At 41.7% G+C, this 288,358-nt stretch overlaps 2 protein-coding genes across 6 annotated transcripts; both read right to left on the bottom strand.

The window, feature by feature from the left end:
* Window positions 1-47,426: 47,426 nt before the first annotated feature.
* Window positions 47,427-265,136, bottom strand: ZNF704 (zinc finger protein 704). 4 transcript variants are annotated; one of them, XR_014291541.1, is made up of 11 exons: window positions 264,535-265,136; window positions 219,011-219,252; window positions 202,348-202,413; window positions 93,432-93,535; window positions 88,407-88,639; window positions 74,548-74,648; window positions 66,765-67,032; window positions 64,421-64,525; window positions 56,150-56,247; window positions 52,785-55,233; window positions 47,427-52,746 (listed from the first exon to the last, which is right to left on the bottom strand). XR_014291541.1 is itself a non-coding variant. In XM_082600715.1 (10 exons), exons 1-10 carry the CDS (start codon window positions 265,039-265,041, stop codon window positions 55,122-55,124), a joined length of 1,836 nt encoding a protein of 611 aa, XP_082456841.1. In that variant the 5' UTR covers window positions 265,042-265,136; the 3' UTR covers window positions 47,427-55,121. The 4 variants fall into 4 exon arrangements, 3 of the variants coding, with proteins under 3 accessions (XP_082456841.1, XP_082456842.1, XP_082456843.1); XM_082600715.1 differs by having other exon boundaries at window positions 47,427-55,233; XM_082600716.1 differs by lacking the exon at window positions 202,348-202,413 and having other exon boundaries at window positions 47,427-55,233.
* A 14,797-nt stretch (window positions 265,137-279,933) lies between these two features.
* On the bottom strand, window positions 279,934-284,055 carry LOC309791859 (uncharacterized protein). Of its 2 annotated transcripts, none has more exons than XM_082601014.1 (3): window positions 283,866-284,055; window positions 283,328-283,473; window positions 279,934-280,499 (listed from the first exon to the last, which is right to left on the bottom strand). In XM_082601014.1, the coding sequence occupies exons 1-3, from the start codon at window positions 283,986-283,988 to the stop codon at window positions 280,457-280,459; spliced, it is 312 nt and encodes a 103-aa protein (XP_082457140.1). In that variant the 5' UTR covers window positions 283,989-284,055; the 3' UTR covers window positions 279,934-280,456. The 2 variants fall into 2 exon arrangements, with proteins under 2 accessions (XP_082457140.1, XP_082457141.1); XM_082601015.1 differs by having other exon boundaries at window positions 283,333-283,473.
* Window positions 284,056-288,358: the final 4,303 nt, after the last annotated feature.

Raw genomic sequence — 288,358 nt, 5'->3', positions numbered from 1 at the left:
TTATTTATTTATGGCTGTGTTGGGTCTTCGTTTCTGTGCGAGGGCTTTCTCTAGTTGTGGCAAGTGGGGGCCACTCTTCATCACGGTGCGCGGGCCTTTCACTATCGCGGCCTCTCTTGTTGCGGAGCACAGGCTCCAGATGCGCAGGCTCAGTAGTTGTGGCTCACGGACCCAGCTGATCTGTGGCATGTGGGATCTTCCCAGACCAGGGCTCGAACCCGTGTCCCCTGCATTAGCAGGCAGGTTCTCAACCACTGTGCCACCAGGGAAGCCCTGTAGATTTTTTAATGATGGCCATTCTGACCGGTGTGAGGTGACACCTCATTGTAGTTTTGATTTGCATTTCTCTAATGATCAGTGATGTTGAGCATCCTTTCATGTGTTTGTTGGCAGTCTGTATATCTTCTTTGGAGAAATGTCTGTTTAAGTCTTCTGCCCATTTTTGTATTGAGTGGTTTGTTTTTTTGATATTGAGCTGAGTGAGCTGCTTGTAAATTTTGGAGATTAATCCTGTGTCAGTTGCTTCATTTACAAATATCTCCTCCCATTCTGAGGGTTCTCTTTTTGTCTTGTTTATGGTTTCCTTTGCTGTGCATAAGCATTTAAGTTTCATTACGTCCCATTTGTTTATTTTTGTTTTTATTTCCATTTCTCTAGGAGGTGGGTCAAAAAGGATCTTGCTGTGGTTTATGTCATAGAGTGTTCTGCCTATATCTTCCTCTAAGAGTTTGATAGTGTCTGGCCTTACATTTAGGTCTTTAATCCATTTTGACTTTATTTTTGTGTATGGTGTTAGGGAGCGTTCTAATTTCATTCTTTTACATGTACCTGTCCAGTTTTCCCAGCACCATTTATTGCAGAGGCTGTCTTTTCTCCATTGTATATTCTTGCCTCCTTTATCAAAAATAGGGTGACCATATGTGCATGGGTTTATCTCTGGGCTTTCTATCCTGTTTCATTGATCTATACTTCTGTATTTGTGCCAGTACCATACTGTCTTTATTACTGTAGCTTTGTAGTATAGTGTGAAGTCAGGGAGCCTGATTCCTCCAGCTCCTTCTTTCTTTCTAAAGATTGCTTTGGTTATTCGGGGTCTTTTGTGTTTCCATACAAATTTTGAAATGTTTTGTTCTAGTTCTGTGAAAAATGCCATTGGTAGTTTGATAGGGATTGCATTGAAACTGTAGACTGCTTTGGGTAGTAAAGTCATTTTCACAATGTTGATTCTTCCAATCCAAGAACATGGTATATCTCTCCATCTGTTTGTATCATATTTAATTTCTGTCATCACTGTCTTATAGTTTTCTGCATACAGGTCTTTTGTCTCCATAGGTAGGTTTATTCCTAGGTATTTTATTCTTTATGTTGCAATGGTAAATGGGAGTGTTTCCTTAATTTCTCTTTCAGATTTTTCATCATTAGTGTATAGAAATGCAAGAGATTTCTTTTTTATTTTAATTTACTTACTTTTTGTTTTTGGCTACATTGGGTCTTTGTTGCTGCGTGGGCTTTCTCTAGTTGCAGCGAGTGGGGTCTACTCTTTGTTACGGTGCGTGGGCTTCTCATTGCAGTGGCTTCTCTTGTTGCAGAGCACGGACTCTAGGTGCGCGCTTCAGTAGTTGTAGCACGCAGGCTCAGTAGTTGTGGTTTGTGGGCTCTAGAGCGCAGACTCAGTAGTTATGGCGCACAGACATTGTTGCTCTGTGGCATGTGGGATCTTCCCAGACCAGGTCTCAAACCTGTGTCCCCTGCATTGGCAAGCGGATTATTAACCACTACGCCACCAGGGAAGCCCAATGCATGAGATTCCTGTGCGTTAATTTTGTATCCTGCTACTTTACCAACTTCATTGATTAGCTCTAGTAGTTTTCTGGTAGCATCTTTAGGATTTCTATGTATAGTATCATGTCATCTGCAAACAGTGACAGCTTTACTTCTTCTTTTCCAATCTGGATTCCTTTTATTTCTTTTTCTTCTCTGATTGCTGTGGCTAAAACTTCCAAAACTATGTTGAATAATAGTGGTGAGAGTGGGCAACCTTGTCTTGTTCCTGATCTTAGAGGAAATGGTTTCAGGTTTTCACCATTGAGAATGGTGTTGGCTGTGGGTTTGTAATATATGGTCTTTATTATGTTGAGGTAATTTCCCTCTATGCTTACTTTCTGGAGAGGTTTTCTCATAAATTGGTGTTAAATTTTGTCAGAAGCTTTTTCTGTATCTATTGAGATTATCATATGGTTTTTATCATTCAGTTTGTTAATATGGTGTATCACATTGATTGATTTGAGTATCCTTGCATTCCTGGGATAAACCCCACTTGATCATGGTGTATGATCCTTTTAATGTGCTGTTGGATTTTGTTTGCTAGCATTTTGTTGAGGATTTTTGCATCTATGTTCATCAGTGATATTGACCTGTAGTTTTTTTTCTTTGGGACATCTTTTCCTGGTTTTGGTATCAGGGTGATAGTGGCCTTGTAGAATGAGTTTGGGAATGTTCCTCCCTCTGCTATATTTTGGAAGAGTTTGAGAAACATAGGTGTTAGCTCTTCTCTAAATGTTTGATAGAATTCGCCTGTGAAGCCATCTGGTCCTGGGCTTTTGTTTGTTGGAAGATTTTTAATCACCATTTCAATTTCAGTGCTTGTAATTGGTCTGTTTATATTTTCTATTTCTTCCTGGTTCAGTCTCGGCAGGTTGTGCTTTTCTAAGAATTTGTCTATTTCCTCCTGGTTGTCCATTTGATTGTCATATAGTTGCTTGTAGTAGTCTCCCATGATCCTTTGTATTTCTGCAGTGTCAATTGTTGCTTCTCCTTTTTCATTTCTAATTCTGTTGACTTGAGTCTTCTCCCTTTTTTTCTTGATGAGTCTGGCTAATGGTTTATCAATTTTGTTTATCTTCTCAAAGAACCAGCTTTTAGTTTTATTGATCTTTGCTACTGTTTCCTTCATTTATTTCTGATCTGATCTTTATGATTTCTTTCCTTCTGCTAACGTTTAGGTTTTTTTGTTCTCCTTTCTCTAATTGCTTTAGGTGTAAGGTTACATTGTTTATTTGAGATTTTTCTTGTTTCTTGAGGCAGGATTGTATTGCTATAAACTTCCCTCTTAGAACTGTTTTTGCTGCCTCCCACAGGTTTTGGGTCATCATGCTTTCATTATCATTTGTTTCTAGGTATTTTTAAATTTCCTCTTTGATTTCTTCAGTAATCTCTTGGTTATTTAGTAGTGTATTGTTTAGCCTCCATGTGTTTGTATTTTTTTACAGTTTTTTTCCTGTAATTTGATATCTAATCTCATAGCATTGGGGTCAGAAAAGATACTTGATACGATTTCAATTTTCTTAAATTTACCAAGGCTTGATTTGTGACCCAAGATATGATCTATCCTGGAGAATGTTCCATGAGCACCTTAGAAGAAAGTGTATTCAGTTGTTTTTGGATGGAATGTCCTATAAATATCAGTAAGTCCATCTGTTTAACGTATCATTTAAAGCTTGTGTTTCCTTATTTATTTTCATTTTGGATGATCTGTCTATTGGTGAAAGTGGGGTTTTAAAGTCCCCTACTATTATTGTGTTACTGTTGATTTCCCCTTTTATGGCTGTTAACATTTGCCTTATGTTTTGAGGTGCTCCTATGTGGGGTGCATAAATATTTACAACTGTTATATCTTCTTCTTGGATTGATCCCTTGATCATTATGTAGTGTCCTTCTTTGTCTCTTGTAATGGTCTTTAAAGTCTATTTTGTCTGATATGAGAATTGCTACTCCAGCTTTCTTTTGATTTCCATTTGCATGGAATATCTTTTTCCATCCCCTCACTTTCAGTCTGTATTCATCCCTAAATCTGAAGTGGGTCTCTTGTAGACAGCATATATATGGGTCTTGTTTTTGTATCCATTCAGCCAGTCTATGTCTTTTGGTTGGAGCATTTAATCCATTTACATTTAATGTAATTATCAATATGTATGTTCCTATTACCATTTTCTTAATTGTTTTGGGTTTGTTTTTGTAGGTCTTTTCCTTCTCTTGTGTTTCCTGCTTAGAGAAGTTCTTTTAGTATTTGTTGTAAAGCTGGTTTGATGGTGCTGAATTCTCTTAACTGTTGCTTGTCTGTATTTTTTCCATCAAATCTGAATGAGATCCTTGATGGGTAGAGTAATCTTGGTTGTAGGTTTTTCCCTGTCATTACTTTAAATATGTCCTGCCACTCCCTTCTGGCTTGCAGAGTTTCTGCTGAAAGATCAGCTGTTAACCTTATGGGGATTCCCTTGTATGTTATTTGTTGCTTTTCCCTTTCTATTTTTAATATTTTTTCTTTGTATTTAATTTTTGATAGTTTGATTAATATGTGTTTTGGCGTGTTTCTCCTTGGATTTATCCTGTATGGGATTCTCTGTGCTTCCTGGACTTGACTGACTATTTCCTTTCCCATGTTAGGAAAGTTTTCAACTGTTATCTCTTCAAATATTTTCTCAGTCCCTTTCTTTTTCTCTTCTTTTTCTGGGACCCCTATAATTCGAATGTTGGTGTATTTCATTTTGTCCCAGAGGTCTTTGAGACTGTTCTCAATTCTTTTCATTCTTTTTTCTTTATTCTGCTCTGTGGTAGTTATTTCCACTATTTTATCTTCCAGGTCACTTATCCATTCTTCTGCCTCAGTTATTCTGCTATGGATTCCTTCTAGAGTATTTTTAATTTCATTTATTGTGTTGTTCATCATTGTTTGTTTGCTTTTTAGTTCTTCTAGGTCCTTGTTAAATGTTTCTTGTATTTTCTCCTTTCTATTTCCAAGATTTTGGATCATCTTTACTATCATTACTCTGAATTCCTTTTCAAGTAGACTGCCTATTTCCTCTTCATTTGTTTGGTCTGGTGGGTTTTTACCTTGCTCCTTCATCTGCTGCATATTTCTTTGTCTTCTCATTTTATTTAACTTACTGTGTTTGGGGTCTCCTTTTTGCGGTCTGCAGGTTCATAGTTCCCATTGTTTTTGGTGTCTGCCCCCAGTGGGTGAGGTTGGTTCAGTGGGTTGTGTAGGCTTACTGGTGGAGGGGACTGATGCCTGTGTTCTGGTGGGTGGGGCTGGATCTTGTCTTTCCAGTGGGCAGAGCCACATCTGGTAGTGTGTTTTGGGGTGTCTGTGACCTTATTATGATTTTAGGCAGCCTCTCTGCTAATGGGTGGGGTTGTGTTCCTGTCTTGCTAGTTGATTGGCATGGGGCATCCAGCACTGGAGCTTGCTGGCCGTTGGGTGGAGCTGTGTCTTAGCATTGAGACGGAGGTCTCTGGGAGAGCTCTTGCCGATTGATATTACATGGGGCTGTGAGGTCTCTGGTGGTCCAATGTCCTGAACTTGGCTCTCCCACCTCAGAGGCTCAGGCCTGATGCCTGGCCAGAGCATCAGAATCCTGTCAGCCACACAGCTCAGAAGAAAAGGGAGAAAAAAAACAAAGAAAAAAATAAAATAAAATAAAATAAAATAATAATAATAAAAAGAAGAAGACAACCAGACCAATAAACAAATCCACCAATGATAACAAGCGCTAAAAACTATACTACAATAAACATAAAAATCAGAACCAAATCAGTCACAGACAGCAGACCCTAAGTCTACAGTTGCTCTCAAAGTCCACTGCCTCAATTTTGGGATGATTTGTTGTCTATTCAGGTATTCCACAGATGCAGGGTACATCAAGTTGATTGTGAGGATTTAATCTGCTGCTCCTGAGGCTGCTGGGAGAAATTTCTCTTTCTCTTCTTTGTTCACACAGCTCCTGGCATTCAGCTTTGGTTTTGGCCCCACCTCTGCTTGTAGGTCGCTCTCAGGCATCTGTTCCTGACCAGACAGGACGGGGTTAAAGGAGTGGCTGATTAGGGGGCTCTGGCTCGTCGGGGAAGGGTACGGATGCGGGGCGAGCCTGCAGTGACAGAGACCAGCATGACGTTGCAACAGCCTGAGGTGCACCGTGTGTTCTCCCAGGGAAGTTGTCCCTGGATCACAGGACCCTGGCAATAGCAGGCTGCACAGACTCCCGGGAAGGGAGGTGTGGATAGTGACTTCTGCTTGCACACAGACTTCTTGGTGGCTGCAGCAGCAGCGTTAGCATTTCATTCCCGTCTCTGGTGTCCGAGCTGATAGCCATGGCTCACACCCATCTCTGGAGCTCGTTTAGGCAGTGCTCTGCCTTGTGTGGGCAGACAGGGAAGGAATCCCCTCTCTTTGTGCACCCCGAAACAATGGTCTCTTGCCTCTTTGGCAGGTCCAGACTTTTCCCTGGGCTCCCTCCTGGGTAACTGTGGTGCACTCGCCCCCTTCAGGCTGTGTTCACGCAGCCAACCCTAGTCCTCTCCCTGGGATCTGACCTCCAAAGCCCGAGCCTCAGCTCCCAGCCCCACCCATCCTGGCCGGTGGGTGAGCAGACAAGCGTCTCAGGCTGGTGAGGGCTGGTCTGCACAGATCCTCTGTGTGGGAATCTCTCTGCTTTGCCCTCTGCACCCCTGTTGCTGAGCTCTCCTCCATGGCTCCAAAGCTTCCCCCCTGCCACCCCCCTCCATCTCTGCCAGTGAAGGGGCTTCCTAGTGCGTGGAAACTTTCACTCCTTCACAGCTCCCTGCCAGAGGTGCAGGTCCTGTCCCTATTCTTTTGTCTCTGTTTTTTTCTTTTGCCCTACCCAGGTACGTGGGGAGTGTCTTGTCTTTTGGGAAGTTTGAGGTCTTCTGCCAGCATCCAGTAGGTGTTCTGTAGGAGTTGTTCCACGTGTAGACGTATTTTTGATGTATTTGTGGGGAGGAGGGTGATCTCCACATCCTACTCCTCTGCCATCTTGAAGGTCCCCCTCGTTACTCATTTTAAATGTAATTGAACTCTTTGGGTTTTTCTTCTGGTTCCCCACCCCCTCGCCTGAACTTTGCATTAAACTTGTGTTCAGACAATATAAACTCTTTTTAAATTTTTTTATTAATTAATTAATTAATTAATTAATTAATATTATTTTTGTCTTTGTTGGGTCTTCTCTGCTATGCGTAGGTTTTCTCTATTTTCAGTGAGCGGGGGCTACTCTTTGTTGTCTTGCGTGGCTTCTCATTGAGGTGGCTTGTCTTGTTGTGGAGCACTAATTCTAGGCAGGTAAGCTTCAGTAGTTGCAGCATGTGGGCTCAGTAGTTGGGGCTCACAGCCTCTAGAGTGCAGGCTCATTAGTTGTGACACATGGGCTTAGTTGGTTCAGGCCCTGTGGGGTCTTCCCAGACCAGAGATTGAACCCATGTCCCCTGCATTGGCAGGAGGATTCTTTTTTTTTTTTAAATAAATTGAGAACATTTTTTAAAATTAATTAATTTATTTATTTTTGGCTCCGTTGGGTCTTTGTTGCTGCATGCGGGCTTTCTCTAGTTGTGGTGAGCAGGGACTACTCATCTTTGCACTGCATGGGGTTCTCATTGTGGTGGCTTCTCTTTGTTGTGGAGCACAGGTCCTAGGAGTGCGGGCTTCAGTAGTTGTGGTGTGCGGGCTCAGTAGTTGTGGTGCATGGGTTTAGTTGCTCCATAGCATGTGAGATCTTCCCCGCCCAGGGCTCAAACCTGTGTCCCCTGCATTGGCCAGGTGGATTCCTAATCACTTTGCCACCAGGGAAGTCCCAGGCGATATAAAGTCTTAGTGCAACTTCTTAGCTGTTACAGTTGCTCATACCCTGCTCTGTTAATAACAAATCTGAATTCAATAAATAATTTATGACAATTGTAACTTTTTTGAAAAACAATTGAAGTATAGTTGATTTATGAAGTTGTGTTAGCTTCAGGTGCACAGCACAGTGATTTAGAACATATATATACATGTTCCTTTTCAGAGCCAGTTGTAGCTGAAAGCAGACTGGATCATCATTTATCGTCCATGTTACTCCCTTTAGGGGTTTAATTCAACTTGGCCATTGCCTCCACTTCTGTGTCCAGGTGTTTAGTTGTGGCCTCTGTTATGCAGAAAGACAAATTCAGACCATGGGAAGGCAATGGGACAGCTATCTTGGGGATTAACACCTATTGAATTTGAGGTCTTTTCCTTTAGTGCATTCTTTCTTTTTTAAAAATTTTTTTTAAATAGTGATCTTGGGGTCTTATTTATTTATTTTTATTTTATTTATTTTTGGCTGTGTTGGGTCTTCGTTTCTGCATGAGGGCTTTCTCTAGTTGTGGCAAGCGGGGGCCACTCTTCATTGTGGCACGCAGGCCTCTCACTATCACAGCCTCTCTTGTTGTGGAGCACAGGCTCAGTCGTTGTGGCTCATGGGCCTAGTTGCTCCGCGGCATGTGGGATCTTCCCAAACTGGGGCTCAAACCCGTGTCCCCTGCATTAGCAGGCAGATTCTCAACCACTGCTCTACCAGGGAAGCCCATAGTGCATTATTTCTTAAATAAGTGATTCCCGTATGATGGTATGGAGGTAATTTTGTGTAATCAAGACTCTGAAGCTATTGTGGTTCTACATGGCCCAAAGAGAGAGAAGAGGATGTCTGTATGTGGTCCCTGGTAGCTCCCTGGATTTGGGCTTTGGCTTGTCTGAACTGATATGTAGGTGAGTCACTCTAGGCGACCTCCGTGGTAGGGATTACTGGTACAAAAAGTCACGTAAAACACTGTGCAAATGACAACAAGTCCACAGATGCATTTGGTCACCATTTGTTAAGGTAAATGATGGTTCCAGGTGGGGCCCTGTGGCAGAAACCTCATCCAGTTTAAGGAAGAAGGAGGTTTTGTTGGAAAGTATCACCGAATTGAAGACTGACTACAAGGCTTAGGGCAGCTCCAGGCACTTAGGGCTGGGTTATCCCTTATCATCCTCTCAGGCTTTGCCAAGGTAAGTGGGGCCTGATGCTGACTGAGCTATTATGTGAGTGCTGCTCACGGTCAAAGAGGGAACAGGCTTTCCCACCTGCTTCAGTAGAAAATCTCCACCGAGGACTTCACTTTGTTCCAGTTGTGTTCCCATGTCCATCTCTGGACCCATCACTACAGTCAGGAAGAGGGTTCTGTGACACTCAAGCTGAGGTCATGTGTGTACCTTCTTATGGAAGGGGGGTAAGGTTTGTTTCTAGAAAAAGTGGAGACAAAGTGGGCTTGGCAGATAAAAACAAAATCTACAAGGGGTTATTCAAGAATTAATTTGCTTATTCATGGATTTTAATAGCTCTATTGGCAGTCCCCTTCTGTGGGAAAGATATTTTGTCCTTCTGTAAAGGGGTTTTGAGCTTTTTGTTGTGTGCTACCCCAGGTAGCCATTTTTGCTCATGGAAGGTTTTTCATGCTCTATCTCATATTTACTTATTTTCCTTGGGGGATTCTTTCTATGACAGCAAAGTGTTCTATTTTGCATACATTTGGGGTTCTATTTGGTTATGGTATAATAGTTATCTGATATATGGTATAATAATTACTTTTTAATGGTTTTGTTGAGTAAGTAGATACTCTTGTACTTTATCTAACCAACTCTGTTGGACACCAAAATTATTTCTATTTTTTTCTCTCTTATTAATCCATCTTTTCTTTCTCTTGTCATCTTTTGTGAGAGAAGATATTTGTAGACAGAGTGAAGAGAGGCTCATAATACTTCAAAATTTTGCTATGAGAGGTGGTCAATATTACAAAGAAAAAGGTTTGTTTTTCCAGTAGATGTTCTCCTCTAAAGAATATTAATGCCCAAAGCTTCTCCCAAGAAGCATGATGAGAACCTTCTCTGACTTCTCAGGTTGGAGAGACCAAGCATTTTATGGAAAATGCAAGAAGGAGCAAGTATGCTGAGGGAAAAAAAAAGGAAAATTTTTTAAAAAGATGAAGAAGTGGGGAGAATGTAAAAAAAAGAGGTTCCTGGAAACCTATCCATGGAAGAATTTGTATAGACAGTAAGGGTTATATAGATGTAAACAACAGAAACCAACTATGGATAACTTAAGCATTGGAGATGTATACATAGGTCACAGGATTTAAAAATAAATTCATGAACTAGACTCAGAGAGGGCACATAGAAGAGCTGCTCCACCATGTGCTATACAGTAGGTCCTTGTTGGTTCTCAATTTTGTATAGTGTGTGTATATGAAAAAGCTGTACCCTTAGAAAAAACCATGGAACCAACTAGAAATGCACAATAACTAGTTTATATTTTTAAAAATGTGAATGCAATCAAATACATTTATACAAAAGAGTAATAATATATTTGATAACTATAGCTAGAAAGATTCTACATTCTAAAGATAGTGCAAGATATTATAAATACATCAAATTTAAAAAGAAAAATAACCTTGGTATACGTAAGAAGAAGAATACATGATCTCTTTGAAATAAAAATATGTATTCAGTGGTTTTATTTTGTAGCTGAAGTTGTTTGAAACAATAAACATAAATTGAAGAAAAAAAAAAGAGCAGTTCCAGAGAGCTAGCGAGCAGGAACTCACTGATCCCAGGACAGTCTCTGGTGCTGGGCTCACAGGAGAAATTAGCTTCAATCATTGGCTTAGCTGGGCTTGGCCAGGGGAGAGAAGGATTCTCGGACAGTCATACCAAGGCTGGACACAGTGGTGGAAGGGTACTTCTCAAAGCAAACTCAGAGTGTTGGTACCAGAAGGAAAGGGCATGGATGTTGGCCAGGCAAAGACAACAGTTGAGGAAACCAAGGCCTGAGCAGGCTGTTCACTTGATTTTCATTTCTCCTTTGATTTTGTCTGTGAGAGTACAGACCTCTCTCCCAGAAAAATGCTCTGTTACTTCCTGCTCTGCCTATCTTATATTCCTAAATTTGTTTCAATTGGCAAGTTGGTCCATTCTTGCCCCTGAACCCTAATGGAAAATTGTTGATGGGACCCCCTCTATCAATGCCCACGTGCCTTGGGTAGACAAATTCAGATATATATATATATATATATATATATATATATATATATATATATATATATATTTATTTATTTATTTATTTATTTATTTAGATCAATATATTTTTTAACTGAAGTATAGTTGATTTACAATGTTGGTGTTAATTTCTACTATACAGCAAAGTGATTCAGTTATACATACATATATATTCTATTAAAAAATTTTTTTTCCATTATGGATTATCATAGGATATTGAGTATAGTTCTCTGTGCTATACAGTAGGACCCTGTTGCTTATGAGATGGTCATTTAGCTGAGCATGGGAAGGTGTTGAGGAAGCCTTGGACAAGCCTCCCCATAGCAGATCCCAGATGGCCTCTGAGGCTTTCCCATGCTCGCAGAGGTGGTAGGAGGCACAGGGGGGCCTAGCAGCCTGGTTTCTGATCTCCAAGGCCAGTGCTCTTACTTTAATATATCTGGTTGTGATAGTTAATTTTATGTGTCAATTTGACTTGGCCTTGGGATGCCCAGATCACTGGTTAAATATTATTCTGGGTGTCTGTGAGGGTGTTTCTGGAAAAAACATTTGAATTGGTGGACTGAGTAAAGCAGATGGTTCTCCTCAACGTGGGTGGGCATCATCTAATCTGCTGGGAGCCTCAATAGAACAAAAAGGCAGGGGGGAGACTTCCCTGGTGGTCCAGTGGTCAAGACTCCATGCTCCCAATGCAGGGGGGGCGTGTTCGATTCCTGGTTGGGGAACTAAGATGCAACATACTGCAATTAAGCCCACACACCACAACTACTGAGCCCATGTGCCACAACTAGAGAGCCCGCACACAGCAATGAAAACCCAGTGCAGCCAAAATAAATTAATTAATTTTTTTTTAAAAAGGGGGAGAAGGTTAAATTCTCTCTCTGCCTGACTGCTGAGCTGAGACATTGATCTTCTTCTGTCCCAGGGGCTTCTTGTTCTCAGACCTTCAGACTTGGACTGGAATCTACACCACTGGTTCTCGCTCTAAGACCTTCAAACTACACCATCAACACTCCTGGGTCTCCAGCTTTCAGACAGCAGGTCGTGGGACTTCTCAGCCTCCATAATCATGTGAGACAATATCTTATAATAAAAAAATAGATATGTATATAATCTTCCCATGGTTTTGTTTCTCTGGAATTCCCTGAGTAATATACCAGTCATTACAACTTCAGACAAGGTAGTGTTCCATGGATGAGTTTTTGCTGAATTTGAGAGTAAAAGAATAATTAAATCAAATAGTTGGGAGGAAAAATACAATTGATGTTAAGGGGGCAAAAGTGGGACAGAAACATTTCAGGGGCAGTCTTAGAGGTAGAATGTGGCTAATCATGAGACGTAAGGACAAACAAGGAATGGGGCATAAGGCAAAATGCTGCAGGCGAAAAGATAAAGCTCTTTAGTCCTAAGGAAGATTGATATATCATAAAAGCAAGACAGAAATCAGTGTCCAAAGAGAAAGCTCATTTTTTTGGATACATAAAGATGTCCAAGAAGAAAAAATCCATAAAACACTTTGTTGCAGTTCAGAAACAAAGAGTAGGGGGTAACTGTAAACACAGATCCTAATAGAAGTGAGATGAAGAATTGCAAAAGGCAGGCCTCGGCTAAGGTATCTGCACATTCCAGACTCAGGTCATTTCAGGGGAAACAGGACGGAAGAACAGATGAATGGGATGTGGTCTAGAAAAAAAACAGAAGAAAGAAATTTAAATTTAAGGACTATAGGGACTTCCCTGGCGGTCCAGTGCTTAAGACTCCATGCTTCCATTGCAGGGGGCGTGGGTTCAATCCTTGGTCAGGGAACTAAGATCCCGCATGCTGTGTAGCCAAAAAAATTAAAATTAAAATTAAAATTAAAGGACTATAGCTTGTTCATTTAGAACCTACATAAAAGACAATTAGACAGTATGGCTATCAGAAATAGCCAGAAACTAGAGATAAACCAGTTCTTTAGTTTTATGACCTTTGTTTAAAAATTAATATTTTTACTGAAAAAATACAATAGTAAAAATTTTAGCGATCTCTATTACAATCCCTTAAATTGAAGTTAAACTCTGAAAAATTGAATTCTCAAGTTCTGAAAACTAAAGTTAAATCCTTTTTTTTTTTTTTTTTTTTTTAGTTTTCTTAAGAAGGAAAATCCTAAAGTGTGGGCAAAGCACACAGGTGACTTGGAACAGCTGAAGGGATGTGCTAGCCTAATAGTGCAGACACAGAGACCACATAAGAGCCAGGACTACAAAGAACAAGAGAATTTTAGATGTGGATGGTACTGTAAAAAGTACTCACAAAACCTGCTCTGAACTGACATAAAGCTATTTTGGTTTTTATTTTTCCATTTAGTAAGATTATTTTTTCTGCTGAAGAATTTTTTTAATTTTATTTTTTTATTGAAATGTAGTTGATTTACAATGTTGTGTTAGTTTCAGGTGGATAGCAAAGTGATTCAGTTATACATATGTATACTCTTCTTCAGATTCTTTTCTCTTATAGGTTATTATAAAATATTGAGTATAGTTCTCCGTGCTATATAGGAGGTCCTTGTTGGTTATCCATTTTATGTACAGTGGTGTGTACATGTTAATCCCAAACTCCTAATTTATCCCTCCCCCACCTTTCGCTTTTGGAAACCATACGTTTGTTTTCTATGTCTGGTGCAGAAATATTAATGTGTTTGATTTCGGGCAGTTTTTTGGCTCTCCTTTCACATATATTCTATTGTCCAAGACTTAAGAAACAGTCAGTCAAGATACTTCTTAACGTTTTCACTTCCTGACACTCGATTTTGGCTTACAGCAGATGTTTCCATTATCCCAGAGTTGTGCTCCAAAATGAGATGGGAATGGAACAAGTGCTTAGTAGGATGAGCAAAAAAGAGCAAGGGTAACTTGCCACATCTTGATCTTTCCCCACTTGCCTTCTTTTATGATTCTACATCTTGAGTCTTTGTTTAGAGTTCAGTGGAGAACTCCCAAGTGAGAAGAAGAATTCTTTCCCATCCAGAACTTTTTCCCATCCAGGAATAGTAAATCATTTTCTATCTCTGTTATTAACACAACATCGGCATCCCCCGCCACACGAGCTCCCCACACATCCTCCAGGAATCTTCTTTGCACCTGGAAATTGTTACTTGCCTGAGCCTTGAAGTGTTCTTCTTCCTAACATGAACTTGCTTGTGAGTACTCTAGCACAGAATATGTCCAGATATTAAAATAGTAGAATATATGATACAACACAAATATAAATGAATTTGTACACAATATATTGAATGAGATCATGCAAATAACACATGTAACACATTTCCTGGCATTCTATTAAGACTCTATAACTGTGCATCATCATTACGATGATGATGATGGGGATGGTGATGATAACAGTAGGTAAGACTGTTCTAATACCCAGAATCTCCAAGCAGTCTTGTCATTGACCCATGTTCATTTCCCTCACTGACCCTGAGCTCATCTTATGTTTTCTGATGCTTTCCCATTTTCTTGGAATCTCTTGGAGCAGGCTGATTTCCAGCAACTCTAGATCTTGCCCTGGATTGCATCCTCATCCAGGTAAGTGGCACAGCACCTCCCAGTACTGGTGATTTTGTGCAGCATGCACTTAGAGGTAAAAAGCCTCTCTGCTTTATCCTAGAATAGTGGTCATATTCTCTCTTCATACATCATAGCACTACTTATCTCTTTTTTTCTCTCTTTGAAGTAAGCATTCTAACTCTGAGGATACTTCCACAAGTTTCAAATCTGGGTGTCTTCTTGACTCTCCCAAGAGGAAATTCAAAAACTATACCTTTGCTCTCTCAGGAAAATGTATATAACCTATGAATTATTTAGCCTCTTAACCCATATAGAGTTTTCATGCATTTTATTTTCATGATTATATTAATAATCAGTGCTTATTGCAGATGAATTAGAAAATATGTATGAATGTCCATATATGAAGAAAGGAAACAAAATTATGTATAATTTCAACATCCAGAATTTGTTCTGTTAGCATATTAATGTGTGGACTTCCATATTGCTTTTTATAGTCCAGTCCTTGGGATGGGATCATTGCATACATACCATTTTTAACCTGACCTTAAAAATTTTTAATTTAACATATTTTGAAAATCTTTGCATATTAATAAATAAAATCAGATGGAATCCCAACATTGAGGTCCAGTAATGGGAGCTAGGGGAGATATGGTAAATAGCAAATAGGCTTAATGTTGGTTCATCAGCATCCACATGGAACCCCAAAATACACAAACATCACATAGCAGAGGCCACTACATCTATTGCTTTATTGTTGTTCATAGCTCTTATTTCCACTTGACTATTTTTTTAAATTAATTAATTAATTAATTACTTTTTGGCTGTGTTGGGTCTTCATTGCTGTGTGTGGGCTTTCTCTAGTTGTGGCGAGTGGGGGCTCCTCTTCATTGTGGTGCGCGGACTTCTCATTGTGGTGGCTTCTATTGTTGCGGAGCATGGGCTCTAGGTGTGTGGGCTTCAGTAATTGTGGCATGCGGGCTCAGTAGTTGTGGCGCACGGGCTTAGTTGTTCCGTGGCATGTGGGATCTTCCCAGACCATCGATCAAACCTGTGTCCCCTTCATTGGCAGGCAGATTCTCAACCACTGTGCCACCAGAGAAGTCCCGTCCACTTGACTATTTTTATTTATTGCTTGTGAGTTGTCTATCCTCCCCAAAAGAATATAAGCTTTGTTTGGTTTATCGTTATATCCCTGGCACTAGAACTATATCTGGTACAAAATCAGCACTCAACCCGAATTTGTTGAATAAATTAATGAATAAATACTACATGAATGAATGAATGAAGATTCATGTCACAATGTGCAATTACCTTCTTATTCATTTATCTGGTATCTTGTTTATTATCTAGCATTCTCCACCAGGATGTAAGCACAGCACCCAACACAGAATAGGTCCTCACTAGATACTTTTTGATGAGTGAATGAATGAATTAGTAAATTTATATCTTCAGCTGATGTCACTGTAACCAAGTGGATTGTGTCAGAGACAGCGTTTACCAAATGTCCATGCTCCCCTTCACATTTCCCAGCATCCTTTGCAAAGAGGTTGTAGCCATGTGACAAGCTCTGGCCAATGGGCTATGAGTGGGAGTAACCTGTGTTACTCTGAGGATGAGGCAATTAAGAGCTGGTGTGCTTCCTGTATCTCTTTCTTTCTTTGACTCAGGAACTTGGATGCCAGGTATTTCAGCTGACACAGCTATAGGGTGGAAAAAAGACACATACACCTCATCAGACTTTAGGTAAGTGAGAAATAAAGCTTTTGGGGGGTGGGGTGGTTAGACCACTGAGTTTTAGAGTTTGCCATTTTAGGACTTACTGCAAAATTAGCCAAGACTATCCTGAATAATACGTATATAAAACCAGAATTAGAAATTTATTCTTTGGCCATTGAATTAAACAAATTTAATTGACATAAACTAGGAAGTTGCCTATGATTTTCATGGTTTTATTTGCTTTTTTGTTGTTATAACACTCACCCTGAAGTCCTGGGTTGAAAGCAAAGGTATAAAACTGAAAATGTTCTGAATATGAATTAGATTTCTTCAGATATTCCATGGGTTTGAAATAAAATATTTCAGTTTAGGATGCTACCTAAATTGTTTCTACTGTAAATTCTAATTTCACCTAATCCGTAGGTTGTTTATAATTTCTGAACAGGAACAATTAATTCCCTTAGATCTGGAGAAATAAACAAATATTTATACCCTTAGGGTGTCATATTTTTAGGCTGACAGCTGCAGCGATGGTAAATATGAGGAAGAGAGAGTGCTCTTGGTTTGCTGGAGTCAATCATTTACCTGTTTCGGACATCCCCAAACTTTCTGTGCTCGTGGTTATAGTCGACTCAGTAATTTATTCATGAGCCAAAAAATGTATAACATTGTAGATGATTAAGTAGTTAGGTCTAAATAACTTATTGACAGTAATTTGTATGGCTCCCGACAGATGTTCTTGTGTTTCCCTCAAAAATTTAAAGCCTCCTGCAGGGCCCATCTGATTCACAGCCTGTGACTCTGGGCACCTCAGCGCACATAGTTTGGAGCTCTAGATCTCTGATTTGATATTTGGGAGGATCTGAGGAACACTATTTTGGAGATCTTTTGGGAAGTTTCTAGCCTTTCATGAGCTTCTGTATTTTTTTTTTTTGAGAAGTCTCTATTTTATTTATTTATTTATTTAAATTTTTATTTTACATTGGAGTATAGTTGATTAACAGTGTTGTGTTAGTTTCAGGTGTACAGCAAAGTGATTCAGTTATACATATACATGTATCTATTCTTTTTCAAGTTCTGTTCCCTTTTAGGTTATTACAGAATATCGAGCAGAGTTCCCTGTGCTATATGAGCTTCTGGGGGTTTTTTTTGTAGAGAAATCGAATGTCTATTGACAACACAACCGAGGGGAGTAACTTGAGCTTCAAGTGAAATTTGGAGCATTGTGGCCATCGCTCTGAATATTTCACATTTCACTGAAAGAAGTCACCAGAGTAGACGATACCAGGTGAGGTCAGTAGACAAAAGAGTAAAGTAGGTAAGCTCGTTCCTGGTACTTTCAGCCTCTGTTCTTTTGGCTTCCAGAGTCCAATGCTCCTGTGGATTTCCTGTGACCACTCTAGATAATCTTTTCCAGCTTCTTTGATCAGCTAATCCTTGCTATGGAGCTTGATTGTTGACATTCTTCAGGTCTTGGTCTTAGATTTCAATTATAGTCTATGAGTAGATGGTTCCCCAAACCTTTAATTTTTTTTCCTTCCTACTGGGGTTTCCCTTTTAAAATCACCCCAGTCCTTTAGTAAAAGAAAGTCAACCTCGACAGCCATGTGTAGAGATCTTGGGGAGACAGAAAAGCAGGGCAGTCAGGGGGTCCCTTCCACAGGTCCCACAGGGAGACATGGGATCCTATGAAGGGAACACAGATGTGGAGGTTCAGGGGGTGCCCAGCGGTGCAGTAAGGGAGAGCCCACAGTGAAACAGAACCTGATGGAGGAGACACGTGACACCCACACACAGTGTCTGGAGACCTGACTCCAGAGACACTTGAGAGGCAAAGCTTCCACTCTCCCGCAGTGTGCTAGATCAGGGGTTCTTCATTCTAGATGTACAAGAGAATCACCTGGGGAAGTTTTTAAAATGCCATCATCCCACCCTGACCAATAAAATCAGATTTAGGAAGAGAGGCTTGGGTATCACGAGATTTTAAAAAGCTCCTGAGGGGATTCCAATGAGTAGTCAGGGTTGAGAACCACTTTGCTAGAGGAAGCTGACTTGAGAAACAGGTGGAGATGTGGGTGGGGCAGAGTGAACTTGAGTTTCTCCTGGCCCACCAGTAGGTTCAGGGGATAGGAGCCTGGACCTGTGGGTAAACACCTTGCCACCATGTGAAGCACAGGAATAAACCCACCATGGAGGAACGGGGAGCCGAGATAGGAAGAAGGGTCAAATCTTGATGACATCCTTTGAGACAATCCTGAAGCGAGCACTGTGTCTGGGAATTTCAGTTTTATACCCCACACCTTCTCTTTTTACTTAAGCCAGAATGGCTTGGGTTTTCTGCTTTCGTATAGAGAGACAGCAGAGGGCTGCTTCCATGGCTATTACTCCCTACTTCCACCTTCTCTGCCAACAATCTTCAAGGGACATTCACATTCTAGACCTTCTATAAAGGACTTTGTTTTTGCTTTGGTTGGCAGAGACTACTCATTGGGTCCCAATATTTCTTCTCCCTTTCTTCCATAGCATAACATTTCTAGCTGAGCTGCCCAGAAAAATAAAGACTACAGTTCTTAGCCTCCATTGCAGCTATGGCCATAAGACTAAGCTTTGGCCAGTAGGATGCAAGCAGGATAATGTGATGGCATCCAGAATCCTTAAAAGACAGCAAAAACGGGCCCTTTTCTCCATCCTTTCTCCATTTTGCTTTCTGAAACATGGATGTCGCCATCTTTGACTTGACGACGAAGCCATACCTTAGGAATGGGACAGATGGGGGAGCTTGAGTCCTGGGAATTCCAGGGAGCGGACCCACCCCATTGACTCTGGCCTGACACTTCCAGAGTTCATTAATTTGAATAAGAAATACATGTCTCTCTATTAAGCCAATGCTATTTTGGGTTTTCTGTCCCTCAAAGCTGAATCTAATCCTAATTCATATACCTTATTAAGTTTCATCTTGAGAGATTTGGACCAGCACTTTGTGTCTTTTGGTACCAATGACATCATTCAACATCTCTACCTCATCCAGCTCTCTGTCGTCAGTTAATGAGATCAGTGTGCCATCCGTGTTTCCATCCATCATTAATAAAAATAGGATCAGGAGAGGGCCAAGGACAGCAGTCTCCAGCTTACTCCAGAGAGCTCTTTCATTGGGGTCCTGGTGATCTGTCCACCTTGTCTTTGGACAGAGGTGTGAGTTGGTGTGGAGGGAAGCTGAGGAGTGTCAACTATAGATCAGTGGGTCTCAAGCTTTAGTGTGTAACAGGACCACCTGGAGGGCTTGTTAAAACACAGATTGCTGGGTCTCATCTCCAGAGTTTCTGATTCAGTGTGGCTGGGGTGAGGCCCAAATATTTGTGCTTCTGCTGAATCCCAGGTGATGCTGATACTGATGGTCCAGGGACCACACTTGGAGAACCGTTATCCTAGGCTATGTTATTTCAGTTGGAAGGTGATCTATACAAGAGAAAGAATATTTAAAAGTCATTTGGCTGTGGACAGCAAGTCTTTGTGGAGACAAAAGGGGCTGGACTGCAGAATATCAGTGAAGGTTGGACTCTGATAGGACCAGGGCACTGCCTTGTGTGTTTCAGGAAAGAGCCCAGCAAGACAGGGTGCAGATAAAGGTAGATTGGCCCGTTTGCTTTGAGGATGCTGTAGGAGCTTTTGTCCAGTGGCTTCTATTTTCTCAAGTGAAGAATATGCAATAGCATTAACTGACGTGAGGGATATTAGCTGAGTGAGGAGAAATTTTGAAATACTTTAGGCATGTCCAACATCCCAGGGGAGTGTAATATGTCCCAGGGTATGATAGGAAGACTCAAGCAGGGTTGATACCTATTTAAGGAGTTAATTGACTAATCTTTGTATTAGTACATTACTAAGAACATCTAAATATTAAACTTAAAGCAGTTCCAGGGGGTTACGGCACTAAATTCATCAAGGTGTCTCCAGGCCCAGAAAAGTGCTTAGTGAATGTTCAGTTCCCATTTAACAGTAAACAAGCATGTGAAGTTCAATTTGTAGTTTAGATGGTGCCCCTGGAACAAAATCACAGTTTGTTAGTTTTTATGTGGGTATATTTTTTGTTACCTTTTTTTTTTTTTCGGTACGCGGGCTTCTCACTGTTGTGGCCTCTCCCGTTGCGGAGCACAGGCTCTTGATGTGCAGGCTCAATGGCCATGGCTCATGGGCCCAGCCGCTCCGCAGCACGTGGGATCTTCCCGGACCGGGGCACGAACCCGTGTCCCCTGCATCGGCAGGCGGACTCTCAACCACTGCGCCACCAGGGAAGCCCTTTTGTTACTTTTAATGAATTAAAACAATACTCTGTTTCATGGACATGCATTATATAATGTGTGATTGTCTTAATAGAAATAATACTTCATACATTGTTGGAATCTCACACCTTAAAAAAAAAGGCAACAAGTGTACAACTACCAAATCTTGAAATGCAGTTTTCTTTCTAGAGTTACAAGAAATTCCGACAGGTTCTGCTACATGTAAGCACATTCCAGCTTACTTCTGACCCACAGGAGAAGTCAGAATCATGGTTCAGCAGGCTTCTCTCTGGGGACATGAGAAATTGGGGAATAAATCTGGGGACATTTGGAATAGCTTCACACACCACCACAGAGTCGGGGACTGGCTTCAGGTTGCCACTAGTTCTCAGAGCAAGAAATTAAAACCAGTAGAAACCCAGAGGACAGCTCTGCCACTAGATAGGTCCTCAGAGAAGAGGGCGGTGACCAACTGTCCCAATTTGCTTGGGACTAAGGAGGTGCCTGGGATGTGGGATTTTTTTTTTTTTTTTTTTTTGCGGTACGCGGGCCTGTCACTGTTGTGGCCTCTCCCATTGCAGAGCACAGGCTACGGACGCGCAGGCCCAGCGGCCATGGCTCACGGGCCCAGCCGCTCCGCGGCATGTGGGATCTTCCCGGACCGGGACACGAACCCGTGTCCCCTGCATCGGCAGGCGGACTCTCAACCACTGCGCCACCAGGGAAGCCCAAGATATTTCTTTCTCCATTAATTTTTTAAAAGGCCATGCTGTCCTATCACAAATGTTAGCGTATAAAAAATTAAACTTGGTTCAAACGCAGCCTTTCCACCCTGGATGTGTTTCTCCCAGTAAGGAAAAGAGAGCAAGAGAAGGAAGAAGGAAAGTATTTAGAAAAGCTTTAGTCAGTGTGGCAGAAATGTCAGCTGGGAGTCTCCACAGTGGGAGAAGCCACACACAACTCTGGATCAAAGGGAAAAACCTCAGGGAAGATGAAAGGGCTGATAATTTTAAGTGGAGAGAGAGTTTCATAATAGAGGTGATAATAACAAACACTTATCTGTGAAACTGAGGGAGAGTGAACATTGGGCAGGGTGGGTAGTGGCCTGAGGAGGGTCCCTTGACTTATCTCTTCTGTGGGAATTTTCATTCTTTCCAAGTTATTTCTATTTTTTCCTCTTGGATGTGAAAATCAAGCTTTTTCAAACAAAAAGGTGTTTTACTGTGGTATTTACTTATGCTTTTAAACATGGACCGTAAGGAGGACAGGGGATGGTCAGCTGAGAGAGGGTCAGCACCACTGAAGCTGGAGTGTGAAGCCGGGTGGCTGAGCCGGGTGTAAGGCTGTAAAGGTGACCTTCAGGAATGAGCTGAGCTCAGCTGTGTTCTCACCATGACCATGCCTCCTAACACGACCCAGAGGGTGGGCTCACGGCGGGGGGGTGGACGGGGGACGGTGAGCGCCTTCCTCACCCCCAGGATGACGTGTGGGGGGACCTCATCCTCCGCTGGCCTCACCTGAGCCAGGCCGCCAAGTGACAGTCACGTCGGCTGTCGTTGCTCCGAGCTGCTCCAGGCAGCGGGGAGCCAGGTACCGTGGTTTAGAAAGGTAGGTGGAGTAGGGCCTGCTGTGAAAAACACAGGTTCTCTGACATTTAAAATGTATTTTTCTTCCTGTCTGGATGGGTAGATATAAAAGCCGCGTGATAGATGAGGCCCGGGAAAGGGAGTTGGCATCAGATGCAGCGATTCCGCCCGAGGCGCTGAAAGGTTGCTCTGGTCCCTGTTGTCTCTCTTCCCCCATCCTTTGCTTGTACGTAATTGGATTAAGAATCACTCTGTGGAGGTCTGGACAAACCATCCTGGGCTTCTTAGGGAGGGGAAAAAATATTCTATAAATACAAAGTCTGACCTGGCTGGAAAAGAATAATTTTTTAAGCTTAGAAAACTTGGCAGCACGTATGTGTTTGGGTCCTGAGTTTTATTAAACTAAGTGATGAATGACTTCCAGGCAATGAGGCAGAAAGGCAAGAGAGAAGCTTCCAAGTGGCTGCCAATATGTTTAGAGCAAGGACACCAAATCCAGGTGCCCCTACTGCTTGTTTCTAAATTAGCTAAAATGTCCTTAAGTTGTAAAAGTTACTCCTCTTCTGTTCTGTTTTAACAATATTAAGACTCAGAACAGTGTTGCTGATATACGATTTTTAAAATATTGTGTATATCTAGACAGTTCTAGAAGTAACTTTTCATGAAATAGTATATACATTTGAACATTTTGCTGGAGTGTTTGTGAAGTCAACTCAGGTCAGCTTTGGAAAATAGACTATATTTGTGTATTAAGGTGAAAATTTCTCAGCAAGGCAAATATTTAAGGAAATGATGACAATGTCAACATTTTATAAAAGATAGAGGTAATTATTGTTGGATGGTGAATATTTAAGTTCAAAAATGTGGGTCTACTTCTGTTCTCTCCTTTAAAACACATCTAAGCCTTAATTAAACATCTATTGTTAGCAAAGGTTTAAATGAATATTCCGCTAGAGGGCAGCATTTGATAAGGGTTTGATAGAAATATATATACATTCACGGTGTATAGATATCATAGAAGTTTGTTTTTTAAGCAATAATAATAGAAGGTACTTATCTTGCTTTCATCAGCACAACTGAAGAAGCTATGCATGCTTGGTTTCAACATGGGGTAAATAGTTCTTAAAGCAGCATATCTTAAGTTGAAGAGGGTGTGTTTGTTTTTGTAGTTTTCAAGATGAAAAAGCAATCAAAGGAACTAAAAACAATTTAGGTAGTACTTTACAAGGGCTGGATTGATCCCATTGGCTTGCTAAAAAGGAGTTTGGTTGTTTTAACTCAAACTCCAACACACTATTTACCCTCCCTGGGAAATCATCCAAATTTGGCTACATTCCATATGCTAGAAAAAGCTTGGAGCCGAAGCCAACTGTGGGTTTGACTGAGGTGGCAGAATAGTGCAAGGAGAGGTTGCAGCCTGCTTCCCAGGGGCCAGAAACATCATAGCTACACCCCTGGAGCAGTAGTGACTGGGAGGTGGCTAGGAGGTATGCCTGGCTCATAGATATTAGTCAGTAAAAGTTGGTTTTTCTTTTATTCACTTGCTATGCAACTGTATCTGTCTTGTGGTGCTGCTTAACTTATTACAATTTTAAAAATTAAAGAAACTCACGCACATGGTAAACAAACAGTATAAGATGGTGCATGATTAAAACTGTATTTCTGGCTTCCCTGGTGGCGCAGTGGTTGAGAGTCCGCCTGCTGATGCAGGGGACACGGGTTCGTGCCCCGGTCTGGGAAGATCCCACATGCCGCGGAGCGGTTGGGCCCGTGAGCCATGGCCGCTGAGTTTGCGTGTCCAGAGCCTGTGCTCTGCAACGGGAGAGGCCACAGCAGTGAGAGGTCCGCGTACCGCAAAAAAAAAAAAAGTATTTCTGACCCCACAGACCAGATCCACCCTCCAGAGGTAACCACCAGCTATGATTTTTTGGTATATCATGCAGAAAATGTTTGTGCAGAAAGATGCTTATATAGGCATATGTATATGTCATACAAATAGGAGCAAATTATATAGACATTAGTCTATACCTTGTTTTTTATGTTCAATAATGCATCTTGGAAATCTTCCATATCTTATGGCTTAGCTTTTTGAATATTTCCCCAGTGAGACATACTTCTCAATGGCAGGAACTTCATTTTTTTTTTCCCCTTTTCCCTTTTGCCTCATAGTGTCAGAGGCAGTACGTCAACATTCTAGGTGTTTAACAACTATTCTGGGGATAAAGAAGATGTGAGATATATATATACAATGGAATATTACTCAGCCATAAAAAGGAAAGAAATACTGCCATTTGCAGCAACACTGATGGACTCAGAGATTATCATATTAGGCAGAGAAAGACAAATATCATATGATATCACTTATATGTGGAATCTAAAAAAACGGACTTATTTACAAAACAGAAATAGACTCAACAGACATATAAAACAAACTTATGGCTACCAAAAGGGAAAGGGGTAGGGAGGAATAAATTAGGAAGCTGGGATCAACAGATACACACTACTATATATAAAATAGATAAAAGACAAAAACCTACTGTATAGCACAAGGAACTGTATTCAATATCTTGTAATAACCTATAATGGGAAAGAATCTGAAAAAGAATATATGTGTGTGTGTGTGTGTGTGTGTGCGTATAAATGAATCACTTTGCTATGCACCTGAAACAAATATCAACTATACTTTAATTTAAAAAATTAAAAACAAAACAAAACAAAACAAAAAATAACCATTCTGGGATTGATTGGCTGGAATGTTAGTCTGCTCCTGGTGAGGAAGAAGAAGGAAGGATTATAATCACATTGAGGGATTTGTTTTATTCATTTACAAAAAAACAAGAACTGGAAAGAGTACATTGGGGCAACTTGTCTAGTACTTTTCTCAGCATCTAATACTTGAAACTGACCTCAAAAGCCTTGCATTATTTTGGCCTGTGAGTTGTCCCAGCTCCTTTCATTTGTCACTCAACGGTGAGCTGTGCCTTTGAATTGGCAGGTGTTCATAATCTCATTATTATGACTGGATGCCCTGTGATGACAGGGTATAAAGGGATCCTCAGAAGTCAAAGATGACATTCATGTGGGTCTAGCGTTTCTGTGCTATAGAGCACTGATGATGGTCCTTCATCTTAAAGATTGTGTTTTAGGATTTCAATACATTTGCATGTATTGAAATCACATGCAAAAATTATAGTATTTACTTTTTACACTTCATCCTTTGTTTAGCTTTTATAGCATTGATTTGAGGAATCTTTTTTTTTGTTCCCAAAAGATCTATGAATTTTATCATTTAGAAATAATCTTACCTAGAGACTTGATTGTGGTATAACCTCTCAATTTTTTTTAAGTCCTTGCATAGGTAACTAGAGGGTGTTATGCTAAGGGAAATAAGTCAGAGAAAGACAAATACTGTATTATGTCACTTATATGTGGAATCTAAAATACAAAACAAATGAACAAACATAACAAAACAGAAATAGAGTTAAAGACACAGAACAAACAGGTGGTTGCCAGAGCAGAGGGGGGTGAGGGGAGAAAAGAAACATGTGAGGGAAGATTTAGAGGTACAAACTTCCAGTTGCAGCATAAATGAGCCATGGGTATGAAATGTACAGTGTGGGCAATATAGTCAATAACTATGCAGTATCTCTGTATGGTGACAGGTCATAGACTTACCATGGTGATCATTTTGAGATATATAGAAATGCTAAATCACTATGTTGTGTAACAGGAACAAATATAGTGTTGTGCATCAATAATACTTCAAAAACAAATGAATAAACAAACAAACTCATAGAAAAAGAGATCAGATTTGTGGTTACCAGAGGCGGGGGAGGGGGAGGGGAGATTGGATGAAGGCAGTCAAAAGGTACAAACTTCCAGGTATAAGATAAATGTGTACTAGGGATGTCATGTACAACCTGATAAAGGTAATTAGCACTGTGGTATATTGTAAGTGAAAGTTGTTAAGAGAGTATATCCCAAGAGTTCTCATCACAAAGAAAAAGATTTTTTCTATTTCTTTAATTTTGTATCTATATGAGATGATGGAAGATCACTAAACTTATTGTGACAATCATTTCATGATGCGTGTAAGTCAAATCTCTATACTGTACACCTTAAACTTATACAATGCTGTATGCCAATTATATCCCAATAAAACAGAGGAAAAAATAAATTAAAGTATTCTGATACCACTTCAAAAATAAAAACAGTGAGCCACAAACATTTCCTACTGGATAAACACAAAGTGTCTTGGTTGGGGCAGGATCATGGTGAATTTGAAACATCTATTTTCTTCCAAGGACCCATGCGTCAGAAAACTGGACTATTTCCTAAATGCGCTCCCACTTTCTTGCTTCTGGGCCTTTTTCTGCTTGTTTGTCCTCAGAAGTTCTACTAGTTTCTTTTTTTTTTTTTTTTTTTTTTTTTTTTTGCGGTATGCGGGCCTCTCACTGTTGTGGCCTCCCCCGTTGCGGAGCACAGGCTCCGGATGCGCAGGCCCAGCGGCCATGGCTCACGGGCCCAGCCGCTCCGCGGCATATGGGATCCTCCCAGACCGGGGCACGAACCCGTATCCCCTGCATCGGCAGGCGGACTCTCAACCACTGCGCCACCAGGGAGGCCCTCTACTAGTTTCTTAAGGCACAGCTTCAGTGCTACCATTTGCATTCAAGCCAGCAGACTTTGAGGGTCCTCTGTGTGCAGAGAAGCACCCATGGAGGCCTGGCCCTGGGGTAGACAATATAGATAAGGCTCAGTTTCTTCCCTTAGCAGCTCTGTAGGTGATGGGGACCATGTGGCCACTGCTGCAAGGGAGGCTGCGAATGCGCTTCAGGAGGAGAGAGAGGAGACAATCAGTTCATACCGGGGATGACACTGTGGTTTCGCTGACATGATGCTTAAGTTGGTTTTTCAAGGGTTTGAAGGGCTTGGTTGACCAGCTGCAGACAGTGGAAGGATCTTCCAGGTCTGGACAAAGGCTGTAGGTATTTTCTACCCATGGCATGTGGGAGAATGACAAACAGTCTGTGTCTAGAGGGTCGGGTCTGTGGAAGAGGCTGGAGGCCAACCATGCCTAGATTTGGAAGAACTCTCATTGTTATGCTCAGGAATTGGGGATGGAAACCATGGAAGAATGCCATGCAGGGGGTGATTGGATGGATGACAACTGTTAATCAAAACCGGGAACAGGACTTCCCTGGTGGCGCAGTGGTTGAGAGTCCGCCTGCCGATGCATGGGACATGGGTTTGTGCCCCGGTCCGGGAAGATCCCACATGCCGCGGAGCGGCTGGGCCCGTGAGCCACGGCCGCTGAGCCTGCGCGTCCGGAGCCTGTGCTCCGCGATGGGAGAGGCCACAACAGTGAGAGGCCCGCGTACCGCAAAAAAAACCACCCAAAAACCGGGAACATAGGGAGTTCCCTGGCGGTCCAGTGGTTAAGACTCAGCGCTTTCCCTGCCATGGGCCCAGGTTCGATCCCTGGTCGAAGAGCTAAGATCCTGCAAGCTGCGCAGTGTGGTCGGAAAAAAAAAAAAGGTGTCCAGGGAGGGAGAGAGGAGAGAATTACATGGGTGGGTCTTGTACATATTGAGTTTAGGGTGAATCAGAGACTTCTCATTGGTGGTTTCTGATAAGATTTGGGGCGCTCAGAGGGGCCAAGAATGGGGGTGAGTAAAAGGTTAACAAAGCATGTTCTTCTTTATGAAAAAAATGACCTTGGGTTACCTTTCTAGCTGTTTGCCGGGAAATCTGACAGAAGTGAATGCTAGCTGTGTTACCAGGCAACACCGCTTCTGGTAAGAATGACCCATGGTTGGTGAGCTGCATATAGACTGGGAGGTCTGCAAACAAATATAACTGCCTGGTGAGAGGGCACAGCTTTGGGCTTCTCCTCACTGGGACCGGGAAGCTGTGGCTCTAAGACTGTTACAATGGAAATGGTTCCTTATGTATATGGGGCTTCTGCACCCACCTGCATGTTCTTAGGATTTCATCTCTGACCTGTGAAGTACACGCTTAAAACCAGCCCCTGGTCAGCTGGGAGCATCCCTACCAGTACGCTGCTTCCCGCACGGGGACCCCTACTGAAGCCAGCACCAGGTGAGGCTTCCTGGGTTCTGTTAAGTTCCCTTAGCTGAGCCTAAGACTACAAAGAATGGACATTGCAGGAAGGAAAGACTGGATTTATTTATACGTGACACGCAAAAAACGTAATCTCTTCTTTTTGCCCCTAAAAGAATATTCTGCCTTTGTGTGAGCAACATTTTCTTCTACTGAACCCCACCAGTGACCCAGGTATATGTCCTTAGCATCTAGCATAGTCAGTGCTGGTCTCATGGCAGTTGCTCGGTCAATAATTGTTGCATAACTGATATCAATCAATAAATATTACCTTCCGTATTTCAAGTCCTCTGTTAGTTGCTAGGATATAATACATGTCAATATAACCCTTCTCTTGAAAACTTCACACTCTATTAGACAGAAGGTTATATTTAAATTCTTAACTTTTCCTATCTCTCTCTCCACCAGCTACTCCCTAATCATCGTCATCTTCCTCCTCTACATAGTTAGCATTTACTGAGCACATATCTGCCAGGAACTGTGCTTGGGGCTTCATGCAGACTATCTAACTGAATCCTCATAGCAGCCCTATAAGGTAATTACTAAAAGTATCCCCATTTTACAGATGAGAAAACTAAGTTGGTCAACCAGGATTCAAAACCCAAAGTCTGACTCCAGAGCCCACCTTCTTTTTTTTTTTTTCCAGTAAAAAAAAAAATTCAAGGGGGCTTCCCTGGTGGCGCAGTGGTTGAGAGTCCGCCTGCCGATGCAGGGGACACGGGTTCGTGCCCCGGTCCTGGAGGATCCCACATGCTGCGGAGCAGCTGGGCCTGTGAGCCATGGCCGCTGAGCCTGCGCGTCCAGAGCCTGTGCTCCACAACGGGAGAGGCCACAAAGGTGACAGACCCGCGTACCACCAAAAAAAAAAAAAAAAAAAAAAAATTCAAGTATACTTGATTTACAATGTCATGTTAGTTTCTGGTGTACAGCAAGGTGATTTAGTTACATATGTGTAGATATATATGTATATATATTCTTTTTCAGATTCTTTTCCATTATAGGTTATTATAAGATATTGAATATAGTTCCCTGTGCTATACAATAGGTCCTTGTTTGTTATCTAATTTATATATACTAGTGTGTATCTCATAATCCCAAACTCCTAATTTGTCCTCTCTCTTCCCCCTTTACTAACCATAAGTTTGTTTTCTATGTCTGTGAGTCTGTTTCTGTTTTGTAAATAAGTTCATTTGCATCATTTTTTTTTTTAGATTCCACATATAAGTGATATCATATATTTGTCTTTCTCTGTCTGACTTACTTCACGTAGTATGATAATCTCTAGGTCCAACCACGTTTCTGCAAATGGTATTATTTCATTTTTTTTTATGGTAGATCCCACCTTCTTAATCACTCCACCATTCTGTTTCTTGCTGTCATCACCTCAGTGAAATATACTTTAGGCATTTATCTGGGTCATAAAAAGGACAAAACTGCATCTTGTGTATGTCTAGAAGTAAAGTAAAGCCAATTATTCTTCAAATGTTTCATATGTACAGTGGATTTAGGACTGATGTAGTGAAAATGTCTAGTTCTCATTTACAAAACTGCTAAGTGGGAAATCACTTAAAATCCTGTGTAAGGCTTTAAAAACACACACAAAGCAAAAAAACACAAATAATCCAATTTTAAAATGGGCAGAGGACCTGAATAGACATTTTTCAAAAGAAGATATACAAATGGCTAATAGACATTTTTCAAAAGAAGATATACAAATGACTAACAGGTATATGAAAAGGTGCTCAATATCACTAATCATCAGGGAAATGCAAGTCAAAACCATAATGAGGGGCTTCCTTGGTGGCGCAGTGGTTGAGAGTCCGCCTGCCGATGCAGGGGGCATGGGTTCGTGCCCCGGTCCGGGAAGATCCCACATGCCGCGGAGCGGCTGGGCCCGTGGGCCATGGCCGCTGGGCCTGTGCGTCCAGAGCCTGTGCTCTGCAACAGGAGAGGCCACAGCGGTGAAAGGCCTGCGTACCGCAAAAAAACCAAAAAACAAAAAACAAAACATAATGAGACATTACCTCACACCTCAAAAAATGAAAAATAGAACTACCATATGATTCAGCAACCCCACTTCTGAGTATGTATCAGAAGTAAATGAAATCTGTATCTTGGAGAGATATCTGCAATCCCAAGTTCATTGCAGTTTTATTCATGGCAGCCAAGATATGGAAAGAACTTAAAAGTGTCCATGGATGGATGAGTGGATAAAGGTGTGGTAAGTATATACAAGGGGATATTGTTTAGCCCCAAGAAAGAAGGAAATTCTGCCATTTGTGACAACATAGATGAAGCTGGAGGACAGTACGCTAAGTGAATAAGCCAGACAAAGGGAGAAGAAATTTTCTAAGAGAGTAGATCTTAATCCTTCTCACCACACACACACACACACACACACACACACACGACAAAAATACACATGAATAAACAAAATGTTGGATCCAAAGTTAGAAATTAATGCCTAATATATTTCAGATAAAAGCTCAGGTTTGGGCTTCCCTGGTGGCGTAGTGGTTGAGAGTCCGCCTGCTGATACAGGGGACGTGGGTTCGTGCCCCGGTCCGGGAAGATCCCATATACCGCGGAGCGGCCGGGCCCGTGAGCCATGGCCAAGCTCAGGCTTTAGGACTTTTCAGTTTCACCTTATCTTCCACGTGCTAGTTTGGTTTTATTATATACTGGTGGAAATCTCAGATGATTTTATTCTAAACTTTAATTATGCCTTGAAGAATTTTACAAGTGCTGTTATGGGCTTAACTGCAGTAGAGCATTCTGCATCCTAATACTGCATTTTATCAAGCACAGGAAACTGGAAAGATTTTAATCTGTCCAATTTATATTGGTAATGCTTGAAAATGCCAGAAAAACTCTATTTCTCTTTCCTTCTTTGTAACTGGCTCTCTCCCCCCTCTTCTGTCTCGCCTCTTTCGCCCCCCTCTAGTGTACTCGGGAAAGACAGTTTGATCTCGCTTCTGTCCTGGCCGGGCCCATGTGAAGGCTCTGCCATGTTCTCTGGCTGCTCCGCGCCACCCCCCACTCCCCCAGCTCTTGTACGAGGCTGCTGGGGAGAGGCGACAGGAAGTCCGAGCTTCTCTGTACATTCCTCTCCTTAAATCCCTATGATACTGTGACTACAAGGCTGTGTGCTTAGGTGGGGCATCCAAGTGGGACACTTTTGAGAGTGAAGCAGGGACTATTAGCAGTTACACCAGGGCATCACACAAAGTGGCAGTCCCAGGCAAGCTGAGATGAATGGTTACCTTAGTATAGGAGGCATTTCCTGAAGGTTTGTGGACAACAAGAGGGAAACGCAGGGCAAGCAACAACCTAAACTCAACTATCACTCACTCATGGGATTCCTGAAAGTCCTTCAGCATCCCTACCCTGGGAGCTTTCTGGTTTCCTCAGGTCATACACTGCTGCTCATGGCTCAAGTTTGGGGAGGGGGAGGGATTGATGTGAAGGGGCCTCTTTTCTGCCATGTCCAATAGGGTGACCATTAGCCACATGTGGAAATTTAAATTTAAACTAAATTTAAAAAATTCATTTCCCTGATAATATCACCACATTTTAAGTGCTCAGTGGCTACATGTGGCTAGTGGCCACCATGTTGGATGGCATAGATGTAGAACATTTTCTTTTTTTTTTAGATGTAGAACATTTTTTATCATCTCAGAAAGTTCTGTTGGACAGCACTGTTCTCTCCTCATATCTCCCTACTTCCATTCCTAGTCCCAGGTCTCCACTCACTTACACACACACACACACACACACACACACACACACACACACACGCACACACATCTCAACTGTGCAGATTCCATTTGTTTATTATGTAGAAAACTTGGCCATTCAGGCTTGCCCAAGGGGCCTCTTTTCTTTCTACTAAAAAGAACTATCAATGCACTCTGAGGTGTTTTTCTCAAAACCAAAGACCTACCTACTTACCCGGAGATGAATGACCCCTCTCTCCCAGAAGGCAGAAATATCTACAGTCGGTTCTGGTTTCTCTAAAGTTATGACACTGATTTTCGAATGTGGCATTTGGAAGCAATTTTATTACTTTATCATTGTATGGTAAATAGAGAAGTAGAAGAAGTTCTAAGTCAGATCCTTTGTTTATTTAGCTATAAAAAGCAAAGAAAAGAAAAAATGAAAAAAGAAATACAGCTCTGCCTTCGGCACAACATCAACTTTTAAATAGAAAATATTTGACTTGTACAGGGGAAGAGTCTGCACTGTGTTAAATAACCTTGCCAGACTGCCATCCAAACAAATGAAGTGAAGCAAAACAGGCCAGATTTACGGTTTCATTGCAGTCAAATATAACTTTCCTATTATTAAAATAAGTAATTTCGTGTTAAGGTATTGTGGTTTACATAAAAATTTGGGGTCATGAGATATGCTAGAAAATATATTGCAGAAGATGGCAAACATTTGTCTGAGAAAAGAGGCTATTCCTTTTCTCTAGGCAATGCCAAGGGTGTATGCTTATAATGCAGTTTTTCCAAATGATTTTCAGATTGTAAAAGTTCTAGGCTTTAAGCTTCTGTTCAGAAACATCTGTTGCTTGAGTTTTCTCAGAAAACCATCTTCCTTCCATTGCTATCCCCTCAAAAAAACTTAGAGGGGAGAAGCTGCTCTTCATGTTTTCTTTTTTTGTAACCCATTTTTTCGAGGGGAGATCAGACTCCATGTGACTGAAGTAGCCTTGCAGTTTTTTTCTACTTACTCATTTAATAAACTTTCAAGTGCATTTTGATGTCTCTTCCTCCCAAGTTTGTTTGGAATTTACACTTGCATTTCTGCTTTTGGTAGAGTAGGTAGACAGAAGCTATGACATTATGTCCACAAGGCAAGACACGTGCCCAATTTACTACTAGAAATTTTGATCAACCACCATCTGTGTCCTAAGTTAAGGTGCTGATTTGGGAAAATAACATATAAGAACGGATGATCGGATATTGAATAGAGACAAACACTTTAGGTATCTAAGACTTAATTCATGTTTCCCACCTGAATCTCCTGCATCCTTCTTTGTATTCATTCATTCATTCATGACCCCTTGTATGCTACCTACCAGAGAAGTATCAAGTAAGATCAGCATAGTCCCTGCCTTCACAGAGCTCTTAGGCAGTGACTAAGAGAGACCTAACCTCTGGCATGAGCGGAAGGCTTCCCTGAGGAGGTGGTGAGGAGTTAGCCAGATGAAAGGTTGTGGGTGGAGGTGAGGGCAGGGAAAAGGACAGTAAACCTAGGGGAAGCTCTCTAGGCAGAGAGAAGAAGAAGGGCAAAGGCGCTGGGATGGGAGACAGGATGTGTGTGTAAGGGGCTGGAGGGCCAGCAGGTAGGTGGGGTACCTTTGAACACGGCTGAAGTGGGCAGGGACTCACATATGCCAGCCTGGGCAAGATCTGGAGTTGTATCGTGAGGGCAAAGGAAGTTTGCCAAAGTGCACAAAGGAGGAGTTACACGATCAGATTTGTGTTTTTAAGATCTCAGTGGCTTATGAGAGGAGAATGCATTGAAAGGATGCAAAATTGGCCGAGGGAGATCTGAGCAAGTACAGGTGATAGAGGATGGGGGCTTCCACCTGGGTGAGAACAGTGGAAACAGAATTGAGTATATTTGTGAGATATTTAGGAGGTAAAATCCAATGGACTTGGTAACAGATTTGCCACAAGGAGTAAAGGAGAGGGTGGTGTCAAAGATGACACTGGGCTGGGAGGATCATATGACACTATAAGGTAGAGACTAACTGGGGGAGGGGAAGAGGAAGAGTTCCAAAGAGGCAGAAAGGAGAGTGAGGAACAAAGCTCTGGTGCAGTCTCACTAGAGGTCCTATAGGAGTGGGAGGTGAGAGCAACGCCAAATACATTTAGGGAGATTTCAAAGTAGAGTGGGCCTGTGCCCTGCTCTCTAGAGGATGCTGCAGACAGCAGCCATCATGGCACCAGAGAGGCTATGTAAGGGAGGTAGTGTGGCATGCCAAGGCCTGGGCTAGCTTAAGACAGCCCTCCATTCTCCCAGGACCCCAGGAGAGAGGGAGAGGGGTTGTAACAAGGCCAGGAGGCTGGAAGGGTCCTGGAGAGAGTAACATGGGGAACTGTCAGTAGATGAACCGTGGACTGTGTCAACTAGAGTCCACAGCAGAGTCATGATGGGATGATGAGTCAGGAGTGGATGATGGTCAAAAAGAATGAAATCATGCCATTTGCAGCTACACGGATGGACCTAGAGATCATCATACTAAGTGAAGTAAGTCAGTAAGAGAAAGACAAATGCCATATGATATCACTTCTGTATGGAATCCAAAATATGATACAAATCAACGTATCTACAAAAGAAAAACAGACTTACAGACATAGAGAACAGACTTGTGGTTGCCAGGGAGGAAGGGGGTGGGGGAGGGAAGGACTGGGAGTTTGGGGTTAGCAGAGGCAAACTATTGTATATAGGATGGGTAAACAACAAGGTCCTACTACATAGCACAGGGAACTATATTCAATATCCTGTGACAAACCATGATGGGAAAGAATATGAAAAAGAATATATGTATTAAAAAAGAGCGGATGATGGGATGGTAAAGACAGGAGTCCAAAGACCAGATGGAATTAGCAGAAAACAGCACATGACTTTCCAGGACCAGAAACTGTCCACCTCACCATCTTCATGCCTGATCATGTGCAAATGCCCCAAGAAAAAGGAGGCAGGGATAACTTGGGTTAACTGAGTTTAATCAGGAACAGAAGAGCCTTGAGAAGATCCATAATTTTATAACAATTCTGTAGCTAATGATAATCAAACCTGGAGAATGGATGGGTTAATTATAAATGAGATTGGGATAATTAGCCAGCTACTTGGGAAGAAAAAAATACATTTTAACCTTTACCTATACCAAAATAATTCTAGATAGCAAGGGAAAAAAAAGCACAAATAAAACCTGAAAGAAAATATAAGGGAGTATTTCCTGATACTTGAATGTGAGGGGCCCATCTAAGCTATAAGCAAGGGGTAAAATTTTAAAGAAAAACATTGACAGACTTAATGATATAAAGATTTAAAATTTGCATGCAAAAATGTCTGAATTTAAAATGCACATAAATTGGATATTACTCAGCCATAAAAAAGAATGAAATACTGCCATTTTCAGCAATGTGGGTGGACCTAGAGAACATTATGCTTAGTGAAATAAGTCAAAGAAAGACAAATACTATATATCACTTACATGTGGAATCTAAAAAATAATACTACTCCATGTAAATGCAAAACAGAAACAGATACACAGACATAGAAAACAAACATGGTTACTGAAGGGAAGAAAGAAGGGGGAGGGACAAATTAGGGGTATGGGATTAACAGATACAAAGTACTGTATATAAAATAGATAAGCAAAAAAGATATACTGTATGGCACAGAGAATTATACCCATTATCTTGTAATAACCTACAACAGAATATAATCTGCAAAAATACTGAATCCCTATGCAGTACATTTGAAATTAACACAGTATTGTAAAACAACTATAGCTCAATTAAAAAATGCACATAAATTTGAGAAAGCTATTATAGCAAATAAGACAGAAGTTTACAGCCTAACAATCTAAAGAATGCCTACTAATACATAAGGAAAGGGTAAAATTTCAAATGATAAATAAGCAAAGGACATGAACTAACATGTTGTAAATAGAAAATGTAAAGGGTTGACTTAGAAAAATGTTTAATATCATCAGCTAGTTTTCAAGAAATATAATTTATTTTTTTAGTTTAATTTTATTTTTTAAATTGAAAAAAATTGTTTTTGGCCTCGCCGTGCGGCATGCAGGATCTTAGTTCCCTGACCAGGGATCAAACCCATGCCTTTTCAGTAGAAGTGCGGAGTCTTAACCTCTGGACCCTCAGGGAAGTCCAAGAAATATAACTTAAAACAACAATGACATGCCTTTTAATATCTGTGAACTTAGGAAATATTTAAATAATGATAATACTCATTTCAGTTGAGCATACAGGAAAACATTCATTTTGCTGATGGGAGAGAAAATTGAGCCAGATCATTTGGAGAGTAATTTGGCAATCTGGATTAAGGGTTTCAAAGAGTTTAAAATTGGAAATAACTTATGTTTTCCAAAGAGGGACTATTTTAGGAAATCAGTATATATCTACATGCTGTACTATTACCCAGCCATTAAAATACAGGCATTTGAAAATATTTAATGACGTGGGAAAATGCATATGCTATAATGTTAAGCGGTTAAGAGCAACATGTTAAATTATATATACAGTGTGATCACAACTATGCAAATAAATATGCATGGAAATAGTTTGAAAAAAATGCAGAATCTACCCATGCTTATTTTTATTTATTTATTTTTTCTTGCGGTACGCAGGCCTCTCACTGTTGGGACCTCTCCCGTTGCAGAGCACAGGCTCCGGACGTGCAGGCTCAGCGGCCGTGGCTCACGGGCCCAGCCGCTCTGTGGCTTGTGGGATCTTCCCGGACCGGGGCACGAACCCGTGTCCCCTGCATTGGCAGGCGGACTCTCAACCACTGCGCCACCAGGGAAGCCCCCCATGTTTATTTTTCAGTGTTGTGGTTATCAGTGATTTTATTTTCTTCCTACTTTTCTGCACTTCTATCATGTGGAAGAATTCTAAGTTGGAAAAATTAGAAAATAATCTTTGTTAGAAGTAAATATATACTTTCAGCTTTACTGTTACTTAACTAGTGGCCCCCTGTTCTAATGGTTCCAGATGGTTTTGTTGGCTAATGCATCTGTCTCAAGCTATTTAAGTGATGGCACTGTTGATGACTCAGATAAACTTTTATGACGCTCAATCTGTGTCAGGCACCATTATAAACACTTCACACTTATTAACTCATTTAGAACTCACAGTACTCATATGAGATAGGTCATATTATTACCCACATTTGATGAAGCAGGAAATTGAGGCACAGAGAAATTAATGAATCTTCCAAGGTCACATTGCCAGTAAATGGTGGAGCTGGGATTTGAACTCAGGTAGTATTGCTTCAGTGGTCCTATCCTCTGTACTCCACCCTGTTATGTTTAAGAGAATAGACAACCTTGTCTTTCAGAAAACTAGCCAACAATAAAATCTTACAAAAACAAACTAGCATCAAACAACATTAATAAATGTAAAATGATATTCTTGGGTCATGAATCTTATCTATGAAATAAGAGAGACAAATTAGGTGACCTTTAATACCCCTCAGATGTAAATTCTATGATTATATTTATTAGTAAGAAAAAATGACTTTCATTTACTGTACTAGGAATGACAGTTATTTTCTACCCCCCATCACTGCCTTCTGAATCTCACACTTTTTTATTAGAGACCCTCCCACCTGACCCCTGACACCACTCTTCCCCCAAGCCTAGCTGATTGGAGCAGGGGAAGATATCTCACCCAAGCCTGGCCAATGATTCCTGAATTCGGGACTGGTGCTCCAAAAATCTAGCCCACTCTTGACCACATGTGCCGCAAGTTCAATGTGGGCCTCTCGTGGCCATTTTTCACCGTGTGCTAGAGAAGCAAAGAAGGCAGCTATGTAGAGAGAGAAGAAAAGAGACCTACAGAGAAGAGAGGAATCCTGATTCTGCCACCCCAAGGAGGCTGGGTGAGGGGACGGGCCTGGCAAGGTGGAGAGTGTGGCTTTCTTGTTTCCCAATGGCTTTCTTGATCTTGATTCTAGGACTCCACGAGGTCTGGCAACACTGTCTGACCTTGGATCCTATGAGAGACCTTGTCTCAATAAATCCTCCACTTGTGTTTGCTTAATATAGTTTGAATGAGATTATTACTTGCTTCCAGCCATGTGAGACACATGTGTGCAGCTGGTCCCTGGCATGTCTGGTGTAGCCAAACAGTGAACAGTGAGCAACATTTGCATTGAACCCTTTTGCAAAATCTGACTTGACATGTTTTCCTGTGATGATCTGGGCGTTATCATGAAATCAACTAGAATAAGGAACCTACTGAGAACCAGAAGCGGCAGTGAAGATGGTATTAAAAGAGATGGCAAGGAATCCACTAGCCAGCTTGTTGGCTGAAGGTTTGGTCTGGGGTCCAAGGCTAGTTTGCAGGTTTAACTTGGAGCCGAGGACTCTTGGTTGTTTTCAGGTTACCCAGGGCTCACTGTGCTTTGGGGGGGTTGATTCATAGCCATCTCGTGAGAGACCCCTGGATCATCCAGTAGGGCAGCGTCTTGGTGCCCAGGAAGAGAGAGATATGTGTTACTCAGAACTTTACATCTCGAGCCCTGTGCAGAGACCCCCTCGGAGCAGAGACACTGACCTGTGCTGGGCACTTTGCCAGTCCCTGTGCATCCTGCAGCATCACGCCGGGCTTGTCTCTCTTGCTTCTGATACTGTTGCTGCCTTGGACTGGGCTGGTCTTTCTGTTTGCCTGGCAGCACACTTGCATGTAATTTAGAAAAATGGAATCAAGTTAAATGAGTTAGAAGTGGCTGCTTTTGGGAGTGTGATGGGGTGGAAAGGGGCGGAGCAGCAGGGCTTGCTTTCAATACAAGCATTTGACTGCCCTGATATATATTTTTTTAATGTGTACATATATTACAAACAATCACTATCATACAAACAATCACCTTCATACCCAGATCCCAATCATAAAAATAGTGTTTATTTTTTAGTGCCAGCCTAGATTCTCTCTCCTGTGTTATTGACTCAAATCCTATTGGCCTTCTTCCATTTACTCTGCATGATTTTAATGGCACAGACCTATGCTGCAATTTATTTCATTTAGAAGCGTTCATTTTTTTTCACTTACCCGTTTATTGAATTCTTGCTATGTGCAAGGAACTTCTACATAAAAATAGTGTATGTTAACTGGACACTTTGTCCTATATGAGCTAATTACTAGGTAATCAATAGAGTCATTTGGAGTTGGTAATTTTGAGAATGTACATCCTCTAAAGAAACTTTAAAAATGCCACTTAGACCAAATAAATGTCTATGCCAGGCTTCAAAATGTTCACTTCCTTCTTGTCTCTTTGCTTTGTTCAGGCAGTGGTAGATGGAAAGCAGAGAGTGTATCTACAGCCTGAAGAAATGATCCATCTGAACAGTTTTTCATTCATTCACTTAAAAATTTACTGAGCAGGGCTTCCCTGGTGGTGCGGTGGCTAAGAATCCGCCTGCCAATGCAGGGGACACGGGTTCAAGCCCTGGTCCCAGAGGATCCCACATGCCGCGGAGCAACTAAGCCCGTGTGCCACAACTACTGAGCCTGTGCTCTAGAGCCCACGAGCCACAACTACTGAGCCCACGTGCCACAACTACTGAAGTCCACGTGCCTACAGCCTGTGCTCCACAACAAGAGAAGCCACCGCAATGAGAAGCCCATGCACTGCAACGAAGAGTAGCCCCCGCTCGCAGCAACTAGAGAAAGCCTGTGCACAGCAACGAAGACCCAACATAGCCAAAAAAATAAATCAATAAGTAAATAAATTTATTTTAAAAAGTTATTGAGCACATACTACATGCCGATGTAAGAAGTGTAAGATCTTGGAAGGTATTTTTTGCGGGGAAGGTAGCTTTCATTTTTTTACATTAAAAGAATCCATTACTGGAACTTCCCTGGAGGTCCAGTGGTTAAGACTCCGTGCCTCCACTGGAAGGGGGCATGGGTTTGATCCCCGGTCGGGGGACTGACATCCCGCATGCTGCGAGGTGTGGCCAAAAAAAAAAAAATCCATTACTTCATTAGATGTTTGCTGTAGCCTCTCTTCAGATAGCAGGCAATTGGTCAAAACTTGTTTTGCAAATATGAGTGACACACAACTTTGCAGGACAACATCACCAGCCCAGATTCCCAATATCTTCTTCTGCTCTTTACTCCTGAGGGCCATGCAGCTTCCTGGGTGACTCTCCGAGGAGCAGAACTTCCTGGGACCTTGGCAGGAAGGCCCGGAAGAAGCGGGAATGTGCAGTTTGAACACCATTCATAGAGGTTGTTACGTCCATCCTCCTTCTTGGCAAACATGTGGGCACTAAAAGTCAACTGTCTAGCAATCACCTTCAAGAACCCTCAGGCCTGAGGATGACAATGCTTTGTGGGGAAGGATGAGGCATCTGATGTGGTCGCAGGCTTGGCAGACATGCTGGGGGAAGAACAGGGAGAAAGAACTCTTACTGATGGATATGAATACAGGGCCATGCTTTCCCTGCAGTGCCTTTGGCTTGTGGGGAGAAACTGGCCAAAGAAGTGATAAGAATGGACAGCGGCAAAGAGGCAGGAGGACAGGATGGAGAGGGAAGGCATCCTGGGGTGAAGAGCAGCCCTCACCTGGTTCAAAGGTGGAGGAAACCAACAAGCAGGGGGAGCAGAGAGGAGAGCTGCCTTCGATCACACACAGCAGATCCACAGACGATAGCCCCTCAAAACGCAGAACGTCTAACTGGGCGGTGTCAGGGGGGACGTCCACTTCCATCCTAAGCTCTGTGGCCTTGGGACAGTTAACCCTTATGAAGGTCTTTCATTCTGCATAAAATGGGGATAGTGGTTTCCCCACACAGAGCTGCTGTGAGAGTTAATGAGATGATCACATGGAAGCATCCGGCACATTGCCTGGCACTGTGCTGTAGGAGCAAAGCAAGTCCTATCTCCCATCCCACTGCATCTCAGGAAAGGTCAAAGGGCTCAGGGGCCCTGTGCCGAATACAAGGGAATCACAGTTGTTCAATGACGGGGAGGTGGGCTGGGGCTGGGGTTGGCATGGAAGAAAGCAGCGGGTGTCCAACTGTACAATCTTCTAGTTCTTGAATAGGCTGAGCTGTAAAACTGTCTCCACTGCCCAGTTTATTAATTGATGAAATAATGGTGTAACCAAGAAATCATTCAGATGTGGTATGTAAGCTATTTACTAAGGCCGGACATTTTTATCTTAGAAAGAATCTTCTTAAGAAATTGAAAAAATTCTGAAGGCGCTCATGAGTTTGAAAGCACTCATCCTAGATATCTGAGAATTCCAGTATTTGAGTATTTTGGCTTCCATTTGGGGAATTCTTCTCTGTGAGTGATGACATGTTATTTCAAGTAATTCGCACAATAGCCGCATGAGGTAGGAACTTCTTGGAAGCACGCAGTAGACCATGAGTCATAGCTCTCCTCACCCCAGCTAAGGCAGATTGGACTAGGAGTAGATATTGTCCAAGCCAGACTAATTAGTTTTCATCTCTTTTATTATCATTCCTAATATAAAAACAAGACTTAAAAAAGGTTAAATCAAATGTCCAGTTTTCTATCTTGCAAGAGGCAAAACTTGGATTTGTGTCCAAGACTGTTGAACTCCAAAGCCTGCTGCCTTGCTGCACAAATACATATGCTTGGTCTTTGCAGGTGAATAGGTCAAGTTCTAGTGGACATGGCCTTGGCCTAGAGGAGGGTCTCCAGGCTGGCTTGGCATCAGAACAGACATTGCCTTTCCTCTGTTTGCCAGCTTGTGTTTACATGACCCAGGCAACAGGACCAGCGGCGTTGCATGAGCAGCTAATGCATCTGGGCAGTCATTGCCAGGGGAATGGGTTTGAGTTGTAATTATCAGAGCTGAACTCTAGACCAGGGGTCTCCAATCCCTGGGCCTCAGACCGGTACCGGTCTGCGGCCTGTTAGGAACCAGGCTGCACAGCAGGAGGTGAGTGGCGGGGTCCAGCAAAGCTTCATCTGCCGCTCCCCATTGCTTGCACTACCACGAACCATCCCCCCCATCACTCGCATTACCTCCTGAACCAACCCCCTCCCTCCCCAACCCTGTCTGTGAAAAAATTGTCTTCCACGAAACCAGTCCCTGGAACCAAAAAAGGTTGGGGACCACTGCTCTGGATGAGAGATGTACCTACAACATGTTTCTAAAAATAGCCTTGATGGTGAGCAGTTGATATGGGGAAGATATCCCTTTGGTTTTAAATTATTTTTACAACTGTAGGTAAAGCCTCAAACCCTCTAACCCCTGTGAACCTTTGTTGGATACAGGTTAGTTATCCTTTACTCAAATAAACAGCCCCCAAGTAGAAGCAGATACACAAAAACTTTTATTAAGTGGAAGTTAGACTTCATGGTAATTAACCAGTTACAAGTGCATTTAAATGCATGTGTGTGGACACCGTAGAAGTCAGAATGGTCTTCCTGAAAGTCCAGTGTTCTGGCTCGGCACGTGCCAGTGCAACCCAAGGTAGAACCATACACGCAGGAAATACAGGGCAACGATGACGTCAGACTAGATTGCAACACCATATTCATTGTTACAGCTAAGCATTACAGAACATGAAAGTCCAAAGACCAGAAGACTATTACTAAAGTGATTCTTACTACAGACCTTTACCTCTACTTAAATGCTTCCATAGGACCAACGTAGCAAATCCTCAACTCTGGGGGGACAGCACCATTTCTATATTTTATGCTTAAATGGGCCACAGAAACTGTAAACATTCAGTGGTCCTCGTGATACCCATTGCAGGTAGATGCCAGCTGTCCCCTTGGGAAAGTGCAGTTTAGTTTAACTGGTGTCAGCATTTTATATTGTAAATCTTCCATCTGAAATTTTTCTTCTCTTTCAATTAGCACCAGTTTATTTGAAATAGTTTTCCTGGTGTTAAATATTTAGGAAACATTTTTTGTTTAACCAACACACAAAGTCCCAAACAATGGAAAGCAAAAAACATTCAAAAAGTTGTTTTAGAGAACAGCATTTAGAAAAACAACATCATTTAAACATTCGACAAATCTATGTACAAGGTGCCCAAAGCTGGCAAGGAGCATGGCTGAGGAACAGTCACATAAAAGGTTTATTAACCTGAACCTCGTCAGGCTGTATTTACAGTCGGATAGGTATTCAGAAATGTAGTATCAGAACATCTGAATTTGGCTAAAAATCATATAAAAAGACACATCCCCACCCCCAATAACTTCTAAATAGGTAGCAAACATATTCAGTATAACCACAAGTACCAGGTTTAGAAGTGTGTTTTTCCATATTTTACATACAAACAGCTGAGAAACTATCTCAGTGGACACAGAAGAGATCCAGAATGGCAGAGAAATGGAGTTCTTTATTTCAACATTGCCAGATGAAGGAAAAAAAATTTTTTCACGCTGAGTAATGTAGGAAAGTACTGATTAAGGAGCAAAGATAAATTATTAGCAAAAAATGTTTCATGGAAATACAAAATCTAAAGGAGGGCTGAAGAAATGTGTGTATGTTTTATATGGACTTTCCAAAAAATACAAGTAATGATCTCCAAATAATTTTGAAAAAAAGACCAATGATTTTGCTTTGCTGGACAATATTTTTATGTTTTGTTCTTCAAAACTATATAATCCAAACCCTTTGGAGAATAGTTTTTTCCCTTAGATTGTGACTTAAAACACAATAGACACAACCTATGCTCTATTCATCCAAGGCAATACTCATTAACTTCATGTAGTTTTGTTTGCTTGTTAATCCAGTGTTACTAGAACAGTCACCTCTAAAAAGAACTGGGCCCATTTTCGTAACAGCCCACATTTCCCATTTCTGCTGAAGAAGTAAAATATAAACCATTTCTCCTTTATTCACCTTCATGGCTGAATTTGTATAGAGCCTGAAATTTCAATGCACTGTCTTTAAAACTATCAGCTAGAACTATATAGATGGAAGTCCTACAACCCCATCATGATATGCATTCAAGTGTGTTTTGAACAATTTTCAGTTGTGGTAAGTCTCTATGAAAAAAATTGACTTGGATTGGATACAAAATAACATTATTCTTTGAAAATGCATAGTTTGTAACTTTTTACATTCATTCACTAATATTAAAGACTTTTGTTAAGCCAGTACTTACCTCCAAATGGCGGTAAGATTGCATTTTGAAAGATCTCTAAAAATTGGAGAGCATTGCCTCATTGCTTTTGAATTAGTGCCCGATTCCGAGTTAATGCTGGTCACGTTAACACCCGCATCGTTCAGGAAGGGCTGCTTCTTCTGTCTTTCTCTTTTTTGTTTAGCAGGCACGAAAAAGCAATGCTTTCTACTCTCAGCAATTTCCAATAAATACCCCATTTTAGCTATTTTATAATTTCATTTTAATAGGTTAGATTTGGTGTAGAAAACAATTTGAAAGATGGCTTAATTCTTAAAAGTAGAATGTTTTTAAACCCTATCATGGATGAAGGACAACAGAGGTTTTGTACTGACTGTGGTTCTCTCTCTCCCCGGCTCCCTCATTTGAAAAAGATGACAGCAGGCCACTCGGCTGTTGTATTTGATGATAGTCACAAACCCTTTGGGACCTAGCGATTTTTTCTTATCCTGAGTTCTTCCTCTAAGTATATAGATTTTGATATATGAAACACTTTGGAAACTACACTAGTGTCTGGTTATTCCAGAGAGCTTATGTTTCAATGGCTGACTATCGCCCAACCATTAATTATAAAAATAGGAATTTAAGGTCATGTTGTAGGAAAATACTGATTAATGGCATTTTTAAAAAACGTGTATGATCCGCATGCCTGGGTTATTTTACACCCAGGACATTTTCAGTTATTGAAGTCACAGAATTAGTATATTTTGGGGGATATTGAGTTCTTCCCTAAAAATCTAAATCTTTTCTAAAGCTTTCTACCAGTGATCACAGAGGTTCCCCCAAACAGTCGGGATACTTTGGAAGAAGAAGCTTTGCTATCATCACAGGGCTTGGTCAAGTCACAGTCATTGCTTTCCAATTAGCAGAGTGTAGGGGAAAAGGCATAAGCAAAGCAAGCATTTGTAATCTGAAAAGTGATGCATCTTTTTTTTTTGTTTTTTGGCCGCACTGCACGGCACACAGGATCTTAGTTCTCCAACCAGGGACCAGGGATAGAGCACATGTCTCGTTGGAAGAGCAGAGTCTTAACCACTGGACCGCCAGAGAAGTACACCCCGTGATGCATCCGTTTGTTTTTTTTTTTAATTTCCCTTGGGTGGGAGTAGTTTATGGATTATGCTACACTGTAGATCCCTGAGGGGTAATCCCATCTCTGGAGCCACTGGCCCCCAAAGCTCTGCCTGTTTCCTTTCTGTCTTGGCCATCTGTGCCCAAAACATGGGAAGGGGGCTCCACCAGGGTGAGAGACACGTGCTTCACAACACGAGCAGATTGGATGAGTTTTCTCTTTGCATAAATATAAACTTAAAACAATTATACCCTGCAGGAGCCACTACCTTTTCACATAATAAAGGTCAATTCCATTTTCATGCTCTGTAATCCTGGGCAGAGGTCAGGGCCTAGAGCAACGAATGTGAAGTTCTCTTCCTCTGCCCTGATCACTGCATTGGCTTTGCTCTGGAGGGGACTGGTGGGGTAGGGGACTTGGGAGGGGGGCTTTGAGTCAAAGTGAAAGGATTAGGTATCTGCCTTGTCATTCTTTACCAGTTAGTCTGACCAAATCTTTTGTGATGAGTGTGACAGGTTGTCTGCTGACCGACCTGCTCTCTGAATGATCACTGAAAACTGTTCAAATGGAAGCATTTCCCAGAAGGAAGGGAGTAGCCTCATAGACTAAGCCTAACATACCAGTCCCGGTAATATTTATTCCCTTGGACCTTAATTAAGAGTGAGAAATCAGGAACACAGAAGCAAAAATGTTTCATCCAGCACTTCTGGAAGCAAACATACATGACAGCATGGCCTCTGGCTTGGGTGGATAAAGGCAAAGAGGAGAGGGTAACATTTTACTAGTGAATTCCAGGTGGATGCCAAGATGGGAAAACAAGACTAGTAACTAGAATGGGAACTGTCCTTTCTCTCCCTTAACGCTCAATTTCTTCTTCTGAATGCTGGTTTTTCCTCTTTAGTCAGAGACGTAAAGAGAATTCAGAAGAAAATAAATGAGCCACTTTTTTTTTTTTTTAAAGAAAATTAGGTTCTTTAATGATAGTGCTCTTGCCTTTTTCAGAAGTTGTTACGTGCTCCCCTGGCTAATTTTTCTGAATTAAAAATTTAGAGAATTGCCCCTAGTAAGTATGTAAATGTAATGGTTAATCAGACTTGAGAATTAATTTTTAACACTTTCATAATATAAGTAAAGGGGATCTTTCCTTTGGAAGCTGGCAGTTAATTATGTGGATGGTGCTCAATAGGAAAGAATATTTTTGAAAAACAAGGACTACAGTTTAAGTGTTGAATTCATAATCCCCACCTTCTTTCAAAAATCTATTTTTTGTTTTTTTTTTTGAGTGGTAGCTTCTTTCTTCTTCCCTAGACCTTGGGTCCTTGGAAGTCCTGCCGCTGTCATGGCATTGGTGCTTACCACTGCAAAACGGGCTTCTTTTCCAGCAGAGGAGGAAAGCTCACGGTTCCTTCCTCTAGCACTGTATTGCTCCCGAAACATAATAAAAGTATCTTTTATCGAAAAGCCTGTTAACGAAGCAGGCGATGGGACAAAAAGGTTTAGGCCCCATGACTACACTTGTGAGGGGCTTTACCCTAAACTCAGGATGTGAAACCTGGGAGCTGATGGGAGAAGGGGAAGGTGAAATCCGTTCATGGACTGGTCAACCTTTTAACCACTCACAACGACAGAAATCTCAGGCACTGCCAGCGTCGTTGTAACTGTATTCATATTTAAACTTGACCTCACCATACTACCGGGTTGAGCTGACAGTAGGTTTCAACTTGATCATTACAAACTGTAAATCTGAGCTGTTTTCAAATTTGGGGGCATCCATAAAGTTTACATGGATAACAAATGTTGAATGCTAGTGGCAAAATAACTGTTTTCCAAGGAGTCAAAAGTTTTACTCAGAACATTGCACCAGCTAATCAACTCCTATAATTAATCACTTAGTTGGAATTTAGGGAATAGGGATCTGGTAGGTACCCTAAAGGGATAAATTCGGGGGTGATTGAGTGTGCATTTGACAATGCGAATGAGTGGGCTTTATTTCTGTGCTGAAGTACCTGGGTTGTAAGGATGGGTGAAGAACATGGGTCCCTGGGTCTTCTCAGGTCTAGAGTCATTCTGGAAGACTGAGGTCTGAGCGAGCTCTTTCACACGCTCTTTCCCTCCTCCCTCCAGGCAGTAATGGGGCCGAGTCACAGGTTGAAGACCACTTGAACCAGGTTGGCCTTGGAGGTGGTGATGGTGATCTTAAATATTCTTATTTTACACTGGGTTCTAGGGAAGGTCAAATGAAGTCATGTATCTGAAAGAGACATACTGTCTTATATATGTGAAAGGGTTAGTGATTATCCCAACACCATCAGGACTCTGGTGTAAGACACAGTCTAAAGTCACTTAGTTCATCCAAATGAAGGAAGCAACGTCTAATTTTTTTCCATGACACATTTATTCCCATTTTGTCTTTGCCCTCGGGGAAAGGTGTTAATGTTTTCTACGTGGAAAAACTCCATTTTGAGGTTACTGAACACTCTAAAATACCTAAGTACCTACCAGTTCTGAAGCAAGGATTTTGCCATGTCAGAGGTGAAACAAAGGAACTTTTATCCTGGGATGCAAACTTACGAGGCAGGATGGAGTGGGAGAGGGTGTGGAAGGGTTGGCAAGGGGCTTTGGCACAAGAAGGCAATGTGTGCTATCTTAAACTGCAGGGGCTCCTGGCTGCCTTCTCCAAAGGCACAAGGCTGTTCTTTGCCAGCCCTCATCACAGTGGTCACGGCAGTGAAAACAGTAAAGAAGTTAGGATTACAGTCATTCCATGCTTTGGGGCCTGGCCTGGGCACGCCAGGAGGCAGAGTGACAGCTGAATAATGCTTCAGTATATTTTGATCAGAGACAAGGCTAGTTTAAGGATATTGTGTTTTTATCTTCAAGTCTTCCATGAGAATGATTTCTGGGGAGAACTGGCCTCTTTCCCTTCTTTGATTTTAGTTGCCCAGATGGTACCAATGTGTGAGTTTGTAGGGCTGATGGAAGAACTTGACCTGATGGCTCTGGAAGGTGAAATCTGCTTTTCCCAACAGTTGAAACTGGTGGCCAAAGGCTGCATCTGCCCACATACACGTTCTCTTTGGTCTGCACACGGTTGGCCAAGAATTTGAGTTTAGCTTAAGTGTCAGGTGACATTATATTTCCAGGTCAGAAGATCTAGCAGCCCCAGGCCTGATTTCTGCATGGTTCTGATTGTCTAGAGCTGGGATCCCCCTTTAAAGGGGGTGTGTGTCCTCTGGTTCACCATGATCTCCGTCATTCTTTAGGGTCCTTCTTCTGCCTGATCTGAATCGCTCATTTACAGAATCTGCCTGTTCTTTCCAAGGCATCTGTTTAGAAAGGATTAGGAGGCTTCTATTTAAATAGGAAGCAAGACTCATTTGGTTCAAAACCATGCAGCAATAAACACTTCTTGGGAACTTTTAATGCCAACATTAGAGATATTCCAAGAGAATGAAGATAGAGGTTTGGGCTGCTTCATCTCAGAGATGAGGCTGTATACATTTTCCCCTAACTCCATGCACTTCTAGTCCTCATGTGTGCAGATCCTAAAGCCTATTAGAAAGCAAAGTCAGAGTGACCCTCTGACCATCTTATAGGGGTTGCCCAACGGGTGTGCGACCATTCTATCCCAGCTTTTCTTTTGATGTTATCTGCATACTTGACTAATTAGTCTAGCTTTTGAATTACCAAAATCTTAGAAAGAAAAGATGCTTTCTTGCTTTAACAGTGAGTGGGCTAGAAAAAACTGTAGAGCATTATGAAATGGTTTTGGCAAAGCTCAAAATTATTTGTGCGGTTAATCAACTCTCCATGGCTGCCTTCCTTGTTTCCCGACTCTTGGGAATACAGTGACTTTCTGATCTCAGACTTGCCTGTCTGTGAATTCTTCATGTGAAAAATCAAGCACTTGTTCTGGTAAGGAATTTAAAGTTATTTAGTTAGTGCTGAGGACAAAATTATTTTAAACATCACTGATCACCTAAGAATTCTATCTTTGGGCTTACCCACCATGATTTTAGAAATTTCCATCAAATGATACTTGCTAGTTAAAAGCAGCTTTGTGGTTCTGGTTAGGTTGAGGAATAAGTTTGTCCTTGTGACAGGAATCTATCATTTTACACTAAAGAATTTACAAGTATATTTCTCCCATTGCCTATAAGCATATCTATTAACATTTTAAAGATTTAAGATACATAAGATGATTCTTGAAGTTTTTTTTCCCCCCAAGATACTTTGAAAACACACTGGTAAAGATAAAAGGGGTAGCTGTTGCCATCTTGATTCTCTTGTAATAATCTTCCAACTGATCTGCATTTCTACCCTTGCTGCAGAGGGTTAATTGAAAAGATATGCATCAGAACGCTTGCTTAAAAGAGGCATAGCCCTTTGTTTGGAGAGCAGGAATTGCTTATAATATTAACACTTCCTGTCTGGTAAATTATTGTATTTTAAAAAATAAGCTACAATGTATAAAACCAAGGTCATTTCCCACAAAATGTTCATGTTCTTTGTGATTACAAAACACTGCATCTTGTAAAATATTTCCAGTTCTGTTAACTTGAGAAGTACTAATGCTTATTATAAAAGTGTCACATCTCTCAGAATTGTAGAAGCCTATGCAGTATATTTCTTGTCTTATTTGGAAAATTAAGTTATAATTACTATTGTATTTAAGATTACATTTTGACATAACACATTACCATTGTGATTCTCAGACTCACAAGAAAAGTTATAAAACATGAGATTGTCTTAAAAAAAAAAAAAAAAAGAAAAGGAACTATTTACAAAACAGGACCAGAAGTAAAATTCCCGTTTTGATTTCTGGTCCTATGATAGATACACCTTTTAAAGCATGTATATCATTGATTGGATCTGGACTTTTTCAAAGTCAGTCACAATAAGCAAACCAGTCGGTTTTAAATGCATTTTACACTTTCTTGCTCTAGTGGTGGGCATTACTTAGTGATACAATTGGTACCTAAAAGTGCTAAGCTCGTTTTATTTACTGACTTCCGGTTTGACTAGTTACAATGCAAAAGACAGAAGGAAACAGTTCCGCTCTGGAGGAATTCCCACAGGTATGGGGAACAGGGAAAGCGTGTATGCTGCTGGTTGGGTTATTTTCTTAGAGAAATGAAATTTCCAGTTGACCCGTGTGCCCAGCGCTTTCTCCAAAATGATCCACATCCTCATCCATATTCATGAATCGTGCTCTGTTTCCACTCATTTGTATGCACAAATTCTTCCCTGCGTTCATACAGGTCAGAGCTACAGTTGATGTGGTTGACAGAAATTCTACAGGGTCATGAGAAAAAGCAGCACCTTGTCCACAAAAGTCCATGGAAGTTTGCTCCTTAACCTGCTGTTAAAGTAAATTGCACGTCTTTCACGTCCCTCACCTATAGAATTCTGTGTACAGCTAATAACCAGTCATCCAACCGGCTGATTATAAAAGGGAACACCAAGGTGTCATATTCATAATTACATTCACAAACAGCCTTACATGAGTCTGTGAAAACCCACCAGGGACTGTGCTGTGGTTCAGATGTCAGCCTTAGAATGCAGGTCTAAGAAACAAAGAAACTGTTCTGTTTCATAGAGCATTCCTCCACACCTCAAAATGTCGGTCCTGTCCAGTTCATGGCAATTTGTCTTGAAATGGTATCATGTTCATTAAAAAACAAACAAACAAACAAAAACTGTTCTGACCAGAAAAGATGCTGGAGATCATAAAAACCTTTCTAGTCTTAGGATCCTCCAGATCTATTTTTCACATACCCTTTAGTTTTCCCTGAGGAAAAGAATATTTTTTACAGTATTTTGCTACTATTCTCAAGGTATTCTCTCCCACATGTACACGTTCTGTCACTTTTCTCTAAACATTCACAAGTGAATGCTGCGCTTTCCTTTTCTACTGAAGTCGGATGAAGCCGGAAATGGGTTTTAGCAGTGCCGGCTAATTCAGAACCCAGGGCTGCTTTCAAGTGTGGCTTAGTGTGACACCAGCGACAGTGGACTTCAACTTAAGTGATCTTGAAATTTGATAGGGGGCATGTCAGTTTCAGAAATCTTTTGCAACATACATGTCACTATTTTTTTTAAAGTTTTGTTGGAAAGCCCAAGAACTGTAACACACATCGTATTGAAAGTTTTTATCTGCAACACAGTGATGCCTGGACAAAGAATCGTCTCATAAAGGGCACCCACCCTGTTGGTGCACGGAGCTGCTGACAGGCATGCACATTCTTGCTCAGAAACCCACTGCCCTCTTCCTGACACTGGCTTTTGCCAAACAAGGGAGAAGACTTCCCGGCAAGTGAGGAGGAGAGCAGTCTGTGCCCACCCGAGATGCGCACGGCAGTCCTGCATCCCTGGCCTGAGTGCTTCCCGCAAAGGAGCTCTCTCCTTGCTTCAATCAGCTGCTCCCAGAGCGGGAACCTGGCAGCTCCCTCGGAGGTGCCCAGGGACAGTCACCACCAGCTGATCAGCTCTAGGATGGTGAGCCCGAGCCAGGTGTCCACAGCCCTCCTGTATCTCCTCTCTGGCTCCCCACCCACTTGCTACCCGGGTGTTTCCTCCAGGTTGTCACACTGCCTCCCATAAATTGGTTGCACATTCTCTGAGAAGAACTAAGGCTTAAAATCACTGTTCTCTGCCGTGCAGCTACCTGGAGAAGCCTGTCCATCACCAGGAAATGCCTTCTTTGGAGAGAGATGAGAAATCTTTTCTGAAGGAAAGGGTAACGGGGAGAGAAAAGTCAAGGGCTACCACATGCCTTCTTCAGAAAGACTCTGGGACCAGAACCCACTGCACTGCCGTTCCTTTTCCACAGACATGTGCCCGTGATGGGCGAGGCTTCGGTTAAGCAGCCACATGCCCTGGGGCTTCCCTTCCCACCCATACTCCCCTCCTCCTGCCAAATGAACACAGAAAAGAACGTGGTATCACAGAGAAGGCATAAAACAGGGACTTCCCTGGTGGTCCAGTGGTTAAGATTTTGCCTTCCAATGCAGGGGGTGTGGCTTCAATCCCTGGTTGGGGAGCTAAGATCCCACATGCCTTGGGGCCAAAAAACCAAAACATAAAACAGAAGCAATACTGCAACAAATTAAATAAAGACTTTAAAAATGGTCCACATCAGAAAATCTTTAAAAAAAAAAAAAAAAAAGAGGAGGCATAAAACAAATCTTGGACTTAATTTGGCACTTCATTTAGTTCCAAAATGTAACAAAATAGCTCTATATATTTTTTTTTATTTTAGCATTTATAATCAGTGCTGTATATTGCAATTTGTAGCTTTCTGGGTGGCTTAAAAGAAGTTTCATTCCTTTTCTTCAAGGCCAGGCAGGTGAAGCCTGGTAGTTCCCTAGTCATTACATGCCTTGGTACAGGGTATCAGTGTCTCTGTGCAGGAAGTACTGAGGGTCTGTGCCCACCTCAGAGCTAGAGAAGAGGACACACAGAGCCCCGGGCTGGCCAGCAGAAAGGAGCCCCGCGTGAGTGTGAGATGCAGAGAGTGTGTGTGAAGAAGGCTTTAGAAAGGAGAAGAAATCCCAAGGAAGCTGCATCCAGTTCTACCCTTTGCTTGTATCGGTGCACTGGCTAATACCTAGGTAAGGACTGAGCTTGGCTCAGCCAGGTCAGAGCCTAGCACTAGTCATGGGCTGTACCTCTGGGGTCAGAGCCACAGAGCCTCACTCTAGGACTGCTCCACAGCTACCATCTCTCCCTCCTTGTGTCCCAAAGTTCTGGGAGTAGGGGATGGATTTAGCCCCTCATCACTTTAATCTCTTTTGATTAGTGACTTAATCCAAGGATCAAGGGCCATGGAACTTTGCTGAAGAGAAAACCCGCTGCTCCACTACTGCACCCCAACCATCACTGAAGTCCATGGTGAGCCTGCTGAAATGGCTGACCAGCCTTGGACTCACCGTGGCCACTGGGCAATCCAGCCACAGTGCAGGGCCTTCTGGACCAGGCCAGAGCATCACCTCCCAGCAGAGGTGCCTGTGGGTGAAGCGACAAGACACCAGGGAGGAGAAAAGACAGGCTGGGGTAGAGGATGCAAATACGTTTCTGCACTTAAAAAACCCTTTCCTGGCTGACTTTGTTAGTATTCAAACATACATTATAGCTGGTGCTGTATTGACTGGTAATCACGATGTGATATTAACTGAAGCTCTTTCTTTGCTCTTAAAATAAGTGTTTTTAAAGAAAAAAATAAATGAAGGAGGGAAACAGGATCTCTTTCAAGGAATAATGCTTCAAATGTCATGTGAAAGTTTAAAAAATAAAGTTGCCAAAATATATGAATGCACAGATTGCAGATGTTACACTGTAGAACCTCCTTCTTTTTTCCCTTGATTATTAGAAAAAAAGAGGATAGCTCTTACGACTAGATGACTTCTTTCTACTCTTTCAAAAAAAAAGCATATGTACAATCTCTAAATATATTAAACTTTGCTCTGTGCAACTTCATTTAACATTCCTATGGCTGATCCTAGGCCCCCGTCCCGACACAGTGCATCCTATAAGGTGCTCTTACTTCTTTGCATAGGTATAGGAGGAATAACTTTAGCAGGGCAATCAAGAGTAGGGTAGACAGAGAATGAGCTTATTTATAGGGCTTGACAACTACTCCCCTGTCCCCGCACCACTACCACCAAGACAGACAAACAGACAAATACCAGGCTAGAAAGTCTAATAAATGGAACACAGTGCAAGCCCTGGTCCTATTAAATTGAGAGATTCCTATACCAACACGCATTTTCCTTTTGGTGTTCTGTATGTTCCCTTCTGAGCAAATTCTTAATGAATAGCTCCAATATTTTGATAAGAAAAATAAAGGTTTGGACCTTCCTTTTCCCCATATAATCTTTACATTGTTCATTAACCCATCTCCCAGACATGCTAAAGCATAAAACCTATAAAAGTGCACTCAGAATGGATGTTGACCTCACATAACTTTCTGAACAGATGGGGACGTGGAGGCTGTGCTCTGCTGTGTAAATAAAGCACACCTGCCGGGATGGTCTGGCATTCTCTACCTTTTCTGAAAACAGTCAGCGGTGGCGTTTTGAGGGAAGGAAGGCCTGATGAGCCACTGACCTGGCAACAACTGTCAGATAAGCAGTGACGAAGAGATCCGAGCTATGGCTGGCGTCGCATCCCTGAAGGAAGCTTTGAAGCTTACCCAGATGGCAATGCGTGCCAGGTCTTGAGTGCATTGTGGCCGGGAGAGAGTGGGCCAGGCCACCCCTCAGGGAAGGCTTCCGAGGAAGACTCCCAGACGTTTCCCAACAGTGACAGCGGGATGTCCTGAACTCAGCTGGGGCTGAAGTCTGCTGGTGATGTCCATTGTCAATCTCTTTTCAAGCTTATGCCCTCCTGGGCCCTTCAAGCTAATAGCTCTACCGTGGTTCAGTTTGGGGCCATTCTTTAAAACAAAACAAACAAACAAACAAGACATAGAAAAGATACCCAGACTGCTGCCGTTTCCTGGCAACACATCATGATGTGTACTGCTCCCAGAAGTCCAATGGAGAACAGGCAAAAGACTATTCACAATGAAAACAGGTATCGCTCTTTGTACAAATGCTACTGAATAACGTGTAGCTTTTTTTTTAAGCGTCAAAAAAAAAAACCCCAAAAAACCTCAGAAACGACATTATCCAGAAAGGTTATCAAAATGGGCTTCCTTTCCAGGAAAAATGGGCTTGGTTGGTTCGATTGCTACAGAAGTCCACAGTTTTCAGAGCTAGACATACAGCAAAAAAAAAAAAAAAAAAAAAAAAAGTTGATTTTTTAAGGAAAAAAGTAGTTACAGATGCTCTCGGCTGGGTTCTCAGCAAGAACAGTGAGGGTGGTGACCTTTTTTGTTTTTTGCTGCGATTTCACCAAGGTTCCCGGAAGTGCCTTCCCTGGGTTTCAAGTGTGTTTTTTTCAGAAGGAAAAGCGCTTTCCAACACCCTCAGCACAAGTCAAGGGCAGGAGTGTCTGGGCAATGATCAGGGGCCTGTGCATTAGTCAATGAACCGCTGGCAGGCCTTCTTCCAGCGGCAGGCCGTGCACCACATGTCACGGTTCTCCATGCCGTACACCTTCCGGCACTTCTTCCCCTCTCCCCGGGGCTTCCTGTAAGACAGGCCAGGAAACAGTATTCAGTGTGAGGGATTCAATGGGCATTCTTTGGAGGGCTCAAAATCCCTGGAAAAATCTAGAAAAAGTTAGGAAACGTAGTAGGGGGTCTCTCTAGGTTCAGCCATTAACCTGTGTGGGATGTGTTCACAGCCACTACACTGAACTGTTAACATCTGCTACTTATAGTACTTCCAGAACTCTTCAGCTTCTATTTGTCCATTTGTAGACGTGTCCATTTGGGCATCTCCATAACATTGAATTAAATAAGTAAATACAAGAAATACCAGTAGAAAGCATTATTCTTTCAAGTTTTTTTTTTTTTTTTTTTTTTTCCCAGTACGCGGGCCTCTCACTGTTGTGGCCTCTCCCTTTGCGGAGCACAGGCTCAGCGGCCATGGCTCACGGGCCCAGCCGCTTGGCGGCATGTGGGATCTTCCCGGACCGGGGCACGAACCCATGTCCGCTGCAATGGCAGGCGGACTCTCAACCACTGCGCCACCAGGGAAGCCCTCAAGTTTTTAAATATGTACTTTCAAATGCTCTCTTGCTTCTCAAATTTCTAGTCTTCTGGTTAAGGGAATCCTGGCGAGGTCCTCCTTGATCTGGATTAAAAACTCTATTTTGTACTTCATTTCATACAGACATTAATGCAACATGGCTTTAAAGAGACCCTGTAATCAGCATTACCTATTCTGCAAGAAAATTTACTGTAAACTGTGACCCCAGAAAAATAACAAATCTTTATCAAGAGTTAATAGATGGGGAAAACCATGGGAACAAAAGAAGGGGTGTTTCATCCATTTCAGGGGAATTTTATGAAGATCGTATCTCCGGTTTCTCTTTTCCTCACTGTTCTATTTTTCAGTTAATTCCCTGGAGAGGAGGCGTGTGGGGTTTCAAGCAGTCATACCTTAGGCTGACCGTCCCTCTGGGTGGGGAGGACAAGACGGTGTGAGTGTGCTGTCTCTGCTCTCCTGTGCCCACCGGGTGACTGTGGGTTGGTGACACCTAGTAAGCACATGGAAAACAAAGTTAACGGGGCAGGCTCTCCTCACCATGCATTTCGTTAGCCTTTGCCACGTGGGCAGGGGTACCCAACCATCAGACACGGAGAGGCTGTGCTTCCTTCACAGAGACCACATGTTAAAATGGACGGGGTGATGCTCATGGTGGAATTTAAAGGCATCCCCCAACAGAAAAGACCCAGCAACAACGAATACTTTACAAATCTTCATGACTTCACAACATCTCTGCCTTCCCAGTTGCCCATTTTCACTTGAATATTTTAAACCTTAAAGCATATTCCTATTCCAAGCCTCATCCGTCTCTCTTTTAAAGAAGAAAAGAGGTTTAGAGAGTTCTCTGAGTTTATACAGCTAGTCAGTGGCAACACACAATGTGGATCTCAGCCTTCTGTTTATTCAGTTGGATCATTCACAGCCAGTAAATAAATGGCTTCTTGCATAAGACATCCACATGGCAGACTCTGGGGTCTGAACAGGGATAATGGCAAGAAGCAAAGATCCTGAGCAAATCAAGAATGAACGTCAACCTTGTAGTACTTACTGAGCATCCACTATGTGCCAGGGTCACTGACAACAGCTTTACTTTCACATCTACCCCATGTGATAAGTACTCACCATTCCTAGTTTATAGATGAGGAAACCAAGCCCAGGAAGGTTAAATAACTTGCCCCAGGTCATGGAACTTGCAATGGCCAGGGCTGTGCTGAGCTCTCCCTGAAGCCAGAGCATGTGTTTAACCCTCTTATGCCCCACCTCTCAGTCGTAATGATGGGAGGGTCCCCTTTGTTCTCCATTCCTCTTGCATTTCTCACTTATTCTCTTTGTATCACCTGCTCACCTAGCACTAAATATCTTCCCAGCAAATGGGATTCTCAAAAGCTACACAAAGCTAATTTTATAACAAAAGATAAATGATGTTTCAAGTAAATATACAATACTGCCATACACAAAAGAGCAAACATCTAATAAATTGATAAACTTAATCACTTAGAAGCCAACATGACCACAGAAATACCAGTACCAACCAACAGTCATGGGAACATTCCATAGAATTGATTTTCTATTTTCTTTCAGTGTAAAGGAATGTACATAAGTGTTATTTTCCTAGTCATTAATTTAAAAAAATTAAACACGTAAGAAAAAAAAACCTAACATTTTAAACTTTTTTTTTTTTTTTTTTTTTTTTTTTTTTTTTTTTGTGGTACGCGGGCCTCTCACTGTTGTGGCCTCTCCCGTTGCGGAGCACAGGCTCCGGACGCGCAGGCTCAGCGGCCATGGCTCACGGGCCCAGCCGCTCCGCAGCATGTGGAATCTTCCCGGACCGGGGCACGAACCCATGTCCCCTGCATCGGCAGGTGGACTCTCAACCACTGCGTCACCAGGGAAGCCCTAAACCATTATTGCCATGAGTCTCATTTATTCTGTACCATTGGTCTTTACTTTTGCTAAAGTTAGGTGGATTGAGGGCCAGCAGAGGTGAGTGACATACATAATTTTTTAAAAACCAAAGCTTTGGAGTTCAGTGTCTGCATTTGATGTGGATGGATATGTAGGTTCTTCCAGAAGCAGAATCCCCACCTCCCACTCCCATCCCCCATCCCATCGGGACCAGGATGCATATTAGCACAGTAGAAGGAGTGAACGCTTCAGGGTTTACTACTATTGTAGATGATCTAGAATACGCTCATATGACTTGTTTTAAGTGCTCAGGACAATGAAAAAAAAATTTTTTGTTTTAAAAATTAGTGTAGAATTTGTAGAATCCCAAGAGTACCTCTTTATTCAGTCAGAGAACTGGAAATGTTTAGGTGACATGACAGTGACACTGTTTCCATCAGCCAGGGATAATGTGGAAGGTTCTAAGTTTTGCAGAATTGCCATACGTCAATTTTGTGTGGGGTGATATGAGATTATAAAATGCTCTTCATTCAACAAGTATTTGTTAAATACTTAGCATGCCCCAGGCACTGTTCTAGATTGTGGGGATACAGCGCTGAACAAGATAAAGTCTCTGCCCTCATGGAGCATACATTCTAGTGGGGAGATAGACAATAAGTACAAAACAAGTAAGGGCATTTTAGTGATAAGTGCCTGAAGAAAATGAAACAGGCTACCAGGCCAAGCGTGATGGAAGGAGAGGACATATTTGTTCAGGGTGGTGAGGGAAGGCTTCTTGGGGAGGTTATCTTTGATCTACAGGGCACTCTGGGGAAAGGGGGAGGGCAAGGGCCAAGGCCTCCCAGGTGCAGAGTGCCAGTGGGGCCGGAAGACAATGTGTGGGAGGCAGGAGGAAGGCGGGAGGACAGGAGGTGGTGGGTTCAGGTCATGTCTTGGAGCTGTGATGAGGAATTTGAAGGTGATTCTAAGTGCAAGGGAAGCCAGTGGAGCGTTTTAAGAAAGTGAGACATCTGATTAACGCTTTACAAAGATCGTTCTGGCTCCTTGGAGAATGGGTTAGCAAGAGCCTGGACAGGAGCCCCGAGGACCGCTTAAGAGCCTTTTGCACTGTTTCAGGAGAAAAACGTACTGGTGATTTAGATGAGAGTGTGGCAGTGGTGGGGAGAAGGGGCTGGATTCGTATCCTGTAGAGGCGGAGTCTGGGACTTGCTGATAAATGGGATATAGGACAGAAAATAAGAGGACAAATCTTTCGATGAATCAAGGATGCCTCCTAGGTCCTGGCCTGAGAGGCTGGAGGGATGGGGGTGCCACTTAACTGACATTAGAAAACTGGTGATCTCATAGGTTTAGGGGAGGAATGAGGGGCAGGTTTGGACCTACTGCAGGAAGAAACCTTCTCTACCTTCTTTATTTCTGCTAACGGCTTTCTTAAGTCTGGAGTTGAGGGCAACACGTGTTTCGTGTCTAGTCCTGTCTGATGGCAGCCCCTCCCGTTCTACAACAGACCTGGGTTTCTGCAGGTTGCAGCATAGTGGAAGCCAGGACCCTGTTCACACACCAGCGTGCGGCTTAGTTCTGTGGGAGGATCAATATCCTCCCGCTATCGATCGGGAGCTTTCCTGGAGAATTTTTAACAGCAAGACAATCATGTTTTGGCATCTTATGTTAGCTGGGGCTGAGGCTAGGGGGAGATGGGCATAGGCAGCCAACATTTATTCAGTGCTTGCAAATGTGAAAGGCCACTAGGTTATTTATACTCTCTTTGAATCTTCACCAAAAAGCCTGCAAACTAAGCACTATCTGCATTTTGTAGGTAAGACAATTTAGGCTTGGAGCAGGGAACTGGCCTACATGCATCCCAGAGTTAAAAGTAGTATCAGGAATTACCAAGAGCTTGTTAAAGTACCTTCCCCTGTGTTATCTAATTTAATCCTCATGATAAGCTCAGGATAAGCATCGCTATCACTTCCACTTTTTAGATGAGGAAATGGAGAAGTTAAGGAAGTTGCTGAGGCCACGCAGAAAGTAAATGGCGGACCCAGGATTTGAATATGGGCTGTCTGACACCAGCCGACCTTGGAACTTGGTTCTGAATGGTGTTAAAGCCCTGCTTTTTCTCTCTTCCATCCTGCCTCAAAACTGATGGCAGTATTGTGTGCCCTGGAATAAAGCCCTGGAAAACATGATTTGTCTCTTTCTCCCAGTGGCCTCCACATTCCAGAGTTATTTGTTTTACATCTTAACCATTTTTTTTTTTTCGCGGTACACGGGCCTCTCACTGCTGTGGCCTCTCCCGTTGCGGAGCACAGGCTCCGGATGCGCAGGCTCAGCGGCCATGGCTCACGGGCCCAGCCACTCTGTGGCATGTGGGATCTTCCTGGACCGGGGCACGAACCTGTGTCCCCTGCATTGGCAGGTGGACTCTCAACCACTGCGCCACCAGGGAAGCCCCATCTTAACCACTTTTAAGTTCTATTTGGGGACATGCTTTATAAAGCATATAATACACTTAGAGAGAGTACTGTATGGTATTATTTCTAAATAACTAAAATGGGCTATTTGCCTGTAATTTGTCTCCTGATTAGGTGTGACCTCAGAAGAGTTTAAAGAATTCTAAATTATAGTCTGCAAAAATCGTGGCTAATTTTTCCCATATGTTGAGTATATTTGTGTTATATGAGTCAACCCCAGATACGGAGCATCCACTTTCTCTGCCCCCGGTTTTACAGTAATGGGACGTGTCACAGATAACAACACTAGGAAGTACAACATAATGTCAGCCAGTGCCAGGCATTGTGTTCAACAATGCAACGATACAAGGTGGTTGTCATAGAGCTGAGTCGAAGGCATTGCTTGAAAGAGGTCCTATGACCGGCTAGAGGTCACGGCTTGTAAATGCCAGTCAGGACTTGCCTCACACCAGAGCATTAATACAGATGTTGTGTCTTTCTGTAAATATGTTGGAGAAATTTCTTTTCTTTGTGATTTTCTATCCCCCAAATGGGGGAAAAAAAAGAAAAAAGCCCCTTGTCTCGGTTTTAATCTCTTCTAACAGAATATTCTGAACCCTCCATCAAAGTGTTAATAAAAAACAAACCAGCTAAAAAGCTAACAATTAAGAACTACTATTTCAGGTCTGGAGACTGTCTTTCTGGCCTGAAGCCTCTTGGAATGGCCCTTGGATAGCAGGTTGATTAGCTCTTATTTGCTTGCATGGGGTCTATTATGGACTGGATTTTGTGTCCGCTCCACCCCCCTTCACATGTTGAAGCCCTAATTCTCAGTGTGGTTGTATTTGGAAATGGGGTCTCTAAGGAAGTAATTAAAGACAAATAAGGTCCAAAGGGTGGGACCCTGATCCAATAGGATTAGTGTCCTTAGATGAAGAGACACCAAAGGGCTCTCTCTCTATCTCCCTACCCCCTGAAAAGAAAAGGCCATGTGAGGACATATCAAAAAGTTGGCCCCTGACAAGACAGCAGGAGAGCCCTCACCAGGAACTGAATCAGCTAGCACACTGATCTGAGACTGCTGGCCTCCAGAACTGTGAGAAAATAAATGTGGGATGTTTAAGCCACCCAGTCTATTATGGCAGACTAACACAGGGGCCAAGAGCTCTCAGCTTTCTGCCATGAAAAGACAGGGAAAGAAATGGAGATAATTAGGGGTCATTGGGGAAAAACAGGTCAAAGAAAGCAGTAATTAACCATGGTCTTCTCCCTACCCCTATGTCCATAGCCTTGGGCTAGAAAAGACTGAAACGTTACATTGGTGAATATGCGATTGACCTTCTGGGCTATACACCTCCGGGAAGAGGTCTTACCCAGGGAACTTATTAAAGCCCCAAATTCAGGAAGTCCAGTGTAGGCAAATGAATAAATAAAATTCTTTAAACCTTGGGATTTCGCAGAAGGAGATTATTTCTACTTTCTAGGAAGCATACAAAAGCATCCCCTCTTCAATACCAGGTCTCAAAGACATGGGAGAAAAGGAAACCTTAAATGGGGTTGACAAACTCAGAGTACTTGCTTTGGAGTACAACAAGAAAGGTGTTCTTTAATGAGGATTTAATAAAATGGCAACTGCTCTGTTCTTCAGTTTGGATAAAGTTGAAGCCACCACTAATACTAGTACCTTATCATTTAAAACTTTTAGAGCTTCTGTCTGAAAATCCTATTACACGAATTTAGGAGGTGGGGATTCACAGGTTCTCAGAGTCAGCCTGGCTCCCTGTTTTCTAGAGGCAGGACTAGCACCCCTGGAGAATTCAGGGATGGCTGCTGGCACCCAGCCAGTGGACATATGACAGTCCTATGCCTGGGTGGTGTGGAGTTGTGAGATCCAGCCCCCTGTAGAAGGGGGCGGACAGCAAACAGCCAGTTTTTTTCTTTTCTTTTAAAAAAAGCATTGATAGAGAGTAGGGCAACATGAAGAACACTTTTAGTAGTAAGCCTTCTTGTCTTCCTTCTAGAATTAAACAAAAGCCTTCGAAAATGGCAACTCCCTCCATCCCCTTACCTTTATTTTTAGATAGCAATGGCAAGCCTGACTGCTGAAACAGTCTAAAACCAGATAGATTGGGAATTCTCTGGCGAAAGGATAAATTAGATGCTCCCATAGGATTTTAGTGGGATACCTAGTTAACTCAGTTACTCTATGTACTTTCTGTCAAAGCTCTAGTCCAGAACATCCCTGGTAAGCAATCAAGAGCAAAATGAGGGACTCTGTCCACAGTGTCCACAGAGAGAAGAGTTTTAAAATTTCACTGTTGAAAAACCAACAAGAGGAGGTATCCTGGCTGGTACCCTACCGTGAAAGACATTTAGGAACTTTGGAGGACACGGAACTAGTGAAATGTCAGAAAGAGAAAAACAAATATCGTATATTAACGCATATATGTGGAATCTAGAAAAATGGTACAGATGAACCGGTGTGCAAGGCAGAAATAGAGACACAGATGTAGAGAACAAATGTATGGACACCAAGGGGGGAAAGTGGGGGGTGGTGGAATGAACTGGGAGATTGGGATTGACATGTATACACTAATATGTGTAAAATAAGATAACTAATCAGAACGTGCTGTATAGCACAGGGAACTCCACTTCACTGTACAGTAGAAACTAATACAACATTGTAAAACAACTATACCCCAATTTAAAAAAAACCAACCACGCAGCGTGATGTCACACTATGCTTCAGAAGGAGATGATTTAATTAATAGAACAAAGGGGAAAATATTCCATTTGGGCTGGTCATAGAGGTAATTTGAAAGGACGTCTGAACTGGGCTGTTCTGTCTACACACTATACTTGTTTTTACACCAGATGAGCTCTAGGGGGATGCTCTTGAAAATTCTGCTCAAATCAAAGAAGGGAAGGAATGGAATTTAGAATAGCAGGTCTCTGTCATTCTGTGATTGTAGCTGCCTTGCTGGCTTAGGGTTGTCTCAAATGTCCTGTCGAGAGCCACTCTGGGTCTTTTTATGTCTATCCAAAAAAAAAAAAAAAAAAAAAAGTCGCCAAAAGGGCTGGTTGTTTACCTCTGACACCCACCTTAGGGGATCACTGTTCCTGCCAGAAACAAAACTAATACCTACATGTCTAAGCTATTCTTTTTCAATGTTTACTAAGAGGGCATTCATCGTATTCTTGCTTTTTGAGAACTACCAGCAGTTCCACTCTTCGTGAAGGAGGCACCTTTCATAATTATTCCAGAGCCATGATCCTGTTTAAAAATCCTATTCTAGGAGTATTTTCTGGAAGCCACAAATTCTCGAATTGCTGCCAGCAGGATGCTTTTTATTGTTGACTATTCCTCTAGGGAATTTAATAAATATTCATTGACAGAGCACAGCGTAATTGACTGAGCCACTTTCATTTTTATCAGCTCCACAGGAGGCCTTGGTATTTGCTGGAAACCTCTGGGAGTTGCCAGTGGTTGCAATAAGAAGCTTTTGTGAGGTCCTTAGGGAGAGGGGTGGAGAGGAGAAAATAAGGTTAATGTCTATTATCATAAGCCACTTCCCTGAACCTTATCAGGAGTTATAAACCCCCTTGGGCATCAGCGGTATGGGGGTCTATGGATATTCTGTGATAAGCTATAAAAGACCCAATATCTTTTTAAATGAATAGTTAAAAATCAAGCACATTCATGCTGAGTTTTCAGACAGTAATCATTTACTATATCAAATCAATTCTTATATACTACTTAAACCCGATGGCATATTTCAGCACTCATTTATTTGCAAATTACCCCTCAGCATGGACTATTCAGGCTTTGGAAGAAAAAAAGTGATTTCAATTTCTACTATTTGAACTTGCAAAATGACATACCCACAAACAATAATTTCAAAGTCAAATCTTATAAAGTTACTCATAACGTTAAGTGCCATTTACGTATAGGGTCTCTTTCTTTTATGTTCAGGGTCTGAGTTCAGCTATTAATTTTATAAAGCCTTTTGGAAACATACAAATATGCCACCCACACAAAAAATCTTGATATATTTCCAACAAGTTGTTTATCAACAGATGAAACTGTCTTTTAGTTTCTAAAATTCCAGTCAAAACACCTTTTTACAAAGAAGTTGGGCCTGTCTGGACCACGAGACACCTCGCTGAGTTTACAAATATCATAAAAAAAAAAAGAATTCTTCTGGCATTCCAATTTTCGTCTTTTTCTTGCATGTTTCTACAATTTGTTCTCTAAATGTACGTTTGGCTTTGACCAGATTTCTGGCTTTTTGCTTTTCTACTTACTGGAATGCCTGTGAAGGTAACTGGAGGAGACTGCCAAGAAATGCTGAAGCTGCTGCCATTGGGGGTGAACTTGGCCGATCCTGGAATGTTCACAGGGGGCGTGGCCTGTCAAATAGAAAACAGAGAAAGTTGTTATGAAAGAACATTTCACCTCAGAGTCTTAAGCTGTCATTTCCAAAGTAGGGCCTCAGAACTAATCTCAGTTATATTAATGACTAAATTATAGTAGCAGGAAATTAAACACAGTCAAAGAGAGTAGCTAGAGATAAACTTTTTAGCTATCTAAGCAATCGAAGGTATAAAAGGAGAAAGTTTTTGACTACCGATTTCTGAAAAGAAATTTGCTTATACATACATATACCTATTTTAGGACATCTGTGATATACAATTCCTCACTATCAAGTTGGGAAGTCACTTTTTTATGCAGTGATGGTAGATTGTAAATTACAACACTTTGGGAGGGTAATTTGGCAATACATATAAAAATTCTTAGCGTTCTGTATGTTAGCTATTCCACTTCTAGAATTTATTCTCAGGAAATGGATATAAGGATGTTCATTGCAGAACTATGTATTATATTTAACAAAACTGGAAACACGTGTCCAATAATAGGGAAAAGGGTAGATATATCATGATATAGCCACGGAGCCATTAAAAATGATGTTGAAGAATACTCATTGGCGTGGGAAAACGTTCATGAGATATTAAGTGGAAAAAACAAAGCACAGTGAAAACAGTATTACAATAGATTCCATTTTTTAAAAAAAAATGAGTATACATACACACATAGAATACTTTTGAAGGACATACCAAAACTATGAACCAAGGGGCTTTCTTTTTGTTGGGACTAAGGATGGATTTTCTTTCTTTGCTTATGTTTCTAATATTTTTATGCTAAGCATTTATAATATCTGTAAACAGAAAAATCCCAATATTGTGAATATATGGTTTGGGAAGGAACTTCTAGATCCCTTAGTGTGTGTTCCAACTCTCATTATATAGATAAGCAAAATAATTTAATTAAGTTGGTTCAAGCCCACGATTTCGGACCTAAATGCAACACTGACAAACAAGAACAAAGGAATGAATAATTCTTTTGACCGCCGTTAAGAAGAGTCAGGAATGAAAGTTATTGCATCAACTAATTTAATAATTAGCTCTATTCCATTGCTCTTGAGTTGAAGTCTACTAAATAAATGGCTGAATTCTTCCTCTACAGCTTTAGTTTTTCTACTTTTATACATATAGTTGCTAGTGACAGTGGTTTTGTAACTGGCACCATTGGAAAATATTTTGGCAATACATAGCTGTTCATGTTATATCCTAAGATTCAATAATTACTCTTCTGGAAATTCAAAGAAAAAATAAAGCTACCGGCACAGAGGTATCCTCTGTAGATTTACTGATGATAATTAAAAAGCTGGATAGACTAAAAAGTAGATCCCTAACAAAAGAATGATTAAAACAATTTAATGTTTTGATTTAATTGAATTTGGTTGTATATTCAGTTCTATGGAAAGTGTTTATAAAACAAGGGTGAGAGAACACAATTACAAATATGTACAGGAGATTTTTTTTCTAAAAAGTTACATAAGGTGGTTGATAATTCTGGGAAAATTTTTTTTTAATTTGAGTGTATTGAAACTTTACTAAATCAACACTTAAAAGAGTTAATAATTGCTGGGGGAAAAGGAGCTTTAGCCCTGTCCTGTATTTGCAGGATTTGTCTCTAAGGTCTTATGAGACTTTGGAGTGAAGCAGAATCCCCTAGAAGGTCTGTTAAACACAGACTGCTCAGCCCCACCCTTCCTTCTGGTCCCACAGGTCTAGGGCAAACCCAAGAAATGTACATTTCTAACAAGTTTCCAGGTGATGCTGACACTGTTGATTTGGGGAACACTGACAACCACAGCTCCAGTCTGAGAGAGTTAGTTACCAATTCGGAAGGGAGTGCACTAAGTCCCAGACTGGGGGGCAGGACGAAAGTGGCACTGTGTCAGCACTTTTCAATGCTCATCTTTTCACTTATTTTACTTTTTATTTAACAGGTACTTATATCATGTGCCAGGCACCCTTCTGAGAGATTTACAGTATTAAGGATTTTAATTCTCATAACAGCGTCTCAGGGATCGGATCTTCAATCAGTACTGCAAAGTCCAAGGACCTATAGGGTTTCATCTGTGCAAGATTCTGGCTTTAAAAGGAGAAAAGGAAAAAGCCAACTCTGCTACTGGGCTCTCTTGGATGCTGTTTTTCCACTGAGTTATCCTTTACTCAGAGGTCAGAATGCTACTGCTTTTGGTCAGGAGTAAAGTGATTACTCTCACGGCCCCTTGCCAGTCACCTGGTAAGCGTGGTCGGTGTGCACGAGGTAGAGGGTGGTGGGAGCAGAGCGGCTCAAGGGTGTCATCAATTTTGTCTCAGTTTTGGCACAAGGAGTTTCTGTTCTGCTGGAATCTGGGATGGGGAAAGTAGGAGGCGAAGCCAGGGACTGGGAGGGCGAAACCGGGGCCAGGCTGCTCAGTCCGTCTGCCACCGAGTCTGTGTTGAGCTTGATCTCAGTGTAGTAAAAGTCTTCTTCTCCATCACTGTAGTCAGACTCCCCAACACGCCTAATGCAAAAGAGAGCAAAACAATCCTACTCACCCAAGCCATTTTCTTGCCTTGAAATCTGGCACATCACATGCTGTTCCTTCTGTCTGGAATGCTTTTCCTCTGTTCTGTCTGCCTGGCAAACTCTTACCTATCCTGCAACACTCAACCGTCCACTTCCAGGGAAGCCTTCCTTGACTTCTTAAAGCAATTTATTCAATTAATCAACCAATCAGTCAATTATTCAACAACAATTCATTGAGAGTCTACTATGTCCTGGCTCTTTTTTTAGAGTCCCACTATTACAGTGAACAAAACATAAATAGACTCTGCCCTGATGGAACATGCAGTCTAGGGGGAGAGGCAGACAAGAAACCCATAATGGAACACATCAAAAAGAATAAAATACATAGGGATAAACCTACCTAAGGAGGTAAAAGACCTGTACTCAGAAAACTGTATGACACTGATGAAAGAAACTGAAGACAACACAAACAGATGGAAAAATACACCATATTCTTGGATTGGAAGAATTAATATTGTTAAAATGACCACACTCTCCAAGGCAATCTACAGATTCAATGTAATCCCTGTCAAAATACCAATGGCATTTTTCACTGAACTAGAAGAGATACTTTTAAAATTAGTATGAAAACACAGAAGACTCCAAATAGCTAAAACAATCTTCAGAAAGAACAGAGCTGGAAGAATCATGCTCCCTGACTTCAGTATAAAGCTATAGTAATCAAAATTGTATGGCACTGGCACAAAAACAGACACATAGATCAATGGAAAAGAATAGAGAGCCCAGAAATAGACTCACGCACTTGTGGTCAATTAACCTGTGACAAAGGAGGCAAGAATATACAATGGAGAAGAGGCAGTCTCTTCCATAAGTGGTGCTGGGAAAACTAGACAGCAACATGTAAAAGAATGAAATAAGAACACTCCCTGGGCTTCCCTGGTGGTGCAGTGGTTGAGAATCTGCCTGCCAATGCAGGGGACATGGGTTCGAGCCCTGGTCTGGGAAGATCCCACATGCTGCAGAGCAACTAAGTCCGTGAGCCACAACTACTGAGCCTGCATGTCTGGAGCCTGTGCTCCGCAACAAGAGAGGCCGCAATAGTGAGAGGCCCGTGCATCGCCATGAAGAGTGGCCCCCACTTGCCGCAACTAGAGAAAGCCCTCACACAGAAACGAAGACCCAACACAGCCAAAAATAAATTAAATAAATAAATAAAAATTTTAAAAAAAAGAAAAAAAAAGAACACTCCCTAACACCATATACAAAAATAAACTAAAAATGGATTAAAGACCTAAATGTAAGACATGACACCATAACACTGCTAGAGGAAAACATAGGCAGAACACTCTTTGACATAAATTGTAGCAATATTTTTTTGGATCTGTCTCCAAGCAAAGGAAGTATAAGTAAAAAATAAATAAATGGGACCTAATTAAACTTGAAAACTTTTGCATAGCAAAGGAAACCACTGACAAAACAAAAAGACAACCTATTGAATGGGAGAAAATACTTGCAAGTGATATGACCGATAAGGGGTTACTATCCAAAATATATAAATAGCCCATTAACACAACCTTAAAAAAAAAACAACCCTATTAAAAAGTGGGCAGAAGATCTGAATAGAGTTTTTTCCAAAGAGGACATGAAGATGGCCAACAGGCACATGAAAAGATGCTCAACAACACTAATCATCAGGGAAATGCAAATCAAAACCACAATGAGATATCACCTTAAACCTGTCAGAATGATTATCATCAAAAAGAACAAAAATAACAAATGTTGGTGAGAATATGGAGAAAAGGGAACACTTGTACACTGTTGGTGGGAAGGTAAATTGGTGTAGTCACTGTGGAAAATAGTATGGAGGTTTCTCAAAAAACTGAAAATAGAACTACCATATGACCCAGCAATTCCACTCCTGGGTATATATCTAAAAAAAAAACAAAACAGAAATTCAAAAAGATACATGCACCCCAATGTTCATAGCAGCATTATGTACAATTGCCAAGATATGGAAGCAACCTAAGTATCCATCAACAGATGAAGGATATAGAAGATGTGAGATACACACACACACACACATACACACACACAGACACACACAATGGAATACTACTCAGGCATTAAAAAAGAATGAAGTTTTTGCCATTTGTAACAACATGAATGGACTTGGAGGGTATTATGCTAAGTGAAATAAGTCAGATTGAGAAAGACAAATACTGTATGATGTTACTTATATATGGAATCTAAAAAATACAACAAACTAGCGAATATAACAAAAAAGAAGCAGACACAGATATAGAGAACAAACCAGTAGTTATCAGTGGGGAGAGGGGAGGGAGGAGGGGCAGTATATGGGTAGAGGATTAAGAGGTACAAACCATTATGTATAAAATAAGCTACAAGGATATATTACTGTACAATACAGGGAATATAGCCAATATTTTGTAACAACTATAAATGGAGTATAACCTTAAAAAATTGTGAATTACCAGAATGTACACCTGTAACTTATATAATATTGTATTGACTGTAACTCATAGAAACTGTAAACCCATAAGGAAATAGACATTTAATACATCAGGTAGTGATAAATCCCAGAAAGAAAAATTAAGCAGCATTAAAAGTGTCCTTAATCAGCGTAAATGATGGGGGCATCATTTTAAATACTGTGTTCAGAGGAAGATTCTCCGAGGAGGTAATATTTGAGCAGACGTCTATATGAGGTGAGGGAGAAACCCATGTGGGAACCATGTGGGAAGGATGCACAGAGTCCTGGGGTGGGCCGTCTTGGCACTTTCCAAGAAGGGCAGAGAGGCAGGTGGCTGGTGCTCGGGGCACCAGGCAGAGAGTAATGAGAGAAGAGTGGCAAGGAAGCCAGAGGCAAGATCGCCCAGGGCTTTGTAGCCCTGGGGAAAGACTTGGGATTCTGTCCTGAATGTGATGGAAGCCTCTGGGGATTTTGAGGACTCTAAGTTACTTTTTATTTTTATTTATTTTTTATTTTTAAAAATGAAAGTATAGTTAATTTACAATGTTGTGTTAGTTTCAGGTGTATAGCAAAGTAATTATATATATATTTTAAATATATTATATATACATATATAAAGCATATATATATTCTTTTTCAGACTCTTTTCCATTATAGGTTATTACAAGATATTGAGTATAGTTCCCTGTGCTATACAGTAAGTCCTTGTTGTTTATCTGTTTTATATACAGTACTGTGTATTTGTTAATCCCAAGCTCCTAATTTATCTCTCCCCAGTTCACCCCCTCTCATGCTATGCCCTTTGGTAACCATAAGTTTGTTTTCTAATGCCATCTAATGCCATTTGTAGCAACATGGATGGACCTAGAGATTTTCATATTAAGTGAAGTAAGACAAAGACAAATATCATATGCTACCACTTATATATGGAATCTAAAAAAATGATACCAATAAACTTATTTACAAAACAGAAATAGACTCATAAGTTACTTTTTTTTTTTTTTTTTTTTTTTTTTTTTTGCGGTACGTGGGCCTCTCACTGTTGTGGCCTCTCCCATTGCGGAGCACAGGCTCCGGACGTGCAGGCTCAGCAGCCATGGCTCACGGGCCCAGCCGCTCCACGGCATGTGGGATCTTCCCGGACCGGGGCACGAACCCTCATCCCCTGCATCGGCAGGCAGACTCTCGACCACTGCGCCACCAGGGAAGCCCCATAAGTTACTTTGTAAAAGGATCACTCTGGCAATTGTCTGGAGAGAGAATAGAGGAGAGGAGGGCAAGAGGGGTGGGAGGCCAGCGAGCCGACTGTGGAGCAGTTGACAGTGGCCGGGCAAGAGGTGGGAGGTGGAAGCGACCTGAGCTCTCACATCGGGGAAGCATTTTGCACATTAGGCGTTAGGACTTAATTCCAAACTGTTAGATGCTCTGAGCTCCCTGTGAGGTGCGTTCAGTTTATTTAAGTCACTTTATGTAATGACTTGGTACATTTCTGTAATTTTTTTAAACCCCTGTCGCCTCCCTACACTGATTCTCTAGGGCTATGTCTTGTTCGTCTTTGTGTCACACCACACATATCAGCGCATGTGGCCTACAGTAGGTGCCGATTAAACGTTGAATGAATGAACGAAGGAAGCTGATGTTATACCACAGTGATTCCCAGCATGAATTCTGGAGTCGGATCTCCTGGGTTCAAATCCTGACAGCTTCTAGCTGTGTGTGTGATTTGGGCAGCCCGCACCCTTATATAAAATGACGTAGCACAGCTGGCCCTCCGTATCTGTGGGTTCTGCAGCTGCAGGTACGGAGGCCTACTGCATACGTGCTTAGAAGTGTACCGCACACATAATAAGCACTGAGTGCGTATTAAATAAAAATAAGGCTGATGTTAAAATGCCTCAATGTTGGGACTTCCCTGGTGGCGCAGTGGTTGGGAGTCCGCCTGCCAATGCAGGGAACATGTGTTCGTGCCCCGGTCAAGGAAGATCCCACATGTCGCAGAGCGGCTGGGCCCGTGAGCCATGGCTGCTGGGCCTGCGTGTCCGGAGCGTGTGCTCCGCAACGGGAGAGGCCACAATAGTGAGAGGCCCGTGTACCGCAAAAAAAAAAAAAAAAAAAAAAGAGTAGACCCCGCTTGCTGCAACTAGAGAAAGCCCACAGGCAGCAACGAAGACCCAAGGCAGTCAAAAATTAATACATAAATTTATATGTATAAAAAAAAAGCCTCAGTGTTTACTATCACCAGGAAAAATATCTTCTAGTACTTCCACAGTTTTTCTCCCTGAGACATGGAAAATTGTACTCTCCCACAGAAAGCTTTGCATAAAATAACTGTCGAATAAATAACATTTATTGGATTTATGAATTTCTAGGGAAATGGTGCACATCTGGCCACTTGGTTTTATGGGATAGCCTCTGCACATCTCCCTTCCCTGGGGCTTCCCCAAATTTCATGACCACATCCAGCAGGCGCAGGACACTGACTCGGAATAAACTTTTTTCCCCACTTACAATCCCTGTATAGAACTTAAAATCTCCCCTTCTCCTCGGCCTTTCTGTTTAGCCACATCGGCAGCTTCTCCCAGCCTCGTTCCGTTTCCCCTGAGGTCTCAGGCTGAGGCGTCTAGGGAGGTGTCTGCGCCGTATCAGGTCAGGCTGGGCTTGGCTTTCCTACAAGCAGAGCATGGAAGACCCCAGAGAGTGGGCTGAAGAATGTGCGCCTGTTCTATTCCTGTCCCCACTTCCTCTCCAGTAAAGGGCAGGCCGAGTTGCTACTGGCTGCCTGAGTGCCACTAATAGACACACAGGCCTGGGGGAAATTGTGTGTCCTACACGGGGATAAATCAGGATCAGCCCCTGGTGTATAAGAATGGAGTGAGACTTAAGAGAAAAACAGTGTACTTTTTATACTGGCACGGTGTGCACTGCAGCTACGTCAGATGCAAGACACATATTTGGGGGTTCTGGAATGCCCCCTTCTTTCCCTAGGTCCCACAGCCAACACTCATGAAAAATGCCCCATCCTGCTACAGTCACATCATGGAGGACATGGATTAAGGCAAAGGCGGTCCCCTTCCAACCCCTACCCAGGTCCGTGACAGCTTCATATACATACAGAGCAGCCTTGGAATCCTGCTAACCCAGGCCCGTTCCTGTGCGATGGCTGGCAGGGATGTGAATCCTAATTCACCAAGGCAATGTGAAGCACACAGAGTAAAAAGGGAATCCCAGGGAAGTGAATACAGCAGCTGCACGTTGAATTTCACCCACCATGAGAGCACCCCGGAAGCTCAAAGGAAAATCCTGTGATGCCATTTATAGTCTATAAATACATATATGTGGCATGTGTTTCTGTGTAGTGCTGACTAGGATTCGAATCGTTGGGCAGAGGGACTTTAAAACAAATACCCCAGGTCCTGATTATAGCTTCCAGAAGCCCTGCCTAAACCTTTAAAGAACTCTGAGCTAGTAACTCTGTGAGCTGTGCTGACAGTGAGGTTTGAGGGGAGAAGCCGCAGGATCTCCTTCTCGAAGCCTTTAGGAACAGGAGCGCATTCTGCCCCGCAGTGGTTCAGTGTGGTGTTTCCTGGAGGATGAGGTGGACCCTCAGGCTAGCGGAGCAGACGCCCTGCTTTGCTGGGCCACACCCACGGCGCTTGGTGACTTGCCACGTGCTGAGCCCTGGAAGGGTCTGGCTGTGTCTCCAGCATCCCAAGACTACAGGTTAGGGAGATAGATCTCTGCTTCTCTCCAGTCACTGAAGAGGCCAATCCACACCAATCAGCAAAATCACCTTAGAACCAGTTCTTGTTTTCTTTTTCTACCACTTTTTTTTTTTTTCTATGGATGATGCATTCCCTAAATTTATCCCTTGCTGGGCAAAGTGACTGTAGTGTTTATTTCTCAACACTCGTCTTTTTGAAAGGGCTCCTCTGTGTCCAAGCATTTTGGGAGCTGGTCATGTATTTGGATTTGCCTTTTGCACACTGGTTATGACTTACAGCTTCTCAAGGTCTCTTCTCAGTCCCAGGTCCCTGGACAAGAAAAACCCAGAGACTAAAGCACAAGGCAACTGAACTACCATTGCCCCTCTGGAGTGGCCCCCTAATCCCTGTTGCTAGAAACTTAGTTTCATCTTTCCTTAGAATGGTTTTTATATAACACAAGGAAGTGTCAGTTGTACAAATGAAGGACTTATTTCGGCAACAGAAAATGATAGAGCAGGTCATCAGGCATCATAAGAACGGCAGCAGCAGCAGTGATTGTCACTTTGGTTCTTAAACGCTTTTCAGGTTATATCTGCCTTTGAGGCTCAAAGTCCATTGGGAAAAAAGTGCACATCTAATTTTACAGACAATTTCAGGGGGTTCAAGGACCCCTTACCCTACCTTACCCTACCCTACCCTACCCTAGTGGTCCATCTTTTACAAATTATTCTAACATACATTTTAGTTTTGACCCTCACACATGCCCCTGCAGGGCTGATATTATTAGCCTCATTTTCAGAAGGACCTGAGGCTCCAAGCAGTGACTTGTTTAATATCACTTAGTGCAGTGGTCCCCAACTTTTTTGGCACCAGGGACCAAAGTTTCTGGAAGACAGTTTTTCCACAGAGCAGGTGGAGGAGGATGGTCCAGGCGGTAATGCGAGCGATGGGGAGCGGCTGTAAATGCAGGTGAAGCTTCGTTCACTTGCCCGCCGCTCACCTCCTGCTGTGCGGCCTGGTTCCTAACAGGCCACGGACCGGTACCAATCCTCGGTCCTGGGATTGGGGACCCCTGACTTAGTGAGTATATCAGGGAGGCTTTACAAATTTAAGTCCACTTTCTTTCCACTTGGCATACTGGCCTATATGATCTGCAGTGGGCATCTCCATGGTGATTAGGAAGATCAAGCTGGCTTAGTCCCTAGTCCTGTGTTCAGAATTTTTAAGGCACAGTGTGGTGTGTAATTCTGAGTGCAAGTGACCCTGGATCAAACTGATGGAGATATGCCAAGCTCTGAAGGGAGGGCTGCCTTACCCAAGATGAATGGTCCGGATGTGCTTCTGGATACCCACTGCAGTGCTCAGAACTTTCCCACAGTTTTTCCAGAGGCATTTGAACATCACCTTCATGGAGTTCTATAAATGGGAGAGAAAGTTACATTAAAACGAAAACTAACCCAACAATTTTAATTTTTTCCTTCATTAGAAAAGTAGCGGCATCCCATTCTCTTGACTGTAACTCAGCACACCATTCTAGGAAACGCCCTGGCTGGTGAGGATCTCGGTGACCTCAGAGATTTACTTGCATCCTTCATGAATACTGAGCCCTGCTGGAACATTTAGTTCACTTTCATTAAGGTGGTCACAGTGCCATTTAGGCATTAATGACAGTGTCTAACATTCACTGAGCACTTACCATGTGCCAGGTGCTAGTCTAAGAATTTATCTCACTTAATCCTAAAAGATGGATGCTATTATTATCACCATTTTACAGATTCATGGAAAGCTTCAGGAAAACTTGCCCTGTCTATGAGCCAGCTTCCAGCAAAGCTGAGATGTGAAGTTTGGGAGTCTGGTTCCAGGAACCACTCTCTCCACCAGGATACAGTTCCATCTTCTCTTACAAGGACCTCAGAAGTTCTCCAAAACAGTCCAGCACAGTGATTGAGAGCACCGATTCTGGACTGCCTTTCTCAAGTCCTGGTTTCCTTATTTATCAAGTAGGAACAATAGCACCTGTCTCATAAGGTTATTATGAGGATTAAATGCGGTCATGAAAGTGAATCATTTAGCGCAATACTGACGGGAGCAATTATTCAACCAATGGCAGCTATTATGGTCTTATTATGATTATACTTCCCGGAGTGACTTTGACAGGGAGTGAGTTCTCTCCAGGGAGGGTGCTTGTCGTTGGACTGCTGTCTGTTTGCTAATTGTTTCCATGGGCACGGTGACAATCACTTCCATGTACTCACCAAGCCCCATCTCGTTTTCGCCTGGGAACAGACTAGACTTCACTTCCCAGCCTCCCTTGCAGTTAGGTGGGGTCAGGGCCAGGGGAACATGGGCAGAAGTGACGCACATTCCTTCTAAGCCTCGTCCCTAAACTACTTCTCAATGTCACCCAAGTCCGCTCTGCTGACTAGAGGTAGGGGATACCCAGGGACTTAGGGGACAGTAGAACCACAAGATCAGAGATTTTTAAATTTTCAATATTTTTTCAAAATTGAAGTATAGTTGATTTACAATGTTGTGTTTATTTCTGCTGTATAACAAAGTGATTCAGTTATACATATATATATATATATATATACACACACATTTTTTTTTTTTTTTTTTGCGGTACGCGGGCCTCTCACTGTTGTGGCCTCTCCCGTTGCAGAGCACAGGCTCTGGACGCGCATGCCCAGTGGCCATGGCTCACGGGCCCAGCCGCTCCGTGGCATGTGGGATCTTCCCGGACTGGGGCACGAACCCGTGTCCCCTGCATCGACAGGTGGACTCTCAACCACTGTGCCACCAGGGAAGCCCACACATTCTTTTTTTAAAATATTCTTTTCCATTATGGTTTATCACAGGATATTGAATATAGTTCCCTGTCCTATATAGTCAGACCTTGTTGTTTAGATCAGGGATTTTTAATCTTTTGTTTGCCATGAACTCTTCTGGCAGTCTGTTAAATTCCATGGACCCCTTCTTTTTTTTTTTTTTTTTGCGGTACGCGGGCCTCTCACTGTTGTGGCCTCTCCCGTTGCGGAGCACACGCTCCAGACACACAGGCTCAGCGGCCATGGCTCACGGGCCCAGCCGCTCCGTGGCACGTGGGATCTTCCCGGACCGGGGCACGAACCCGTGTCCCCTGCATCGGCAGGCGGACTCTCAACCACTGTGCCACCAGGGAAGCCCCATGGACCCCTTCTTGAATAATGTTTTTTAATGTTTAAAATAAAATACATAGGATTACGAAAAACTGCAAGAGTACTGAAATAGCTATCAAAATATTTAAAAATTTTGTGAAATGGTAATATATGTACTCTTTAACCCATTAAATAACAAGATTTTTAAGTGAGTCTAGTAACTACCATAATCTCAAAGTAGTGTTAAGCATAAATGATATTTCATGATATCTGCTAAAATTGTAAGGTGATATGAAAATATCCATGATTTCTATTGTTACTAAAGTCACAGGTGGCATTAACATTATTGTGGTTTGATGTCTTCGATCATAATTGCAGGAAATGCTAAATTATAGTTAAAAGATTCATGACAATAAAGATATACTTCTTCTCCCACCCAAGTTCACAGACTCCCTGAATTCTGTCTACCCCCTTTCTGGGACCTGTGGACTCCAGGTTAAGAACCTCTGTACCAGGAGGAAGGGGCCTGGGTCCCTGAAGGATTGTGTGGGGCAGAGACACCCCTTCACCACCCCCGCTGACCTGATTGGATTGTGACATGAGAAGTCCTTTATGGGGTTAAGCCACTGACGTTTGGGAATGGGTTGTTTCAACTGTAAGCCTACCCTGACCGATCAACATAGCAGTCACGACACCTTCCTTGAACTGACGGAATTGATGTAGCTTTGTTTACAAGTCTAGTAGGATTTCTGCCCTCAAGCCCTGTTCTAGAAAGCAATCATTTACACATTTAGAGGATGATTCATCAGCTATTATGATGGGATTAATATCCTGATCCAGCCAGCCAGCCACCCACTGGCACCCAAGTCTTTCTCTAGGTTTCTCAATTGAAACAAGGTACCTGGCAACTTCCTGGAGTGGGGAGTATCCTGTGTGTTGGGAATGGTCACTTTCAGCGTGGCAAGTGGCACATGGCCACAGTCTGCTGGGAAAGATTAGTGACAGCAGAAGGAGCTCACGCCTCCTGTGGGCTTCATAAGCCCAGTGGCCTAGGGGTCCCAGGGGCTCTGGCCAGGTGGCTGGCATTCCTGACACAGCAACTTAGCCATTCCCACTGTAGCTCCCGGGCATCTCAGACAGCCCGCCTGTGCTCCCCGCTGCAATGAGCAGTACTGAGCTCTAGGAGCTGCAGCAGCGAAGAGATGGAGCAGAAGGTGAGAGAGGGATGTGAGGGGAGCTGAGAAGCAGAGACAGAATTAGGAGACTTTAAAGGACATGATCCTGATGTGTCGGTGTTTATTCTAAGGAGACAGTTCACAAATTTCAGGCTGCCTGATCTCCTTGAGCCACTGATCCAAACGCCTGAGATGTAAGATGGGCCAAAGGGGGAGAGTTTAAATCTTGCCCTGCCCCCCACTCCAACCCCAAGGTTCACAAAAAAGAATTCTGCTTGTTGTTTTTTATTCAAAGTATATAACAACTAAACAGTATTAATGAACAAATCTTCCCCCTAGGAATGCTTTCTGCCCATTTTTCAAACAATGAAGCTATACTATTAAAAATTATCTTCCACTTAAGGGAATTAATGACTCAAACCAAAATTACAGGTATCTGAGAGTCCAAATATCCATCTGGAAATGAAGTCATGATAGATGAAAACACTTTCTGATTCATTCCAAGCCTTTTTGCTGATGGTGTTCCTTTATTCGTTAAACCAGGTAGCTATTTAGCAAGGAATATTCCAGTGACTTCTTTTCTTTCCAGAAAGAAAAGAAGCTGTTCTCCAGGAACTTAGATCCTAGTGGGAGAGAGAGAGAAATGATAATAAATGATGATTGTTTCAGGTATGGTAAGGTCACTGGAAATGGGGGTGGGCTGCGTTAGGTCAGACAAAGCCTCTAGAAAGTGACTTCTGAGCTGCGACCTGAAGGTTGGAGAAGAAGCCAGTCATGCTATGAGCTAGAGTTTTCCAGGCAGAGGGAAGAGTTAATGCAAAGGTGTGAAGATGGGGAAGAGCTTGACATATTGTAGGGCCAGAAAGGACAGTGAATTTAGAGGGAAAGGAGAGAGGCTGTGATCTGTTTGAAATAATGTGGAGAGACAAGGAGGGACAGATCATGCAGGGTCTTGTAGGTGAAGGTAAGGAATTTGGATTTTATTCTAAAATAAAGAAGCTACTGAAGGGGTTTAAGGAGGGGAACGACATTATATGATTTAGGCTTTAAGAAAACATCACTCTATTCTGGGGAGAGAAAAATAAGGTCACCAGTGTGATGCTCCCACAGGTCAGAGAAGAGGGCGGCTGGAAGAAGGTTTGGGCAGTGAGAATGGAGAAAAGTAGACACATTCAAGATCTATTTTGGCACTCTGTAATGGCCTATATGGGAAAAGAATCTAAAAAAGAGTGGATATATGTACACGTATAACTGATTCACCTTGCTGTACACCTGAAACTAACACAACATTGTAAATCAACTCTACTCTAATAAAAATTTTTAAAAAAAGATCAATTTTTGAGGCAGATCAAACAGTACTTGCTGTTGGGCTGAGTATGAGGAATGTTAAAAGGGGCGGTGTTAAAGATGGCTTCTATAGCTTTGTGAGTTGTGGTTCTGTGTGGGATATGCTAATGTTGAGATCCCTGTTATTGATCAAGAGGAGGTGGCAAGTAGCACCATGGATCTGTGAGCCTGGAACTGAGGGGAAGTCAGGACTAGAGACGTACATTTGGAGTCAGGAGCTGAAGGATTTCTTAAAACAGATCTGGATGAGATCATCTAGGGAAAAAAGTGCAGCTAGAGATGATGAGAAGGCCCAGGATACTGCAGCATCCAATATTTCATGTAGGAGATTGAGAAAGAGCAGCCAGAGAGAGAGAGGGTGGGGAAAGTAATAGTAATCCAGACAGTGTGGTATGACCAGCACAAATAGAAGAAAGTGGTTTAAGAAGGGATATGTGACTTATCCAGTATCACTTGATGATTCCTACCAATTAGTCAGTTAGATCAAGTCTTTTGAAATTAATATAATAGTACTACACAACGTTTAGAGCCAAATTCATTCTACATCTTAGGAATTTTGTGGGTCAAACTGCTGATTGTTTTAGGAAATGACAATCACAGTTTTTGTTTTTGTTTTTTTGCGGTACGCGGGCCTCTCACTGTTGTGGTCTCTCCATTTGCAGAGCACAGGCTCCGGACGCGCAGGCTCAGTGGCCATGGCTCACGGGCCCAGCCACTCCACGGTATGTGGGATCTTCCCGGACTGGGGCACGAACCCGTGTCCCCTGCATCGGCAGGCGGACTCTCAACCACTGCGCCACCAGGGAAGCCCTACAGTGGTATTTTTGTGCCATAGCAAGTATTATGTATAACATTCTGTTCCTAGTCCTTGGAATAATATGTCAAGCATTTACTTCTTGAATTGATTACTAAAGCTTGGTACTGATTATAGAAAAATAAATGTCATTGGTATAACTCCTTTCCTTAGTTAGGAGGAAATAGCTGGTATAGAGGTATCGGATCCCCCAAATACAATGAAGCTGACCAACATCCTCTCTAAATCCCTTGGAATTTGGAGCCCTACCAATTGCAAGTGTTTGTGTGTCATCTCCTCAATTACGCCCATACCTTTTTGGGCCCCTGCTAAGGGCTCCAAAGAAATCTGTTGCCCAAAGAAAATTAGGTAATGGAAATGAAGAAAAATGATCAACTTTGTTTCCTCCTTGCTTTTCTCTTTTGCCCGTGGGGTACCACACCACCCCTTCTGATTCCTTCTAGCCCTATCTACACCTTTATAAAGAGCCTCTTCATTAAACTCTTCTCAATTACCCCACTTGAGAACACCACCAGCTTCCCCCAGGACCTTGATTGAAATGGGGAAAAAGTAGGTTATAAAAGAATATAAACAACATTATATATTTGGGAGGGTATGTAATACAAATAATTACATGGTAGAAATTGCATGGTAGAAATACTGGGGAAGCTTATCTTATTTTTACATTAATTTCCAAACATAAAAATTACACTATTTTAAATTTAAAATGAAAGTCACCCTATAACACTTGTTTGATTAATTTCTGGAGAATAAAAGTATACTAGCATGAGCACCTCAACTTTAATGAAATCAAGTGACTTCTCTCTACCTAGGTGAAGAATGTTCTCCATCGAACCGGAGGCCCCTTAAATGGTGCTTAAGTACTTTTCAAAGTCCCCTGACTACATCCAATGGAGACAAATCCTTTGTCTACAGACTACTCACTGTTATGCTAAAGGAAAGCCAGCCATGGGAGGAGGAGAACAGGGAAAAAAATAGCTAAATAAACACCCAGATTGCCACATGGATCCAAGCTTGTCCAAAGAGGCCAAACCAAGCAAAGCCGCCGGTGGAGTTGCAGCCTCCAAGTCTGAACGTGCCCATCTGTGCTTCAGTCCTGGCTTCTCCTCTCAGCTCGAACAGACGTTCAGAAAGCTGGGATGTCCGAGGTAGAGAGAGGCCACTGTCGGTTGGGAAGCACAGTGTGCTAGGGTCCTCCACACAACTGCCTGATTAAGCTGAAGTTCCTGGCAGTTACAAGCAGACTCACAGAATCTCACACATGCCCAATGTGACATTCACAGCAGCATCCAGGAAAGCTCTTTAGAACCACCCAACTTTGGCCTTGTGGGCTACGTACGATGGCTCGAAAGAACTTCCTGGGGATTCATCACTTTTGCAGCAGCTTCCAGAATGTCTCTCATACCGACTGCTTTGGGGCTATAGGTTTCCTTCTTTGGCCAAGAAAGATCTTTGACCAAGGCTTCCTTCTTCATCTTCTCTCTGCTTCCCTTTCCATGGCAAACATCCATGCTGGGTTTGAATTATTTCATACTCAGGGTACATGGAGTAGTTTCTATTTTCCTGATAGAACCCAGACTGGTACACAGGACTGACAAGATGACTGCTGAAGGTCACCTTCAGTTCCAAGAGTGCAAACACAGCTGGATTTTGGGAGTGTTATATGACACGTCCAGGGATAAGTTCAATTACAGCTATACTCCAGGAGGTACATAAGCATGACTTTGAGCATCACATGACCAGTTTACCAGACAGCTGCCTGGAGTTAGCATCAAGTTGCCTTTTCTAAGGCAACTGAGAAGATCCTGAGGTATGTTTTATTTGGCGATTGGTGTGTGTGTGTGTTGGGATGGGCGAGGGGTGGACACTCATACATCCAAGCTTCCCAGAGAGAAGAGGGTCCAATTATTCTGCACAGGTGAGTGTGCTGCATCACACATGCTTCCTCAGCCTGCCTTATGGGAAGCCACGCCCCTGGCAGAGGCTGCAACAGCTCTTTCAGAACCAACACGTCTACTCAGACCTTCAGCAGGTTCCAAAGGCTGATAAATGCTGTCCTAAAAAAATCAGTAACCGTTAGAAGTTGTAGGGATTCCAATTCTTTTCTCTACTGGGAGAGCAGCCTTACACCTGTCACCTCACCACCTTGGGACTTTCTTTCTTTCTTTTTTTTTTTTGCGGTACGCGGGCCTCTCACTGGCCTCTCCCATTGCGGAGCACAGGCTCCAGACGCGCAGGCTCAGCGGCCACGGCTCACGGGCCCAGCCGCTCCGCGGCATGTGGGATCTTCCCAGACTGGGGCACGAACCCGTGTCCCCTGCATCGGCAGGCGGACTCTCAACCACTGCGCCACCAGGGAAGCCCGGGACTTTCTTTCTTTATTCGTAAAACTAGAGGACTAAACAAGATTAGTGATTTTGGATCTGTGAGGTGTGTAGGTAAATTCCAATGTATACCAAGCAGGGGTTAAACATCTCTCACCTGTACGTGCCATTTATAGATTCTGTGGTAATAAAATTTAAAAATAACAAAAAGATTTTTGTAAATGGAATAATACAGAATGTATCCCCTTGGATCTGGCTTCTATACTTTAGCATAATTTTTTTTTGAGATTCACCCACTGTTCCTTATTTCAGCCATTAGTTGCCTTTTATTGTGGTGTAGTATTCCGTTTTATAATGTACCACAGGTTTCCAGTTTGGGGCGGCAATGAATAAAACTGCTATGAAATTTGTCTCCAAGTGTTTTTGTGGACATGCTTTCTTATCTCTTAGGTAAATATCTAAGAGTGGAATTACTGGCCCATATGGTGAATATATATTTACCTTTATAAGAAAGTGCCAAACTGCTTTACAAAGTGGTTGTACCATTTTACATTCTCAAGAGCAATGAATGAGAGTTCCTGTTGCCAACATTTGGTATTTTGTACACCAAAAAGTGCACACTGTATGATTCCATTTTCAACAGGCAAAATTAATCTCTAGTGACAGAAGTCAGGGCAGCAGCTGCCTGTCCGGGGTGGGGGGTGGCATCTGAGTGCAGAGGACACAAGGATCGCTGGCCTGGATCACAGTGGTGGTTACTCAGGTGGAGACATTAGTCAAAACTCACTGAACTATACATTTAAAGCGAGTTCATTTTACCATGTGGAAATGATACCTAAATATAGAGTAGATTTAAAATGATTTCTAAAACCACAACAAAAGTATTCCTGAATTAATAGAAATCCCTAGTCATTATATATTTTCTCGATCAGTGATTTCTAAAAGTGCATCTCACCTTTGGGGACATCTGTACATTTCCAGACATGATCAAGCGGTCCTATAACTTGGAAAGGTTGAGCCTGGGCTCGGTGATTGTGAAGTCTTTCGAGCTCCTGGACCACACACTGCCTGGCAGACTATTCTAAGATGCTGTCATTGAATTGCCTAGATCTCTCTTCTTTACCCTGATCCTCCCTGAGGTCAATCAGCTCCCCGGCTCTGGCTGGCAATGCTGTGTCATCACCGTGAAACCCGTTCACGGGTGTGTGTGACCTGAGCTGCTTTTCTTAGCACCGCCCTCCCCAGCAGTTCTAACAGATGGGTCTATTTCTGGAGCAGCAGTTCTTCTTACAGAAGGCACTTCTCTGCTCAAAATTAGTGGGTTAGGAATTAAGTCCGAGCAGAGACTGGCAACAGGCGTATTCGTGAGGGCCTTGGGGGTCTGTTTCCTTTCCGGAGCAGTCATTCACAATGTAAAGTGATTCACTGCTTTCTGATTCTGAAAGACTGAACACGTAGAATGGAGCAAATGATTAATTCTACTGTTTACTGTTTACTACTGTACAACTATGACCGAAGCAGCTTAGGTGAACTGAGCTGTTTTTTCTCTGACTTGAGATTCTCTCTAGTCCACAGGTAAAGTGGTTCATGGTCAAGACACCTGTGAAATAAATGAAAATGATGAAGGCTGGAATTTCGTGATTGCCTTTGATTTGTGCTGATGTTCTGAAATGCGGAGTCCTGAGTCAGATTTCCTCACAGGGCCCTGATTTCTGCCACTGTCATTGCTTCCTTCACCCCTCACCTGACATAGTCTGGTCTCTTCCATTAACCCTAAATAAGCCCAAGGCGGCTGAGATGGCCGAGGGGCTGCAGCGGCCCTGACCTGGTCAGGATGGGTCAGGTTGGAGGATGGAGGCAGGCAGCCTTCTCTCTCCACACCCACGGTTCTCAAACTCCATTTGGTCTGTTGTCAAATGGGTAAAAAGGAAAGCGAAATATTAGCAGCCAGCATTTACTGCTCACACATCCTCACAACAACTTGATCAATATGGTGCTATCATTCTCCATATTGTACAGATGAGGAAACTGAGGCTTAGAGAGGTCAAGTGATTTGCTAAGGTCACGCGAGTACGGCAGCTGGGGTGCTAATTCCAGAGCCCGAACTGTTTTATCCTGTTTAGCAATGGACAAATCCAGAATCTGACTGAACCAGGAATCTGACATGGAAAGAAGCACGTTAGTAATTAGCTATCAGCCCCTCTTGATTTTCTACAGGTCGTCAGGAATTGATGGTTAACTCTTGGCCTTCCAGAGAATTGTTTTCTCCCAGACGCCCGGAGCGGCTGTATTTAGGGCCATTCCACCACCTTGTGGTCATGATGGGAACTGCACCTTCCCCGTAGCCCCAGAATCCTGGCTCATACGACCAGGCTTTTCTCCGAGCAGCTGCGAAGTACTGTCCGTCTGAAATTCCAGAGGAAAAATTCTTCTAGAACGGGGCTTGACGCAGTTGACTGGCTGATCTCCAGAGCCGGGAGAAAGAAGCCTTTCATTTCCCCCCCTCGCACCCCACGTACCTTGGCTGAAGGGCCTGTTAAGAGCGATGGGCGCTTCCTGCGGGAAGTCGCGCCCCCATCAGACAGCCTGGAGTTCCGCTCTCTGTCTTCAAGTTCTTTGCGAACCCTTTGCACACCGCTCCCGCCTTGCCATGTAATGTTGGCTGTAGCTGGGTCTGTTTTCTCTCCATGTTGTTTTCTTCTGGGCGGCAGAGGGAAATGTGGATTCCTTCAATTCATTTGCCTCAAGAGTTTCATCTTTGCTCTTTCAGCGAAACTGATCTTATTTCTAACACATTATAAGCTACAGGATTTTGGGCAATTCACATAACCTCAGTGAGACTCTTCTGCTCGGCCAAGGATTTTTGTGATGATTAAATGACATGCTGCGTTTAAAAGCATTTTGTAAACTGTAACAAAATATGCAAATGTAGTTATTGTCGGCAATTGTTTCTTGCTTACTACTGAGAGTACGCGATAACGCCTTGTCTAGGCAATGAATCTCTCTTCCTCTTTACACAAGTGGAACAGGGATCACGGAAGAGGTGACAGTGAGGAAAAGCGATAAGGAGTTTCTATAATGAGGAGGAAGATCAGGGTCATTGCTTCATAATCAGTATAGGATATGCCTCCTCCCCCTTTGTTTCAGGGTCCTAAAATGTCCATTACAAAGTTGTTACATTCCAGTACATGGGGTTTTAGGGCTTGTAAGCCCTTTCTACTTATGGCTGGTCACACTTAATCTTCATGATTGTCTTGAGAGAGGTTTGATAATGCCTGTCTGCCTGTTTGACAGATTAAGAAGCTAATGATGAGAGGGATGAAGTGTTTTCCTTAAGTTCTCAGGGTAGCAAAGTTGAGTTGAGAATGTGGATCTTTTGATTTCCGATCAGGGCTCCTTCATTTACCACTTATATGTTCCCTCTTTATAATAAGGAACAGGGGCTTCCAAACTTTTTTGGCCAGGAGCCACAGTAAGAGATACATTTTGTACAGTAGACATGTAAGTGTACAACTGAACCAAAGCATCAAGAAACAGTACTTATCCTGATTATGTACATTGCACCCTATTCTGTCCTATTCATTAAAGATGTGCTGTTCACAGCTCATTAAACCGATTCACAACCCACTTGTGGATTGAGACCTGCAGTTTGGAAAATACTGATCTAGAAGGTTCTCAAACAATCCCCACAGGATACGTGACCATCACAACTGCCCCTGGTCTCAAATGGATATTATGAATCTGAGGGAATGAAGAGGAAAATAAAATGAATTCAGAAGGTTTCACCAACTAGAACTTATTGCCTAATGGATTAGACAATTCACTCTCAGAAATCTTTTGAAATATGATTTTTAAAACTCTAAAATAGCTGCATTACAGTTACTGTGTTTCTACCACATCGTGAGCACAGCATTTATCACTCATAATTATTATTGCCTCTTTACACATCAGTGTCCACCCACCCAACTTTCAACCTTGAAGGAAGGGGCTACGCCTTCATCTCAGGGCATTGAGCACTGTGCTTGCTGGGTGCTCAATAAATATTGGTTCACTTAATACATTAAAAAAATGAATTGCAACCATCCTACTTTCCTGTTACTCTCACTATTCAAAGTACCATTAAGTTCAAAAGGCAACGACTAAAGAGGCAGGGGGGTGGGTGTGATGAATTGGGCGACTGGGATTGACATGTATACACTGCTGTGTATAAAACTGATGACTAATAAGAACCTACTGTATAAAAAAAAAGAAAAAAGGCAACGACTTGGTCTATGTAAAATCCTCTCGTTAAAAATTAGGGACTACCAGGGCTTCCCTGGTGGCACAGTGGTTGAGAGTCCGCCTGCCGATGCAGGGGACAAGGGTTTGTGCCCCGGTCCGGGAAGATCCCACATGCTGCGGAGCGGCTGGGCCCGTGAACCATGGCCGCTGAGCCTGTGCGTCCGGAGCCTGTGCTCCGCATCGGGAGAGGCCACAACAGTGAGAGGCCCGCGTACCGCAAAAAAAAAAAAAAAAAAAAAAAAAATTAGCTTAATCCTGTTGGTATTACGGGGGGGAAATCCAGAGGGACAAGTCATAAAGAAAGAAGGAGGAACTTGGTTTTCACTCGTTCATGCATCCCTACTACCCCGACTCCTGCAGAGTGGGTCTGTGCCCTTCAAATAAATGCCACTAGGTAATGATTTTTTTTTCTTTTCCCTTGGTGACTTGACTATCCCCTAATCAAGTTGAAGCCTACAGACCTTAAATACGAGTCTGACTAATGCAACCTAATTGCGATGCAAGAGTATGAATTTTGGCTCGTGGCTAGAGTAGAAAGGAAAGGCTGTGATGGGCCTTCAGCAGCGCACCTTACAAGCATCGGGGGTTCCCTGTGTTGTGAGTCCTTGCCACAAGGCTGGGCCACGCTTGATGAGAGCCAAGGCCACACACTCTGAAGGCCCCAGAGAGAAAGTCTGTGCAGCCTGAAGCAACAGAACAAGACTCCGGGTCCACGCAGCCGTCTTGCCTACGGGTTCCCACTGATAAAAGTGCCAGCCTCTCTCCCTGTCTAGTCAAGCGAAGACGCAGTGTCTCCGGGGACCCACGGGATGCCGGAACAACTCCAGGCCCCCTGCCCAATGGACTGGAGTGTAAAACAGCAACTCTTCATGCCACTGCCTCCGGGAAGGATAGCAGACTACATTAATGCCCTGTTCTCTGGGCAGAGAGAGTGCGTACACCACCGCCCCTGCTACACATGCTACGTGATGCTAAGAGAGACGCAGGGAGGGACGGTGTTGGATCAGTGCCATCTCTTTGTTTTTCTCTTTGAAATGAACTGGGGGGAAAAAAACGTTGCACTGCAATCCTCAGGGTTTTCTTTGGATTTTTGTTTGTGAATAGTCATTAATAATGAAGCTGCCAATTGCAAATTAAAAGACTAATATATAATAACAGTTTCATATTTACATGGAGTTTAAAAAAATGTTAGAATGTTTTCTTAGATAGAGCAGTAGAATTTCTTTATTCAATGAAACAGAAATGCTTTTTAAAATCGTGAGTGAACATAATGATTTAAATGTACGTGAAGAGAATGAAAAGAATATGAGTTTTTGCTTCAGCCAGACCTGGTTTGAATGGCGGCTCAGGCCCTTCCTTACCCGCAGGACAGGAGAGAGTTAAATGTATAATCTCCCTGGTCCTCAATCTCCTCCTATCAAGACAGGAAAATAATACTTACCGTACAGGACTGCTGTGAGGATTAAATAAAAGTGTAATCAATTAATTTTTAAAATCAATTAATTAGACCTCTTTTTTCACTTCTAATTTAATAAATGTATAATTTGGGGTATATTACTTACATACTACATACGTTTATATGTTAGCTTTCATGTATATTTCACACCTGGTTTTATAAAAATAAGATGCAAAATATTCTTTCCAACAACGCTTCAGGGCTCAGTGAAGCAGAAAAGAGAAAAACATATTAATTTTATTTTACAGATGAAGAAGTTAAGCGCCAGGAAGAGAGTGAGTTAATTACCAAACCAAGCCTGAAGTCCAGTTTTCTGACTTCCAAATACTGGTAGGTCTCAGGTTATCTGATGTTAACTCTTAACCAGTGCAGCAACTTACAACCAGGGGAGAGGATGGGGATGGGATGGGGGGAATGCGTCCTTGGAGGAAACATATTAATATTTTAGTCGTTTCTATTTGTCTTTAGCCACGACCCTTAATTTATTTTGAAACTTCAGGGAACATTAGAGGGGAACAGAGGCTGTTCCTGTTGAAAGGGGCGTGGGTTGGAGAAGTATCGAAATCACCACCCCGGGATCAAACCCGCCCTTAGAAGGCGGAGGGAAAGCGCCGTCCCGCAACTGAAACCCGAAACCAACCTTTCGTTTCCTGGGAATGGGCTCGTCAAAGAGAAGGTTGCTGGCCTCCGCCTCGTCGATGCCATCGTCCGGGGGCGCGGGGCTGCGGAAGGGCTTGAAGCTGTCGGCGGACAGCGGCGGCGACGGCGTGGACGGGTTGGACTGGTCGCTGGGGGCGCTCCAGCTCCAGTAGCCGCTGCTGCTCGTGCTGGAAGGCACGCCGCCTCCCTCCTTCCACGATCCGCTCAGGCCCTCTGTCCCGTCACACAAGCACAGCGTCAGTACCCAGTCCCGGACCCCGGGGAGCCCAGGCATGGGTCAGAGGGGAAACGGGGGCCCGGATTCCATGCCGGTGAAGGCACCTGCAGCCCACTTGGCAGTTGGCAACAGCTGCGCATGTACGTTTTACTCTACTTATACTTCAAAAAAAAAAAAAAAAGCCTCATTATAGTTTATAAACATTTATTTTAGCCACACGATAGCAGGTTTCTCTAAGAGTTTTCTGATGGGTGTTGCTTTGTGCAACACTAGTTCTTTCGGATGAGAGTGGAGATTACATAAAAACGAGGGAAAAAAAGATGTTCTGGTTCCCTAAGTTTGGGAAGACCGGCTTTATGGACTGTATCCCTAAGGGGGAAGTCATTTGCGGTATTTCCCCACACCCCACACCTCCGCATTTTAATACTATAAAAGGAATTTCTTATAGGACTGTGATTCTTGGAATACATTTATAGAAAGAGTTAGTCTAAGATTTAAGAACCTAAGAGAACGCATTTCTGATTAGTTACCTAAAGCCGTTTACCATCCTGCTTTTTATAAGAAATAATCATTCCTTACACTTGGTGTGTGTTTTACATCTTACAAAGCTTATTCACACAATCTCATGCATTCTCACACTATCTTTCAGGGTAAGGATTATCATGCCCCTTTTACAGACAAGGACCCTGAGTCACCAGGAATTGAAGTGGTTTGCCATTTCACCATGATTAGTACATAACTTGGACGGGCCAGGGCCCCAAACCCTGGTATACCAGTTGGCCTTCTTTCTCCTTCAGGGCTGCAGGCCCTGTGTTGTGAGCATCCTCCCTTCTCTCTGGCAAAGCTGAGATCGTAAAAGAAGTTATTGGTAATAATTACTGACAAGATTGGTGTTGAATTTTACCTTTCCACTTGTGGGGGAAAACATGATGAAATGCTTGCTAATATAGAGAGATCTTTGCCCAGTTTGAATGTCTTCAGGGGGCTCTTTTAATCACAGAAGATTTGCTTTACTTTTCAAAATGCCCAATCTTAATTAGCATTTGTATAAATTCGACTTTCTTTTTGGATAATTTCTTCTCCATATTAATGCACATTTTGAATATATTAAAACTATATTTTAACTCCAAGGAGGAAAAAAATCCCAAAATGACTCATTAAAAAATGCTGTTAACAACTGTGTAATTAGTAATGAAGTGAAGACAAATAGCAGACTAGCATTCATGGAAAAGTTTCTCAACTACCTTCACCTAATTACAGGCTTCCAGAATATTCCACAACTTATGTCAAGCAAAAAGTTCAGTTAGATGAATGAAGTTTTAAGTTGAATAGCAGAAGTAAGTTGACCATCTCCTTAAAGCCAGGCTCTAACAGAATTACATGGTCATTTATGCAGGCTCACACCTTGACAGCAGCAACAAAACCAAAAACCAAATCAGCATCTCAGTCCCTGTAGTCTACACAGAGACTGATATACTCCCTGGACCCGAGTTGCCTCTAATAAATAAGAAAGCTCCATTCACTACAATATGAATTCAAGAGGAGCCCAGTGTAAGGCCTTAGGTAATACTACCTGGTGTGACAAACTCACGTGGCAGGCCCAGGAGGCTTATAAATATATCACAGCATAAACTTGTAAATAAAACAAGTTCATAGTGCAAGATCTGTAATCATGTGAAGTATGAGGAACTGAAATTATTTTGAGAACAAACAATTGTTATAGTGTGGTTACACTGCTTCATGCTAATGCCAAAAGTTAATTTGTTTGTTTACCTGTGAATGACATTTCCTTTAGAAACACTATTTAGGGACCTCCCTGGTGGTCCAGTGTTTAAGAATCTGCCTTCCAATGCAAGGGACTGGGGGTCGATCCCTGGTTGGGGAACTAAGATCCCACATGCCGTGGGGCAACTAGCCCATGTGCTGCAACTACTGAGCCCACGCGCTCTGGAGCCCACGCACCACAACTAGAGAGCCCACGTGCCACAACTACTGCACCCATGCGCTGCAACGAAATATCCCGCGTGCCGAACTGAAGATCCCAAGTGCCACAACTAAGACCCGACGCAGCCAAATAAATATTTAAAAAACAAACACTATTTAATCAGAAGGACCATGGAATCTAGAAATATATTTTTCAGAAAATTTTTCAGAAAAAAGTCAGAACCAATTCATAATATTTTTTAGAGAGCAGCGTCTCCTTATCTTAAACATGTGTTTGCTAAAAATGCAGACAGGCATTTTGCTGAATCTCACCCTCTTCGCTGACCCACATCCTAACAAAATGATCCTTTTCCAGCACAGTAAAGGATCACAACAGTTTCCCAAAATTCACTGATATACAATCATTCTGGAGATAATTTTTATTTCTAAAGTAAAAAAAGCCTTCATTATCATAAATTGCTTCCCCTTTTTAAGAATTTCCTCCCCTTTGCAGAATAAATGAGAGATATCAGAAATTTGGGATTACTATTTGGATAGTTATTTTTTAAGTCATAATGAACACTTTCTTTATAACTATGCTAAGAAAAGTTTGTACTGAAGAAGCAAAATGTTTATTTTGATTCTAACATTTTAATACAAAGGAATATTAAAAATGTTCTCAAATTAAAAATATTCAATGGTAAAAAGAACGATTATATCAAAATTACTGTTTTCCCCTGAGGATTCCGTGAAATTCTGTAATTCCTTTTTCCTAGAATAGGTTTTGGGGATGACTTCACTTTTGCTTTTCCTATCATCTTTCTTTAGCAGCTTTGCCAAGCTGAGAGGGACATCAGGAGAAATCATGCTCATCTCAAGAGCATGGTGTCTACTCTGTGTGAGGAGGTGACATCACCCCAGCTTGAGGTGAATCATGACGGTGGGCACTCCTGATTTCTGGTATTGATCTGAATTCCCAGTATCTTGACCATTCTTCCCACTTACAAATGGATTGGAGTAAGTTTTGGTGAGGATTCAGTGGATGCTCCACAAATTTATTTTAACACCTCCTGCTTACAACCAGATTACGGGTGAACCCTAGCTCTAGCTCATCATTGACTAGGCTGGCTTTTGCGAGAAGGTCTTCCCTGGCTGTTAAGTTCCATCCAGCGGTCCCAGTGCATTACATTCACTGAAGTGCAATATGGCTTCTGCCATGGGCTATCCACTGTGAATGCTCTTGCCAAAGCCACCAAATTCTTCGTGAGGCAGAATTGAGTCCTTCTCATGCTTGACCTTCTGAAGCATCAGATGTCACTCCCTGAAACAAGCTTTTTCCTTGGCTTTCATGAAGTCACACTCTCCTAATCTCTGCTTCTCCAGTTACCCCTCCCTCCGCCTCTTCCTGGGTTCTTTGTCTTCCGTGATGAGAAGGGTCACCACTTCCCTCTTAGCCACCTTCTCTTCGCCCTCCACTTCTCTACAACTCTCTCAGGGTCATTTCATCTATGCTCATGGCTTCAAAATGTTGCCTTCCAATTCCACAGCAGCCCAGACCTCTCTCTCAGGCTGCACCCAGATCCCCATCAGATGCTGCCTCTTGGATGATCCTCAGGTACTCCCCACTAAACGTGTTTCAAGCTGGACCTACCATCTTCTTCAGCAACCCCACTTCTCGCTCCAAACATTCACTAATAGATGTCTTCCTCTGCCTTTGTTCCCCATCTCAGGGAATGGGCTTCCTTGCTGAGGCACAGCAACTTCATAGAAGTCACCCTTATCACTCCTCCTCCTTCATCCTCTCTGTCCATCACCAACTCCTGTTGGTTCTGCCTTTTTTACATTTCTCAGTTATGCCCTATATGTATCCACACTGTGACCACCAAGATTCAGGACACCCACATGTGTTTTTTTTGTTTATTTTTTGTTTTGGCCAGTAAATCCAATTATAACTTTCTAGCGCCTAAATCATTTAAGAGCTCTCCTATAGCCTCAGATGAATGTCCAAACTCATAACCAGGCATACATGGCCCCCTGATTTCCTGCCAGGCTCTCCAACTTCATCTCCTACTGCCCTCCTGATTTATCATATTGAATTATGCAAGTCAATATTATATCACGACTAAGAAGATCTGGAATCAGGAAGATACAATAGAATTTCAGCTCTGCTCTTTACAAGTTAATTAATCCCCAAGTGCCTCAGTTCACTCATCTGTAAAACAGTGATAACATCTCATAGAATTGTTGTGATAAATTACATGAGATAAAGCAAACTTAGCACTTGGCACATAGTAAGTGCTCAATAAATGCTAGCCATTAATACAGCTGTGATAGTCTTCCCCCGCCCCACCCACAGAGACTGTACACTACCTGGGAGTATGGACACTGTTTCAGTGATGTATTCAAACCATCTATTATGGTACCTAGTAAATATATACTGAAAGAAAGAACAGAGTAAAAAGCCTAGGATAATGCTTTTTCAAAATATTGAATCTTCAGAGCTCTTTGATCCAACTCCCTCTCCAACCAAACAGAAAAAAAAAAAGCTGGGGAAGTAACTTCATTAGACCAGTCTCCATTTCCCTGGGGGAAAAAGGAACACAAGTTCTCAGAGACGTGTTTTGGAAAGGTGATGGGGATCCATAAATGTGTAGTGAAAGGATGGATGCATGAATGAGATGCAGTGGGGTCTTCGGGATGATGGGGAGGAGGCTGATAGCTCTGGGGTCCACTTCTCCCGCATTTCTCCTCACTTCCTGCTGACGGGTGAGCGTTAATTGTTCACTGTGTGTGGCAGGAATGAGACCCCTCAAAGAGCAGCTCTGCTCCCGGTGTCAGCGGGTCCTCCCCGTACCCCAGCCTCACCGTTCTGCCGCACAGGAGGGCTCCGAACCAAAGGGCTGGTGGACAAGCTGGTTAGTACCATCGCCGCTGTCACCTTGTCCATGTCCAGTTCCTCTGAGGATTTCCTGGAAAACAGGGAGGGGCATTGTTAACTGTGCTCATTCAGCACCTACCATGCCAAGGACCACGTGCTACCATACACATTTACTCCTTTAGCTTGTCCCAATGAAAACCCAGTGTTCTGTTAGTTTTATTGTACAGGTAAGGAAGCCGAAGTCCAGAAGTCAAAATCATATAGTATCAGGGGACTTCTGTGGCGGTCCCATGGTTAAGACGCTGCGCTTCCACCACAAGGGGCGCAGGTGCCATCCCTGGTCAGGGAACTAAGATTCCCACATGCTGCGTGGCGTGGCCAAAAAAATTAAATTTAATTTTAAAAATCTGATTTATTAAGAAAACCCTACAGTATTAGGAAGTGATGGTTTCATTCACTGGTCATTCATCTAACAGGTGTTTACTCAGAGTACAGTACTGGGCTACGCGCTTCTAGGCATAGGTGATGCATGGTAAACAACACACAAGGCTGGTGGGAAGAGACACAAGGATCAGTAAACAACCAAAAAGGAACAGAATAATTTCTGATAGTGACAAGTGCTATGTAGGGCACAGGCAGTTTGACATGACGATGGCTGTGGGCAGCTGCACTTATTGGGGTCAGGAAAGGTTCTCCGAGAAGGTGATGTCTGAGGTGAAGTGTGAAGGGGAAATGGACCCCAAGCAGCAGAGACAGCTGTGTGAAGGCGAAGCAGCAGGAATCAGCACCGGATATCTCAAGAGAGACCCACTGGTGTGAGAAGGAGAGAGTGGGGCCAAGCTGGTCTTGTGGGGTCGTGTGGCCATGGAAGGTGTTTTGATTTTATTCCAGGTGCAACAGGAAGTCCCTAGAAGCCTTGAAGCAGGTATAGTGACATAAGATGATTAATATTTTTAAGTTCATGACCCGAGCTGCTATATGGAGAGTGGATTTTAGGGAAGGCAGAATAGAAGCAGGGAGGCCAGTTAGGACATGATTGCTAGGAGCCCAGACAAGAGGAAACAGTGGCATGGACTAGGTTGGGCGCAGTAGCAGGTGGTCTGGCAGGACTGGCTGCTGTACTTGGTGTGCAGGGTGACAAGAAAGGCAGGCACCCAGGTCTTTGGCTTGAGCATTAACTAGAGCCATTGACCGAGACGGAGAGAGTGGAGGAAAACGCAGTTAGGGGTGTATAAACTCCAGTGTTGTGCTTCACAACACGCTACTAAAGGAAGGCTAGGTCAGGGGGTAGTTACCATGTGGTTAGAGTGAAGAGCCACTGAGAAGAAGAGGTTACTCTGGATCATTAATCTTGGCCAGTTAACCCCGAATAAAGGTTCATCAGATAATGGTCACCGTGAACTGCAGCCAGCTGAAGCTGATTTCAGTAAGGAAGTTAATATCAAGAGGCAAAAATGTATGCAGTACCTTGACATCAGATCAACTGTACCATCTCCTGAGAGATGAACATTTCGAATAAGGGAACAGTTGAAGAAGCACCAGAGAATGAATGAGGCCTATCGACAAAGGAATTGACACTATGACAAATGTGGCTTTCATTCACAGGTGTGCTGTACAATTTGTAAAAGGAATGAACCCTTAGAGAAACTTGATGGCATTGCTTCACAACAACAATGGGAAAAGAGATTCCTGAATTGGAGAAAAATCAAATGATTCCCAGTTTAGGTGGGTTGGATTAATTTCAACATGAAGTTACAAAAATTATTACAATTTGGCTCTCTGATGTTCACCGTGGTGCTGAATTACTAAGCAAAGCATCCTCTTTCAATCTAAGGTACCAAAGATGGGAATCTTTGAAATTTTCTTCTATAGTTCTTCTCAAAGTACCTTATGCTCTCTCTTGGCCAATTGATCCATCAAAAGACAAATTACTTGTTTCAGAGAAAAATACTTCTAGAAAGCGAGCTTGAGAGCACACAATGAAATTTATTGCACAGAAGTTTTCAAGACAATTTCATACACTTAGGGAAGAAACTACTCACTCATTTGGCATACCATGAAAGGATTTTACAGTATCCACAATTTATAAGATCCTTTTACTTGGGAGTAAAAGTGATGCCATTTCCCCCCTGCCCCCAGAAATGAGGGCTCCTGAAACAGCACCAGGGAAAGAACTTAAAGCACCTTAAGGTAACTTGGAGTGCTTTATGGCTCAACCTTCCCATGTAGTCATGGTCACAGGGGGACTGAGTTACTTGGGGCGTTGAAGGAGAAAGGCTTGCTACAGAGACTGTTCTGTAGATGGTGGGGCTCCTCTGACCAGCTGCCGGCCCACAGCCCAACTGCCAGGATGGCTCCAGGCCGGCGGGGGGTGCACCTGAACAGGCTGCGCTGCCATCTCTTCAAGGACTGAGTTACAGGAACTGCTGACTTCTCTTTCCCACTGTCAGTCTTCTCCTTCTCCTTTGTTAACAAAAGGTGTAAGAACCTGGAAAAGAGGCCCATGAGCCTGGCACAGGGAAACAGCATGACTTTGTAGGGAGAAGGTCCCCTCGCCACCTGCCTGATCCCTAATGGGACCTGCTATACAGTCATGGTTTTCCTCTCTTGGTTTCAGGGACCTTCATTTTTCCTTCCTCAATCTGCTCTGTAGCTTCTTTGATTTTTCCCATCTAACATGCACATTTTGTTTTAGACTCACTGATAACTAACTCAAAAGCTGATTTGTGTGTTCTTTAAATATGGAGATCAATAGAGCACGTATCATTACAAAATATGCATTTTTATTTCTCATTTCCAAAAGCTGATGTTTCAAAATAATTATTGCCTGTCATAGAGCAGATTTCTGATGAAGAGTAGAAAGGGGAATAAACATTAGTATAATCAGAGTGTTTCTGAATTTGGATTACCTTTAAGTTTCCCATTGGCATTGGAGTTTGCTAACAACAACAACGAATCAAAGGAATACATTGCTAATGATTCAATTAGCTTGTATTTCTCAGGAAGTATTTTTATCATGCTACATGAAACATTATCGGATGATATGGCCTTGTGCTGAGTTGTGTTTTTGTTTTTATCTTTAATTTCTTTTGGTACAGTACTATTTAATTACTGATTCATTGGTGCTGTAAATTCAAATCCTTATAATTAAACACAAATAGATGATATACAAAGTAGAGTTTGTTACACTTTGAGAGAATCGCTACAAAGGCCTTCTGGTAGATTTAGAGTTGTTGAGGCTGGAAAAAAATCACTGGAGGTGATACTACATATTCTCTCCTAATTTGACGTTGAATTTGAATCTACTGTTGAAAACCTTACTAATCACGTTTACAAAAGGTTGAGACCTTTTTCAATTCATCTTTTCTCTCAGACTTAGTTGAGTATTATGGGACTTAATAACATTTAGAATTATTTTTAAAAAATAGTAATATTCATTGTTACTCTATATGTGATTTGCCCCTCAGGTTGACCTGGCTTCGATGGATGAATAGGATTTCAAGAAGGGAGAATCACATTTCAGGCAAGGAATTAGGCAAGTCCTTGTCTTGTAATCCACTTAGGAGTCCTATTTGGAGGATGGGAGATGAGAACACAGAGGCTGGGCCAGTTCATGGGGCCTCATGTGCCAGGCTAAGTGCTTTGTCATATTCTTGTAAGCACAGGGAAGCCATTGAACCTTCATGAACCCGGGGGAGAGGTAGATGATCAATCTGTATTTTAGAAAAGGGTCAAAATGGAAAATGTAATGGAAAGGGAAGAAGCTAAAGGTAGGCTGTTTAGCTATTTTTAGTTAAATCGTAATTCAAACCCAAAGTAATAGACTAAGAGACATCTGTTGCTCGATGAACAGATAGCATTTAGTCTTTGAGGACAGACTCCCTACATATCCGCAAAGGAGGTGTACTGGGCCTCTCTGGGAGAGGCTGTAAAGGTAATGGTGGAGAGCACAGACTTTGGAATGAGTTAGATCATGTGGCTTCAAATCCACTCTGCCATTACTAGCTTTGTGACCTTGGGTAAATTACTTAACATCTCAGAGTCTCTGTTTCTTTATTAGAAAGAGGAAGATAAAAATAGATCTGTTGAGAAGGTTAAATGAGAAACCGTATGCAAGCACAAGCACACAGCCTCACTACAGCAAGGGTTCCGTGGATGTTAGCTATGTTTAACCTTCAAGTTCATGAACAGGCCCATAGCACATAACCCCACGGGAAAGAGGAAAGTGTTAGGTTACTTCACTTGTTCTTCTTATTCAGCACCAACGCGAGCAGTTGTTACTTTTTTTTTTTTTTTTTTTTTTGCGGTACGCGGGCCTCTCACTGTTGTGGCCTCTCCCGTGGCGGAGCACAGGCTCCGGACGCGCAGGCTCAGCGGCCACGGCTCACGGGCCCAGCCGCTCCGCGGCATGTGGGATCTTCCCGGACCGGGGCACGAACCCGTGTCCCCCGCATCGGCAGGCGGACTCTCAACCACTGCGCCACCAGGGCAGCCCTACTTTTCTTTTTCTGCGGGGGTAGTGTAGGGTGGCTTGTGGTGGTGGTGTTATTTTTCATAAAGACACAAACTTCACAAGAGTAAGAGGTGGCAACTGGCCCGGGGAAGAGCAGCTGCTGGGTCCCTCGCTAGAGCTTCACGTTGGAGCCTTGGCAAGGATACAGCTCATGACATCATGGCTCTTGAGGACGGTCCACAAGTTGCCAAAGCCTTGAGTGCCCATTTGGATTTAAGTTTGAAAAACTTTCTGCTTTCAACCCTCACTCTTGCAGTAGGAGCTGTGCGCTCAGAGCTCCTTTAGTTCCTGGAAATACAGTCTCAAGAAAATTCGGCGGAGTCTCTGCCCTGCGGAGCTCTGGTCTGTTGGAGAACCAGACTTTCATCGGATACACACAAATGAATGTAAACTTACAGACGTGACAAATGCCAGGAAGGAGTGGATGGATTCGGTGCTCCTGGCTAAGGGAAGAACTCCCGGCTCAGGGGGACTCGAAGGGGCATTGGTGTTGCCTCTCTGAGGCCGTGGGCGAGCCCCGGGCTGGGCAGTGCGAGAGTGCAGGCCAGGCTGCCGTCAAGGGAATGACAAGGCCGAGCGGGGTGGCCCTTGTACAGGTAGGGCCTGTGGAGTTGTGTAAGGCCCTTATCTTAAAGGCCCTGGGAAGCACTGAATTGCTTCAAGTGGGGTGGGGTTGGGAGAGGTCAGGTCAGCTTGGGGTAATGCTATCAGATTTGCTTTTCAAAAAGCTCACTCTGGCTGCCATGTGGAAAATGAGTTTCTGGGGTTTGACAACCGATCTTTTATCAGAAGAATTGATTGCCTGGTGACTGTGGCAGCAGGTTGCGGAAGGACATCACCTGTGACATAAAGAGGCAGTTGGGGGGGGGCGGTGTGCAGCATCAGGGGACACGGCCCCGGGCCTGGGGTCTCCCGCACGGGTGGGCGCTGCCGGTCTGGCCCCGAGCGCTCGGCCATGGCCTGCGCCGAGAAGCCCGGCTATTGTTCACGCCACAAGAAGCATTTTTCTTCTTTTGATAACACTTCATGCCTGAATGCCGTCTGCTTGCAGGGTGCATACAAACACGGTCTCCCCTGGCTAACCCACCAGCTAAGAGAGAAGTGTTTTACACCCGAGAGAGCCATAAAAGACATTTATCTGCAATTAAAGCGTGGTAGTAATAAACGGAAATAAAAATGAAGAATACATTTCTTAGATTAGCACCGATCCAGTTCCTTAGCAACTACCAAAATCTGCTGTCTAGACCGAGTTCAATGACTTTTAAAACTTGTGGTAATCTTCGAACAAGGAATAAAATCTGAAAATAAAGTCTCTTTCCCTAGAGAGGCCACAGTGACATCCCCAATCTTGGAATTCTGGGAAAGCTTTTCCTGAGAGTTTGGAAAACTGGATTCAGTAACTGTTAAACGTGATTAAGCACAAAAACTTCATTTTCTTTCTAAAGGGATCTTGTAGCAAAAGTGGTCAGTGTTAACGCCTCCAATTTCATTTCAGCTGTTGTTTCCTTTAAGACTATAGGGAAGATTAGAGAAGCTGCCTCCAGTGCACTAAAGTGTCCAGCGGCCTTGATTAATAAACAAGATGGAAAAATCAGAGCAAACACATCATAACAGGTAAGGCAACATAGGCCAGTACTTCTGAAACGACCTGTGCGGAAGGATTATTTTTAAGAAATTTCTAATCTGTCATGGATCAATACTTTTGTAAAATACAAGGGAAAAAATGGGCTGTGGAAGATGTGGCCACGTTAAATTTCTATGTACATTTCTAAACTGCTGCTTCCTCTCAACTTCTGTACCCAGCTCACTGCGGGCTGGTAACGGAGTGCAGACCGGCACTGGTCCATGGACTGCACTTTGAGTACGTGGAACTAGGCAATTGCTTTTTTTTTTTTTTTTTTCCAGTACGCGGGTCTCTCACTGTTGTGGCCTCTCCCATTGCGGAGCACAGGCTCCGGACACGCAGGCTCAGCGGCCATGGCTCACGGGCCCAGCTGCTCCGCGGCATGTGGGATCTTCCCGGACCGGTGCACGAACCCGTGTCCCCTGCATCGGCAGGCGGACTCTCAACCACTGCGCCACCAGGGAAGCCTGAGGCAATTGCTTTGATGTCCGTTTCACTTTGCCTGAACAGGCGGCATCCAGTCCTATCCCTCTGTCCCCGACTTGCCGCTCTGGTCCTCTTGGACCCCCCACACACACCGACTTCTCTCTCTCGACCCTTGTCACTCTGCACCCTGGGCCCCGCATCCCACTGTCGATGATCCCTCACCCTCTCCCCTGTACTGTCCGTGGGCTCTCCTCTGAACTTACTCCTCTCTTCCCCTGGGGTTACTTTTCCTGTCACCCCCCACTGACATCAGGAGAGGATGCTGGCTTTTGACCTGCCCCCTAGGAGCCCATCCCTCTCACCCTCATGCAAAAACTCCTGGGTTTCTGAGGCTCAGCTGTGCAGTCCTCTCTCTCTTCCTATTTTAGCCATCACCAGCCTTTCCATCAGCACCTCCCTCGCCTAATAGTCATCGAATATTTTGGCACATAAATTATAGCCATTATTTTTACCTTGCCTGGAATTACAATCCTAGGAGATCTATCGAAAGCACCCACTATCCTAACTTCTGGCCCCTTAGCCCCCAAAACATTCAGCAGAGTGCTGAACTTGAGGGAAAGACACTACAGTCAGATAGACTGAGGTTTAATCCCCAGAAACTCCATTTACTAGCTGAGTGATTTTAGGCAAATCTCGTAGCTTTGTGCAGCTTCATTCCTCATGTATAAAATGGGAATGATAATAATACTGACCTCACAGGGTTTTGGAAGAATTAAATAACATGTAAAATACCTGACATATACTAAACACTCAGTAAATAATAATTATTATTATCATTATCCTTTATCCAAACTCTTATTTCAGTGAACTTTTCTCAGGTTAAAAACCTGACTTACACCTACTGAAGTATTTATAGGTGAAATAACATGGAAACTAGGATTTGCTTTAATAAGCTACAGCCTCCCTCTCCTCCATCCCCAAAAGTGATATAAGATGGGCAAAGTGTTAGTACTTGTTGAGGCTATGAGATGGGTATTGAGGGATTCATTAGACCATTCGCTCTACTTCCATGTAGATTTGAAACTTCCACAAGACAAATTAAAAACAAGAACGCAAACCTGGACTGGGGACACATTTGTTATTTCTCTCCCCCAGCCTCGCACTCCCCTGCCCTCTAGCTCACACTGCCTTACCGCCACCGCACCTGCTCTCCTGCCCCCAGAGACAGCCAGTCTCTTGCTTCTTCCGATTTCCCCCAGGTTACCAGCCTGCCGCTGTTTACCCCTTCCCTATGGTTGGGTCCACTAGTTGATGCCCTGGACGCGTCTTTCATCAGCATCCTGGAATCCCTGGCCTTTCTAGCCTTTTGCTTCACTGGCCCAGAAGAACCAAACCCTGGTGGGATCCTCCCTGGCTGCTTTTTACTATCTTGCTGGGGCAGCCAAGTGCTGATGGAAACCACCAGAGACCCTGCTGAGTGGGTCCAGCCTGAGCATACACCCCACCGGTGCTTCTCCTCGACAGAATCTTCATCTGTCCTTGGTCAGCACACGCTCCACCTACACGCAGGATTATCCTCTATCTTCACCTCTCTCTTCAAGGTTCAACGCCTGCAAACCCATATAGCAGATACTCTTTTTTCTGCCAATACTACACTGTTTAAAAAGTTTTTAAAAAATTTTTATATAATTTTTAAAGGTTACACTCCATTTACAGTTATTACAAAATATTGTCTATATTCCCCATGCTCTATAATACATCCTTGAGCCTATCTTTTTTTTTCCTTTTTTTTTTTTTTTGCAGTACGCGGGCCTCTCACTGTTGTGGCCTCTCCCGTTGCGGAACACAGGCTCCGGACGCACAGGCTCAGCGGCCATGGCTCATGGGCCCAGCCGCTCTGCGGCATGTGGGATCTTCCCGGACCGGGACACGAACCCGCGTCCCCTGCATCGGCAGGCGGACTCTCGACCACTGCGCCACCAGGGAAGCCCTTTGAGCCTATCTTACACCCAATAGTTTGTACCTCCCACTACCCCCTGTATACTGTCCCTCCCCCCTCCCCTCTGGTAAACACTAGTTTGCTCTCCATATCTGAGTCTGCTCTTTTTTTTTCAGTTATATGCACTAGTTGTATTTTTTAGATTCTACATATAAATGATATCATACAGTATTTGTCTTTCTCTGTCTGATTTATTTCACATAGCATAATGCCCTCTAAGTCCATACATGTTGCTGCGAATGGCAAAATCTCATTCTTTTTTATGGCTGAGTATATTCCGTCGTATACATGTACCACATCTTCTCTATCCATTCATCTCTTGATTGTCCCTTAGGTTGCTCCCCATATCTCAGCTATTGTAAATAATGCTGCTATGGACACTGGGCTTCATGTATGTTTTTGAATTAGTGTTTTTAGTAAACGGCAGATACTCTAACCTCCTACATTTTAGAGAAAATGGAGGCCTCCAGGCAGGACCTCTCTCCCACTTTGCCTCTTCACCTCCTTTCCTCAGCCTCACAGGTGGTTCAAGTGTTGCTTTTCCTGCTTGAAGCCATGCCTCCACCTGTGCCACCTTCCTCCTCCTCTTCATCCTGCCCCTTCTCCTGTGCCCCCTTTTTGCTTTTTCTCAGTCCACTAACATGCTTAAGGGTTTCTTCCCACCTGCGCCCAGGGACACTGAACGGGAATGGACGGGGTAGAACAGGAATGAGGACAGTGGTTGGAGAACACAAGAGGCAAGAGACTCTCAAGGAGGGACAGGCTCACAGCATCAGAGGAGGTGGAGACCAAGCCCATCAGGACCAGCGGGTCCCCCGGAACTAGCAGCCGGGAAGTAGCAGAAACTTTAGCAGGAAAGGAAGTGGCATTGCTGTGGGTTGAGGAGTGAATGGTTACTAGGAGATGAGAAATTGGAGGCAGGGATCGTAATCGACTTTTTAAAGAAGCTTGGCCATGATGGAAAGAATTTCCTGGAAGAAGTTAGAGGGTCTTTGTTTGTTTTTTCTTCAAATGAATGGGACTCTAGTACATTGAAATGCTGACAGAAAAGAGCCAGTGGCATGGAGAGGTTGAAGATCCAGGAGAGGATGGACAGTAAGTGGACAAGGTCTTTACTGAGGCTGCCCAGAGTGGGGTCCTGGGCTCAGGTGGAATTCACTTTACACAGAAGGAGGGGCATTGGTCCCCTATAACTGGAACGACGAGAACAGAGGTGGCCTGGGAGTAGGCACATGAGTAGACGTGGGGCTCGGGCACTTGAGGATGTCTCTTTTTGGAGGTTTCTGCTTTAATTCCTTCCTCAGAAGCAGACATGTTTCTCAGTGGGGAGTGGGGGAGGGGACCCTGGAGGGCTGAAGGTTTGACATCGCTGTTAGGGGTAATGGGACAGAAAACTGAATGGGACACCCAAAGACGGGCAGCAGGGAAGGCTCTGCTGAGGTTGGAAACCTTGAACCTCTCACGATGGTGACTGGAGGCGGGGGTCGGGGGGCTGGGAGCTGGAGAAGGGGTGCGTGGGAGCAGCCGCTGGCTTTTCCTGGGGGGGACAACGAAGAGGTGTGCGAGAAAGTGGGAGGTTTTGGTAAAACTGCATTTGGAGAGAGTGCCGTGCGATCTTGGCTGGCTTAGGAAATGAGTGAAGGCTGGAGGGGACCAAAAGATGGGAGAGCAAGTGGAGAGAAACCAGAGCTCTTAATGAGGTCTGAACACAAGTGTGGTGGGAGCAAAAGAGAGAAAGAGCTGGAAGAACAGGAGGTTCTGAGCAGGACGGGAATACCAGAGATGGAATCCCAGAGAGAGAGAAATCCTGGGAGATGGCAGGGCCAAGGCTCAGCTGCAGGAGAAGAGGGAAGAGGCGGGGGAGGGGTGGAGGTCAGTGCGTCGTGAATGGTGAGGCCACGTATGTAATGGTCACTCATGTCCTCCAGGAGAGGAAGGCTGTGAGCAGGTGGCTCAAGCTTTTACTAAAGGGTGAATGACCAGGATGTCTGGAGAGTCAAGGAAGGGGATAGGTGGAGGGCCAGCAGGAGGTTTACAAGAGGGCTCAGGCGGTAACAGCTTGCGGACAGCAGTGGCGATGCGGAGACATACGCTCTTGGGAGGTTCCCACAGCCTTCAGGATAAGGTTCAAACCCCTGTGCGTGAAGCAGGTGGGCCACTCTAGCGGGGTCTCCCCATCTTGCCCCCATTTCAGCGCAGGTGCCCTGCAAGGCAGCTCCCCACTCGCGGCGTTTTCCACAAGAAGACGCACCTTCCTCTCCGTACCTGAGCACAAGCTAAGCCCTCTGCTTTTGGAACAAGCTTCCTCCCCTTTCCACCTGGCCTATTTCTCCCCACCCTGCCATCAGCAGCTCCGTCCCACTCCCGGGAAGCCTGCTGACACCCGCCCAGCCATGCCAGGCGCCCCGCTGTGTCGTCTGGGTTGCTTGGGCTCACTCCTCCCCCGTGCATCACGACTCAGTCTGGCATCTGTTTCCAACATCTAGCATGAAACCTTGCTTAAAATAAATTTTTTTTTTTTTTTTTTTTGCGGTACGCGGGCCTCTCACTGTTGTGGCCTCTCCCGTTGCGGAGCACAGGCTCCGGACGCGCAGGCTCAGCGGCCATGGCTCACGGGCCCAGCCGCTCCGCGGCATGTGGGATCCTCCCAGACCGGGGCACGAACCCGCGTCCCCCGCATCGGCTGGCGGACTCTCAACCACTGCGCCATCAGGGAAGCCCTAAAGTAAATTCTTGAAGGGTTTTGGGACAAACTGGCGTTCAGTAGTGGCGGTCGGCAGTGGCTGAGGGTCGGCAGCGGGCAGCACAGAAAGCAGATCGGACGAACTTCTGCAGATTTCTCCTGCCCGCTCTCCCTCAGCTCATTAGACCCGGTAATGCATTCAGTTCCTCGTGTGGAAAACAATTTCTCAAAAATTCAGCTATTAAATAAATCATTCACATGAATTTTCTTTCTTTTTTTTTTTAACTGGTCCTAAAAAGATGTTGGCCTATCTCTGCAGAATTGATGTGGTTCCAGTGTCTGGGCTCATTCTCCTGTATTCACCAAGGCTCGCAGACCCATCTGTGAACTCTGGAATGGCAGCAATAACATTATTAAATAATAAGTTCCAAATCCCCGGAAAACAGTTCCGTGTGATTAGCTGGACTTCTGGATGTGAGCAAGCTGCGGAGTGTAGCTCCGTGAAGCGTCGTGAACACCCCTGGATGGCCTTCTTGCTGGGCAGGTTTGGCGCTTTTGATTGCAGCCAACATGTTCTCCTGGGAGCCACGAGGCTGGTCTTAAATCCACGCAGTTTTCTCCGAACACAAAGCCTTCTGTGAACATGCAAGTGCCTTTCTGGGATGGCCCTTTAGGCAGCAGATGATAGAAGACCAGAGGGCACACATCAAATCCCTTCTTGTAACCTGTGTGTGTGTGTGTGTGTGTGTGTGTGTGTGTGACTATGTGGGCTTACGTCCTGTGTCGGTCTGTGTGTGAGTGTCTGTGTGTCTGTGAGTATCTGTGAATCTGTGTGTGTATGTGTGTGTGTATCTTTGTGTCTGTGTGGGTTGATGTCCTATGTGGTTCTGTGTGTGTGTGTTGATGTCCTATGTGGGTCTGTATGTGAATGTCTCTCTGTGTGTCTGTGAATGTGTGAGTGTATATGTGTCCTGTGTGTATATCTTCGTGTCTGTGTGGGCTGATGTCCTGTGTGGGTCTGTGTGTATCGCTCTGTGTGTCTGTGAGTATCTGTGAATCTGTGTGTGTGTGTGTATATCTTCGTGTTGTGGCTGTGTGGGTTGATGTCCTATGTGGGTCTGTGTGTGAATGTCTCTCTGTGTGTCTGCGAATGTGTATTTGTGTATATCTTCATGTCTCTGTGTGAATATCTCTGTGTGTCTGTGAATGTGTGTGTGTGTGTGTGTATATATATGTCCTGTGTGTGTGTTTATCTCCGTGTCTGTATCTGCCTGGGTTGATGTCCTGTGTGGATCGGTGTGTGTCTTTCTGGGCATCTGTGACAGTGTGTGTGTGTGTGTGTGTTTGTGTAGCTTCGTGTCTGGGTCTGTGTGTGAGTGTCTACATGTGGACTCGTGTGCACTCTGTGCACAGGGGAGGAGATGGAGGGAGTTGCAGATGACCCAGTCTCCTGCCCGGGGCCTGCCGGTCTCTTTCTTCCTGGCCTCTGGAATGGCAAGGTCCTTGCTGACTCTTTACATCCCATGAAGCATCTGCCTGCTACTCAGCAATGGCCAAAGCAAGGTAGTCAGACTGTCTGGAAAGGGCTCATGGATGTTTCAGCCAGCTTCTGGTTGGGCTGCTGTGGGCCGTCAGCTGGTCAATCCCTGAGTCCTGGGAGCACCTTGTCGGGCGGGGCCTGCCCTGTGTGTAGAGGCAGTTGGGGCCCAGGCTAATGGGTTTGAAGCCCCGAGTCATTCAGGCCATCTGCGGGTTAACAGGCTGCAGGTCAAACGTCACAGCTGCCCTCAAGAAGAAAACTGGAATCACAATTGCATCTCTCACTCTTACTTTTATGTCCAAGTCGGGTCATTCCGGAATTTCTGGTGGGCTTAATTATATTATTGCTCCGAGGCCTGAAATCCATTTAGGTCTCAATAATGTAAAGAACTTCGAGCTACATTTATGGTGATGAAAGTTATTTCACAAGGGCAGTTGGGAGAAAACAAATCTAGTGTTTTCTGGTTTGCCGATTAAGGGGAAAAGAGGTGATTTTTTTTCTCTAGATTTCTTTAAAAAAAATAAGGTTAAAAAAGACTGTTTCTTATTTCTGTTACTTCTCCTCTTTCATTATGGAGACATTATTACGGTGACATTACTATGGTGACATTTTTATGTTGGCAACAGGCCTAAATGCGGGCTAGGAGTGACCGCTGTTGCCATCTTACCTGTTTTTCCAAAGACAGAGGCTTATATTGTTCCCAACCAAGCCGCCCCAGCAGGCTTCCTGGGAGTGAGAGAGGGAGACCCCTCAATGGGAGAAAGCAGCTTTGGAGTCATCACTGCCCACGTACTGCAGGCACTGGGGTACCTGCCCTGACCTCCAGGGGGCGGCTGCTCAAGCTGGGCAGAGGAGAGCTATTAGCAAGTCAATGGGCTAATCCGCTCCCCTGCTCTAGGCTAAGGGGGAATTTGGGGCTTGTTGTTATATTTTAAAATTTTGGTTTATTTCATGTTTAGCCTGTGTGGGACCTGCTTGCTGACTTCGGCTACACCTGTGGCAGGACTGGTGCCTCCACTGTCTTATGCTATAAAGAGGGGACAAACTGGTATGGGTGTAACCGAATTAACTCCTTTTTAAGCTGCTCAAGTTCCAGATTTGGCTTAAAAAAAGAAAAAAATGTTATCTTTTTTTTTTTTTTAACTGCATCTTCTTTCTAATAATAGCTAATATTTATTGAGCATTCCCAACGCAGATGATTTATGTACATTATTTTAAATTGTCACTTAAATTTATTGATGTTACTGCCCCGTTTTACAAATGTGGAGACTTTGGTAATTTTCTAAGAGCACTTGGCCATTCTGCTAGCCCTACCTTATTCCAGTGACCCAGTGGGGTCTTCACACCCCACACTAATGCCATTTTCATGGTCTTCTTTATAACCTTGTTTTAAATTCAAGACATGCTTGTCATCTTCTATAATTGAAATATATTTGTGAAGTTAATGCAATATCTTTTAGAATATACATTTTTTTCTGTATTACACTTAAAATTATCTTAAGATAATCCTTGAAAAGTATTTCTTTTATATACATGGGTGATTCCACATTAATGAGAACATAGAATATAAAAGTTGAAGTTGACAAAAATAGATTGAATTTAAGCTTTTTACTCCTATTTAAAAAAGTGTTTTGCTTTTAAAAAGATTCTCTATGGACTTTCTTTAAATAGAATTCTTACAATATTCTTAAAATGTTTTGAATGATTAAATTTCAGTTCAACTTATCTACCCAAATTCTAACCCCTACCCAAATAAATACCTGTTTTATACTGTTAGGTTAAACCATATGAAATTGCTGATATTCACTCTTTTTTAATCTACAAAAGAGGTAGTTTCATATGGTAGTTTCAAGGCTAGAAGTGAACCAGTTTATCCTCATTTTAAATTGACTGTTTCAGATCAATGAGCCAGACAGTGGTTCTCTTTCCTGAGGTATGTACTGTGGGTAATTTTATTTCTGGAGTTGGCTTTTATTGAAGATAATCTCCTGTTAATATAATTCAAACAAGCTTCAATTCAATGTCTACTATGTGCAAAGTACTGCTTTAGGCAGAATTCCTTGCCCCATACCTTGTCAATGTTCTACATGAGACACTTGGAATGTTGAGATTCTGGGAGATGAGTGGAAGCATCTACACCGCCCTCCAGAGGATCCTTATTCACACACACACACACACACACACACACACACACACACACACACCCCAACATCAGTGGCTCTGTTTCCTGTGTTCTCTCGTTTATATTTTAACCATCTTAAGGTTATATGTTTCTGTCAATTCATACAGCTATTATTTGGTGACAGATCAATTCAAACTGTCAGTTAGGTATCTTGTCCCTAGAAAATGGTAATCTATCATTCTTAAAGTGTTTATAACAGTACAATCTAAGCACTATGAAATCAAACCTATTTATTGAACACCCAAAGGCTGAACAACTGCACATTTAGCTGTGTATACTCCATGTACAAGGAACATGATTTCCCCAAAGGAATAAGCAGGAGAAACTGATACAGTCAGGAACACAATGCAAAGGTTACTGCTGGACATAACAGCAGATCAGTAACATGGCTGGATGGCTACTGGCCAGGGCATATCCAGTTTCCTGTAATAAGAGGTGGATGAATACAGGTTAGTAATGCCAAACAAGGCTTAGGCTGAAGCCACGAGAAGTCTACAGTGCAGGGGAAGCAAAGCATTGTAGCTACTCTTTCACATTTCTTCTGAAAACAATATAAATGGCTTATGAGCCTAGGATGCTGGAATTAATATTTAATGTAAAGAGCATTACTGAAAACAACTGTATAGCTATCGGGTATAAATAATAATTTCCACCTCTGCTGGTAATTTTTCACTCATTTAAATTGTCATACGAGCACAGCAGCAGTTTTTAGGTGCACTTACTGTAATAGCGTGTTGACTAAACTACGGTGGAATTACCCATTCAATATATCTTTCAATTCTGTGCTATTATGAAGTTCTAAGTATTTCACATACAAATAGGCCCCTATTAGTCAACAGCTCCGTGGTTACCTATCTGTCTTTTTTCCTTTTTTTTGAATCATTAGGAAGGCTTATAAATTTGCTTTTCTACATAGTTGAAATGAACCAATCATCTTATGATAAGGAATTAACATGCATTCGGACAAAGAATCTGGATTTATTTGAAATCTGATGAGAAAATGAGCCAATTAAAATGATTATAAAATTATGGAGAAAAACCCTTTCAGTATGACACGTCACTGACTTCATGGACGTTTCTTTTCTCACTTGGTATGCTATTTCTATGAAGGTTCAACCAGCACAGACAGAAATAAGCACCCGCTTTCATTCGTAGGCAGGTAAATCTTCTAGAAGTTCAGAGAGGTAGTAATAGCTGCTCTGTCAGTCTGAGTCCTCCCAGAAGCAGTCACCAAGACAAGAGCAGCTCTGTAAGTGACTTACTAGGGAAGATGCCTAGGAAGGGACAGGGGTGGGAGCTTGAGAAGGCAGGGGAGCCTGCAGGCCACCCGCCAGGTCTGACACCTGTCAGCAAGGAGTGAAGACAGAAGGACTGGCTAGGAAGTACTTTGGAGCAGTTCTAAGAAAGTCTCAGCTCAAGCTGATGGTGCCCTGAGCAGAGGCTGCCTGTTAGAGAAGCCCCATGTCAGGCAGAATGACCCAGCTCTAGGAGCCCTGCTGTGCCGGGTCCTTGGAGAGAAGCAGCCCAGGGGGAAGCATGATCTTACCAGGTGCGGAGGATTCAAAGCAGTGGCAGCAAGAGGCTGGCCGGCAACTGTGCTCCCTGCAGCTGCAGCTCCATTTTGAAAGGAGATCTGAGTGGAGTATTTCCATGCCCTCCACAAGTACTATTTCTTTTCGGTGATTATGCAATTTAACACAGGGATCTTGTTGCTTTCAGACAAAGCTCGAAAATCCCCAGGTTGGACACCTCCCCTGAGATACATTCCTTGAGGACCAGCTGTCTACCTATGTGTTTTTCCTGACCAGGCATGGGTTATACTTGCTGTCACGGTACAGAGGAAAAAAGACAGTCAAGTTAAATAAAGCATCTGGGAGGATTTCCTGTCTCCAGAACTGTCCAAAGACCACTCTGATATTTGCCTAAAAGTTACCTTTAGTATAACTCCTCTGGATTGTGGTCCTATAGGGTCAAACCCAGGGTATAACCTACCTCCTTAAATAAATCATAATATTTAACATTTATGCAGCACTTGCTAAATGCCAGCCGCTGCTCTAGGCTTTACTTTCATGAACTCCATTAATCCTCATAATAAATCTATGAGGTCAATACTATTATTACCCCCATTTTTTTTTTTTTTTTTTTTTTTGCGGTACACGGGCCTCTCCCTGCTGTGGCCTCTCCCGTTGCGGAGCACAGGCCCTGGACGCGCAGGTTCAGCGGCCATGGCTCACTGGCCCAGCCACCCCGCGGCACGCGGGATCCTCCCGGACCGGGGCACGAACCCGTGTCCCCTGCATCGGCAGGCGGACTCTCAACCACTGCGCCACCAGGGAAGCCCTATTACCCCCATTTTTAGGGATGAGGAAGCTGACGCACGGAGAGGAAAGGCAAAGTAAGTGGTGGATACTGCATTCCCATCTAGGCAGTTGGACACCATCGTCTGTGTTTCTGACTGAATGTTTGTGTCCTCCCCAAATTCTTCTGTTGAAGGCCTAACCCTCGATGTGATCATATTAGGAGGCACAGGGTTTGGGAGGTAAGTAGGTTTAGAAGAGGTTATGATGGTGAAGCCCCATGATGGGATTCGCGTCCTTCTAATAAGAGTAAGAGACACAAGAGCAAGAAGGCAGCCGTCTGCAAGCCAGGAAGAGGGCCCTCACCAAGAACTGAAGCAGTTGGCCTCTGGATCTTGGATTTCCCAGCCTCCAGAACCGTGAGAAGTAAATGTCTGTTGTTTAAGCCACCCAGTCTCTGGTATTCTGTTAAAGCAGCCTGCAAAGGGGTTTCTGGACCCAACTCCAATGTGTAAATGTGGAAGCTTCCCCACACCAGCAAGCAATTCTCAGGTGCCAGCAGGGTGTCTGAGAATTCAACTCAATTCTGACGCTATCTACCTGGGCTAGAATCAGCATCCACAGGTAAAGAGCTCAGTCCCACAAGACCCCTCCAACTCCGGATGCCCACTGCAAGTCCAGGGAGTTACCTGTGTTTCTGACTAACCGGCTACAGACTGGAGGCTCCCATGACTCCCTCCTCGGGTTTGATTAATTTGCTAGAACAGCTCACAGAACCCAGGAAAACCCTTTCACTCACTAGATCACTGATTTATTCTACAAAGATATTAGAGGATCTGAATCAGCAGATGAAGAGACACATAGGGCAAGGCATGGGGAAAGGGCACAGAGCTTCCATGCCCTCTCTAGGTGTGACATTTTCCCCAGTTTCCACGTGTTCACCAACCTGGAAGCTCTTTGAACCCCCATTCTTCTGGGTTTTTATAGTGGTTTCATTACATAAGCACAAATGATTAAATTTTGACCCTTGGTGATTCGTTCAACCTTCAGGCCCTCTCCACTCCCTAAGGACAGGGTGAGACTGAAAGTTTCAACTCTCTAATCACATAATTGGTTCACCTGGAAGCCAGCCCCCGTCCTTTGCTAGGATCCAAAAGTCATCTTTCCTGAAGCATTTTCAGGAGCTGAGGATGAGAGCCCAGATATTATTCCATTGCTCTTCCTGCTCAGGAAATTCCAAGGGTTCTGGGCATTGTGAGTCAGGAACAGTGGATGAAGACCAAATATGGAAATTGACAACAGTCCTGATGACAGTGACAGTTTTGATAGTAGCCGCGGTGGCAACAGAAGAGAACAGTGGCAAACAGCAACAGTCTCCTGGATAGTGGGACTAAATAACAATAGAGAAATCCACTGTGAATGGCAGATCAGGTGTACACTCTGAGTCAGGAAAGAAAAATGGATATATACAGGTGCACAAGATTTTGTATATTATTTCAGTGAATCGATGGATTCCTTGAAATCGATCCATAGCCTCCAGCAGGTTAAAAACTCACCGTTTAAAGAAACTTAAGAGAGAACCTATGGAGCTCAAAATATATAACCTGTCTTTAAATGGCCCTGTGCTAAAGGGCAGAATACTAGTATAAGTATTTTATAAGAAGGAGTCCTGGGGATTGTGGAAACCACCAACTACTGAGGCTCAGGTTTTTTATCTTTTATGCTGGTGAAAGTAAAAGAGGACGGCCACAGAACACTAAGCAAATGACATGACTTCTGCAAAAGCAAGTTACGCCTGATGCACCTGTTATAAATCCTTGAGGAGACGATTATGCACATGGGTAGAGGGGAGGTGGTGAAGGTAATAGTTCACAGCCCTCCATCTTCCCTACTGATGTTTAACGATAGTATCTAGTGGGTTAGACCACACACGGCTTCCAAACCACTTCAAGTTGGCGGCAGAAAATACGCTGAAGGTAACCCCTTCAGTCTTTAAAAATGCCTTTAGTACAGTTCCACCTCATGGACTATTTTTAAAAAGTGGAGTTATCAGGGGATTGAGGGAGCCTTGTTACGAACAGAGAACCAGCTTAGAGACAGGAAACAAGGTGGAAATGAATGGGTACCTCTCTGCATGGAGACATGTTAACCACGTTCCTGCGAAGCTGCTGCTTAGACCATTTTATAAATGATCCGGACGAGGGCATAGAAAAACGTTTGGATTTGCTGATGATCCTGACTTCTAGTTGATAAGGATGGATTTCAGAAGATATTTTAAGATTATGTTAAATAGACAAAAACATTGGTACATGTGAATGTGAGAAACTGCAAGGTAATAAATGCATTTAGAAAAAAAAAGTATCACAAACTTCCAGGCATATGAGATCTGAGCGATCAGTTACAACCCACAAGAGTTTCCTGGGATTAAATGATAGAATCCACTCAAAGGAAAACTATCTGGGGGTCAGCCAGTCCGACCTGTCATCTGAAGCCACAGCCACCTTCCATAGCATCCCGATCGCATGAACTCTGACCCCTTGCTCTCAGGGTGAGGAACTCCTCATGCCCAGAGGGAGCCCCTTCTTCATTCAGACAATTCAACGTTTCAGAAGTTCTCCTTCATGTTGAGGCAACACCAGCCTTTTCCTTAGGTAGCTCAGTGTTCCAGCATAACAGAGCGCAATTCTGATTCCTCTCCCACATAAATGTCACACAAATTTGAAGAACTAGAATGTGTCCTCTGTTTTTTTCTTTTTTAAACAGGTTAAACATCCAATATGTCTTCAATGTTTTCCTCGGAACAAGTCTAAATGTCCACATTATTGAAGCTGCTTTTCCACTGGTGAGATAGTTTTACTTTGCTCCTGTCCTATGCCCAGGACTGAATTCAGTATTTCAGGCAGGATGTGACAAGTGCTCTATGAAGGGGACCTTGTTCCAGGGGACTCCCTTTTGGATAACAGCTTTATTAAGATATAATTTATATACCACAAAATTCATGCTTTTAAAGTGTAAAATTCAGTATTTTTTTGTGGTTTTTAGTATGTCTACAGAGTTATGCAGCCATTACCACTTCCAGAACATTTGCATCATCTCCCAGAGAAACCCCATACCCATTAGCAGTCACAACTTATTCCCCACACTCTGGCAACCACTAATCTTTTCTGTACAGATTTGTCTCTTCTGGACGTTTCACATAAATGGGCTCATATAACGTGATCTTTTGTGACGGCCTTTCTTCACTTAGCATACTAATATTTTCAAGCTTCATCCATGTTACAACCTGTATCAGAACTGTATTGCTGAATAATATTCCATTGTATGGATATATCAGGTTTTATTTATCCATTCATCAGCTGATAGACTTTTGTGTTGTTTCTAATTTTTGACTATAATGAATAATATTTTTATGAATATTCCTATCCAAGTGTTTGTGTGGCCATATGTTTTCAATTCTCTTTGGTATGTACTTAGCAGTGAAATTGCTGGGTCGTATGGTAACTCCATGTTTAACCTTCTGACAAAATGGAAATGACAATATGTTTTCCATACCGGCTGGACCATTTTATAATTCTACCATCAATGTATGAAGGTTCCAATCCTCCATACCCTCCCCAACACTTGTTATTATCTATATTTTTGCTAATAGCCATCATAGTGGGTGTGAAATAACTTTTGATTTGCCTTGCCCTAGTGACTAATGATGTTGAACTTCTTTTTTTTTTTTTTTTTTGCGGTACGCGGGCCTCTCACTGCTGTGGCCTCTCCCGTTGCGGAGCACAGGCTCTGGACGCGCAGGCTCAGCGGCCATGGCTCACGGGCCCAGCCGCTCCGCGGCACGTGGGATCTTCCCGGACCGGGGCACGAACCCGTGTCCCCTGCATCGGCAGGCGGACTCTCAACCACTGCGCCACCAGGGAAGCCCTAAACACCTTTATGTGTGCTCAATTTCCATTTGTATACCTTCCTTGGAAAATGTCTATTTAAGTCTTTTACCCTTTTTAATTGGGTTGTCTTTTTATTATTGTGTTGTAAGAGCTTTTATAAATTCTCAATATTAGACCAGGATCAGATATATGATTTGAAAATATTTTCTCCCATTCTGTGGGCTGTCTTTTCACTTTCTTGACAGTGTCTTCTGCAGCACTAATGTTTTTAACTTTGATGAAGCCCAATGCATCTAATTTTCTTTTGTCACGTGTGTTTTTGGTGTCATACCTAAGAAACCATTGCCTAACTCAAGGTCATGAACTTTACTCCTATGTTTTCTTCTAAGAGCTTCATAGTTTTACCTCTTACATTTGGTCTTTATCCATTTTGAGTTCTTCTTCTTATTTTTTTTTGCAGTACGCGGACCTTTCACTGTTGTGGCCTCTCCCGTTGCGGAGCACAGGCTCCGGACGCGCAGGCTCCTTGGCCATGGCTCACAGGCCCAGCCGCTCCGTGGCATGTGGGACCTTCCCGGACCGGGGCACGAACCCATGTCCCCTGCATCGGCAGGCGGACTCTCAACCACTGCGCCACTAGGGAAGGCCTTGAGTTAATTTTTTTATATGGTTGAGGTATGGGTCTAACTTCATTCTTCTGCGTGTAGATACTCTGTCTCAGCACCATTTGTTGAAAAGACGATTCTTGAATTATCTTGGCTCCCTTGTGGAAAATCAATTGACTGCAGTGCGGGACTCATTTTCTAGTAATGATATTGGACATTTGCTTTTCATACTGTTGACTCATACTGAGTTTATTGTCAACTAATTCCTGTAAGTGTTTCATAGGTATTGCTGTGCAGATGGAAATTGGGGCCCAGATGAGAGACTTCATCTCTATTGCTCTTAAATGTCACCTTTTCAGTTCAGCTGGTCATTCCACTAAGTTGAGAGTGTTGGGATGTGGAGTCTGATGTCCCTCTCAGGTTTGTATCATCTGTATCATCAGTTATTCAGCTCAGTCATGGAATATTTAATAAAGTTCTTATCAGGCAACTGGTCTAGGATGGTGAAGAAGACAAGGTACCTGCCCTCATGGAGGAGGCATAGAGAAGAGGGATAACACAGAAGTAAACTAACAAGATAATTTCAAATAGTGAGCTTCTTCAGTAAGGGGTCATGTAGGGGAATCTCTTTAATTTACAATTGCTTTTGGTTGCAATTATGCCTCTGCTATCATCTTAGAAGCCAGTTATGTCTAAATGCCATTGCCTAAGATTCATTTCAGAGAGTGGTGCACTTTGAGAAGGCCCTCCTTGTATCTGATGTGGATATGAAGGAGAATATCCTCTCTGGTATCACTCAGAAGGGCACAGGGCAGGGATGGCTGGTCCACGAGCCTCACTCTGCAGAGTCTTGTTTCAGATTCTAGAAGAATACACTGCAATCCTAAAATGACTCCTTCAAATCGTTACATTAGAGAGGGCCTGATAATACTGCCGCCACTTTTTCCTGGATAAATAACTAGCCGACTGGAGCTTTGGTCCAACGTTTTTCACAGGCAACCACAATACTACAAGCATATTCTTCCTCTCTGTTGAAAATACCACTTTGCAGGAAGTTTGTAGAGTCAACAGAGAATAATATTTGACTTAGGAGGAAGTCCTACTGAAGCTAATACAAATGAGATATACAGAGGGAAAACCTACTCCTAACCTCTCTCACCTCTGGGATGAAAGTCTATCAATCTGAAGAATAACAGCCTTGTCCCTAGAGCTGAAAATAATACCTGATGCATTCAACAAATATTTGTTGAACAAGCGATGGAATCAAGGAAAATTTCTGCACGTTTCAAAACTCTGGCCTCTTCTGTAGGTTCTCGTTCATGAGACTTTTTTTTAAATTAATTTTTATTGGAGTATAGTTGATTTACAATGTTGTGTTAGTTTCTGCTGTACAGCAAAGTAATCAGTTATACATATACATATATCCACTCTTTTTTAGATTCTTTTCCCATATAGGTCATTACAGAGTATTGAGTAGAGTTCCCTGTGCTATACAGTAGGTTCTTATTAGTTATCTACCTTATATACAGTAGTGTGTATATGTAAATCCCAATTACCCAATTTATCCCTCCCCCCACCCCTTTCCCCCTTGGTAACTATAAGTTTGTTTTCTACATCTGTGACTCTATTTTTTGTTTTGTAAATAAGTTCATTTGTACCACTTTTTTAGATTCCACATATAAGTGATACATATGATGTTTGTCTTTCTCTGTCTGACTTACTTCACTCAGTATGACAATCTCTAGGTCCATCCATGTCACTGAAAATGGCATTATTTCATTCTTTTTTATGGCTGAGTAATATTCCATTGTATATATGTATCACCTCTTCTTTATCCATTCATCCGTTCATGGACATTCAGGTTGTTTCCATGTCCTGGCTATTGTAAATAGTGCTGCAATGAACATTGGGGTACATGTATCTTTTCAAATTATGGTTTTCTCTGGATATATGCCCAGGAGTGGGATTGCTGGATCATATGGTAGCTCTGTGTTTAGATTTTTAGGGAACCTCCATACTGTTCTCCATAGTGGCTGTACTAATTTACATTCCCACCAACAGTGTAGGAGGTTTCCCATGAGACTTTTTTTTTTTTTTTTTCCCTCGGTATGCAGGCCTCTCACTGTTGTGGCCTCTCCCGTTGCGGAGCACAGGCTCCGGACGCGCAGGCTCAGCGGCCATGGCTCACGGGCCCAGCCGCTCCGCGGCATGTGGGATCTTCCCGGACCGGGGCACGAACCCGTGTCCCCTGCATCGGCAGGCGGACTCTCAATCACTGTGCCACCAGAGAAGACCCCCATGAGACTTTTTAAAAGTTCATCTGAGTATCAAGCTTTCTGTTTTTGTTTTTTCAATTTTGTTTTTAAATTCCTTCTTGATTAATGGACCACTGACTACTCCCAAGGCTCTAAGAGGGTATTAGTGACTGTCTGGGAGCTTTTGGTACCTTTAGACAATCTCTTTCCGTGAGATTACTGGATGCTATGAATGGTCTCCTCTGGGCACCTTTGATCTTTTTCTTCCTGGCTTCACATATTTACATCAGCAGTTTTCTGCAAGAAAAGAGGGCTCCAGAACTCAGTTTCTCTTATCAACCACTGGTTTCCATTTGATTGATGTCATCTCATAAAGCGCAATTGTGAATAGCAATACCGGTCCCACTATAGGTCACATAAAGGGGATGGCGATAGGAGGCTGATAGGGCCATGACTGTGATATTTCAGTAAGTATATATTTTGTTTAACACAAAATCTCTCTATTGCCACTGATCTTTCTTTTCTGCCATTTTGCCTCCATGCACACAAGGAGAAGTCAGATTTAATATTCATCAATTCAACGGATTCCATGGAAACAATAGTGATTTCTAAGATGAAAAAGAATTATGGATGCGTGCTGATTATACTTCCTGGCTGCAAAAACCAAAATTCTGACTCATCAAATTAAATTACTCATTAAAATACAGGCCCAAAACGCATACCCTGCATTCAGGTACTGATGTCTATCAGGGCAGGGAATGAGATAATATCACGAAAGAAGAATTCACTCCCCTGCTCTCAAGGGCAACAGTACAGGATGCATTTCTAGGATCACTATTAATTTATTAAGCCCACACAAGATGTGAATTAAATTTGACCTTGTCCTTTGTTTTCCATGAGATTATCTGAGATTCACGTTTTTGCGCTCCCCTAAGTGAGCATTTCATTCTTCTTCTCACGACAGGGGCACTGAGACCCCATAGGAGGGCTCTGTGGGCTTCAGAACAGGTTCCTGAGGGCACAGTATTTTGGGGACAATATCCCCAGGCAACAGCTCATTTATGGCAGTGATTTTCCTATTTGGATTAGAGTGGCACACTCCTAGGCCCTCGGTACTGTGGCTTCAGACTTCTGTTTTGGGGGGATGCGGGGTTACAGGGGAGCATAAGGCCCAAGGGAGGGGGTGAGGCCAGAGGTTCATCCATGCCCACCTTTCAGAGTCTTGCTTACAAAATTGATCTAATCCTGTATTCTCCTTACCTTCATGCACATTAGATTCCTTTGTCTAGATGCCTAGCTCCATCCCAGACTAATTAAATCAGAATCTCCAGGGTGGGCCTTGGGGCACTGACATTTTTAAAACTTCCCAGGAGACTAATGAGTGGCTTAGGTTAAGAACTCCTGAGTCTGATTCAGGGGTTAACAGATGAGGAAATCCTCGTGACAAGGGGCTGGGGACTTCTACCAACTCCTTTCAGAGGGACTCTCTTGATATCATTTAATTTCTTTCCTCTTTCATTATAAACAGGAACAGGAGCATTAAACCAAGTCACATGACATATTGGAATTATGGGAGTTTAAGTCCAAAGGCCTTGTTGGTGCTTATAGGTCAAAAAACTTTAGGATTCTCTCCAATACTTAACAGGATCCATATCCTTCTGCCAAGCCTGCTTTCTAAAATACTTCTGTCCCTTGATTGGGTCAAAGGAGATCAGATCAATTAAAAACAAAGCAGTGACTCACAGAAGACATCTTAGTTCATCTGAGACCCTCTACCCTTGGATCACCCAAAGACATCGTCCCTTACTTAGTCTTCTAACCTCTGGAGCCAAAGTATTCAAGAAGACATTTACCATCCTTAAACACGACAGCTGATACCGATTGCTCTCAGGAAACTTACTATGTCAGGACCTGATTCACAGGAGGAGTTTTGGGACAGATGTCTAATTGCATGTCCAGAAAACTTCAACTAATCCATTTTGAGTCATTTAATCTGTTTTTGTTCATAACTTAGCAATTTCAAGCAAAAGAGCTACATTTTTGGCACTGGTCTCTGTTCTGTACCCTTAAGATTGCACGTCTGTTCCTAAAATCTGAAAACAAGAAAGAACTCAAGAGTCTATTCAAACTGGGATTACAGTATTCATCAGTTTTATCTACTGAGGGCGCTTTATATTAAATTCTACATGGTAGGCCTGTGCTGTCAGGAACAATACCTACGTGCCAGATCAGCGAGATTTATTACTTGCTGTTATTCACTGTCAGCTTCTTCTGATGGTTTGGTTTATCTGCCTCAGGGAAAACTAAGAAAGGCCAATTAAAACACTGCTTAAACTTTATCACACATCCATTTTTAAGTTGCAAAGGCATTCCATACTCTTTAAATAACTCCAGCAGTTAAAGACTCTCTGAATACTTTTAGCTAATGTGAAAGCCTCCTTGGCAGGGAAAGGTTTAAGCAGAAAAAATATATGTGAAATGTCTTAAGTCCAACTACAGTCCACCCATCATTCCATAATTCTTGCCTTAACAGCAGGGCTGTTACTTTTCATTGTGAGATTCAAATATCCTGTTGCACATTATAGAATTGTCTCCTTCTTTCTCATGTATTTATAGGGCTGAACTTGCATATAAATGTTTTAGAGTGCATTATGTGCATTTTTCTAGTATAATGCTTCAGAGCATGCACAAAGTTGCACATGGTAAGAACCAATGAACAACAAATTCTCAAATGAACTTGGGTTTTGGAATGTTTACAAACAGCTAAACTGTACCTGCCTTGCCTTTGTTTCCACCTTCCAATAATCCCTTGTTCTAGCCACCCCCAAAAGATTTTTCATTTGCTTATTAAAGTCAGTGTTGGGCTTCCCTGGTGGCGCAGTGGTTGGGAGTCCGCCTGCCGATGCAGGGGACACGGGTTCGTGCCCTGTTCTGGGAAGATCCCGCATGACACGGAGCGGCTGGGCCCGTGAGCCATGGCCGCTGAGCCTGTGCGTCCGGAGCCTGTGCTCCGCAACGGGAGAGGCCACAACGGTGAGAGGCCCGCGTACCGCCAAAAAAAAAAAAAAAGTGCACAAACCCCCAGCTTGGCTTATCTAAATCCTACCCACTCTGTAAGGTTATCTCAAATTCCATGTTCCTCAGAAAGTGACAACTGATTCCCCAGTTAGAATTAATTACTCTCTATATTATGCCCCCTGACACTTAGAACTTCTTTTATATTATTGTGATAGTTTGCAACATTCTTCCCAGCCCCTCGCTTTTCCCTGTGTCTATGCCCTTTTTGAGCTGACACTGTTTTCCCTCCTCTAGAGGTCGAGCATTCTTGCTCACCCCATTGTTTTGGGTGTGTCAGTTCTGAACCTAGGCTTCAAGGGCCATTGCAGGTTTCCATTCACCCCTGTGGCACTTCTGTCATCGCTGTGAGAAGAACACGCTCTGGCTAACTTGCTGGTCCAAAGAGCATGAGAGTCACGTGGAACAAACCTGAACTCAACCTGCAGATGGACGCCCAGCCCTACCAAATCCAGTCTAGACCAACTGACCCCCAGCCAACTTACATACAAATGAGTGAGGATATATAACCGCTGTTTCAAGCCACTGACTTCGGGGTGTTTTGCTCTTTGGTATTGCTGTGCCAACAGCTAGCTGATATAGTTTTTGTATTTCAGCTTTTCATGTACACAGGTCTGTTCCTTCCGGTAGGCAGGAGCCACCCTCTTCATCTTTGTATTCTTTAGCGACTCAGATTCTTGCACCCGGTGGGCGTTCTATACGTTGTTGCCGGTTTCAATTAGATAACAAACAATTTATTAAGGTTTAAAATCAACAGAGGGAGCTATTGGTTATGATGTCTTGATTATCATCAAAGACTACCTAGTGTGCCCCGCATGGCGGTACCAAAACAATTTAACAAGCTTCCGTGGAACGCTTCCAGGAAAGATCAAAGTAACAATAACTACTGATTAGTACACAAATAACTCTTAGTTGCCAGGCCGATAATGGCAGGGTTACTCCTTTCACAGTGTGACATAGGTCAATTGTCACAAAGCTTTAAGGAGCTGGGACAAAGGAACCACGACTTGTCTTATAAATTGCAGATTTGGGGGTCTCTGACGTGTGCTCAGAAGGGTTTCTAGCTTCCACAGATCTTTTTTGGTGGGCGTTTTCTTCCTTTTCACTGAGGATTTTGGCTAGTTCATGGCTGTTTCACTCAAAAGAGGTTTGTTTACCACTTTGTTTTTAGGAAATGTGTTAGGTGCTGAGGGCTGGGAGAAAGCAGGTCACCGTGGCAGCTGACATAAGTAGGTTACTGAGTACTTGAGCAAGGAGCCGACTCCAGACTGAGAACTGGGTCTGCCTTCCAGCGCAGACTGGCTTCCATAGAACCGACTGACTCAGGAAATCTCTTAGCTTACTTGACATGGAGGGAACTCGTACTGATGGGATGCAGTCATTGGTCGAGTATTCTATACACGCCGTCTCATTTCATCCTCACCCTAATACCATGGGAAAAGGGAAGAGCTTTATTTTTTTATTTTTTCATTTTTTTTTTTAGATTTTTTTGTTTTGATGTGGACCATTTTTAAAGTCTTTATTGAATTTGTTACAATACTGCTTCTGTTTTTTTTTTTTTTTTTTTCCTTTTTTTTTTGCGGTACGTGGGCCTCTCACTGTTGTGGCCTCTCCCGTTGCGGAGCACAGGCTCCGGACGCGCAGGCTCAGCAGCCATGGCTCACGGGTCCAGCCGCTCCGCGGCATGTAGGATCCTCCCGGACCGGGGCACGAACCCGTGTCCCCTGCATCGGCAGGCGGACTCTCAACCACTGTGCCACTAGGGAAGCCCCTGCTTCTGTTTTCTGTTTTGGTTTTTTGGCCATGAGGCATATGGGATCTTAGCTCGCCGACCACGGATGGAACCCCCATCTCCTGCATTGGAAGGTGAAGTCTTAACCATTGGCCCGCCAGGGAAGTCCCAGGAAGAGCTTTAAAGATGCTAATTTATCCAAGGCTGAATGAGTATTAAACAGTAAAGCTCGGGTTTGAATTCAAGTCTGTCTGTCTGCCTCTAAAACCCATGCTCTTCCCAGGACACCACTGCCTCCCATTGTGATCCCTGGTGCCTTCTTCTATCACCAGATGTGACTCCTTGGATAGCAGCCTCAGCCCAGGTTGTCTCTGAGGTTTTCAAGCCCCCTACAAGGAGATGTATATTTCTGTGCTCCACCTCCACTGGAAATCAGCCCTTAAGTCTTTCAGACCCAGCCACCAAGCCACTTTTGGCTTTCCTTCCTTTTTCCTACCAGTTCTCAAAGTTTCACGGCCAAGATCATGCAGGTTATGAAAGAACTTCCTTTTTATACATGTTTGTACATAGGAAACGCTAAAGTATGAGGTGCATTTTCAAGACTAGTTAATAGTCTCTGTGTTGTGGCCACAGGGACTTTCTATATAAATTTCTTCCTGTATTAGTCCAGAATGTTCCACTTCAGTAACTCAGCATGGAGGAGGCTAAGTGTCTGGGTGAGGAAAGGAGTCAGTCATTCTCCTGCTGTCTGTGGTCTTTTCCTTTCAGCCATATGTAGCAGCGGCAGTAAGAGCTGCCAAAGCCATGAGGGAGGAGGGGAACCTGCAGAAAGCTCTTCCCATTCCCCTCAATGGTAAAGTAGGAAATAGAAGGACAGTTTCCATCAGCCCTATGTTCTCATCCAGAAGGGAAAACTTAAAAGCTGGGACCAAAATCCTGCAATCAGCCATTCAAGGTTAATCAGCCACTGCCCTTTGGTTAGTCTCATCAATCTCTGTCAACCAACTAGTCAACAAGGGAGTTAGTGAAGTCATCAGTCAGTCAACCAGACAATCAGATGCTACCGGGCCAGGCAGGGGTCAGGCATTTACAACACAAAGGCTGATATTCGATGCCTCATCTTCTAGGCCCTGCCAGGGCACCTTTCACAAAGTATGTCCACTACCCATCTTGTATCAGTTTTCATGTATTTGATTGTGGCTCAGTTGCTCACACCTTCTTCTTGACTATAAGCTCTGTGAAGGACCAAGCACTTTCTTTTTTGTTCCTTGTTCTATATCCAGAGCCTAACAGAGTCTGGCCTGTAGGTAATGCTTGAATAGAGATTTGCAAATTAAGTGTTAAATTTTGCAAAAACTAAATTTACTTGGAATGATGTAACTTTAAGGAAATAGAAAGAGGAGGAAGCTTGAGCTTCCTTAATATAAAAAGGAAGGAAATATGCAGATGTTACAGTCTGAATATCTTAGGCTAAATGAAGTCAGGGAATTAGGGAAGGCATGGAAGGTGGCGTAGAAGAGGAAAGAAGTGGTCTCAGATGCTTTGTATTAGAAGTTGCACTGGGGTTTGTCTGTTTAATTAAAATATATTGATATTTACAGTGTCAACCATACTCTGTGATGTGCCTAAAGGTACTCTGAGAATATTTTTTCGAAAGGCACACTAAAATGAGAGGAATAGATATCACTCTGGGCAAAAATCAGGAGGACTTGTTCAGAGTTGCAGAAAACACTTTAATATCCATTTTCACCAATAAATCACCAATGATTTATTATGCTTTTGTAACCAAACTGACTAAGCAGTTTTGGGACACTAAGAGATGCCCTGCATCATTCCTGACTTGTAGTTTCTAAAATAATAACCATAGGTTATTATTTAACATTTATGGTCCAGTGGAGAACCACTTAACATGCTTGCTCCATCAGTTAATCAAGAAAGCTTATTAAAGGGGAAAATCATAAAAGTGCTATATATGGACCTTATACATTTTATTTTTAATTCAAAATCAAGATCTCTGCGTTGAGGCTTGCTGATTAAGAACGTAGACTCTGGATCAATACTGCCTGGTTGTATCACTATTAGCTGTGTGATCTCGAGCAAGTGACTTTCTCTCCATCTGTTTCCTACCTGTAAAATGGGAATGAAAAGCTATCTACCTCGGGTTTGTTGTGAGGTTTACATAATGAACACAAACAAATTAACTAGGACAGTTCCTGGCACATGGTAACCTCATAATAAGTGTTAATTATCGTTGCATAAATCATGCATTGTATAAAATATTTTGTTGTGATTTAAAGGGAAACAAGAATGTAAAGACATTTACCAAGCAAGAGAAGTGCCTAATTTAAAGATTTTTCCAGTCTTCTATAACGTTTCGTAGCACCTAGTTTGTCATCAATTTTTAAAGCAACTTGCCTTTTTCAAAGCAATCAACTTCGTTTTTATAGAAGTGATTTGTTACTACAGTCCTTAACTTGTATGTACATCTTCTACAGCTGGTCTGAGAATATATTTGCTATTGGGAAGGGTGAGTTCTTTTTGTCTGTACCCCAAAGCGCCTTCTCCCACTTTATGAAAAAAGGCAACTTTTCATCTGTTTTCAGTGTGGTAAGACCTCCTAGGTGGCGACTCGAGTCAATTAGAAAAATTAGTGTCGGGTGTCAGAAAAAGTGAATGACTCTGTTTATTGGATTTAAAAAGTTCTTTTGCAATTCAAGTGGTTTCCAGTTCTTTGGTTTCAAGAGAACTGAAGGAGAACCTAATCAAGTTAGATCATTAAAAATAGTTTTTGATGATACAGTGCTGTGATATTTGCCACTTATCTCACTTGAAAGCAATTCAATTCATTGAGTGACACTGATATAATGAAACCCTTTTTCTTCCCATCTACCTGTGTGTACGAGTGTTTTTTGTGTTCACATTAAAAATGAAAAATGGGACTAAAAATGATGCTGAATAGTGTCTCATTCTAGTAATATGTAATATTTATCCACAGATAAATAATTTTTTTAAAATCCTGTATCTCATTAGAGATGCAGTTTTAATAAAATTTTATTTTTATATTCACTTGCTTATCAAATTTTTAGTGTGTTGTGTTGGTCAAATGTGCACTAGTAATAATTTTAAGTATAGCTTATACCAGACAAAATGTTAAGTACTCAGAATCATACAGTTACACAAAATGTAAACTATTTTAACTTAAATTTATATATATATATATATATATATATATATTGCAGAGAATTATGGTAGGGTGATCAATAAAAACCTTTAAAGCATAAATATATTACATTAGGATAAAGTTCTGTGGAGAAGGTGGAATGGAAATTGAGTTAAAAAGAAAAGGAACAAGTAGACTTTCTGCCAGTTAAAAAGTTTGTGTATTGTGAAAAATGGATGATGGTGGAATCAAACCTCTATGGTATTTAGATTCTATTGGATATTTTAAAAGTCATGCTACAGTTTTTTAATCAAAATATCAATATTATTATTTAAATTACTAATCAAATTAAATTAAATTCCTACTTAAATCTATTATGCACAATTTAAGACGTCAACTTTAAAATGTGTGAGGGGTGCACAGTTTTCAAAATTCTCTAAATTTTGCTCAGAATTCATGAGCAAGAAGTTTTGAAGACCATCATCCCGAGAGTAGCCTGTCAGCTTTGAGTTTTCAGTATCAGAACGAAAAACACTGGTTAATCCAGGGAGTCAGTTCAAAGACATTCTACAGTTCTAAAGTTTCAAAAGACCTTTATCATCATTACTTAGTTATTAATGAGGGAAATGCTATTTGGTGGTGACTCACACCCTGACTCTTATCAGCTTTTACACTTCCAAAGCCGTTACAAGCCCTTAGGTGGAACTGTATTATATTTTGCATGTCCATAAAAATAGGGCTGCTTTGAAGATTCTTAGAAGGGATTGCTTTTAAATAATATTGTACCATCATCAATAATTATCTTGTGATTTTGGAATTTTCATTTTTTTCTCTCCCGTGCTATTCAAAGTACTTTGTAGACTGTATTCAATCGGTCTTTAACAAAGCCTGATGAAATATGTAGGAGGTAGTCAGAAAGGGGTTAAGTGATCTTTCTATAGGAAGTCAAAGATGGTGTCAACAGAAAATCGAATAAAACCAATGACTCTTCCTATTTATAAAAACATTCTGGATATAGAATAGCAAGGCCATATTAATGACTTGCTATTCCCTTTCCAAGCTGATGTTAGGTTTGGGCTCATTCAACCATATGCAAATACATAAATATATATATATGTAAAAGACAAATACATATCTGCAAAATGGCATTCCCCAGGCCCCCTTCTAATTTAATTTTATGTACTCTCTCTGGCTGGCTTCATCCATCACCATGGCTTTAACTCTCAATAATCACTGATGATTTCCCCCAATATCTCCTGTCCAGATGTTCTAAAACTGTACTCCCGTTGTGCCCTAATGGAACCTTTGTCCAGTCAGTTGTAGAAGCCAGAAATGTGGGAGCTGTCCAGGACTTGTCCCCCCTTCTTGACCCCTTAGACCAACTGATCCAACCTTTTGTTGATTTTACTTTAGAAATAACCCTAAAATCTGTCTCCCATTTTGACATTTCACCACCACCGCTTAATATTGGCCCTTGTCCATCCTCCCAAAACGACAGCCACTTAACTGGTCTCCCTGGTCTCCATGCCATTCAACCTATTGTCCCCAATGCCATCCAAGCAACCTCTTCAGAAGTTAAATGGAATCGTGCCATTCTAGATCTGAAAAATTTCCAGTGTCTCTCCAATGTTTATAATTTGAATTCACGTTTCTAAGTACGTGTTATAAAGCCCTTCATCATCCGCCCACTGTCTGCTTTTACAGTGACACTCCCCAGCTTTTAGCCCTGGGTCATTCCAATCCCCTTTCTTTTCCCTGAGTACACCATGCTTGCCTTCATCCATTCCTTCAACTATTTATCCAGGGCTTCCTCTGTGCCCATCACAAGTCAATGCATGGGGTCATATGAGTGCAGACATGACCAAGTCCCTGTCCTTACAGAGGCTATATTCTGGGCTTTTTTAGTCCATTCCTTTGCATTTGTCCAGTTTTCTTCCTGGAGTGCTCATTTCCCACCCCTCACCTGTCTAGCAAACTCCTACTTTACTTTAGGACTCAGCTATTCATGAGAAGTCTTGGAAGGTTACCTGGAAACTCTCACTCACGTCTACCCATTGGATAGTCCTTCTTCAGGAGATGAACTCCAGGAGAACATGGGCTTTCCTTGTGTCGGCTGCACGCTCAGTGCCTAGAACAGTGCCTGATATATATTGGGTTTTTAATAAATATCTATCAAATACATCATACCTACCAAAATACCTATCTAGTTATGTGTTTCTACCTTGAGACCATGAGCTGTGAGTTCCTAATGGTCAGAACTTATCTAATTTTCCTCTTTACCTCCACTGCTTATCACAGTGCCTGGTACACTGTTAGGAGTCAATAATGGTGAGTATAGGCCATACAGATTTACATGAAGAAAACAAAACAAAACAAAAAAACCCAAAAGCACTGGGAAAAATGCTGTGAGGGGTTAATGTTATCTAACCTCTGGAGTGGGAAGGGGGAGTGCGGTGTAAAGGCTAAATCCCAGAACTCTAGGAATAAGACACAGTGTTTGTGTTATAAAGTGGTAAGGAGACACACATACATACGACTAGTTAAAAAATACTGGGGTGAGGGGCTTCCCTGGTGGTGCAGTGGTTGAGAGTCCACCTGCTGATGCAGGGGACACGGGTTCGTGCCCCGGTCTGGGAGGATCCCACACGCCTCGAAGCGGCTGGGCCCGTGGGCCATGGCCATTGAGCCTGCGTGTCTGGAGCTGGTGCTCCGCAATGGGAGAGGCCACAGCAGGGAGAGGCTCGCGTACCGCAAAAAAAAAAAAAAAAAAAAAAAAAAAAAAAATACTGGGGTGCTTCTATATGTAATTAGAGGTTCCAGCAAAATGCTGTGGTAGCAGGGTGGCACTCAGGAAGGCTACTTGGAAGAAAAGCCAGCCCTTGAAAAGTTTCCTTAGGTTAGCATCACCAGACAAAACCTGGGAGTCTCAGTTAAATTTGAATTTCAGATAAACAGCAAATAACATTTTTGTATTAGTATGTCCCATGCAATACTGGGGATATACTTACACTAAAAATGTATTCATTGTTTATCTGAGATTCAAAATTAACTGGGCCTCCTGTATTTTTTTTTTTTTTTTAATTTTTTTTTTTTTCGGTATGTGGGCCTCTCACTGCTGTGGCCTCTCCCGTTGCGGAGCACAGGCTCCGGACACGCAGGCTCAACGGCCATGGCTCATGGGCCAAGCCGCTCCGCGGCATGTGGGATCTTCCCAGACCGGGGCACGAACCCGTGTCCCCTGCATCGGCAGGCGGACTCTCAACCACTGAGCCACCAGGGAAGCCCGCCTCCTGTATTTTTATTTACTAAATTTGGCAACTCTGTCTCAGGTATGTGGAATAGCTTGAGAAGAAGAGCAGGGATGGAAAAGCACAGAGAGAATGGCCAGTTGTCCAACACAGCTGGAGTCTTAGGTATATGGGGGGTGGGGGAAAGAGGACGTTATGGGGGATACTGCTAGGGAAGGAATGAGGCCAGATCACAGAGGCTTTGAGTGACCTCGACTTGTCAGAGAAGAATATGATGTCATCCTGGGAGCGTATGTTCAGCAGTGAGAGACTATATCCTTTATGAAAAATAGAGCATACACATAAATTTTTGTGGACATAACTCATGCCTCCCTGGAGATGTACTGTAACACTGATTATATGAATTTTAAACACATCAGGAGTCAAACAGAGCTTCCCCTTAAATGGAAAAAGATGTATTTTCTGAAAGTTAAATTAAATGTTTACATTTAACCAAGAATAGCTATTGGCAATCTGAACGTTAAAATACTTTCCAAATAAATTTCTACTGTATAGAGATTTACAGACACTAAATTAAGATGAAACAAGCTAGTATCTGCAGCAAAAAGAATAAATTATGATATTGTTTATACACTAAGTGTTGGTTTAAGTAAGATTTTAAAGTCATATGCTTAGATAACGAGCACATTAAAATACTGGCCGTCTGAATCACAGATATAAAATTAACGACTAAAAAATTAACACATATTCATTATTTATTTAGTCATTCTAACCAACACAGAGTCTCTTACTTTAAGACAAATCATTCAGATTAACAATTAACAAAAACAAATTAGTAATCTGTTTTGGTCCTACTGCATGAATATCAATATCTGTGTTTATTAATGTTCGAAATATAGCTCTGAAAAAGCCAAGAATTCACATATTTAGAAATGCACTGAGGAACATTTTCTGTGATTTTTTTTAAGGTAGAAGAAAACACTTTTGAATAATTGTGGAAATTTGAATATGGACCGGACATTAGATGATAATAAGGAATTACTTTACATTGTAGGGTTAAATTAAAAATAAAATCCTTTTCTGTTAGAGGCGCACACTCAAGTATTACAGGTGCAATGATATAATATCTGGGATTTGCCCTTAAAATACTCCACTTGAAAAGAAGACGTGTGCGACTTCCCTGGTGGCGCAGTGGTTAAGAATCCGCCTGCCAGTGCATGGGACACAGGTTCGATCCCTGGTCGCGGAAGATCCCACATGCCATAGAGCAACTGCGCCCGTGTGCCACAACTACTGAGCCTGCACTCTAGAGCCCGTAAGCCACAACTACTGAGCCTGCGTGCCACAACTGCTGAAGCCCGTGAGCCTAGAGCCTGTGCTCTGCAACAAGAGAAACCACCGCAATGAGAAGCCTGCGAACTACAGCGAAGAGTAGCCCCCTCTCTCTGCAGCTAGAGAAAGCCCGCATGCAGCAACGAAGACCCAATGCCAAAAATAAATAAATAAATAAAATTTAAAAATTGTTAAAAGAAAAAAAGAAAGGGTGGGGAGTAGATGAAACAAAGCTGCCAAAATGCTGATGATTGTTGAACTGGGGTGATGGGTATGTGAGGGGTTGAGCATATGATTCGATTTCAGTGTATGTTTGAAAATTTCTATAATAAAAGGTAAACAGGTCTTTTTCATGAATGAATAATTTCCTTGGAAGTATATCTTATAATACATTTACATCCACCTTCCAATTTATATTTTAAATATATATATTTGTACATATATATATTCTCTTGCAGTGACTAGTTAATAGAGCAGTTGAACATGTTTATCTTATTAATGATCGCTCATAATTTATTGAGTACATTCCATGGACCAGGCACTGTGCTTAGTGATTACCATGCAATATTCATTTAATGTCTGCAGCAGTCTTTTGATCTAGTCTTCACTATTATCCCCATTTTGTAGGTGGAAAACTGAGGCTTGCAGAGGTGACAGTTCTCACTGTCCTAAAGATAGTGCATGTGTCGGTATTGAGATCCAGGCTCAGGCTACCTGACTCTAAAGTCTGTATGTTTAACCCTTCCCTATACTGCCAGGTAGATTAGCAGGAGTATAAATATACTCACAATACATATAATAATGAAAAGAAGGGGAAATGGATCGCATGTTTCGCCCTTGCCACAGCTATGGCTCAGGGCCAGACTTGTGATCCTCTCAGATCCAGCCGGGGTTCAGCCATAGATCAAGCTGTTCTGTGAAGCAGAAAAGTGGAAAGATGCTGCTCTAGACAAAGAGAGGCAAAGACAACCAACACAAGTCTCTTCTCATTGACAACTGTTCTGCAGTTGTGTGTGTGTGTTCTTTCTAAAGTAATACAAAATGACGAAAATGCAGTTTGCCTTTTTTTGTGCCTTCTGATGCCTGATTATATTTTGCAGGACTTCACCTCCCGTTTTAAATCATTCATCACGCAGTGCCTCTTGTGTGGCGCAGGCGGCAGTGGGTGGGTGGGGCGGGCAGTAGGGAGAGGCGAGTTGGAGGACGCACATCCCGCAAGTGAGGAACCGGCACAGCTGCAGCCCCGTGAGACCCCGCCCCATGAGCTCATCCCCTGGCAGTGCAAATTAGGATGACGTAATGCTTCTGGAGAGCTCCTTCAGCCCACCACAGTGGGAGCGCTCTTGCTTCTCCTGAGCTCAGGAAAAATTAGCATCGGTATTTCTAGCTGTTCCTGAGGAAATGGCATTTTATTCAAAGGTGTCGTGGGAAACAGAACACACTGCCTGCCTTAGGATCAGCTTCTGTGCCAAAGGAAAACAGAGCTTATCAGTAAATAAGTCACTGATTACTGCCCTTATCAGACTAGGAAGGTAAGCGGCTTTCTTCAAAAACAGGGTCCAATTAAAATGGCAAGAGATAGTCTCGGTGTTTCTTTAAAGATATTTTAGCCGAAGAGTATAAAAAGAATAACCATAGCAATAATATTAAATAATAGTAATAATCATTATCATTTATTTAGCTCACTGTATACTAGGAACCGTACTAAATGTTTTATATATGTTATTTAATTTAGTCCCTATTACAACCTTACAAAGTAGGCATATCCCCCATTCCCTCCCCCCACTCACATACACACATATATACACTTTAAACATGAGCAAACTGAGGCCTGGAGAGGTAGGTAATTTGCCAAGGTCAGACAGCAGCAATTGGCAAAGCCACGGGATTCCAGTCCAAAGCCCATATTGTTAATCACTATGCTACCTTGCTCTTTAGGCCCCAGGACAGGCTCATGCATGGTACTATGTAATAACAACTCAATAAAATAGAGAAGAGAGGATTGTTTCTCCCAAGAAATCACAGGCCAAAGCTGGGGCATCTGCCATGCTTGGCATTTCTCACCTCATTAGACACCCCATCTTGTAAAGGGGAATGGCGGGGAGAGGAGTATTTATTAAGAACCTACTGTGAAATAGTAGAAAAAATATATATTCATCTCTGCCCCTGGTTCCTAGCACAGAGCTCCTAAATCCCTTGGAATTTTCTGGGTGATAGGAGTGTCTTTTGCTCTAATGGGGTAACTCCTGGTGGGCTCCTGGGTGGGCTCCGGTCACCAGAAAAACCAAGCAATGATTAGGAGCTTGAAAATTTCAACCCTACCCCCCAGTCTCCAGAGAGGGGACGGGCTGGAAACGGATTTAATAATTGATCATGCCTATGTGAAAATAAAAATCCCCCAAAGTTCAGAGAGCTTCCAGGTTCATGAACACATGGAGATACTCCTCACCCCGCCCCACACACCTTGCCCTGTGCATCTCTTCCATCTGTATCCTTTATCTGATCCTTTTATTTATTTACTTTTATATACATTCTTTTTAAAATTATTCTTTTCCATTATGGTTAATTACAGGATACTGAGTATCCATTTCATATATAAAAGCCTGCCTCTGCTGACCTCAACCTCCCACTCCATCCCTCCTCCAACCCCTTCCCCTGGTCCTTTTATAATAAACTGGTAAACAGTAGGTAAACTGTTTTCCCCAAGGACTGTGAACTGCTCTAGCAAATTCAGTGAACCCGAGGAAGCGGTTGTGGGAACCTTTGATTTGTAGCTGATTGCTTAGAAGTACAGGTAAAACCTAGACTTGTGATTGGTGTTGGAAGTAGGGGGGCAATCTTGGGGTGACTGAGCCCCTTGCCTCACTTCAGGTGCCAGTGGAGGAGAAGCAAGAGTAGACAGAGAAGGTGGGATGAAAACTACTGAAAGGAGAGGAAATGCGATGTGGCATAATGGTTGTGTGTAGGGTTTGAGGGTCTGGAGGATTTAGGTTTGGGTACAAGCTCTACTACAAAAGTTCGGTGGCCTCGTGCAATAGACTCAAAGGCTTTGAGCCTCAGTTTTCTTATCTGTAAAATGGGGGTGATAATACACTCCTCATTGTGTTATTGTGAAGATCAAATAAGATAAAGCACAGTTTTGAACCTAGTGCTTGGTGTGCTCAGTAAAGAGCAGGGCAGGATGACTAAGGGTAGAAACCTAGAATCCCCTTCTTGGTGCTTGAAACCTGGCGTCCTCTTGGTTCGCAGAGAGTAACCATGTTTCACTGGATTAAGTGGGAACTGATCACTTTTCTGTGAATCTGGGGGAAGATTTTTTCCACCAGAAACACCTTCACTCCCAGCCCACTCTCTTCCAAGCATTTTAGTCCCAACACTGGTTGCAGTGTGGAAGCATCACCCAGTTGGCAGGTAGCTGAGCACTTCAGTTCAGCTGTAGAGCTGAGCACTGAGCAGAAGCGCTCTGGGGGATGCCAACGGAATATAGAATCTATACACTATGTGTGAGATTTCATTACATCGGGGCTGATTAGGTATAATGAAATCTCACACATGGAGAATAGATTTTGATTACTACAGGAACCCCCCCAGAGCCAGGATCAAATTTCTGATCAGCCCTATAGCACAGAATCACCTGGAGGGCGACTTCTTATCTGTGCCTAAGATACCTGTCTATAAAATTATATGACCACTTCTAACACCTATTAAACTAATTAGGCAGCTTGATTTTTAACAGCACCAAAATCTGTGCCATAGGGTGCCAGAAACAGAACATTCCTGGGGAGATGCACTAAGAAAGGAACTTTAAGCTTCAGTCACATGGCGAGGAAGTAGACTTAAAAAATGTAATTCCTATGAAAGCATTTCTTCTCTTACACTTAAAGGGAGAAGTACACATACTTCCAGAAAATATTGTTTGTACACTTCATGATATCTGAAATCACGCTGTATTGGTTTAGCAATCCTTCATAATAGTTGTGGATGTAGCTATTTGTGGTCTCAGATGATAAAGCATAATAATTACCAACAGTAAAAAATGTACTTTAATTTCTAATTACAAAGGTTAGATTTATTTTCTCCAACTGTGGGAGCATCTCCTTCCCCACTATTTTAAATTGGATGTTTACAAACAACATTACTTCTGAACTTTGCCCTGGTACAGTAAAGCTGGTGGTTTATACTAGGACGAAGTCAATCTTTGTAATGAAATTGAAAACCGTCAAACAACATGAGTTGAATGCATTACAAATTGGGAAATGAAAGGTGTAATATGGATGCCTCATATGCCCAAGTTTTTTTTTTTTTCCTGTACGCGGCCTTCTCACTGTTGGGGCCCCTCCCGTTGCGGAGCACAGGCTCCGGACGCGCAGGCTCAGCGGCCATGGCTCACAGGCCCAGCCGCTCCGCGGCATGTGGGATCTTCCCGGACCAGGGCACGAACCCATGTCCCCTGCATTGGCAGGCGGACTCTCAACCACTGCGCCACCAAGGAAGCCCTGCCCAAGTTTTCTTATTAAACTTTGAAGAAACAAATAGAATCATATAGTTTGATAACTGAAACTGACTTCTTAAGACACTTATTTTAAATGCTCTTATGTTTAGAGAAAAACAAGTTCATCTGAGGATTTTTTTTGAACAAAAGAGAGGCCAGTCTAGGAGACAATGGGCTAAATCCAATCTGTTTTAAGGTAGTTGCTTCCTTATGACAGCCACCCAGTTACTCGTTAAGCTGGAATGGCCATCTGTCCTTACCTGTCATGAACAAGAACCAGATTCTGTCTCAAAATGGACAGCATCCTCTAAATGGACACTCCATACCAATCCCCCCAACATTTTGGGGGCTTGATGTTAATCAATTTCTATTGTTAAATTCTTGCCATCACTTAAAATAATTGCCATTTGAAAACAACTAGTAGAAGCAAAAGTAGCAATGCTTCTAAACAAAAGAGTCAGGTATATGTCAAGTTAACTGTTGTTGATACAGCATGGCCAAGGAATGGTGTCTGTGGTTATTCAGATACTCAGTTACCAATGTTATACACATGGTCAATTTCTAACCAACTGGATTACATGATGATGTATTGAACCCCCCAAATATAATAAATACATCATAATGTTAAAAGTGAGATTCTGATGGGATTTCAATACTTCAAAATCATTTTCATAAATTTCAACTGTCACTGCTTTCTACATGTATGAAAGTACCAGTTAGTAATAGTTGAATGCTAGATAGCTAGATAACATCAAGTTAATGAGAGTTTTATTCTTTGTCATAATGTACATTTTCCCTTTATATAGTGCTTCAGGCTGATCCAAAGGCTAATAACCAAGGACTAGGAACAATTAAGAATGAAACACAAACAATACCAGACTCTCACATCATATTAAGGCAGGACTTTTCCAAAATTATAAAAATGAACAACACATTCAAACCAGCAATAATGTTTTCAAACAGAGGCTAAAAAATTTAAGCAAAGACCAATTATATGTGCATATAGTGTGGGAGAGACAATGGTTTTGCACTTTTATCCTGCTTGGAATTCATAGGGCTTCTTGAATTTGTACCTTGATATCTTTCATCAGTTTTGGGAGATTCACAGTTGTTATCTCTTCAAATACTTCTTCTGCCTTAATCTCTCTCCTCTCCTCTGAAAAGCCAATTACATGTCATATCCATACCCCCTCTTCTGGATTTTCTATTCTTTTGTTTCTTTGTATTCTATTCTGTTCACTAATTCCCTTTCCCTGTTTACTAATTCTTCTGCTGTGTCTACTCACGGTAGCCAGTTAACAAGTGGGCCCTCCAACCCCCAAAATTCTCACCATCTAGTGTTCACACCCGTGGGTAGCTTCCTCTTACGTTAGGTCAGTGCTGCTCTGTATGACCAGATCAGTATGACAGAATATCATAGGTATATCAGAAGTGGTGGTATGAGACTTTTGAGGCTGGGTCATCAAAAGCATTGCATCTTCGGACTCATGCTATTGGGTTTCTAGTTCTGAGGAAAACCAGCCACCATGTCATGAGGACACTCAGGTAGTTCCTTGGAGGAGCTCACATTGAAAGGAACCAACTTCCGATCCATATGAGTGAACCCCCTCAAGATGGCTCCAGCCCCAGTTATGTCTTTAGATAACTGTCCCCCAGCCAATATCTGATGGAAACCTCCTAAGAGAATTCCTGAATTTCTGACTCACAGAAACTAGGAGAAAGATTAAGTGATTATTGCTGCTTTAAGTTACTAAGTCTTGGGATGATTTGTTACATAGCAATAAATAGCTAATCCACCCATCAATCAAGTTTTAAAATACAGTTCTTGAATTTTTCAGTTGGTTCATTTTGTGTAGTTTCTAGTTCTCTTCTAAAATTTCCAGTCTTTTAAAAAATCTCACAGAACATATTAAGAGTATTTTTTAAAAGTCTGTGTATGCTAAATTTATTATGTGGAGCTCCATGTTTCCACTACCTTCTATTTTTCTTGTTTTTTTCATCCTTACTGTTTTATCTCCTCATGAGCCTGACTATTATTAAAATAGTGGACATGGTATGTGAAAATTTGTAGAAATAATTTGAGACCTTGATGACATTCTCTTCCTTGAGAGAGACTTGACTTTGCTATCAGCAGGTTTAGAAACTAGCAATCTGAGATCAGCTTGATTCAATTTCAAGGATTAAAAATGACTTGAAGTTGAGCTTCAGGCTCTGAGAGGATAGTCTACTTACAGTTCATTCTTACTCCTAGTGGGTAGCTATTTAGTATCTCAATCCAAAGCCTGGGGTATTTACCAGATTCACCCCAGCTTTGGAGGGTTCTAGACTCCAGTTTTATTCCTCTATTTCATAGGGCTGTCAGGAGCCCTGTTCAGTTTCTCAGCCTTTCAGGTATGTTTTCTGGGGTCAGCAGACTTCTGAGTGAAAAAGTGGCCCCTTATGGCAGGCTCACCTCTTTAGATTTTCTTATTTTCCATGTCTTTCCCATAATTCTGCCTTGTTAGATCTCTGATGTCTCCAAGCAATTCCAAGCAAGTATATTTTGTCCAGCTTTTATTGTTCTCAGTAGGAGGACTGGCCTAAATTTTGACACTTACGAGAAGTGGAAGTTCTTGCATTGTTTTATTAGTTAATCTAGAATACAGTTACATCAGAAAACAAAAACAAAAGATGTACTTTGTTTTGCTAAGGGTCTAATAGCATTACTTCTTCAAACCACTTTCATACTATAGGAACTAGTATTCTTTAAATAAAGTTGTAAACAGCTGCCAATCCACTCATTTATGACAAGTCAGCTGGTCAGAACAGAATACGAAAAAAACCCTATTGATAGAAATAAACCATTTCTAGAGAATGTCAAGCAAATTCCTCCAAGGCCAAATCACTAGACAGGGAGGCCATTGCTCCTCACATTTAACCTTCAGAAAAGGGCATAGGCTCTAGTTCTGTGGAGAACCTAGTAGCCATGTTGTGAGGACACTCAATCAGCACTATGGAGAGGCCTACAGGCCACTGAGAATACTCCCCACTGTTTTCTGGATCATTACATCAGAAAGCCTACCTAAAAGTTAGTTACTGAGCAAAAGAAAGAAAGAAATGTTTCAAACACATAAGGAAATCTTATTTTTATAGTAATATGACTATTAATAACCATATACACTTCTTGTAAGGGTCAAAATTTAGACCAACCCTCCCACTTAGAGTACTAGATGTCTAGTATAAGATCAAACAAGATAAACTAGAACTTAAAATGTCAGGTACTTTTGATTAGGAATGGAGGAAACAAATTCCTACATGTAACAATGTCATTTTAAAAGGAATATTTTAAGTATGTATCACAGACGTAACCTTTTTTTCTGCTGAAATATAGTTTATCTAAAAGAGAAAGATGGACGTTTACTGAAAATGTCTTTGCAAGTTTTACCACGTATTCCAACTGAATTACAGGATTTTACAAGAATTACATGACTACAGAATCACACTCTTGATTTATAGATTTGTGACTCAAATGTTCAAAGTAGGTTATTTGGTTTTTCTTTGTTTTGTTTTGTTTAACTTTTTATTTTATATTGGAGTGCAGCTGATTAACAATGTGTTAGTTTCAGGTGTACAGCAAAGTGATTCAGTTATACATATACATGTATCTATTCTTTTTCAAATTCTTTTCCCATTTAGGTTGTTACATAATACTGAGCAGAGTTCCCTGTGCTATACAGTAGGTCCTTGTTGGTTAACCATTTTAAATATAGCAGTGTGTACATGTCAATTCCAAACTCCCTATCACTTCTCCCCACCCTTCCCCCAACCCCTGCCCCAGTAACCATAAGTTCATTCTCTAAGTCTGTGAGTCTGTTTCTGTTTTGTAAATAAATTCATTTGTATCATTTCTTTTTATCAATAGATTCTTCATATAAGCAATATCATACTATATTTCTCTTTCTCTGTCTGACTTACTTCACTCAGTATGACAGTCTCTAGGTCCATCCATGTTGCTGCAAATAGCATTATTTCGTTCTTTTTAATGGCTGAGTAATGGGATAGAAATATAGATCAATGGAACAGGATGTAAAGCCCAGAAATAAACCCATGCACCTATGGTCAATTAATCTGTGACAAAGGAGGCAAGACTATACAATAGTGGAAAGACAGTCTCTTCAATAAATAGTGCTGGGAAAACTGGACAGCTATATGTAAAAAAATGAAATTAGAAAATTCTTTAACATCATACACAAAAATAAGCTCAAGATGGATTAAAGACCTAAATGTGAGACCGGACACTATAAAACTCTTAGAGGAAAACATAGGCAGAACACTTTCTGTCATAAATCGCAGCAATATCTTTTTCAATCCATCTCCCAGAGTAATGGAAATAAAAACAAATATAAACAAAAGGGACCTAATTAAACTCAAAAGCTTTTGCACAGCAAAGGAAACCATAAACAAAATGAAAAGACAACCCACAGAATGGGAGAAAATATTTGCAAATGATGTGACCGACAAGGGATTAGTCTCCAAAAATTTACAAACAGCTCATGTGGCTTAGTATCATCAAAACAAACAGCCCAATCAAAAAATGGGCAGAAGACCTAAATAGATATTTCTCCGAAGAAGACATACAGATGGCCAAGAAGCACATGAAAAGATGCTCAACATCGCTAATTCTTAGAGAAATGCAAATGAAAACTATAATGAGATATCACCTCACACCAGTCAAAATGGCTATCATCAGAAAATCGACAAACAATAAATGCTGGAGAGGGTGTGGAGAAAAGGGAACCCTCTTGCACTGTTGGTGGGAATGTAAATTGGTACAGCTACTATGGAGAACAGTAAGGAGGTTCTTTAAGAAACTAAAAATAGAGCTACCGTATGATCCTGCAATCCCATTAATGGGCATATACCCTGAGAAAACCATAATTCAAAAAGAGTCATGTATCACAATATTCACTGCAGCACTATTACAATAGCCAGGACATGGAAGCAACCTAGATGTCCATCGACAGAGGAATGGATAAAGAAGATGTGGTACAAAGTAAATTATTTGTTGATTACATTTTTATCTCCATCACTATCTATTGATGGCTATTGGCCACATGAAGCTGGTCCTCAGACTAAGACATACCCACTAAAGGGAGACTATTTATCTAATTAATCATCAAGTCAAGTTTCTTGATTCATCTCTACCATGTCTGGGATTTGTCTATCTCTCTAATTTTCTACTGTTTCCAAATCATCCAGCATATTGCTTACTCCGCTTACCCTCTTCTCTGTACACATCCCCCCAATTTCAATCTGTTCAAGAATCTTCAGTGACTTCTGGGTACTCAGCCTGGTCTTCAAGGCTTCAACATCATCTGGTCTTGGTCTCCTTATTCCTTATTACTTTTCAACTAAACTTCCACTTTATATAAGTCAGTCATTTCACTACTACCCACATGATGCTTATTTTTGCTTTTGTGATTCTCTTCCAGCCTAGATGCTCTCCTTTCTCCTTATTTATTCAAACTATATCCATGATCTGGTCATCAAATACCAAGGACCTAGCATGCTTACTTATTAGAACCAAATACTGCCTTCTCCTACTTACCTTCTCTATCAAATTTGATCCATGCTTGTAATACTTTTCTTTGAAATTATATTTTATTCATGGTTTAAAATGCAAAAACTTGAAGTGCATTACATACCAACTTTCATTTTGACAATGGTGTTGCAAACCTGCTGAATCAGGGGCAGAATCTTCATAATCTTCTAAAGTGCGGCCCACAAAATCTACATTCAACAAATGCCTTGAAAATATATGCAACGTAGTGTCCAAATCTAAGTAACAGACTTTCATTGGACCATAATGAGCCTGCTTAGCCCAGGAATTACCATTTGATTCACTCCTTTGCCAATGAGCTACCCAGATGACAAGATAGAAAGGTAAAAACTCATTTTGGTAGAGACCTGACTCCTGGTGGATTATTTCCTTCCCTGGGTTATGCAAGGGGATGAAATGACAAACTCTTCTATGTTAATTATAGATTCCCTATTTCGTGGCTCTGTATTTTCAGTATGAAATATGCAGACCTTTTTATCAACTAAAAGATATTTAAACGAATTTGTAATTATTTTTTTCCTAGATGCCTTAAGCAGATAATTCATATTCAGCAAATGTTTCTTTGGTACTTATGCTTGACAGAGAGAAAGAAAATATAAACAGGAAAGAAGGAATTCCAGTTCAGCACATTAACCAAGGAAAACATTAACTGTCCTTTGGAATACAATCCACAAATAGTCCATTTTGCTGCTGCAAGGTCAACAGAATTATCCTGTGGTCTCTCTGCCTAGTCGATAAACTCCTTTAGTTAAAGATTGCTTCATTCCTTTCAAAGGAGGCTGGCTATAAGATCACATGCTATTTCAGTGGACAGTTTTTAAATTTTTTTTTGTAACATTTTCCTCAATGTATAAAGCTTATTTTGATGAATTAGCAAGAAATACAACTTTAAGCTCCTAAGTTCAGAGGTCATAGAATTTTAGCAGTCCTTATTTAAATGTTACTCTTTCTATAGCAGTGGCCCTTTACCCTACCTGTCCATGAAAACTGCTACAGTAATTTTCAAAATATATTGATGTTTGAGCCCATCCAGAATTTTTCATTTAATTAATCTGGCCTAAGGCTTTGGGCCCTATGGCTTTTCTTAGTTTTGTTTTTGTTTTTTTTTTTCTGTTTGTTTTGTTTTGTTTTTTGATTTTAATGTGCAGTTATGGTTAAGGATCACTGTTCCAAGTGGAGAGAAAATGGGAAGACTAGAATAACAGGGGAAGAAAAATAAGTTTCTTAACAATAAAAATAAAAACTATAATTTATTCAGTACTTATATATGTATACCAGGCAGCATGTTAACCATGTTTCATACTATAACAATTATCTATTGCTGCATAACAGACGACCCTAAAGCTTAATGGCTTAAACAACAAGCATTTGCGTCTCACAGTTTCTGTGGTCAGAAATTTGGGAGTCACTTAGCTTGGTGTTCTGGTTCAAGGTTTCTCTTGAGGTTGTAGGCAAGATATCAGCCACGACTGCAGTCATCTGAAGGCCTGATTGGAGCTGGACAGCCCTTTTATAGAAAGGCTCAATGGCAAGGGGGTTGGCAGGAAAATGTAGTTGCTTCATGACTGCTGGCAGGAGGGCTCAGTTCCTTATCCGGTGGGCCTCTTCACAGAGCTGCTTGAGTGACTCCACAACATGGCAGCTGGCTTTCCCCAAAGTGAGTGATCCCAGAGAGAGCAAGGAGGAAGTCACTTGCCTTTTATGACGTAGTCTTGGAAATTACGTATCATCAATTATGCCAAATTTTATTCGCTAGAAGTGAATCACTAAATACAGTCCACTCAAGGGGAAGGCAGTCAAACTCGGGAGTATCCAAGAATTTGTGGATATATATATATATATATATATATATGTATATATATATATACACAAACACAAATTTGTTAATTATAATAATTCTGGAAGTCAGAATTTCAAAACACATCATCAGGGCTGCATTCCTCCTGCGGATGCTAGTGGAGAACACGGTTCCTTTCCTTTTCCCACTTCTAGGGGCAGCCTACGTTCCTTGGCTCGTGGCTCTTTCCTCCATCTTCAAAGCCAGCAGCCAGTGTAGCATCTTCCAGTCTCTCTCCCTACTTCCACTGTCACAGCGGCTTCTGATTGACCCTCCTGCATCCCTCTTATAAGGACCTTTATGGCTACATTGGGCCCACCCAGATATTTCAGGATAATCTCACAACTCAATATCTTTTTTTTTTTTGCAGTACGCGGGCCTCTCACTGTTGTGGCCTCTCCCATTGCAGAGCACAGGCTCCAGATGCGCAGGCTCAGCGGCCATGGCTCACGGGCCCAGCCGCTCCGCGGCATGTGGGACCTTCCTGGACCGGGGCACAAACCCGTGTCCCCTGCATCAGCAGGCGGACTCTCAACCACTGCGTCACCTGGGAAGCCCACAACTCAATATCTTTAAATTAACGCATCTGTAAAGTCCCATTTTCAATGTAAGGTAACATATTCACATGTTTCAAGGATTAGGACATGGACATTTTGGGGGGACCATTATTCTGTCTGCCACACTAGCTAAGCTGCTGGATAGGGATACCTCCTGAAACCCATTCCAGCTGAGTCTAAACATACCAAAATATGTTAAAGTTTTGTTTTATTATACAAATAATAATGGATATGTAAGTGCAGTCTCATTGTAAAATATGCAAATATTATGATAAAACTAAGTCTTACTTCACCATCACATTTAATTTCCAGGCCCTTCCCTCCAGGTAACCATTATTATCAATGAGCACCATGTATGCTATGAGGCCTTTCTATATATTTGCATAAAATAAATGGACATATGTTTTTTAAAATTAACTTTTTATTTGGAACAATTTTCTAAATAGATTTATGGAAAAGTTGCAAAAACAATACAGAGATTTCATGTACACCCCTAGCTTCACTTACCCCTAATGTTATCATCTCACAGTACTCTGGTATGTTTGTCAAAGTTAAGAAACCAACATTAGTACATTACTATTAACTAAACTCCAGACTTTATTTGGATTTCCGACTTTTTTCATTAATGTCTCTTTTCTCTTCCAAGATCCATCCAGGATACCACATTGCATTTAGTTGCCATGTTTCCTCTGACCTGTGATGGTTTCTCAATTTTTCCAAGTTTTTCAACACCTTGACTGGTTTTAAGAGGTACTGGTCATTTATTTTGTAAAATGTCCCTCTATTTAGGTTCGTCTGACGCAGTTTCTCAGGATTAGACTGCGGTTATGCGTTTTGGGAGGGATTACCACAGAGGTAAAGTGCTTTTCTCATCACACCCCTTCAGGAGGGAGATAATATCAACATGATGTCTCTCTCATCATGTCAGCCTTGATCATTTGGTTAAAGGGGTATCTACCAGGCTTCTCCACTGTAAATTTAGTATTTTTCCTTTTCCATGCTCTCTCCTTTGGAAGTGAATCACTACATCTAGCCCTTACTCAAAATGAGGGGAGTTAACGTCTACCTCCTGGAGGAGGGGTATCTACCTAAATTATTTGGGATTCTTTGTAGAGAACATTTGGGTGGACATATTTTAAAGGTGTGCACATAAAGGTGTGCACAGCTAGTAAGACCTGGCATTTAACATGAGGTTGGTTTGATTCCAGAGTCTATGTTCTTTTACTGAGCCCCTTAACCTTTGCACTACTAAGAACTTGTTTTTAGTACCATTCAAACATATTTTTAATATTCTACAAAATTCCCAAGAACTTGTTAGAAAGGGCAATACAGGGCTTGCTTGCTTATTATCTTGTTGCATATTGTTTCCCTGATGTATGTCTGACTTTCTCAATCAGACTTTGAAAGCAGGGACATAGTTTTATATACTTTGTCTCCCCTGAGCACCTAATACACAGGTACTCAGGAAATACTTCCTGCCTGAAAAGAAAGTGACTCCTTTTCCTCAGTTTCCCACACTGTCTTGAGTGGCTACCAGGGGACACCAAAACTCAACAGTGGTTGATCCCTTCATGTTCAGACCCAGGGCTAAGAGCCAAGATACGACAGGTTCATACCAGAATGACTGAATAGAACCTGGGGATCAGGCTAGAACTGTAGGAAAAGCCACGAATGTTAAAGTGTTCCCTCTTTCTGTTGCTACTTTAATGAGCAATTATGATGAGAGCAGATACCAATTTGGGTTATTTAACGAATGCTCAGCCCAGAGATCCACTCAGTCTATGAGTATAATTTTGGGGTTTCTATAGTAGTGCATTGTTTTCATCCCACCAAGGATTAGGAATCATGTTTCTGGGTCATACATAATAAGTCATTTTCTCCAAACCTTGAGTATTTGGGAGTCTAGATTCCAGGAAACCATTAGTCTTTCTGTCAACCTGTTTTACATGGCAGGTACCCAGATGGCTCAGGTGGGTGGGTGTCCCATACTTCGGTTTAATTGGAACACCCTGTCTCCCTGGGATGCAGAAGCAAACCTTTCCTCTGGAGAGGAAGGCAGCAAAGCTCTAATCTTCTCTCCCCATCCTTCCTGACCTTGTCCTGTTTGCTGTGTAGATGGACAAACGGAAGCAGTCCAAAGGAAGGGGCTAGCTGTGGATACGGTTAATGTGCTAACAAACTTAGGGAAGTTCATCAGATCAGTTACACTGCAAAACATTTTCCTTCTCTTCAGCCTTTTAGCAGGAAAGTATGTTCAGAAGCCACGTCTGGTTTCTCTCTCTCTCCGGGAGCAGGAGAAAAGGAGGGGGAGGTTACTTCCTCGCCTACGTCTATAGTTAAGAGACTCTCAGGTCTACATCCTTACAGACTCCAGAGAAAAAGAAAAAGCCTCCCCACCAAACAATGTGGGGTGTAAGGACTGAGAAGAATTTATAAATATGATTAAGGATGTGTCTCTATGATGTTAGTGGGTAAATATCTTTACATGTCCCACTAAGTAAATACGAACTAAAACGTGGTCTGGAAAGAGAGAAGCATGGGCCCAGGGATGTTCAGAAAAGCAGGTAGGTTTCAGAGCTGACCTAGCAGTTTGCTCAGCTGTGCTGTGCCATTCTGCACCCTCTCCGTTCTAGCGGATCTCTGAGGGCTCCTGGTAGCTCAATCAGCCCGGAGTCTCCTCTCCAGCCCATCGCTGTCAGCACAGTGAGCTGGGGAGGGCCCAGCATACTGAGGTTCCAACCTTGACCCTGTCACCTACTACCCACGTGACCTTAGCCAGGTGAATCAATCTCTCTGAATCTCAATTTCCTCGTGTGTAACATAGAGATATCAGTACCTAACTGCATAGGGTCACATGAGAGTAAATGAGATAACTAGTTAGCCCAACATATACTTATTAGCACAGTGGACGGTTCAGTATGTGACAGCTTGTATAATTATCAAAACGTCCCTTTCTTTCTTTTTTTTTTTTTTTTGCTGTATGTGGGCCTCTCACTGTTGTGGCCTCTCCCATTGTGGAGCACAGGCTCCGGAGGCGCAGGCTCAGCGGCCATGGCTCACGGGCCCAGCCACTCCGTGGCATGTGGGATCTTCCCGGACTGGGGCACGAACCCGTGTCCCCTGCATCGGCAGGCGGACTCTCAACCACTGCGCCACCAGGGAAGCCCAAAACATCCCTTTTTAATGATCTTAAGACTTCAGGATAGTGAAATGTGGAAAATTAAGGAAAAAAGTTAGGAATTTTCAGGACAAAACCAAGTGAGTGGCTTCCAGGCAGCAGGATAGGGAGATCTTTCTAGACTTGAAATGAGGCTAGCCTAAACTGAGGTGTGTTGTAAGTATAAAATAAATGCCGGATTTTGAAGACTTATTTTGAAGAAAAAAAAATCTAAAACATTCCATTAATAATTTAAAAATATTGATTACATGTTGAAATGATAATGTTTTGGACATGTTGGGTTAGATAAAATAGAAATTATTAAAGTTAATTTCACTTGTTTCTTTTCACTTTTTAAAATGTGGCTACCAGAAAACTTAAAATTACATATGTGTCTTGCAATGTCTATTTTTGGACTGAGCCATTCTAGAACACTGAAATAGCATTGAGAGAAATACTTCATTGAATTATACCCTTGGCCATGTAAGAGTTAACACATCTCCCTAAGATACTGCTTGAAAGTAACTCAATTACAAGGGAGTATGAAGCCAAATATGCACGAAGTGCTTATCACATCATTAAATATAGTCTCCCCTGTTGCAGTGCGTAATCACTTATGAGAGCAAAGAGCTTAGGGACTTTCAAATCACGGAAAATTTCAAATATCCATTCAAGAAATGTTCTTGTCATCCCTGCTATATTTGTCTTGATGTAATCTGGCTGCAATTTAATGCATGACATTTTTATCACAATCCACAAATGCACTCAACTGGCACAAATATACTTATTTATGCACAGAGCCAGGGAAAGGGTTATCTTTGCTTAAAATAATGTGCTTAACTAAGAGACTGTCCCTTTTACTGTTGGGGAGGCTAGAGGTAATGGGCAGACACACATGAACTAACAAATATTAAATATTCACATAGCTAATTACATGGTTTATTTGAACTAGAGGATAAACAGATGCATCTCCATTTTTGACGGACCCTCAAAACTCAGTAGCTCCTAAACTTTTAACTTATTCCCTTGTGGTAGTAAATTGCTACAAAAAGTAATCAAAACAATACAAAACAAACAAACAAAAAGAAACAACCCCTGTATGCATTGAGGAACTCTCTTTTAACGAAATCTATGGTCAATCATTTAAGAAAAACATTTACATTTGGAATGGTTAACTTTTAAAAGGTGTAAGTAAGTTTAGAATAAAAATTGTGGTTTTATTTTTTTTTAAAAGGAGACCCATCTCTTCCATTCCTATCACAGCATGTAGCATTCTGTTTCTGATTTTTCCATAATATAATTTAAGTATAGGTATCATCATCTCAACATACTTAATATAAAAAATTTTAAATTCCCAAATTAATAATTAAGGAACTAAATAATTTTACTTCTTTTTGAGCCCCTGTGGAATTTTAAAGCGGTGTTAACATTATATTTTTGATGGCACCCCTTACTTCTTCAATGTTATTATCTACTGTATTAGATTTTAAAGATAATCAAGATAAAAAGAGCAATTTCAATTCAAAGAATCCCCTGAGCACAGAGGGAAATTCCTTAGTTACGGTTGATAGGGCTGTGGCAATTATGCAGCTAAGTTCCAGCACCAGAAAACTGTTCTAAAGAGAAGTCTAACTACAGATGGGCATTAAAATCTTCCAGGACAAATAACACGATGTGTTGATAATGTCCAGTATCTTAATATGTCGACCACCCATGACAGCCAAAGTTTATTTAAATAAGGGAGATACCTTAAACTTATAATATTAGTACACAGAATACTCTAAAAAATTTACATGCGGGCTCCCCTGGTGGCGCAGTGGTTGAGAGTCTGCCTGCCAATGCAGGGGACACAGGTTCGTGCCCCGGTCCGGGAAGATCCCACATGCCGCGGAGTGGCTGGGCCCATGAGCCATGGCCGCTGAGCCTGCGCGTCCAGAGCCTGTGCTCCTCAACGGGAGAGGCCACAGCAGTGAGAGGCCCACGTACCGCAAAAAAAAAAAAAAAAAAAAAAAATTTACATGCTATTTTGCTAGAAAGCCTGTATACGACAGCAGGAAGCATTCCTATACATAAGTGTATCCATTAAAAAAATTACTTTGCAAACTTTGCGATTCCTCTTTCTGAGCATGGCCAAATTCCACAGATCAGACTACAGCTGAATAAACACTGTGCTTCAACATGAAGTGGAACATGAGCTTGGAACCAAGGAGATTCTCAAGACAGACAGAGTGTACGAATAGGAACAAGCAGGCCCTTTGGAAAGATAAGGAAAATGTCAAAATCGCCTCAGGTGCTCTTAGCTGATTAAATATATTTCTGCCAAGGGAAAGTAGATTTAATTTCATAGTACAACTCAGACTTTCTCAGGACTCTTGTGAGGATTGCAAAACGGTGCAATCATTTTGGAGAATTGTGTGACAGTTTCTTATAAAATTAAACAAATATCTACTCTATATTTCTAGGTATTTACCCAAGAGAAATATAACCTCACACAAGAACGTTCTCAGGACACTTGGGAAGATTAAATGAGATCATGTTCGTGAAAGTGCTTTACACAGAGTCATGCACGTGTTAGGAGTTTATTAAATAATATTTTCAATCTCCTTTCATGTTTTTGGATATAACAGAGTATAGAATTTCAATAGTGCAGACTTGGGTTTATGTCCTGGCTCTGCTATTCATCTGTCATATCCATGCATCCAACCTTTTTGAGCACACCCTCTGTGCTGAGCACTCTTCTAGGTGTTGGGGATACCATATTGAATGTGATGGCCAAAGACCTTACTTTCAGGGGGTTTACATTCTAGTGCCTTGGGCAAGATGGTTACGTTTTCTGCACTTCCCTTTCCACCTGCATAATTCAATTCAGTTCAGCACCTTTGACAGACTGCGTTGGGGAACACAAGAATCAACTAAATAGAACCTGTGCTTTCAAGTATCTTACAAATCCAATGGAGGGAGCAGACAACAGAAGCAAATTCGATGGAGAGCAGTAGGTGCCGTGAGCAGGGTAAAGACTCAGTGCTGTGGGGAGGGCTCTGAACCCTGCTTGCTGGCAAGGAGATTGGCTGCAGCAGTCAGTCAGAGAAGGCTTCCTGGAGGAAGAGCATTTAAATGCAACCTGTAGAGTAAACCAGGCAAAATGTACTCACAAATCCACGATATTATTAGGAAAATAACAAGAGAATATAGTTGTGAAGGCACTAATCAGTCCATAAAGTCCTTTCTAATTTAAGGCAGTCTATTTCCATTTTAAGGGCAATAGTATTAAAATGGAAAATTGGTGGATGGTCCTGAGTCCAGATTATACTCTCTCTGACAATATGTTGTCTTCCTAACACACGTGCTTAATCTGGGTTTTCCACATCTGCTTCCTCGGATCCCAACACTTCTAGCTTTCTGCTTGAAGGAATTAGGTAATTGAATAAATTGTTTATAATCATATGGGGCCAATTCTGACTTCCAGTCCAGTTTCTGGGATTTGCTAAATTTACAGTCTGTGGTGTAGTTCTGTGGTCGGCCACACTGGCCTCTAACCATGAAACAGGCTTTTGCAACAACCAAGATTCTTGATTTTCTGGAACCCATTGAGTACTTAATAATTTTTTTTCAATTTAATTGAAAGGTTCTGTTTATGGGGCTGAAATACAGTTTACACTATAAACAACCAGAACTTTAAAGTGGTACAAAAAACACTAACTCTGCTGGAAAACTTTTGATCTGTATTTGCTGCTTTGTTTTATTTGCTACGCACACCTCTGGCAAAAAAAAAAAAAAAAAAATGGAAGTAGGAAGTGGGACTGGGGACAAAGCTGCAGAAAATTCCTCTTTCCAAATACTGTGGCATTAAAATGAACTTGGAAGAAAGATGTCATTAGACAAATGCAGAGTATGTTCAGTACATCCTCAATCCATGGTGTGCACTTAGACTGACCGAAGGCCTTCCTGATTGCATTAGCCATTACGATGGAAGTCACTCCAACCACACGAATCTTAAACTGTTTAAGTAGCTTTAAAAAAACGTTTAAAGCACTTCATTTCCCTCTTGGGAGGTTGCAATAATTGTTAATAAAGCAATACCTCTATTAATGGCAAAAGTGTTTATGTGAACTTTATATTCCATCTTCAGAAACAACTGTATTATAGTCCAATGCTAGAGGTGTTTTCTGGATTGTCAGAAAAAAAAGGGATTGTGATAAAAAGATGCCGCTCCCCCAAATAATGGCAAGTAGATACTCGGAGACCACCCTATGCAAAGTTTAATGGAACCCTCTTCCCAACCGGGGTATACTCGAGCCCTCTCATGTGAACAGGAAAAGTGTTATGATGAAACAAGAAGGAAAGATTTTTTAAATTTTTTGGAAAGGACAAGCTGACCAACAATAAAAGGTGCCTGAGGCATCTGGGTCAAGTCCATCGTCCAGCCCTGCCAGCCCTGGTTCACAGGCAACCATCCTTCTGACCTTAGAGGTCTCACTCTGCCCTGGAAGAATCTCACAGGCATCCCTCATAGCCTGATGACCCAAACCAATGGTTTAGCAACATCTTCTTTTTTAAACCACTATAGAAAATCCACATCTTATTTGTTTATTTATTTTTTTGCCGTACGCAGGCCTCTCATTGTTGTGGCCTCTCCCGTTGTGGAGCACAGGCTCTGGACGCACAGGCTCAGCCGCCATGGCTCACAGGCCCAGCCGCTCCGCGGCATGTGGGATCCTCCCGGACCGGGGCACAAACCCGTGTCCCCTGCATCGGCAGGTGGACTCTCAACCACTGCACCACCAGGGAAGCCCCAAAATCCACATCTTAGATGAGTGGAAATGGAAGAGGAATGGGCAATGATGGTAGGAGACGGCAGGAGAAAAAGCAACTTGTTTTTGGGTGGGAAGAGGGAAGAGTAGGAGAAAGTCCTGGAAAGAGAGAGACTGACTGGGGCAGGGGAGACTTGGCTCCGAATCAGAAAAGACAGCAAATTTTGGAAGGAAAGAAAAGACAAAGGAAGTTCACTAGTTTGAAGTTGTCTTCTTCAGCTTCTAGGCCTCCAGGAGCCAGGTTGGGCCTGGAGAGTAACACGGAGTACAGAATTTTACCTCCACCATCGTTCATTTAACAAATATGTATTCAGCACCTAACTGTCTAATCATTGTTTTTGGTGCTGGGGATTCAGCAATGAACCAGCAGAAATGAAAACCCTTGTTCTCATGGAACTTAGGTTCTGTGGGAAGGTCTAAAGCAGCTGGATAGCCAGGCTCCTCTCCCGATGAGTGAGGGATGCTTTCGGTCGCCCTGCCCACAGAAGAATGCCCCCTTCTACTTCCTGAGGCCTATACCATTTTGACCATCTTCAAATGACCAACAGCCTTTACCCCCTTAGTAGATTACAATCCCTTTGAAGTCAAAGACTATATCCTTTCTTATTTTATCATTTAATGCACAGGAAGAAAATATAGAGCCTGGCCCATTTAATAAATGTGTAGTTAGGCCTTCCCTGGTGGCGCAGTGGTTGAGAGTCCGCCTGCCGATGCAGGGGACACGGGTTCGTGCCCCGGTCCGGGAAGATCCCACATGCCGCGGAGCGGCTGGGCCCGTGAGCCATGGCCGCTGAGCCTGTGCGTCCGGAGCCTGTGCTCCGCAATGGGAGAGGCCACAACAGTGAGAGGCCCGCATACTGCAAATAAATAAATAAATAACTAAATAAATGTGTAGTTCGTGTTCAGCAAGTATCTTCTGAGGAAAACTGTCCCTGTGGAGAGCAGCAAGAAGTGAGCCCCTGTGACCCCACCCCTGCGGTGTCAGTCACCCATCCAGGGATGGACGCATCTTCCATCCCTCCTTCCTTCCTTCTCTACCCGAGGTGACTTTTCAAGCTGGACTTGGTCAGTTTGGATTTTTCCAGGTGTGCAGATCTTCTCTCACCAGGGCTGCACCAACTCCTTTTAGGCGTTCGTTCTAACAAAACTACTTTAGCGTTGGCCTGAACTTAGTGCCCAGGAAGCTTCTATTTCCCTGTCCTTTAGGTGGATCAAGAACTCCTCCTGGGTGGGCAAGTGAGTTGAGGCTAGGAGTTCAGAGCGCTCTTTCCCGCTCAGCCAAGGTATGGCCCCATATTCCTCCCCAACACACCCCTCAGGCAGCTGTGACACTCATCAGGGTTGGCACAGGAAATGATCCCTTGGGGTCACTCAGATCCACCCAGTCTACTCCTGGAAGAGGCAACGAGTGCTGAGTGGTGTTGAATTGGGGCCACCTATTATTCCTCATTCTCACTGGCTTGGGGTGGGGGGTCTCCTCATATTCTCAGGCAGCATTCAGTAAACATTGTCCAATAGAAAAACAACGCAAGCTGCATACGTCATTTTGAGTTTTCTAGCAGTCACGTTTAAAAAAAAAAAAAAAAGAAAAGAAAAAGGTAGGGGCATCCCTGGTGGCGCAGTGGTTAAGAATCTGCCTGCCAATGCAGGGGACGTGGGTTCATGCCCCAGTCCAGTAAGATCCCACATGCCGCGGAGCGGCTGGGCCTGTGAGCCATGGCCGCTGGGCCTGCGTGTCTGGAGCCTGTGCTCCGCAACGGGAGAGGCCACAACAGTGAGAGGCCCGCGTACCGCAAAAAAAAAAAAAAAAAAAAAGGTAAAGGAGGAATGAACTTTAATAATGTATTTTATTTAGCATAACATGTAAAATATTGTCATTTCAACATGTAATTAAGATAAAAATTACTGAGATATTTTTCATCCTTTTTCCCTTACAAAGTCTTCAGAACCCACTGTGTGAGCACGTCTCAGTTCTGACCAGCTACATCTCAAAACTCAACAGCCACTGAGGCCCTTGGCAACTGTACTGGAGAGCTCAGCTCTAAGAAGTTGAGTGAAATCTCTCAGGACATGGTGTTCAAAGATAAATTTTTGTATAAATATTAATTTAGGAAAAATAAAGTGTTTACAAAATAATAGCTCTAATAAATTCTGTGTGGGAAACTATTTTTTGCAACATCGATTACTAACTTAATTTTGACAAAAGAATGCTGTTGTGAAACTTTTGCTCCTTTTCAGCCACTAAAATCTTAATATCTGGACACACTTGAGAAGTGGCAAAGCTGAGGAAGTTTTTAAACGTTCAGCCTGCAGGCACAATAATGACCACACTGCAGAGTGAAGCGGGCAGCAAGATGACTCTCACCGCTGGGGCATTCTGCCCTGACCAGAGGGTGATTCCGCCAGCCTGCCCACTGCTCCTTTCTGGATCTTCGTTTACAGTGGCAAGACAAGAGCCCTACAAAGCGGCACAGAAACAGACTGCATCTTGGTTTCCAACCTGTGGGCCCTGATGTTTTTAGAGTCTGCCTGGACACTAACAATTGTCCCTTGACTGTATAATGTTTCATTTTCAGTCAAAAAAATTTATTGACTGCTAATTATGAGGTGGGCACTGTTTCAGGGGCTGCACGTTGTCTCCCATGTATTTGTACTATTTCCCAAATATAGATGGAAGATATTATAATGAGTAAGATAAAAATTAATGTAAAAGTATTAATGAATTACTAGTAGTTGTCTCTCCCTTGCATTTCCTGCAATTGCTGGAATCTAAAAGTATGTGTGAGGGCTTCCCTGGTGGCGCAGTGGTTGAGAGTCCGCCTGCCGATGCAGGGGACACGGGTTCGTGCCCCGGTCCGGGAAGATCCCACATGCCGCGGAGCGGCTGGGCCCATGAGCCATGGCCGCTGAGCCTGCGCGTCCGGAGCCTGTGCTCCACAACGGGAGAGGCCACAACAGTGAGAGGCCCGCGTAACGCAAATAAATAAATAAATAAATAAAAGTATGTGTGAGGATTTGTGAAATTGCCTGATGCTAAAGTGTGGCCTTTCGGTATCACAAACGACTATTTACCGAGTTGGTCAGCATCAGATCACAGTTTCGCTCTCCTTCAAGTGGTACAGCTCATTGTCAGCCAGGGTTCTCCTGAGATAGGAACCTCCCACTGCTTCTTTGTTATTGAGTTCATGTTTCTGGTTAAGAAACACTGGTTTAGGACCAACAGCATGCTGAGATTCAGTGCTCAACGCTAATACATTCAACATAGATGATTGCATTATATAACATGTACCTGCTACTTTGCAGTACTTCCTTAGGCATAATAAGCTTTTACCAAAACCAAAATCAACGTTAATCTGCAAGCTGTCATTTTATGAACGTTGATTTTAAAAACCAAGTCAACGTTAATCTGCAAAGCTGTCACGTTATGTCCACTGCCAAGAGGAAAATGAAAAAAGCTATGTGAGATAAAGTAAACCTTTAACAAGAAACTGGACCCAAACAGTTATCAAACCAGTTTTCTCCATTCCCTCCAGGCAATCTGATTTATAAACTGAGGTTCTAAATTATATTTTATTTAATTGCTGAGGGCAAGAGCTTGGGAGGTGTTTTTGAGCTAAGCTCTTTATTGTACTGACCTGCTCTGCTTTGGGGGGAAAACTGAAAAACAACCTTTTAAAGTTGGCACTTTCAAGCTGGTCTACTAATCCTGCTAGCTCTATTTCCTTTCAACTGCATCAAGAGTAAATAGGTAGGAAAGAGAAAAAAAAAGCCACCCTGGAGAACAAGAGAAAAATAGTCAAGTTTCACAGCTGGCTGGTAGACAGTAGCCAGCAACACCCTCCTGTATTGCCAAGCAAACACAGGCAAAGCAACATTTTTTCTACCTCTTATAAACAATCTGTGTTTAAACAAGGCATCCACAATACCTTCTCCCCAGTCTCTAAAAGCTGGCCATTGTTACGTGTTTAATTACTTGTCTCAATCCTGAAGAGCAAAGAAGCCAGCTAGGTAGTGATTGTTTGATCTACACCCCTTGGCTGGAGATGCGAGTGCAAAGCAAACCTGCCCAGGCTCATGTTTCTGTGCTCTGCAGTCAGGAGAGCCCGCGTCTGGAAAGCAGCGCAGCTAAAGAAGCCCCTTCCCGCTGGAGGGTAGTGAGGAATACTCAGCACACACCAGTTGCATTCATGAGGAAACAATCTTCCTGCCCACCCAGCACTATATTTAGAGCCATCTCTTGGCATGCAAACTTATATTTCTGGGCTTTCTGCCACTCAGACAGGAAAAAAAAAGGGAGGGGGGGAGACAAGAAAAACTGGTTTGGTTCCAGAGCTGAGCCCAAACAACAAACGTTAAATGTGGCCTTCCCCACTGATGCATTTCTCTGTCAAGCATCACTCCTTCTTCAAAGGCAGTTAGTACTGGATGTGGCACTGAAGAATGCTTTTTTTTCTCGTAATTCTAAGCAGTAAAATGTGTCCTACACTCTAAAGGAAGCAGTGAAGCAAATGTCTATAAAAAGGCCAGAATGTTTTGAAATTTTTTAAGTAATATCATCCAGGCTGGGATTGTCGACTTCCCCAAAGATGTGTTAGCCCCTGAACAAAGTTACATGCCAAAGCTAGCTGCAGAGCTGATGGGAAAAGAACATGCAGTGCTAAACTGCCAGGCCTCTCCAGGCCTCAGATGCAGACCCAGCGAGAAACACTCCCTAGTGTTCTGCTGTTTTGCCACAGGAACATCTGGCATTTGGGACCATCCGGGTTCTTTACCAGGAAGAGAAGTGATATGGGCAGAGGCCTTGATACACACCGCCTGAGCTCGTAGCTGCAAGTCTTACCCACGCCCATTCCAAACCGAGGAATGCCAGGCCGTATGAGAAATGAGCAAGGCAAACAGCTCCCTCCAACCTAAAGGCCCTCCCCGACTTTTTTCTTCCAGTGTATTTTTTCCTACAGTCATATTAACTGAGTTAATTTCAACAACTCCTTTTGCTCAATATCCTGCCATGGCACTCACCGCCTAGAAATGTAGTAGCAGGACAGCCAAACTCGTCCGTAAACGCGATGTCAAGTAGCACAGCCCTTCAGTGGTTTGAGTGAGTATTTCCTCCACGTTGGCATGTGTCATCACCTCTAATGACTTCAACAAATATGCTAAAGGAAAGAATATCTGCAGCTCTGCGGCCATTCTCCCACCCTAAAATTAATATTATGACAAAAAACTAAAATAAGTATTAAATTTAAAAAAACTCTCGCCCAAATTTCTTAAAAATACTAAGTGATACGGATGCAAAATAGGCTCACTGGACGTGAAGTATGAACTCTTCTGAAAGTTATAATTTTATATAAAACCTCTTCTAGTTTGGGATTTTGTAAGTGGACAAATGCAAAGGAAACTGACTAGCTGTCAAACAAAAAGACACTCTCAGTGTCTGGGTCTTTGGGACTGTTCACAAGGCCTCCTTCCTCCAGGCCCAGGGTGGAGTTCAAGCCCTGCCCCCCTGAAGTTGGGCACGGCACATGATTTGCTTGGGTCAGAGGAATGTGAGTGGCAATGACACATGTCACCTTTCTAATACCGGTGCTCAGGCCTCTGTGCTCCCTTCCTCACTACATTCACCCGAGTCCTAGATGGACATGAAGCATAAGCCAGAAATAAACCTTTGTTATTGGAATCCAATGAGATTTGGGGGTTGCTTGTTACCACAGCAAACCGAGCCTAACTGATCAATATAGTAAATTAGTAAACGATTAATAATAATTAGCAGAAGATAATTGTGTCACAGGTCCTGGTACCAAGAAGGCACCCAAGTCCATCCTTACAAGGGCCCCCAACCCACCACAGCTTAAGATTCATAGCTAGTCAACTTCTATGATATCTCCTAGCAGCTCTATCAAAACTCAAAGCAAATAAAACACTTAAGAAAAAACAAAACAGAAAGGGTCCAGCTAAGGAAAACAGACATGAATGCTGAGAAACAAAGTGAGTCCTAGAATCTCTAAATCCAATGTTCTCAACACTGCGTGCTCATCTGGGCCCAGCTCCAAAGATTCAGATTTACTTGGTTCCAGTTAGAATCCAGGCATCTGTACTGCTTCCCAGTCTCCCCCTGTGGTCTCCCGGCTTGAGAACCATGGCTTCACATTTCTGGGCTCTGGTTATTTTCAGTCCTGGGACATTAAATATTCCGGGAAAGAAAGAAATGCACCAACAACAGTGCCATTAACTAGCACGTTCATGTCGCATGAAATGCGTGTCCTTAGGTACTGGGGTTGTCACTTTTCCCGTGGTCCAGCAGCAGAGCACATTCCCAATCCATGGTTCGTTGGCCATCTCATGCTGTTAGTATTCCATCCCTGGAGTAACCAGAAGCAGTAGTACCAACACTATAGTATGTGATTGTTTAACACTCAGGGAGTCAGGTGTCCCACTCTGAGCACAGGTTCAGCATGGATTCAGGATTGGGGTGGAAAGTCAACTGGGCTAAGGGACACTACAGATATATGGGGTGTGTTGACAAGAGTATCATCAGAGCCCCTCAAAGAACATCAGAAACCCAAGTCTTTTGGATACCAGGAGAGAATATTCAAGGGCACCATACAATCTCTCTCCCCCTAAGAACATCCGAAGTCTCTTTGTACCCAGATATATGAATGCATGTGTTTCCACTGTGATGATGATACGTTATTTACCATTCACTCACTGCTTACTATGCACCAGGAATAATATTAGGTGTTTTAAAGATACGGTTTCCTTCTATCCTCACATCAACCCCATGAGGAGGTATTATTATCATTTCCATTTTAGAGACTAGGCAATTGAGACTACAGGTTTAAGTGACTTGCCCACCATCGCATGGCCATGAACATCACTGAAGATCCAAGGTGTTCACAATCTGCCCCATCAGCTGGAGTAAAGCTGAGGGACAGGTGGTTTATAACAATTCTCTATTGCTCTTCCCATTGTCACAATACCTATTTCCCAGGAACTTGCTTTAATCTAAAGAACATGCCTTAATGGTAGACCATAACGCAGAATTTTGAGAAACACATATGGACTAAGCCTTTCTGTTCAAATTCAAATGTATTTATTTTAAATTGAAGTTTTTGGGGGGTTTTTTTGGTTTTTTTTTTGCGGTAAGCGGGCCTCTCACTGTTGTGGCCTCTCCCGTTGCGGAGCACAGGCTCCGGACGCGCAGGCTCAGCGGCCATGGCTCATGGGCCCAGCCTCTCCGCGGCATGTGGGTTCTTCCCGGACCGGGGCATGAACCCGTGTCCCCTGCATCGGCAGGCGGACTCTCAACCACTGCGCCACCAGGGAAGCCCTTAAATTGAAGTTTTGATAAAGTTTGGCATCATTATACATTATTCACTCCTCTGCTTAAGGTTAAACAGTATTCAATCAATTATCCAGTGAAGATTTTAGAACCTTCTGAGTGCTAGTTACTGCAGATAGAATGGAAGCAGGAGAGACACAATCACGCCCCCCTCTGAGCTTAGAGTCCAGCTAGACACACGGGCAATTAAATAGCAAGAATCGTGTGCTAAGGGGTATGATGGGACAAGTATTAGGAAGTCTTTCAAGGTGTCCATGGAGACAAAGAAGGGTCAGCTGTCCTTCCATACACTTGAAGTGCATTGGGCTTTGTTTCTTAGACCTGCAGTCAATTTAACATACACTCTCTCTGTCCAGGCTTTGTCCTTCTCTGGCGCTGTCTTATAGCTCTACCTTCAGAGCAACTGGTATCAATATCATGTTGCTTCAAACAGCTCTTCATTTGTCATTTGAAGCATTGCTGGCTTGGGGCATAAAGGCCTTCCTGTGGTTTACTGTGGAGCAACTGCTCAGCTAGTCATCAAATTATCAGTTATCACAGGAGTAGGCAAGCAGAGCAGAGCTGCAGTAAAAGCTGGCTTTCAACTGGTTGAGTTACTAAGCATAATTTGGGCCTTTATTCTACCTTTGTTTAAGACATGAAATGTGGGAAGCACACTTCCCACCAAAAGCCCTTTGTCAAGTGTCACACTTAAGCTTTTCGGACAGAATGACAGGTCTGAGACAGACATTTTGCTGATACCCCACTCCTTATTTGCAAAAATCAACACTGGCCCTGTAGATACGTTCTGCAACTTGATTTCAGATATTAAAAAAGAAAACAACACACAATGATTTGTTTTAGGATTTGCAAGATGACCATAATTGCTAATGATAATAGCTAATATTTATTAGGCTCTTACTATATAAAAGGTACCGTTTGCTAGGTGTTTGATGCATGCCATCTCATTTAAACTTTATAAAAACCACATCAGCTCGGCACCAGCACAATACATCAATTCTAAAGCACACATGTTTTCCCATATTCTAATATGTTTGCAAACAGGGTACATCTTATAATCAATCAAGTTATATCACACTTTGAGACACACGGACTTAGAGAAAAGACTTGTGGTTGCCAAGGGGGAGGAGGGTAGGGGATGGACGGATTGGGAGTTTGGGATTAGCAGATACAAACTACTATATATAGAATGGATAAACAACAAGGTCCTACTGTAGAGCACAGGGAACTATATTCAATATCCTGTGATAAACCATAATGGAAAAGAATATGAAAAAGAATGTATATATATGTATAACTGAATCACTTTGCTGTACAGCAGAAATTAACAGAGCATTATAAATCAACTATACTTTAAAGACAGTTATATCATAGTTTAATTGGTAGCAATTTTTCTTTATGAATTACACATAAAATGATGCTATATTCTAAAATCCATGGTGCCTCCGATGAAAAAATTATGGTATGATTAGCCCCATTTCACAGATGAAGAAACTGAGGCTTGGAGAATTTGAGTATCTGGCTCAAGGTCACACAGCAAGTAAATGGCAGAGCAAGGATGTGATCCCAGCTTTTTCTGGCTCTGAAGTTCGCGCTCTGAACTGGTATACTATACTGCTTCCCACCCCATGGAAATAATAAACATTTATTCTTTCAGCACTTAGCATCCACTATGAGTTAGCCACCAAGCTGGGAATGCTGGGGGTATAGAGATGAGTAAGACAGCTTTTCATAGGACTAACTAGGGACTGTGGGTACCTGAGCCGTTAACTAGAATGTTTAGCTTAGTACCTTTTTGATGGACTCTAGAATAATAGCAGATCTAAGCCTGGACTTCCTTTACAGGGCTATTTTTTTTTTCCACTAAGAGCTGTTTTTTCACTAGCTAAATATCTCACTCCTAGCCTTACACTGGGTGAGTACTATTTTTTTTTTAAAGATATTGGGGGTAGGAGTTTATTAATTTATTTTATTTGTTTTTGCTGTGTTGGGTCTTGGTTTCTGTGTGAGGGCTTTCTCTAGTTGTGGCAAGCGGGGGCCACTCTTCATCGCGGTGCGCGGGCCTCTCACTATCGCGGCCTCTCACTATCGCGGCCTCTCTTGTTGCGGAGCACAGGCTCCAGACGTGCAGGCTCAGTAGCTATGGCTCACGGGCCTAGTTGCTCTGCGGCATGTGGGATCCTCCCAGACCAGGGCTCGAACCTGTGTCCCCTGCATTAGCAGGCAGATTCTCAACCACTGTGCCACCAGGGAAGCCCTGGGTGAGTACTATTTAAATCAACATTTTGGTGTGACAGACAGATGCTGAGATGGCCGCCAATGGTCTTCCCCTCCTACTATTCACACCCTGTGTAATACCTTCCCCATGAGTGTGGGTAGGACCTGTGATTTACTTGTAACCAACAGAATATGGCAAAAGTGATGGACTGTCACCTTAGTGATTAACCTATTTAAGATTGTGAATTCCATCTTTTCAGCAGACTCTCCATTTTACTGCCTTCAGTGAAGCAAGCTGCCATACTGGGGAGGCCCACATGGCAAGAAACTGAGAGCTGCCTCTGGACAACAGCCAGCTAGGAACTGAGGTCCACAATCCAGCAACTTTAAAGGAAGTGAATCCTGACGATAACCACCTAGATGAGCTTGAGAGAGGATCCCTCCCTAACTGAGCTTCCAGATGAGACCTTAGCCCTGGCCACCACCTTAAATGCAACCTCACGGGAGAGTCCCCAAGCAGGTGGCCCAGCTAAGCTGTGCCCAGATTCCTGACCCACAGAAACTATGAGATAAAAAATGTGTGTTATTTTACACTGCCAAGTCTGTGGTCATTTGTTCTGCAGTAATAAATAACTAATACACTGGGTGAAAAGGTAAATTTCTTTGTGTCATGGAACTTTATGATGTTCTCAAATAGTTGATACCAAAATATTCCAATTGTGATTTTAATGTCTTGGTTATATCAGAAAAATAACAGCTACCACTTATTGAGCACCCACTACCACTTATTGAGCACCCACTAGGTAAATTCTAGCATGGTATTAGTGAATCAAGGGCCACATTTACCAAGCAACAGTTCATTAGTATAGTTACTGCATATACAAGAAACATTAAATATTCATTTCATTTGACAATTTTTCAAAAAGGTTAGTGGACTTTATCATTTTATTGTCTAACTACTCCCCTTCTCTTGGTAAATGTAACCTTTCCTCCTAGAAAATGCTACTTCCGCTAACTCCAGTCACGCTGTTCTAGTGGGTCTTTATCTTATCTAACTCATTTCACCGATCACAGTGACTGATCCAAGGTTGGGCACCTCATCAGCCAAGGATGGGCTAACAAGAATCTTTCTCCAAGATTTTGTTTTCATGCGAGGCAAGAGAGAGTAACGGGGGGTCCTTCTTGAGTTCTAAAGCTGTGAGAGACCAGCTTGAATTCTCAATGGCCATGCTCCCTGCAATTTGCAGGAAAGCATTCTATAGGAGGAGAGAACAGCCTGATACTCAGAAGCAGAGACAGACAGGGAGAGCCTGGTTCCTTCCAGTCCTTGCTGATGGAGTTCCCGAAGTCCAGCTGCACCCTTGCCCTTTCTCCAGGTCACAGAAACCTAACTGTACACTCACTCTGAGATCCTAGCAAGGATCCACTGAGATTCAGTCACCTCCACTGAAAAAGACTTAGGTAATACATGGATGAAGATTTTTCACTATTTCAGACTGTCCTTTCCTGATCTAAGTTACTGATGTTTTGAAATATCTGTGCCCCTCATATTTGTCTAAAAATAATTGTTTTATTACTAAATTACACCACACCCAGCTGATTGCTGTACCACAGAATGTTAAAGCGAGAGAGACATTAGGGGTTATATGGTCTGATTCCCATTTATAAAGAAGGAAACTGCACCTCAGGGTGGTGAAGCTACTTTCCAAGATAAAAGTTAGTTCATGCCAGAATTTCCTAAAACTTGACCTTCTGTACCCATTCCAGTGAGTGATGTCTATCATATAACATTACTTTGAAGAATTTATAGAGGCTTAAAGAATTTGACTTTTGTTATAAAGCTCCCTCACAAATCTGTCATCTTTCAGACTTGTAATTAGCTTGGTTAGTTAATAAATAACATAAAACTTAAGAACAGTTTATTTGATTTCACCCATAAAAGTACTCATTCCTGATTCTAACCACATGAAAAACACATGGTCACCAGCTTTCAAATTATTTAAATATAAGGAACTCTGTGTTTACTAATCTATACTCTGGTTTACTTTAACCATTTCACTTCTAGACTGTGTAATATTTGCTACACAAATAATAAGAATAATTACATTTATTTAATAATCAATAATGCTGTTTCATTTACTAATCATGTATGATTTTAAATCACGAGATACTACATATTAAAGGAAATATGAAAATACAGAAAGGCAGAAAGAAAACAATGACTCATGTCTTATGTCTGAAGTTGATATAAGCAATGACCTTGAATTATGTAATCCTTAGGCTAGTTTTTATAAACTTTTTAATACTGAGCAGTTAAAATCCAATCTCCCAAAGAAACAGACCTTAATATGTTAATCAACACCCTGGGTGTTCTCTCATAACTGTGTTTACAAAGAATTTCTCCCACTTCCCTCTACTCAGCTGTTTTGCTGCTTTCAAAATTGCCCTCTCAAGCCAGTGTCAGTAAATCACACTTCCTATGGGTTCCTTTGCTTGCAGCACAAATTTTAAGCACAATTTTTAGAATCCAGGTCTGTTAACCACCTTGAGCTTCAGAAGATACTAAACTGACTTCTCTGAGGTTTTCTTGGACAGTTTAGCTGACTTGAAGTCTCTATAACAACCCCAATGTACAGCTATATTTGGAATAGATAAACCATGCCAAAGCAAGCAGAGATTGTGGCCCAAGGGCATGTGTGATGCAACACAAGCTTTGAGTGTAGATTAGGTAGCAGCTGCAGGACAGAGTGAAGAGAAAATATTGTTTTTGAAACACTTTTCAGAAACATTCAACAAGACTGAAAACAAGCAGAAGGTAAGTGTGATTACTCAGATGTTAGAAGTAAGGCTTTAATACTGAGAAACAAACCCATGGTACAAAGCCGACAGGAGATTTCTCCTTTTTAGACTCCTTAAAAACAGAAAGCTTTATATTGTATGTCCTTTTAAGTACATCACCCATAAGTAATCACCCCCAAGAAGAAATCAAAAGGCTAAGCAGGAAAAATTAGCCTGCTTCCACCGTAGCTGGACGAGTGTAAATCACTGTAATTCACACCTTTCTCAGCTCTCCACTCGAACATCCTATCCATCACGAAAAGGTCTGTATTCACCAACAATAAGCCATGTTCTTTTCTATTTTTATTTGCTAGGTGGAGATCATAGGTTTACTTTGAGCCAACTACTTACTAATTCTCATTGGATCTCTTAAACCAACATAATATCCTCGTGGAAGAGAATAGACAATAACCTGACACCCAGTTTTCTCTGTAATTTTAACTGGACGACACAAGGTTGACATCAGAAAATAAGGGCATTTAGCATCACACACTATCCAACTCAGTTCCACCCAGTTCATACTGGCTCATGAAGGGTGATCATTAACACCTCTTCCTGACTTCGTGTTTAGAGATTGTGAGTTGGTTGAAAATGGCCAAGTAGGAGTATTTACACCAGAGAAATCAGCAAATGATGCAAATCAGGGCTTTCTTTTTCTTCTGGAGTGCTAATTATTAAACATTTACCAACAAAACACTGCTTTCATCCATTCATCCATCCATCTAACAAGTTTTTATTGAAGTCTAATGTGTGCTAGCTAGATCTTGTGATAAACTTTGAGGGTACAAAGACAACCTACAGTCTGTGCCATAAAACAGCTTATAGCTTAGTTTACTAAAATGTATGGACCAGTTAAAATTCTAGCCTATCCCATCTGAGTTAGATGGTCCTTGATGGTGCCAGAATCTTGACAGATTCTAAAAAACTCTATTAGACAATGAAATGGAATCTAAAAAAATTGCCCTTTTTTCTGAAAGTATAAAGACTAACTGTTGAAATATTTGATTTGGTGATTTTACAGTAGCGTGGCACACTCACTCAGCTATTTTTTTAATTAAACTTTTATTTGGAGATAACTGTAGAGTCACATGAAGTTGTAAGAGGTAATACAGAGAGATTCCATGTATCCTTTATCCACTGTCCTTTACTACTTTATCATATTGTGCAAAGCTATAGCACAATATCATTATCAGGATGTTGACACTGATACAATCAAGAAACAGAACATTTTCATCACTTCAAGGATCCCTCATGTTGACCTATTACAGCCACACCCCCTCACCTCCCACCCTGACCCTCTCCTTAACCCCCGGCAACTACTACATAGTCTAGTACTGTCATCTCAAAAATGTTAAATAAATGGAATTGTACAGTGTACATTTGGGAATTGGCTTTTTTTTTCACCCAGCATAATTCACTGGCAAGTCCTTTTTATTGCTGAGGAGTAGTCCATGGTATGGATGTTTCACAGCTTATTTAATCATTCATCTACTGAAGGTCATTTGGCTGCTTCCAGTTTTTGGCTATTATGAATAAAACTGCTATAAAACATTCATGTATAGCTTTTTGTGTCAATATAAGTCTTCATGTCTCTGGGATGAATGCCTCGTAGTACAATTGCTGGGTCGTATGGTAGCTGCATGTTTAGTTTTTTGTTTGTTTGTTTAAATATTTATTTTTATTTATTTGGTTGAGCCGGGTCTTAGTTGCTGCAGGTGGGCTCCTTAGTTGCGGCTTGCTGGCTCCTTAGTTGCAGCACGTGGGCTCCTTAGTTGTGGCTTGCAGGCTCCTTAGTTGTGGCATGCGAACTCTTAGTTGCAGCATGCATGTGGGATCTAGTTCCCTGACCAGGGAACGAACCTGGGCCCCTGCACTGGGAGCACAGAGGCTTATCCACTGCACCACCAGGGAAATCCCACATGCTTAGTTTTTTAAGAAATTGTTTTATGGAGTGGCTGCAACGTTTTACATTTCCATCTGCAAATATATGAATGATCCAGTTTCTCTGCATCTTCTCCAGCATTCAGTGTTGTCACTATTTTTTATTTTAGCCATTCTGATAGACATAGTAATATCTTATTGCAGTCTTAATTTGCATTTCCCTGATGGTTAGTGATTTTGAATATCTTCCCATGTGTTTATTTGACTATCTGTATATCCTCAGTGAAACGAGGTCTATTCATGTCTTTTGCCCATGTTTTACTTTGATCACTTGGTTTTTTTCTACTGTTGAGTTCTGAAAATTTTTATATATTTTAGATATTAGCCTTTTGTTGGGTATGTGGTTTGCAAATATTTTCTCCCACTCTTTAGCTTGCCTTTATATCCTCTTAACAGAGTCCTTTGCAAATAAAAGTTTTTAATTTTAATAAAGTCCAATTTACAATTTTTCTTTTATTAACTGTACTTTTCGGCCAAATCTGAGACCTCTTTGCCTAGCCCTACATTGCAAAGTTTTTCCCCTATTTTTTCTAGTTGTATATTTTACATTTAAATTCATGAGACATTTTAAGTTACTTTTTATATAAGTATGAGACTTAGGTTAAGGTCCTTTTTTTTTTTTCCTTTGGATGTCCAATTGCTCCACCACTGTTTGTTGAAAATGTTATCTTTTCCTACAATGAATTGCTTTTACACCTTTATCAAAAATCAGGCATTTTTGTGTATGTCTATTTCTAGGTTCTCTATTCTGTTCTATTGATCTATGTGACTATCTCTCTGCAAATAGACACATATGGATTACTATATGATTTGAAATTTATTCTTCTACTTGATCCTTTTTTTTTCAAAATTGTTTTAGCTATTCTAGTTCCTTTGCCTTTCCATTTAATTTTAGAATACTATTATGTACAACTACAAAATATCTTGTTGGGATTTTGACAGTAATGTTAAACCTGTATCTCAATTTGGGAGGATTGATCTCTTCATTTATTCAGATATTCTTTGATTTCTTTCATTAGTTTTGTAGTTTTTAGGACATATGTCCTATGCATGTTTTGTTAGATTTACACCTAAGTATACATTTTCTGCTTTGAGCAATTGTAAGTGATACTGTATTTTTAATTTCAGTGTCCATTGCTAGCACACAGAAATACAATTGTATGTTTATCTTGTAGCCTGTGACTGCACTTAACTCACTTGTTAGTTCTAGGAGGGTTTGTGTGTGTGTGTGTGTGTGTGTGTGTAGATTCCTTGGAATGTACTACATAGGCAATTATGTCATCTGCAAATAAGGCCAGTTCTTTTCCTTTCCAACATGTATGTCTTTAGTTCATTTTCTTGCCATATTGCATTGGCTAGAACTTCCAGCAGTATGTGGAATAAGAGTCTTGAGAACAGACATCCTTGTCTTGTTTCCAATTTTACAGGGAAAGCAGTTTCTCACCATTAAATATAATATTAGTTGCTATTTATCAGGTTTGGGAAGGTGCCTCTATTCCTATTTTTCTTAGAGTTTTTTCATGAATGAGTGCTGAATTTTGTCAAATGCTTTTTCTGCATTGATATGATCATATGATTTTTCTTCTTTAGACTGTCAATGTGGTAGATTGCAGTGACTGATTTTCAAACATTGAATCATCCTTGCATCTCTAAAATAAATGTCATTTAGCCATAATGTAAAACTTGTTTATATATTGCTGAATTCTATATGCTAATATTGTGTTAAGGATTTTCAATTTTACATTCATGAGAGATATTGCTTGGTAGTTTTCTATTTTTGTACCGTCTTTGTCTGGTTTTGGTATCTGGGTAATATTAACTTCAAGAGCAGAAAAGCCTATTGTATTTACACATATTTTTGCTTACCATGTGCTTTCTTCTTTCCTGATGTTTCAAGATTCCTTCATTTATTGTTTAGAGAACTTCTTTTAGCAATTATTTTAGGGTAGATCTGCTCACAGCATATTCTCTTAGTTTTCTTCCACTTAAGAATGCCTTGATTTTCAGTTCATTACTGAAGGATATTTTTGCTAAGTATTAATGCTGGGTTGATAGCTCTTTTCTTTCAAGAGATGAAATATATTGTCATTTTTTTCTTAAGGTTTTCTGCTGAGAAACCTACTGTCACTCAGGTTGTTTTTCCCCTGTAGGTAAGGAATCATTTTTCTCTGGCTGCTTCCAAGATTTGTCTCAGACAAAGAAAACTTTCAGATGTGTAATTATGGTATATCTTGATGTGACAGTTAATTGTATCTGTCAACTTGGCTAGGCCACATTACCCAGACAGTTGGTCAAATATTATTCTAGATGTTTCTGTGAAGATATTTTTCTAGATGAGATTAACATTTAAATTAGTAGACTCTGAGTAAAGCACATTAGCCTCCATAATCCTCCATAATCCTGATTGGATGGGTAGACCTTATCCAATCAGTTGAAGGCCTTAATAGAAAAAAGACTGACCTCCCCTGAGGCAGAGGAAATTCTGCCAGCAGACTGCCTTCAGACTTGAACTACAACATCAACTCTTCCCTAGGTCTACAGCCTACTGGCCTACTGTGCCAATTTTGGACCTGTCAGCCTCCACAGTCATGTGAGCTAATTCCTTAAAATAACTCTCTCCGAGAGACAGAACCAACAGGATGTGTGTGTACGGGTGTATGTGTGTATGTATTCTCTATATGTGTGTGTATTATATATACATATATATTTGTATGTGTATATATGTGTGTATTATATATATAATACACACATATATATACATGCATATAGGTTACACATATATATTTGTGTTATATATGTAAAAAAATATATATATATATAAATGCACACACATTCTATTAGTTCTGTATCTCTGAGAAAGAGAGAGAGAGAGATTTATTTTAAGGAATTGGCTTACATTATTGTGGACATTGTCAAGTCCAAAATATGCAAGGTAGACAGAACCAATAGGATGTGTGGTGGGGGGGAGGGAGAGAGAACCTTAACTAATACATTTGGCATGGGTTTTTTTAGATTTATTCTATTTGAGGTTCGGTGAGTATCTTAAAGCTGTAGGGCTAAGTCTCTTGCCAATAATGGTTTTTAGCCATTATTCAGCCTCTCTCTCTTCTCTCCTTCCAGTGATCTGATGACACAAATGCTAGATCTTTTCCTATAGTCCCATAGGTCTCTGAGGCTCTGTTCATTTCTTTTTAGCCTGTCTCCTCTCTGTTGTTCAGGCTCAGTAATTTCTATTGTTCTACCTCCCAGTTCACTAATTCTTTCCTCTGACCCCTCCAGTCTGCTCTTCTGTCCATACATTGAGCTTTTCATTTAGGTTATTGTATTTTTCAGTTCTGAAATTTCCACTTGGTTCTCTTTTATATCTTCTATGTCTTAGCTGAGGCTTTCTATTTTTCTTTTGTTTCAAGCATGTTCATAATTTTTCACTGAATCATTTTTATCATGACTGCTTTTAAATCTTTGTCAGATAATCCTAACATTGTTGTCTTGGTGTTAGCCTCTACTGATTGCCTTTTTCATTCAGTTTGAGATTTTTTTTTTTGTAGTATACATGACTTTCAATTGAAACCTGGACATTTTTGTATTGTGTGATGAAACTCTGGATGTCATTTAACCCTTCTGTTTTAACTGGCTTTCCTTGACATGCCTCTGGCAAGGGAAGTGGGGAGGTCCTGTCTGGTTACTGCAAAGTGGAGGCAGAAATCAAGGTCCCCCAAATGGTCTGTTGGCATCTGAGGTGGAGGCTCCTGCTGGTTGGGGGTGGGAGTTCCAGTTCTCCACTTGAGCTCCACTGCGGGCGTTCATTACTGCCTAGTGGGATGAAAATCTAGGCCCCCTACTTGGTCTTCTCTGGAACACCCTGGTGGGGCCCTCATAGCTTCATGAGGGTGGAGGTCTAGACTCCCTACTGTCCTTGTGTTGGTGTGCGTTGGGCTGGGCCCACAGTTTTTTCTGTGGTGTTGGGCTGAAGTTGAATGGTTATTGTCTAAAAGTTTTCTGTCTTCCTAGGTTGTCTCCTTCCTGTCTTTGGGCTAAGAGAGAGCAGGCTTTTTTGTTGTTTGTTAGAGCTTTTTTTGTCTGTGCCGTTGGCATCTCCTGTTTGCCAGCTTCTTTAGCAACAAGTCTGGGGTATATGAAGCAAAAAGAAAACCCAGGGAATTCACCCCTATTATTCCTCTGGTCCTGAGGTCTCTAGCCAGTCTGCCTTCTCTCCATTTTTCACCTTTATGTTAGTTTTATATAAAATGTCCAGAAGTTTTAGTTGTTCTTAGGAGAAGGAATAGGCAGAAGTATATTTACCCCATCTTCTGGAAAGCTGGTCTCCCACTCAGCTATTTTTTTTTTTTAACTACTTTGTCACCTTAGGGATAAAAAACAAAAAACAAAACAAAACAAAACCCCCCCAAAAATAAAAACAAAAAATCCACCACTGGATCCCAACAAATCAGTTGATATTCTTGCCATAATTATGAAGCATCAAATATTTTGCTTATAAAAACATGATTTTTCTTAGATTAACTGCAAAGAATTTACTGATAATATCTGTAGAGAAGATTTGGGGTTTTGTGATCTTTGCTTCATTCTCTATTTACATGACATAGAATAGTTTTTAAATTAGAATATAAACTTCTCTACCTACAGTTAGATAAAAGCATGGATGCTAATGATTTGGGTGTCCTATCAGTCTGCCTTTCTAAATGTATAGTAGTGGCACCTGAGAAGCCACAAAAAGATCTTGAAGGCAAAATAAATCATAAAGTTGTTTTCAACAAGTTATTTTTCAGTTTACAGAGTAGCTTGGTACACACTATACTCAGCTGTATAGGTAGACCTGTGTAGTCTGTACACAGATGGGGCCAAACCTATGGTAGGCAAAAATTTTAGAATAGTAACCCTTATTTAGTGGAATATTCCAAATATATCATTCTCTGGGAATATCTTCCCTCAGTCTGCTTGTTGATTTACTCAGAGTGTGGTAAAAATGATAGGGTGGAAAAATGAGAAAATTATACAGCAAGAGCAACAATAAAATACAGTTGTTTGAATACTTATCTTTCTGGACAATTCTAGCGTGAAATGGCAAGTGATAAAAATTTGCTCTAATATATAGATAAATGCCTACGTGGGAGATTTCATTGAATTATTTTTCTTCCTTGATTGGGGAAAAAAGATATACCTTTAGGGTAAAAACTTTGGTAAGCTGAATGAATATTTATCTTAATGATAAAGAGCAGTTCATAAAGTTGGCTTTAAAAATATCACTTGTAGGGCTTCCCTGGTGGCGCAGTGGTTGAGAGTCCGCCTGCCGATGCAGGGGACACCGGTTCGTGCCCCGGTCCAGGAGGATCCCACATGCTGCGGAGTGGCTGGGCCCGTGAGCCATGGCCACTGGGCCTACACAGCTGGAGCCTGTGCTCCGCAACGGGAGAGGCCACAACAGTGAGAGGCCCGCGTATCGCAAAAAAAAAAAAAAAAAAAAAAAAAAAAAGTATATATATAATTTGTATTATACATGTAATTTTTCAACATTTTAAAACTTCACATTTCAAAATAAGTTTTTCATGCAATCTCTATAATCATTATTTTTAATAGCTGCACAATATTCCTTTGGGCAGTATATCATAATTCACTAAATAGTCCATTATTGCTAAACATTTAACTCACTTGCAATATTTCACTTTTATAAATAATAACATGAGTGGCAAGTTTTTGTACATAGCTTTCACCCTACCCACTATTTTGGATTAGTTTCTTAAGCTAGAGCCCATGAAATAGTATTACTGAACTGATGGTATGATGATTCTTATGACTCATAATAAGAACTGCTAAATTATTTCCCAACAGACTTGAATGACTTTGTAACACCACCAATAATGTTAAGAGAAGAGGAGCTTGTCTGCATCCTTTCCAGCAAGTCACTGCTATTGAAAAAAAGAAAGTGACTTTAGAGCTGAAATATTAATTGCTTAATTTGCAATGCTTGCGTTGGCAGTTGTTTACTAGTTTTATTTCTTTTGTGAAATATCTGTGGTAGACCTTTGCCATTCATCTCCTCGGATTTGGGGATTATATTAAATCGATTTGAATGAATTCTTTATAATACTTAAAATATTAACCTGAAAATTGTTTTCCAAATCAGTCTTTAATATTTTTTAATGTAATAAGGTTTTCATTTCTATAAAGTTAAAATTTCTGATTCTCTTCTTTGTGATTTGTTCAGTTTATTCTAGGCTTAGAATGTCATTCACTATAATTCTGCTTTTCTTTTTTTTTTTTTTTTTTTTTTGCGGTACACGGGCCTCTCACTGTTGTGGCCTCTCCCGTTGCGGAGCGGACTCGTAGGCCCAGCGGCCATGGCCCATGGGCCCAGCCGCTCCGCAGCACATGGGATCTTCCCGGACCGGGGCACGAACCCGTGTCCCCTGCATCAGCAGGCAGACTCTCAACCACTGTGCCACCAGGGAAGCCCTACCTTCTTTTTTCTCTCACTCTCTCTTTCACTCTTTCTCTCCATCTCTCTCTCTCTCTCTCTCTCTCTCTCTTTAACTTTCATGACATGACATTTTTTAAAGGTCCAGGCCAGTTGTTTCACAGAATATTTTAAACTTTGGATTTCTCTGACGATTTCCACACTTGAGTATTATTTTTAATATATTTTGGAATTATTCTAAGCTCCAGTCTCATCTCTTCCTCTCTTCATGTGCAATTCTACCTTCAAAATCCTATTGGAATTTTGATCCTATTGTAATTATATAAATAAAATTTTGAAGTAGTCCAGAGAAAACTGCACTGACTCTTACAACAAATTTATGAAAAATGGGTATTTTTATATAATTTAAAAGTCTTCTTCTTCATCTTCTTTTGTAACTCAAAAAATTTAAAAATTCTTCATATAGATCACATACTTAGTAGTATTATTTTGTAACATTAGTTACATTATTTTGCAATTGAGAATTTTTTAAAGTTATATTTTCTTACTAGTTATAAACTGGAGTCACCCTCTAACTAGAGGGCGACTGCTTTCTTCTTTTTATTGGTCTTATTTGCAGGCACTTTAGTAAACTCTAGAATTACTTCTCTTAATTTCTCATTTTTTAAATTTTTCTAGGTATGCAATCAAAATATCTGTTTACAATAATAATTTTATCTCTTCTTTCTCATATACATATTATCTATGTGACCAAAATTTTCTAAAACAATATTAAATATGAATATGATAGTGATCGTTCTTCTCTCTTAAAGACACTGAGAAAAGATGCTTCTAAAAGAATTCCAAAAACATTTTGAACAAATGCAGCCTTTCTGAAAGCCAGGAATTACAATTACTTAATAACCATACCAGTATTTTAATTTACAACTCTCCTTTGATGGACTAAATTCTTGTATTTTTTTGTTTAAACGTTTAATTTTGGATACACTTCATATGTCTAATTTAGCCGCAATCCAGCACAACACTTTTTTTCAAAGAACTTTTAAAATAAAAGTAATGCATGCACTGAGAAAATAGAAAGTATTTTGTATTACTTTGTGTCTATAATCAGATGTACGTACCTACAGACAATGCCCAGGGTGTAAGTCAAGTTGCTGACAAAACAAGTGTTAGCAGCTGCCTGGCACACGGCCATCTCCACCCCCATCCCTGCTCCACCCCGGCCCTACCTCTCCCGTCAGCACTGCTGCCCCAGAATCCCACACAAGCCACATCACCTCTCTTCCTTATGTCACCATTTTTTCTCCCTTAAAAAGATCATGTACAAGCCATGTTTTCCCTTCCAACAAACACAAAGCTTCAAAGTCATCACAAGAGGTTGTTACTCAGGGCATGAGGGCCTTCACACAGGTTCTGCTTCCACAGGCTGACACGCTTTCCTACGTACCTCACGAAAATCACTCCTCACCTCACTCAGACAAGTACTGAGAAGACTGTGCTGTAAGAAATGAAGTGAAATGAGATTTAATAAAGCTTCAGTTCTTTGAAGCTTTATGTCATTGAAATAAACTAAGTTTCCTGTTGACTCTCACAAATCCCTCCCTACATTCTCACCCTACATATTCCTCTGGTTAAATTCATTTTTCTTTCCTTATCAGCATCGAGAGTAGGAACGTTCAGGACTTCCCTGGTGGTCCAGTGGTTAAGACTTTGTGCTCCCAATGCAGGGGACATGGGTTTGATCCCTGTTTGGGGAACTAAGATCCTGCATGCTGCATGGTGCAGCCAAAAAAAAAGAGTAGGAAAGTTCATCTTCTTAGCTCTTTGTGCTGCTTTGCTTTCTTTGAATAAGTGGTATTAAACTGGTCCAGCTTTGGGTATCAGAAGGGCTAGGGGACACCACATCATCACCTGCATGACACAGGCCTGGAGGGGAGGAAAATGGACATGGACGAGGGACCAATAGGAGAAGCTGGAGTTTTGGAAAGTCCGTGGCAAAAGCAGCAGCTCTGGGGAAGGGGCAACATCACCAGTCAAGTACAAACAAGGGGCAGGGCAATGCAAAGGCCAATGGCAGCTCCAGGTAATGCAGTGGAGGGTAGTGGGGCATCCCTGGGAACGGAACATGTGTACAGCTCATTTCCTGAGGTCAGAGTGTTGTATGCAGAGCACAGCAGTAACTAGAAAAATGCATCTAAGGTTGCCACAGAGGAGTGAGCGATGGTCAGACAGTGTCTAGAGCTTGGACAGTAGGGATGGATGGCCTCGGTTGGAATCCTGGATCTTGTTTTGTTAGCTGTTTGATCTTAGCATCTTTCTTAACTTCTCTAGTGCTTTGGTTTCCCATATCCAGAAAATGGTGCTAACAAATCTCATAGAGTTGTAGAGACTAAAAGAATCAACATATGTGAAGTGTTTGGAGCCAGGCTTGGGGTAGAGTAAGTGCTATATGTGTATTAGTGATTATTTCTAAAATCATTATAATCATTATTCTTTAGGCACAGAGTTTCCAGGTTGAATGAGAAACCCCATATACCAGACCTGGGCACAAACTGTGCAAACGAAGCTACTATTTTAGGGACATTGTCCCTAAAGTCTAGACAGCTTTAGTTTTCAACCAACAGACTTTCCAAATCCCAGTACAAGGAGAGAGTTGGAGAGAAAGCTGAAAATGATCTACTTGGCTATTCTTCCCTGGTTTCTGAGGGGTGAGATTCCTGCCAAGTGGCAAGATCCTCCCTGTGGATAGGTAGGGTGGGGAAAGACTGACAAATAGTATGTTTCTAAGGATACATTTTATTGCCAATGTATTACATTTTGGCTACATTATGGGTTAAACATGTTTCTTTTTTTTTTATCCTTTGAAGTGACCTTAATAACTTTGCTTCCATGGGAAAAACATACATTGAATTCCATAATAAATGATTCACAAATAAGGACAATCCACTTGTTGGGGAATTTATGTATGTCTGAAAGAAGTTTAATAATATCTAAAAGGGCCTGCAGTAGGATTGCTCAGTAAAATTCCAGAGAACTTTCAAAGAGCAAAATCCTGTGAAACCAGAAAGCCCAACACCAGAACCCAGTATCAGCTTAATCTTTATACACTGCAGTCTCTGTATTGGGGCAGATTGATCTTGGCAATCCAACTGTATTGCCAAGTTCTATAATTATAGCAACTCCTCCAAAATGTGTTCAAAATTTGGTTCTAAGCCACAGCTCTGCCCACATTCCTTTACTACTTCTGACCATGACACCCAGAACTGATGTTTTGAAAAACACATTTTAAATCCTCTTTATAACCATGTTCATCAACTGGGCTAAAAGTCTTAAAGACCAGCCACCTTCTAAACTCATCCGGCCTCAGGGTTTGCCAGAGCTGGGCACCCCCTGCAGCCACCAGGAGTGTCCTCTACCTGGAACCCCTGTCCTACAGAAGAGCTTGTCAGATCATGGATCATGAAGCAAGTGCAGTATTCTAGGGCCATATTTAGTGGGATTTGCTACAAGGGCACTCTTCCTTATGAGTATCACTACAAGGCTGAAAAGAAATCTATAAATTACTAGTAACTGGCAGGTATCATAGGCCCACAGCTCCTTTCCTTTTCCCAGGCACTTGCTCCCATCAAAGAACTTCATAAAAATGAAAGTCAATACCCTTTGGTTACTTGAGGCTATTTGTTGTTTGGCTACAAACTAGGTTGTATGATAGAAATCACTAAAAAATGAAAACCATATTTAACCACAACTATCCATTTAATGAAAAGAAACAGCATCAAAAAGAACATTGTAACAGAATTTCAAGAATACTCATATCCAGCAAAAGACAGAAAGTTGGTTTATTTATGTTGGTTCTTGCTAAAGACATGTCATACCTAGAGATGGGGTTCAAACAGAAGAACTCAGGTCACTGTTTCTGGTCTCAGGTTTGAATTTTATCAGTTAAACTCTATAAGCATTTATTCAGTACCTACTTAGAGAAGTCCTTGTATTAGCATCAGGAAATAGAGATAAGACAATAATGACAGCTAAATTTTGCATGCTTACTGTATTCCAGGTACTCTACAATGCATTTTCTCATTTTATCCTTACAATAATCCCAGGAAGGAGTTATTATTATTACTCACATTTATGATGAAAAAACTATAGCAAGGAGACCTTAAATAACCTGCCCAAGGATACATAGCGGTAAATGACTGGAGGTCTATCAGGCAGTCTGGCTCAGAGCCCTAGTTCCTTTTTGTTTGTTTTTTTGTTTTTGCTTTTTTGCGGTACGCGGGCCTCTCACTGCTGTGGCCTCTCCCGTTGCGGAGCACAGGCTCTGGACGCGCAGGCTCAGCGGCCATGGCTCATGGGCCCAGCCACTCTGCGGCATGTGGGATCTTCCTGGACCGGGGCACGAACCCGTGTCCCCTGCATCGGCAGGCGGACTCTCAACCACTGCGCCACCAGAGAAGCCCAGAGCCCTAGTTCTTAACCACTGAGTAATACCGTCTCTCACAGTCCCTGACCTAAGGAGTTTAATCTAGGGGAAGTTTACATCTAAAGCCATGACAATGCAAGTACAGACATTATGACATAAGGCGGGATAAGGTAAATACTATAAAAGGTGCAGAAGGCTCTGAGATTCACATCCAGTGCGAAGGAGCAGTGACGCTCCCATGGGGAATCAGGACCTCAAATGGACGTTAAAAGATGCTTAGGTCTTAGGCGATGCAAGGGTGGTGATGATGATGGAGGAAGAGCCAGTCTCCCAGTCTTCTGGGAGTAAGGAACAGTGTGGGTGAGTTCAGGAAGAGGGCGGGAGCAGGGAGGGTGACAGCAAATAGCACAGTGTGGCTGGAAGTTAAGGGACACGTAGGGAAGAATAGGGAGAAGGAAATGGAAAATACCGCTGGCAACATGACTGCAGAAAGCTCCTAATTCCAGGCTCAGAAATGTATCTGGAATTTTGCAAACAGTAGGACATCATTATAAACTTTTAAGTCAGGAATTCCTGTTGACAGAATGGAATCATAATGGTACTGGAGAGGGTGGGATGGTATCTTCAAGACCTGGAAACTGAATGGTTGTTGGGGGGAGGGGAGGACAATGGCACCTGTACTGGTTTGAATGGTGGAGTCCCCACAAAATACACCCATCTCCTAATCCCTGACCTTATTTGGAAAAAATGTCTTTGTAGATGCAATTAAGTTGAGGACCTTGAGATGAGATCATCTTGGATTATCTGTGTGGGCCCTATACCCAACAATAAGTGCCCTTATAAGAGCAAGGCAGGGGAAGATTTGAGACAGAGAGAAAAGATGCAGAGACGAAGAGGAGGCAAGGTGGCCAGGAAGGCAGAGATTGGAGTGATGAGGCCACAAGTCAAGGAATGCCAACAGCCACCAGACTCTGTTAGAGGCAAAGGATGGACTCTCCCCTGAGGCCCCCCAGAGGGAACACAGCTCTGCTGGATATTTGGAACTCTGGCCTCTAGAACTGTGAGAGAATATATTTCTGTAGTTTTAAGTCATCTGATTTGTGGTAATTTGTATGGCAGCCCTAGGAAATGAATAAAAGCATTCTTACTATAAGATAGAAAAGTCCGGAAGAGAGCAGATTTTGAGAAGTACTTAAAAACTGATCAATATGATTTACATAGTTTGTAGAAAAAATATGGCCCATAGGATAAGACAGTAAGTTGGGCAGAAAAAGCAGGGCAGAATCTCTTCCTTCCCCATATCCTACTTCATTATCATTAGTTTTGCCTTAGTGTTCATCTAGGCGTGCTATACATGAGCTTGCTTTAAAGGCACATTCTTGGACCCCATATCTCCAGATTCTGATCCCTTTGGTCAGGGGTGGGCTCAGGAATACAGTTTCAAAAGCATCCCAGGTGAGTCTGATGCAAGTGATCCTTTAACATAGAAATCAGCAAACTTTTTCTATGAAGGGCCAGATAGTAAATATTTTAGGATTTATGGGCCATAAAGTCTCTGTTGCGAGTACCTGAATCTGCTATCGGGGTACAAAAGCAGCCACTGACAACATATAACAAATGAGAGGGTCTGCATTCCAATCAAATTTTATTATGCATACTGAAATTTGAATTTCATATAATTTTCATGTGTCATGAAATATTATTCTTTAATTTTTTTCCCCCCTCAACCATTTAACAATCTAAAAAAACAAGTGGTGAGTCAGATTTGGTCCACGGGCCACAGTTTGCCAATCCCAGCTTTAACATGCTGTAGTTGGCAAACTGCTGCTTTAAATGTTAGAGCTGAGATTTTTCTAGCCAGTGGCATGTCACGAAGCAGCAGGAGAGAGAGGAGTGGTGAACATCTGATGCACCAGGATCATCCCCAGCATGCTGGCAGCCTATGCTACAGCAGCAGCCGTGATGTGCAATCACACTGAGAAAGGGTGTCACTCATGCCAACATGATCCTCCAGGCGTGCCATGGACTTAAAAATAGACTGAGGGCCATTGTACTGGAGCAGTGATGGGCAAACCCAGTGTACAGGCTGGAGCCTACATGAGAAAGCTTGGTTTCCAATGGTTTCATTCCACCTTTCTCTCCCATTGAAGAATGTCTTGGAGAATGAAAGGGAGTAAGAGGGGTGACAGAGATGGTCCCAAGTTCACTCTAATTTTTTTTTTTTGCTGTACGCGGGCCTCTCACTGCTGTGGCCTCTCCCGTTGCGGAGCACAGGCTCCGGACGCGCAGGCACAGCGGCCATGGCTCACGGGCCCAGCCGCTCCGTGGCACGTGGGATCTTCCCGGACCGGGGCACGAACCCGTGTCCCCTGCATCGGCAGGTGGACCCTCAACCACTGCGCCACCAGGGAAGCCCCCACTCTAATTTTTAAGTCCTTTATAATTTTCAATTTGTTAAATGCAATTAGCAGCAAACGACTTTCAATACATTTCACAATGTCGAACTGTAACCGCCACTAAAAATATCAGAGAACTGCTACTTTGTTAGAGAAGGCAGGTTGCCTTCTCCCTTCCTGGGCAATCATCACTGCTGTCTCCTCTCTGTTCCTCTGGCTTTGAGTTAGTCCAGCTGCATAGATTTCTTTGCAAACTTCCTCTATACGGGTTGTAGACAGAAGCAAAGTAAACATAACAGAAATCCATGACCGAACCAAGATTCAGGAAGATCTCAACAGGCTGAAACTCCCGGCTCAAAATAATAAGATGAAATTTAACAAGGACAAATGTAATTGTCTGCATTTACATTTAAAGAGATTTGATTATAAAAGCACAAGTTGGAGGAGAGACTTTATGAGCAGCTGTGTGATGCACCAGTTCACAGGATAAAGGCCTCAGGGATGTTTTTAACTACAGTCTCAACAAGAGCTAGTGAGATGGGGCTGCTAAAGTACTTAATATAATTTTGGGCTGCATTAACGCAATTACAATGTCCAGATGAATACAAGAGTCCACTGTACTCTGAAGTAATCAGATGACATGTAGAGTCCTTTGGCAATGCTGGGCATTAGGTTTTAAAAGGAACAGTAAAATAAAATAGTAGGAAAGGTATTTAGTAATAGGAGTGTAAGCAAAGGAGAAAGAACAAGGTAAGAGAGAAACTGAAAAATATATTTCATTGAGAATATTTGAAGGCATTGGAGTTGTCAGCAGTGCTTTTGAGGAAGCACTTGGAAATATTTGGAAACAAAAGAAGCATCGTATTTTGAAAGTTAAACTACACAATCAAAGCATAATGGGTCAAAGCCATAAATGCATAAAGTCTATACATTTGGCTCCTGGAAAGCAGACCTGAAGGTACCAGGTAGAACATAATGTGTGCTCCAGCAGAGGTGTGGCTGCCAGGAGACAGGAGCAAAAGTGAGCCACAGAAACAGACACTCGTCTTGCCCATCCTGCACTGCACAGGGAGAGAAGGCCTGTCCATCAGAGGAAGACGAGCACATTCTATTATTGGGGTTTGAAGTCATTTCACAATTTAAATCATACAACTTAAGTCTCTTCTTGTCCTTACTCCATGTTCTAGCAACCTGGTTAAGCCGGGGATAATATGACCTTGATTCAGCTTGCCTACCAGGAGAGAATGTAATACATTGCTTATTTGAAAAATTAATAAACTTTATCTTTTAGAATGGTTTTAGGCTCACAGCAAAACCAAGTGGAAAGCACAGAAAGTTCCCATATACCCTCCACCCCACCTCCTACCACATGGACAACCTCACCCACTACTGGCATCCCCTGTTACAGTGGTACATTTGTTACAATCGATGAACCTACACTGACACATCATTATCACCCAAAGTCCACAGTTTATATTAGGGTTCACTCTTGGTGTTGTACATTCCTCATGGGTTTTCACAACTGCATGATGACCCGTATGCACCCCTGTAGTATCATACAGTACAGATTCGCTCTAAAAATCCTCCGTGCTTTGCTTATTCATCCTTCCCTTACTCTTGGAAACCACTGATCTTCTTACTGTCTCCACAGTTTTGCCTTTTCCAGAATGTCCTATAGTCAGAATCACACAGTATGTTGTAGCCTTTTCAGAATGGCTTCTTTCACTTAGTAACATGCATTTCAGGTTCCTCCATGTCTTGTCATGGCTTGAGAGCTCATTTCTTTTTAGTGCTGAATAATATTCCATTGTCTGGATGAATCCCAGTTTATTTATCCATTCACCTACTGAACAACATCTTGGTTGCTTCCAAGGTTTGGAAATTATGAATAAAGCTGCTATAAACTTCTGTGTGCATGTTTTTGGGTGAACACAAGTTTTTCACTTCTTTGGGTAAACACCAAGGAGTGTGTTTGCTGGATCATATGGTAAGAGTGTGTTTAGTTCTGTAAGAAACTGCTAAACTGTCTTTGAAGTGGCTGTATCATTTTGCATTCCCAGCAATGAATTAGAGTTCCTGTTGCTCCACACCCCACCAGCATTTGGTGTCACCAGTGTCCCAGATTTTGGCCATTCTAATAGATGTGTAGTGGTATCTTATTGTTGTTTTAATTTGCAATTTCCCAATGACATATGATGTTGAATATCTCTTCATATGCTTATTTTCCATCTATATATCTTCTTTAGTGGGGGGTCAGCTAAGGTCTTTTGCTCACTTTTAAATCGGGTTGTTTGTTTTCTTACTATTGAGTTTTAAGGGTTCTTTGTGTATTTTGGATAAAAGTCCTTTATCAGATGTGCCTTTTGCAAATATTTTCTCACAGCCTGTGGCTTGTCTTCTCATTCTCTTGTCATTGTCTTTCACAGAGCAGAAGTTTTCAATTTTAATGAGGTCCAGCTTATCAATTATCTCTTTCACGTACTATGCCTTTGATGTATCTAAAAAGGCTTCACCATACCTAAGATCTTCCAGGTTTTCTCCTAGGAATCTTTTAATATTTTTTTTAAAGTAAACTTTACCTTTTAGAACAATTTGAGATTTACAGAAAAATTGAAAAGATAGCACAGAGCTCCTCTAAACTCCCTCATCCAGTTTCCCCTATTACTAACTACTTACATTAGTATGATACTTTTGAAACAATTCATAAACTAGTATTGATACATTATTATTTACTGAAGTCCATAATTCTTATTCAGATTTGCTTAGTTTGTCTAATGTCCTTTCTCTTTTCTGGATCCTATCCAGGATACCAACACTAAATACAGTCTCGTCTCCTTAGGCTCCCCTTGGCTGTGATAGTTTCTCAGACTTTCCTTGTTCTTGGTGACCTTGCAGTTTTGAGGCATACAGGTCAAGTACATTATAGAATGTCCTCGTTTGGGATTTGTATGATGTTTTTTGCATGATTATACTGGGGTTATTGGTTTGGGGGAAGAAGACCACAGAAGTATAAAATGCCATTTTCATCACATCATATCAAGTGTACAATATGCATAACGTGACTTATCACTGTTGATGATGACCTTGATAACCTGGCTGAACCGTATTTGTTAGTCTTCTCCACCAATTACCTTTTTTTCCTCCTTTCTATACTGTACTCTTTAGAAGGAAGTCACCTTCTAAGCAGTTTATACGGAAGGAATGGAAGAGTATATTATGCTCTATGTCCTTGAGGTGGGAGTATTTACATAAATTCTTTGGAATTCTTCTGCCAAGAGATTTGTTTAATTTCTCCCCTGTAATTTATTTATCAAATTGTTTCTCTATATAGATCGGCTCATGGATATTTATCCAATACTTTGGGTTATCATCCGACTCTGCCTTATTTTGTTGTTTAAATTGTTTCCGCTTTGGACGTTGGAAGTGCTTTCTGTTGCAGCTGGGCTCTCCCATGTGTTCCTAGCAATGTGGCTTTTTGTTTGTTTCTTTTTTACTTCTTACCTTCTTGCATGATGAGAGGCTCCAGGCTCATCTTGTATATTTCTTGCCTCAGTCCTGGCATTGGTCATTTTTCCAATCCTCTGTTCCGTTTAGGAGAGAACAGTATTGAAAACCAAGGTCTGAGTGCAGAGTGTGCTTGCTGCTGCAGGAGTGTTGCTGCCTCTTGGCCATCTCAGCTGACAGAAGAAGGAAATATATGTGTGTCTACTCACTCACGTATACAGACATATCTATAACTGTGGCATCTGCATTTAAACCGCCTTCTCATGTGAGCTGCCTAGGTGCTGCGTCACATGCAATTACCTGGTCAATTCTAAAGAGATCCAGCTTCTGTGTCTGCCTGAAGCCTACTGGCCTTTACTTGAAAAAATGCCCTGCTACACACTACACCTCCCTTGCTTCAAACACCCACGGGGATTTTCAGTCTGGAGAAGAAAATATTTAGAAAGATATAATAGTTGCATTCAAATATCTGAGTAAGTGTTGCATACAAGAGAGATCATTTGGGGTAGCTCCACAGGACAGAAACAGAACCAACCATTAAGCTTTTTATGGAAGACAATTTGAAGTTAACATTAAGAAAAAATATGTACAAATCAGAACGTTATTTTAAAAAGGAATGAGCTGGTCTCGAAAGTCATAAACTCCGTATAAACAGATGTGCTTAGAGGCTGGATCACCATCAGCTTGTCCTGGATGTTATGGTGGAGATTCTTGTACTGGGCATACACTGGACTCACTGAGAGCCATGAGTCTTAAAATAAGAGCTGCTTTTATAAAAATGGTGCTAAATTCTAAGACCAAAATCTAATCCCCAAAGACTGAGATTTATTATCAAGAAATGAATAAATAAAACTCCTGATTATTATTATACAAAAAACCCCCCATATTTTAGTAAGTCTCCTTTAGTTGTTAAATATGGAAGTAAAATATACTAAAGAACAGAAGAGGCTTGTTTTTATTGAATAAGTGTGACTGAAGTAGAGGTGGATAGTATGTACTCTAATTACTAAGATTACAGCAAATATTTGAACCATTGCAATAACCTCATGCAGAGAAGAGATTTCAAGCGTTATTTTACATCTGCTGTATGCTGTGTGCTAGTTCATCTGATGAGAAGCTTCTGGGAGAGCATCCAAGGAAATCAGGTAATTCTGAACACCTTTTCCAGAAATGCTGCCAGGTTTCTTTTTCTCTTTACCTCTCCTTTTCCTCAAAAATTACACATATGGGAGCACGTGTAGGTGCAGGCACACACATACACTTTCACTCTCCTTAAGCAAGTGATAAAGATCTAATCATGTCACCAACACATCACTAGCAACCCAGATGTTCCTATTCAGGAAAAGAATAACACAAACCCGACAACAGGAGATGAAAGAGCTTTCTAAGTTAAGCTTTCAATAAACACGGCCATGGCATCATGTGGAGGGTAACTGTATTTACACAGGCACCTATGTTCTTATGAACTATGCAGGATGAAGTCGTCAGGAATTTAAATGGAAAAAAAAAAGTACTTCAACTGAGTCAATGAGAATGGCTGACTCACCTAATTTTCCTTCTTTTTAAATTTTTTAACAGCAAGGCAAATTTTTATTGCCTCGTGTTCATCCCTTCCCAGTATATTTTGTGGTGACAAACTCAGTTGCACTCTCCATCTTTCCAATTTCTGGGGTGCAAGGGCCACAATGGAGCTTGAGACTGAAAATGGCCCATGGGTACCACCAGTATGTTGTAAAGAGAGAAGAAAAAAATTATAAAGAAATTTATTTCTTTAAAAAATGATCTTTTAGGGCTTCCCTGGTGGCGCAGTGGTTGCGAGTCGGCCTGCCGATGCAGGGGACGCGGGTTCGTGCCCCTGTCCGGGAGGATCCCACATGCTGCGGAGCGGCTGGGCCTGTGAGCCATGGCCGCTGAGCCTGCGCGTCCGGAGCCTGTGCTCCGCAACGGGAGAGGCCACAACAGTGAGAGGCCTGCATACCGCAAAAAAAAAAAAAAAAAAAGATCTTTTATAAAATCTTAACTACAATATATTTTCCATCTAAAAATGCCCACTCTGTTGAAAGGAGAGAAACAGTTTCTTTGCCGTATTGTAGCCATAATGATTCAGCAGGTTCCTATTTTCCCATATTAGCAGGGATTTCAAGAATATTTGCAAATCTCAAAATCAAAACACCAGGTACTATGAATTTATGACACATTTTATTTTTATTAATAAAATTCCATGCATGGCAATAATCAGAATTATGTACAAGTGCAGTTGACATGATTTTTAAAAAGTGTTGGAACAATTAATGTATTTGGATACTTCTATAAACATAGAAAAAAGGAAAACCAATAGAGTAAAACTCTACTCACTCAGTTGAACCCAACTCATTTATAATTTATAAAAATCTAGCAAATGCCAGTCTTGAGTTAATAACTCTTTTAAGATGATAAAGTTCATAACTTTTAGCAACAAATTATGATAGAAAAATTAAAATAATCAATGAAATAGAAGACACTGCCAGCTACCAATTCTATAATCAGTCTGTCCTTCTTTCTTACTACCAGGATGTCTGGCTTATTTGAGATGGCAATGTTTTCAGCTAAAAAATTACATTTCCCAGGCTGTGGAAGTGGCCAAGTGACAACTCTGTCCAATGAGATGTAATTGGAAGGCACAGGGTAGCCTTCAGGGAAGGGAAATTCAGGGAAAGTTGTTTAAAAGAGCAAGCTCAACTTTTCACCTTTTGCTCTCTGCCTTTCCTCTTGTCTCTGCCTGGAAAAAAGCTCAATGTTGGAAACTACAGAAAGGATCTTGAGTCTAGGAGGATGATAGCCACCTATGAAGGAAGGTGGAGAGTGAAGTCAAGAAGCAAGGGTCTCCTATGACATCCTGAGCTATTGTATAAACCATGTAGTGGTTCTATAAGATGTCTTATTACGTGAAAGGGGGAAAAACTAATTTGTTTAAGCCACTCTTAGTGAGATTTCTACTGCATGTTGCCAAACCAATTTTAACTATAAAGCTAATGCTGAGCACCCTCAAGTAATTTAAAAATACCCACTTGAGAACACCTAATAGAATAACCACTACCCAACTGTTCTCACAGCAGATCTCCTGAGGACCTCTACTCTGAAATATTGCTGGCTGAGTCTGAATAAATATGTGCTCCTGAAAGTAATGTACTGTTTTCATTAAGAATATTTTAAAATTAAAAGTGTCATTGTCTGAGGGATGATGTGTGCCAAGGCATTACACAGTGAAATGCTGTGTATTTCAAGTAAAATGAAATACTGTTGTGTGTGCAGTAATTAGTTTCAGTTATTGAGCTTTCCTATACAATGACACAATGCTAAACCCAAGAGAAAACATCAGTAAACATACTCCAAAAACACTCATTAGGGAGAAACCAGAATGATTCTGTGAAAGAAAATGCTGTTTTTCACAGCAATTTTTTTTTTTTTTTTTTTTTTTTTTTTGCGGTACGCGGGCCTCTCACTGTTGTGGCCTCTCCCGTTGCGAAGCACAGGCTCCGGATGCACAGGCTCAGTGGCCATGGCTCACGGGCCCAGCCGCTCCGCGGCATGTGGGATCCTCCGGGACTGGGGCACGAACCCGTGTCCCCTGCATCGGCAGGAGGACTCTCAACCACTGCGCCACCAGGGAAGGCCTCATTATATTTTTTAAAAGTTTCAAAATATTCTGTGCCACAAAACCATTATTTGGAATAAATATGTTTTATATATGTGCAAATATAAAGGAGTGAGTAGAATTATACATAGAAAGGTGTTAATAGTAGTTATCATCAAATCATTGCATTAAGCGTGTTTTGGGTTTTTTGGTTGTCTTTCTTCTGCTTATCTATACTCACAAATTGTTTAAAATGACTGTGCACTGCATGATAATAAAAAGCACAGTTAAACGTAGGAGTAAGAGGAAAAGAACAATAAATGGGGATCATCAACAACATAGAATATCACAATAAATTAAGGAGGTTTCATTCATTCTTTTTATCGATTGCCTTCTATGTGCCACGGTGAAAACTGAGAAGAGTTATTTGATTTGATTTGGCCCGAAAGAAACAACTGGTTAACTGAGACAATGTGGCATCATCTCTTAATCAGTGGAAGAAGGGTAAGTGATTAGTTCCTACTGGCTGGATGTACTTGATGGTATATAATATAAACAAAGACATAGAAGAATTTCAAAGAATGTTACAGAGACATCATAATTGCTACAAATGGATAGGATTACATGGACAACATATAAAATTGATACAGGGTATCAATAATAAGAAAATTGACATCAATTGGACAAAACAGAGGTAACAAAGTTACAAAACTGAGAGGAACTAGGCAGTGCAAATACAAATAGACAAGATGTGTACACATCACAGAGGAAGAGAAATGTGTTGTTGCTAAGGAAATCTTAATACTGTTTTGATTTTTTTGGGGGGGGGGCCTGGCTGATCTCTTTCTTCAGAATACAGGTAATTTTAGGGCAGAAACTTGAGTTTCTTCCATTGTATTGGCCTTATTAAAAAATATATCCATACAGTAATCATTCAAAGTTTCATTCTAATGATAATTATGTAAGAAAAATATTAGGTCAAGTTAACTATCAAAGAAAACTGTTGTTCATTTTGTAGCTCAACATTTCAAAAATTTTTCTAGGAAACAGCTCATAAAAAAGACAACCACCCAATATAAAAATACTCTTCAGGGGCTTCCCTGGTGGTGCGGTGGTTGAGAATCTGCCTGCCAATACAGGGGACACGGGTTTGAGCCCTGGTCTGGGAAGATCCCACATGCCACGGAGCAACTGGGCCCATGAGCCACAACTACTGAGCCTGCGCAACTGGAGCCTGTGCTCCGCAACAAGCGAGGCCGCGATAGTGAGAGGCCCACTTGCCGCAACTAGAGAAAGCCCTCGCACAGAAACGAAGACCCAACACAGCCAAATAAATAAATAAAATTTATTAAAAAAAAAAAAAAAACTTCAGGAGACACATCAACTCTTTGGGGCAGCAAGATATCACACTGAAAAAACTAAAAAATTATTGTTTTATTGCATTAAAAAATTGAAGTACAGTTGATTTACAATGTTTCAGGTGTACAGCAAACTATGTACAGTTATACATACATATATATACATATATGTGTGTGTGTGTAGATATATATTCTTTTTCAAATTCTTTTCCATTATAGGTTATTACAAGATACTGAATATAGATCCCTGTGCTATACAGTAAGTCCTGTTGTTTATCTATTTTATATATAGTAGTGTGTATCTATCTGTTAATCCCAAACTCCTAATTTATCCCTCCCCCTTCTCTCCCCTTTGTCTTCTGTCTGTGAGTCTATTTCCCTTTTGTAAATAAGTTCATTTGTATCATTTTTTTAGATTCCACATATAAGTAATATCATATGATATCTGTCTTTGTCTGACTTCACTTGTAGGATAATCTCTAGGTCCATCCATGTTGCTGCAAATGGCATTATTTCATTCTTTTTTATGGCTGAGTATAAAAAGTAATTTTAATTTCCCAACCTGTCTCCCTTATTCTCGGGGAGAAAGCTATGAACCTGAAACAACAGCTCCTAGACCAAGGAACTCAAACACTAAAACTACCAAGGTCTTTGCAAACAAATGTAGAGTTAATTACAGATTCTGCTTCTGTTTAGACACACACAAAGCTGTGTCTGGGTACAAACCAACAAGTGAATGTGAACAAGTTTTAAATAAGTGAAACATTGATGGTAAACATGTAAAATGATGAAACTGTAACTAAGGCTTAGGGTTGGAAGAAAATTTTTAGGATTATTTTCCCTGCCTGTCTTCTATGGTCCAATGAGTAGAATTCTAAGGAACTTTTTTCATGCAAGTTTATGAAAACAGCAATGAGGAACCACAGCATAAATGTATGGTACATGAAGCATCGCATGGGGACAGAAATGCAGAGGGTGAACACAGAACTGAGCAAGTCTGCGTTCAAAACCGGGAAATGAGTGACATATCTTACTTCCTGGATGTAGAGAGGATCCAGCTGTCTTTCCCCTAACCCCCAACACACACGGAGAACCTACATGAATAGCAGCCAGAGATAATAAGCTGGGACAGCCAAGAAGCACCAGCACCCCAACATACAGACAATGCACATGAATGACCCTTGGGTTTCTGAATGAAACTTTTTCTTTCTAAAAAATGCTGTTCGCTCTGTTTAAATGGTACAGTATAAAAATGGCACTGTAACTTGTAATTTTGAGATATAAAATGTGAAACATAAAACAAGGGGTTATAAATCAGCGGGAGACCAATTAAAATACTTAGACTGTCATTCAAAAACATTCCACAGAATGTAATAAAATGAGTGGGTGGTTGGTTCTATTTTAATAACTGAAGGCTGCAGGAAGATTTTATTTCTTCAAACTATCAGCCAAATATATCCAGGACTGACTGGAACATGGAAAGCACAGTTTTACGTTATGTTAAGCTAAAAAATGAAATGTCTCAAAAGACTGCATCTGTGTTCTGATTCACAGCAAGGCTCACTTGACAATAAACTACCCTTCATGCTCGGTATTTTGTGCAGTTAATTTCATAATCAAATTATATTCAGCTGTTATTCTACCATTTCATCATAAATATGAAAGCAACCAATGTTCCTCAATGAGGGTGGGCTGGTATTTGGGGCAAGAGAATTCCTCCTTGCGCCGGACTATTTTGCACAACCAAAACTGCCTCCTAGACATTTCCAAATGTTTCCTGAGTGGAATGGGGTTTTGTGGTAGGGATGACAATACTCACCCATCGAAAACAACTGATTTTGACTGTTGTGAAGTTTGTGTTCTTTAACTGGCATAACCATTTGCTTCTTTTTTTTTTTTTTTTTTTTTTTTCTGCTGTACGCAGGCCTCTCACTGTTGTGGCCTCTTCCGTTGCAGAGGACAGGCTCCGGACGCGCAGGCCCAGTGGCCATGGCTCACGGGCCCAGCCACTCCGCGGCATGTGGGATCTTCCCGGACTGGGGCATGAACCCATGTCCCCTGCGTCGGCAGGCGGACTCTCAACCACTGCGCCACCAGGGAAGCCCCCATTTGCTTCTTTGAAAAATGGATCCATATTTAGAAACCAAATAAAACCTGGAAATACTGTTAACATTCCAAATTGTAGGCTTCTAATAATACATATAAAATTTGCAAGGAATAATTATAATAATGCATTATGCTGAAGTATTCAATCATAAAATGTTTTAGAGTTTAATTGGATTTATCTTTTAATTTATAGGCCTGAACCATAAGGTAAAGGCTGATTTCTCCTGAAACAAGACAGTATTTAATAAGGAATCCTGATGTTTCTTGGCTTTCCATGCTGGAAGGGATTTTAAGAGCTCAACTGGTCCAACTGCCTAAGACATCTGTAAAAACAGGTGATGAAGTGGAGGTTCTTATAAGCCAAGGGTATGCAATCAACAAAACGGAAGAATCCAAGTCTCTTGACTTTTAGGGGAGTTCTTTCCTTTAGTTTACAAATTTTGGGATTTCAAGACCTCATGATATTTAAAAAAATGGAAAACTAACAAGAGGTCACTAAGTTGTCCACAATATAAAGATGAAAAACACCCTGTCATCTATCACGATGATTTCATAAAAGAAAAGCCATTCTAACACCAAAAAATGTAGCAGCTACACAAAAGACTGCCCATTAGGCTGAAAACTTCATCATGGACCAGTGTGTATAGGCTCCAGTATACCACTTGATTATTTTACCAGTTCCTTATTTCTGATCCCCATTGCAGGCATTCAGTCAATGACTACTGAGGTTTATTAGGTCTTCTTTTAAAAATGCTACTGGGATGTAACTATCAGTACGTGATCAAACTGTAAAAATTAAATATCTTACCACTGAAGAAGGCAAAGTCTAGGTATATAAAATTTCATTCTTCCTCAACAGACCAGTTGCCTGCTGTGGAAGTTTCAAGCTTGGGGATCTACCTTGTCATTTAACTAAATTATCATTGCCTTTGAAGCAGTCATCCCATGCTTTTCCTCAGCACTTCTGGCTTGTGATGTGCAGCTCTGGCGAACGTGGAAAACAAAGTGGAGCTAGGAACTCCCCACTCTCTGAAAAGACACTGCCCTGCATTCCTGAGTCTACAACCTGGGACCAACACCAACTCAACAGCAGAGTCTTTAGTGGAATCATGGGGGACCTAGCCTTGATCTAACATCTCCTCTTAGATAACACAGGAAATGTTCCTTGGGAGTAATTTCAGTTAACTAAGAGAAAGAAAGTCCCTGAAAGAAAAGGAATGAACGTTAAAACTAGAGTTTGGAATTAACATAAACACACTACTATATATAAAATAGATAACCAACAAGGGCTTACTGTACAGTACAGGAAACTATACTCAATATTTTGTAATAAACTATAAGGAAAAAGAATCTGAAAAAGAACAGGTATAGGGCTTCCCTGGTGGCGCAGTGGTTGAGAGTCCGCCTGCCAATGCAGGGGACATGGGTTTGTGCCCCGGTCCGGGAGGATCCCACATGCCACGGAGTGGCTAGGCCCGTGAACCATGGCCGCTGAGTCTGTGTGTCCGGAGCCTGTGCTCCGCAACAGGAGAGGCCACAGCAGTGAGAGGCCCACGTACCGCAAAAAAAAAGAAAAAAAAAAAGAACAGGTATATATGTATGTATAACTGAATCACGTTGCTGTATACCTGAAACTAACACAACACTGTAAATCAATTTTAAAAACTTCAACTAAAAAAAAAACCAAATAAAACAAAAAAACCCTAGATACTCCATCTCTCTCTCTATAGGTTTACAAATTTTTTTCTTTCTCACTGAATTTTTAAAATTTTGTTCACTTGTTTTTAGTGTCCAAAGGTACAGGAATAAGAGAACAAAGATAAAGTGTTCTATCCATTGAATTAACCAATCCATTTTCCAAGAGATTGATCATAATTCTAAGTAGAGTAACAGTGGCCTTTTTAATATTTCCTAGAATGATCAGATTTACATGAAACTAGCCTGCCTTTGATTTTCAGCTTTTCTCCTTTACTCTAGGATTCTCGCTGGACTACTGTGCATCTGCATGCTGCAATGCATCACACTGGTTGCATTGATCACCCCTTAAGCTGCCACCTGCTATCGCCTCCCACCTTTGATCCTTTGCCATCAACAGTGTAGTCTTCAAACAGCACTGCTGTGTTCTAACTGCAAAAACAAGTGCCCTCCTCAGTGGAAAAATACCACATTCCAGCTTGGTAAAGCAGGTGGTGTGTTTCAGAGGATGGAGCAGAAAGTAGTATCTCTCCCTTTCAAACAAGAAGGAAGACTATTAGCACAGCAGCAAATAAAGTCGTGCCCGATGAATTTTAAGTGCTGCCTCACAAACGAAAATGTGGCAAAATCTGAAAAATCAGCTTTTAGAAAGGGTTTCAGTCCATTTTTCAAACCCAACCTCTGAGCTTTTTTTTTTAACCGATTTTCCCATCTTTCAAACAATGTGGATAGACCAGGTGATTTTCAAGATGCGCATACATCTTTTTGCTCTGTGAGATAGAAAACCTGACGTTTGTGACAACATCCTGGCATAATACAATGGCCATCCCACACAGCAGTACTCTAGTGCACACAGTGCAGATGCCTGACACGTTTTAGAGGTATCATCCAGACGAAGTAGCCTATTTCGTTTCTAGCCCAGGAAGGCAGAATAAAGGGCTTGTGTTTTCGCTTTCTGTGGATAAGTAGAATTTATATAATTAAATTACTCAGAGTCTGGGAAATAAAGAGCAAGCAACAATCATATTTGGACTTTGAAGTTTCAGCTATAGGCTCAGAAGAACTTAGTGTTTTTTCATTTCTGTTCTTGAAAGAAGGTTTTTTTTTTTCCCTATTAAGGTTGGTTTCTCTGAAGCCAAATAGGACACATGAACTTTCAATAATGTAAAGACAAAACACCATAACCAAGAGTGGGAACTGTCCCTCTGCCACCAACAGATCCCTGCAAATGCAGGGAATTCTGCCAGTTTTGACTGGGGCTAAGAAAGAAGAAAACTGACACCAAGCAGAGTGATGTCCTTCACGGCAAACACCTCTGCCATTGGGTAACTTCCAGATGTGACAACTGCTACCGCAGGCCATGCTGTCATCAGCTTGATTGCCATAGACACACAAAGAAATAGTTTTCCATTTTTGCACATAGTTTCACCATACACTGAAGGAATGGCTGAAGCAGAAGTTACATTTTTTGCCATGGAAGCTGGAGCAAATTTGCAAACTGGTGGATTCACATTTGAGATCAAAGGAAGCCAACATCAGACTCAGTCAGCTCAGCTAGGCATGATTCCGAAGGAAATGCAAGCAGCTTTATAATTCCAACGTAAGAGTGCCTCCCTCTATTTACAAGGGTGGTAACAGAAGGAGTGATTCAGTACATATAGAAAATGCTGAGTCCAGAAACATCAAACACATCAATGAAAAGCTGTGGAAACCTGCTCCTTACTGGATGTGTTGCCCTGGCCTCCTCCTTGTCCAGAGAGTAGGCAATAACCTTGTCCCTGGGTGGCATATTCAGGTGGGTTCAGTGGCTGCTGCTCTTTGCCACTGCTAAGTGGAGTTTGCCATGATGTGATGAATGACCAGGGAGCCCTCATGGCCAAGAGCAATGGATAAGAGCCCACTTAATCAGATTCCTACAGAACACCTATTCAGTGCGGAAAAGTGTGTAGGTTTTTTAAAAAATTGAAATATATTAATTGATGTATAATATTATGTTAATTTTAGGTATAATACTTGATGATTAGACATTTGCATATATTATGAAATGATCACCACGGTAAGTCTAGTAACCATCTATCCCCAAAGTTATTACAGTATTATTGACCATATTCCTTATACTGTATAGTACAAACCTGTGACTTATTTATTTTATAACTGGAGGTTTGTGCTTCTTAATCCCCTTCACCTAGTTTCCCTACTCTCCTACCCCTCCCTTCTGGCAGCCAGGCATTTGTTCTCTGTATCTATGACTCTGTTTATGTTTTTTTTTGTTTGTTTGTTTGTTTAGATACAACATATAAGTGAGATTATGTGGTATTTGTCTTTCTCTGACATTTCACTTAGCATAATAACTTCTAGATCCATCCATGTTGTCACAAAAGGCAAAACTTCATTTTTTTTTTAATTTTTATTTTTTTGCGGTACGCGGGCCTCTCACTGTTGTGGCCTCTCCCGTTGCGGAGCACAGGCTCCAGACGCGCAGGCTCAGCAGCCATGGCTCACGGGCCCAGCCGCTCCACGGCATGTGGGATCTTCCCGGACCGGGGCACGAACCCGTGTCCCCTGCATCAGCAGGCAGACTCTCAACCATTGCGCCACCAGGGAAGCCCTCATTTTTTTTTTATGGCTGACAAAATTCCACTGTGTATATATGCCACATCTTCTTTATCCATTCACCGATTGATGGACACTGAGGTTGCTTCCATATGTTGGCTATTGTAAATAATGCTGCAGTAAACACTGGGGTGCACATATCTTTTCAAATAGTGCTTTTGTTTCCTTTGGGTAAATACCCGTAAGTGGGATTGCTGGATCATACGGTAGCCTTATTTTTAACTTTTTGAGGAATCTCCATACTGTTTTCCATAGTAGCTGCACCAATTTACATTTCCACCAACAGCGCACAAGGGTTCCCTTTTCTCCACATCCTTGCCAACACTTGTCATTTTTTGTCTTTCTGATGACAGCCATTCTGACAGGTGTGAGGTACTATCTCATTGTGGTTTTGATTTGCATTTCCCTGATGATTAGTGATGTTGTGCATCTTTCCGTATGCCTGCTGGCCATCTGTATATCTTCTTAAACGTCTTTTCAGGTCCTTTGCCCATTTTTTAATTGGGTTGTTTGGGTTTGTTTGTTTTTTGATGTTGAGTTGTATGAGCTATTTGTATATTTTGGATATTAACCCGTTATCAGTTATGTTGTTTGCAAATATCTTCTCCCATTCAGTAGGTGGATTTTTGTTTTGTTTAGAGTTTCCTTTGCTATACAAAACCTTTTTAGCATTATATAATCACATTTGTTTAGTTTTGCTTTTGTTTCCCTTGCCTGAGGAGACAGATCCAAAAAAATATTACTAAGACTGATGTTTAAGAGCATGTTGCCTGTGTTTTCTTCTAGAAGTTTAATGGTTTCACGTCTTAGATTTAGCTCTTTAATCCATGTTATTTTTTGTACAGAGTGTGATAAAGTAGTCCAGTCTGATTCTTGTGCACGTAGCTGTACAGTTTTCCCAATACCATTATTGAAAAAGCTGTCTTTTCCCCACTGTATATCCTTACCTCCTTTGTCACGGATTAACTGTCCATAGAGTATGAGTTCTTTTGTGGGTTCTCTGTTCTGTTCCATTGAACTATGTGTCTCTTTTTGTACCAGTACCATACTGTTGTGGGGTTTTTTGTATTTTAAAAATTTCATTAATTTTTTTATTGATGTATAGTTGATTTACAATGTTGTATTAGTTTCAAGTGTTCAGCAAAGTGATTCAGTTATACATACCTACATATATATATATATATATATATATATATACACACATATATATATATATACACACACACATTCTTTTTCAGATTCTTTTCCCATATAGGTTATTATAAAATATTGAGTATAGCTCCCTGTGCTATACAGTAGGTCCTTGTTGTTTATCTGTTTTATATATAGTAATGTGTATATGTTATTCCCCAAATCCTAATTTATCCATCTCCCCACCTTACCCCTTTGGTAACCATAAGTTTGCTTTCTATATCTGTGAGTCTGTTTCTGTTTTGTAAATAAGTTCATTTGTATCATTTTTTAAGATTCCACATATAAGTGATATCATATGATATTTGCCTTTCTCCGACTTAGTTGTATGATAATCTCTAGGTCCAACCATGTAGCTCTGCAAATGGCATTATTTCATTCTTTTTTATGGCTGCGTAGCATTCCATTGTATATATACACCACATCTTCTTTATCCATTTATCTGTCAATGGACATTTAAGTTTCCATGTCTTGGCTATTGTATAAATAGTGCTGGTATGAACATTGGGACTCATGTATCTTTTTGAATTATGGTTTCCTCTGGGAACATGCCCAGGAGTGGGATTGCAGGATCATACGGTAGCTCTATTTTTAGTTTTTTGAGGAACCTCCATACTGTTCTCCATAGTGGCTGTACCAATTTACATTTCCACCAACAGTGTAGGAGGGTTCCCTTTTCCCCACACTCTCTCCAGCATTTATTATTTGTAGACTTTTTGATGATGGCCATTCTGATTGGTGTGAGATAATACCTCACTGTAGTTTTGATTTGCATTTCTCTGATAATTAGCAATGTTGAGCATCTTTTCATGTGCCTTTTGACCATGTTACCATACTGTTTTGATTGGTGTAGCTTTGTAGTATATTTTGACATCAGAGCTCATGATACGACCAGCTTTTTTTTTTTTTTCTCAAGATCACCTTGGGTATTCAGGGTCTTTTGTGTTTCCATGTAAATTTTAGAATTATTTGTTCTAATTCTGTGGAAAATGCCATTAGTATTTTCATAGGGATTGCACTGAATCTGTAGCTTGCCTTGGGGAGTATGGCCATTTTAACAATATTAATTCTTGCAATTCATGAGCAAGGTATATCTTTCCAATGTTTTTGTCATCTTCAATTTGTTTCATCAATGTCTTTTAGTTTTCCAATACAAGTCTTTCACCTCTTTGGTTAGATTTATTCCTAGGTATTTTATTCTTTTTGATGCAATTGTAAATGGGATTTTTTTTCATTTCTCTCTTTGATAGCTCATTGTTAGTGTACAGAAGCACAACATATTTCTTCAACTTTATTGAATTCATTTATTAGTTATAATAGTTTTTTTGGTGGTGTTAAGTTTTTCTATATATAGTATCATGTCACCTGCAAACAGTGACAGTTTTACTTCTTCCTTTCCAATTTGAATTTCTTTTATTTCTTTTTCTTCTCTGATTGCTGTGGCTAGAACTTCCAATACAATGTTGAATAAAAGTGGTGAGAGTGGACATTCTTCTCTTGCTTCTGATCTTAGAGGAAATGCTTTCATCTTTTCACCACTGAGTATGATGTTGGCTCTAGGTTTGTCATATGTGGCCTTTACTATGTTGAGGTATGCTCACATGTGGCCTTTACTATGTTGAGGTATGCTCTTCAAGAACTCTCTTATTCCTTAAAATGATACTCTTCCCAAAGTGATCTGAAAGTTACAGCAGATTTTTTTTTGAGAATTCTACTTTATTTTGTTTAAATGGCCTACAGAGACAGGGAGAGTTATTAACTGAATGTGAAGATGGATTTGAGACAAAATACTGGTGGCAAATCACAAAAATTCATTTATTCTTAGGTTTGTAGCAGTTTCTCTACAAATGCAAATGTTAATTTTCACTCTGTGTCATTATCTGCAGATATGTGGAAAATACGATGGCACAGTTTCGTTGTTAAGAACGAATCAAAACGGAAACTTATTAGCCCTGAAAAATAAACATGTGGGGAACACAATTCTTAAATATAGCTTTCAATGGGGCTAATGCTTTCTATGAAGGTTACGAGGCACAATACAGGCTAAATGCCATGCTCCCCATGCCCCCAGCCCTCCTTATAAATGTGGTGCAGCTGTCTGGCACTTTTGCCAGTGATAGTTCTGTATGATCATTAACGCTACCTCCTTAGTATTTGTGAAATTACATTGCATGTGCAAAGAACTGAGGTGATATTTTTGAAAACCACATGGTTAATGTATTTACCAACTGTGGTTAGAGAATACAGTTTTTCCAAAAACAGTTCACAATTACCAGTATCTAAGATTCAGTGTTGTGTTTTATTCAGTGGCTTTTGCAGAACTTGGAACAGTCTGGTCACATCCAAGTAACATTAAAGATTAGAGTTATCCTGATGTAATCAATCCCAGGGAACAAAAATGAAAGTTTCTAATGTGATTTGATGAAATCTCACTTTCTGAAGATGAAAGCCACATTTTATTTAATTTTTAGTATGCGGTCGCAAATTGGATATAGAAAATAGCAGATGACCTTATGAGGTATTATTCTTACAAAGGAGCAGTGAAATTAGGCAAATCTATCATGTGACTGAACTTGAGGGTTCATTTAGGAAAGGGGAGTTCATGCGCTCCACTGAAGAAGTGAACGTTTGCCAAATCCAGTCAAAACAAATCCTGAGTGGGGGAAAGCCATCAAAATCTTTTCATCAGGACTTCCCTCGTGGCGCAGTGGTTAAGAATCCGCCTGCCAATGCAGGCAACACGGGTTTAAGCCCTGGTCTGGGAAGATTCCACATGCTGCGGAGCAACTAAGCCCATGGGCCACAACTACTGAGCCCACATGCCACAACTACTGAAGTCCGCATACTTAGAACCCATGTTCCACAACAAAAGAAGCCACCACAATGAGAAGCGTGTGCACTGCAACAAAGAGTAGAAGCCCACGTGCAGAAATGAAGACCCAATGCAGCCAAAAATAAATAAATAAATAAATTAATAAATTAATTAAAAATCTTTTCATCATTTAGGGATTAAGCTGTACAATTACAGCTCACCTCAAGAAAAGCCAACATATATAAATCAAGATGTAGGGAGGTAGTATTTATTTTAAAACAAAACTTCTTAAACTAGCAAGCACTTTTAGAATGTGTTTACATTACGATTATGTTTTGACTATTTAAGTTGGTCTTTATACCATGATTCATAAACACATTTATTATGCATATGACTTTTGCTTAAAGTGTGCAGGTCTTTGTTACTACAGTTTTATTGCTCAAGGCAACTTGGATTTAGCATGTCTAAAACCAAACCCCTTCCCTCCACCCAATCAATTTTCTTTTGTATTACTTCTGAATTCTTTTTTTTACCAGCATTACCAACCACTTTATCCATCCAGATGCCCATGCCAGAAATTCTGGAACCATCCCGAGTACTTACTAAGCTTCCCATCTGCTTTATCCCCCCAAGTTCTGTGGAATCTGCACTTCACACTCTCTTGCACACAGCCCTCTCCTGTGATGCTTCTGCACTAGTTAAAGGTTTCACAACGATCTCTCTCAGATTTCTATATCTGCCTCTTCTTCTTTCTGCCTTCGGTGTCAAAACTGATATACACATCCTCCCTACCTCCTCACCTCCACAGATACCAGAGAAGACTTTTCTGAAATGTCAGTCTAAGTTATCACTTGAATAGCTCTCCATAACCTAACAGATAAAAATCAAATTCTGAAAGTATTCCAAGTTAAGCCCAACTCTCCAGCCTTATCCCTTAACACTTCCCCACCCAGAACTCTATTTAGGGCAGGGTGGGGTGGGGTGGGGGGGAGAACATAGGTTAATATTTAAAAGAAGAATCAATAACAGTTTAAGCTGGAAACAAAGTAAACCCATTGTTCCTAGGAGTCTTTCTAAAAAATGACTTATCTGTTGCATTTCCTACTTTACAAGTAGCATGTATTCATTAACTGTTTTGTTACTATATAAAAAACCATAAGAAATGCATTAAGTGTGACGACCCACGTCCAAGCCTAAAGTCCTTGACTTGGCCTGTTAAAACTGGTAACAGTTGCTACCGTAGGGAATGTCAGAGTATCTGGTAACAAGAGGCCTTTTCAAACTCTGTAAATGAAGCTGCTTTCATATTTTTAAAAAACGAGAACTGTGGCTATATCACTTTAACCTTTCTTTTACTTAGATGAAATTTAAACATCTTCATAGTAATTATAATTGTACAAAAACATCAGTTATTCACAACTGGGATTGACTTTCCTTTTAGGAGACATCCTGGAATTGTGCTGTACATTTTTTCCTGACCCACAGATGCTGAAATGTCTCTCTCCTTACATGGGATACTCCTTCCTCCCTCCCTAACCCTTAAGAAACACTGCCATAGAAAGCTACTATTCCACCCTATCAGTGTGAGTGAGGCATTTTCTTCACGTGTGTTGTCAGAGCAGAACAAAAGAGAAACCACTGTCTTAGGGATAAATGATAAGCTGGACTGAAATGTATAATTAACTGATGCTTTACTCTGAACCTGCACCATTCAATAGTCATCACTAAACATTCTGGCTACCTTATACTGATTAACTGAAATAATGATATTTGGGATATGTTGAGTTAAATAATATACAGTATTAAATTTTTTTTCACTTGTTTCTTTACCCTGTTTTTTTTTAAATTAATTAATTAATTTACTTATGGCTGTGTTGGGTCTTCGTTTCTGTGAGAGGGCTTTCTCTAGTTGTGGCAAGCAGGGGCCACTCTTCATTGCAGTGCGCGGGCCTCTCACTGTCGTGGCCTCTTTTGTTGCGGAGCACAGGCTCCAGACGCGCAGGCTCAGTAATTGTGGCTCACGGGCCCAGTTGCTCCACGGCATGTGGGATCTTCCCAGACCAGGGCTCGAACCCGTGTCCCCTGCATTGGCAGGCAGATTCTCAACCACTGCGCCACCAGGGAAGCCCTTTACCCTGTTTTTAAAGCAGCTACTGGAAATTTTTAAATTTGTATTGTACAACGCTGCTCAAACATGATTCTTTTGAAATAAGTGAATGACAAACATCTTGCTTATTAGTTGCCTTACTGTGATAAAAGCAGAATATAGAATTTATACTGGCAGGAGGAGGTGGGGAGTGGAAGGTAGTGGAAATCCAATTATTTCTACTACCTGATTGTTTAAATTTTGAACAGAAGTAGAGAGAAAAAAAAGATGTGTAAAATCTAAACATAAACCAATTCTTCAGAGGCAACCAGTGGCGTCGGGAAGGCAGAATAATGGCACTCCTAAGCATTCTGGAATATCCCCATATACCCAACCTGTGCAACAAAGTCAGTGGTCCACTGTAGCACAACAGAGCTACTGGTCCACCTGACGTTTCAGGGGTTAAATTTTCTCCATTTTGCTGCCATAAACAATTTAGACAGAACAGCATTTATTAATTATCCAAAGACTCTCTGAAAGTGATGCCTGCAAATGCCTGAATGTCACAGCTTTTAAAAACTGAAGTATAGTTGATATACAATACTGGATTAGTTTCATATGTTCAGCATAGTGATTCTGTTTGTTTGTTTTTTTAGGAGTATACTCCATGATAGATTATTATAAGATAATCTGCGCTATAGAGCAAATCCTTGTTGCATATCCATTTTATGTATAGTAGTTTGTATCTGTTAATCCTACACCCCTAATTTATCCCCCTCCCCTCTCCCCTTTGGTAACCATAGATTTGTTTTCTATGCCTGTGAGTCTGTTTCTGGTTTGCATATAGATTCATTTGTATTATTTTTTGGATTCCACATATAAATGATATCATATAGTATTTGTCTTTCTCGTCTGACTTATTTCAGTAAGCATAATAAACTCTGGGTTACACTTTCAGTATTTTATTCAATACTACACAATTGAAGCAGAGAGCATATCCTTTATTAATAGCAAAGTGACATAAATTGTTATTTTAAAAATCCATATTAATAACCAAAATTCACAGTGAAATTATAAACAGGTGGTATATTCTAGTTTGGTACTCATGTGTGCTTATAATAAAGGGATATAAAACAAAATGATTGGAAATAGGTGAATTTTAAATGTCGAGGCAAGAACATACAATGGAGAAAAGACAGCCTCTTCAATAAGTGGTGCAGGGAAAACTGGACAGCTGCATGTAAAAGAATGAAATTAGAACACTCCATAACACCATACACAAAAATGAACTCAAAATGGATTAAAGACCTAAATGTAGGACTGGATACTATAAAACTCTTAGAGGAAAACATAGGAAAAACACTCTTTGACATAAACCACAGCAAGATCTTTTTTGACTCACCTCCTAGAGTAATGAAAATAAAAATAAACAAATGGGACCTAATGAAACTTAAAAGCTTTTGCACAGCAAAGGAAACCATGAACAAGACAAAAAGACAACCCTCAGAATGGGAGAAAATATTTGCAAATGAAGCAATGGACAAAGGATTAATCTCCAAACTATACAAACAGCTCATGGAGCTCAATATCAAAAAACAAACAACCCATTTAAAACATGGGCAGAAGACCTAAATAGACATTTCACAAAAGAAGACATACAGGTGGCCACATGAAAAGATGCTCAACATCACTAATTATTAGAGAAATGCAAATCAAAACTACAATGAAGTATCACCTTGCACCAGTCAGAATGACCATCATCAAAAAATCTACAAACAATGAATGCTGGAGAGGGTGTGGAGAAAAGGGAACCCTTTTGCACTGTTGGTGGGAATATATATGATACAGCCACTATGGAGAACAGTATGGAGGTTCCTTAAAAAACTAAAAATAGAACTACCATATGACCCAGCAATCCCACTACTGGGTACATACCCTGAGAAAACCATAATCAAAAGGACACATGTACCCCAATGTTCACTGCAGCACTATTTACAATAGCCAGGACATGGAAACAACCTAAATGTCCAACAACAGATGAACAGATAAAGAAGATGTGGTACATATATACAATGGAATATTACTCAACCATAAAAGGAATGAAATTGGGTCATTTGTAGAGACGTGGATGGACCTAGAGTCTGTCATACAGAGTGAAGTAAGCCAGAAAGAGAAAAACAAATATCGTATATTAACGCATATATGTGGAATCTAGAAAAATGGTACAGATGAAACTGTTTGCAGGACAGGAATAGAGACATAGACGTAGAGAATGGACATGTGGACACAATGGGGGGAAGAGGAGGGTGGGATGAATTGGGAGATTAGGTTTGACATAAATACACTACCATGTGTAAAATAGATAGCTAGTGGGAACCTACTGTATAGCACAGGGAGCTCGGTGCTCTGAGATGATGACCTAGATGGGTGGGATGGAGCGGGGAGGGATATCCAAGAGGGAGGGGATATAGGTATACATATAGCTGACTCAGTTCATTGTACAGTAGAAACTAACACAACATTGTAAAGCAGTTATACTCCAATAAAAAAAATAAAGTCAACACAAACAAGTGACAAGTGTGTAAAGTTTTCTCTCAAACACACACACATAAACTAACCGAGCCAAATTTATGTCACAAAACACAAGCTTTCCTAAGTTATCACTAAGAAAATAAAGATAATGTCAGTCAATGCTATAGGTGCCAGTACGGGAAAGAGAACTGCTGGTTTAGAATTGTTGGTTCTCTGACTCACCTTATTAACTTCCTTCATAATTTTTTTAATCATTTTTTAAAAATTGGAGTATAATTGCTTTACAATGTTGTGTTAGTTTCTGCTGTACAACGAATTGAATCAGTTATATGTACACATATATCCCTTCCCTCTTGGATCTCCCTCCCATCCCCCCCAACTTCCTTCATAATTTTGTAGAATATTATAAGAGTAGAGTTGTAGCATATGTGCATTTAAATTATAGAAATTCAACTATAAGCATTTGGCAGGAAGAGAGAACTCTAAAAAAACAACAGGGATTCGACTTTCTATCCATGTTGTCTCTCTCAATTCTTAACTCCGGGTCACTTGGCCTCAGACCAAATAAAGGAGTAAGTAACTTGCCCTCTAGTCTGACGCATAGCTGTGTGTAAAACACTGTGAGACAAGATGTTGTTAATGAATGTTCTGTAAGACTGTGGTCTCAAGGTTATAACTCATAACAGAGCTCCTGTCTTTCCTTAAAGGTAGGGAGGTGTCCAGGAACAGCAAAGGAGCTTCCTGTAGGGACTTTTTCTGGCCTATGGTTGCAGGAAAAATCTCTTATCCACTCACCAGACTTCTTTACACAAAGCCAAGTGCCAAGGCTGTTCCCTGAGAATCTGGTCATTTCCCATCTCTCTGAAATGATTTTAAGAAAAGGGACACTGTTAAGGAGGTTCATTCCAGTGTTGGGGCTCTGGGGGGGGGGGCTTCCCCTAAATATGCCACAATGGCATATTGATAATTTTGAATTAAAGTTACTTAAGAATCGGGGATGGATGGATTGGGAGTTTGGGGTGAGCAGATGCAAACTATTATATAGAAAATGGATAAACAACAAGGTCCTACTGTAGAGCACAGGGAACTATATTCAATATCCTGTGATAAACCATAATGGAAAAGAATATGAAGAAGGATATATCCTTTTTCATATTCTTTTCCATATATATTTCTGTCTTCCTGAAAGTAGGAAATCTCGCACATGAGAGGTATACTCCTTGCATATGCAGGTAGAAGGACACCCTTTTTGCCAGAGAGAGGGAATTCGGGGCTTAGAAGCCTATATACACAAACCTTGTTACTTATTTTATTTACCACCTCAAGCCCAAACTCTGTTTAGATTCTTCACGAATGGAGCACCTCAAGCCTAAGCTTCTTTGTCCTGTCAATTCCTCTCAAATGTATCATTTCTTTGTCTAAAAAGTATAAAAGCTCTCTGCTTTGACTACTTCTTAGGTCCCATTTCTATGAGACCTCTGTGCACATGAATTAAAAATTATTTTTTTTTCTCTTGCTAATTTGTCTTGTGTAAATTTTAATATTAGTTCAGTCACAAAAACTCAAGAGAGGTCAAGAGGAAATTTTCCCCTACCTCAACACCAGATACCTATATTTTTTTTAAAAAGCTTTGATAATTATTCTTTGCTTTATGGCCCCAAACATCCTTTGGAAAACATGGGCCTTGTCACAGTGTCACGGATATTTACAAGTTTTCCCCCTAGTTCACTTCTTCCTTATGTTACATTATTAATTGTTTGAAAACACAGGTAAACTAAAGGTGCTCTGATCGTCCACTGCCTGTTGTGAACTCTTGGTCAGCCGCCTTGGTATGCCGCCTCTCCTACCTTGTGCTTTCCCCGGGACCCCAGTATAACTGTCTCCATAAGCAGAGGTGGGGTGTGGGTGGGAGAGCTAAGATCGTGTCTTCGTCTCAAATCTTATTCAGTCCTGGACCGTTTTCAGAGTGAGAGTTATGAGTATTATTTGCTAGAACTTCACTAAGATGCTTAGTTCAGGTGCTGTAAGAGGGTATACAAGATTTAAACTGAGGAGATATTAGAGGAGTGAAACAATCCGAGGGAAATCTTAGACTGAGTCTCATCCCCAGAGACCTATGGCTCAAGGCTGCCCCAGATTCTGCCAAGAACTAGAAGTTCATTTGATAGTAAGTTGAAGAGAGAGCATAAAAATGATCAGCTTCATCAGCATCCTACCACGTCTTCTCATTCCTAGCTCAGACTTACAATGGAGAGAACATTAGAAGAGAGAACATTTCTAATCTAGAACTTCATGGTTCTTGCCTCTAGAAGTAGAAAAGAAATTAGCAAGCCTCAAATACTTTGGAACATCACGTTACATGGATTCATACTTCTTTTATTCAAGTTGTACGTCTCTTTTACAGATGCTAATAAATGAATCTATTCATTCTTTTACTAAAAAAAAAAAAGGCGTAAATTCCACCATTCCGTTCAATGAAATTTTGAGTAGGAAGGGGGAGAATAATTGTCTTTTTTTCAATTGGTTTCCAATCTCAAGTCTTTCATAGTGGGTTCTGGACTCACAGGTGATCGAAGATGTTGTAAATAATAATTTTGTTTCTACTTAATCTTGATTTATTTGTTGACTTTAGAATCTAAATCCCCAGCAAGATGTGACTTGTTTGTGTTCTGATGGCACAATGTGTTTCATTAAGTCATAATGTCAATTATGTCGGTTCCTAGCAATTTCCTGTTTCCGTCCCTCTATCAACATGATTATACTTGTGCTTTGGGAAGATCATTTTGGCTGCTGTGTAACAAACAGACAGACTGAAGCAAGAAAACAGGAACAACAGTTACTTGCTGACCTGAATTACTAAAAGGATGGGAAGGGATGGAAGTGGAAAAAGGTTCCCTGGAGGGGACTTCCCTGGTGGCACCGTGGTTAAGAATCCACCTGCCAATGCAGGGGACATGGGTTCAAGCTCTGGTCTGGGAAGATCCCACATGCCGCGGAGCAACTAAGCCTGTGCGCCACAACTACTGAGACTGCGCTCTACAGCCTGCGAGCCACAACTACTGAAGCCAGCATGCCTAGAGCCCGTGTTCCGCAACAAGAGAAGCCACCGCAATGAGAAGCCCATGTACCGCAACGAAGAGAAGCCCCTGCTCACTGCAGCTAGAGAAAGCCTGCATGCAGCAACGAAGACCCAAAGCAGCCGAAAAATAAATAAATAAAAAATAAAATAAATTAAAAAAAAGTTTTCCTGGAAAAGATGGTCCTCATAGCTACTTTGTGGAGATTGCTTTGGTTCTTAACAATTACATAGTATTAGTCTTTCTCCAACATGGGTAGGTACATTTATATTGCTCTCCCAATATATATATATATATATATATATATATATATATATTTGTGTGTGTGTGTGTGTGTGGTATGCGGGCCTCTCACTGCTGTGGCCTCTCCCGTTGCGGAGCACAGGCCCTGGACGCGCAGGCCCAGCGGCCATGGCCCACAGGCCCAGCCACTCCGCGGCATGTGGGATCCTCCCGGACCAGGGCACGAACCCGTGCCCCCTGCATCGGCAGGTGGACTCCCAACCACTGCACCACCAGGGAAGCCCCCAATATATTTTTTTAAAAAGAAAATGTTCAGTGAGATAAGCTTAGAGACCTTTTAAACTTTTCCCTCTGTTCAGTAGTTTCATATTGGTTACACGGTTTGTGACCTGAAAAGTTTTTAATACATTTAAACATTAAACATTTGCTCCAGAAACTGCTATGCTTCTGGAGATTCAGAAATAATGATACCAATTTTGCCTTATCTCTCACTTAATTCCAAGTTTGACATAAAAGACTTTTCTATAAGTAATATATAGTACATACAAAGGAGAAAATGTAGAGAACACCACTGAAAATGGTAGCCCAAATAAGTTCACAATTTTCCATTGTCCACATAAGATATGGCTTGAAGCTCAGGTCATTTCCTAACTTTGAACTCAGAGATTAATGAGTTTCTGAAGTTCTTTCTAAACGATACAGTTCCCAGAGAGGCATTCTATAAGGAGAAAATGACTTCATTTTACCCAGCAAGTGATATATATGACATCACTATATTTTAAAACCCTACAAAACAAACAGTGTCATATGGTTCAATTTTTTTCCAGCAAACTAACAATCTGGAGTATTCTAATAAATTGTTGTTAGGAATATTTTTGGCCAAACTTTTCTTTTTCCCTTGTTACAACTGGTTTGCTAATAGATTTCTTTAGCTTTAGAGTTATAATTAGAAGACAGTTTCTACTTTGCATAATCAAATTGTAATTGCTGTTTGGGTGAAATCCAACCAGTTTAAGCATCAGTACTTCCAAAAAAAACAATGTCTGGCAAAAAGAGGATAACAAATGCCATGCTCTAATGATCCAGGTTATCGAATAATGTTTTCCTAACAGTTGAGTTTTTTTTGTTTTTTAGAGTCTGGACAGCAAGTGATATTAGAATTATCAATGTATTTTAAGGCATCACAGTTGCAACTGACAATAAATTAATGTTCTCTGATAAAACACTAATGATGGTAATAAGAAACAAAAATTCACTTGGGGTCAGAAACCTCCCAGTCTTAGGTCTGTCATTTGTTAAATTTGTGCTCCAGTGCCTGAATTTATTTCCAGTGCCCGGAGAATTTCCAAACACATACATCTCTTGCTTTAGAAGCCAAAAAGCTCAGTTGCAGGCCCTGGTAGAATGAATGAACATAACTGTGTTTCTAGCTGCCCACCCTCCTGTCCACTTTCTAACCGCCTCCCTAGAAACTTGTTAAGTCTTTCAGAAAACTCCATCCTTTGTTAAATCAGCCAGTCATCTTCTGCTGCTTACAACCAAGAAGCCTCACATCTACTTCAAAAATGCATCTCAAGTCTGTCCACTTGTCTTCATCTCAGCTGTCACCACTCTGTGTAGTCCAGACTCTCATGACATCTGTTCTGCACTAAAGGAGTAGCTTCCTGACTAGTCTCCCTGCACCCACCTTGTCCTTCTCAAACCCCATCTACATGTAACAGTTAATGTGATCATCCCTAAATACAGAAGGAATATTAATCACTCTTCTCCATAAAATTCTTCTCATTGATCTAAATATATACTTTAAAAATCTTTAACACAATCAATATAGCTCAACATGATTTGGCTCCTGCGTGCCTCTCCAACCTCATCTCTTGCTGCTCTCCCCCATTCTCTGTGCTTCAGCCACACTGGCCTTCCTTCTTTCTTTTTTTTTTCTTTCTTTTTCTTTTTTTTTTTTTTGCAGTACGTGGGCCTCTCTCTGCTGTGGCCTCTCCCATTGCGGAGCACAGGCTCCGGACGCAAAGGCTCAGCAGCCATGGCTCACGGGCCCAGCCGCTCCACGGCAATGTGGGATCTTCCCGGACTGGGGCACCAACCCGTGTCCCCTGCATTGGCAGGCGGACTCTCAACCACTGCGCCACCAGGGAAGCCCTGGCCTTCTTTCTTACCTTGAGGCTTGCAGGCATACTCTCCCCTACCTGGAATACCTTCCTCTCTAGTCAGTCTGTCTAACGCCTCCTCATTCTTTAGGTGTCAGCTAAAATGTACTTTCATTAAAGAGGCCTTTCCTTATGCCTCAGTCTAAAATAAGTCTTCCTACTTATGGACCTCATAATATCCTGTACATTCCATCTATTAAAATTACTATAATTTATAATTATGTATTTGTGTTGTTTAGAATCTCTCTCTCTCCTCAATTCTACCAGGGCGGGAAATATGTCTATTTATTCTACCTTGTATTCCGGTATCTGGCACATAAAATCCACTTAATTAATAAAGATGTTGAATAAATTTTAAAAATGCACATTACTCAGTGAAAGAAGCCAATCTAAAAAAGTTGCTTATTATATTATTCCAACTATAGACATTCTGAAAAAGGCAAAACTATGGAGACAGTAAAAAGATTAGTGGTTTCCAGGAGTTCAGGGTAGGGGAAGGGATCAATAAGCAGAGCACAGAGGATTTTTTAGGGCAGTGAACATACCCTGTATGGTACTATAATGAGGGATACATGTCCTTATATATTTGTCCAAACCCATTTAATATACAACACTAACATTTAGAGAAGTAAACTTTAGGACAAAAACGATGACAGATGCTGATAACAGGAGGGGTGCTCTGCATGTGTGGGCACAGAGGGTATATGGGAAATCTCTGTAACTGCCTCTCAATTTTGTTATGAACCTAGGACTGCTCTGAAAAAGAAAATAAAGTCTTTAGAAAAATAAGGTATTGAGGAACAAATCTTAAAAAAAAAAAAAAAGAGGGCTTCCCTGGTGGCGCAGTGGTTGAGAGTCCGCCTGCCGATGCAGGGGACATGGGTTCGTGCCCCGGTCCGGGAGGATTCCACATGCCGCGGAGCAGCTGGGCTCATGAGTCATGGCCACTGAGCCTGCGTGTCTGGAGCCTGTGCTCCACAACAGGAGAGGCCACAACAGAGAGAGGCCTGCATATCGAAAACAAAAAAAATTAAGATGGCGAAAAATTCTAAACATATCAGTAATTATAATGAATATAGTGAGTAAAATATCCTATTTCAAGAATATACTCTATATTTCTATTCTCTGGATTATTTTCTCAATTATAAATAATAAGATGAAAAATGTTTTGTATCTCTTACTTTTTAAAATAAAATCTAATTATAATAATCTAATATTAAAAAGAATCAACCTAACAAAATTGGGAGGTGCATATAAAGAAGTGCTTAGAAGGAGTTAGAGCATTAGATGCTTATAACATAAAAGTCTACAGTTAACAGTCTAAAATTCAACCTTAAGAAACTAGAAAAAGAGGAGGAATTTAAACTCAAAATAAGCAGAAGGAAGGAAATAATAAAAGAAGAAATCAATGAAATAGAAAACGGACAAACAATAGAGAAAATCAATATATGTGAAAGCTGGCTCCTTGAGAACAGCCATAAAATTGATAAACTGCTAGTTAGACTGGTTAAAAGAAAAAAGATGACACACTGACCAATATCAGAAATGGGAGAGGGAACAGTACTGTACATACTCCGTATTTTTTAAAAAGGCAATATTATGAACAACTACATGCTAACAAATTTGACAATTTATATGTGATGAATAAATTCCTTGAAAGACACAAATTACCAAAACTGATTCAAAAAGAAACATGAAAGCTGAATAGCACTACAGTTGATCCTTGAACAACGAGGGGGTTAATCTGCGTATAATATAGTCAGCCTTCTGTTTTCACGGTTCCTCCACATCTACAGATTTAACCAACTGTGGACCATGTAGTATTACAGTATTTACTATTGAAAAGATCTGCGTATAAGTGGACCCGCACAGTTCAAACCTGTGCTGTGCAAGGGTCAACTGTATATCAATCTTAAAAATTGAATCTGTAATGAAAAACACTCCCATAAAGAAAACTCCAGATCCAGATGGCTTCACCAGTAGACCTACCCTTTAAGGAAGAAGTAATACCAGTCCTAAAACAAATTCAGTAAACAAGGAGGAGGGAACACTTCCTAACCCATTTTATGAGGCCATCATTAAACTGATACCAAAACCACACAACAATATCCAAGTAAATAAAATGATAGGTCAGTGGATGGAAATGAATGAATCCTTAATAGAATTTTAGCAAAAATTGATCATTTGATATATAAGGGGGTTTTAGCTCAGGAATCCAAAGTTGACTTGATGGTCGAAGACTAATCAATGTAACTCGACACATTAAAATAATTGTTAAGTATGCTCATGTAGATAGATGCAATTTTTTGTACAATATTCAACATTTATTGATGATAAAAACTCTCATCAGCTAATTAGAAATGGAAGAGTACTTCCATTCTCTCATAAAAAAAGAAAACAATCCTGCAGCTATCATCATTCTTAACAGAGAAATATACTGAATGCTTTCCCCTTGAAGAACAAGATAAGGATACCCATTTTTGCCACTTATATTCAGTATTACATTGGAGGTGCAAGCCAGTGCAAAAATACAAAACATAAATGAAAGGTATACGTACCGGAGAGGAAGAGTAATGAGTTGTCTTTATTTGTAGGCAGCATGATCATTTATGTAGACCCTCCTAAAAACAAATCTACCAAAAAAGCTAAAAAACCTAATGCCTGAGTTTAGTAAGCTTTCAGTATACTTGGTCAAAATATAAATTGTATTTCTCTGTATCAGCAATGAATAACTTGAAGTTGACATTTCAAATAATATCATTTGGTGGGGGAGTGGCCAAGACGGCAGAACAGGAAGACCCTGAGTTCACCTCTTGCCACGGGCACACTGAAACTGCAACTATTTACAGAGCAACTATTGATGCGAATGACCAGAAGAAAAGCGGAAAAGATCTGCTACAACAAAAGATATAAAGAAGGAACCACAATGAGATGGGTAAGCAGGGCAAAGATGTGGTACAGTCAAGAGGCCATAACCGCGGGTAGGCAACCCACACATGATAGGATAATTACAACTGCAGAGGTTCTCCCCAAGGCGGAAGGGGTCCAGGCCTCACACCGGGCTCCCCAGCCTGGGTTTCCGGTACCAGCAAGACGAGCTCCCAGAACATTTGGCTTTGAAGGCCAGCAGGGCTTACTTTCAGGAGAGCCAGAGGGCTGGAGAAATAGAGACTCCACTCTTAAAGGGCGCACACAAAATCTCACACATTCTGGGACCCAGAGCAGAAGCAGTAGTTTGAAAGGAGCCTGAGTCAGACCTACCTGCTGATCTTGGAGAGACTCCCTGAGAGGCAGGAGGCATCTAGAGCTCAGCGTGGGGACACAGACACTGGTAGCAGCCATTTTGAGAGCTCATTCTACCAAAAGGACATTGGGGCTGGCAAGTGTCACTTTGGAATCCTCCCTCGAGCTTGTTAGCACCAGGACCTTGCCTCACCTACCAGCCTGCAGGCACCAGTACTGGGACACCTCAGGCCAAGTAGCTAGCTGGGCAGGGATAGCCCCACCCATAAGCAGGCAGGCTTCTTTAAGACCCCCTGAACCCACAGCTGCCCCGGGACCCAGCCCTGTCCACCAGAGGGCCCAAGACCTGAAACTAGGCCTAGAATCCCCCAGGGTCCCACAGCCAGCCATCTCCACAGCTGGCCCTGCCCACCGGCAGGCTGATACCAACCCCTGGACTCACAGGGCCCTGTGGCCAGAGACCCCACAACCTGGCTCCACCCACTAATGGGCTGGCACTAGCCCTGGGACCAGCCTCACCCACCAGTAGACAAGGCATCAGCCCCAAGACCCTCTGGGCCCTGGCCACACCGAGTAAACTTAAGAAAATAAAAATCATATCAAGAATCTTTTCTGACCCCAATGCCATGAGACTAGAAATCAACTACAAGAAAAAAACTGCAAGAACACAAACACATGAAGGCTAAATGATATGCGACTAAACAACCAATGGATCACTAAAGAAATCAAAGAAAATTTAAAAATACCTGGAGGCAAATGAAAGTGAAAACATAATGATCCCAAATCTATGGGAAGCAGCAAAAACAGTTCTAAGAGGGAAGTTTATAGTGATACAAGCCCACCTCAGGAACAAGAAAATCTCAAAGAAACAACCTAACCTTACACTTAAAGGAATTAGAAAAAGAAAAACAAACAAAATCCAAAGTTAGTAGAAGGAAAGAAATGATAAAGATCAGAGCAGAAATAAATGAAATAGAGACAAAAAAAAGAAAAAGATCAAAAAAACTAAGAGCTGGTTCTTTGAACAGATAAACAAAATTAATAAATCTTTACTCAGACTCATCAAGAAAAAAGGAGACAGGGCCCAAGTCAATAAAATCAGAAATTAAAAAGGAGAAGTTACAACTGACACCACAGAAGTACAAAAGATCGTAAAAGATTACTATGAACAATTATATGCCAATAAAATATTTGCAAATGATATATCCAACAAGGGGTTAATATCCAAAATAAACAAAGAACTCAATGAGCTCAATATCAAAAGTTACCCAACAACCCTATTAAAAATTGGGCAGAGGAACTGATTACACATTTTTCCAAAGAAGACATAATAGATGGCCAACATACATATGAAAAGATGCTCAACATCAGTGATCATCAGGAAAATGCAAATCAAAACCACAATGAGATATCACTCCATACCCGTCAGAATGGCTATTATCAAAAAGGCAAGAAATAACAAGTGTTGGTGAGGATGTGGAGAAAAGGAAACCCTTGTGCAGTGTTGGTGGGAATGTAAACTGTTACAGCCACTATGGAGAACAGTATGGAAATTCCTCAAAAAATTAAATATAGAACTGCCATAAGATCCAGTAATTCCACTCCTGGGTATTTTTCCGATGAGAAAACAAACACTAATTCAAAAAGATATAGGTGCCCTGTGTGCATTGCAGCATCGCTTACACTAGCCAGGATATGGAAGCAACATAAGTGCCCATCAATAGACAGATGGATAAAGAAGATATCACACACACACACACACACTGGAATATTACACAGCCATAAAAAAGAATGGAATCTTGCCATTTGTGACAACATGGATGGGCCTAGAGGGTATCATGCTAAGTGAAATAAGTCACAAAGAAAGAAAAATACTGTACAATTTCACTTATATATAAAATCTAAAAAACAAAACAAATGAACAAACATAACAAAACAGAAATAGCTATAGATACAGAGAAAAAAACAGGTGATTGCCAGAGTAGGGCCGGGGTGAAGAGGAAAGAAATAGGTAAGAGAGAATAAGAGGTACAAACTTCCAGTTACAAAATAAATGAGTCACAGATATTCAATATGCAGTGTAGGGAATATAGTCAAAAACTATGTAATGTCTTAGTATGGTGACAGATAATAACCAGACTTATCACAGTGATCATTTTGAAATGTACAGAAATATTCAATCACTCTGTCCGTAGTAAGAACTAACATTGTGCTGTAGATCAATTATACTTCAAAAACAAACTCTCTCACAGAAAAAGAGATCAGATTTGTGGTTACCTAGAGGCAGGTAGTTGGGGAGGGAGAATTAGATGAAGGCAGTCAAAAGGTACAAGCTGGGCCTCCCTGGTGGCGCAGTGGTTGAGAGTCCGCCTGCCGATGCAGGGGATACGGGTTCGTGCCCCGGTCTGGGAGGATCCCATATGCCGCGGAGCGGCTGGGCCCGTGAGCCATGGCCGCTGGGCCTGCGCATCCGGAGCCTGTGCTCCGCAACGGGAGAGGCCACAACAGTGAGAGGCCTGCATACCGCAAAAAGAAAAAAAAAAAAAAAAAAAAAAAAAAAAAAGGTACAAGCTTCCAGGTATAAGATAAATAAGTACTAGGGATGTAATGTACAACATGATAAATATAATTAACACTGCTGCATGTTATACATGAAAGTTAAAAAAGCAAACCCTAAGAGTTCTCATCCCAAGGGAAAGTAATTTTATATTTATTTAATGTATCTATATGAGATGATGGATGTTCTCTAAACTTATTGTGATAATCACTAGATTTCTAATCATTTCATGATGTAAGTCAAATCATTATGCTGTACATCTTAACTTATACAGTGCTGTATGCCAATTATATCTCAATAAAACTGGAAGAAAAAAGAGGATTACCAAAAAAATTAAATAATATTATTTAGAACAGTATCTAAAAACATAAAGTACTTACCAATTAAGTTAACAAAATAATGCAAGATCTAAGCACTGAAAACTACAAATGCTGGGCTTGCCTGGTGGTGCAGTGGTTGAGAGTCCGCCTGCCGATGCAGGGGACATGGGTTCGTGCCCCGGTCCGGGAGGATCCCACATGCCGCGCAGTGGCTGGGCCTGTGAGCCATGGCCACTGAGCCTGCGCATCCGGAGCCTGTGCTCCGCAACGGGAGAGGCCACAGCAGTGAGAGGTCCGCGTACCGCGAAAAAAAAAAAAAAAGAAAAAAAAAAACTACAAATGCTACTGAGAAGAATAAAAGAACTGGGTGAATGTAAAGACATATTCTATTTATAAATTGGAAGATTTGATGTTTTTATGATATCAATTCACCCTAAACTGGCCTGTAGATTCAAATGTAATAACAATTAAAATTCCAAATTTTTGAAGGGTAGAGAATGGTTGAATATTCTAAAATCTATATGGAAATCCAGCAAACCTAGAAAGATATGTTTAAAAAAGCAGAACAAGTTTGGCATACTCATACTACCTACTATTAAGACTTACTACAGCAATCAAGAGGGACCTAGAGTCTGTCATACAGAGTGAAGTAAGTCAGAAAGAAAAAAACAAATATCATATGCTAACACACATATATATGGAATCTAAAAAAAATATGGTTCTGATGAACCTAGGGGAAGGACAGGAATAAAGACACAGACATAGAGAATGGGCTTGAGGACATGGGGAGGGGGAAGGGTAAGCTGGGATGAAGCGAGAGAGTAACACGGACATACATACACGACCAAATGTAAAACAGATAGCTAGTGGGAAGCAGCTGCAGAGCACAGGGGTATCAGCTCGGTGCTTTGTGACTACCTAGAGGGGCGGGATAAGGAGGGTGGGAGGGAGATGCAAGAGGGAGGGGATACGGGGATATATGTATGCCTTAGCTGATTCACTTTGTTGTACGGCAGAAACTAACACAACACTGTAAAGCAATTATACTCCAATAAAGATGTTAAAAAAACAGAGACTGTAGTACTGGCATAAGGATAGACACACAGATACAGAACAGAGGAGAGTCCAGAGCTAGACACACACATATATGGTCAGTTGATTTTGAAAATGATGTCAAGGTAATGCAACGGGGAAAGGATAATCTGTCCAACAATTGTAAGAATTGGATATCCATATGGGAAAATAAAAAGAAACCTCAATCCTTACCTATAACCAGGCAGAGTTAAAATGAGTGGAAAATTTCTCCTCCAGAAGTGGCTCTCCTGAGTCCTTTATTTTTTTATTTTCTGGTACTTACAGGCTTTACCAACATGCCGAGTTTACCCATCAGGACAGGTCAAACACTGAAATGAGCATTACTTGGACTTCGAAAGAATGTGGTGTTACCAACGGTATTCAGTCAGGCCGATGCACAGAAGTCTCGTGCTGCTGCAACAGCTTGGCACACATCCCAAGAATTGAACAGTTCCTTCCGACTAGTTCTACACCCTACATCCCTGGAAAAATCTTTAAATTCCCTACTCTGGATTTCAAATCTTTCTTTCTTTTCCCCAAACTTCCACCACTAAACTGGGCATGTTTCATTGATTATCTGGGCCCAGGCTCATCATCTTTTTCCAATAAGGCTAAAATACTGTCTTGGCTAATGGACCACTGAGCTCTGCCCACAGGAAATCTCTGACTGGCCTTTGTCTTTACTGACCTTGGCCTCCTGTTCACTTCTTGGGCCAAACTACAGTATTGGATTCTCATTCTGGCTCAACTCTTCACACCCCCGTCTCTTTGTATTCCTGTCCTTATCCTCTTAAAGCTCATTTTCCTAACTCGCCATAGAGATCACTAAAGCTAGTATTTTCCCTGAAGATTAAAAAATACTTAAGATAACATGTTTATAATTAGTAACTCCTCATTTTCAATTCACAGTCTCTTTCTGAGGGAGCTGTTATCTTTTATAACCAGACATTATTAAATGAATAAGTGATGAAACCTTCAGAGAGAGGGATCAGTCATTTAAAGACTGCTGTCCCCACTGTTAGCACTGACACGCCTCGTACAGGTCACCTCACGCCCCACCAAATTATTCCCCCTCCATAATCTTTAAAATTGGGAAGAATTTTTTTTCCGTCAATGATAGATCTTTAGGTGCAAAGACGAACGCTGCTCATTCACATGCTCTCTTACATACTCTTGTGCTCTTCCTATTTAGTTTTCTCCCCTGAAGAACCTGGAATAATTCAAGGGATATTTTGAGGACCTCACCTTATAATGCATTCACCCCTCTTGCACCACCCCCCGCCTGTCCCCCACCGGAAACAAAAAAAGAAAAAAAAACACTGTTTCTTCCTGAAATCAATCAAGCAACATCCCATGGGTAAGCGGACTCTCTTGCATTAATATAACTCATGTAATGAATATAATGCAGGAGCCCCGGTGGCCTTGCGAGGCAGTCTCAGACACTTCCATCCAGCCTTCCCTCACCCCTCTTCCTCACTGGGCTCAGACCTGCACCTTAGTTGGACTTGCACCTCCTGCCTTCCCTGCCTCCACCCCCGCCAGGTGTTTATCCTAACAGAACACTTGCACGTTCAATCCTGTCTTGACATTTGCTTCTCGGATGACCCAGCCTGACACATCTGGATTAATAACTTACTTAAATTTACGTTTTCCTGAAACTAGCGGCTCTTAAGTGGGTCCTCAGAAAATGGGTAAAGAAACAGGGATTTTGTAACGCAGATCTCAGATACAGAGCTCCTCCTCTGTTCCATTTATCCCCATCTTGAAAAAGATACTAATAAAAGGAAATTAGCCTTTTAATTAGTTGTGTCACACTAACAACTTTCCTAACATTAAGAGGTTCTCCATTACATACAAATTCCCCCAGTTCTAATGAGAAGGGAGCAAGTTACTTGATATTAACCACTTAGGTGTCTGTCTCTCTGATAGTAAGGTCCTGGAGGGTTAGCACCCTGCCTCATTCACTGTGTTACTGAGTACTGAGTTCATAGCAGGTACTCAATAAATGTCTATTGAATGGAGATGAAATCAGTGGTGCTTAATTGCAGTGAGGTACAGCGATTAAAGGGGGGCGTGGTTCTCAGAACTTTCTAGGGATATGAAAAAACATATAAAATATACCCATTGTTTTCATTACACAAACCATAGAAAAAAACTTCATATTTCATCTTACAAGCCACAGAAAGTGAAGTTCAACAAAAATCCTGTTAGCTACAGTGGCAATAAAGCAAAATATAAAGTGAGAAAGATTATAGAGAACTGACTTTAAACCAATGAGGAGCTCTGCACCGGTCATTCTCTCTTCACCTAAAATCGTTATCCTGCCCTTCTAAGAGCTGGCCAATACATAACGTGTGGATTTAGAAGAGTAATAAGTTGCAATAACCATGTGGCTAGATATAGCGATATAGAATATATATATATGGGGTATATGTAATACACGTGTGTTATATATGATATACTATATAAGATATAGATATATAGGTTTACTCATACCAATATTCCCGTATACCTGTAGACTTACTCAAGCCTCATTATTTACGTACTGCCAACAGATATAACTATTTCTTCTAAAAAAAAACAAAAAGAAAAATCCTGTATCCTTCTACATGTCAGGTAAAGGAGTTTCTTTAAAACAAAATATTGATCTATTTAGATGATAGTGGAAAGTTTCCATTTACAAAATAACTTGATAACAGTAAAAGAAAATAGAACAGAAAGAGTGGAGAGTTAGATGAACTCCACAATTTCTGACTCCTTCATCATCACTTTAAAAAAGAGTAATTTATTTCACCAACTGTTGGCATATTTGTGATAATTAAACTCTTACTATAGCAATGAAAATAAGTGTATTAGTGGCGATCTCAAACAAAGAAGCTTTAACTAGTCTTTCCCATAATAGATTAACATATCTAAGCTATACCTTGTCATTGGGGAATTTTTGCTGCACATTAATTGGGTTTCCAATTAATTTCCCAATATTGTTTAAAGAACTCCATAATAACACTGGCTTGACTTTTAAGTGCACTCAGTGAATTTGAGAGGGAAGAAAGAATATTCCACACAACAGAGCCAGAAAAGGCAGAAAACATTTTTCTTCTTCCTCTCTTCATTATTTTCCCCAGAAACTACTGCAAGTGGGTAAAAATTAAAGAATAAAGATATACCTAAAACAACTGATGACAATTTAAAATTATGAATTCCAGGTCTTTCAACATATAAAATGGTCTAATGAAAATTTTATGTAGAGTAAGTTCTACAGAATTGCAAGTTGGCCCTAAACTATGTAATATTGGGAAGTCTAATTCTTGCCCTACAGGCTTAGGAAAAAAATAAAACCATAGCTCTTCACATGTCAAATTACATGTCATTTTACCTATGAGTCAACCAAATAACAGATATGAATTGAGGTGCCTACCAGGTTCAGGGCATGATAAGACATTTCATAATGAACCCCCAGTTAAAAGAACTAATCCTAAAGAATTCAGCATGTACTTTATATGAAAAAATGAGAAAAGCAAATAATTCCAAGTAGTTAAACAGAGGTAATGAATATATGAAAAGTTTCAATTAAAAGTTAAGGAAAATAAAGAGGCCTATAATCTTATAAAGTTTGACAAATTTGGTAGAAGAATAGAAAAATATGTATTTCTCTAGAGAAGATACTTTTGATTTCATAGAAAAAGAAATGAAATTCTAATTACAAAAAGTGAATCGGTAGAAAAGGAACATTTATTCCTTTTCCAAAGATACTATTTTCCTAGTTAGCTATCAGAAACCACTCAAACAAACGCAGAACTTCTCAAACAATTGCTTATAAAGTTTCATTATAGATGGTTTTTGGTAACAAAATATATTTCACATATTAAAAATAAGCAAGTGTTCATGCTACAGCATCTCCTTTCTTTTCTTCACTCAACAAATATTTATTGAGCCCTTAATATATAATTCAACATGGTTCTAATACTAGGGCTACAGCACTGAACAAGATGGACTAAAATCACAGCCAACACGGAACTTACTTTCTAGGTGAGATAAATCACAGGCAAGAAAATAAGTAAAAGGTCTAGCATGTATATTCTACTACTGTTCCACTGCCGTTTCTGCCATAATATTGTCCTTTGGTTCAATGGCGCTGGATGTGGTTTAAATAGAATTACAATGTAATAAAAGCCTTTTAATATTTCAGATAAACCCTTTTGGCCCAGTTCTAAGCTAGATCTGTCTTAAAAGGATTACCATGATATAAACCTGGGATCACCAAACTTTTTCTGTAATGAGTCACATATAAATATTTTAGGCTTTGCAGGCCATCTATGATCTATATCCCATATTCTACACTTTTTTTTCCCTTTAAAAATGTAAAACTATTCTTATCTGGCAGGCCAAACAAAAATAGGCCAGGGGCTGAATCTGCCCTACAGCCAAAGCTCTCCAACACCTGACCAAAAGATATGAGTATCCTTGCTTTTAATTGGCTATGCTCAGTCATATATTTCATGTTTCTTTTATTTTTTATATTTATTCTTTTGCTCTTTGTTGCTCATTTGCCAAAATCTAATAAAACATTCTTTTCTAGAGCCACAGTAGTTCCAACTACTATAGCCTTAGAGTCAGTTCTGAAGAGCATGGCCACCTGCTCTATTTCACACAAGCAACAGAAAAATGTTCTTGGCAGAAAAACCTCCCTAAGTCTATACTTTAGAGAGATACGCCGGAGACTATACATGCTCTCCACTGACTTCCTGGAGCAGACACATATAAGGTCTAACGGTTCCTTACCTTGCCGGAGGAACATCAATATTGGAAGAAACAACTTTTCGTTTTTGTTCAAGGAGACAGATGGAGCGAGTGTTTTCTTTTTCATGGTCAAGGGCTCGGTTGACTTTTTTGGTGTCTGCTGTTTTCACATCCTCCTCCATGGCCAAGGGGAACAAGTGTTGATGAGACAGTTTTTTACTAGAGTCACGTTTTAAGTCCTCTGGTTGAAATGTGAAGGCCATTTCCCGCTTAATGCTCCCCACCTGTGAAATGAAATGCAAAAATTCTTAGTCACCCAAAATATCAGCTTTGCATGACTATGTGCAGATGGCCATGACAAGAGACCACAGACTCTGCTGTCCCTGCTCATCTTGAAGATTTTATAGTTTAAATGGGAAAAAAGTCACACAGAAATAAAATAACTGACATTACAAAGTAATGCACAATTGATGCACCCCCTGTCATAATGCAAACAAGAAGCATTGCAAGCACAAGGAAAGCCTTTCAGATGTGCAAAAACTTCGAAGGCTTGAAAGCGTGAGACTTAAAAAAATCTAAAAATTTAAAACATTATTGTTTTCTCTTCTACAACTGAGAAAACTCAATTAAGTAAATAAATTCTTAAATATTTCATGCTGATTATGTTTAATAAAGAGAGCTACACATATAAAATCAAGTCTTATATCTTTGACTATGAATACTGATCTTAACCACACTCTTAATCTAATGAAGAATTGTTTTTTTGTTTGTTTGTTTGTTTTTGTGGTACGCGGACCTCTCACTGTTGTGGCCTCTCCCGTTGCGGAGCACAGGCTCCGGACGCACAGGCTCAGCGGCCATGGCTCACGGGCCCAGCCGCTCCGCGGCATGTGGGATCCTCGCGGACCAGGGCACGAACCCGTGTCCCCTGCATCGGCAGGCAGACTCTCAACCACTGTGCCACCAGGGAAGCCCAAGAATTGTTTTTTATCCTTTTTTTATAGCAGTTAAGATCTTAATGAAATCCTTCATTAGTATGACAATTAAAAAGTCATATTAATTTTTCTTATGATTTTTTACTAAATGCAATGGTGATTAAAGTTTAAGACAAATATGAATTTAAACCTCAAGGAATTAAAAACTGGTTATTTCAGATTTTAGGACTGTGATGACTGAAAAAGGAGACTAAAGTTAAAAAAGAAAAAGGATTTTGTAATGTGACTGGCACTGTAAATGAGGTCTGAAGTGAACTTGTTAGAAGTCCTAAGTATACAAAGAAGAACCAGACTACCTGGCAACCCAGAGCCTCACTCATCAGCGGAGTATGTTTCAAAATATGCGCATCTATAAGACATTTCACAGGTCCAGAGACGGTCTCTCCCTTTCATGAAGTCAGTGTACATAGTCAGTAAATCTTCACTCACCCACTTAAATAGAGGATACACTTATTTGTTTCTTTTTAATTTTAGTTAGGAGGAAAACCACAAAGCATGTGATCAAATAGATTTAGAATAATAGGAGCTAAAGCCATAAACATACAGCATCTTCAGAATAAAATGAGAATATGTGGACCCAGTAACAGCAGAGACTGGCAAAGTATGGTATTAATGACTAGAAACTCTCAGACTAAAGGAAAACTCTCAAGTATATGTGTGTTGGGAGTCACAGGACCTGCTCACATATGTATATTCTTCCCGAGCATAGGGATGACTTGTGCCTCAGGATTGGCTTGGCTGGAATGTATCTTTCACATGAACACAGAGCCCTAAACTGAGCTCCCTGCTCTCCTTGGCCTGCACTTGTCAGGAAAAAGAGAATATCTTCCATGGTGTTCCTGCCAGACCAAGCCCCAGCTCCACAGGACAATGGTCGGCCACCTGGGTCTACTTGCAACCCATTAAAAAGTTACCATATTTCTTAGAATGCATTAGTTAATGAAGCAAAGTAAGAGTCCAAGAAAAATGAGTGCTTTTAAGAGCTAACTGTTTAAATGACATCGATACTCAATAGAAAGGAATAAGAAAATATTTCACACTTCTAAAATGCAATAAATTTTCAATAAAAACGTAGTTTGGAAAACTGACTAATGTAATTATAAATTTTTAAAATATCCATCACTAATCACTTTCAGTGCAACTTCTTCTGCCTGGAGGTGGAAGAGAGAGGGAGGCATTTTTTCCACCTCTAGAGCAGCTCATTCCCAGCGATGTTACAACAGGAATATGCCAAACGCCAGGCATGAAAGATGAAAACAAAGGCGTGGTTTTGATGATTATAAATAGTTTCTCCCTAAGTGTCAAGTGTTACAGTAATTAAATATTTAAGTAGTCATTAGTATTAAGTTGTAGCAATAATTGACATCCATACCTCCCTTGGGGTCAACTGGACTGGTTAAATGAATTCAATCCAAAGAGAGGAGGGCTGAGGGAGAACATTACAGAAAGTTTAGCTTTTAGCTCCAAAAATTTAGGGGAAAAAGCCAGCATCTGAAGCAAATTAATACAAAGTAGAATAAACTTCCTATAGAAATGATATTATAATTGTATGTCATGCTCTTAGCTGAGACTTCATAAGAAAATAAATTATGGTAATATTCAACAACGTAAGCTATAAATCTTCCATAATACATTCTAAACATAAAATTAATCTCTCAATAATAATCAGGAAATTTTAGCAATGTAATGAATTTCAAAGACTACTTAGCCCAGACTCCTTTTTAAAAGTGGAATTAAAATGAGTTAGAAACGATCAAAGAAGAGAAAAAGTGTAGAGGTGAGCAAGAGACTTTAGATACTTTGAGTCATAGGTTCCACTGTTTGTAAGGCTGGTGGAAGGAGTGGGTGACAGGTATAGATGTTCATTATATCACTATGCTTTAAATTTATATGTATATTACATGTTCTTTTTTAAAATTTTTATTTTATTTAGTTATTTTTTGCTGCGCTGGGTCTTTGTTGCTGTGCACAGGCTTTCTCTAGTTGCAGCGAGTGGGGGATACTCTTTGTCGTGGTGCGCAGGCTTCTCATTGTGGTGGCTTCTCTTGTTGCGGAGCACAGGCTCTAGGCGCATGGGCCTCAGCAGTTGCAGCACACGGGGTCAGTAGTTATGGCACTCGGGCCCTAGAGCGCAGGCTCAGTAGCTGTGGCGCACGGGCGTAGTTGCTCCGTGGCATGTGGGATCTTCCCGGACCAGGGAATCGAACCCGTGTCCCCTGCATTGGCAGGCAGATTCTTAACCACTGCGCCACCAGGGAAGTCCCTACAGTTCCTTTTTATGTTCTTTTATTCATATCAGATATTATATTTAAAAATATTTTTTAAAAGGAGAGTACACAGGAGAGAAGAGAATGGAGCAAGTATATGAAATCAAATCTTGAGACATGGGCTCAGAAATGGCCCAGAGAAATAGGGTGGTGGCTGGGTCGGATGCTGGACAAAGGAGAATGCTCTAAGATGGGAGGTAATAGAGCACAATTGAATGCTGAGGCAGGATGGAAAGGAAGGGATGAGTGAGGGTTTGGAGGAGCAGTAAAAGGGGGCAGGGCCAGCATGCAGCCATCGCAGCTCCAGCAGATCAGCCGAGGAAAGCAGCAAAAGGAAGACATAAACCCCAGTTCAATTTGAACCCCTATTAGATTAGGAGAAGAAAGCAGCTAAAGGAAGATATGAGCCCATTTATACGAGATTTCCAGCAAAGGCAAATCCATAAAGACAGAAAGCAGATCGGTGATTTCCTGGGGCTGGGGTTGAGAGCAGGAACTGATTGCAAACGGGCGCCGGAGAACTTTTTGCCATGATGGAAATGTTCTGGAACCACACTGTAGTGATTTGTACAATGCTATAAACTTATCAAAAATCCCTGAACTGTATTCTTACAATGGGATGAATAGTATGGCATGCAAATTATACCTCGATAGTACTGTTGATTAAAAAAAAAAAAAGGAGGAAAGAACCAAACCAGGAGTAACTGGTGTAGAAGATATTTTCCCCAAGAACTGCCTAGACCAGAAACCGGGAAACGGTGCCACAAAGAGGCAGCCTGACGAGGTGCTCGACAGCCCAGGCTGTTGCAAGTATCTGTGCTGTAATACCCTGTGCACAAGAAAGATCAGCTCAAATCCAGTCCCCATGCAAGCCAGGTCCCCAGGCCACTTCACCCATGGAAGAGGGACATTTTTCTAATTCATCCACCCGGAGAAGAACTCTTCGTACCTCATCTGCCTAGAGAGGGCACTCTGACTTATTTTTTTCCCAATTTGCACAATGCCCTGGTGACAAAAGGAAACCCTTCTGGTGATCTGCAGGGCCTGGGCCGAGTTAGCTTCCTTCCTTGAAGGTGATATCAATTAATGATGTGACTCACAGGAGCTGATATTTTTGTTAAAAGAAAAGTTGCGGAAATCTGAGAAATTTCTCTGTGAAACAGCTCAAGGGGAGGCAAAGGGTTCAACAATAGAAGACAACCAGAGAAAACAAACAAACGCCCCAAATCTAGAAGCCCTAGGTGGCAAATAATGAAGAAAAACAGCAAAACTCTTAACCAGGAATTTCGAGGAGAAAATACAAGGCAGACGTTTAGGAATAATCTTAGTCTAGATTTTTTAAAAAGTGTCTCCTGCATGAGGAAGGGTTAATCTGACTGTATCCCACAGTGACGAGACTGTAAATTGGAAGGCAGTAGTATCTGATTCTGGTTGTCAAATTTCAAGATGGACATTGACAAATCGGAACAAACACAGCAGGGTGATCAGGATGACAAAGGATCTTATTGGGAGAAATCTGGGAATGTTTCGTCTAAAAAACAGAAGGTTTGAGGCCCCCATAGCTTCTCTATGCTTCTCTAAATACGTGTTAGAGCCCTCTTGAAGAGGAATTTGAGTTCCGTGTTCCTCCGGAACCAGGATCAGTGGTGCCCACTCCTGCTTCTGGCTGACCGCATTCTGACCTTATGGTTTACTCTCTCTTCCTCTTTTCTTCTCACTCTTCCACCACATTGTGAATGAAACATTTTGTATCTATAAGAAAGATTTACTACTTTTTACTTGACCATGATTTCATGGACTCATAATCTGTTAAGCAGGTGGAATCTCAGAGACTACCTAGTCTCACATAAACACTTTATTTTTCACTATTCCTATAGAATCTGAATGTACTTTTCATTTTTTCAAATGTTCATTTATTACAAAATATATGCTGGTTGTTAAAATTTCAGTAAAAATGTGTATAAAATAAAATGGGGACAGCTTTCTATTCTTCCCCACCCTCCTCCCAACCCTGCTCATCAGGTCTAACCCCTAGAAAGAATAGCTTTTAACAATTTACTGCAAAACTTCAACTTACTTAAAAGGCATTAAATACCTATCTGTGTATATATACTGCCTGGAGTGTCGAAACATGAATGTGCTTATACTGCATGTATTGCTCTGCAATACACAATAAATCGTGGGCATCTTTTCATGTTAGTTGTAGATGTACTATATTTAAAATTTTTGAATACTATAACATTTCACAAGATCATATTTTTTAACCCATCCCTTCCTCACAGACACTGAGGTATTTTTCAATTTTTCATCGTTAAACATAATGCCACAATGAATATCCTTGTTGTGTGTATGCATGTACCTTTATACTTGTGCAAGCCTTTTTGTAGGAAAATGTGGAGGTTAGAATTGCTGACTCAACCAACCAAAATTTTCTTTATGGGGGAACAAACTATGGAACGCCCATACAATGGACTTAACCATGAAGTCACTAAAAAGAAGGGCATTAGAATAAATCCACGATCTATTAAGAGGAACACATTTGCTCATGATCTACTAAGAGAAACGGGTAAGTTGCAGGCTAGTATGTTAGGCATGATTTCACTGCTTGTCAAAAACAAAGTAGTTTGCTAAAAAGCTACACACCTTCTGGGCCAAGAAGGTTCTTCTACTTCTTTTCTTGTATAATTAGATACACACGTACACACATACAGACACACACACAACTTCCAAGTGGTGAGATTATGGGGGATTTTTTTTACTTTTTTAAGGTTTTCAAATTTTAAAAATTAATACAAAGAGAATTTTTTAGAGGTTCACAAAAAGTAGGAGGAATAATCCTCTGTGCTGGTCAACATATGAGGGAACCGGCACTCTCAACCCCTGCTGGTGGGGATAATACATGTTGAAGGAGGACAGCATGGCAAAAGGCAGTGAATTTAATGGTGCACCCCTCTGATTTAGCAATTCTACATCTAAGGGAAAAAAATACCTAGAAAAGCACACAAGAATATTTAGCACCGAATTTCTTATAATATTTAAAAAATGCAAATTCCCTAAACATCCATCAATAAATTTGGGGTTAAATATGAACAAATAAAATGTATAGTTAAAAACAAAGATATATTTCTTTACTTATTGAAATGGAAAGACGTTTAATACATTAATTGAAAAAAAGAAATCCAAATGAGTTTATGCAACATAATCTCGGGGAGGAGGGATGTATATATATAAAGAGGAAAACAATTCTGAAAGGACATTCCAACATGTTAAGAATGGTTCTCCTTGGAAGCAGAATTATAGTCCAGTTTTGCTTTTTATCCTGTTTGTAATTTTTACAGTGTTCGTGTATAGTTTGGTATTTTAAAATTTATAAAGTTATTCTGTTCTAAAAAAATACACATCATTTTTACATAATTAAGTTTCTCAAGAATCTGGCATTTATATAACTAATACCTTTTTCTTCTACTAGCTTTCAGTTACTAGTATATATGCACATACTAAAGGGGAAAAATGAATTACTTAAAATGATCCATCCAACTGCGCAATTACTTTCCTTGATTACCAGCACCTCTCAGCTATACTGTACTATAAGCACTACCATTGAATTCCTTCTTCCTACCCAACACAGAAGCCTTTCAATAGCACATCACAGACACACGCTTTATCCAGTGTAATTTCTTGCAAGGGGACAAAGCTTGAGCTAACTGACAAATAAAACTCAAAAATTTTATTCCAACAAACAGCTTTTGTTTTCCTAGATGAAGATAAACAGCCTAACTATAAATATGATATACTTGGGAAAATTGCAATTTTTTAAACAAGAAGTTAACAGTATCTATTTCAATCTTGAATTTCTCTAAATGGTGTCCTTTGTAAACTGGACTGAAGCTCGTCAGCTTTTCTCAATACAAAAACATCTGGTTTCCATAGGAGGATTCTAACAGCACATCAGAAAATAGAATGGCTTCTAGCATCAGTCCACTTGCTTGATCAATCCTTCCTTCTGTCTACACTTAAGTGCCTTCCAGGCTACCTTAATCCCAATACCCTCCCCATGAATATACGGTAATAAGATGCCAAAATGTATGTGTCAACACTCACTCTTGGAAACTGTCCTTACTCATCTCAACCCAATAAGATTTGAGGAATCGGCTCTTTGAGGAGATTAACTGGATTTCCAGGAATAATCTGCAAAAAGTCAACCCATTTGCCTTCTGGGGCTTTCTGAATAGTAAGAAAGTAGTATAGAAATTTTGGAAAAGGAAATGAAATTCAGGCCACAGCAAAAACCACTCTCAGAGAGCGAGCCATGGGAGGCAAATGAATGGTCCATTTGGCCAAGCAACGCCTTAAGACTCTTCCATTCACCAGGCAACCACACAGTCCCAGCTGACAAACTATAAGAGAATTTTCCCTATTTCAGATTGTGTTTCCCCACCTTAGGACTTATTTTTTAAACTTGCTTTCAAAACACATAAATATACATATTTAGTAACAGATGACAATGACACGCCAACTACAGTGTGGAGCATGTAATCAGACTCCCAGAATTTAAAACATGCTACAAAAGAAGCAAAGGTTATATTAATAATAAGAACAATTGATTTTTAAGTTAATTTGAAATATTACTACTAAGGGTCATGCTTAAAGAAAGACCAGACTCCTGAGTCGACTGACAAAGACCATGTCCAGAAATAGTCAACAGAACTTTACTCATCACTTCAAATTAAATGCTTCAAATTTCATGCTATGTACACAGAAAAATAAGTTGGATGGCAAATCTATCCAGTCCTAATGAATAGCTGTAGTAGAAACACTTTAAAAATAATTGCTTCCAATTGCTAGCCCCTTGATTATATTATTCCCTTAGCCCTCTGAAAACAATGAAGTGGTTTTTGACTGCTTTACCCTCAAGTTTATTATTCCTCTATACCAAGACAGAGTAACTAGCTGGTGAAAATCATCCTGGTTTGCTGGTGTGATGATGGGGCGAGAAGTAAAACTCAGCACAACAGTGCAGAGACCCTCGCTGTGATGGCAGCCACAAACCTACACTACCACAGCGATCGGTGTTGTCAACGCCAGGTTTACTACAGCAAGTTTCACCTCTAACATCTTGACAGTTTAATATTCAACAAAGCATGGCCTGGTGTGCCTAATGGCAGATGAGTCAGCCACACATTTAGGAAAGTTATTGCAAAAAGTTTTGGAGAACGACTACTTGGCTGAAGTTTCAAGCCTTCTATTAACATGATGCAAGTGAGAACAAACTACGTGAATATTTTTTAAAATCCTTTCTAAAATCCTGAATAGAAATACCTATTTCTATAAAGTCCAATATTAAATTCAAGCCTGGCTAAAGTCACCTGTGTATTTTTTCCAACAAGATGTAAGGAGAGAGAGGAAATATCAATATGGGTCTACCTCACTGGACTTAACTTTAGTATAGAGAATTTTGAACTTAATACAGTAATTAGGTATTCCATTTATTTTATATAAGACAGAGTTTAATTCAACCAATCACACCCAGTCATGTGAAAACCCTGTGGTCTTTACCTTCAGAATATATCCAGAATCCAGTCACTTCTTATCACCCCCACAGTTACCATCTTGGTCAAGCCACCATTATCTCTTGCCTGAATGTGCACAATAGTCTCCTCCCTGGATCCCTGTCTCCTTCCTTGCCATGCCTTTCCCACCCCCCAGTTCCTTCTGAATAAAAGTAGCCACCTTGTCCCTTACCAACCAGAGTCAGATCATGCCCCTCCTCAGCTCAACACCCTCCAGTGGCTCCCCATTTGACAAAGAATAAAAGCCAAGGTCCTTGCAGTGGCCTCCAAGGCCCTATTTGGTTTGGTCCCCCAGAATCCTTCTTTTCACCCTCTCCTACTTCCTGCCTCCCCTCTTACCTCTCGCTCGACCCTTGCTGGCCTTCACCAGGCCAGGCACACCCCTGCCTCAGGCCTTCTCACTGGCTGCCCCATCTCCCAGGACTGTTCTTCCTTCATATCAATACATCCACACTGCTGGCTTCCTCACCCTTTCAGCCTTTGTTCAAACATCTCTTTCTCAGCGAAGCCAACTCTGACCCTCCTATTTAAATTGCAGCGCTCATCTCCCACTCCTCATCTCTCATATTCTATTCTACTGTGGTTCTACAGCACTTATAAAAAACTGTATAATTTATTATTTATTACGTTTATTGTCCAGGCTGCATTGCCAGAATCTTGCTCTACGAGGGTAGTTTTATTTTGTGTACTGATGTTTCCAGTACCTGGAAGAGTATCTGAAACAGAGGGTGCCCTCAATAAGCATTTGGGGAGTAAATAAATGAATGGATTTTTAGGTGATTATATGTGCTATAGGGTAGCACCTACTAATAAAATCTAAGGAGGATGGATGCCAAGTTCCTGGACCTGCAAAGAGTGGGGTCATATTCCATAGAAATTTCCTAAGCTACCAAGAAGGAAATAGTGAATTGTGCTATAATTTGGAGAAGAGGTGAAAAATAATTACAGGATGGCTACTATATTACTCCTTTCCTTATCAAGTGTTGAATTTTATTTCATGGAGGATTTTATCTCCAGGAATGCAACCTTAATTGTATAATAAAATCTATAAAGAAAATAGGGTTTGCTTTACTTTTAAATTAAGGGACTCTGAACTTTCCTTCTACAAATATCACCCAGTTAATCCAGGACAAACCTGTAGAGAGATAAGGCAGAATTTCACAACCAGGTCACAGTTATAAAGTTCTATAATTTTCAAAACTCCTGGGGAGTGGAGATTCCTATAAGGGGCAGGACATGGAGCAGCTTGGTCCCCAGGGATGCCCAGAAACACTTCCCACACCTATCTGAGGCTCATAGCAAATCCAGGCCACTTATTCCCCCAATCAGTTCTAACATGTATAATCAAGAATAACAATATGAAATTCAATGTCATCTTTCATTTCTTCCACATTTGGTTCATAGTAATTACTTTTGCTGATACGATTTGGGTCCCACCTGAAGTATTTTCTTAGAAATTTCTTTCTGAAGGAGAACAGACAGCTGTTTTGCTGAGGGACAGCTGACCTATGGAAGACTTGTCCATACCAATTGCTGTGACTGCCACATAGAGCCCACGATTGGCACTGCCCACCGCCACTGCCAGGAGGACCGGGGCCCCTGGGCGCAAAACAGGCATCACTGTCTCTGACCTTTCCTCACTGTAGTTTTGCCCCAGGGGAATCTCACAGTCTCCTCTCACTGGAACCTTCCTCTGCCCATCACACGAAACAGAGAGCTACTCTGGAGACTGTATACTTCACAGAGCCCCTTCCATGGCCTCCTACTGGAGCCCATCCCCATCTCCCTGAAGTCTCCTCTCCTCCCCTACTGAGGGTCTCTGAGCAACCTTGTCCCCACCTGGCCTGAATCCTAGGCACAAACATACACAGCAAAAAAGAAGAGATTCTTGGCAATTCAAGCAATGTGTTTGAGTTCATTTTCTTCATGGGTTTAAATGGTTGTTTGCCATTGACCTGGGAATCAAACGAGACTTTGAAACATGATTTTTCGGACCAAACCACACATTTCCCAGAAGTGGTTAGAACAGAACTTTTTGGTAAGTTGGAGAATGTAGTTCTGATACGTAGAAATTAAAGGGCAAATCAGTTCTCGAAAAGGACAATGCACAATTTCTCTGGGCACAAACAGGACCAAGAAAATCCTTTCTTTCAAGAGCCTAATCTGAGAGACCAGAAACTGATGTCAATTAGTGCTGGTGGCTTGGAGTGACAGCATGGGTGACCAGGTCAGGCCACGGGCATGTGAGAAAGTAGAGGAAACCAGGAAAGAGTGAGGAACACTGTGGAGAGAAATAGGAACAGAGGGCAGGAAGGTCCTCAGACAGACCAGGCGTCTGAGAGCTGCCTCATCCCCCCGCCCCCCAAGTCCTCGTCCACCCTGAGCACACTGGCTGTAGGTCGCCTCTGTGCCTGGACACCTGCATCTCCCTCCTCCTCATCAGAATCTCTGCCCCCCCCCACCTCACCCCACCTTTCTTTTTTTGCAAAACCTGAGCTGGTTTCAACTTCTTGCAACAAAAAGAGTTGGACTAACTAACCCAATGCCTCGAATTCCTTTGGCAATAAGAACTATAAATGCAGCTTTTCCAGTTCATCGGTGGTTGCCACAGGCTAACACAACTTCTTTAATTTTCAGAGCAGATTAAGAAGCAGTTTTTAAGTAAAAAAGAATTGTCAGTTGCTAAGTGTTCTTCCTTAAATATACATTTTATTTAAATACAATTTGTCATTCCTTTGAGCAGTAAACAGCAGGTGAAATTAAGAACTAAAGTTGAGAGCTAATGAATTCACATTTTAGCTTGCATGTGGCTCTTAATTCACAGACAGCCAATTACTTCTACTAGCTGCACAGATGACTAAATAAAATCTGCTAATAAATGCAGCTAGAGTGTATTCAAGAAATAAAACAGTACATATTAGAATAAATCTGTAAACCTGCTTATCATAAATTTAATTCTTTAGAATAAAGGTCCAACAGGTACATGAGAGAGTAGACGGGAACATGAAAGAGAAATACGTCCCACTTCAACACAGTCCTTCATAAGAAGGTAGATGGCTCAACGGAAGAGCTGGGCTAACCCATGACAATGAGCTTTAGGAAGACCTTAAGATAGAAAGGTGTGCTTGTGGGGTTTCAGTCTGGTCACGATCCTTCCTTCCTGCCTTGCTGGCCGTGGACTTCAGGCTTGCTTAGCCAGCTATAATAAATAAGCAAATGTGTGCCTGCCTGTGTGTGTGCATGCGTGTATGTACAAATGAAAAAATACACACATACACACAGCCACACACACCTCCCAGCAGTTCTGCTCCTGCTAGAACCTTGACTGATACAATATAAAACTTGTATAAGGTAGTCATGCTTCCCCTAGCCCTCTCCTCTAGTGGTCCAGATGCTACTTAGAGGCAGAGAACAAGTTTTGCTCAGTTTTGTATCCCAGACACCTGATGTATGCATACTTGGCACATTCAAGGTGCTTGGTAAATGTCTGCTTAGCTAATGTAATTAAGTGATGATAAGACAGCAATGGGGCCAGCCTATAAGAGCCGAAAGGAAGATTTGTAAAATCTGGAGACAGAAGTGATTCCATACTCACAATACTCTAAAGTATACAGAAGACACTAACAATAGCAAAAGCATAGTAGTAATAATAACAATAATGGCCACATTTATTAAACCCTTACTAAGTACAAGACACTGTGTTAAAATTTCTTCATATACATTATTTCATTCCAGTCCCAAAAATTCCTAAGAGGAAGATCTTATTATCCAAACTTTATAGATAAGAAAACTATAGACAAGAAAACTAAAACTAAAATTACTACGTAATTGACTCGAGGTCGCCCAGGTCTTTGCCCTCATTGCTTTCTCCTCTCTACTGGATACTTCCCATCAGCAATCAAACATTCTCCAATATCCCCTATCTTAAAAAAACGAACCCACCTTATTTTGACCTCTGATCCTACTCAACTACCGCACCTCTGCTGTATTCCCTGTCGAAGTCGAGTTATCAATAGAGATGTGTACATGAGCTGTCTTCACTCCCTACCTCCTATTTACTCTTCAGCTTGTCACTGATTTCTACTTCCTCCAAAACAAAAAGAAATCATGCTTTTGCTAGAGTCACAGTGAACTATACAGAGTCTATCACTAAATTTAATAAATACATACTTTAAAATTTCCATTCTCTCAGTACTAAACACAATTAGCCTCCTTGAAGCATCATCTTCTCTTGGCTTTATGATATCAGGACCAGTGCCAATTTTTTTTTCTTTTTTTTTTTTTTGCGGTACGCGGGCCACTCACTGTTGTGGCCTCTCCTGTTGCGGAGCACAGGCTCCGGACGTGCAGGCTCAGGGGCCATGGCTCATGGGTCCAGCCACTCCGCGGCATGTGGGATCCTCCCGGAACAGGCCACGAACCCGTGTCCCCTGCCTCGGCAGGCGGACGCTCAACCACTGCGCCACCAGGGAAGCCCCGGTGCCAATTCTTATTTGCAGAGCAAGACAACAGATTCTTTAAGAACCCTGGAGAGTCAGGCTGTGATGTTCAACTGCACAGAACCAGGAGGAAGGTCTGACCACATCCCAAGTCTGAACTAGCAGAAGTACCACACGACAACAGGTACCGAAAGCCAGAACTTCCACAACAGATGCTCCTGCAGCACCAGGAAACTTTGACACTGTGTTTTGCCAGAAGGTCGATTCTGTACATGGCTACCCCTCACTGCCTTATTTGTGCCTAGTCACATGCCTCAGGTGGGTGCATTGCTTTGACAGAACCTAAGTCACACAGAATTCTAGCTGCAAGGTATCTGGGAAGTTCCAGCCACAGCAGCACAGAAAAATAATATATGAAGGGGATACAGAGGTGTTGGATGAGCCAGTGTACAGTATGGCCATGCCACCACACGTTTCCGGATTTCTTTCTTATTTTTCTTTGCAGCCTCCTCTATCTGCTTCCCCCAACACATATTTTTAATCTATGTATTTTTCTCTATTTTTATTGCCATCATCATTTTTTTTGGACTACTACAATAACTTCTGGTCTAATCTACCCACTTCTACTCTTAACTCCTCAGAATGTCATTGAGAGAATAAAATAAGACAGAAGATTTCATAACTTTAACACACCATATAAAAATTAATGCTAATAAACTAGTGTTCTTAGTTATAGCTATTAAACTTTTAAAAACATCATTTAATTAGGCAACTACCTATGTGATACAACTTGAAGGTGCCATAAAGATCCCTGGTTGAGATATACATTCCAATGGCTAAGAATGCTAGAAATATTATCAATAGGGTTAAATCATAGGGTTAATTATATCATTAACCCAGCATCCTTGGTTAAACTATAACTAAACCAGGAAAAGGAGTCTATGTTTGCTGTGAAATCATGTACAACTGAAATCAAATCACAGTCCTGCCACTTGCTAGGTAGTTGATCTGGGGAAAGTTTATTAACCTGTCTGCACTTCAAGGTCTGGTCCTCATCTATAACAGAGGCATGACAGGTTGGTAGAAAGGATCAAAGGGAAATATCTAGTAAAGTGACTGATGCATGGTAAATAGGCATCATTTCTCTCTGGCCAATACCTTACTGAGAATTAGTTTGTGAGAGTAGTTAATATCCAGTGTGCTGGTAAGTGAAAGACAAAGTACTGTAGCAATTTGACACAGGATTAGTGCATCAAAGGGAACGCAAACATACAAAAACAGAAGGTTCCGGTGGGGGAGATGGGGCTCTGCTCAGAGAGAGCAGGGTCACTAGGGGCAGCTAGAGGTAGGTAAGGTTTCTGGGAGCCTTGAGCAGGAAATGGGCCATAAGAAAAATAGAAATAGCAAAAAAACCCAGGAAGAGATAATGAAACCCATCTCTCCCTTAAAAGTTTTTGCCTGGAGTGAGCCCAGGGGGGTGCCATCAATGTCTCTGACCATGGTCCAAATCATCCCACTTCCTGAACTCTAACCTTACTCAGGAATGCACAGGAAGTGGAATCCACAGTGGAAGATGGGCAGGAAGAAGGAAGAGGAAGTGCTCAGTGATAGCACATCATCCCTTGCTTTGCTCTACATCCCAAACCTTGTTCAACAACAGTAGCAGTCTTCTTCACATCAATAGGATCCTGCACGAGTCTCCCTAAGAGAGACAGAGGGCAAGCCGACAAGCTAGAAAACATGCCAAATAGAGGTTTACCTTCTCACCTGCTGACATCTGCTTTCATCTTCAACTCAAGAAATGACCAAAAAGACAACTTTACTTTGGCTGTTGCTAAAACGTATCTTGTACGTTAAAACGTATCTATGGCTGTTTACTGCTGCAAATCATATGGAAGAAATTATTTTCCACCAATTTTTAAAAAATATATTTAGCCTATGGATTAATTCAATTTATAGTTTTTTTTTAAAAAACAGGAACTTTGTATTAGTATAAACTTTAGTAAGTTAATGAAATAGGAACGGATATTCTAGAATGGTGGCATCTAATTTACCACTTTCAAAGATAGAATTTGTAGACGGTGGGATTCTGCAAGTAGTTTGACAGGCTTTGTATAATAAAATTCGCCTGATAAACACAACTATGTGGCCCTGACATCCCTAGTAGAAGAAATGAAACTTGGCTGGCAGCCAAATAATACTTATCACAGGACCCTACACAGAGCAAATGATTCATATGTCATATGTTTATGAATGTCAAAGAGCACACATTCAGGTTTTTAAAAGTCGAACTCTTTTGTTCATATGTTAGCTATTTAAAGGATATTCTGTTAAAAAAAAAGGTAATATATGAATAAGCCACAATTTATTCTCTAGCTTCAAAAGGCAAATAAGTTGTTTACAGCCAGAAGCATGTACATTCTTCCAGGAAAACAGCAGACAAGTGATAGACACTATATAAACACCTTCTGTATCTCTGTATAACACACAATTTTAAAGTATATGTTAATACATTAATTCCCAACTAAAACATCTCTTAATTTTCTTATTTAAAGATCATTTTCCTGGAACTCTTAAAGAGGTTGTATAAAAGATTTTAAAGGAGATAAAAATTCTAAAGCTTGAATATTTATTCCAACCCACACATAAATCCATCTCCTTTTTCCTAGTAATAATAAGAAAGAAAGGTATTTTAGTGGACCTTTGAAAAGAGTGTTTGCTTGAAAAGTAGGCATTCATTTAACAAAATTTTTACTAGGTACTGTAGGCACAAGAGATAAGAGTGATAAATACATATATACATATATTTAAAAAGTACAAAGGTTGCTATACTCATGGAGCTTGAGATCAGTGGGAAGGAGGGTCAGAAATAAATGAACCACACAAACATAAATAATATTACAACTGCAACAAATGCTCTGACAGAGAAGTATATGAGCTATGAGCACATGAAAGGTGAAAAATCAGAGAGGTCTGGGAAGGCAACTCTGAGAAAGCATCTTTGTCAGTTTGTGCTGCTATAACAAAAATACCATAGACTGGATGGCTTAAACAACAAACATTTATTCTTCACAGTTCTGGAGGCTGACAAGTCCAAGATCAAGTCACTGGAAGGTTTGGTACCTGGTGAGGGTTAGCTTCCTGGTTCATAGACAGCCGTGTCCTCTGTGGCAGAGAGAGAGAGTGCCGGACTTTACAAGGACAACATTTCCATCATGGGGCTCTACCCCAAGACCTCATCCAAACTGAATACCTCCCAAAGGTCCCATCTCCAAACACCATCACATTGGGTATTAGACTTCAACATATGAATTTGGGGCTGGGGGCGGGGGACACAAACACTCAGTCCGTAGCAGGAAGTGACGGTTGGACTGAGGTCTGATGAGAGGTGGACCTACCAGGTGATGGGTGGTTGTGTCAGGAAAGCGTGGCGAGCTTAAGAACTTGAAAGAGAGCCAGTAAGGCTGGAGACCAGAGTAAAGCATGGTGTGGAGCATGAGATGAGGACACGGAGAGAGAGGGGGCTAGACCGTGTGTTAGGAGCTGAATTGTGTCCCCCCGTGCCCCAAATTCATATGTTGAAATCCGCATTCCTAGTACCTCAGAATGTAGCTGTATTTGGAGACAGGGCCTTTAAAGAGGTAATTAACACAAAATGAGGTCTTATAGGTGGGCCCCAATCCAATATGACTGGAGTCCTCCTAAGAAAAGGAGGCTGGGACAGAGAAAACATGCAGACCAAGGGATGAACACGTGAGGACACAGAGAGAAAGTGGCCATCTTCAAGCCAAGGAGAGACAAAGCTCAGAAGAAACCAAGCCTGCCAGAACCTTGATCGTAGATTTCGAGCCTCCAGAAGTGTGAGAGTATAAATTTCTGTTGCCTAAGTACCAGAGTCTGTGGCATTTTGTTATGGCCGCCTTAGCAAGGAATGGTAAAGACTATGGGCTTGATCCTAAGATCATGGAATTCATGGATGGGGTTTAAACTGGGAAGAGGAAGGGTTATAGATCAGATGTGCCATTTGCTCTGGCTGCAGTGTCAAGGTGAACAGCAGAGAGGCTAAGTGGATGCAAGATATGGTAGGCTGAATAATGGCCCCCAAAGACATCCACATCCTAACCCCAGGAACCTGGGAATGTTACCTTATATGGCAAAAGTAACTCTGCAGATGGGATTAAGGATCTTGCAATACGGTATCCTGAACTACCCCGGTGAGCCCTAAATGTAATCACAAATGTCCTTGTAAGAGGGAGGCAGAGGGAGATTTCACAGTACTCTACTGTGAGAAGGGTATGTAGCAATGGAAGCAGAGAATGGAGTAATATGCTTTGAAAACAGAGCAGGAGGCAACAAAACAAGACACATAGGTGGCCAGCAGAAGCCAGAAAAGGCAAGGAAACAGAATCACCCCTAGAGCCTCCAGAAGGAACCACCCCTGACAACACCTTGACTTTACCCAAGTCAGAACCGCTGTGGACCTCTGACCTCCAAACGAGCAAGAGAATACATCTGTGTTGGTTTAAGCCACTAAACTTGTGGTACAGTAACCTCTTGCAATGGCAACAGAACCCTAACACGCAGGGAGATCAGCCAGGGGGCTGTAAGCGGCAACCTAGTGGAGAGATGCTCAGATAGTGATGGCATGGATGGTGACGAGACTGACTTGAGAAATACTCAGGAAGCAAAATCAACAGGAGCGGGTGCCGGATTTGATCTGGGGGAGAAGTGAAGGAGAGGGAACCAGTGAGAAGCATTTGTGTTCTTTACTTCCCTCCTACAACCTCCAAATACGGGCAGAGCAGTGGATCTACCATTCCACTTTGGGAGTCAGGGATCTGACAAGGCATTTAAAGATCTGAAGGCAGGAAACAGAAGCTGTTTTTCTCATTTTACTTCGTCCTGGAGTTTAAATTTTAAAATGCTACCTCCACGCTAAATATGCTATTAAAATTTTATGTGGAGACGATCAAAACCCTCGGTTTAAAAATTATTTCTGAATGTGAAATATTTCTTGACTTTGATTTCAAGAAAGCCTGGAGCCCCTGAGGTGCTTACCATAAAGATTTACAAATGGAAGCTATAGATGACCTATATTTTTCTCTTCTATTCTATTTGCTTATTGTATATTTATGCTCCCCTCAATAAACTTTTAGCCTCTTAAGACCACCAAAACCTAATATACATAGAAGAACACATATTACTTCATAATATATAGCCCTACAGCACCTATGCCACACCCTTCCTTGCTTTTGTAGTGACCCTGATCCCACTGAGCTCTAGGCAAACACAGTCACCAGTAGGGCCTTCTCGATGCCAAATCTAATGCAGGTCATTTCCTGCACTTGCACTTCAATTTCCTCACACCGGAAGCTGACCCTGCTGATAAGAAGGGTCTTGGCTACACTTAGGAAGGTCAAGCACTTGATGATTAAAAGTGGTGCTGATGTGACTTGTGCTGTTTGCGTCTCTCACACTAATTGCCTAGCTTATATCAGAACAAAAAAGAGCTGGTATACTCCAATACTCTGCATTCCTCTTTTAAGGACAGAAGCACTCCACACGTCTAGACACAGACTTCTACAAACATCACCAAGAATCTGGAAGGTCTCTCAGCATTGAGAAAGGAACTATCAGTCTTAAAGATTGTGGGCTTTACTGTTAGTAAGATGATAAGAAACTATCCTCAGAATCATGAATTTAGACTCGATTATCAAGTAAAATTTTGAAGCAGAAGAGGCACAACCAAATACCCCCAAAGGAAGAACACAAAAAAAATCTGCAAAATTTAGCAATTAGGGGCCATTTCACTCAGATGTTAATAACTCAGAATGACATAAGAGTCTCCACATTAAAACCCCAGTCTCTGATATTCCTAAGTCACCATGTTCATCCTCAGTGGGGAGGGAAGTATGTGCTTTAATTTTAGAAGATTTTTTTTAATTGCTAAAGTAAAATGCCTAAACCCCTAACCTCTGCGACACCAAAAACTGTGTTGTACTATTCATTTATAGTAATACTAAATAAATGAAATAAATAATGTCTTGTTGATTTCTATATTGCTGGGTTTATGTGCTGGATGTTCAAGCTTTTGAAGGACAGGACGAAGCTACCTTGGATTGTTATCAGGAAAAGCTGTTCAGGAATCATGCATGACTACATCAGCCTTCTGGTTTTGCAGAGATCTGCATCCCTACCAAGGTAATCCAGGGCCATACTGATTTTACTGAGGGACTCATTTCATTGACAACGACTTATACTCTTCACTGGTGTTTTTTAGCAGGTGCTTGTGAGTGAAACGTACATGTAGTTTCCAGCAGCAACTATTTATTTCCTAAGCAGAAACTTTAAAATATAATTGATATTTATTTTGGAGGGTACAACTAAAAAACATTCCAGACTTACCGAGTAACCCAGATTTTAAAGTAAAGAAACCTAATACACACACACACACACATTCAAGTCTTAATTCTCCTACTTTGAGGATACTGTTACCAGATCATTTTCAAAGGAATCAAGAGGTCTTTGGGGTTTATTGGGGAACTAAATAGATTATCTAAAGCCAAGCAGTATGTCTTCCATGAAAAGCTAACTATAGCACTGTCAAAACTCTCAGAGAAGGAGGCATTTTCTAGGTGGTCTATTGAAGTGGTCCTGTTTTTGGTTAATAAGTTCTTCTTTGGTTGGACTTAACCTGGTTTCCACTCCAGAGAAACTCAACTTGGTTTCCACTCATTCCATCTTCATTGGAGATAAAGAATAATTAGTCAGTGTCCTTTTATATTTTCAGAGCTAAAAGGACTCCAAATCTAGCTCACCAAGATCATAGGATACAAGATTAACAATGCAAGAAACAATCACATTTCTGTATACTGAGAACAAACACATGGAAACTGAAATTTAAAACACAGTTACACTTACAATCACTCAAAACAAAATGAAATACTTATATATAAATCTAGCAAAAACATATACAGAATAATCTGTTTCCTGAAAATTCAAAAGCACTGCTGAAAGAAATGAAGGAAGACATAAATATATGCAGAGACATATTGAGGCAGTGGATTGGAAGACCCAACACAGTAAAGTTGTCAATATAGGTTTATCAAAATCCCAGCAAAGTTTAAAAAAAATTTTTTTTAATTAATTTATTTATTTATGGCTGCGTTGGGTCTTCGTTGCTGCGTGTGGGCTTTCTCTAGTTGTGGCGAACGGGGGCTACTCTTTATTGTGGTGCACGGGCTTCTCATTGCAGTGGCTTCTCTTGTTGCAGAGCATGGGCTCCAGGCACACGGACTTCAGTAGTTGTGGCTCACAGGCTCTAGAGCGCAGGCTCAGTAGTTGTGGCGCATGGACTTAGTTGCTCCATGGCATGTGGGATCTTCCTGGAGCAGGGATTAAACCCGTGGTCCCCTGCATTGGCAGGCAGATTCTTAACCACTGTGCCAGCAGGGAAGTCCCTAAAAATTTTTTAATTGAAGTATAGTTTATTTACAATGTTGTGTTAGTTTCAGGTATACAGCAAAGTGTACACCAAATTCAATGTGTACATGAATGTTCACAGTAGCTTTATACATAATAGCCCAAAACAGGAAACAAACCAAATGTCTTTCAATTAAACAAACTGTGATACATCCGTACCATGGAATACCACTCAGTAATTAAAAGGAACAAACTACTGACACATGCAACTACTTGGGGTTCGTTCAAAACCTTGGGGGCTTCCCAGGTAAAATCTGGAACTGGTCCCCATACACAGAGGGCAGGGGGAGACAGAAGAAAGAGGCAGCCACTCCAGATTGTTGGGTGGTGGTTTTAATAAGCAAGGGAACTTACACAGGAGGCTTCCCTTGGGCGACTGCAAGATGACTAAATCTCCACACACCCACCAGAATCTTAAGAGCTTGTACAGAGGCCTTAACTGGGTTCAGCCACTATCTAGTCCAGATGGTCTCAGCAACACCTTTCTCTCTTAAGGCTGCATTCTTGAAACAGCTCCTAGTGTGCAAACAGTGGGCAGAATGTACATTCCAAGGACAGGGGCGGGGGTGAGGAGCCTCCAATTGCCCAGGTCCAACTCTGGGGTCAACCAGTGGTCACATCCTCTCAATGACCTCCTCCAACACTTGGGTGGATCACAAGGGAATTATGTTGCATGAAAAAAGCCAATCTCAAAAGGTTACAGACTATATGATTCTATTTATATAACATTCTTGAGTGATAAAATTATAGACATGGAAAACAGATTAGTGGTTTCTAGGGGTTAGGGATTTAGAGGTGGGAAAGAGGTAGCTGTGGCTATAAAAGGGCAACATGCCACAACTAAAGATCCCACATGCCACAAATGAAGATCTCACGTGCCGCAACTAAGACTACGCACGGCCTAAATAAATAAATAAATAAATAAATGGCAACAAGAGGGATCCTTGTGATGGGACTGCTCTGTATGTTCACTGTGGTATTGGTCACATGAACCTACACATGTGACAATGTTGCGCACACACACAGATGCATGTAAACTGCTAAAATGTGAATAAGGTCAGTGAACTGTATCAATGTCAATTTCCTGGTTGTGACATTGCACTGGAATTATGCAAGATGGTCCCACTGGAGGCAACTGGGTGAAGTATATACAGGATCTCTCTGTATTATTTCTTAGAACTACTGTGGGTGAATTCACAATTATCTTTTAAAGCTCTTTTTAAAGCTAAAAAATGTAAAAAAGAAAAATATATAGTCTACTCCCGTTTTACAGGTGAACAAAGGAACAAGCAGTAAAGAAATTTACTCAAGATTACACTGTAATCTTTTAGTTAAGAGTTATGTCAAAAATAAGATTTAGGCCTCTGAACTTCCCACTATGCCAGAGTCCTTAACACAAATAATAAAATAAGCAATCGCTACTGTCCCACCCCATACTGGGGCATTAAAATAATAAAGGTAACTTCAAGCAGCTAAAAATGTAGTTGAGCATACATGGAATAATATTCAGGGGATAAGTGAGTACTACATTTAAGTATTATATGGTTCTATCTTAAATATAATAAGAATATATATAATAAGAAGAATATAATAAGAACTCAGAGAAAAAAGGTACAGACTTATATTTGTCACACAATTCTACTGCAAATCTGAACAAATTCAAGGCAAGTAACCTCATTTATATAGAATAACACGTATGAAAGAGACTTCTATTCAGATGCCCAGACTTACCTCCAAATATGTTCTATGCTTAGGATACCATGTTATAGGAAGAAGGTGGACTGCCACAGGAGATGGTAATCACCAGCTACTGGTTACTAGACACCACTGCACTACCCTGCCCCCACCCTCCTCAGTGGCAAGCCCAGCAACACAAAACATCCCAGGAAAGACACAGGTCGGTCCTTTTCTTCACAGAAATAAGCCACATACAACAAATAAGTCCAGCCCATCTGAGGTGGAATTCATTACTTCCCTCACACTTAAGATTTAAATTTACTACTATTGTAATCTGTGGCCCAAAGATGATGACAAAGGCATTACTATAATACTCAATTCCATCTTAACAGTAGAAACTTTGCAACAAAAACACTATAAGGAACTGGAGAGTGGTAACCTGCATAGGGGGCTGACTAAATTTGCACTGCAGTGAGTTCCAAAAATGATTTGGATTTTGGTATTGATGGTGGATTTTCAGGCTCTGTTTACCTGGCTCTGAGGATGATGGACTTTTTTATTTTTATTTTTTTTTTATTAGTTTCTGCTTTATAACAGGATGATGGACTTTTAAGCTCTGAGGATGAAGATTAAAACTTTTATGATAGTTTTGTTACCATTTTAGGAGCTTGTTATATAGCTTTAAAGTTCACTGAAATATGTTTCTTTTTAGAAATCAATTTTTCTTGCCCAATAAAATATGTGTTTTTATTGTTCCATAAGCATCACATACCAGGATTCCATTCAGTTTGTTTTGCTATGTTTCACATCAGTTTTTCCTGAAATATTTTTTTTCTGAAATATTTTTTTTTCTGAAATATTTTTTTGCATATTCATTTTTCTGCATTCTAACATAGAAACTTCACTGTTTGCACATTGTTTTTTTTTTTCAGAATTGACAGGCTATCATAATCTTTCCACAGCTTGTTATTTCTGTATTTACAGAAACACAACTTTAAAATCATGTATAATACATGCATGGGATAAAAAGTACTTAAGCACCCCCCTCCCTCCAAAATTAAAAAAAAAAAAATCTCCCTATAACCTTGAAATGCTTCTTACATGATGGCATGTCACTGGCAAAGTCAGCAAAACTGATGCAGTCTGGCACTAAGGCCTGCCACCGTCGCCCTGTCCTTCCGCCAGGCTCCTTCCTGTCCCCTGGTCTCTGCACTTGCTCTGTGCTTCTCGCTGTTGTTTTATTTTGCTTTGCTTTTGGCCTAGAGTGTCATTCTCCTCCTTCTCACTTTACAATCTCTTTCTCAGCCTTTAGACTTAGTTCTAACATCATTTACTCCAAAGCCCTCATGGACTCCCCTGAGTAGTCATTTCCCACTTTCTGTGTGCCCAGAACACTTCTGAGCTTGTTCCTACAGAACTCAAAAGGCTGGACTGTGAATATCGCAAACATGTTTGTTTCCCCTATTTGACAGAAACACCTCAGGTGGGGACCGTGGGAAAGCGCCTGACATAAAGTAGGTGACAAACTGAGCAGGCTTGCTTCCTCATTGGCTCCAACCATTGGCCTGACGGATTAGGCTATTGTTTCATTTTTGGAAAACAGGGGCAAGTTTATTCTCATGATCTAGGAAAAAGGCATGCACCAAGTACACAGGCTGGGACATTTTTGTTTTTTCCAGCTGACCCAGGCAGGGATCTCTCAGGACTCCCATTTAGAAGTAAGGGCTGAGAGAGAAAAGCCCTGCTTGTTCAGAATCCTGTACGCTAGCAGCCATGTAGGGTGGGACTTACTTTTCTTGTAGGTGAATCTAGAAGGCAATACAACTCGGAAAGCAACAGCTAAGAAAGAAATCCAGTGCCCTCAGTCCATAGGGATCCTCTTGAAAAAACACTCCATGTTATATGTCCAGTGTACTCTGGACACTAAGGTTAGAATATCACCTCTTGTATCTTTAAGATCTGCACCTGGAAAGGAAGCGCAGGGAAACAACACGGGGCTTTGGTGACAAGAACCCTTAGACAACTATTGGGGAGGAATGAAATTATTTGGGGACGTACCTCCATACTGATGTACTCATGGTAAAAATAATAAGCCTAACAATGTTAGTACACTTTATGCCACATAAATCAATTTTTAATAAAGGAAGTTTCTACTGCTTTGGCTGATAAACTTTAATAATTTTTGTTGTAAATGTCTCAGAAATGTATTAGTTGCTTTCTTGCTTCTCTACCAAGCATAACAGACTTCACTTGATGGTACAATGTTATAGAGAGGTTATTAAACTGTAACATAGAGTGATAGGCCCTCAGGAACACCTTGCCACCATGTTAAATGGATCCAGAGTTTTAAAACTTTTTATTTCATAGGCTCACTTGCACAGTGTGTTAAATATGGATTCCATATGCTCCATCAACATCAGTTTTATGCTTGCTGCTCTCAGGACACTGACAGTTAATGGAGAGATGTATTCCCTTTCTGCTAATGCCCAACTTTTCATTTGCTGTGGGCCAAGAAACCACATAACCACATTTGTTGGGACTGAGTGTTCAGAGCGAATAAGGCAACAGGCTGGTGCTTCTCACTGGACTGACTATTCCTAGAAAATAAATAATCATCGCTACCTTTGAGTCCTCAAAGTGCCTAGCATGGTGTTTTGTATACCATGGCCCTAAATAAATGTTTTCTGATTTGAATTAAACACATATGAGCTGTATTTTTACATCTATTTCAGTTCCTCAGGCATTGTTAGCTTAATTTTTTTTAAGGTAGGTCACCAAGAATAGAGTTTGCCAGATAAGTGATCTCCCTATAAATGATATCATTTTGGGGGTCCAGAAGAATATACACAGCAAGGTGAAAGATGAGTGGAATTCTAGGTGATTATTAATTCCTTCTTTCTTCTTATGGGGACTTTTGAATTATCAGGACAAGTATTACTTCTATGATATGAAAAAGTTACATAAAACCAAGGATTATTTTAGCAGGTTTGTGGAAAACAGACTTTAATGAGGAGGGAATGGAAGCAAAAAGTACACAATGAGGATACTATAGGAATAAAGAGAGTAATTATTAGGGAAGGAAAAAAATGGTAGAAAAAATAAATATGAATTGGTAATAAATGAGATACAGAGAAGGAAGGTGGTAGAGGAAAATCAACAGAAAATGTACAATGGCATGCTTGCTCTTTCATTTTCTATGCATATAAACGTTGATTGAGCAACCACTCCTACTCAAGTATCTCTAATGGGGTCTGGTACCACTAACAGTGGAGAAAATCAGAATAATAGGACTTTTTGGAGGAAGAAAAGACAATGATGACGGCTTGGAAGTCACTGGGAGACAAGATAAGTATCACTAGTTCGACATGGGAAAACAGAAGACTAAAGCAAGAATGAGTCATAATGAAACATGTCAACATGAAAATCTACAAATATATGGCAGATGAGACAAAAACGGGGAAAATCAGAAAGAAAGGATTCAGAGTTGTTTATGAAGTCATCCTGAAATAGCCATTTAACCTCTGGCCAGGGTTGCCTCATGATTAAACTGAAATGATAGTGACTGCCAAAAACATAAGAAATACAAAAGGTACTGTATGTGAAATGATTCTGAAGAGTACAAAGCACTATAAGAGCACAAGACACAATAAATATTTTGTTGTCACAAATGCAAGGGTAAAAAGAAGGACAGGGCTTCCCTGGTGGCGCAGTGGTTGAGAGTTCGCCTGCCGATGCAGGGGACACGGGTTCGTGCCCCGGTCCGGGAGGATCCCGCATGCCGCGGAGCAGCTGGGCCCGTGAGCCATGGCCGCTGAGCCTCCACGTCCGGAGCCTGTGCTCCGCAATGGGAGAGGCCACAGCAGTGAGAGGCCCGCATACCGCAAAAAAAAAAAAGGACAAAAGCATGCATTTCCCATTACACATTTACTTTAAAAAGTAAAGTCTTCTCTCCCGAGTGATATGCTCCAAGTCCTATATTTTTCTCTACTTCTACTTCCCAGCACCTTCCTGTTAACTTTGCCAACTTTTAAAAAAAGGATACACTGAAACTAGTTAGCAAAGCAAAGATTAGACGGGCTGCCTGAACAGAGCTCTCCTTTGCAACTCACCGGCCACTATACAGCAAGAGAATATCCTTTGAGAAACTTGCCTAACTTTGATGTCGACATCATAGTCTGAAAAACTAACTTTAAAACAAGGCTTTAAAACAGCAACATTGAAATGGAATTTCTTTAAATAGCTACAACTCCATTTTTCTTCCTAGTATACTAAAAGCATGAATACCATTTGCTACTTGATCCTGGCCACTAAGCTTAAGTTTAAAATTCCGCTCCCTTTGCTTAGAATGGAAAGAAAAAAAAAAAAAGGTAGAGGGCAAGGGGGAGAATAGGAGTCAGCAAATATGAGCTAAGACTGCCTTTGCAACTTAGCAAATTATTAACCACTGCCAGGCTTCTACATTTGTAAAATGAAAACCATAATATGAGTGTTATACTTTCACCATCCTTGCAGTTGTCATTTCATATTGTAATTATTTAATTGTTTGTCTATTTCTCCCACTAAACTGCATGTTCCATGAGGACCACATCTTTCTTATCTAACAGTATATTCTCTGCATCCTGCAAAGGGACTGGTACAGAGTAGGCACATAATGAATGCAATGTTTGGATAGTCCCAGGTAAAGTAATAACAGAGGAAATCTATTTAATAATTAATCTATTTTCTTAATTGCATCCTTTGATGGTCATACATATTTAAATTTGGTAACATCTAATTCATTATTTTTTTTCTTTTATAGTTAGTGCTTTCTTGTCTAAAAATTCTTCACCTACCCTGAGGTTGAAAAGATTTCTCCTCTATTTTCTTCAAGAAGTTTATAAGTTTTAGCTTTTATATTTATATATATGATTCATTTTGAAGTAATTTTTGTGTATGGTGCAAGGTAGGGATAGAGGTTTTTTCTTTTCTTTCTAGGACCATTAGTTGAAAAGACTTCTCCACTGAATTTCTTTGGTGACTTTGTTAAGCCATATCTATGTTGGTCTGTATTTGGCCTCTCTATTCTGTTGCATGACTCTACCTTTCTATCCTGTATCACCAGCTGCACAATGTCTGGAAAACTCTCACTTTATAGTAAGTCCTGAAATCCAGTAGAGTAAGTCTTGCAATTTTGTTCTTATTTTTCTATTATATATTGATATTTTGTATTTCCACAGACATGTTCTATTAGCTTGTGAATTACTATAAGAAGTCCTCCTGAGGGCTTCCCTAGTGGCCCAGTGGTTGGGAGTCCGCCTGCCGATGCAGGGGGCACAGGTTCGTGCCCCGGTCTGGGAGGATCCCATGTGCCACGGAGCGGGTGGGCCTGTGAGCCGTGGCCACTGGGCCTGCGCATCTGGAGCCTGTGCTCCGCAGCGGGAGAGGCCACAGTGGTGAAGAGGCCCACGTACTGCAAAAAAAAAAAAAAAGTCCTGCTGATATTTTCACTGGGGATGGCACTGAATCTATACATCAACTTGTGAAGAACTGACATCTTAACCATGAGTTTACTAATTGAACATGGTATGACAATTCATTTGTCTAGGTCTTCTTTAACTACTCCCATCACTGTCTAATAGATTTCACACATATTTTTTGTATATTTTCATTAATTTTATCCCTAAGTGTTTAGACTTTGATGCCATTATAAACATTTTTTTTTAATTTCATTTTTTCAATGCAGTACATGAAACTGATTTTTGTAAACTGACCTTGTATACTGGGACCTTGCTAAGTTCACTCATCAGTTCTGGTAGTTTTGTTATTCCTTAGAATTTTCTCTGTAGATGATCATATCATCTGTACATAGAGACAGTTTTACTTTCTTTTTTTCCTAATCTTTATGCCTTTCATTTATTTTTCTTGCCTTATCACACTGGCTAAACCTCTAGCACTATGTTGAACAAAGGAGCTAGAGCATACATCCTTGTCTTGTTCCTAATATTGGTGGAGGAAATTGTCTTTTGCTGTTAAGTGTGATGTTATAGGTTTCTTATATATGCTCTTTATCAATTCGAGAATTTCCATCCACTTCTAATTTGTTGAGAGGTTTTATTTTTTTTTTAAATCATGAATAGGTGTTGAACTTTGTTTTCTCTACATCTATTGACATGATCGTGTGACTTCTTCCTATCTAATTAATATAGTTAATTATACCAATTGATTTTCAAGTATTTAACAAAAATTATATTCCTGGAAGAAAAAAAAGAAACTTTGGTCATAATGTATTATCCATTTTTATATGGCTAGATTTGATTTGCTAATATTTTGTTTAGTATTTTTGTATCTATGTATATTGAAATTCTATAATGTTCTTTATCTGTAATATCATTGTATGTTTTTAGTATTAGGGTTATGTTGGCCTCATGAAATTTATTGGGAATATACCATCTTCCTTTTTTTTTGGTAAAGGGTTTTGTAAGATTAGTATTACATATGTCTTCCTTAAGTATTTGATAGAGTTCATTAGTGAAGCATCCAGGCCTGGAGTTTTCCACGTGCAAAGGTTCTCAATTATAAATTCCATTTCTTTAACAGATGGTAGGTTATTCAAACAACCTGTTACTTCTGGTGGTCAGTTTTGTTAATTTATGTTTTTCAAGGAATTTTCCCATTTCATCCAAGCTGTCAAACATACTGGCATAAAGTCCTCTAATAACATAAAGTAATATGTCCTAATTATCCTTTTAAAGTCTGTAGGTCTGTATGACATCCTCTCTTTCATTCTGGATTTTGGCGATTTGTGCTTTCTCTCTTTATAAAATCAGTATAACTAGGATTTGATCTTCTCAAAGAATCAGCTTTTGGTTTCATACATTTTCTCTATTGTTTTTTATTTCTTATTTCATTGATTTCCCACCGTATCTTTTTTTATTTCTTTCCTCTTCTTTTTCTAGCTTCTTTGGATGGCAGATTAGATCACTGATTTAAAGCTATATATTTCCCTCTAAGCTGTGATTTAACTTCTGCAAACTTTGACAGGATGCATTTTAATTTTCAATTAAAGCTCTTTCTAATTACCATTGTGATTTCTTCTTTCTTCCAAGTGATTATTCAGAAGAATACTGATCAATTTTCATATATTTGGGGATTTTCTAGTGACCTTTTTTTAAATGATTTTTAAATTTAATTCCATTGTGGTTAAAGAATTTACTCTAATTCAATCCTTTGAAATTTACTGAGACTTGGCTTTCCCCCCAGTATATAGTATATCTCTGTAAATGTTTATTACACAATTAAAAACAGTATTTTTCAATTATTCAGTGTAGTGTTCTATAAATGTTAATTAGGTTGACAGTATTGTTCAAATATTCTATATTCTTACATTTTCTTGCTACCAACCATCAATAATTGAGTGTAATTAAAATATTCAGCTATAATTGTAGATTTGTCTATTTCTCCCTTTGGTTCTGTAGGCTTTTGCTTCACATATTTTGAAGTTGTATTAGGTGTACACATATTTAGGGTTTTATGTCTTCTTGATAAATTGACTCTTTTAACTTTATGAGATATTCTTCTTTATCTCTGATCATAGGTTTTAGGTTCTAGGCTAGAAAATGGCCTAGATAGGGAAGCTGTTTTCCTTTTGAAGAGGGATGTATGTCCTATGCTAAAGTATCAATAAAAAGATAAAACATTAAGACCAGGGCAATAGGTTCAAGAAGCTACTACTTTGTGTGATAGGGACTCTCTTGGGGTAGGGCAGGGTTCTTCCGTGTCTTGTCTCCTCCATGACCCACTGTTGTTACAGGGTTCTAGGAACTATCCTAAGCCACGGGTTATGATAGTAGAAAAAAGGGTGTTGGGGGACCATCTGAAGGCCTGCTGCCACTAGGTTTCCCTCCCCTGCCATTCTGACCTATTACAATTTTCTTTGCTCATAACTCTCACTTGGGTCATGCTTCCCCTCAGGATGCCAAAGTACTAGCTATGTAGGAATGACATTTGTTGTGTACTTAAATCTTTTTCTTTATTTTCCTTAACATAACTCTTTTGACTTTGTATTTCTGAATACTTTATTCTGAGAGGCCCTCATTTGCATACTGTGTTCTCAGGTATAGGAGGAATCTCAGGGCTCCAGGGCTCCAGAGCAGGAATAACTTTACTCTAAAGAACGACTTTGACTTACCTCTCAACCGGATGACTGTAAATCAGCCTGAACAGGAAGGTACACAGAGAGGTTAAAACAGGTCAGAGTTGACAAAAGGGTCTGAGTGAAGACAAAGAGTAAGGCCTGTGTGTGTGTGTGTGTGTGTGTGTGTGTGTGTGTGTGTGTAAGCACACGCACTCTTGCATGTAAAAAAAATCTCAAGATAGTGTTAGGTAAGCAAGATTTTTTTTGTGTGTGTGTGTGTGTGTGTGTGGTATGCGGGTCTCTCCCTGCTGTGGCCTCTCCCGTTGCGGAGCACAGGCTCCGGACGCGCAGGCTCAGTGGCCATGGCTCACGGGTCCAGCCACTCCGTGGCATGTGGGATCTTCCCGGACCGGGGCACGAACCCGTGTCCCCTGCATCAGCAGGCAGACTCTCAACCACTGCACCACTAGGGAAGCCCCAGTAAGCAAGATTTTAAGAATGAAACTTCTGTACTCTCCCATGCTGCCTGGGATGTATGCCTGGAACAAAACTAGAATCCTTAACCTTTCAAAACTCTGTACTTCTGTGTGGCTTCCAGATGGTCCTCTAAACAAGAGCTTCTTTGTGGTTCCAGGGCCAGTGTCCCCTGCTGCAGGGGTAACAATAGTGCCCGGGGAGCTAATGGAGAAAGGAGAACTCTACTGACAAATCGGGAGAGCAGCACAGACCTACCTCTCCGAGCACTGTGTGCTGAAATATGGCAAATGTAATAGAAAACAGTGGGCGAGGTGTATCATCCTGGGTGCAGTCTTCCCAAATTGAGCTCCCTCCAGTTTCTGGATTTTGGTTCTTCAGGACATTTAGTTACACACTAATTAATTCATGTAAAGGAATGAAGAAATCTCACTAATTGCTTATAGTATAACTGCTTTCAGAAGAATTTACATCTCTTTTCTGGGAGAAGGCATCCTATTGGATGGTGTTATTAGCACTGTCAGAAAGATATGGGAAAGTAAAAGGAGCATATTTTGTCACTGTCTCACAAATAACCTCATATGGTTGATTTTGAACTTTCCTTAAAATAGTGACACTACGCTGGGGACATAGACCTTTCTGTGGTCTAGGAGAGTTGTCTTTTATTCATTTATTTATTTATTTATTTATTTATTTATCTATTTATTTAACATCTTTATTGAAGTATAATTGCTTTACAATGGTATATTCGTTTTTCGTGTATAACAAAGTGAATCAGCTATACATATACATATATTCCCATATCTCCTCCCTCTTGTGTCTCCTTCCCACCCTCCCTATAGGAGAGTTTTCTCAAACTGTGGTTGTGGATTTTGGGGTGCTTCTAAAAAGGGTCCATCTCTGAGTCATAAATCAGACCTATTAAATCAGAATTTCTGAATATAGTAACCAGAAATCTTTATTTTAAAATAAACTGTCTCAAGTGGTACACAAGCTTTGTAGGACTTCACCAGTGGCTGGTTTGGTGACTGCTATGTGATCTAGTTTGTGTAAATATAATATGTTGATCTTTCTCATGTTGTTTTGGGGTGTTTCTTGTTTACACATTTCTTTTTGTACTGAAAGAAAAATAATCAAAGCATTTTTGTCAAAAGAGTCTGCACCAGGCCAGAAGACGTGAACTATAAGCTCAGTGCCACTTTTCACAAAGCAGGACTTCCTTGCCTATGTTCTCATGCTTCTCCTTCCCTTACTTCCTATTTTGGACAAGTTCTTCTGTCCTGAAAACTTGCCTCCTGTCCCACCTTTAGCCAAAACAAACAACAAGACACACATACATATTTAATTCTCGGGATGACTCTAAACCCTAAAAGACTTGCATAAAACCTGAATAAACTAGGAATTCTTTAGCCCTCATTTCCAACCCATAGCAAGGGGCTTCCACATAGAAACTCAGAGTGGGAGACTGAGAAGGGAAAGAAAGTCTATCCAGTGCACTCAGGGACTCCTCTGCTGATGCAAGAATCTGATGTCAAAGTGAATGCAAGATCATCTAATAGGATGTAGACTGGATGTAATTCAACTCCATGTTTACTGCTGGAAACCAAAGTTTTATCTGGAATTTATAAGAAGGAAGAGTGGGGGAGGAAAATGAGGACCTGTCTGTGTTTTCTCTGATTCCTTTCCCTTTTTTCCTGAACTGCAGGAGACTAGACTCCCTAGGGCTGTGGTGACCCCGTCATTGGCGTTTATTCATTAAATGGTTCACTTTGCTGTACTGGATTTTTCTTTTCTCTCCCTCCTCTTACTGTTTTCTAACGCATGTTAACCCTTCTCTCCCTCCTGCTTTCTTTTCTTCCTGAAGAAGCACAATGAATGAATAAAGACTTACTGGCACTGAAAAATAAAGTAAAACAACACAAGTATAGGTGCATACAAAGCAGTACAGAGTAGTGACTACTAATGGGTACAGTGTTTCTTTTTGGGCTGACAAAATACCCCAAAATTTGATTGTGGTGATGGCTGTATAGCTCTGTGACTGTACTAGAAAACACTGACTTGTGTATTTTAAAAGGGAGCATTATATGGTATGTTACCTGAATTAAATCATAAGAAAGCTGTTGAGGGAGAGAAACAGAGAGATGGAGAATTACATCTGAAGTGTTCCAGGGCTCAGTCCTAGGCACTTTCTCTTCTCTACCTGTGCTGTGGGTATTCTCACCCAATCCCATCACTTTAAATATTGTCCATGTGCCCATGACTTCTGATTTTTATCGTTAGTTCTGTCTACCTGACATCTCCACATGGGGGTCTTACAGGCATCTCCCACTTAACATAGTTAAGACAGAACTCGATTCCCCTTTCCAACCCAAATCTTCCCTTCCTCCATGCATTCTGAGCTTAGCAACGCACAACCATCTGCAAAGTTTACTGTCTGTCTCTCCAGCTAGAATGTGAAGGGGAACCCTTCCTTTTCTCTCCTGTGTCCTTGGAGCTGACAAAGAGTAGAAGGATCTCAGTGAATAGTTGTTGAATGAAATAACCATGGGATTGAATGAAGTAGCAACCACCTGCCACACAAATTTTTTAAACAGTCAAACCATTAACTTGTCACTGAATTTAAACAAGATCTTTGCGATAACTCAATTTTAACACATAAAGATAGCCATAGTTTACAAGCAGTGAAAACTACTCATCATTTCTGTTATAGTTTTTAAAGTAAAAAGAATTTTCTCTTATAACCTCTGTGCTAGATTGCAAGAACATTTCAAGTGACAAAATCAATACAGAGAGTTGATAGACCTATTTGAATAGAACTCTCTTTTAGAATAAGAATAAAGAGGTGAAGAATATTGCTGTCACCCAACAGATGGCTAAGAGCACATTTTCAGAACCTCATAAACATCCACCAGGCATGGCAGTTCCTCTTCCCTTTCCATAAACCCTACCTTGGGTCATTTCAAACCTTCCAGCGGCTCCTCCCATACTGTCCACCTCCTCTTTCCCACTCTAAGATGCTATAGTGATCGGTGTATGCTTACATAGGCTCAGAGGTCCATTTTCCTCCTTTTTCTGAGATAATTTTTATTGCAAGTAATATCTGATGAAAACGACTATTTTTCCTTCAGATACTCTTCACATATTCATTTTTTATAAGCCGTAAGATCCTTATGCTAATATTTCTACTATTTTTCTAACATTTTGTTAAACTAGTTTTGAGTTGTAAGTATATGAACTTGTTAACTGAAACATTGTCAAAAGCTTACATTTAAAAAAAAATTGTTCTTTAAGTTAAACTTTGGATCCTAACCCAAACTGATACAAATTAGTGAGGTTTGTTCTTCAGCAAGCACTTGTAGCCGACTTTCAAAGAATAAATAAGCTACATGAAAGTGTTTATGACAACCTAAGAAAATCGTATTTCATGTTCTTTTAATTTAAAATGTACTGCAAAACAAAGCCCTTCTTTCCTTAAATTTTCATTGTTGCTTAGGTAACAATTCCAATTATTTTTTAAATCTGTTGGCCCCAAATGTTTTCTGAAATGTTTGACAAATATGTCATTTGGTAAAAAAAAATTCTCTCTCTATTTTTTTTGTCCACAGAAACTGCCCCATTCTTCTCCAACACTTATTTTCCACATCTATAACATGGAGATAATAAAATCCACCTTCCAAGATTACCAAGTTAGCTATGAGAGCCCTCTAAAAATGATGATGCATTAAATGTTGGGTAATACTGAAATAAATATTGAACAATAGCCAGTAAAGAGTCCTTACACAAGGTACTGTGTTCACAAATGCTTAACCCCTTTATTTAAAGTAGTCATACTGTTGTTGACAGAAAATGTGTCAATCCTAGTCTCCTACTGAATTTATACAATCTCTTCATTTAAACAATTGTGATACTTTCAATCTTTTTTCTTCTAGAATGTGGAAAACATATTATTAAATATACCTGCCTGGGTATCAGCACCGTGTGTTTTTCTGCTCCCTGGGAACCTTGTCATTCTGTCATGATAGCACTTCTCATACCTCCTATCTCCTCCACTAGACCCATCATGGAGCCTGATTTACCAAGAGAAGTAGGGTTTGCTACCAGTTCTTAAATTTCACCCACAGGAATGGTATTCACGGATACACAAATGAAAATTCACCACATAAAATACTCCTTTTTTTTTTTTTTAGAAACTTGATACTGAAGAAATTAGCAGCTTTATGAGAAAAAATATTTCAAAGCTTGCAGGACCCACTAAAAATATTTTAACCTTTCTCTGTGTGTATGATAATTTATTTCTTTAATAATGTAGTTTTAGTAAGTTATCCCAAGTATAAGCCACTTATCCATGGATTTCCCATTTAGAAAAATATTTTTAAACCGTTATATCCCAAAATGTATCCCAAGGGAAAGACGTTCTAGAAAAAAAAAAAAGGCTCTGTAGCCCAATAAATATGTGAATGCCACAATCTATATTCACCTTCTTATAAATTCAAAATGGCCCTTGGCATCTATGGTCAATAACTTCTTCATAGGTATATGGGTGTTGTACTACTCATTCAATTTCCTCTCTGTTTAAAACATTTTATAACTTAAAAAAAATCTGTATCTCTCTTTTTAACTGGATTTCCCCATGCTGTTTAACCAGAGTCCATTTCTCCTCCATCTAGATTATCTCCCAATAGTAGAAGCGAGTATTTACAAGAGTTTAGAAGTAAACTTTGGGCTCTGCATCCCCATCTACCCAAAGAACAGTGAGTTCTTCACCAAACGAAAGCACAACAGGTCATAGACACCAGTGCAGAGGAGGATGGAAAGGGCGAATTCACACCTCAGGGGTTCTCAGCCACATGCAAGTTAGAGGTGAAAGGGGACATCACTGTATTTCCATCGCAGGCTTCAACGACACATAGACACATAATTCAACGTGCGTGGTAAGCCTTTTCCCGCCTGTATGGCTACTAGCCAGGTTTTTTCCAATATAAGAGCTATAGATCTGAAAAGACTGATGAGCCTGAGAGCTAGAATGTTTCTTTCCTCTTCGCACAAGTAGATAAATGACTCACAGCTTCCTGAGATGAAAGGGAAGATTCAAGCTCACCACTGATACAATGGAACACCCCAGAGTTCAGATGAACGAAGTCACTTCAGGAGGCAGCTCTCTGAAATACCTTGGTAGTGTGGAACAAGCAGGCGGCTGTAACAGTCAAAATAACTGCAGGATTTTGAAGCCTTGAACAAAGTTTTACAAAAGATTCTTTTCTGGAACCATAAAGGAGATAAATTGCCATCCATGTCTAAGTTCAGGAGGTCTGTGGGCCATATTTAATAACAATAGGCAGTGACAGAACCATATTATACCAATTTTATTTGATAACACTGAAGCACTGAGACATCAAGTTACTTGATAAGGCCATGCAACTAGCAAGTGGAGAAGCCAGAATTTGAACCCAGGGCCTGTTACCTCACATCTTGATTTACACAGAAACAGTGGGGAGGGGGGCAGATAGAGGAATCATCTGCTTTGACTCAACCATGCTCCCTCCCATCTTACTAACAAGCCCACTACACAGGTCATATTAATGGACTAAAATTATCCTGTCTGCAGGTTTTATTAAATGATATTTCAAGGCACATTGCCTTTAAAAATTGGATTTAATTTAAAATGTTGGAGCATTTTTTTTTCCTCTAGTGGTAACCCTTGCAAAATAATAGTACAATATTATAATCAGGAAATTGACATTGATATAATCTACCAACCTTATTCAGATTTTTCCAGTTTTACGTGTATTCACTTGTGTATGTGTGCGAGTGCATATGTATTTAGTTCTATGCAATTTTATCATATGCAGGTATGTGTATCCACCACCACAGGCAAAATACAGAATACTTCCATCACCACAAGGAGAGACCAGCCATCCCCAATTAGTTCCCATCAGTGAGGCTTTACTTTCGCTCAGCCTTCCATTATGACAAGAACGTAAGGAAAGCAAGTGTGTCACTGGAAATTGTCATGTGTAGCATGGAGACTATACACTCTTAGTCGTCATGGAGCCACGAACAGGCAGAACCCTTTTAATTTTTTGCACCTCAAGGCTCCACGGTCTTCTGCAAGATAAGATCCCCTCTTGTATGTTACTGCAAAGTTCTTACCCTAAAATTACAGACTCTCCTTCAAAACTCTAGAGTCCAGCCTATTTCCCCTATGTATAAATTATAACACTGGGTTTTCCAAATAGTATCTTCAATGAAGTGTGAGAACTTAATCACTCTAATTTCACTACACGAATCTCAAAGTTATAGTCCTTCCCACTTCATCCAGTAAATGAGAGCAACAGAAGTTATTTGCCAGATTTGGTGATCTAAACTCATCCTTTGACTAGCTATTCAGGAATGACCTCCTGGCCAGCCCATATAATCTTCTTCATATAGACTGGCTACAAATGTTTTAGGATATATATCAAAATTACATCCCAAACTGTGGTAGCCAAGCAAGGTCTCTGGGCAGATGTAACCTTGATCTTGGGGATAAAGAGGAAAAGGGGCTTTGAACTTCTTTATCGACAACCTGGCAGGGATTTGCCAGGCTGTAGGCTCCCCAGAAGTGGAAGTCGGCCTTACTGACTGCTGTTTCCCACATGCATATCAGGAACATGGCAAGTAATGGCCCATAATAAACATCTCCTGAGGGAATGACCAGAAATATGGACAGCAAACCCAAAGAAAATAATTCTTTTTTTTTTTTTTTTGCGGCACGCAGGCCTCCCACTCTTGTGGCCTCTCCCATTGCGGAGCACAGGCTCCGGACGCGCAGGCTCAGTGGCCATGGCTCACGGGCCCAGCCGCTCCACAGCATGTGGGATCTTCCCAGACTGGGGCATGAACCCGTGTCCCCTGCATCGGCAGGCGGACTCTCAACCACTGCGCCACCAGGGAAGCCCAGAAAATCATTCTTATTTCAGAGATTCGACTAGGCTGGAAGGTTGGCTATAAGGGTCTCAAGTATTCTCAAATATTTCAGAAAGTCTAATGGAAACCGTGCATTTACCTTAATAGAGATGGGACAGGACAATTAAAGGTCAAGTTTCCTCAGCTTTAGCAGACATTGTATCAAGCCATGGTACAAGACTGGTTGCTGTGTGCAGACCAGAAGTTCTGACTGCGCACACTGTAGTGGGCAGGGAAAGGCTCCCACTCCTCTGAAGACAGGGTAATGTGACCAGGACACGTTTACCAATGAATAGGCTCCGGGGGCTCTCAGAGGTCAAGGACATCCCTCACTAAGCTCCTCCTCTCTAAGCTCAGGTGAGGGGATTCCAGGCAGGGCTGACTTCTCGCTCTTCCTCCTTTTCTAACCCTTGTGCTATGGGGCACCGCAGGCTCAACCAGCAGTCAAATCTGGTGGAGGAGGAGAGGCCCTAGTTAAGGGCTGAGTATAAACTACGTCTTCCAGGCCAGTCTACCAGGCACACCAAGCCAGAGATGAAGGGAACTCCGTTCACAATGAAATGGGGCTCACTGGCCATTTTCTACCATCCTCTGAGCACACGTGTCCCTTGGGAACTGCACAGGGACGGGGACTGACCTGGACAGGATTCACAGAGGGTCCTGCCCACCTCCCACAGCCGGAAATGAGACCACCTCTCCCTGAGGTACTTTAGGAGGGAAGAGCATTCCAAAAATAGAAGTTGATAAGCAGTGAGTGGTAGATCACGTCAGGAAACTGTGATTTCTCTCACCACAACTCTTAACGGAGCGAACTAACTGCAGATCATTCCAGGAACAAAGCACTAACCCAGCAAGGAGGGCGAGAACTTGGGGTTTGGCAGACCAGGGTGCTAATCCTGGTCCCACCTAAGTTGCTAAGCAGCCCTAGCCAGACAAGGCATTTCACCTTCCCTGGTCCCAGGTGTACTGAGCAGTCGAAAGAGGGTGTTGGGTTACCAGATAATCTCTGTTTCCCTTCCAAGTCTGGCAGTCGACAATTCAGTGAATGACAACTTTGCCTGGTATCAGAAGCACATGCCTTCCCCTCGAGCCAACGCAGACCATTTGCAACACACATACTTATCAGCAAACTGGAATTCAGTGCTTGCTGCACTGGTCCCTGCCAAAGGCTTCTTAAAGCCATCTGATAGCCCAGAGACAGTCTAATAGATGTGCTAACCACCCCAAAGAGCTGGCACACATGAAACAGATTCCCCTCCGTTAATATTTATTAAGCACTGAAAGTGGGCACTTTGACATATATTATCTCACTTAAAAACCTTTCTTCTGGGCTTCTCTGGTGGCACAGTGGTTGAGAGTCTGCCTGCTGATGCAGGGGACACGGGTTCGTGCCCCGGCCCAGGAAGATCCCACATGCCGTGGAGCGGCTGGGCCCGTGAGCCATGGCCGCTGAGCCTGCGCGTCCGGAGCCTGTGCTCCACAACGGGAGAGGCCACAACAGTGAGAGGCCCGCGTGCCGCAAAAGAAAACAAAAAACAAAAAAAAACACCTTTCTTCCCTTGTTCTTCTCTGGTGGTGCAGTGGTTAAGAATCCGCCTGCCAATGCAGGGGACATGGGTTCGAGCCCTGGTCCAGGAAGATCTCACATGCCGCATGGAGCAACTAAGCCTGTGCACCACAGCTACTGAGCCCACGAGCCACAGCTACTGAAGCCTGGGTGCCTAGAGCCCACGCTCCACAACAAGAGAGCCACTGCAATGAGAAGCCCGCACACCGCAAAGAAGAGTAGCCCCTGCTCACCGAAACCAGAGGAAGCCTGCGCGCAGCAACGAAGACCCAATGCAGCCAAAATAAATAAATAAATAAATGTATTTTAAAAATTAAAAAAAAAAAACTTTCTCCCCAGTTTTCCAATAGATGAACTCTTGATAGAACTAACAGCGGTCTTTCAGGTCTAGGTTTCTCCTAACCTTATTATGACACTACATTATCAATCCCTTCAGACTCTCCGGCTCTTGTCCATAACTAATACACGGCATCGCAGAACACAGTCCTGAGCCTAGTTGTCTCAGCCTCCTACTGTTTTGCCTTCACTGAGTAGCAACTTATTTTAGAATCCTTCCTCCGTTTGACAGTGTCCTTGTATTTTATTTATTTTTTTTTAAACTTTATTACTAAGCTCTGGTTGGAGATACTATTTACCTGGTGTTCCTCATTCAAGGGCCCAGGAGGCTATTTTTTTGTTTTTTTGGGGGGTGTGGAATCTTACCACTGCCCATAAATATGTAAGCTTCTTCGATCAGAAATTGAAAACTGTGTAATACCAAGTTTGTCTTCTTGTCTCATTTAAAGCCCAAATTAGCAGCCATTACAGTAATCAAGCATCTCAGATACTTTAGTAGCATCTATTCCTCTATTTCCTCAGCCTTCCCAAATACTCCTGGATATAAATGGGCATAAACATCACAAATAAATAGAGGGAGATTAAAAGCACAGGCTATCGATGTGAACCAGGGCTCTGCTTGTGACCATGAAGGCTCAGGTGTGCTAATTCACATCCAAGTCAGTACACTCAGCTGGAGAATACTGATTCCCAAATCATAATTTCTCAGAAGATCCTCCTTCATAGAAAGCATTTATTTAGTGCAGTTCTTGGCTTATAAGTATTCAGCAAATATTCATTCATATTAACATCACCTTGGAACCCAAGTTGTCCTGCATTTCATTCCCATTCTTTCAATGATTTTATTGATTCCTCTTTGTTTTCTCCAATCCACTGACCCCTGACTTTTTTACCAGCCCATGGCTCCTTCCTGCCCTTACTTTTCTTACATCCCATAGTCCATCATTACAGTCACAGCAGTACCAACTTCGTCAACAGTGTGTTCTCTCTCTTGTCATCGCTCACCCACCTGGCTAAAGTGCATCTCTGCTGAATCCAGCTCTCTGCTTTGTCTCCAAGAGACCGTGAAGTGTAAGGCCTAATGGTCCTAGCTCTGGAGTGAGACTGCCCAGGGCTCAAAATCTTGCTTTGCCACCTAACACCTATGTATCTTTAAGTAAACTGCTTATCACTTCAGTAAAATGAGGATGATATAATAATGCCTGACTCAGGGATATGTAATGAAGTTTAAATGAGACTGTACACTTAGACTTTCACTAGCATAGGAATTAAATAGCTTAATAAACATCAGCTAGCATTCTGTTTGTTACTATCACTCTATGCTTGAGCCAATGGAATGAAGGTGGGGAAAATCACATACCCAGACAGACTGCTTATACTGTACAAGTAGAACCACAAACATCAGATGGGCCCTTGACACTGTCTAGCAACTCTATTTGACTTCCCTGGTACACTTGCCCTCCCGCTCTCCCACAACACTACCTCCTGGCTTTAGCTCTTATCCCAAATCTCTTTTGCTCTCAGCTGATGGCCTTCCCTCCTGCTGCAGGGGGAAAACAGAAGCCATCAGGTGAATACTACTTCATCTGACCACCGTCCAATATACAACTACCCACATCTGGACTTACTTTCTTTACCTTCTCCCTAATTCAATGGAAGGAGGGTCTTTGCTTCTGTCAAAGACCAATCCCTATACTTGGCTTCCAGGTCCCCTGCCCTGTGACTTTTCTAAGGACCTTCCTCCTGAACTCATCCCTCTTTTCTCTGCATCTTCAGTTCCTCCCCAAGGTAACCCTCGATGATTCTCACCTCTTGGTATTCATGCCCTTGCGTATCTCCCCCCCCGCTTAAGTGTGGGTGGAACCCATGATTCACTTCTAACCAATAGAATATGGCAAAGATGATGGAGTACTGCTCCTGTGATTACAGTGCCTTATATGAGTCTCCATCTTGCCAGCAGACAGGGGCTAAGATTCTCCTTGCTGACTTGATGAAGTAAGAGGCCATGTTGAGGAAACCATGTAATAAAGTACTGCAGGAGTAGAGGTGGGGTGGGGGAGAGGCACTGGGGGAGAGGGGCTCTAGGAGCTGAGGGCAGCCTACAGGTAACAGGCAGCAAGAAGCTGGATCCTCACACCTACAGATGCAAGGGAATGAATTTTGCTAACAACCTGAATTCTTCCCCAGTCAAGCCTCCCAAAGAGACCACAGCCCACCCAACAGTTTGACTGCAGCCCTGTGAGACTCATCAGCAGACCCAGCCAAGCCTGGCCCTGACTCTTAACCCACAGATAGCGGGAGAATGGTTGTGAGCCAAAAAGCTTGTGGTACTTTGTTACACAGCAACAGAAAACAAATACACTTCCTACACACACAAAAGATCATTCCCAACATGCTGTAGTCACTACATTAGAGTCTACAGTATCCTATCTTAAAAAAAATCTGAACCATATGCTCTCTCCCCCTTCTCTCTATTCTCCTTTCCAACAAGAGAGTTTTTCACTATGTCCTTTGCCTCTACTCACTGCTCAGCCCACTTGGGTCGCATCCCTGACTTCACATTCTTTGGTTACGGATACCCATACGTTCCATATTATCGAATCCAAATGAATATGTCTCTGTCCTTATCTTACTCATATCCCAGTGGTATTCAACACAGTTCATCACTCCCTACTTTTGGATCTAAATGGACTTTCCATTTTCTAGTTTTCCTTTGACATGTTTGGCTGCTGCTTCTCTATCGTCTTTGCTGGCTTCTCCTCCCACACCCAAACTTCAACAGTGCTAGCCCCAGAGTCTGGCCCAAGGCTGTCCTCTGGCCTGCTGCACTCTCTTTCTCATCCCCAGCTTTAAATGACATCGACACATCTCCCACATTTCTCTCTCTAGCTGTGGCCTCTCCTCTCAGCTCCACACCTTACAGCCATCCGCCTACTTGAAGTTTCCATGCCGGTGTCTAAGCGCCATCTCAGACTTAACATGCCCAAAACAGAAGACTTGATTTTTCTCTTCGCAAAAGTCTGTTGTTCTCCCAGTTTTCCCAATCTCAGCAAATGGCACATTTGGCCAACCTTTACACTGGGGCCTCATCCTGCATTGCCTTCTTTCTGTCACCCTCCCCCCTGCCACGTAATCCATCAGCAAGTTATTGCAGGTGGGTCTTCACAATCGATCCTGAATTTGTTCCCTCCTCTCTAACTCCACTCCTAGTCCAAACCGCCCTCGCCTCTCATGTGGACTTCAACGATCGCCATCTAACTGGACCCCTGCTCCTCCCTGCTGTCCTCTATACTCCACACAGCATGACCTTATTAAAAATACAAACCATTTTGTATGTTTAAAACTTTCCAAAGACTTCTTACTCTACTTTAAAAAGGTCCACCAGGCTCTATGTCGCTGGCCTTTACCTGCCTCCCTGACATACCAGGCGCTCTGTCGCTGGCCTTTACCTGCCTCCCTGACATATCTCCAGCAAGTTCCAGCCATACTCATCCTCTTCTCCTTCTTCCCACCTCAAGACTTTTGCAACTGTTATTCTGGTAAGATCTTCCCAAGTTGCACGTCTCAAATCTCAGATCAAATGTCCCCTCCTCAGAGAGGCCTTCTCCCTACAAGCTGTCTCCTTCCTCCTAGACACTGAGATATCGTTATCTCCCTCATGGCATGCATCACAATCTCAAGCGCCATGCTTATTTATTTGTCTGTTTGGTTGCTTGTTGCTCTGGCTTCTCTTGCTGGATGTGGGCATCTGGAAGGTGCTTACTGCTGTGTTCTAGAATAGTTCCTGGCACATATTAGGTGCTTGATAAATATGTGAATAAATGAATGCCTAAATATATATAAGATATTGACATTAATATAGGCATTAGAATAAGATGATACTATTTTATTCATCAGAAATACCTCTTCAGATGCAGTGTCAAGACGGCTTTAAAGCAGTAAAAGATTATAAAAATTATACCTCAAACTACTCAATATATAAATTCCTGAAAAGTTATGGGCAAACCACAACAATATAAAATGAAGCCCCTTTTGAAAGAATTAAGCAGAAATTTGCTCGGAGATGTGAAAAATCTTTTCTGATAGTGTGAATGATCACACCCTAGTTCTTTTATTTTTATAGATTTGATTTTTTTTTCCTACATTGAGTTTGCTTTGAGCACAGACCATAAATTATAATCAATTTTTCTATCACAAACTGTGCAACCACTGTCCAAACCACAAGACATCTTTTCAGTATTTCTGAACAAAAATGCTAAGGAGTCACTACTCTTGTTCCTTAATGTCACTGATGTCATGTGATTTAATTCCAAACCCAGTTATATCCTGTAGCCATACAATGCGGGCTTTTTATTAGACCACGGTAATGATGGTGGTCATGGTCTGGATTCCAACAAGCAACTGTCAAAAACTATCATCCCAAATGACTACTTGCTGAAAATTTCTCACTCCCAGAGCTGGTATTTCCAGGGTGGTCTAGGAAAGAAATCTGTGCCCAAGTCTACTCTGGGGCTATTCTAAATGCTGATGTTTAACATTTCTTTGGAACTGCAGTTTCATGCTTTGAGGAGCTGACTTTTTTCTACAAGCCCCTGAAAATTTTTTTTTCATAGTCTCTAACTAGTAAGCTCATTTGTTTATGTGTTTTTCTTCCTGAAATACCAATATCTTCTGAAAACTCCTATCAATAGTTTGATCCAGTTGATTTTAAGCACCACTCTTCAGAAAAATCACTCACTCCACTGCTTCCCACTTGCTGCCCTCAAAACTTCTTAGCAACATACACTGTGCAGGAACCTCAACGTGGTTTGCTTTGGCCAATCACACGCCTGAAAGCCCAGCCAGTCAGTTGTGTAATAATAAAGCCCTTATCTCCTGAAGATACACAAACGGAAAGATCTCTCGGTGCTTCAGTACACAAGGGCCTTTGCTTGAAATCTCAGCAGAAACTCACGTCTATTTTAAATGGCAAATTCCCCCCACTCTCTCTGGTTTCCTATTTTTTTTCCCATTTTCTATGTTGAGGAGGGGGGAAAAACCCCAGTGCTAAACAATGTCGAGTTTTAAGCCGCGGGTGCGGGGTGGGCGGGGCGGCATTGCCAAAAGCTGCCAGCAAAATGCATGTATACACCGGGACTTGGTTTTTTGCTGTTCTGGGTTTACCGGTTCCCTCACAGGCGCTTTTGACGGAAACTCATCCACAATTGTTCTTGGAGGCAGGAGGGGTTGAGAGATTGACAAGAGAAGCTGTTTGCTAGTTCCTATGAGCTTGTCTAGTCCTCAGAGTAAGGGGAAGGGGGCCACTCGTGCTTCCTCGGGGAGGACTACAACCTCACTGCCTCCCTACCTCGCCCGTCCCCACCGGGCGCAGACCGGCGCCTACCTCGTCCCATCGCCAAGTTCCCCGCCTCGCTCGGGAGAAGCGTCCTTTGCCCGCACCCACATCAGACAGCACGCCCGCCTCGGCCTTGGAGGAAAGTGGGAGCGGCGGCCCGGTGAAGGTGCTGGGGCCCGAGCGGTGAGCTCATCAGCCCCCTAGCTCTACCCGCGCGGCCGCCCGGGCCGCCGGACACACCCCTCCCGGCCCGGCCTCTGCGGTTCCCGGTACCGGCCTCATCCCGCTCCGCGCCGGGCCCCCGGGCCCGTCCCCTCACCGCGCAGGAGGGTCCCGCGCGCGCTAGTCCCCGCAACCCGCACGCACCTTCAGTGCTCCCCGGCCCGGGCCCTTGGGGAGCTGGCGGCCGGGGCCGAGGGCCACGAAGCGCTCCTCGCCGTCCTCGTCGTCGTCGTCGCCGTCCACCACCTCGACGACCACCTCCTCGTCCTCGTCTTCCTCGTCGTCATCCTCCTCCTCCGCGCCCCCTCGGGGCTTCGCCTGCACCCGCCCGAGCCCCCTCCGCCGCCTGCTCCCGCCCTCTTCGTCCTCGTCTTCCTCCCCCAGAAGCAGCAGCACCGGAGACGAGGTGGCGGCGGCCCCGGCGGCCCGAGGGGGGCCGGTCCCGGCGCTGCGCGGCGGCGGCAGTGGCGGCCTCCAGTTCTCCGGGGCCGGGGCTGGAGCCGGCGCCGGGGCCGGGGCCGGGGCCGGGGCGGGGGGCGGGAGCCCGGGCAGCGCGCCTTCCCGGGTGGGCGCGGGGCCTGGCGGCTGCAGCGCGGCGTTCCCCCGGCGGCTGCCCAGGCTGGAGCGCTTGGCTAGACGCCGCGCCTGCATGCCTGACCGCGGGCTGCCTGCCGCCGCGCCGAGCCGGAGTTTGTCACCTCCCCCCTCGTCCTCCTCCTCCTCCTCCTCTTCCTCCCCGGGCGGCCGCTGTGGTCGCAGGCGCCCGGGGCGCGGGGCTGCGGGGGGCTGCGGGGGCCGCCTCCCCGGGCCGCCGGCTGCCACTGGCTGCAGAAGCGCGGGCGCCGCCTTCGCTGGACCGGCCCGTGGGGACGCCGGCGGCCGGCGGCTACGGCGGGGCGGCGCGGCGGCCGCGGGCGGGGGTGGGTGTGAGCGAGCGGCGCGCTGCCGCCGCCGCCGCCGTCGCCGCCGCCCCGGAGCCGCGGGCCGCGCTTCGCTCCATGCGGCCGGCGATCGGGCCCGCGCGCTCCGGGCCTACAGCTGCCGTGCCCCGGCGCGAGCTGTTTGTGTTGTGTATTTTCCACTACCGCCCCCCTCTTCGCGAGCCATTCCTCGCAGCCCTCCGGTCGCCCCGCGCAGACAAAACCCGGACTGGATTTATTTTTCCATCCCACAGCCTCCGAAAATCGGGTGCTTCCGAACGGTCGGCCCAGCCGCAAGGGCCCACGCTAACCCGTGGCTGCTTATCCCCTTTGGACGGAGGAGGATCGACTTGGCTGGAAGTAGGGTTGGCGGTCAACGTCAGACTTTTGAAGGAAGAGATTTGCCGCAAGTCATTTAATGGTTTCTGCCGGGCAAGGCGACTACTCTTGAGCTTATATGAAATCGGGGAAGGTGTACCAACCCGAGATTTGGCGTTAATTCCTAACCTGAATCATCAGACTCCTTTGGATTGTTGAAGTACTGTTTCAGGACATTGCCCGCCAATCTCTCCCGTCTCCTTGAACACACCATTCTAGGCCCTTCCTATTGAGCTCTCTTGGCGCTGTGCTAAGTCTTGCAGCTTTTATTTCTTCATTTTTACCTTGAGTGCCTGATTATAAGGCTAAATTTCAAGAAGCCTTCGGTTCTCACCATTCAATGTGTAGACTGCTGGCACTGTCCGGGCCTTTGGAGAAACAAACCGGGGCGAGGGTTCAAGATTACTTGAGTTTGTTATTGTAAAAATTAATACGAAGTAAGATCAAGTGTGGAAACCAAACACATAACCGGTTCGCCACATAACTAATGGCACTGTCACTTTCTAAGGATTTTTAGGTGTGACAAAGAAAAGTCATTTGCTACTGTTTGGGGTTAGGCTGTATGGTAAGCCGTGTCCTTTACATTCAAATCGTAAGCCAAATTCCACCTCTGTAGCTGAGAGCTGGGGAGGATCTCACTCACCACACATTCTGGCAGGTGCCTCCATGAGGCCAGTGTAAAAAGATGACCTCACCCTCAGCTCCCTTTCATGGTAATTACTGTAGGAGATTTAACATCATGTGCCCTGTTAGACACTTGAAGGCAGCTCATTAAATGCTCACTTATGATGTCTTCCAACTGTTGAACATTTCCAGTGGGATGAGGACAAAAATTCTAAAATGAACTTTTTCTTCTTCCTGAATCAGAGTAGCTTCCTGATAGGCCTATTTCAAGTAACGACACTCTCATTGTAATCATTCAGGCCCAAAATAGCGGTATCATGTTCACTCCTTTCTCTACCTTATTCCTAGAGGCAGTTGCCCACAAGTCCAATCCATTGATCTTTCTGAAATGCCTCTTGAATCCATGCCTTCCTTTCCATTCCCAAAGCTCCTACAGAATTTCATGACCACAAAAGTGAAAGTTTCTAACAAGCTTTCTACACCCAGTTTCTCAAGAACACACCCTGCCCTGACCCCCTCCAACCATCAGCACTGGATTCACCTTCCCCAAACTTCATTCAGATCAAGGCATTTTCCGGCTGAACTTTCCACTTGTCAACATTTCACTGGAGAATTCAGAGAGAGAAAAGAAAATGGTTTGAGCATTTTAAGAGATAGTTGTGTTTGATCAAAGCATGGAACAGCAGAGGTCAGCCAAGAAGTAAACTAATCAGTATCAGTGAGTGTGTGTGAAGAATGAAGGTCACTGAAATGATTTCATTTCAATTGCAAGAAATTTACCTTGATCCATTTGAGGGATGATTTTAGAAAAAGGCAGCAGGGTCTTTCTCTGACCAGGAAGAATAAAGATCAGAGGCAAGGGGTTGGCTGATAGGTACAGGGAGGCTGGTGGAGAAGAACAAAGGTGAGACAAGTGGGCTAATGGTTAAACACGTGGTCTCAGGAGCCAGAGTACCTGGGTCTGAATCCCGGTTCTGGATTTACCAGCTATATGCCTTTACTCACCCCCTCTGTGCCTCAGTTTCCTCATCTGTAAAATGGGGATAATAGTAGAACCTTCCTAATAGTAAAGTTGTTTTGTAGGATAATGAGTTAATATGTGTAATCATCTTAGAAGAGTGCCTGGAACAAGGAAGATCTATATAAGGGCTTGTTACATTAAATGTATTGATGGTGGTGTATAAACAAGGTATTTTGGGGGTGCTGTCAAAGAATAACAAGGTAGCTCTCTTTTAGCAAGCTCAGAACTGTCAGTGACTACAAGAACCTGCATTTAAAGCCCAACTACATCTTATCAAGGGGCTATGGGCAGGCCAAAGGTAAGCTTTTTATGTCTAAAACTGTCATAGATGATGGAAAGTAAGTGTTTTCCTGAAAACTGAGAGGAAAGACAGAGGAGTGAAATGAGTTCCTGATTGGTGTTTGTGGTTTAGTGGAAGAGGTACTAATTTACACCATTGTACTTTCTTTCAAAATTGCTACATGTACTTTGAAATCAACTTGTTCTTTCTCTTAGGCCACCTCAGTGGAGCCCACACACATCCATTCCCTGGCTTCACTGGGCCCAAGACACTGCCCTCTGAGCAGGAGAAAAAGACTGACCTTGATATTGGGACCACTAAGTTAAGGCTAATGTCACAAAAGAGGTTTGGTGCAAGCTGGGCTTTGAGAGAAGAGAAGGATCTAGGTGGGCAGGGAGACCAGTATTATCCAGGCAAATTCAGGCCACTGCAGACCAACCTCATGAAATCAGAGCACATATAGTGAGAAATAAACTCAAATTACCTGATTCATCAGGAATCAAGAAATATGTCAGGGCTTCCCTGGTGGCGCAGTGGTTGAGAGTCCGCCTGCCGATGCAGGGGACGCGGGTTCGTGCCCTGGTCCGAGAAGATCCCACATGCCGCGGAGCGGCTGGGCCCGTGAGCCATGGCTGCTGAGCCTGCGCGTCCGGAGCCTGTGCTCCGTAACGGGAGAGGCCACAACAGTGAGAGGCCCGCGTACCAAAAAAAAAAAAAAAAAAAGAAATATGTCATTACATGGGCTCATGGAGCACTGCTCATGGCACTCATGGCTCAGAAGTCAAGAAATGTCTCGTGATGCCAGGCACGGGGGGAGGAGCCGGTGCTGCTTCCCTGTCCTCTGTTCCCCAAACATAACATATTTTTACTTCTAGTACCGGGAACAATTGTCACTGAGGATGAGGTGTGCCTCTAAGTCATGGGACACAGAAGGCACGTCTTCCAGAGAATCTGGTTTAACATCATTTAAAACACGCCACCATTCATTCAATATGTATTTATTGAGCCCTGCTAAATGCCAGGCATTGTTCTTGACACTGGTGTGCAGCAGCGAACAAAATAAGCCTCACTGGGGGGAGAGCAGACAACCACCAAAGACTATAAGTGAACTCTGTGATTGCATAGATGCCATAAGCGCTATAGAGGAAAATAAAGCAGAAGAGGGGGTAGAGAGTGCTGGAAGTTTAATATAAAGAAGTAAATATTTATATTTAATATTTATTTAATATATTTAATTTCTTATTTGTAACTTATTATATTTATTGATAATGATCTGTAATTAAATTTATTAAAATTTATTATGTATTTCTCGAATATATAATATTTCATATTATATTTAATATAAATAAATATATTAAAACAAACCTAAGAACAGTACGGATCATAATGTAAAAGTTGACTGAAGGGCTTCCCTGGTGGCGCAGTGGTCGAGAGTCCGCCTGCCGATGAAAAGACACGGGTTCGTGCTTCGGTCCGGGAGGATCCCACATGCCGCGGAGCGGCTGGGCCCGTGAGCCATGGCCGCTGAGCCTGCGCGTCCGGAGCCTGTGCTCCGCAACGGGAGAGGCCACAGCAGTGAGAGGCCCGCGTACTGCAAAAAAAAAAAAAAAAAAGGTGATTGAAACTTGCAGCAGCGGGCTGTTTCAAGCATTACAATGAACTCTATCTTTTTCCCTTGGATAGGATCAATTCTCAGCATCCTGCATGCTTTGGCTGAACAGTTTGAGAAGCACTGATGAGGAAGACAGAGGATGGGCTTTGAAATAAACGCCACCGCACAACCATAGAGCAACTGCCTGCCTCGTGCCTGGTTTCTTCTGATCCTAAATGATTCTCAAACCTTTGAATTCTGAGCCCCAAAGATACCCAAAGCATTTTTTTTTACATGTACTAAGAAATTGTACAAAGAAAATAAGGCTCAATTTAACATTTTGTTCAATTTTTAAAAATTCAAGAGTCAGAAAAAGAATAATCACACTCCCCAAATCATCAAGGATAACCATAACCAGGGCAGAAATATAACAAATGTCTACCCTCCCACAAGAGCTCATTTATGTCCTTGAGAACCTTAAATAGATGGATTCCTTGAGAGTGGCAGCTCCTTTCAAAAATTATTTTAAAACTAAAAGTAAAAATTTGCCCTTTAAACAAGTTATAAAAGTAAGATTAAGTTAGCTTTTCCACACTTCTGGGAAACTTAAAAAAAAGATTTCAGATGATGACTGTCATCTCACCGTATGAAAAATAGATTAAGGTTTAGAGAATCACTCAGCTATTACACCCTTCAGGCTGAAAGCCTGTGTAAGTCAAGCATAAACCTCCACCCAGATAAATATTTCTTCCATGAGCAATTAACTCAAACCCTCTTTAACAACACAATGTACCTTCTACACAGTTCTTTAAAATAGCTCCCAGAGACATGGATTTGTTTTCAATTTATTATTATTATTTTTTTTAGTGAGCATAAAACTGATAGAATTACTTCTTTTTTATGTGACACATTTGCTATTTTGGGGTGGTGTGGTGTGGTGTGTGTGTGTGTGTGTGTGTGTGTGTGTGTAGACGAGAGAGAGATTTTGTTTGTTTCCTGATCATTTTATTCATCTCATATTGGCACTTGAAAGGCAATGGAAAGAACACTGGACTGGGATCCCAGAGACTTGGGTTTGAATCTGGATCTGAGGATCACTTGCCATATGAATAGTCAAGTCCCCCTGCTTGGGTTTGAATCCGGATCTGAGGATTACTTGCCATATGAATAGTTAAGTCCCCTAATTTTTTTTTTTTTTTTTTTTTTTTGAGGTACGCGGGCCTCTCACTGTTGTGGCATCTCCCGTTGCGGAGCACAGGCTCCGGACGCACAGGCTCAGCAGCCATGGCCCATGGGCCCAGCCGCTCCACGGCATGTGGGATCTTCCCGGACTGGGGCATGAACCCATGTCCCCTGCATCGGCAGGCGGACTCTCAACCACTGTGCCACCAGGGAAGCCCCAGTCCCCTAATCTTGGCAGGGTTCACAACTCTAAGATGAATGAGGTGTAGTCTTGAAGGTCTTTCGACTTTTGAGATCCATTATGTCAGATATGGACCCGAAGTATGATTTAAGTTTGAGATTAAGCCAAATGCTCATTATTAAAATCCACAAATGGAGTCTAACATGTATACCTACAAATGTATGTAGGATCTCATATAGACATCCCCTCTAACCCAGTGTGACATGCTGTATCTTAGGACTGCCATCTCTGTTCCTATCAACCTCACCATTAATTTCATTGGCCCTCGCTGCTTTTCTGGGAATGCAAAATTATGAAACTGTGCCAACATTTGCTACCATCTTATTTTACTAGTTATCTCTTTGGTGATAAGTTGCCCTAATGACTACAAACCAAGTAGTTGCTATTTTGTATTATTTGTATGAACATCTCTTTCTATAAACTGAGGATTGCCTCCACCCAAGATGTATATTTACTTCCTACTAATGGTATTTTCATATCTCTGAAGTTTTGCTCTCATCTTTCTTTTCCTATCGCTTTTTTTCATCTAAGATCCTTCCGGTACAAGGAACTGAAATCCCCACTCACCCAAAATAAAAAAGGAGGGAAGGGATTTATCAGTTTGGATAACTCAACCACAGATGGGCCTCAGTTTGGGGAAAATTAGATTCAGGGCTTATGTGATGTGTGGTCCTCTACCTTTCTGTGTGTGTGTGTGTGTGTGTGTGTGTCTGTGTGTATGTGTGACTTGTTTCATTATCTGGTCAGCTAGACCCAAATCATAGGCATCTCTGGCCACACACCTATCAGCCTTGTGACCAGGAGCAGAGGAATTCTTTGCTGCCTGCAGTAGTTAAGGAAATCCCTGCAAAGGACCCTGGATGGCCCTCTGGGTTATGAGTCTGTGTCTGTGGCCAAGGGTGGAGTGCTGTGATTGGCAGCCTTCACCAAACCACATGGTTAAAGGGAAGAAGGATGGTTACTGTCCTGGGCAGAAAAAGAACATAAAAGGCCACCATGTCTTATAAATATAACCAATATTATCTAAAATCTGAAACGTAAAAATGAGTCAAAGGAAAAAAAACACATCTAATCTAATCTCCCTACCAAAAGACAACTACTGATATTGTTTTGGTATTTTTAAAAAATTTTTCTTTCCATGTTTTTTTTTGTTTTGTTTTTCCACCTGGTTTTATAATTTAAGCTTTTGCTCACATATGGCAATATAACTTGTAGATGGATTGTGAGCTAGTAGGAAAAAATAAATTGTGAAAATATTACAAGAAAATGTGGATGAATATTTTTATAAACCCTGGGGAATGACAGCCATTATAAACAGGATGTCAAGTCAGAGCCATAGCAAAAGGCTGATAAATTTGACCACAAAAGAAAAAAACCTTTAAACTCTATGGCAAAAGTACCATTAAAGAGTTTTAAAAGGCAAAAGATGGTAGGTTTTCAACACAAAATCAAGGATTAATATACAGCCAAGTACAAATAATTCAGTTTTATTAAAACAATTAAGTATAATATTCACCTATCAGACTGGTAGAAATGTTAAAGCTTTGATAATATTCAGTGTGACTGACAGTATGGAGAAATGGGGCCTCATGGATACTGTTACAGTATTTACCATAATTCTAAAATGCACTTACCATTGGAAACCAGTGATTGCACTTCTAGCTGTGGACCCTAGAGAAATATTGGTACATGAGCACAAAGGAGCACAGAGAGGGTCCTTGTTACGGCACTGGTTTTAATAGCAGAATATTGAAAGCAGCGTAAATACTCATCAGAAGGAGAATGGTTTAAAAAGAAGCCTTTGACAAGGGAACCACTATGCAGCAGCTAAAAAAAGTGAGGGAGATCTCTCTGTACTAAAAGGGAAGAGGCTCAAAGTTTTAAATGGAAAAGGCAAGATGTAAAATTATATTTATACATGATCTCATTTGTGTTTAAAGCAAAATGCCACAAAGTATAATGTACACTTTACATAGTGTGATTTCAGATGGAAAAGTAGATAGATGGGAAAGTGACTGAAAGTTACCTCCCAACCCTGGGAGAGGTGAACGGGATTGAGGGAAGAGGTAAAGGAGGCCTCCTACTTTCTGTATTTTTGGCTTTTTAATAAACTTGAATTTGTGTTCAAATATTATATAGGTCACTTTAAAATAAAGAGTAAAAACTCTTCATAGCATGATTTTTACTACAGAATATTCTGTCCAGCTGTTGTGCTATGATTTCACCATGTCTTGCTATTTTCAACAGGGCACTGCCAACTTTTGTACAGAAAACATTATACATCTTCTGGATTCCTTCCTTAGGATCAGAGCCAGAAGTGGAATCAGTGGTCCCAGGGTATGCACATTTTTTGGATACATTTCACTAGATGGCTTTCCAAAGGAGTTACCGCAATTGACATTCTGACAACCATGGGAAAGTGGCCGATTTTCTGCAGTCTCCCTCGCTTTGATCATATCATATCTCATTCTTTCCATCTTTCCCTCTCTTTGATACTTTGATAAATGTTCCATCAAATCTCATTTTGTTTTAATTTCTTCCTTTGATCATTAACAAAGTATTTCCCCATGTGTTCAAGTTTTATTTCCCCTTCTGCAAATTCTTTTCTTATCCTTTGCCCATATTCCTACAAGAGTCTGAGTTTTCCTCTCCACTGGTATAAGTGCTCCACATTAAAAGTCCTCTTGTCATAGTTTTTGCAGATACTTCCCTAGCTTTGCTCTTTCTCTTTGAATTTCCTCATGTTTTCTTCCCCAAAGCTTTAGATGTATCTATGGGCCTTTCTTTTTCTTTCTTTGCTGATTTTATTTACAAATTCCTATCACTGTTTTCCCCTGAGGTTTGTACTAATAACCTCTGCTAGACTTCATCCTTTGTCATTTTCCTTCAGTTCTTTTTATTTATTTATTTACTTTTGCTGCAAGGCTTCATTTCAATTTTGTTTATATGTTATCCAACATACTAATTTCCGTATACTACAGAATGTGCTAATTGCTTATTCTTAAAATTAAGTTTTCAAATTTGGTCTCATTTACTTAGTATTGATTACATGCCTTCCTGACTGTATTTTAGTTAATAACTCTTGGTTAATCTTTCATTTTAATAGTTTTTTTTTTTTTTTTTTTTTTTTTTGCGGTACGCGGGCCTCTCACTGTTGTGGCCTCTCCCGCTGTGGAGCACAGGCTCCGGATGCGCAGGCCCAGCGGCCATGGCTCACTGGCCCAGCCGCTCCACGGCATGTGGGATCTTCCCAGACCGGGGCACGAACCCGCGTCCCCTGCATCAGCAGGCGGACTCTCAATCACTGTGCCACCAGGGAAGCCCTAATAGAAATATTTTTTTAAGTTTAAATAATTATCATCCAAACAATAATATCTCTAATAAGTAATGTTTTTAAAAATACTAAACTTAACCTCTTTAAAGTATTTAACATTAATATAAACATGAGCATACAAATGGTTCATCTGCTAGCACATTCTGTAAAAACGGAATTGGTCTATATCTGTGCTGTCCAATATGGTAGCCACTAGCCACATGTAGCTATGGAGCACTTGAAATGTGGCTAGTACAAATGAAAAACTAAATTTTAAATTGCATTTAATTTTCATTAAGTTTAAATAGCCACATGTAGCTAGTGGCTATGGGATTGGATAGTGCAGGCTCAGACCGTTCAAGGGTCATTTTCTACTTTACAGATCCATTTTTAGGTGAATGTGACTGAGCTAATTAAGGAAACAAATTACACTCATGAAACTGTGCTGCAAGTCTAAAATCCAAACTGTGTTTTCTCATCTACTTACCTAATTTTAAAAACCTAATGTTTTTGAATTATTAGCTTATATTTAACAATTCTCATTTATTACCTTCATCAGGCTTCCAATTAGGCTATTTTCAGGTTGAAGGGTGGTGAGATATCAAAAGCACCTAAGGTATCGCCTCTGCTTCCAGAATTATTTTTACCTACACCATTTTAGTTCCTATGTTTATTTTATTCTCAAGCTATTCCAAGGAAAGAAGTACCTGAATTAACCCCAGTAACCTATTATAAGAGTCTTGAGGGCTTCCCTGGTGGCACAGTGGTTGAGAGTCCGCCTGCTGATGCAGGGGACACGGGTTTGTGCCCTGGTCCAAGAAGATCTCACATGCCGCAGAGCGGCTGGGCCCGTGAGCCATGGCTGCTGAGCCTGCACGTCCAGAGCCTGTGCTCCGCAACGGGAGAGGCCACAACAGTGAGAGGTCTGCGTACCGCAAAAAAAAAAAATAATAATAATGATCTTTACTAGTTTTAAAACCTTTCCCTATGGGTTTTCAATACAGAGTTTTAATCATGATGCCATAGTCATTTCACCCAAGTTGTTTCATGAGGTTTTTTTTTCACTACTTCTATATTATTCTACTGTTAGTGATACTGTTTTCTTGTTAGCTTTAAATACCTCTCTCCCATTCTCACTTCATGTTCAATTTCTTGTTCTCCATGACGTCTGTATTCCTTTTAATACCTTGAAAATCATCACTCATTCCCTATCTTCTAGAATCTAAAATCAGATATCACCCTGAGTATATGAGCTGTCACCTTTTAGAAGAGCATTCAGCTTGTGTTACTTAGGACTATAGATATTCCTGGCCGGGATTAGCTACATAATTTGTGGAGCCCAGTGAAAGATAAATATGCAGGGCTCCTTGCTCAAAATGACCATAAAGTTCAAGACAGACAGCAGAGCACTGAACCAAACGTGGGATCTTCTACGCATGGGGACCTGGGTGACAGTCGGCAAGCTCATGAAGTGAGCCCCATTTCCAGGTTTGTCCTGTGACACTGGGAGGGGTGGGTACAATACACTTATGGTTTCTTCCACTTCCTGTTCTCCAGTTTCTTCTCTTTCCTTGGCGAAGGAGAATTCTACATTAGGAACTGAGGGCTATCTTGTGCTTGGGCCTGTGGGAGATTCAGAACCTAGCTGTTCTAGGAGGACTTGGGAGCTTGTTGGGGACACTGAAGAATTTGTGAGCAGAGGAGGAATGCGGTTCAATGTGCATGTTAGGAAGGTTATTCTGGCAGCAGCCCAGAACATAAACTGGAAGGGAATGGTCGTAGAGGCAGGGAGTTCTGCCTTAGTCCAGTGAGAAACAAAGACAGTTTGAACTAAAGCAGCAACAGAGGGTAAAGTGAGGAGAGGGTAGCTTTAAGAAACATACAAAACAGAAATCAACAAAATTTCTTGACCAATAGGATTGGTCAACAGGAGAGAAGAAGGAACAAGGAAAATTGTTTGTTTCCAACTCATGGGACTAGGTTGAGCCTAGTGAGAGTCACAGGGGGTAGGGGAGCAGAGGGAAGCTGGCTTCGTGGGGAAGATAGTACCATTTGGGGAAATGTTGAGTTTGAGGTGCTCATGGGCATCCAGGGCAAGTTGTGTGATCACTTTTTGGGTATATTGACTTAGGAGCTGTGCTGGTCCTTGGCCAATTTGCCATTGGATCCATTCCTCACTCGTCCCCCAATTTGCTCTTTATTGTAGGTTGTCAACCTCTGCAAGCTGTTTCTCTCAGACACTCTTTGCAGGTGCTGCTAACTGGGTTTAGCCAAAGAGAGGCATTGATGGGAGATTAGAGAGAAGAAGGCAGAAGCCAGGAAATGCCTCCCCCATCTCTGCTCTAGGGGTGTCCTCCCGCTGGGCTCGTCTCCTCCAAGGCTCCAGTTGCCCCACATAGACCAGTGGCTCCAGTTTTCACCAGATCACTAGAACCATTAGCCACGGTATGGCCCCACCTCTTCCTGTCATCCCTCCAGCCTAGGGGGTAGCAGCTTCCAGTCACTACTTTCTGGGTTGTCTCAACAACTCTTGTTTGTTTTTCTCAGCTCTTCCATCACCTGGGGGGATGAAATTCCTTACATTCTAAAATTTAGAGTGTTTTCTCTTTCCCTGCTTGCATCCTGCCTGGTACAGGACTCATTAGCATATGTAGATGTTTGCTAATGTAATTGAACATGTTTTGAGATGGCAGATGAGGACTGAAAATTGCCAATTGAGTTTGGTAAGAAGTTGGTGATATTAACAAGAGCATTTTTCAGGGGACTCCTAAAAATGAAAGTCAGATTGCAGTGGATTTTAAAAATGGCTGAGAATTAAGGAAGTCATTAGTGTACATTTCAGGTTTTTATTGTTTTCTAGAAATTTAACTCTTGATGGAGGGAAGGAGATAGGATAAAGAGGATTTTTTGAAGATGAGAAAGACTTGGATATGATTAAAATAAAATAGAAAAGAAATAGGAATTAAGAGGAGTAACTGAAGACAAAAGACCCTAAGAGCCCAGTGGATAAATGGACTGCATTGGTAGAGGGTTACTTATTTGTCTCATATGAGAGAAAGAACCTCAAGAATGATAGAGATTGCAGATATTTTTGTAGGTAGGAGGCCAGATAAGAATTTGATTTAGTTCAAACCCAAGGGCTTCTATTTTCTCTGTGCTGGTGGGTTTCCAAAGAGTGGTGGAAATCAGCACTGGTCCCTCAGGAGAACGGGAGAAATAGCAGATACAGGTCAGGGTCAAGTCATGGCATGTGGCAGGAGCAGCTGAAATTGGCTCCCACAAATGGTGTTTCCACTGTTGAACTGTGGGAAGTTCTCCAGTTTCTCTCAGAGCTGTTGTAAGAGTGAAGAAGGCAAACACATTTGACATGTGCTGTGGTTCTCCATTGACCGGCAGCATTACCTGGAAACCTATTAGATGCAAAATCTTAAGCTATGCCCTAGACCTAATGAATCAGAAAATCTGGAGGCAGGGTTTAAGAAGCCCTCCAGGTGATTCTGATACACTCTAAGGTCTGAGAACCACTGCCTAGACCATGGCCACCACGGTGCGATCTGCAGACAAGCAACTAATTTGAAATGCAGAATCTTAGCTTTCCTGCCCCCAGAATTAGAATCTGGGTTTTAACAAGATCCCCAGGTAGTTTGTAAGCATGTTTGGTTAAGAAGCACTGAACTTGGGAAGTTTATGCTCTCAAGGGGTATTTATAGATTAGCCAGTGGAGTTTAAACTAAGGGGTGACTTTTAATGGAGTAATTTCAGCTTCAGTTTAGATGGCAGGGGATATGTCACATTTGGAGGCTAAGAACCCTGCCTGACACCATATACCCGCACATTTCAAATGACACCACATAGTACACGTTCTGTCTCCTGCCATGGATTACACATGAGACCAAGATTTGAAAATATGAAACCAAATCGAACCATATGCAGCCATGAAGGCCAATTCTTTAAAAAAGGTTATTGAGTGTCTTCTGTGTGTGCCAAGGCCTTTGCTGGACTCTGAGATGCCCAGACCATTACCCAGTTACTGTACTCAGGAGCTCCCAGTCTAACGGAGGACACAGCCACGGGATCACGGGATTACAGTGCCTCTGGTAAAGACATAAGCATAGTCTACAAGGGTATTTGGGGATGATGGAGAAGGAGGAAGCCAGTCTGGGCAGGGTAGGTCAGAGAAGCCTTGTGGAATGTGGTCCTGCCGGAGCCAAGTGTTACAAGGTGAGTGGGGATCCACCAGATGATGAAGTGTCAGGAAGGACATCCCAGGGAGAGGCAGCATGGAGGCAGAGGCACAGGGGCAGCACAGAAAATTCCGGAACTCCACCAGGGGATGGGAATACATGTATGGCAATGCCAGGACACATCTCATTAAAAGAACAGTTCTTTTTGACGTTTCTCCTCCAAAGTCTATGTCGTCTTACTTTTGAGCACAACTCTTTCTGTGCAGGCTTGGGGCTCAGCTGCCTGATGGGAGCCTTCAGCAGTGGAAACAGCACTGCCTTCAATCACTTCTCACAAGGACCAGCGGTCCAGAGGGGGGAAATCAAGACGTGTCAGATGGTCTGCGGAGGAGCCCCTCCATCGCCACATCCTCTCCTCTTCTCAACCCGGGAACCATGATTTCGGTGCCACAGAGAAATGTGAATACTCATATCTGGAAACATTTGACAATCTCTTTTCTCCACTCAGTGTGGCTAAGGGCACCCTAATGTGTACCCAGGTGAGGGAATGGGTTCCTCCATAGACCATTTTCTCCTACATCCCAGCTTCATCTTCAAAATACACCTTAAATCTGACCCATTCCACCACCTCCACTGCTACCACATTGATCCTCATCTCTAAGTTGGACTACCATGCTAGATTCCTAACTAGTCTTACTGCTTTCACTTTTGTCTTCCTACAGGCAAACTTTCACATAGCAGCCAAACGGTCTTAAGTACAGAAAACAGTACGCCTCTCTCCTACCCAAGAACCTCCAATAATTTCCCATCAGACTCAGAAGAAATAGAAACATGCTTGAAAGGCCTAGAACACCCTGTACAATCCCACCTGTCACTCACCTGCTCTCCTCTCCTTCCCCTCCGTCCACACAGCCTTCTCCGTCTTTCTCGATCACACCAGACTCATGTCCATGTCAGGCTGTCCACTCTTCTAGTCCCTTCTGCCAGAGTGCCCTCCCTTCAGATCTTAGCATGGCTACTGGCTCCTGCACTCCACTCAGGCGTCTGCTCAAATGTCATGTCCTTAAAGAGGCCTTTCCTCACCCCCCTGCTAAAACCGCCCTCCAAATCTGATGCTTTTTTTTTTTCTTTAGAGCACTTATTACCAGCAGCTAGAAGACAAGCTCTGTGAGGTTAAGACATCATCAATCTTGCTAGAATAGCACCTAGCATTTGTAGATGCTCAAACATTTCTTTCCTGAATTTAAAGTCATACTCGACTCTTCCATCTCCATCCCTAGAAGAACGATTATCCAGTCTAGTGAGCCGACAAACTGATTTTTGCGTCTTTCTGTGGTAAGCTTCAGTGGTTCTCAAACTTCAACCGTGCCTCAGAAGCACCCAGAGCGTTTATGAAAACACAGGTTCAAACAAACATAATGGGTTAGTAATAAGTAGGAGTTCAGATTAGTAAAACCAGTACTTAATTATACTTGGAACTTTGTATTTCTTTGAATCTCCATAGAAAGTATGAACTGTGATTTAATGCTTGAGTTTTCTTTAAAATAAATTTATTTTATTTTATTTATTTATTTATTTTTATTTTTTGTGTGGTACGCGAGCCTCTCACTGTTGTGGCCTCTCCCGTTGCGGAGCACAGGCTCCGGACGCGCAGGCTCAGCGGCCATGGCTCCCGGACCCAGCCACTCCACAGCATGTGGGATCTTCCCAGACTGGGGCACGAACCCCTGTCCCCTGCATCAGCAGGCGGACTCTCAACCACTGCGCCACCAGGGAAGCCCCTATTTTATTTTTTCAATTTTATTTTATTTATTCATTTATTTATTTATTTTTGCGGTACGCGGGCCTCTCCCGATGCGGAGCACAGGCTCCGGACGCGCAGGCTCAGCGGCCATGGCTCACGGGCCCAGCCGCTTCGCGGCATGTGGGATCTTCCCGGACCGGGGCACGAACCCGTGACCCCCGCATCGGCAGGCAGACTCTCAACCACTGCGTCACCAGGTAAGGCAATGAAAAAAAAACCCCACAGGTTAATGGCACACAGCCTCAAAGTCTCTGATTCCGCAGATGGGGGAGGGGCTGGAAACAGCAGGAACAAGTCACCGGATGCTGCTGCTGCTGCTGCTGCAGGTCCCACAGTTTCAGAACATACGAGACATCTGCGCCAAACATCCCCTCCAGCGGTGTCCCTCCTTCTCACCTGTCTCTCCCAACCCCACTACCCTTTCTGCAATTGCCAATAGCATCACAGAAAGCCAGGAGGATTTGTGCCTGGGCTTTGCTCCTCGATAGAAGGGCATCTTTGTGATACGAAGCCCAAGGCCTCCACTTCTCACTCTCCGGGTTTTGCACTGTAGTCAGATTCTGAAAGAAGTCTGTGGGACAAAAAAAAAAATACTTGTGGAACATTATGCACTCTAATTATGTCAAAATTTGTAAAGGGAATGCTTTTCACCCTCACACCCTGTCCGGCTTTAAGACAGTGCTTTCTGTGCCTTGTAGAATATGTCAGGGTCACCAGCACTTAAAGGCTGTGGTTGGCCACAGGCAATCAAACAGGGCTCTGCGGTGGAGATTGCAAGTCTAGGCATTGACTGGTTGTTTAACTTCTGACCTGTGCTATTCAGAGGGAACAGGAAAGAGATTCAGTTCTTGGGCTGCAGCAAATAGACTTATTTATTCCAAAAGGTAATGGCAGTGGTGGTGAAGTTTCTGAAAGTCACCTCATTTTAAAGATGTATGCTATGGTCTGAGTGTTCATGTCCTTCCCAAAGTTTATATGTTGAAACCTAACCCCCAAGGGGATGGTATTAGGAGTTGGGGGCTTTGGGAGGTGAATAGGTCATGAGGGCAGGATCCTCATGAATGGGATTAGTGCCCTAATAAAAGAGGCCTGAGAGAGCTCCTTCACCCTTCCTACTGTGTGAGGTTGCAATGAGAAGACCTCTGTCTATGAGGAAGTGGGTCCTCAGCAGACACTGAATTTGCCGATGTCATGATCTTGCACTTTCCAGCCTGCAGAACTGTGAAAAGCAAATGTTTGCCATTTGTAAGCCACCCAATCTATGGTACTTTGTTGTAGAAACCCAAACAGACTAAGACAGTGTGTGTGTGTGTGTGTGTGTGTGTGTGTGTGTTAACTTCCATTTAGATGGATCATCCTAGTACACTTCTGGTCCTATAAGAGACTTCTATGTTTCTTCCCCACCTCAACCTTTTTCATGCACATTGAAAGTCAAGTGATAATTCTGAGCCCCATTTTCCTTCTGCTTTCTCCCGTGATATTCTCCTACTACTCAGAGCAAAATTATTGAAGCTCTCTCTGAGAATACAATGATTTTGGGGGTATGCTCCATTCAACAGTTATCATCCAATAATCCCCTAGCCAGAATTTATCTGTGATGGGTTACACACACTCTTAGCAGGTCTTTGACCTCAGGAGAGAAAAGTTTTGTGAAAATCGTGGGGAGGTGGGATCAGAGAAGATCTAGGGTAAAAAGAGTGGCAGACAAGGGACCCTTGTGACAGAATTGTTCTGAATCTTGAGTGTTGTGGTGATCACACAAATCTACACGTATGACAGAATTGCATAGAACTAACTATACATAGACACACACACACACACACAACTGCATGTAAAACTGGTAAGATCTGAATAAGGTGTATTGTATCAATGATGATATCCTGGTTGTGATGTTATACTATTGTACTAGATGCTACCATTGGGGGAAACTGGGTGAAGGGTACACAGGATCTCTCTGTGTGATTTCTTACAACTGCATGTGAATGTACAATGATCTCCAAATAAGCCTTTAAAAAAGAAGTGCTACAGAGAGGAAAGGTCTGGTTGATGTCAGAATGCAGAGTCCTGGGCAGCTGGGGCATCGAAAGGGAAGTAGGAGCCTAGAGAAAAAGAGAGGCCCCAGATGTAAAGGGAAGAGGGGCACAGACATGATGGGACATATTCCTAAGGAAAACTTCATTCTCCTCCTGTCCTTAGATTATACTACAAGGAAAATATAGTCTATCACCAAGCCATAATTTCTAGAATGATCATCCATCAGATGCTGAAGGTAATAATAATAATAGCTGACACTTACTGAGTGTTGCCAGGTGCCAGTTTCATGAGTGATCTCATTTGATCCTCTCAGTAGTCCTATGAGGTAGGTACTATTATCACATCCACATTACAGATGAGAAAATTAAGGCACTGGCAGAGCCAGGCAGAGCTAGGATCTGTCTGATTTCAGCAGCAGCATCGCCAACAATAAGTGGGTGCTCATACGTGCCAGGTATACCGTCCTAAATGCTTTTCTCTTCATAAGGAAGAATGTGCCTATCATCATACCATTATCTGTGGAAAAGTCTCCATTATACATTGGCATCAAATAACCACATTCATTTTTTGTGCGCTTTCTAAGTGCCAGCCACGTTACATAAATTATTCTGTTAAACCTTCCCAGCAAGTCCGGATGTATTATCTTCACTTTACTGATAAGAAAATGGAGGTGAAGTCTTGTCCAAAATCACACAACCAGCAGGTGCAGAAGCAGCAGCAGCCCTTGGGTGGGCAGACTCCATCCAGAGCTACCGTTCAGCCCCTGAGCTCTGCTGCCTCCAACCCAGAAGCTCCAAACTCGCAATCATTTAATTGCCCCCAAAGCTAAATGCTTTTCAGTCTCCTGGTGTCCACTGAGTAGGCATGAATCTGTTTTATTTTGCCTGCTGTGTAACAGATACAGATCTTGCATATTCATTTTGCAAAGCACTCTCTGGGAACTTTCTTTGCTCTGTTACTCTATTCACGACTCAAGGCTCAGACAAGTTATTGAACCATGTAAGTAAAAAGAACCTGTGGCTTGAGCACACAGCGGCAAACACGATTTAATGTTTAATAAGCATCATCACGATGATGGCAATGACATTCCGCTTTGAAGGGTTGCAGGAAGCCATCAACATCTCAAACCTATAAGCCATCAACTCCTTCAGGTTTCTCTCACCTGTGTCACCGCAGAGGACCTGATGGGGTATGGAGGTCTTAACTGGGTATCTATCAGTCCCTTCCTTCCCCCTCCCCTCCCCCGCCCCAGTGAAGAGGACACATTCTGCTACTCTATCACCCTATAATCACAGAGACTGTGCACACGGGGTTAGAAGGATTTGCCAGGGAAATTGCTTGCAGGCGTTAACCAGATACACTCACAGCACCTTGCCGAGGGCCCGGGGTGACAACGTGGCTTCCTCGCGAGTCGCTGGCCGCACACTTTCACTTTTCTCCTGGGGCGCCCGCCCACTCCGAGCTACTCCACGTCCTGGTTTTCCCCGGGCTCCCTCCCCGGCAACGGCTGCCTGTAAACACGCGGGGTTGCAGGCAGGGGCGTCTCGATTGGAGGAGCCCAGCCCGGCCTCCCCTCCGCCGGCTGCCGAGCTGTCAGTTACACGTACAGTGTGAGCTAGATTTTGGCGCCACAGCTGGGAGTGAGGCTTTTGTTCCATAACAAAAACAAGCGCCTGAATGGCAGGGCTGCCAGCGCCCAGCCCGACGAGGCAGGCATAAAGGAACCGCCTGGCGAATGTTCGTGACCTGTCATTAGAGACAGCCCCCCTCGCTTACCAAATGATCACGGGGAGGCAATGTGGCAAATGATGTGTGTACCCGCCACGACCTTGCTCAAGCCTCCAGGGTGAATATTGAGCACCAGGCTCTAATAAGTGGCCTGGGAGCTCAGGTGGAAACGCACCTGGGTGGTAACCAACGGAGTGCTTTCCTGCGCTTTCTGCCTCTTCTGTCCATGAACTTCTGTTTTCCCTCTGCGACTGAAAGGCTGGCCTTCTGGCTGAAACAAGTTAAATGATGGATTCATTTATGCTAGGAAGAAAAGCTAAGCATTGAATGTCGTAACGCTGTTCACCCGATCTGTGCCCTCTTGTTATAAATATAGAGAGACAGTCTCTACTATATGATGTTTGTTTTTTGCTAAGTTCGAACACTTCCATATCCAAATTGTTACCTACTTTGGGAAAATTCCTATGTGAAGCTCTGAATCATAAACCAGATAGATTAGGGGTGACTATTCTCATTTCAGAAAGGATTCTTCAAGTTCCAAAAACATTTAGTAAGACTTGAGCATTCCATCCCCCAACCCCTCCCAATCTCGGGGGAGGGGGGTGCGGCGGGCAGTGGGGTGAGCTCCACCTCAATGAGCCCTGCGGCTATCTAAAGTGTTACAATTGGGGGAGGGGGAAGGGTAAGCTGGGACAAAGTGAGAGAGTGGCATGGACATATATACACTACCAAATGTAAAACAGATAGCTAGTGAGAAGCAGACTCATCTCATGGGGAGATCAGCTCGGTGCTTTGTGAGCACCTAGAGGGGTGGGATAGGGAGGGTGGGAGGGAGATGCAAGAGGGAGGAGATATGGGGATATATGTATACGTATAGCTGATTCACTTTGTTATAAAGCAGAAACTAACACAACATTGTAAAGCAATTATACTCCAATAAAGATATTAAAAAATATAAAGTGTTACAATTAAAACTTTATTCCTTCAGCTGTAGACTCAGTCTTGTTGGAATGAAGATGTTTTCGAGGACATTATGAGGTTAAAAGGTAGTCACACCTCAGTGTGAATGAGTTTAATCACTTCTTCCTTGAGAGCAGGTTTTCAAGAAGGAAAGAAACTAGTTGCAGCTGAGTTCCTGAAAAGAGGCAGAGGAAGAATATGAGTGACAATGGAGGCAGAAAAAGAGAGTCCGGGTGCCTCAGAACATAGATGTTTATTGCTTCATAATTCTGGGAAAAGTCAGCTTTTTAGAGAGAGCAGTTTTTTGTTTTGTTTTGTTTTTGCAGTACGGTCCCATAGAACTTTCTGAGACAGTGGAAATGTTCTAGATCCACAGTGTTCCAAAACGGTAGCCACTAGCCACATGTGGTTACTGAGCACTGAAAAGTGGTTAGTATGACTGAGGAACTGAATTTAATAGCCATGTGTGTAGCCATGGAACTAACAGCTGTCAACAGCCACGAGGCTGAGCTTGGGGGTGGCTTCTCTGCCATGAGAGCTGTGAAATGACTGCAGCCTTGTGAGCCCTGGAACTAGAGACACCCTGAATTCCTGACCCCCAGAAAATATGAGATAACAAGTGTGTGTTGTCTAAAGTCACTATATTTTGAGGAAATTTGTTACCCAGCAATGACATTTGATTGTAATATGGTTAGGCCCATTTAAAATACATTTGTACTAGTTAGGGCATCCCTAGATCCAGAGAAACCTCCAAATATCAATGTCTGACGCAATAAAAGTTCCATTCTTTTTTTTTTGTTGTTGTTGTTTTTTGCTTGTTTTGCCATACGCAGGCCTCTTACTGTTGTGGCCTCTCCCGTTGTGGAGCACAGGCTCCGGACGCGCAGGCTCAGCGGCCATGGCTCACGGGTCCAGCCGCTCCGCGGCATGTGGGATCTTCCTGGACCGGGACACGAACCCATGTTCCCTGCCTCGGCAGGCGGACTCTCAACCACTGCGCCACCAGGGAAGCCCAAAAGTTCCATTCTTTTAACAGGCCTATGTGGGCCGTCTTCTGATGGTGATTCAGGGCCTCAGCCCCTTTTTGGTTTTGACTCTGCCATCTTTAACTTACGGCTGTTCAGGTCGCCAACCAGAAGGTGAAAACTGCAGAGTGGAACTATGGGCTAGCTGTTTTGGTAGGGGAACAGACCTGGAGATGGCACGTATCCTTTCTGTCCGCATTCTACTTGGCCAGACCTCAGTAAAACGATCCCAGCGAGCTGTCAGTCAGACAGAAACGTAGCCTGACTCTGCGTGTGTCCAGGGTGTAGGAGAAGCAGGTTTGGGGGCTGCTGGCACATTGTGCCCCAACACACTCTCCTTTTGGGAGGTAAGCTCCTTGACAAAAACAGACCTTTTTGTGCCTTGCCAAAGCCCAGGGTCACAGAGGCAAGGCTCTCTTCGCAAATAGTGATGGTGATGAGAGAATGGGAAAGAGACTGACAGTGCTTCCCAGCCCAAGAGGGGCATTCACCAAAACTGTCAGAACGTTCTAGTCCTATAAGGGTCTATGACTCAGCCCAAAGTTAACCAAATCAAAATTGTTTATAGGAAAGCCTGGGCACAGTTCTGGAAATGACTATGGAAGAATCAGGAAAAGATGTCTGTGCTTGTTCAAAGGGGACTTGGGGCCTATAGGGTGGGGTCTGGGGTGGAATTCCATGAGCCGAGGCATCCCTTAGACGTGATTCCAAAGGTACTGTCAAATCTACCATTGCTTCTGAGGCCAACTTGGATTTTCTGGCTGCTGCCCCCAATGTCACCATCTGTCCTAGGGTCTGTAGATAAATGAAAGAAAAGATTGGTTGGATGGATTTTCATTGTTTTAAATTGAGGAGGTATCACTCATATATTGATACTCTTAAAAATGTCACTCCTCCTTTCATCTCCCTGGGCCCTGCCATCCACCTCCCTTCACCCTAACCTGTAGCTTGTTCCCAACAAATGAGTCAGTGAAGATGGGAATGTTCATTTAACTGAGTATGTATCTGCCAACATTAAAAAAATGTTTTGGCAACCTGAAGGAGTCACATAATCAACAGAGAAAGAAAGGAAGGAAGGGAGGAAGGGAAGGAAAAGAAAGAATAAAAGAAAAGAGAAGAATGTTTGGAGCATATTCAAAGACAGGTTTCCTTGGAGTGGAGTGAATGTAGCTCAAGCTTCAGGGCTCCTCACTGATCGATGCTCTCCTCCAGAGAGAAGCAAAAGAAGCAGTAGCTCTAGCACATGCCTGAGGACAAGAGTGCTGCCCTAGCCTGGGCTTCCCCTCTATATACGTAATTTTTAAGGTTCACCTATGGTGTAACATGTACCAGAACTTTGTTTCTTTTTACTGCCAAATAATAGTCCATGGTATGGATAGACCACATTTTCTTTATCCAGTCATCAATTGATGGGTATTTGGGTTCATTGTATAATCACTTTTGTGTCTATTTTGTATGTGCCCTACTGGTGGTCCAAGAGTTGTGGTTAGGGTTGACAGACTGCCAGCACTACCTTCATATCCACATGGCCTCTTGTGACAACTTGCCTCTGCCAGTTGTCAGGGAGCATTTGGACTTCATTTTTGAGCCTTGGAGAAGGCTGCACTGTGCCCAGGGTACATTAAGGCCCAGGCTTCCAGGTGTCTTCCCCAGGACCAGCCCAATGTGGGTAGGAGTATGAGGAAGAAGTGAAAGGACCAGACCAAACCTAACTACCTGCTAGGGTACTAGTTGCAGGAGCCATGCCAACTATGATCAAAGAGCTGGTGTTCTCTGAGGGCTTGCTCTAGCAAGAAGTCCTGCCTGAACAAGAAACTGGAGGAAGTTATAAATGTGGCATTCCTCATAGCTGCAAGAAATTGTTCTAAACTGTCAACCTTTTATAAAGTTTGGTCAACTATGCTAAAAGAAAGACTGGATTATCCTTCTAATTTTTCAATAGAAACACATTACAAAACTGTTTTCATTTGAAGAAATAATAAAAGAGTATACAGAGAGAAGTGGTGGTGAAAGTGGAAAAGAATGTCAATATTCTTCTTCTCCATAAAAGCAAAGAAAAACCTGGCAAAAATGGTCAGAATCAACTTTTCCACAACCCTGGACATTAACTAAGGGCTTGCAGTAATTTGGAAGTGCTTATTCAAGGAAAGTGGCAAATCTCAGTAGGAACAGTGAGCTTTGTGGCATTTTATTCTAGCCTGGGACCTTCCCCACACCCCAGCTCAGAGGTAGCCTTTAAAAAACAGCCCATATTTTCAGTACTGGAGGGACAGAATGGACATTATTTGCAAAGAATTGTAATTATTTCCTTTTTATCTGGTGGCTCCATGGAAGACCAGCTCAAAACACTTGTCTTTATTTGCCCTGATTTGGAACTGGTCCAGTTCAAAAGCTACTGGGAGGGAGTGGGGCATTTGTCCAAAGCATTTAAAGGCAAATGTTTTAGCTGCTGCTGCCTGAGGCTATAGATAACAGTTGGCATAAACCACAAAGCTTGGGAGAAAAGGCTGGGAAATGAGATGTCCGTAAAGGCTTTGAAAAGCTCACACATATTCCTGGGCATCTAGAATGCCCTGGATGCTCAGGAACAACATGAGAAGGCTGTAGGATCTGACCTCTGGCTGACCTTGAGGTTCTGCACCAGAGAAAGTGAAGGCTAAGGCAGAGTTGTAAACTACCAGGC

This window comes from Mesoplodon mirus (genome assembly GCF_964341445.2).
Source record: "Mesoplodon mirus genome assembly, chromosome: 16".
Taxonomy (NCBI): Eukaryota; Metazoa; Chordata; class Mammalia; order Artiodactyla; family Ziphiidae; genus Mesoplodon; species Mesoplodon mirus.
The sequence above is the reverse complement of the archived record's forward strand: the minus strand, read 5'-3'. Positions and strand labels throughout refer to the sequence as shown.

Bases quoted from the DNA above. Each gene is read 5' to 3' on its own strand.
- ZNF704 (XM_082600715.1), bottom strand. From the start codon at position 265,041: ATGCAGGCGCGGCGTCTAGCCAAGCGCTCCAGCCTGGGCAGCCGCCGG. The intron at 67,033-74,547 runs GTAAGGCAGCCC...CTTTTGCATTAG, and splicing joins ATCCGGACCATTCATCTTGG to GCGTGTTGGGGAGTCTGACT. The intron at 56,248-64,420 runs GTAAGTAGAAAA...TGTGCTTACTAG, and splicing joins TTACCTTCACAGGCATTCCA to GTGTCACCAACCCACAGTCA.
- LOC309791859 (XM_082601014.1), bottom strand. From the start codon at position 283,988: ATGAATCCATCATTTAACTTGTTTCAGCCAGAAGGCCAGCCTTTCAGT. The intron at 283,474-283,865 runs GTGCGTTTCCAC...GCGTGTTTACAG, and splicing joins CTCCGTTGGTTACCACCCAG to GCAGCCGTTGCCGGGGAGGG. The intron at 280,500-283,327 runs GTGAGTGTATCT...TTTGTCCCACAG, and splicing joins CGGGCCCTCGGCAAGGTGCT to ACTTCTTTCAGAATCTGACT.